General features: G+C 40.6%; 2 protein-coding genes across 6 annotated transcripts; one reads left to right on the top strand and one right to left on the bottom strand.

Annotated features, from left to right (window-relative positions):
- The first annotated feature begins 6 nt into the window (after positions 1-6).
- Positions 7-23961, top strand: NR1D2 (nuclear receptor subfamily 1 group D member 2). The gene is made up of 8 exons (XM_039710458.1): positions 7-311; positions 3394-3654; positions 5596-5684; positions 6606-6750; positions 8518-9134; positions 12314-12499; positions 16267-16477; positions 20922-23961. The coding sequence occupies exons 1-8, from the start codon at positions 296-298 to the stop codon at positions 21116-21118; spliced, it is 1722 nt and encodes a 573-aa protein (XP_039566392.1). The 5' UTR covers positions 7-295; the 3' UTR covers positions 21119-23961.
- A 30555-nt stretch (positions 23962-54516) lies between these two features.
- On the bottom strand, positions 54517-180562 carry THRB (thyroid hormone receptor beta). 5 transcript variants are annotated; one of them, XM_039711128.1, is made up of 9 exons: positions 180534-180562; positions 162477-162585; positions 103924-103988; positions 74154-74254; positions 70186-70333; positions 68595-68800; positions 65697-65843; positions 61409-61667; positions 54517-59992 (listed from the first exon to the last, which is right to left on the bottom strand). In XM_039711128.1, the coding sequence occupies exons 3-9, from the start codon at positions 103928-103930 to the stop codon at positions 59751-59753; spliced, it is 1110 nt and encodes a 369-aa protein (XP_039567062.1). In that variant the 5' UTR covers positions 103931-103988; positions 162477-162585; positions 180534-180562; the 3' UTR covers positions 54517-59750. The 5 variants fall into 5 exon arrangements, with proteins under 5 accessions (XP_039567062.1, XP_039567068.1, XP_039567053.1 ...); XM_039711134.1 differs by lacking the exons at positions 162477-162585; positions 180534-180562 and adding an exon at positions 175140-175160; XM_039711119.1 differs by lacking the exons at positions 162477-162585; positions 180534-180562 and adding an exon at positions 139272-139342.
- Between the last annotated feature and the right edge of the window lie 41931 nt (positions 180563-222493).

Below are 222493 nucleotides of genomic sequence, written 5' to 3'. Positions count from 1 at the left end.
GCGGGGCGGGCGGCGGTGCCGCACTCGCTCTGCGCGGCTCCCCGAGAGCGCTTTTGTTGTAAAGGGGAGGGCGCCGCGGCGGGGACGCGCACCCGCTGCTCTGACAGGAGACAGCGCGGTCGCCTCCCTCCCTCCCTGCCTGCCAGTCTCCCGCCGGCTGCATGTAGGGCTGCGGCGGGGACACGGAGCTGGGAAGACAAGGACCGAGCGGAGCCGCGCCGCGCCGACCGGAGCCGAGCCGGGCCCGGCGGAACCCAGCGCGGCGCCGCCCGTGCCCCTGCGGGAGGAGGTCGCCATGGAAGTCAGCGCGGGTAAGCGAGGCCGGCCGCCGCGGGGGGCAGGCCGCCTCACATGGACCCGCCGGGCGAGCCATGTGCGCGCTGTGTTTACGTTCCGCGCGGCGCGCCCGCTCATTGGCCGCGCGGGGCGGTGACGCGCGCATTGCATAATAGCGGCGGGGCGGCGGCGCGGGGCGGCGGGCGGCGCGGACACGTGAGGCGCGCGGGCGGCCGCTGTTTTGGTGACCTACATTCGGGGCGGCGGCGCGGGGGAGTGCGCGGGGTCGCGGGGGGACACGCGGTGCGGCCGTGTGCGGCGGCGGCGGCACGCGGCCCGTCCCGATGAGCGGGGGCGGCGTTGTGTAACGGGGAGGGGGCGGCCCGGGGGCAGCGCAGGGCGGGCCCGGCTCTCCCAGCCCCGGCGCCGCGTGACCGCGGCAGGGAAAAGCCGCAGCCCCGGTGCGGTGGAATGGGGTGAGGCGGGAGGGCGGCCGCGCTCCCCGCTCCCTTCTCGCTTTGTTAGCCGGGGAGATCGGGGGTGCCGGCCGCGGAGCCCCGGCAGCCGCAGCGTCCCGGGGGCCGGTTGGATCGCCCGGGCAGTTTGCCGCCTGCTTCGTGCCCCTGCGGCGGTACCGCTTCCCAGATGTGTGTTAATGGAGTACCAGCATGTGTGTTAATGGTGCCCCCCGCCCCATCCCTGAAGTGAATCCCGCCAGGTAGAGCCCAAAGGGTCCTTGTCACTGAGCCGGCGGTGCCGCCGCAGTATCAGCAGCCCCAGTGCTGCCCCGCGTAGCCCGAAGGACTCCTTTCACCACCCTCCGGCAGGCGGGTTCCCTAGGAAAATCCCCGGCAGTTGACAGAGCCGGGGCTGCCGGAGCACCGGGCACCCCGGTACCCCATTTCTGCGGAGTGCCAGCGTCCGTGTGCACGTGTACGTGCTCCGTGTCTGTGCTCTTTGTTCTGAGATGTCACCCTGTGCTCTGTGTGACAGTCAACTTTTGCCTGCTGACCAAACAAAAACAGGATTCACGGGGAAGTGTAATTTCTAAAATAACAAAAAGTACGAGGAATTGCGGCTGTGGCGCTGGCAAGACTGCCAAGCTCTCCAGGGTGCCAGAGCAGCCCAGCGGTCTGGAATTCCTCCAGCTCTGAGGAGAAGAGGGGTGAAACTCCCCCACAGGCACACACTTCCGTGCTCCTCTGTGACATTGGCCTTACCCTTGAGGGAAAAGAGCATCTCTTTTACGAGCAGGGTTTAAAGATAATGGGGCGCGGTGGCAGCGTGGAGAAACGTGGAGTTCCCTGCAGGGGCTGTGCTTGCGTGTCCCGATCTGCCCCTTGCCGATAAGGATGGCGCCTGCTGAGCCGCCCGGTGCCTCCCTCGGACCAGGTGAACAGTGAGCTTTGACCTGGCACCTGGCAGAGGCGCGTGCGGCGCTGGGGGATGGCACAGGCCTTGGCCAAACAGGTGGCGTCTTAGCCCAGCACGGGTGCCTGATGATGCCTTGCTCCTCATGCCGTGGCTGAACTCATGACCCCCTTGCCAATCCTCCTTTCTCTGAAAACCTGATCCGGAATGCGTGCTATGCGGTGTGGAGGATTTCTTAAAAAAAAAAAATAAAAAAAAAAATCTGTTCAGGACCAGCCCATGTAGGGCACAGGGACACGGCTGTCTGGGAACGTGAGCAGCAGTCTGTGTGTCCTGCACGTGTCACATGGCCCCTTGGTCTGACTCCTGCTCCCAGGCAGCTCTGCCAGGAGCTCCTGGGCTGTGTGCTGTTCAGGGAACCCTCCTGCCAAGGGTTTCGTTGGTAGAAAAAAATGAAATGTTGAAGAGGAAGTGGGCCAGTTTTGTTGCTGCAGAGGTGCTAAGAGGACCGTTATGTCTAATAAAAGTGCTGAAAATTTGTAAGTCAGAATTGCTCCCTGCGAGCAGCGATGTTTCCAGGGTTGTATAATACCACTGCTTTTATCTGTGAGGAGGGTATGGCTGATGTAAGATGCTACAGCCTCTGCCTGCCGTGCCAGTTCAGTTGATCGAGGATTCTACAGACACCAGTGCTTTTCTCCTCCAAAGGAAGGCAGTGCATGGCCCTTTTGAAGTTTTGAATTCTTACTGGTGTGTGGAGTTCCTTGCTGCAATGTCCTGAGTCATCAGTGAGGAGAGTCTACTGAGCAATAGAGGCATAAAATGTAGAACATACTGAGTGTAATTTATTTATACAGTTTCATGGCTATGGCTTTTGAAATTCTTGAGTGAAATATCAAATGTTTTTATATTGACTTCTGAAATGCTGAGTCTTGGAGACAAGCTCATATGAAGTGCAAACAATTTCTCTTGCTTGCGAGCAAGAAGAAGGAGCCTGTGAAAAGCCAGAACTGCTCCCAGGTCTGCCTGAGAACAAAAAGCTGTTTCATATGAGGGATTCTGAAGTGTGTCAGATTGCAGGACGCGGCAGGACAGAGGCTGTTTGCAAATAGCAGCCAGGCAGTTGGAGTTTCGCTGCTGCTAGAAAGGCTACAAAGGCTTGCAGTCGGACAAATGGCGTTCAGTAGGCTAACCAGACTGCAGTGCTATTTCCTTCCCTTGCCCCCTTTCCTTCTGCATCGTGAGCACCTCCCAGCCCTTCCTTTCTGTGCCTCTGGCGTGTAGCCTGCATGAAGTCTTTCTCTGCCCTATTTCTGTCCCTAACCTAGCTTGTTTGCATTCTGGCTCCACAGCGCAGCAAGATCCTGTCTTGGCTCTGGCTCCAGATGAGCTCTACTCAGAGGGTGGCCGGGGAAACCCTCTCTGGGTCACTCCATGCCCTGTCCCTGCTGCCTCATCCTTCCAGCACCATGGCTTGTTGCTCCATCTTTTGGTTATGCCGTTTCATCTCGGCCTGGACCAGAGGAGGCTGATAGGACTGGGAGAAGGGGATGAGGCAGACTGGGAGGTCAGCTGTAGAAAACGAATGGAGACAAACAAGCTTGAGGGAGAGAGGGAGGGAAAGGAGTGCTCCCAGGAGCACGTAATGGCTGATCTGGTGGTGCTGGGTCACGGCGTGGCTCACATGGCAGCGGTGCATGTCTGCTGGTTATGTCACTACGTGCTGCCTTTTTTTTCTTGCCTTAGGGGGTGTGATAGCTTACATCAGCTCTTCGAGCTCGGCATCTAGCCCAGCCTCATGTCACAGCGAGAGCTCAGACAGCGGTTTCCAGTCGTCCTCTTCGCCTGTTCCATCTCCTCCAAACAGCTCCTCCTCGGAAGGCGGATGCAATGGCCGGAGCAGTGAAGGCTCTGACGGGGCGCCGAAGAGCGATCGGCTGGAGGAGACTATTAAAACAAACCAGTCGAGTGTTGCTGGTTTGACAAAAGGCCATAATGGAGTCACAAGTATGTTTGGTGCCAGTTCCTGAAAACACCGTTTTGCCCTTATGTTTTACAACCCCGTGTGTTACAACCAGGTCTCCCTTTGGCTTGTGGTGTAGGTGCATAGCAAAGCCTCCCATGTTTATCCTGTGGCATTAAATGTGTGGTAATACCTACAGTATTGCCATAGAAATGCTGATACGATGGGGGTCCCATTGCTGCCAACCTCAAACAGTCCATAAATACAGTTCAGCTTTACTTCAAATTGTCATTAGTGAAAACTGATCTTAGCAAAATCAAACAGTTGGTTAAAAAGAAGTGATGAAGTAAAGGTGATATAATCAGAAATTGCTTTCAAGAGTATTTATGGAGCTGTCTTGGAAATCTAGTTTCTCTGTTCTTTCATACTCTGTCCCCTGCCCCTTCACCTTCCCTCCCCCCACCAGCTGTGAGGAACAAAATAAATTACCCAAGCGTAATACTTTTATAGCTATGGGTGGAACAGTTATCTTTTTGATTCCAAGTCATAATTCTGTGGATGTGAAAAATAAAGTACTTGTAAACTGGAACTAAAGAATGGCCTTTTAAAATACATACAACAGTCTATCTCTACATATTTACTTCACGCTTCTTTTGGTAATCAGAAAAGATCAGTGATAGAGAAGTATGTTTGAACAGTTTTGGAAGGGCAGGATTCAAAATAAGTATTGGAATGAGTGATTCAGCAAACAGCTGAAATTCGGTCTTTTGGAGGCTGAATTCTTTTACTGGCTGAACTGTTTTATTGTTTTGGATTGTTATGAAGCTAGAATAACTGCTTAATAGCTCTAACTTAATAGCTGTACCTCAAATAAGGTTTTTTTGTTGCTTTGTTGTTTGGGGTTTTTTTTAAGTATTCCTACCTTAAGTTCTTAGTAAGAACCTTTACTTAAATTTGTAAGTATCAGGGCAGAGGTTCCTGGAATGAAACCTGTTGTAAATTGTTCAGATAGATAAGTTTTTTAGCTCAGTACTAATTGTTAAAAAAAAAAAAAAGTTGTGGTTTGGTTTCTTTTCCTTTTTGAAAACCTTAAAAAAATGTTTTAGTTCCTCTTTACAAATGAAACCCAAATGTCAAGTAAGTTACTTTTCTGGTAGAATATGTTTCTGTAGGAGTATTTCCAGCTGTCTCTGTTGGATTAAGGTAACTTTGTGGTTACTGAAATCACTGGTAAGGTTCCCGTTGGCTTCAGTGAAACCAATGTTAGACCAGCACTTAGGACTTGCAAAAAAATCTTATTGACAAGCTGAAATAAAATAGGTGGGGAAAAACTTAAAAAACCTAAACTGTGAGCATTTTTACGGGATTGAGAAGGTATTTTCAGTTTCAAGTGTGTAAGCCATTCTGGGTATGCACTCAAATGAGTGGTCTCTACATGTGTAGATATAGCTGAGTTACCAGTCCTAAATTGTTATCAGATATCTACAGTGTATCACCAGTGTTGAATCTATTATAAAATGTGCTTTAGTATTTCTGGTTTTTAAGATAAAAAGTGCTTATTCTCTGTTGGGGAAACTGTAGCCTTTCATAGGCTTTCTTGTCCTGATGGAAAAAACAGATTGAGGCTGAACTTTGGTGGCCTAGTTAACTGAATGGTCCTTTTAAAAGTGCTTAAATGTAAGCAGACTTTCTTTTTCTGCTGCTGAGCGCAGTGCTACTCTGTTTGACAGCCCAGTGAATATGTGCTTTCTCCCTATTTGTTTGAGTGCTTCGTGTTTGTCCTCTTTTCCCCCCACCCTTGCACTGGTACCTTCTGAACTGTTCAGGGGGTTTGTACATTCATGTTGTCTGTTCTTCTGCTGTATTTTTTCACATGTTGAACTGACTTGACATATTTCAATTTAAGTCCAGGTTTTAAAAGCTGGAAACACGTTCCTGCAGTTGTCACTGGTTTCTATATCCTTGACTTTTTTGTTTGATTCTAGAATTTAATGGCATGGTTCTTCTTTGCAAAGTCTGTGGAGATGTCGCTTCAGGATTTCATTATGGTGTTCATGCCTGTGAGGGCTGCAAGGTGAGCTATATTTCTGCTCACCTTTCTGCTGGTGAAATGCTCAAGTTCTCCCCATAGGGGAAAAAGGGGTGATACTGCTAAAACAAATTTTGGTATAGTTCTCCGTTAAATATGAGAAATTTCAGAAGCTGTAGGGAACAGGCAAACCACTTAGGAATATACAGCATTTTCCAAACTTTGCAGTACTTTCTGTTCCCACCCCTTGTCCAATCCTGCCTGACTTGGAGCACACAGCAGAGAGCAAGAACTGGAAGCAGAGGTGGTAAGGACCATGTCACGCAAGACATGTGCATGTTAATTGCATTAAGAGATAGTGGGTGTGAGTTGTCACCTGGGCTGGGACACAGAACAAAACAGCTTTGGAAAAGCAATTCTTTACCCAGGGAAAGCCAGAACTAGATATGTAGTTTCTTAATCTGTAGCATTGCAGATGTTATGTTCTGTGAAGGAGCTTATTAGCATAAAGGGTTGTTTGAAAAAACCACCTTAGAAGGTCATATGGTGCAGCAGGATGGTTTTATTGCCAAACTGTGGAGATGGAAGTTAAAATATGTTATTTTGACTCCCATCTTTGCACTTGATGTCACAGGTGTTTGAGAGCATTTCTTAGGGAACTGTTGGTACAGTGACAGGGATAATATTTGAGATGCTCTGCTCTTAGGTGCTGACCGTGCAGGGTACAACTTAGCATCTTCTGTAATTAAAAATCATAACTAGTTCACATTACATACAGATCACACACAAAGGGGAAGTAAGTCATGAGGAGTACCAAGTTCTTTAAAATCTCTTGGGGCTGATGGCTCTGAAGCTGCTGATGCGATGCAGTGAGGTTTACCGTGCTGGCGGAGACATGAATCTTGGTGGAAGGATTTGACATGTGCTGTAATGATAGTTGTGGGGTTTTTTTGCTTGTTTTTACAGGGTTTTTTCAGAAGAAGCATTCAGCAAAACATCCAATATAAGAAGTGCTTGAAGAATAACAACTGTTCTATAATGAGAATGAATAGGAACAGATGCCAGCAGTGTCGTTTCAAAAAATGCCTGTCTGTTGGGATGTCAAGAGATGGTACGTTCCTGTACTGAGCATGGGTCCTCTGAGAGGGAATCTGCTGCCCGCCTCAAAAACAATTGCTGAGGGTCTTAATGGCAGATAATGCAGCCAAGCCCTGTTGTCCAGGAGAGGTTCCCTGTCTGAGAGCATTTAGTTCAGCTTGCCTTCTTGCTCCATGAGTGTCCTGGGCTGGTGAGGTGGTACTGCGGGCAGCCGCAGAGCTGTCCTCCCGCCTGTGGAGCTGATGCAGTGGGATGTGCTGCAGTGGCCTGCTAGGGGGATGGTTGTAACAAGTGTCTCGATTTTGGTTTAATGTTAAGACTTACAGCTGTATCCTACCTGAATTGAACAAGACTCATATTTTTCTTTTTTTTTGTCTTTGTTTTTTTTCTATTTTCTTTTGTTACTATTGCTTTTTCAATGAAAGGGAATTCTGCCCAACCTGATAGCTTTAGAGTTGTCACCATAGAGCTTAAAGAGTTAGCTTTGGGTGCATAGGATGAGCATGTTTCTGCTCCTTTTTTTTTCCTTCTTTCTGTCTTTTCTTAGAGGGAGAGGAAAGGCAAGGAGGAAGTGTTGGTCTGTGTCTCTGACCACCTTGTTTGCTGTCCACTCCTTGAGCCATTTTAATAAATAATGCTGAAACTGTAGTTCATTTGTCTGCTATAATTTACTGCTACAACCAGAACTCTTCCTTCTGTTTCACTTTTAAATTTTCTCTGGGTGTTTATTTCACAAGAACTAGGAATCTTGGGCTGTTAATAATTTAGTGGGTGGAGTGCTAGAACTTATTTTAAATAATTGTTCCGAGTTCTTGTCATGCATAGGAGTTATTTCATCCCCTAGGCGCTTGTTTGCGCACAAGGTTGCACCTGCTTTAATGAAAGAGACTTAGTTACATTAATGATGGACTGCTGCATAATTACATCAGTCGAAACTGGTTATAAGCCCTCGTGCGGCTGCGGTTGGACAGGGTGGTAGAGGCAGTTGTAGATTCCCTAGGACAGGGTCAAAAGTGCTGCAGCCACAATGATGCCCATCCCCTTGCCAGCAGAAAATGTCCTTGTCAAGGCAAAGTTACCAAGAAAATTTGCCAAGGTAAGCTTCATTCAGCATTGATTCTCTTGTTTTGGTAAGTTACGTAATTAGTTTGTAAGGACCTGTCTTGTAGGACTTTTATGCAAAGATGATATGAACTGTGTTTACATTTAGCTAATTGTCAGCCATGAAGTTGTGCTGATTTAATAGATCCAGTCTTAAAGCCTGACACTTCTTCAGTTAACACAACTGTGTGTATAATGCATAGCCAGGTTTGAGGCAAAAGGGGAAAAGGTATTACAGGCCGTGTGCCTTAGAGCTGCCTCCTCCCTAAACAATGAGATACATTTGTATTCATGCCAGTCAGTGCCCCAGAAGCTCTTTGACTTCACTGGTAATACCGTTAACACAACTGTGTGTATAATGCATAGCCAGGTTTGAGGCAAAAGGGGAAAAGGCATTACAGACCGTGTGCCTTAGAGCTGCCTTCTCCCTAAACAATGGCATACATTTGTATTCATGCCAGTCCTGTGCCCCAGAAGCTCTTTGACTTCTCTGGTAATACTCAGGCTGTAGTATTGGTGAGAGCAGTTAAAATCTTGCCTTAGAAGGCAGGATTTTTTGTTGGGGTGTGTTATTTTGTGTGTGCATGCTAACACTTTCAGGACTGACTTTTTTTTTTTTCTTTTTTTCTTTTTTTTTTCCCCCCACTTTCCACCACTATCCATTTCTCCACCTTGGTAGCGGTTCGATTTGGCCGTATTCCCAAACGTGAAAAACAGAGGATGTTGATTGAAATGCAGAGTGCCATGAAAACCATGATGAACAGTCAGTTCAGCGGTCACTTGCCCAACGAAGCATTGGCAGAACATCAAGACCAAGCACCTCAAGAAGATCTTTCCTCCAAGCCCAAACAAGAGCGAGAAACCATCAAAAGCCCTTCTCCCCCTCCTAGCACTGACATGGCTAAGGAGGAGGTCATCGGGATGGTCACCAGGGCCCACAAAGACACTTTCATGTACAACCAAGAACAGTCCCAAAACCCAGCAGAGATGATGCAGCCCCAGAGTGGGGAGAGGGTGTCCAAGAGCACCGAGCAGTACATCTTGAGCAGCGAGCACTGTGTTGGTGGCCTCGGTGGCCCTCAGTACCCTGACAGGGAGCAGCACCTTGGCGGACAGTACAAAGGGAGGAGCACAATGCATTATCCAAGCGGGCACCCCGTGTGCTTCACAAACAGCCACTGCGTGAACTTCGCCAGTGGTTATCCTCAGCGGATGTGCGAGAGGATCCCAGAAGATGGCTTTTCTCCAAACAAGAATGCCGCTTACTCGTGCAGCACTGGAGGAAGAATGCATCTGGTATATTGATATCAATTGTTTGATTTGACTTAGTTATTGATGGGTGTGATCCAGCTGTGCCTCAGTACTCGGTGAAGCTGCACGCAGTTGGCACAACTGCTAAAACTTAAAGGGTGACACAAGTTTGATAGTGCAAATTGTGATGACGTATAAAAATGGCTCAAGGTGTGATGGATTTGAAATCATGCAAGTAATGGGGTTTCTTGGCTTGGTTTTTAGCTAACTGAAAGTGAAATAACATCAAAGAGTATTGGCTGAAAAAAAGTCATGGGTTTTTTATGTGACTTGACTTTAAAATGAAAATAGGAGTTTATAAATTGCCCTTTTCACTCAGTCCTTTTGAAGACTTCACTTTTAAATAATCTATGCAGTCAGAGGTACTGTATTTTCTTTAAGGGTTTTTAAGAGCAAATTTCTGGTTTCAAGCCCCAGGACTAGGATTTTAAGCCAGTCTACAGGCCTTACTATGGGCTCTAGAATCTCTGTTGCAGGGTAGGCTGGTTTTTTGGTGATGGGGATTTTTTGATTTGTTTTGTTTTAATGAGGCCCACAGGCTGCGCATCCTTCTCACTGTAGAACACGGATCTGAACAGAGGCAGGAGGAAGATGCACAGCTAAACAATTAGAAGTTCAGGGTCTTCTCTGTAGTACTTAGGCAAGTGAGGCTCTGGACACACTTCTGGGTACCTTAGATGACTTTGCTAGAGCATTTTCTCACTGAATTCCTAACAAGGATGCTTCCTGGTTTTTTGCGTATGGTTGTTGGTTTGGTTTGGTTGGGGTTTTTTTTTGCCTTTGCTTAACAGGTCCCTCTCATTTGCCTTGCACCTGCTGTTTCTCTGCCATTCAGGCAACCAGTTCTGTAAGCCCCTTAAAATAGATTGTCCTTCTCTTTATCACTGGAGCCTGGGATGAGAGAACATAACATCCTCGTTCTCATCCTGCGCTCCTGGTGTGAAGCGCGAGCCCCTGACCTTTCTGAAGTACTTGAGCTGCTGCTGTTTTTCTGCCTCCTACTTTGTGAAGATCCTTCACACATTCTTTAAGACCCCCAAAGGTCTCCTCAGTAAAAGTGTTTATTTTGATGCTGCATTTCCATGGGTGGTTTTTTTTTTTGGTTTTTGGGGTTTTTTCTTTAAAAAAAAAGAAGTTCTTTTTGTCTACTGCATATATAGACCATGCCATCCCTAGCAGGGTCTGACCTTAATTGCAGACTCCAGGCACTGCAACATGGCAAATAATAATTCCTAGCCTTTCTTCCTTGCAGGGAAAGTATGTGGTGTCACTACAGCAGCATTCTTGGCACTCCTGAGAAGCAGAGGTTAAACCTGTCAGTATGGGCGGGCAGGGAGTGGTGCTGCCTTGCAGAGACTCAACCAGTCAGTTTGACCTGTGCATGGAGCTGCAGGCAGGAGTTAATCAGTGATGAGGAGACAAAACCAAATCCAGCAGAACACTGCAGCTCCCCAGCCCCGCCCCACGTTCCTGATATCAATGAGAGTTTTGCCCAAGAGCTCCGTGAGTTCAGGATCTGACCAAAATGAGTCATCAGCAATAAGGGCAAGTCATTAGGCTCTGAACCTGTATGGAGACAGATGTTCAGGGGTTTGGTTGTTTTTACTCAATATCCCTGTAACCAGAAAAGCAGAACTGGTCATTCCTGAAGAGGTTCCTCTGAAGAGAGCTGGTGACTGTACAAGCTGACAGCTGCTTCCATAGGAAGCCTGTCAGAGTTCAGGGAGTGCCTGGATGGCACTCTTAGGCATATGATTTAGTTTTAGGTGGTCCTGCAAGGAGCATGGAGTGGGTCTCTCCTAATTTGAGATACTCTGGTTCTTGGGCCATGGTCTGTCAGGGGACCACAGACACAATGCACTGGGTGTGGTAGTGGTAATTTCCCCTTGGGACTGAGTGCCTGTGGGTAAGGGTGTGCTGTTGTAGAATGGGAAGTTAAGGTGATTTTTGTGTCCATTGCAGAGCAGGGTACTGAACCAGAGATTCCTTATTTTCAGAAAGTGCTGTATTTATAACAATACTGATGTGAACCATTCCAATATCACAGGCAGAGCAGTGGTTGGCATCTTCTGTCCTTCTAGTTGTGTGCCTAGACCTTTTCTTCTGCCAAAATATTATAGTCTTGTAATCTTAGGACCTCCCACACAAAGAATTGCTAGGCAATTACCATATTCAAGATGCCCTGCAAAAACATCACAGCTCTGAGGAATTGCTAATCTATTTCACTGTTTTCTCTTTGTTTTGCTGATATTATGTAGGATTACATACACCATTTAGTATGCTTGTAAGGAATACTTAAAAGGAATTTTTGTCCTTGATGATGACAGGTGAAATGAATATTAAAAGGTTTAAGCTTCATTAAAAGATGTAAATTTTAGAAGCTAGAACTGAAAATATCACAGAGCTTCTGGTTGGCTCTTGCAAAGGGAATTTATTGGCAGTCAGCCCTGACTGATATGTCTGGTCTCAGTGTAATGGATTCAGACTTTCCTACGAAAAATCGCTGTATGTTTGAATAAAAGGAAGAACATTTTGTCATCTTGTGACTGAAAAATACTGGAATACCAGTTCTTGGTGTTCTCCTTCAGTGATACAAGTAAAAGCAAACTTGCAGAAGAGGGTTATCCTTGTAATGAGGGTGTAAACCTGTGACTCAGGAAACCAAGGCTTGCTTTCTTGCTCTGGTGTTGACATCTTTGTCGCCTTGACTGAAGCACTTCAGTAGCCTGCAGAACAAGAAAGGAGAATGAATGTCATAGTGACTGTGAGATTGCTACTGATTGATTGTGAAATTGCAATTTACTGTGAAATTACAGGGATAATACAAGTAAAGAGGAATTCAGATGTCAGAGCAGATCAGTTGAGATCAGGGAGGAATAGCATAACTTTGGTTGTGTCAGGTCTTTTGCAGTACACAGTGTTGTAGGTTCTGAAGTTAACAAATTTATGAACAGATTGCTGACAATCCCCTGGATTTTCTTCCTAGTTTGTTTTTGAGCAAGGGGAAGAAATCCAGTTTCTTTGGGAATTGATTGAGGAATACTGATCTCTTTTTTGTCTGTGTCATTACTGCAAAGTTTTGTTGAATAATAAACATGTTTCTCTCAAGTATTTGGAATTACACCTTTAAAGGTTGTTTTCTGTCTGTGTTTTGCAAACATCAGGTCTGCCCAATGAGTAAGACTCCCCATGTGGACCCAAACAAATCTGGCCATGAAATTTGGGAAGAGTTTTCCATGAGTTTTACTCCTGCAGTGAAGGAAGTGGTGGAGTTCGCCAAGCGCATCCCAGGTTTCCGAGACCTCTCCCAGCATGACCAGGTCAATCTTCTGAAGGCTGGGACCTTCGAGGTGAGACCAGTGTGTGTATATTGCAAACCTGACAAGCTGTGCATCAGTCTGACCCTGTACAAACAGAGCCAAATAGAACTGGGGCGTGTCAGGTGAAACCAGCTTGTTCACGGATGCTCTGAGTGTTCTCTGAGGTGGTGGTGTCCAAGGGATCTGTTTGGTCAGACCTTGGTGACCTGTCCCTCTTCCAATGAGCACAAAACTGCTCAGCCCTTCTACCCTTCCCTCTTCCCTGGGCATTAATAAATATATAATTAGGGGTTTCTAGCTACCTTTGCTTACTCTGGAAAACTGTACTGCATCTGGAAGGGTGGATAGGTTAGAAAGCTGTCTACTGACTTGGAGGGTTTGTCGAGGAATATGTTTACTGCTCTGCATGTCCTTCCTTGTGCCACTCTGCTTCCTGCAAAAGCCAGAGTATCCAATCGTGACCAGTCCCCATGTAGGTGGCAGCTTGGGAGTGTCTGAAGCTTCCATGTGCAATGCAGTAACAATGGTGAATACGTGTACTGCTGCAGCTCTTTAGATATTGTGTGCCAGCTGCAGCCTGACTTACTCTAGACTAATCCCACTAGGTCCTCGTGGTTAATTGCATCCACTTGTGGTCATGACGTATACGTGAATTAGTGGTATTAATTTGGAAATGATACCACAGAGCTTGGTGCTGTTGTATAATTAGTGACCTTCACTAGATGACCTTTACATCGTGTTTTAGTTGCCCTTCCAGACCCTTGTGTCTACTGGAGACCGTACACATTTCATAAATATTCAAGTACGAAATTTGAGTAGAGAGGACACACTTCATAAATATTCAAATGTGAAATTTGAATAGAGAGGGTCAGAGGAGCCGAAGTCCCAAGTATTTGATGTTGCTGTGCTTTTCTGGGGAATGTAGCATTCGTGATGCCTTTGCTCTTGTTTACATGATTTATTCTTTCAAAGAGAGATGCTGGATTTTATATTTACCTGAAATGAAGACATTTCTTGTGTGATGTGTTGGGTCGTCTGGCTGCATTTATACAGCCCAGTTCTAAAATGGATAATTGTTGGGTTGGAAGGTACAAGGTTTACAGGAAGACTTGTTGCCTGGAGTCTATTAGTTTTCTTGTTTCCTTCATTTTGCTGTCACGTATTTTTTTTCTGTTATGCTTATTCTTGACCTTTTAACATTCATCTACAACTCCTGTAGTGAAAGGGCTGTATTTTTACTTCTTCACTACTTTCACCTTTCACAAAAATCTTGGTTCCTTCCTCTGCAAAGGAGGTGGAGGGTGAAAAAATTGGCTTGAACTGTCCCTATAATGTAAAGCCAAACCTTCATGTTTTGCAAGTAAAACATTTTGTCTTGGCCTTGCTTCACCTGAAGGTTTTCTCAGGCCTCACTCCTGTGCTTTTTTGCTAGTTACAAGCACTGCTGATAAGGAGGTTTCTATATCCAGGAAATTAGTAATAATGTATGGCTGCATGCTTGTCACTATTCACTTATTTATAAGAAACATTAATGATTCCTGTTAGTGAGCTACAACTTGCAGTAAAAGGTCTATGTGACATCTTAGCAACAGGAAAAAAAAAAGGGCTGCAGAACACTGGAAAAAATCCACAGCAGGATTAACGAAACCATTGTGATAGAAGCAAAAGCATCTTGAAAGCCTGGTGCATCCAAGGTCATTCCTGTCTTCTGAGTAACTGAACCAGGATGTTCCAATGTCTGCATGTTAATAGAAGAACCTGAGTGAAAGTGCTGCCTCCAGGTGTGGTGTGGCTGGCTTGGCACTGTGCTTCTTAGCAGTTCATATTCGAGGAGTGCCTGTCCCTGGGAGGGTAAGAGCACACATGGAGACAATGTTGGTGCAGAAGCTGCACAGCTATATTTATATTCACACACAAGCTAAAAAGGTCTCTTAGAACTGGGAGTACCGGGGAGCTCAGTGTATCGTGGTGGCATTTGCATGGCTTCTTATGAGAGCCAGCTCAGAAACAGCAGTGAGCCTAAAATAAGGAACTTGGCTGGTTTTGAGTGGGCCCTCCTCCACCTCCCCTCCAAATGTGGTTGATGGTAGAACTAACAAGGCCCTTGGATCCCTTTGAGTAGTGACTCAGATTTGACTGCAGCTGGTAAGGACATGATGGAGCAACCTCCCAGAGTGGGGGTTTTTCTGTGCCTGTGTTGCTGTGGTCAGGTGATGGGATTGATCAGTTGTGTCCTCAGCATGTACAAGTATGAGCCTGGTTTGAAGTGAAATGGGATGAATCAGTCCTGTGCTATGCCATGGTCCAAACTGTTCTTCTTTGTTTAGAATGGTGGCATTGAAATAGGTGAGGTCTTTACCTCAGAATAAGTCAGGACAACTTTATGGGCTCCAGTTTTGAATATCAGTACTAATCCTGGTTGCTTGTTATTTAAAGATGTTTCTAAAGCCCAGTTCTATAGGGAGAATACTGTTTTGAACTGAAAGGTTGCTGGATACCTGGTGGGTCTGTGCTAATGCACAAGTTCAGCTTTGTCTGCCTGCCCTTTGCCTGTTTTTGTTGTATTCTGATGGCTTCTGCATCTGGGTTTCTGCACTCTGTAGTTAATGTCATCAAAGGACATCAAAGGTAGCTTAGCTGACAAAAGTGGATAGTATGTAGTGCTCCTGTGTCCATCAAGGTTGCTGCATGTTGTTTGGCTTGTTAAATTTAGGAGAAGGCCGTGTAATGTGCATGAAGTGTTTGAATTCTCAAACATTTTTGTTTGTTTTGAACACTCATTTCTTTAAGCTTGTGAAAACCTGGTTCTCCTCTCACTTGTAGTAAACATTTGAATTAATGCAGTTATTAGGGTAAATGAGAAGAGACAACTGTCACACCAAGAGATTACAGTGAGTCTGAAGTTTTAACCAATGCCAGTTAGTTCATTTTCTTCAAATAAGAAAGCTGTTCCGTGCAACTTAAACCTTGAAAATGTAAATAAGGTTGTTGAACATGAGCAAATGAAACTTCACAAGCCATTCCAGAGGGAAACATTTCACAGTACAACTGAGAAACCACGAGAGAAATTTCAGCCCAAAGGGGTAAGTTTAGCACACCTCAACTGCTCCAGCCCAGGTGCTTGTACCAAAGGGGTATTCCCAGTTGCTGCAGACCAGGTGCCATCTCAAGCTGTGCTTCCCCAGCCTCTTAAAAGCTCTACATGTGGCTCCTTTCTAGCAGAACTCATTAACATTCCTGTGGGTACAGTGATGTGGCATGGTACTTTTCCAAAGAATGCCTAGGGGGCCCGAGCATCAGGTGGTGTAAATCAGCATTGTTTCCATAGAGCTGCTCCACTTTATGCCAAGTGAGAATCTGGTTCAGTACCTTCATTTTGCTCCTCATGAGTGTGGCCAAGAAAACATTTCTTTTAATGTTCTGTGTGCCTTTGAGGCTGTTGTGTGGCTTAAGCAAGTTGTCCTACTGGCATATTTATGAATGACATGGTCTGTGTGGCTTAGGCTGTCTGAGGCTTAAATTTAATTTTCCTGCCTTTCATATGCTGTAGCCCCTCCCCTGCATCCACTCGTTAATTTTGTCACTTGTTTGCTTCTCCAGATTATGGGGCCAGAGCTTGCACTGTGTTTTGCCGCTCAGTAGCATGCTGTCAGTTTCTGTACAGAATGCTTTTAGAATGGTTAATGAGACACTTTGAATGATGTTAAAAAGTTCAATTTTTTCTTCGGCTTTTCTAGAAATGCACCTGCATTTATCTGGTTTTGTTGTTCCTTTTTTCTTCCTTTTCCTTTCTCCAGGTTTTAATGGTACGGTTTGCATCTTTGTTTGATGCAAAGGAACGTACTGTCACCTTCCTGAGTGGCAAGAAGTACAGTGTGGATGACTTGCATTCAATGGGAGCTGGTGATCTGCTCAACTCAATGTTTGAATTTAGTGAGAAACTGAATGCCCTGCAACTTAGCGATGAGGAAATGAGTTTGTTTACAGCCGTTGTCCTGGTATCTGCTGGTAAGGAGAGAAAGTTAACTTGCACCTTTGCCAAAAATTGAATGTTAAAAGTTTTCTGTAAAACGTATACCCTGTTATATTTCATGTATAAGTGCAGTTGAGTAGGTTTTAAAGGTACTAACATCCTGTAATGTACTTTTTAAGATACCTAGTCTTTCTAATATTGCCTTTTAAAAAAAAGGTGCCAATGAGCTTATGTTTTCCTACTGCTTTCTATGTCATGCAAATACAAATAGCTGCTCCGTGGCCATTTAGATGCTATTTGTTTGGCTCCTCTAAGTTTCACAGGACAGCATCACTGAAATTACTCCAGACTTGCACAGCATAAGTCTTAGGATAAGGTGGTATTTTTGCTTCCAATTGTTGTCATTTAAGTCTCTTGCGTATTTTACTTAAGTCTAAATCCAGCAGTTTGATCTCTGCCTATGTCAGCAAGAAAGCCCTATCATCTGCATCGTGACTTCTCACCACCAAAGGCCTGCCAATCCACTGACATCTTCACAGCCTCCTATCTTGTTTCAGTCCCTGGATAGACAGAACACCCTGGCCCAGATTCAAAGAAGGATTAAGCACCTACTTCTGTAGTATTATCTCAAGCCTCAAATTAGGCACATTAGCTCTGCATATAATGCCTGGAATGCAAGATGCAGAATCCCTGCTTGCTGGGTAAGAAGCTCTCCTAGGGGTAGGTAGCAGGAATGCTCGCAGCACCCACTGAGACAATGAGCCAGCAGCTGGGGAGCACTGAGCTCCTTGAACAAGGGCACCCCTTCCACGTGAGCAATTTAGACCCATGTGTTATCAAGGAGGGGCACCCGGGCATGGTGCTGTAGGCACGTGAGGCCTCTGTAACAAGGTAGGACAGTTCAGTCTAATAGCTTTGTGCATGGCTGAGCTGAAATGTCACAGCACAGGACAGGGCAGCTGTCACTTCTTCAGGTTGTAAGCCATGATAATGAGCAGAGGGTGGCACAGAATTAGCAAGCTTCAAGAGCCAGAACAAACGGCAGTGTGAAGGAAGCATGGCACTATGATCTGAAGGAAGCATGGAATCTGTTAATGACAATGTTCAGGTAGCAGAGAGAAACCTGAGGTCTTAGTTGCCTTTCCAGACTCCAGAAATTCTTGACAAGAACTGCAGGCAGCATTTAAAATAAGGACTGACAGCCAGGTCTCTTTTCTTCTTGTGCACTGTAACTAGGCTTACAGCCATTCTTCTTGCTTGCTCAGCTCAGGTCCTAGAATATCTCAATCTCTGTGCCACCTGTTTTCAGTCTAAGTGGCTGTATCTGTTGTGTTAAATGTGCTTCTAGCACAGTGCCATCTCCCCAGCCTTTAATGCACTGTGCTGATTGCCAGCTCCCAGCAGGGGTTAGCTTAGGGATGGCATGTAACATGTACAGCATGTAGGGACAGCCGTGCAGCAGGACAAAGAGAAGGTGTTTAGTATTCAGGCTTCTTGCAGTTGCTGAGGATTTTTCAGATCATATTTTGGATACTATTGCTGCCTATCTTAGCTGCCTCATGATCTGATCTTTAGTCTGATCACAGTCTTCCTGGATATCTTCGCAAAAATTTTTAGGGTTTTATAAAGTACAGTTTTATTCGTCAGTGTTGGGGCTGTATTCCAGACACACGGCTAACCCTGATGGTCAGGGTTAATAGGGCTAACCCTGTGAGTTCAAAAATTTTCAGAGCATCTTTACTCTGTTCCATGAGACTGGATTGAAATGCTGCAGTTGTTACCTTGCACAAGTGGGTAAACGAGCTGGCTTCATGCTCAGGCAGGTAGTGAAGAACAGAAGTGGCCTCAGCAGACTTCCTGGGGAAGATGCTTACAGTGAGAGGGATTGCCAGAAGGAGAAGGTGCCCATAGAACCGAAGGATTGTGGGCATGTGTTGATTAAACAGATCTTGAAAGACAGATCCCTGCATCCCACTCTTTGAGGAGTAGTGTAACCAAAAAAGTATTTTCCTATAAGGGGAGGTGGTGCTTCGTTAGAGATGAAGAGTTGAAGAACAGGATCAGAGAGAATGACATGGGGATGCAGGCGAAGGGAAAAATGACATAAATGTAAGAAGAACTGAAGGTGGAGGAAAAAGGCCATTATGACTTCTTCATCTCAGAATGAAGGTTATTCAAGAGAATACTGAAAGGGAGATAGTAGTCAGGATTTACATCAGTTCCAAAAGCAGAAAGGAGTGTGACTGTTGAATGCTGATTAAGCAATGCAAAATATAAAGTACCATGCTGCACTAATTAAAGATCTTTTTAAAGACTTTTAGTTGATCAAAACTAAGAAAAAACCAAAACCCACCAATGGAAAATGAAGTTAGGTCTCTAAATACTGCTAGTTGGGGGAATGCTTGTAAGAAACATCTCCACTTAATACTGGATGAATAACCACTCCTAGGAGTAGCATTTAGAACATACAGAAGAAGCAGGGGTAGTAGCAAGGACTGTGTAAGTCTGTACATCCTCTCTTTCCCATGTCATACGGCAAAGAAAGAAAAAAGCAGGATCACACTTGGTGGTGCTGTGGAATTATCTTGGTACTGTTCCAGAATTAAAAGAATGCTTCACCTCTGGCTTCAGTTAGCTGGATGTGTTGAAGATGGAGGAGAGGTAGCAAGGTGGATCATGGCCACTGGAGGAGGAAAAAGCAAGGCAGAAGCAAAGCTGAAAGAATGTGGTTTGTGCAGGTCTAGAGACCAGTTAATCCCTTAACTAAGGGTCTTGCTTTGTGGTAGAAGAATATGAAGTACACACCCTCTATTATTCTTCCTTACTGGCATAATACTAACAAAATCTGCTGGCCACTGGGAGCAACTGGAAGTAGACTCAGAGGGGGAAGAAAGACTTGGACTAATTGAAGTGAGGAGGTTACAGTAACTCACCCGAGGCAGCCGGGAAAGGCTGGGCTGCATTCTTCCACCTTCAGGGGCAAGGCAGTACTCTTGTCAGCTCTTGTACAGAGGTCTTGTGAAACTCTGTTGGGCATATTCTGTGCAAATGTCATTTTACCTGCTCGGAATAGAGCAAAGATTTTGCAGAGCAGGGGGCAAGCAGGAGAGATCATTTAATAAATAAAGGCAGAGAGGTGTCTCCTCATTTGTGTTCTCTTGGACAGCAGCTGTCAAACCTATTGGACAGTCTTCACAGAAAAGTGGAATATGTGCTACTAAAAATTGTTTAATGGACAGTCTTCACAGAAAAGTAGAATATGTACTAATAAAAATTGTGTAATAGTAATCAGAGCTCCTAATTGTGGAAGATTCTGGAACAATCTTCCTAAAGGAACAAAACACAAGTAACTGCTTCAAGATGCATCCTTAATTGGATTATGTAATAATTTTTCGTATAGCAGTAGGGAACTGCACTGAGTAGTCCAGGAGGACTTCCCAGAATGTTCACCTGAGCAATCTGATGGGATTGACACTGACAGCATAAGGAAGGGATTCCCACTCTGTAGGATCTGACTCAGTGTTACTCCAGAAAGCTGTTGTCATTCCACGTCCCAGTTCTGCAAAGTGCTTAAGTACATGTACACATCAAAGCACATTTCTGTTTGTGCCAGTCACTCGGCTATGTATGTGCCCTGCTGGATTTACATAGTGTTTAAGAAAAGAAGCTACAGCTTGGAAAAAAAACTGCTACTGTGCATGATTATGTGGTGAGATGTTTTACTTAAAAATTCATCCTTTCAAGCCGCTTACTTAGGTTCCGCCTAATGATACCAGGTGTGTTCAACTTAAAAACAGCTCTCTTGAAAGCAATGCTTCAGGTGTGGTGGGAGTGCAGTAAGTGAGAACATAATACTTGTCTTGATGTTGACATTCTTCTTTTCCTCAGTTGGGAATTTTTGGGTGCATCATGTTTCATTTTTTTAAGTGCTTCAGAACATGCTCAGAAATAGTGCCTGGTCGTATAATGGTTGTACGCCCTTTACCCCTGAGAATCCCATTGTGCAGATAAGAATTGTGGCTTGTCCAGAGTGGGATTTTCTCCTCAAACCTTCAGTTCAAGTTTAGGGGTTTATATCTAGCCTTAAAAAACATTTCAAATTTTTACTTTCATGCACCCTGTCTTTCTCCTTGGGTTGAAAGTTGTGATTCAGCAACATATTTAAACATTTGCTTCAATCTGTCATCCTCTGGAAACATGGGTTAGGGATCACAGAAATAGTGATTGAATGCTGCCAGTTTGGCATGAACTTAGTACTTTGAAAAGTTAATGCTAAATAACCTTTTAAAGACTTTTGGTGTGTGATTAAAACTTCTGGCATAAATATCTGATTTTTCTTGTGCTTGTTAATTTAGTAAGGGATTCTTGCCCTGGTTTTATGTTGCAGGCTACATCTGTTCAGTCAATTTTTTTGTTTTTCCTCCTACCCTCCTGTTTTTTAATTTTTCTCTCTCCCTCTCACCCTGCCCTTCTGTTTAGATCGCTCCGGAATAGAAAATGTCAATTCTGTGGAGGCACTTCAGGAAACACTAATCCGTGCATTAAGGACCTTAATTATGAAAAACCACCCAAACGAAGCCTCTATTTTCACAAAACTTCTTTTGAAATTACCCGATTTGCGTTCCTTAAACAACATGCACTCTGAAGAACTGCTGGCCTTTAAAGTTCACCCATAGGCCTTTAGGTCTCATTTGTACTTGGACTTGCCTCGTGTTAAACTGTTTTGTGCTAAAGTATGTATTTATACAGTTGTACCACTTGTTGGAGAGAGTTCACAGACTGTGAACAGTTGATAGCTGTCCCATAACCATGCAATAAAGCTTTGGCAGGTGCTTTCAGCTGACGGCGGCGCAGCCTTCGGAATCCTCCACGGCATCCAGGCCCAGCTGTGCCCACTCCTGCAGGAGAGGCTGCGATGAGCCCGAGTGAATATGGACTCTTCTTTCATTTAGGAAAAAGAACCACCACTGCCCTCTCACGTAAACTGAATGCAGAGTAGCTGTGTATGTGCTTATGGAGCATGGAATGGGGTGGGAACAATCCTGTGCTAATAGGAAAATGGAAGAGCTGATTTAATTGGTCTTTCACTTATCTAATAGATGTATGTCTGTGTCTCTTGATAACTCACTCATGGTTTCACTGTTGTTATTCCATTAAACCTGATGGAATGGTTTCAGCCTGCACCAACTCTTCACCGAGCGTGTGTTCATGCCATGTGTATATAATATAAATAGTTAAGTAGTGAGTGTTTATGGCTATATAAAGTACAGAGTTGTGTGTATATATGTGTATGTATATAAATAGTTCTATACATAAAGTATACATATAATTTCTTCACAATATTTTAAACTGTGAAGGAATTTAAACTTAAAACAGAAGGTGATCTATGGAAAGAACCAAATAGATGCACTTTGCATATTGCTGAACTAATTATCTGAGCATTTTTTAGAAAACATCGAATTTGCATTAATATGCTGTGTTTGTTAATTTAAAAAAAAAAGAAAGACAACCAAGAGTGGCACTAAAGAGGCAGAGTCAGATTCAACTTCCAAAAGGGTTTTGTAGAGAATCTCAAGCAGAGATGGTTGATTGTGGCACTAATGAGATGGATTGTCCATTGCCACTGAGGTTCTTGTATTCTGATAAAGGTTAAATAAGCACCAGATTGCTCTTCAAAAACTTCAGCACAGCCAGAAAGAAACTGTCAGATTAATAGCAACATCTGTCAAAAAAAGAAAAAATGGGAAAAATGTATCCATGGTTGCATTCGGGTGTATGTGTGTTCTGTGACTGTTTATTTCTTGCAATACATCATTTTGCTGCTTCATTGCTAAATGAGAATTGAAAACAGAAATGTGAGATTCCCCATGTCTTTTCTCCATTTGGGCTTTGTGGTTCCTATGCCTGTTCTTCTGGAGCTCTCCATTGGTGTGTGTGCATGTGAGCGTGTGTGATGTGCAGAGAAGGTGCATTAGATGGTCTGGATTTTTTTTTTCTTAAAAAAAACCACCACAAAAACCAACCAAACAAATGGGACTTTTTTTTTTGTTGTTTATGCCAGTAGCAAATTACAGAGCAGATCCGCAAGGCTTAAGATTCTGCTGCTTTTCCATCTAGAAAGGCAGCTCTCTGTGGGTTTTTTTTCCATTTGTAGCAGGACCTGGCACCAGAAAAGAGAGATGAAAAGAAGTCAAAGCAGTTGTGTTAATTAGTTACGTTTATGTTTTGCTAACGTGGGAAGAAGATGCTCCATCACCCTTGTTCAGTTAACTTGCCTTGGAGGTAGCCCTCAGGGTCTCTGGTGCTTGGCTGCTCTTGGGAGGGAGCCTGCTCCTGGTAGGCAGGGCCAGGACCCAGGAAGGCTCCAGCCTGCAGAGCTCCAGCCCGCACTGCATGGGTTGAGAGGAGCCCTCCTGCCTGCTGCAGCTGGGAATTCCCTGTGCCTGCTGCTCAGCACCAGGATCTGGGATGGGAAGAGGGAGGGCTCGCACCCTACCGTGCTCCCCTGGCCTTTGGGTTGGGTTTCCACCTCAGACAGGAGGAAGGGCTGAGAGCGGGCGAGGCAAGTGCTGGATAAGAGGTGGGGAAAATGCAGCTGTGGCCTTGGCTGAGGAGCAGAAGAGCTCACCCTTTCCCCACGCAGGGCTGTCCTGCTCCAAGCTGCTTTAACCACTGGGTAATGGCCCTTTCCTACATACAGTTTTGCTACCCAAATGTTCTATCGGGGCATATTGTCCTAATTTCTGTTAACAGTCTACATCCTACCAGTATTATTTGTTTGAGAGCTTCACTGAATTATGCATCGAACCATTCAGACTTTAGAGAGGACACAGTCACACGGTTTTTATTGTTTAGTTGCTGAAATGACTTCTCTGTAGACCCCATTTCAAACACGGAAAGTACAGTTAGCCCTTGGTTGTTTTGGGAGGGAAGAAGGCTTCTTACAGAGATTGCCACCCTACAGCTGTGTTTTGTTGTGTTTTGTTTTATTTTTTTTTCTTCTTAAAACTGTATTATTAAGCCTTTAGGAATGTATAACCAGGACTGAGTAATTACTGCTTATTAATTTTTTTTTTTAGTTAGATTGACCATGTATGCCTATAGATAGATATTCTAACTTGTGCAATTTCATTTGAAATAATCTTCCTGTACATAATGGAAAAACTCACATAACAGAAAAAAAAAAGCCCCAAACAGATTGACTGAACAAAAAGCTGATTAAAGTATGGTTCAAAAATGACCCATGTATTACAAACCCTAGCTGGACTCTTAGAAGAAAATCTAAATTCATTGTGTTAGCTGTGTATTGTGAGCTCTTCTTTTACTGTGTCACTGGTTATACACTTGTTAAATGCTGAGATAATAGACTTCATGCCAGGCATTTGAGTACTGTAGATTGGGTCATTGCTGAAAGATTAATGTACTGTATGACTTAAATGAAATTTTTATTCTTGATTTTATTCTTGATTTTGTTCTTGTTTTAAAAGATTAAATATGGGCATTATGTCAGCAAGCTAAACTTCTGTGTCTGTGTTCTTTGTACTTCTCTGTACGAAATCTGGCGGGGAGGACAGCACGCTGGGATGAACAAAGCAGAAGAGATTCTCTTCTGGATGAGAACATCAGCTGCTCTAAGGTCACGGGGCTGTGCTGGGGCACAGCAGCAGGGAGAGCCGGCATCTCCCTCTGTCTGTGCTACTGCTCCCTCTGCCCAGGTGTTTGGATGGGGTTTTCTGGTGCACTCCATTTGCTACAGTTATAGGGCTTTTTTGGGTGTGTCATTAAAATAGTTATTTTATACACTGCATTAATGTGGAGAATATAACTTTGTAACTGAGAAAAGGATAAGACACTAAAGAATAAAGCTGAAAAAAATACTGTTTGGTTAAGACAAGTCTTGGGGTTAGAAGAAAGGTGTACAGAAAACAATAGGAGGGGCAAAGACCTGTTATTTTTCCAGCTTCATTTTCTCAAAGAATAAAGCTGAAAAAAATACTGTTTGGTTAAGACAAGTCTTGGGGTTACAAGGAAGGTGTACAGAAAACAGAACAGGAGGGGCAAAGATCTGTTATTTTTCCAGCTTCATTTTCTACTTTAGAGTGTGCATTCTTCTAGGAGATAAAGGAAGCTTCTCCAGAAGATGTTGTATCTACTGGTAATTTTAAAAAAAGGTGCACACCAAAAAAAGTTGAACAAAATTATTACTGCCAGCATTGGAAAAAAATAACAGCACAAAAATATGTTTGTTTTGTTTTTGTTTTTTGGGGTTTTTTGTGACATGTTTCCTCTGGTGCCATGTTTGCATGTTTACACGTGGCTTTTCTTGTTGCCATGAAGTCTGAGCCCCTGTGAGTAGTGTGACAAACTTCGTGGCACAGAGGTTCCAGAGCCTGGGGGGTCCTTGGGAAGAACTATTCTCAACTCTTGCTGAGTTGCTGTGGATGGGTCACAAGTAATGCTTCCCTGTTTGCTGCAAGAGCCTTACCACAGCAAATGGCGGGGGCAGGAAAGACATTTCCCAGCAAAAACATGATTCAGTTCTCCTCGCTCTCCCAACCTCCCAGTCTGGCAAGATGCTCTGGGGATGGGAGCAGGAGGCATCTCTGCTGGTTCATGGGAAGTTTGCTCTGAGTCCGCAGTGCCGGCCCGAGTGTGACAGTGTGCCCACAGCAGCAGCCTGGCCTGTCCTCGCTCCACCAGGAAATGGGGACTGTCACAAGGAAAACAGAGGCTGAGTGTTCCTGTGTGAAAGTGTAAACTGATGAGGGTGTTGCAGCCAGCTGCCTCCTGTTCTGGCTCCTGACCCAGGGGCTGTGCTGGGCGGGAGGGGATCGGCATTTGCAGCTCAACCGCAGAGCGCTTTGATTACAGCACCAGTTCCTACAAGGAAGCAATTGGCACTTCCTCCTCTTTGATGAGTACAGCGAGCAGCTGCAAGAGCCTTCATCAGTGAATGCCGCCTTTTCCCCCCTTTTAATTTACTTATTTTTAATTTAAAGTTGAAGTTTGGAGTGGGGAGGAAGGAACATCCCGGTATGAGGCGAGCCTGGAGGCAGCCACCCCTGGCAGCTGACTGAGCTGCAGTGGGCAGCTTGTTGAAAGCACTGTAGAGGCTGTGCTTGCTGGCCAGGAAAGTTGGTCAAGGACACAGGCACATCACCAGCAAGAGAGGAGCTGAGCAGGTGTGTGTGGAAGCTGACAGGCTGCACAATCTTGGTTATTTGGAAAAAAAATGCCCATTCACACTAAAAAAGCTTTCCTCTGTGCACACACTGCTCTGCCACACCAGGTTCCTTCACAGAGCAGTTTATAGCTGCTGTAAATGCACACCCGAATTGTTTGTGAATGCACAGCTTGCACTGATATGGGGCTGAGCTGCTCTGTCTCCTGCCTGGCCTGAATTCCCACGGCAGGGTTTGTTCCCCTGCATTGTGCCCCAGGACTGCCTTTGCCTCTGGCTGGAGAGGGGATTACTTGTAAATTACATGCTTAAAACTTGATGGGGGAGTTATCTTCCCAAAGGGCCCTTCTGTCTGCCCGCCCCCCCCCTTCAGTTTAAGAAGTAACTCAAATTATCCCATGCAGCTGCATTGAGCACTGCTTGTAAGATGGTACAAGGCAGAGGAAAGCAGCCACATGTCAGAAGCCCATCTGGGTCAGGAACTGCAGCTCAAAATGAAGCACAGCTAGAGAGCCCTGCTGCTGGATTGCTGCTGTAAACAGCTCTTCTCCATCGTGGGTGAAGCTCCACGGGCCTCATGCAGGCAGCCTGGGTTGGCTGCAGTGGTGATGCTGTGTGAAAGGAGGCTGACACCAATGTCCTCTTGTGTGTCACCTTGGCAGGTTCAGTCGCCAGCACACAGCTGAAGATTGTCTCTGACCTAGGCTGGAGACTGACTTGGTTCTTGCATAGTCCCAGAATATGGGAGGATCTCGAGGAGAACCTCCAGTATCATTTGGTCCCCTTCCCTCTGCTCATGCAGAAGCCCAAGGGAGCAATACAGACCTGTGCACATCCTGATAGCTGACTTCTCTTCTGTACAACACTTTGGGATAGAGAAAACACATGGGTAAATGGTCAACCTAACATGCACCTGGTTTCCCAGAGGCAGATGGCAAGAATTATTTACCAATTTAACAATGTTGCATTTCTATAGTGTCTAAACTATCACCCCTCAGGCTGGCTTGTGGCGCAGAGCTCAGTCAACGCTCATGAAGGATTTTTTCCTTTCACCTTCTTGCCCTTGCCCAACAGGAGCCTCTCCAGCCTTGTCTCATGCTGCTTACCGTGTGTGTGGCTTGGCAGCCCTGCTTCCTAGTGTGCAGTGTGCCTTTGCCCTGTGTGTGCCCAGGCACAGGCTCCCCCTTGTTGGGAGCTTGACACGGGGCCAAACTGACCCCCTGCACACACACCTGCAGGGGAACATCTGTCCTGTTAGTGCCGTCATGAGAGCATGAGCACAACTGCCAGGTTAATGCATCACAAAATGCTGGTTCTTACACTTCACAAAGAAAATTCAGTCATGTTTTCTATAATTTGTGGAATTCATGGAAAGCCGCCAGGTGGAAAATGTCCAGGAGGGGGGATGGTTGACAGCCCTCTGAACATGAGCCAGCGTGTGCCCAGCTGGCCAAGAAGACCAGTGGCATCCTGGCCTGTATCAGCAATGGTGTGGCCAGCAGGAGCAGGGCAGTGATTGTCCCCCTGTGCTCAGCACTGGTGAGGGCACACCTCAAATCCTGAGTTCAGTTTTGGGCCCCTCACTGCAAAAAAGACACTGAGGGGATGGAGTGTGTCCAGAGAATGGCAATAAAGCTGGTGAAGGGTGTGGAGCACAAATCTGATGAGGAGCAGCTGAGGGAGCTGGGTTTGTTCAGCCCAGAGAAAAGGAGGCTCCAAAGGGGGATCTTATTGCTCTCTGTACCTACCTGACAGGAGGGTGTACAAGATGGGGGTCAGTCTCTTCTTCCAAGTAACAAACAACAGGACAAGAGGAAATGGCCTCAAGTTGTGCCAGGGGAGGTTTAGACTGGAGATTAGGAAAAATGTCTTCACAGAAAGGATGTTCAGGCTGCTCAGGGAAGTGGTGGAATCACCATTCCTGAAAGTGTTCAAAAACCATGTAGATGTGGCACCTGGGGACTTGGCTGGGTGGTGGGCTTGGCAGTGTTGGACTTGATGATCTTAGAAATCTTTTCCAACACAAATGATTCTTTGATTCTATGATTCTATAATTACTTACAGCCCTGTGCCCCACAGAGGCTCTGTGCTACAATGCCAACATATCAGGAAGCCCAGTACTATCACCCAATGGCTGCTTGCTTTTAATACATCTGCATGCAGCAAATGCTGTGATAATCCTGGGCACAAAAGTACCATTTTTCTTAGAGGTGCTTCACCAATGGAGAGGTCTTTCCATTGTTTTCTGGGGCAAGGTGGGGTGTCACTTTTTAAATTCACACATCACTTTTTAGTGTCACTTTTTAACTTCACACATCATTTTTTTTGCTTCGCCATAAAAAAGCCTTTCTTGGTATTGAAGTTTGTATAAGCTCTGCACAGGACCCTCTCTTGAGCATAGGTGGGCTGAATTAAAGCACTACTGTGAATAACCCAGGGGATCTCCTGCCAGCAATACCAGGAATTAACTTACACCTGCAGCCAAAATTCCTTGGCATGAACGAGCAGGCTGTGGGCTCAGCCTTTGCTGCTTTGTAGGTGTCAGCCTCCCCTAGCTGCCCCAGGCTCCACAGCTTCTGATCCACGCTTGGTCTGAAAATCTGGCTCTGAAAAACCTCCTAATGAACTGGAGCCAAGACAAGAGTGTGTCACGTTTGGGGGGTTGGAGGAGATGAGGAGATGACAAACATGGGATGGGCCAGGATAATGAGTCTTGGTGACTACATTCACAGGTAATAATTATTTTCAAATCATGGAGAAGGTCCCTTTGTTTGCTCCTTCGCACCCGCCAGGTGTCTGCAGGTCTGTAACCAGGTCAGGATCTTTAAAAATAGTTCTGGGCCTGAAGGGTGAAGTGCTTGCAGGCTCTGATGTCCACACTGTGCTTGTCTGTGGTGAGGATTTCCAGTTCCAACACACTCAGCACAAACCCTGGATGGCTGCTTTGCTTCTTCATCTGTCTTAGCCCCTAAAATGGCCAGAAACAGAGCTAAGTTTGCCTTAGTGATACAAGTTTCCTTGTTTATCCCTATCATTTCATTAGAACTAAGAGAAATAAAACTGTAAAACCCTGGGAACCAGGGCACAGCTTTGTGTGCCTATTCCCTATGTCTGCAGACATGCATGTGTACCCTTGCTGTTGTGTGGTTACTGCTCACAGCATCATGGAATGGTTTGGGTTGTTAGGGACCCTAAAGGTCAGCTCGATGCAGGGGCAGAGACACCTCCCACTAGGACAGGCTACTCAAAGCCCCATCCAACCTGCCCTTGAACACTTTTAGAGATGGAGCATTCACCACTTCCAGGGATGTAAACTGATGGTGGTGTAAACAGGGGTGGACCATCCTGTTCCAGTGCCTCACCACCCTCACAGTAAAGAATTAATTCCTAACATCCAATCCAAACCAGCCTTCTTTCAGTTCAAAGCCATTAACCCTTGTCCTATCACAACATACCCTTGTAAAAATCCCTCTCCAGCTCTTTTGTAGGCCCCCTCTAAGCAGTGGAAGGCTGCTATAAATTCTCCCCAGTCTTCTCCATCCCCAACCATCTCGGCCTGTATTCATAGGAGAGGTGGTCCAGCTGCTTTAGCATGTTTGTGGCCTTCCTCTGGACTCACCTCAAGAGGTCCATGTCCTTCTGATGTTGGGGGACCCAGACCTGGATGCAGTGCTCCAGATGGGGTCTCATGAGTGCAGAGTAGAGGGAGAGAACCTCCCCCCTTGACCTGCTGGCCATGCTGCTTCAGATGCAGCCCTGATGCAGTGATGCCTCTTGGCGTACAACTGGCCCACTTTAGGCTCAGTAGCTGGTTCAGCCCAGAGACCCAACACCAGTATTTTGCACTGAACAAATCCCCTGGTGTCTAGCAGCTGCTGAGGTTTCCACAGAGGAGAGATCAGCTTCAGCCTCACCCTGCAGGGGTGCAGCCATATTTCTGTGCTGGTGCTCTCCCAGCACAGCACGTGTGCGTTCCTGTGTGCTCAGCTGGGCACTCCTGAGGCTGCCAGGGATGGGAAGGTGCCCTCAGCCAGGAGTGTGCATCCTACAGGAGTGTGCATCCCTCAGGAGCATGCATCCCTCAGGAGTGTGCATCCCCACCTGAGGGGATGAGCCTCAGAGCCTGTGCTGCTGCTCTCTCTGGCCAGCCTGGCAGTGGAAAACCAGAATGAGTGTGGCTGCATGGCTGTGGGTCACCTTCCTGCTGCTGCAGCAGCTGTGGATTAGAAGGACAAAGTGGTGCAGTGAAGGCAAGGCCTAGAGGAGAGCAGCTGGGGTTTAGTCCCTGTTCTGTCCTTTCTCACTGTGTGCTCTCGGACACGTCGTGTTCTCGCTCTGCCCGAGCTTCCCCGGCTGCACAGCACAGTGCTTACCACGTGAGGATAGCACAGCCTCCCATTCCATGATGAGAGCTGGCTGCTGGGACAGCCCTGACAGGAGCCTCTGTCTTTCCCAAAGTGCTGAGGAGCTGCCACGGGACCTTCCTGCCCTGGAACTTAAACACACAGCTACCAGGGTAGGTTTTGTCTTCTTTGGAGTGCCTTAAAAGACACAAGAAAGAACAATACCCAAGTGGCTTGTTAATACAAGAGGACTTTATTGAAGTCTAAAATGAGTGCCTTGAAGCACTTATATTCTTATATTAACAAAGTTTAACAGCAATAAGAAGAGTATTTGAAGAGGATTGCATAATGTTATTACAGTTACCTTAAACCTGGTGTTACAGTTTCAAACAAACCATCTGAGCTCATACTTCCCTGGAATGAGGTGTGGACTCCATGTTTCCTTCGCATTTCCTCTCGATGCAGGCATGACTGTGGCCTCCTCTGTGCAGAGAATAGTTTTAACATGAAGGTCTGTCTCAGTGTCTGTGTTCTAGCTTCAAATGGACAAATGTTTTCAGCACAAGCACTTCAGAGAGACCTGTATACACAGAGCTGCTGGGGTGAACTCACCAACCAAACCACAGTTCAAGGTCTTAGTCATTTTGCTGCTGCAGAAAACAAACCATTTGGGGGGACATCTCTTTAGACAGTGGTGACAAGGCAAGCACTATTCAGCCCCCAAAAAGGCAGGTTAATAAAGTATCATATTCCTCTGTTCCACTCACCTCTCCACCCAGCAGTACCCACCCCAGCAGTATCCACCCTGTGTCTCCCACAGAAACACTGGGATGCAATGGCTGGCTGTGCCACCCCACTCCTGCCCAAAGGCCAGCAGCTCCCTCAAAACCCATCTTCATCAATCTCTTCAAACTGAGCTGCCAGATTTTGCTCTGCAGCAGCCAAAGGCCAGAGAGAAGGCTCCTGAACCCTTCCATTCATGCTACCCTGCTGATCAAAAAAGTGTAAGAATCACAGAATCATAGAATCATTAAGGTTGGAAAAGACCTTTAATGTTTTCAGGTTCAACCATTGACCTAACTCTGCCAGGTCCACCATCAAACCATGTCCCCAAGTGCCACATCTGCACTTTTATGAGCGCATCTGGGATGCTGATTCCACCACTTGTCTATGCTTCCTGTTCCAACACCAGATCACACTTTCAGTAAAGGAATTTTTCCTAACATCCAATCTAAACCTCCTCTGGTGTAACTTGAGGATACTCCCTCTTGTTCTTGGGAGAGGAGACTAATTCCCACCTGTCTACAGCTTCCTTTCAGGTGATAAGGTCCTGAGCCTCTTTTTCTTCAGGGATGCTGCAAGAGGGGCTGTTCCCTCCCTAAGTGACTGGACTGGCCAGCTGAGAGCAGTCTTTAACCACAGAGTGAAATTTGTCCCTGTCTGCCAAAGCTCAAATCCTTGATCAAACAGAAACTGCCTGCTTGGGCTGAAATTAGCCACTGCAAAGGGAAGAAGTGCTGTCCTGCAGGAGGGCACATCCTGAGCATGTAGGAGAAGAACCCTGTCCCCACCCCACCACCACTGTAGACCCTTCCTCTGAGCCCTTAGCTGGAAGGATCAAAATGCAGGTTTGAAAGAGACAAAGAAGAAGACAGGGAAGTGAGAAATCCAGTGGATAAAGGGCATTCCCTCAATCTAAGACTGTACTCCAAAAAATCTTCACTTCCTTGCACATTTGCAGCAGCATCCTTTTAGTTAGTCTCTTCTAAGTACCTGGATATTAACCTGTGGCTAGACCTTGAGGTGCAGAGTCCTGCCTGGCTGTGCTTCTTCCCCTAAAAGGAACTGTGCTATTCCTTAGAATTTCTGGAAGGGGGCACTCTGGCTCCAGCATTGCAGCCCAGCACGCTGCTCTCTGCTGCTGGTTGCTGCTCAGCCCAAAAGGGAAACTCAGGAAAAAATAAACAGTTCATATCCAGCTTTGAGACAGAGACATTAGAAAGAGAGGGATAAACTGCTGCTCTAGGGACAAAGATAATGTAGAAGTGAATTTATTGAAATGTCAGGGCAAATGGGAATGACATAACCAAATAATCAAAAGGGGGAAAGAAAAGAAAGTATCTGAGATGATAAAAAATTAAAATGGCAAACACAGCACGACAAGGAGCAATTACCCTGGGCTGGAAGGAAAGAAAATGTACAGCACAGAGCTATACAGAGAGTAGTGGTAGAGCACAGCTCGAAATGAAAACAATAAAGCAAAAATATAATTAAGAACAATTCAAGCCACCCAGATGCATTTGTAGCTCAGCTCGGATGCCAAATTCAGTTAATAACTGCTTCCAGCTGCTCAGCAATGCACAGTCATTTCTCACTGCAGCCTCTGCACCAGGCTGGGCAGAGCATCAGCCCCACAAACAGGCACAGGCTCTGGAACACAGCAAGGCAGCAGGAGGAATTAGAGAATTAGGGGATGGGCAGAACCACAAATCACTGCTGAGCATAACTGGGATGCAATGTGGTCTACTGAACTCCTCTTGGTAGTGGGCATTCGGTGAGGGGAAAGGGGAGGTGTTGCAGCTTTGGAGCTGGAGCATCAAAGTGACGTCTCTGTGGGGTCCCTGCCTTTGCCCATGGTTCCTGCCACTCATCTTCTCTCTCAGCTGCTCTTTCTTCTGGTGAAAGAAAGATGAGGGAATGAGCCTTAAGAGCAAGCAGCCCTTTACAGAATAGGGCTCAACACCAACCTCTGTGCTTCCTCTGAGGCCTGGAAATAATAAAACCAGACACCTTTAACTTTCCTCCTTTTTAGTTATTGGTTGCTTTGTTTTGTTTTGTGGTTGTTTTTTTTTTTTTTTTGTTGTTGTTGTTGTTTGGTTTTCCATTTTTTGTTTTTAATCTGTGTATGAGGATTCACCTTTTCCTGATTTTCTTTGTTTTTTTTTTCTTCCCAAACCCAGGAGGGCTCACAAGTTAGCTTTCTCCTGTTTGAACACAGATATTCCACCTGCCTAGCCACCGAGTGCTCATGCACACACACACAGACACACACAAATACAAACACACAAATACAAACACTCATGTGTGCACATGCACACACAAACATGGTTCCAGCACCTGGGGCTTGATGGGGACCATCAGCTGCAGGCATGCAGCCATGGACCTGCAGCACAAGCATCTCCTAAATTAAGTCCTGTAAGACAAAACAGTCCTCATATAATCAAATAATCTTTAAATCACTTCTGGGAGGCAGGACATGGAGACCGCCAGCAAAACTGAGAACAAAACAAAGACAGAGAAGAGCCACAAGGGGGAGCTGGAAAACATTTTCTTCCCCTCTCCATCCCCTTTAAAAAAAATTACCATCAAGCCTAGTCTGTGATGCTTGAAATGGCCTGTGTTTGTTAATCACAGCTCATTTGGTTGTGTAGGAAGGTATAAATAGAGTTTCATGTGTGACTGATGGGAGCTGTGAGCCAGCCCCCTGGGTTTGCACTGCTCCTATGAATAGCAGCTCTTAATGTGTTTATATGCCATGCCCCAACTCCAGAGGATTCTGCTGGAGTCTGCTGTGGTGGCACTTCAGTTGAGAGAAAGGAATTTAGCTCTGCTGTGCTTCTTCTCAAGTCCCATCTCCAGCAATACCTGCTGTGCTTGCCACATGAGGTAACATCAAGGTTTATATCATGTCTGGTACAGCTCCCTTTGTTCCTGCTCTTCCCACTTGCTGTCAGAGAGCAGAGCCCCTGCTCTGACCTTCCAGCACCTCCAGTCACACATATCCTCTCCTCTCCTGAGACCCTCCTCACCCTGGCAGCTGTGCAGCCAGCTTCAGACTCTCCCACATCCTGCTGTGCCCTGCCTGCCTTTTCTGGCCACCTTCTTCAGCTGAGGTTGCCTGACTGAGGGCTGTTGGAGCTTCCTTGTTCACACGGACACTTTTCTGCTTGTGGTCGATCCTCTCCCCCCCCCTCTCCTTAATGGAAATGTTCCCTTGCAGCCTCTCCCATCCCACCACCCCACGACACAGTCAAGGATTGCCCCAAAGACAACTTGAATTTGCACTGAGAGCCTGATCTGTGCCTGGGAAGCCCAGTAGCAATCAACAGCATTCTATTAAAGAGAAAGTGATCAAGGAGGGGAAAAGAGCCAAGGGGTGATCTGCTGCAAGATCAGGAGAATGGTTACAAGCACTGAGCAGCATACGACTGACACCTCAGTAATGCCATAGACACAGCTGTGTCAGCCACAGCTTTCAAGCTGTTTAAGCTGTCAACCATTTGAGGTGTTTTGGTTTCTCTGCCTATTGACTCAACACCAGGCTACTGTACCAGAGATCTCAAAGATTATCTGCTCAGGTGGGAGGGCAAGAACCCAGTTCTGCTCCATTTAACTCCTGCCAAGACAGCAGCTCTGAATGATGGCAGGCTTTTAGAGAAAGGTTGTAAGTGCATTTTCAGGACCAGTCTTGCATTTAAAATCTTCAGACTACATTGATCTTCAGCTGTGGGGAAACCCAGTTCATTTTCTTCCTTGTTTACATATAACCCTGATTCAGCTTTGAGATGAACAGTAAGTGCAGGGGAAAATCTGCCCTTCAGACACTCTGAGTGTCCCTGCTAAGAAACCTGCATCGCTTTGATGCTGCTGGTGAGTGAGCCATGATGATGACATTTTCATCACCTCTCATCTAAAGATGGTGAAGGAACTGAATAAACCCTCGTTGTAAATTTCTATTGCTCTTTCACTGTCTTATCTGAGCCCACAAGAAAAACATTTGGCTGCTGTGGGAGAGTTGGGGAGCAACCACTGAACGACAGACAGGTTATGAATGTAATGGCACACAAGGCAGCCTTGCTGAGAACTTTACTAGTTGCACCCTTCCCTTCTGGCAGGGGATCTACAGGCTGCACTGTTGTGTCCCTGTGACTGAAGAAGCCTCTGTGGCCTCTTGGAGCCTGGCTGCTGCTGTGTGGCCAGGGGGACAGCACCCCACAGTGAGCAGTGTGGGCTGCTACCCAAGGTAAAAAAGGGGCTACTCAAATTCAGCCTCACTGAATGACTGTGGATGAGTACAAGAAAGACACCAAGGGTTTGGAGCTTACAGGTTCTCCATCTGCACTGTGCTGATTCACAATATCATACCCCAGCCCCGTGCCTGACAGAGATTTTACATCAACAGGAAGGATTTCTTCTCCATCATGCCAAAACTATTGTGGACTACCTCAGACATTTCAACGCCCTCAGTGATAAATGTCCAAGTCAAGGAGATGCTCGGCTGTTTAGCAATATGTGCATGTGGCAATAAAGTTGTACAAGGCTAAGAATTCCTGCCATGTGCTTTTCATCAGTGTAATAGAAAGAATTATGTAGTCAATCAAGCCTAATAGTGATTTTGCATCTAATTTTTGTTCAGCCAAAACAACATCAAGGACAAGTTTTTCAAGAGCTCTTGACTATGGCAAAGAAGTGCCAGCTCTTTTTTTCTTTTTTTTTGGCTGCTACTCTCATTAATTAACATGATTTGTTCTTCCATTGTGATGAGAAGCACTTCAGAAAGATGACAAATATAAATATAAAAATTAACAGCAAAGTGAGATCAAACTAGAAGACACAGCTAAGTTTTCCCACACCATCACTTTCTTGTATTTCTTATTTAGTTGACCCTTCTCTAAGAAATCATAAATCTCTCAGAGAAGAGTAAGACTTAATGCTGAGGCTGCTATTGTGCATGAAGATTGCTGAATTATCCCTCAGCCTCCTTCCTTATCTGCAGAATATGTGGAACACTTTGAGGGCTGGGGTAAATTATGAAAAAAGAGAATACACCTGACAGTTTGGTTTTAAGCCTCTTCAAAGGTAATCTGTTTCTCTGAACTTTCTGAAACAACAAAATTGTGCAGGAATAATATTAAGACATGGTTCAAAAGCATCCAAATCCCTCTTCAGACTCCAAAGGCCTCTTCGGACTACCACTTGCATGCCACACATCCCTGAAAACCACCTCAGAGCTGCACAAGATCACATGCCCCTTGGCACACCCTGCAGCTCATAGTTTGAACCTTTGGAGCTGTAGTTCATCCACAAAGCCATCTTTTTTCTAAGCCTTCCTGGCAGCCCTTCTGTGTGGCACCCCATAGTAACGTAAACAACTCTCATTATCCTGATCAAGAAAGAACAAATATAAAAAATTTTAATATGTGGCTTAAAGTATTAAAATAGCTTGTTAATCTCCCTCTCCCATTCTCATTCTCTTCCCTCTCAGAAGCTCATATCTTAATCTTTTCAGTCCAGCAGCCTTAGAATAGTTGTGTACATTTTTCAGACTTTATTCATTGCTGCTGAAGAGCAAAATTCATGTTTGATAATAAGAATATAACACGGGGTGCAAAAAGTGTTGAGCATGTTGATAGAATTAGCTGTGACTCCACATAATCTTGAAATGATGCACTTCCACAAAGTGAGCACTCATCCACTTTCTCCCTTTTTTTTCTCTGTCCCACAGGGAACCTTTTCTGTTGAATATGCACTGAGCTTGTCTTTTGCCATAGCAAGGGGAACAGAACCTCACCTTTAACCTGAGGCCTCTCAACCAGCACTCCTGAGATTTTGGTTCCTCTAGAAAACACCAAGAGTAAAAATCTACTGATAAGAGGGAAGGGTAAGATCAGTGGGGGTACATAGAAACAGAGAGAGAGAATGAAAGCACAATTACAAGCATCTTAAGAAACTGGTATTTGAAAAAATAGTTCCTATGTGTTTCCTTGTCCTTCTTCATTTATTCATGATGTCTCACTCATATTCCTGGTGATTTCAGAGAATTAATTTTGCTGTCCTTTTCTGGACACTAGTAGAAGTCAAAGAATGGCTCTGGGCTGACACATACTCAATTCCCATCAACACTCAACCTGTCATATTTTTGCCTTCCCCCAATTCCATGTGTTATGTCTCACATCAGACATGAAGATGACAGTCTCTTAAGGAGGCTAATCTTTTCCTGAGGTAAAACCTGTGGCCAATTTATCCAGGCTCCTGAATGGTTGAATAATAAACTCATTCTTGGACTGAACTGTAGAGTTTAGCCAGCCAGCACTCTCAGACATCAATTACTGCAAAGAGAAGTACATCCTGAACCTACAACTCATAAGCATTTCTTCCTCAGTGTTAATTCATATCCATTAATGCAACAGCCAAAGAAATCACAGAGAAAATATCAGTGGAATTTATGTTACTTGACCTGTGGAAGAAACACCAAGTGTAGCAGAGCAGGAGCAAGCTTTCTGTTCCATGTGGCTCAATTCCACGTCCTGCATGCCAGGAGGATACTGAGAAGGTAGAATTGGAGGGGTTCAAGACACTTCTGTCTGCTGCAGACATAAAAAAGAGAATGGAGAATGAGGACTAGGGCTGTCTTTGTCTGGAAACCAGCAGGTTTTTTACTCCATTGTTTCTGTTCTTCTATCAGAACAGCACGCCCACTTGCAAAATACCTGCTCTTGCCAGAAGGAAAGATCTTGCCCTCCCTGGGATTCTTTTCACTCTGTTCAATTAATTTTATTAACACCCTGTAGACTCAGTCCTCAAGACTTCAGGTGAAAATGTTTCATCATTACAAGTGTTTCACAATAAGAGGCACGCAAAACCTACCATGCACTCAGCATTTTGAAGCAGGGCAATCACTCTGTTAAGATGAACGTAACCAACATTTGTGTCACGAATCCTGAGGTTGGGCTGACGGGGAGATGTTGATGCCAGCAGTCCTGGAACAGATAGCAACACGGTGATGATGGGATGCTCAGTTTGTCCATCCTGGGTGTCCTCTTGCTGGCAGCTGAATGCACACTGGGCCTCCTGGCTCTGGGAACAAGTTAGACATGCGTGGTAAGATCCCAGCACCAGGCTTGGCTCATTGTCCTGCTTCAGGCTGGAGTGATAAAGGGCAGGAACCCATGGACAGCTGTGCTTACGTCATTACCATCTATTAGGCCTTTCCCCATGTTTCAGTCCTCCTATCTCCACCCTAGTCTCCTCCCAAGTAAACAAGAAACCCTAATTACTTTTTCCTTTTCGATCACGATCTGTCTGGAGCCATATCCAAATTATGTACATCTGATAATGATATGTTCACCTTGCATGTCTCACCTTGAGTTGTGTGTGCAGTTTTGGGCACTACAACATAAAAAAGATATTAAGCTGTTAGAGAACGTACGAAGTAGGGACACAAAGATGGCGAAGGGCCTGGGGAGGAGGTCTTAAGAGTGGCTGAGGCCACTTGGTTTGTTCAGTCTGGAGAAGAGGAGACCAAGGGGAGACCTCATTGTGGTTTTCAGCATCTTCATGAGGGGAAATGGAGGGGCAGGTACAGATCCCTTCTCTCCCTGGTAGCCTGTCGTGTCTGGCCGTTGCTCACGACATGCCCAGTGGTTTCTGGTGACCTGCTCAGTCCTTCAAAGGCAGGTAAGGGCACTGTCATCTGCCTGCAGATTTCAAAAATACTACATGATTTTCAGGCAGCCCATGATGTCCATACCAGCTGTGTGCTGCAAGAAACATGGACCAGAGTACAAAAAAATCTTGGACTGATATCAGCCTGGACCTACAGAAGTTCTGACGGGAGACCAGATGTGTTAGGGTTCGTAGCCAGGCTGTATTTCAGAGCAGGGAGACTTTAGCTGATAAATGGTTCCCTGCATCAAAGTCTTGGTGTGTCTGTCACAAAGCGACTGTTTGTGCTGCATAGGTGCACAAAAACACTCACAGCACAAAGAACCCACCATTTCATGGAGAAAACATTCTGAATGATGGAGGCGCAACATTCAGCTGCCATGCTCTGATACAGCACCCAGCCTTCCAGTCACAAATCACAGCTTTGTGTCAAGGGCAAAGCCAGGCTTCCCAAACATCCACACTTCCCCTTCCTTTGCCTTCTTTGTAAAAGCAGCAGACAAACTTTACCTGAAAAAGAACATATTTTTTGCAAGTGAAGTGCTTTTGTAGTGAGGATGAATCCAGGAAAGTCATCAACCTGTTGGAACAAGTCCAGAGGAGGGCCACCAAGATGATTATGAGGGTGAAGCACCTCTGCTGTGAGCATCATCTAAGTCTTTTGAAGCTCACAAAAGGAAAGCAATAAGTATTTTTTACTTTATCAGTAAAATCAGGGGAATTACAAAGCTAGTCCTGTCATAGCCCTTTAGAAGTGCAACACTGAAGTTTCTGACTCATGAAAACAATTCTGAAACCTGTATTGGTAGTCCAGCCTCTACTCCTGGCCTAGACACATATCTTGTCTTAACATTTCCTGGTTAAAATTCTTATTACTGACTTCCCCACGAATAAAGAAAACACGGAGAATATTTTTAGTATGTTCTAAAGCTGAAAACACTGTCATCATGATCAGTTCAAGAAGAGGCGCACTCATGGGAATAATGCTGCATTCAACTGTCTGAAGCCAAGGCTAGAGGCAAATCTGATCAGATCGGCACAGCCAGAAATGTGACAAAATGTCACTAACATTAGGTGATTGCCCACTTTCACTGCTGATTTCTTTAACAGAACTTGAAATAAAAATGAAATTAAGAAGAATCCCACACCTCACAGCCCAAGTGGACTCTGTGTGTCCTTCCTGCCCTGGGTTCATACCAGCAGCCAAGCCCAGGTGCTAGAGCTGGAGCTGGAGTGCAGCTCCAACAGCTCCAGGCTCCCAGGGCTGTGTGCCTGTCAGCTGCTCAAGGCACGTGGTGATTTCACCATGGATATTCCCAGCCCAGTGTGTTCTCTTGCTTTCAGCACAGGGCAGCCCAGGACTTGAAGCCATCCTTGGCTCTCAAGATGATCTGCCCCAGAGGACCTTTGATTTACAGGGCAATGAGGAAAGCCTGGGGAATGCTAACCAGTGCTGGTCAAACCACCAGTAGTTCATTAGCTGCCCACTCTGTCCCTCTTCTGCCTGCCCTTCAAAATGCCCCAAGCCTCACAACACTTGCTGATGTCCCAGTTTGCCCTCAAGGTCAGTAGAGTTAAGTCTGGGATGGGACTAACTCTGCAGTAAAACCTGATCTACTCAATCCAAGTGCAGGCTGTAGCTCTTTCCCCACACTGTTGCCATCCATTTCAAGTGCCTTTTTCCCGCACAGTGGCCTGGCAGACTTCCTCTGACACAGTCTGGAAGCCCCTGCAGACATGATATTTTTTGAAAAACACAGACTTCACTGCTACAAATGAAAGAAGCTGAAAATGTCCCAGCCAGAGCTCTGGCATTTGTGGGAGCAGAACTATTTCTTCACATTGAGTAAACAAGTTTTTACACATCAGATTAATTCCTTGTCCTGCTCACTTGGTGGAAACCCAGCAGAGGCTTTGGCAAGGCTTCCCCACGTGGGTGCCTGAACTGCAGGGCTTGAAGGGATTCCATTTAAGGATTTAATGCTTTCCCTCTGGCTCCTCACACACAGCTCCTGCCTTTGAAGGCAGCCCCTCTTCCCACAGGCCATAGTGGCAACAAACCCTGGAGCTGCTGCCACTCCACTGCCCAGGAACACTGAGCCAGGTGTCAGGAATGTGCTCCCAGGGGAGCTCAGGGAGCTCAGCATCCCTTGGAAGGCTGCTGGCACCTCCTGTGGAAGGGGACCAGGAGCAGGAGCTGGCAGGCAGGCAGTGAATGCCTGTGGAAATCACCATGAAACAAGAGCCCAAAATAGGTTTGCCACCTGGGACAGGCCAAGACACTACTCTGGATCCAGGCAACAGGCCTGGCTTTTCTTCCTGACGGGAATGAAAGGACTGGAGAATGATTCAAAATTGCAAAGGAATATGGGAACAGAGATAACATCTGAATGAGGAAACCTTTTCCAATAGGTAGTACATCATGAGACACTTTTGGCAGTGTAGGAAGTATTTTTCTACTTGAACTCTTTTGTATTGCCCTTACCCAATCCTTCTGTAAAGGTTTTAATTAAGAATATATTTTTCATATATAGATACCTCTTCTTCCAAGACTGCATTTAAAGATAGCCTGATGCACTTAATTTTCAGCTTAATTTCACTAAGTATCTTTCCTTCAATACTTGCCTCTCGAGAGATGACAATGCACAACTCACATGCCTTTTGGAGCTGCTGGGACAATTTCTGGGGCAATTATGTGCATTCACCATGCTGCAATGATGAAGTAATTTTGACAGCACCAGAAAGTGGCTCAGAAGTTTCTCCTCTTTAAAAATGTAAGGTATGGATCATTATGCACTTAGGATGATTCAGGCCAACAAGAATCTTAAAAGATTCTATCTGTGAAGGTGCCAGACAGGAACTCCCAGCTGTATGTCACAGAGGAAACTTTCAATTAAGATTAAATAAACATTTACACTGGCACTCTTGAAATCAATCAATCTGTCCTTCCAGTTGCTTCATCCTGGATATATTTTGGGAAAATATTGGGATTATATTTCCTACAGTGCACTCCTCTAACCTTTCAAGTCCAATTGTCCCCCACTTACACAACTCTCCCCTTGAATCTGCTGGCTTTTAAAGTCCAAGCCACACACACCAAGTGCATCCTGAGCTCAGTGATCCTTTGAACAGTGATGCCCAGTGGACATGGTTTTTGGTAACATACTGTAAAATGGCCTCTCTTCACTCAAAAAAAGTATCTCCTGGCTCTGACACTATTTTGTCCAGACAAGAACCTGCTGCACACCTTTTGAAAACGAGCCAGAAAACAAGAAAATTGGAGTTTTGATCATATTTGGAACCTGTAAACAACTAGAGTGTTAGGAGCTTTCTAGAAAGACTTGCATGACCCAGCATATAGTTACCAAATAATCTCTGTTTAAGCCATCCTCCAGAAAGGAACTCATAAATGTACTACTGCTTGAGAATTCCTCTAAACTACTGCAGTTTGGGAATTTTAGCTGCAGGCCACATCTGTTTTTCTAAATAGGTTTTCTAAATCTTTTACTTTGTAACAGCTGTTGATTACATAAATACTAATTGCACCACTGAACAATAGTTGTCTCTATTGAACTGCTCAGTAGATAATGAAAATAGACTGCAGGCATAAGAAAGCCCATCTTCAAATTCTTCTGTTCTGCTAGGCATCTCCATCCAAAAGGTCTATCCTTTACTGACATTAATGTACCCTTTTTATGATAATAAGCTAAAATTGCTTCACAATTACTTCAAAAGCAGTAATTATGTTGTAGAAACAATGCCTAATTTCTACTTAGATTTGTTTACTTCTGTCTGGAGCCATTTTCGTTATGGAAACAGCATTGTCAGACTGCTGGCACTCTGAAATGAAACGAGAAGGCTCATTTCTGTTCCTATCAACCTTGGATTTCACATCCAAGAATTTCACCATCTTGAGCAGCACATTGTGGAAATTCTCCAAGGAAAAGAGGTAGAATTTAATGAATAACAACATTTTTAGGGCAGCAAACAAGTTCTATTGTAATCAGAAGGATAAGTGTATAGTGTAGAATTTTCAAATATAAATACAGGTTAATGAAAGGTACTTACACAGAACATAGGAACAAAGAATTATAGAGTGGTTTGGCTTTCAAGGGACCTTTAAATATCACCTAGTCCCAGTCTCTGCCGTGAGCAGGGACATATTTCAAACTAGAGAAGCCTCTCATGCACTGAGAAGGGAAACAGCAGTCATTTATGTGTACCCAGTCCTTGGAATGTCCTGTATTTTTATTTCCTTCAGTTCAAAATCACTGGCTTTATCTGCATAGCTTTTACAATGGTGTAAATTCATTTTCTGTTTAACTTATTCTTCATTTACACCAAAAAGTTGGAATTCACTTTCCTTCTGTCAAATGAGCTTCTGTGGGAGCATATTTCATTAATCCAGCATAAAGATCCCCTTTTGAAATACCTGATGATACCATAAAGAGTGACAATCTCTTAGCCTTCAATATGAAAAATGATAAGCAAATTAGTTAATTAAAACCTCTACTTTTTAGTTCCTGGTGTCACAGAAAGCCAAACCAGCATTTCAGTTTCTCTTCTTCTTTCTCCCACTCTCCTTTCTGTCCCCCTGCTCATTCTTCATAACTCCTCCAAACATCTACCAGCCTCCTCCTAAACACAAAAAGCCCCACAAGCTTGAGGAAAGGAGGGGTTCCACTCTTTGTTATGGATGTTATGGAGCAAGTGCCCAACACAGCAATGGTTTTATGATGGTGTACATAATCCTAACACCTCCCAAACCCTTCACTGTTTTTTACCCCAATAGTTGGGCATATCCCCCCCAGAGAATCAATACTTCCAGCTCAAGCGACTCTCTACTGAAAGCTGATGTTTTCCTCTATGAAGACCATGCTATATCGTATCTAACTAATCTATCTAACTAATAATGTTAGTTTAATATTGCAGCTAAGCCTATTCCTATGACAAAACAGTTGTTACAGTGACTAGAGTCGGTGGAGGATTCAAAGAGAAAACTTCAAGTCAGGTTTGAGCTCACTCTACTAAAGTCATGCAGATACTTACACCACATAGTTCCATTAAACCAAAGGGATCAGAGCTGTGCTTCTGGCAGCATTCCAGACACCTCTCACTGGAGTTTGGAACTCAAGCAACACGCTGTTGTGTGACACGTGGTGTAGAGGTCAACACAGAGCAGCTCCGTGGACTGTATGGAGCGCTTTTCCCAGCTGAGAAGCAAGCTGGATCTGAAATGTCCTGTCCAATGTTAATTAGTTGGTTTTGTTGCTCCCATGATTAAATTCTTCAGATTATAACTGGAATTATAAAATTTCTGTTGGGTCTCTGTAACAGAAATTGGTAATACAGTCCTTTATAGAAAAAGGTTTTTACTACTTTTGGTCATTAACCAGTTCACCAGTGTAAACAGGTAAGTAAAAGATGAATAAACCTTCTCATCTATTTGTGGAGGAAATTCGAAATTAGAAAATATATGGTTGTTACATAGATCAGAAACTGTTGATTTTTCTATGACAGGCAAAATTTATTATTAATACTATGGCATACACTGGTCTAAGTTCAGAAAGAAGCTAGAATGCCACAAATATATCCTCATCACATGGCACTGTAAATATATATAATATATATACACACAAACACCAATTAACAACATTTATTGTTAGTAATACAGTAGTAACGTGTAATGTTATTATACATATATATTTATATGTGTGTGTGTGTGTAGTGAAGAGAGAAACACAGACAACAAAATGCATATTTTCACTTCACTTTTTCTGAACTCCTCCATGAAATTATATCTTTAAATTATCTGTTATGGATGCACACAGAAACCTGGGTGCTGGTGGCACAGTGCAGTGCAACAAAGCCCAAAAATATCAGTGACAATGCTCTGTGGCCCACACTGGCATCATATGAGTTAAAGGAAATCCTACAGTCCAAAACTGCTGGAGTTGAAAGCTCTCCAATGACAATCTGATGCATGGGCTGGTTGTGGGACCTAGTGCCAGCTTTGTATTATTTCAGCTGCAGGTGCAGACTGGCATTTGCAACAATTGTCACTTGGTGGAGCCAGATTTCTCTGCAAATGGAAAACGCCTTATGAGTGGAAAAGCTCTCCAAGTCACAATTTTTAAACAACAGATTGGAGAAAGAAAGATGGGAATCAGAGGACTTAAATGTTTTGAGAAATCAAAATTTTTACAATTTTGCTCTTAGTTACTCTGTCATAGCCTTGCCAGCTGAAGAAACAGTCACTACCATGAATTGAAATAGGACAGAAATGAAGCTGAGATACATTTGGGAATTTATGTGCAAACATGTAAGATGCAACCAAAAGCTGTCACTTTTTGGGTTTGCACTATTTAAACAAGTTCAGAATGTTGATGTTAAACTGTTGCTAAACTGATGCTAAACTGATGGGATCCTGTACTGATGACAGGTTTTAAAATATAACTGCCATTTTTTCCCATTTCTCTTAATTTCTCTTAATACAAGTGAGAAAGGACAGAAGGTATTTGTAGTATAACAGAGAGAACATCCCAAGAGGACAAAATGAGAGGATGCTAAGCTACAAACACCTTCTCTACACTGTGCTCACATTAGCATGCTTTTTTACCTGACCACGTGTATGGGACATTTTAATTAAAGAAGTGTGATTAAGTAAAAGCTTCTCTGGCTTCTGGTTTTGTGTTACATTTATTATAATTTCTGTAACAGCCCAGGGAACTCGCATTACTCTCTGCCATTTTGCTTTTAAATGATTCAAAGGGGTTATTACCAAGATCATAAAATCACAGAATGGCCTGGGTTGAATTGGCCCACAAAGATCCAACCCCCTTGCTGTGGGCAGGGACATCTTTCACTAGACCAGGTTGCTCAGAGCCCCATCCAACCTGGCCTTGAGCACTTCCAAGGGTGGGGCAGCCACAGTTTCCTTAGGCAAACTGTTCCAGAGCATATGTCCTCTCTAGCATGTTTGTGTCTTCTCATTACCTATTTTTTCTCTGCACTGAATTGCTCTGAACCACAGAGATAAGGCTAGATGACAGGTCTACTTTTGTGGACTTGTCCTGACTGGCATATAAACAGTCTTACCTGTTTTTCCATACCTTTTCCAGACCTGTCAGATCCCACACATTGGGAACAGACTATCAATTGGCTCCAGCTTGCTGTTTTTATTCAATATACATTGAAAGAATAAGAGAGCTCTTGGTGAGTGACCTTACCTGCCAGAAAAGTCTGGCTCAGTCTGCACTCTGTCTGTGGGTGTATCTTACAAGCAGCACAGAGAAGAGAAATGGGAGTCCCCCATCAGAGCACTGGGGACTGTGGCTTAGGGCTGGCTTGGAAGGCCATCTGCTTCCACCACACACTGGAGGAGATGATGGTCATGATTTTCAGATTCTTGGTACATTGGCAAGCCTGGCACACGGTCTGGTTGTCACAGGTTCTGTTCTATTCCACAGAAACGTGAGAAGTCCTACCTTTGCTTTCCTAGGTAGTCAATTTGCACAATCATTTCTGCATAAGTTTCACTCTTTCAAGGTTAGTGAGCACATGATCATAAAAGTGAATGATATGCAATGAACAATTTAATTTATTACTGTGTGCAGCAACAGGACTTTTATGAAGAACGAAAAATTACTGTGTTGTCTTTGTCCAGGAAAGCAAATAGAACAAGTGAAAGCTAAACAACCACACTTTATAGAAAAACAGAATAAAGTTAGAGATGAAAATCACCAAAGATCAAACAGAAAAAATGGGATTATGTGAAATAAAGGAGTGACTTTTCCACATACAGAAGGACAGCATTGTGTCTCTTAATGCTGGAAGTCGGAGTACAGGCAAGATGAAAACAATCATTAGTTCTGCATACCTGGAATAGCTGGAAAGGTGCTCTGTGATGGCACAAGCTAGGTAGGAATTAGTATTTTCAACCAGCAAGTTGATGGTTTTACTCTCCCATCACTTGTGCCTGGAGCTGACAACAGAGTTGGGATCTGTGCCCTGGATAGGAGGAACAGTCCCACAGTTGGCCATGAGGCCAGGGACGCTCTCTTCGGGCTGGAGAGGTCTCCCATCTGTGCCAGGCATGTTTGGACTCCCCCACAAGTTGGGGAACATGTTTGTGCCTTGGTGGCAGTTTCAGAATTAAGTTTGTTGAAGGGGGAATTGATGAGCAATATTCCTGTGTGGCCCCATGGAGCTGAAGACACCAGGATCTGGTGTCTCTCACAGATCTCCAGCCTGTGTCTCTTAGGAGCAGGGATGAAATGGGGTCGCTGGGGTCAGGTCATGCAGCATATTGAGTTTGGGTTTCAGGTGGGCTCATCTGTTGGGCTTGATGGTCTTGGAGGCCTCTTCCAGCCTCAGCATCCTGTGATTCTGTGTCACTCTCTTCTCCCAGCCAACAAGCAACAGGACAACAGGAGATGGCTTTGAGTTGCACCAGGGGAGGTTTGGATTGGACATTAGGTAAAATTTCCTCGCTGAAGGGGTGGTCAGGCACTGGAACAAGCTGCCCAGGAAAGCAGTAGAATCATTATTCTTGTGATCAAAAGACACGTAGAAATTTTGGGAGGTGGTTTAATGACAGTCTTGGCACTGCAGGGTTAACAGCTGGACTTGATGGTCTCAGAGGTCTTTTGCAGCCTATAATGATTCTAAGATCACAGAGCTGGAAACCTAGAAAGGGTTGTGTGTCCCAGCCTTCAGCTTGACTTTGGAAGGTTTCTAAATCCCAGAAAACAATGAAGTGTGGCAGTCACTCCTTTCCCACATCTCCTGCTGCTCCTGCTCCTCCTCCCATTTCAGCTGTCCTGACAAAGCTGGCCAAGAGCAAATATTCTTGGCCACAGGAAAGGGACGAAGGTGTTGCTCCTATTCAGAGCAATGCCAGATCCTTGCCTTCAGGCTGTGCAAGAACTTAGTAGGAGCCTTTGTTGCTGGAAACCAGAGCCCACATCCAGAGCCCACATCCAGCCTGCTGCTGAGCAGGGAGCTGGGCACTCTGAGGGGCTGGGTGGAGAGCTCAGGGCTGCCCACCACAAACTCCAGCCCTCAGCTGAGGGATGGCCAGGGAGGAGCACCAAAGACAGAGGCTGTGACAGGAACTTGAAGTCTGCTCCCATGTCTGGAGGATCTGTTTAATGTTCAGAAGAAAGTAAATGTACATTTTCTGGCCTTTTGGGGACTACTTCACCATTCCTTTTCAAGCTTTAGAGGCCATATTAAACTCAGCATTCAGTGGAGTTCCCTAGCTTGTGAAGCCTTAAACACTTTTCCTAGGGTTTTTGCATAGTTATGTAATTCTAGATTTCCCCTCCCAAAGTGCAAAATAAGATTTTTAGCTGGACTACTTCCCCCCTTTTCTTTTTTTTTCTTTCTTTAAATGAATCTCACATACTCCTTTCTGAACAATCATCATTTGTATTGCCCCCAAGTCAATATTTAGCATTTTCCAATCAGTGAATCCTCTTTAAACTGAACATTCAGGATTCCTGTGGTGTAGAAGCTTCCTGTTTTTCACTTTTGGCTCTCCGGTACTTTTTGCTACTGGTTTGGGCAAAGCTCGTCTATTTAATCTACAATCTCCCTAGCAAAACTTGTGAAATCAAATGCTGAGGGGAGGAGGCAGAGGGTAAATGTGAGTAATTCCTGTAACCTGTCCATCAGCCTGGCAAGCTCCTTGACCAGAGGTTTGCTGTAGTTTAGATTAGCTGGATTTTTCTTCTTTCTCTGACTTTTGGAGTTTTGGCAAAGTACTTTGGGAAAGAAATAGTTGAAAGAGAAGCTTTAATTTGCTCTCCTGAAGTTAATCAGGGATGGCAGAGAGGCTTTCTAACAGCACATGGTGTGGATCCTATGTGTCCCCATTCTGCTGCAGGGGAGGGGTCTTCAGAGTTTGGAGCTCATGACAGAGTTTCTGGCACTGTGCATAGAGGCCAGGTGATAAGGAATGAGAGAGGCAGCCTGGCTAGGAAGATAACTTACAGAAGCTCCTATGGTTTTATTTCCAAAGCCAGTTTCACTTTGTTCCAGCTGAAATTGTTAGTTTCTGGGGTTTCACTCCCATGCTGCAGGATAAACTGAAATGCTATATCTGAAAAAGAAAACCTGAACTGCAGACTCAAGGAAGTTGATGGAAAGAAGAATGCTTTTACCAAATCTAATTTATTTGGAAAACCAGCTTTCTCTCTAAACCAGTTTGAAATGCAGTCCTCCAAAGAGCCCAGTGTGCATTCCCAAGTGATGATCCAAAGGAAACAACTACCTGTGCTTTCAATGCACTTCTCTGCCCAGACTCCTCAAAGGGACAAGCTCAGCCTGTCTTCATGGCCCAGCTACAAAGAGTGTAACTCATGCTTGTGTTGTGAACAGGATAGGATTTGCAGGCAGCAAAAAAATTCCTCCCTCCCTGACGCCTGTCCTCACCAGCTGCATGCTGTAAGAACTATGGAGAAGTTCAAATAAGACTGTGCAGAATCAGACCACAACCACCCTGGTGCTTACAAAGGCTCTGACAGCAGCCCTGGTCCCTCCAGACTGACAGCCAGGGGATATTTCTCAGCAGAGGCATTTTAGATGATAAACGGCTCCCAGAATCTATTCATCAGCATGTCTGTCACACAAGCTACCTCTTATTGTCTAGCTGCAAAATCCACACTGACAGCATAATGCACCACCTTTTCCATGTGGGAAGAGTCCTGACATTTTAAACAACAGAGGAGCCAACACTCTGCCCTGCTTTACAGCTGGCAGGGTTTGACCAGGCACTCAGCTGCTAGGCTGCTGTCACAAAAGCAGGGCTCAGTAAAAACCACTTTATTTTGTAACTTCATTTGTGTATGTGCACTGAACCTGTGGCTGGTGTTTCAAACCGTGTTAGCTAGAAAGTTGGCTTTCCAACCAAATGAGATGTTTTGCACAGCCCAGTTCCTCTGAGGCTTTTCCCCCTCACACAGGCTTTGTGCTGGTGAAAAAGACCAAAGTTCTCTTATTTTTTATTAGACAAGTATACCACTTCTCTATCCTGTTATTTCCACTTTAGGAAAAAAAATAGATGTTTTATTCAGAAAGATTCCTACTAAAATACATTTTGGGGATCACTGACTTACACGTAAATAAGATTTTTTTCCTATATCCACTTGATTTCTGAACAGCTTTAACAGCTTTTAAGCCTGAACTCAAACTGATCATCATCAGTTAGATCAGCTCTTTAAATAAAACAAACCTTAAGCTAACCTTTCTCTCTGCTTACTTGTAGTAGGTTATAGTTGTCATCTGTTTGTTACCCCATTTGCACTTAAAAATCATTAAAATACTGATGCTCCAATGCAGAAGCAGTAGGAAATATTTCTGTATTAGGTAAGGCATTTTACACAGAGATTTATACAGAGAAGAGAAATGGAGGATTTTTTTCAATTTCTGTTTTCAAGAAGTGGAATTTCAAAAGCAGCTTCAAGTCTCAGGTCTCATTATTAATCATCAGTTAGTTTGCACTGTGCAAAAATTATTCCATCCAGTGGGCCTGAAATGACACAGTTAAAAAATAAAGGGAAAACCTGGTGCAGATTAATCAGCACCTGTTTAAGGAGCAAGTTGGATGCTTAGAGGGAAGGCAACAGATTTCCTAATACAATGATACAACTTCTAAAATAAGTGCCAAGTGAATTAAAGCTCAGAATATGTTCTTATGGTCAATGCTAGATCACTCCAAATCTGGTCCAAGAATAATGCAGTCCTGAGCTATCCCACAGCTTGCAAAAGGAAAGAACAGCAAGGTCTTCATAACTGACCCTTAACTCACACAACAGGAAAAATCTGCACCCTCTCACAAAGAATTTAAGCTTTTGCAGTACTTTTAGAGTGATGGCAGTTTATGGAGAGCACTGGCAGCCACCCAGAACAATTCTCCTTCTTACAAACCCTTGGCACCTGACCTCTGATCCAAGGGCAGCAGCTACTTTGGCATGCTGGAAAGGAAAATGCCCAGGAGTCAGCGTGTGCATAGGGATGACATGTAGGAACAAAGGTCAAACGGCCAGGGCAGACAAGTATTCCCTCTTCTGGATCAACCTCTCTGCTTAAAATACACTTTGAATAGGAAGAGAACTTCATCTGCAGCAGAGACAAATGTCAGCTGCTGAGAAGGCTCACTTGACTTTGAAGAAATCAAGCGTCTTGGCTCTGAGGAAGGCAAACAGATCCTAAGTCTCTTATAAAGCCCAGAAGAAGGGAAAAAAGTCTTACTTCCTTGATGAAAATGAAAATATGACTGGGGCCAATCTCCTGGAGCTGTGGATGGATAAAAGTGGAGCATTACAGTTTATAAAATGCTTTTGAAATCTGGTTTATTAGTGCAACCTCTTCTCTTGGCCGAGACACATGTCTTGTCTTGATATCTCCTGCTTAAAATCCTTTTAAACATCTTATTTTCCACCATAAAAAGGAATGGATATCGTGAGTTTATTTTGAAATTGAAATACTGTCATCGTGCCCTGTTCAGGAAAAAAACATATGTGGTAATAATGGAATGTGGCTGTATTCAACTGTCTGAAGCCAGGGCTAGAGGCAAATCTGATCAGATCGGCACAGCCAGAAATGTGACAAAATGTCACTAACATTAGGTGATTGCCCACTTTCACTGCTGATTTCTTTAACAGAACTTGAAATAAAAATGAAATTAAGAAGAATCCCACACCTCACAGCCCAAGTGGACTCTGTGTGTCCTTCCTGCCCTGGGTTCAGCAGCCAAGCCCAGGTGCTAGAGCTGGAGCTGGAGTGCAGCTCCAACAGCTCCAGGCTCCCAGGGCTGTGTGCCTGTCAGCTGCTCAAGGCACGTGGTGATTTCACCATGGATATTCCCAGCCCAGTGTGTTCTCTTGCTTTCAGCTCAGGGCAGTCTGGGACTTGAAGCCATCCTTGGCTCTCAAGATGATCTGCCCCAGAGGACCTTTGATTTACGGGGCAATCAGCACCTCCTTTTCAACATAGGGCTTTAGGGATATAGCCTGGAAATAGCTTGGCCCAGTTTGGTTTTTAGCCCCATGTTGAGTGCAAAGCTGTGCATGTGCACAGTCTGCAGGGAGCTCAGCCCCTTCTCCTTCTGGATGGAACAGCTTCCCTCCCCCTTAATCTCCCAGTTCGCCCTTGGGCCTTGGCAGCAATACCAACTTACAAATTCCAGTGACAGGATACTTCTGAGGAGAACAAACAAGTGAATGTTGGGATTTTAGAACCAAAGATGCCTGTTTTATTACTACAGGATTCTTGCAAAGAACACTCAGCTCCTAAGCTTTGCAGCAGGCTTTGGAGTCCACAATCCTATCTCTGTTGTCACCACCCATTTCCTCCAGGCAGACCTTTGTGACCATCACTGTATTTCTGGAAGTTCCTGACCTGGTAAGAAGCCTTCATCCAATCTCTGGTGCCAGCAGGACTTCCAAGGGAAGCTCATGCCTCTGGGGTACATTCCTTCTCCACACACACTGCTCTGGAATGCTAGATGGATGTCAGGACCTGCCTTCACAGGCCATTAGTGGGAGCTCTGGAAGAGCTCTGTATTCTCTCTGGAAAAGAACAGTGTCTAGGACTGAGGTGACCAACACATGATAGACAAAGCAGGAATGGAAAAGTGCCTTGTTCACTGCCCAGGCAGCCACAAAGATGAGCTTCACCTCCAAGGGACCCAGCTGAGCCAGCACAGAGCATGCTCAGCTGTTCCATGCCATGGGGCAGTCTCAGGGCTAGAGCCAGGACTGTGGGCACAGAAAGCAAGGAGATCACTTTGGCAAGAGGGAGAGGTCAGCAGCTTTGGTGTGTGCTCTGGCATTCAGGAGAAAAACCTACCCTGATTGCCCCAGCATTTTTTTGGAAGCCTCTGAAAAATTTCCCACCATGGTGGGAAAGCAGCAGCCGGACCAAGTCACTGCCCTTGTTCCCAGGTTGGTGGGAGCATAGCAGTGGGAGGGCAAGAGGACATCCAGATTGCCCCACCTGGCCATGGAGGCTTAAAGGCACTGGCAGCTAATGTCTGTCAGATCCCTGTGAGTCTTTGAAGAGCCCTTCTTCTGGATTTCCTGCCCAGAAGTAAAAGGAACTCCTGGCAACACAATCACATTGAGTTAGATGTTTCCTTCCCTCTCTGACTCTGTCCTCTGGATCAATGGTTTTGCATCTTGCAGGCTCTCTGCTCCTCACTGTCCTGGATTCTGACCCACTGCACCAAGATGTGCTGGTTTCTGTGTCTCAGTTGCCAAACACTCTTGTGCCTCTTGTGAAAGCAACTGACAATACCTGTGACCTCTCCTATGCTTCATTGGAGCAAGGAACAACTTCACCAAACCACAGCCTGGATCTCACCTTTTGTCATTATCTACAGCTCCAGCAGGACATGTTTTCAGCCCTAGCAACTCCTCCTGCAACTTTATATGTGCACAAAGACATGCCCCAGCTTTCATTTCCATTTTAAACTTTACATTAGGCAGTGAAGCTCTCTGCTTATATGGTTATCCCAGAAAAGACAACTTCTTCTCCTTTTTGTTCCTATCTCTGAGCAAGGAGATACCAAAGACCTTGACATGTAACACTTTTTTCCTCTTTAAACAGAGCTTGTCTTTGAATTTTGAAAAACTGCTTTTATTTCTTGTAACTAGAACATTTCTGTTCAGAGAAACACTGCTTGAAGCTACCCCCATACCCTCTCAAACAGTCTCTTGCAAATTCAGATCCCAATGAAATTCAGAAAATGACTCATTCTGGGTTTTGCTATTTATTTGCTGATGTCCTTCTTTACTTTTTCACACTGTTTTCCAAATACAATCCACTAAGAATTGTCTTGTTTTCCCTGTAGGTTCCACTCCAGTTCTGCACAGCAGGGTACAGAGCTTGGACCACTTTTCCAAGTTTGCAATTTTTCAAGTCACCACAAGGTCAGGATGACCTGTGAGACATTTTATTTCTCCCTTTGGGGCCTCTGACTTAAAGATCCCACAGACCTTTCAATATTCCTTGACCTTAGAAGTCTCAAAGCTCTCCCAAATGATACAAAGGAGATTCCTCAGGGTTTTTTTTCTAATTTTTCATTGTGTGTACAAAGGCAGCTTGTGGCACTACCTGCAGGGTCAGTGCTTCCACCAGGCATACGCATGAGAGGAGAGAAAGATGCTCTGTGATTGTCTGGAAAGGAGTCTTCTCTCCCAGGTAAGGAGGGCTGCAATATGATAAACAGAACTGAGGGACTTTTATACTCACCCCTTACTTATTTCAAAAGTGATGTGTATGCAGTCAATTTTAATATGCAGGTTTTCATTTTGATGCTATGTTTTCATACTGATGCTATGGGGAACAGCACATGTGGCCATGAGTATGACACGTTTGTTTTTAGACTCCCAAGTTCACAGAGAAAATCCTTCAGACGTGGCTCAGTTTTCAAGGACAGAAAACCCTCACCCACCTCACCAAGTGGCAAACAAATGGCACCTGCGTTCAACAACAGGCTCAGGGTGCAAGAGGCTGCCTGCAGCAGGTCAACAACACGCTCCTAGGTTTGCCACCTGGGACAGGCCAAGACATTACTCTGGATCGAAGCAATAGGCCTGGCTTCTTCCAGGAGTGAAAGAACTGGAGGAGAAATAAGAACTGCAAAGGAAAATAAGACTAGAGAAAATATCTGAATGAGAAGATCTCCAATAGGTAGGGGACTAAGGTATGGAAAGTATGAAAAGATGGGAAGCTTATTGCTCCTGTCACACCATCCCTGTTTAGACTGGGAGTGGAGAAGGAAAGAAAGGGCGTTCCCTTAAAAAATGTAATTGAGTGAGACATAAATCAAGAGTTAGTTCACTGGAGTAAATTAAGGTTGGCTGCTGTGAAGAGTGAGGAAGTGAAAACCTTTGGTTGGCTGCCCAAGGGAAGGGAGGAGAGGAGATAAGATATGAGGTAGGTGATGAAAGGGATGCAGAAGCACAGAAATGTGAACAGGTTAGTGCTGATAAAACATTGTGCTCTAGGTCCTACTTTTCCCATTCCAGTGGTTTGGAAGTGTGAGACAGAGCTGACAAAAGAGCCTGTAACAAAGAGACAGAGACACCAGAACCACTTTTCAGTTATAAGCTTTTTCTTTTTTAGAATTCAAGCTTACACAGTTATCTATGCCCACTATATTCATAATTACATTTTAATATCTGCATACAAAAGCTATGTAAAAATTATTTTCTTCCCCAAATATACAAATTTTCTCTTTAGATAGTTTAAAACATTTGTGATCACAGATTTTTTTTAATATATTTTAGGCTGAAAAAATATTACCAATCTAGCATAACTCTTAACACTGTTTGCAAAAAAATACATCATCCAAGGTACTTTGTTTTTTACTGTATGGTGTAATGTTTTCCTTACCCTCAGGGCATGAAACTGATATAAAAAAATAAACCAAATAAGTAAAACCCACAAACCTCATAGACAAAGTAGTAAGTCCTCCCAACTGACTTCATAAAAACAAATAAACAACCCAAACCACCCTCCTCTTTAAAAAAATTATGAATGACTAATTTGATGTATTTATGAGCAAACTGAAACGGCAGAGTGCTAAGGAAGTAGGAAAAGAGAAAAAGAAATTACAGTATGTCAGCTAGTTCATGCCCTGATACTATCTTTACCAACATTAAATGTGTAATTAAATAAAGTGTCTTTTAATGTTTTACATTGTGCTCAGTAATTTACATAAATTTAATCCACACCTGGGTGCTGATGTAGATTTACATTTGATTGTCTTGTGCATAAACAAGGTTAGCTTTTAAAGAAGGTAAACTGTGCAATGGACAGTCACAAACAACTTATTACCTGCACAATATTGCTTTTTGAAGGCGACATCAGTCAATGTGGATACACACAAATAATGCATACTCTTTGCGTTTGCTAACATCTATACTAAAACTTTGTGATAAGGCCAAACCTTTTTTTTTGTTTTGTTTTTAATTTTAAAGCAAAAATATACCATAGTAAAAAAAAAAAAGAACCAAAAACGTGCTTACACCGTTTTGAGTCTTTAAGTGGAAAATAAATCTCTATCACACTAGAATAAAATTCTCTCTATAAAATTTAAATACAGATCACTTCATTACTATATCAAAACGAAACCTCTGGCAATCATTTCCAGATGATCACAATAACAAGACACATTAAGAGGTTCTGTTGCCTCTTCCTTTGTGAAAAGAAAAATGTTGAACACTTTCATTTGCTCTCACAGTGAGAGGAAAACGTTCCTTGGTTGTGAATTTTGATTCTGTCAATGAAAAAGGTTTAGCCTTAGGAATGCTGGCTACATCTCAAAACCATAAGACTGATTTTTAAAATTTATGATTCATGCAGCAAGAAGTCAATATGACACATACAGATTAGAGTTCCATAGCATAAAAATACATCACTAGCAATGACATGCTCTGCTTGTGATTAACAGCCCTCTCTTGGCAGATTTCTGATATAAATGGTCTTTCTGGACAGTTTTTTCCTCTTTCTGATACCTGCCTCTGAAGAAGTAAGCAGTCTGCTCAAAGATGATTTTGGACCTGGGAGGTCTAACTATAAGGTCTACATTTTGGCAGAATGTAAACAAAAATCATTAGCACACACTATATATGTTATAATAAATATCACAACTTAACTGAGATTACACATGAAATGAGTATCTAAATGCACATGTTACTCAGGGCAATACCATGAATGGTGACAATCAGGTTTGACAAGGAAAAACCTTCTGTGTAAGACCCACATGTAGACCACAAAGCAAACACGAGAGCCATGTGGCACCAGCAGAAACAAGACTCTGGACTGCACTGGAGAGCACAAGTTTGTTATTTCACTCAGAAGGCCAGTTACTACAAAGGGTGCTGACTGTGGCACTGGCGTCTGCCACTGAGGTGGTCAGTCCAGGGGCACAATCCCACAATGGCTTGAGATCACTGATATTTAGAAGTACATCTTCGCAGAGCTAAGGTCAGTTAGTTTTGCCCTCAGGATCACATAAATCAGCAGTCACACTGAGGAAGTAAAGGAAGTGACACAAAGTAAGACTGGTAGGAGATCAGAGGCTATTAGATGTCAGTTCATCAAATCTGTCCAATGACAAGCTTGGCTTTAGTTTTTAGTTAGGGAATACTACTAACTCAGTCTGTTAATTAGTGCCAGACTCAAACTTAACTGGAATTAAGCTAGAAAAACATGTTGATGTATGTCCTTTCTGCTTAGAGCACTGCCAGAACTGTCTAAGTCAGTTGCCTGATTTTAGGCACTTCAGTCCATCTGCAATCACCTAAAGGAAGGAGGCCTGACTTTCTGAACCCTGACTTAGCACAGCTCCAAACTGCATTGGTATTTTGGAACAAGAAGAGATGTGATGCTTCCTCTCCTGGGTCTCACCTGCAGCACAGTCAAAAGCTTGAATGCCTACTCAAGCTCACATTAAGCAAACAGGTGCACTGGCTTCAGGAGGAATTCCATGCTCAGATCCATGGTAGAACAGGGCTTCAAAAGACACGCACATTCCTTTTTTCTTTGCAAGCCACTGTGGGCATAGGCACTGATGCCCAAGCCTTTCATGTATTTGTCATATATTTAAAGCTTTGTAGATTTCTGATACATGGCTGTAGCTCCCAGTACTTTTCCTACCCCTTTTCCCCTACATTTAAATCAATAAGATAACCTTCTAAGACATATTATGCTACATTCCTGAAATATTATTTAGTCTTGCCTCTTTAGCCAAGGATGTCTTATTTCCTTTTACCATGTATTCTAGACATAGTAAATACGGGGCTAGAAACGCAGGAGGGACACCAAATGGGCAAAAACAAAAGGGAGGATTACTTAACTAAATGCTCTTTTAATTGGACACTATTGCTAAATATGCTAATTTATTAAACTTATAAAATTGTGGAAGTTCTGTATCACATGTGCATTTTGCCATAGTTGCACCTGGAGGCCTCCAATTCTGCTTTTATATTCCTTGCTATATTAATATTGATGTGAATGTTGATTATGAATATTGAATATTGATAATGAATATTAATATCATCTTGAAAGTGTGTTGTTTTGTTCCTAGATTGTGAAGGCATCAGCTCAAGTAAAGGATCAGCTGCTTTTCTGAGTTCCCTATCACATGCTGTAAGTCCTCCACCAAGTCACCCCAACCACCTATCCAAAAAGCCAGTTTCTGACTCTTTGCTCCCAAGACAGCGCTCCACAAGGAACTTGGATAGAGATATTGTTTAGACACACACTTTGAGACGGAGCCAACACAGCCAACAAAAGAGGTTCTACACCAAATATTTAAGAATTAATCTCCAATGGTGTGTCTTCACTGCTACCTGCAGAAAAACTCCTACACATCCCAATGTGTTTCATGTTCTGACAAAAAAAACCCTAAGTGATAACACTAGTGCCTACAGCTCATCACAGGTGCATATGGTATCAAACAACAGAGAGAACAAGATTCCAAATTCCTAAAAATGTGCCCAATAGCACTTCAAATGCTTTATCTATGATGTAGGGAAAGAACGGTAGGAAGAGTTTAACTCCTCACACACATATATCGTGTTCCATCTATTAATTTTCCTGAGTACCCCGTTTTTATGAGGGGATAAGCACATAACATCTGGGATCAGATATGGGCCATGAGCTTTGAAAGTCAACACATCCACCCTAACAATGCCCACAACTTGCTGGGCAAATAGGTCAATAAATAGCAGAGAAAGGTGCAAATCCATGCACAACATGAAAGAACGTAGGGTATGAGGCAGTGCAAAAAACATGAACTAAATCTCTGGTTCCCAGGAAGAAGAGAAACATGTTTTAGAAGTGTCATACAAATTCAGAGGATGGTTTAATATCAAGTTTATAAAATCCAGGGACAACATCCCTGAATGGAGATGGTGATAGAGAGGAACCTCTACCTACAATGTCCTCATCACTGGCCTCCAAACATTCCAGGACTGTGTGTACTGGCTTGCAGACTTTGGCAGCAGGACATTTTGTCATTGCTCAGTTTGGTTCCTGCTAGTGCAGTTAGTGGAAATAAATTAAAAGAATAAAGAGAGCATCTAGCCTAAGGAAGCACATACAGACATACCTGTAGGGAGGGAGAACTCAGTTGATCTACATGCACACACACAGGGCAGAGTCAGGAAAAGAGAGAGAGAGAAAATGAAAATATGGAAATATGTTTAAGACATTTTCTGAAGATTTGTAATTATATATATATAAAATTATATATATAGTGCATATAAACTTTATATATATATATATATATATAAAACAAAGGATTACTGCTGAGCAACACTATTTGTATTCCTGGGATAAAGCTCTACAGTCTTGAGTGTTGTTAATAACACAGTTGGTTTCTGTCCTATCTGAAGGTCACCCCATATGTTTCATTCTCCTTGTCATCATTCCATGAGCTCTCATATCCCTGAATAACTCTGAGACACTGCCTGCTATCCCGACAGAGAGCCTTCTCCCTCAGAGTGATGGATTTTCCACACACCTCAGAAAAAGCAGACCCCTCCACTATCAGGAGCACCTCAGAGAATCAATTTTCTGTCCTCACTCCAACAAACCTTCCACAGAAGTTACCTGGAGTCCAAATTTAGAAACTGAAGATCTTAATATCTCATACACATGGAAAAAGAAAAAAAGACTCAGTCCCTTCTAACACTCTGCATTATTTTAAGTACTTGATTTATGGGGCACAGTTAAACTGCATCTGCTGGAAAAAAACCTCAGAGAATGATGGGATCATAATGATGATGAAGATTCTAGACCATAGTGGTAATTGTTACAATAGAAACCATCACAAAGACCAGAAATTTTGTACTATGAATTGGTCAGTTGTACCCTGCAAAAGGAGAAATACAAGACAGAATTGTCAGGGTGAAATTAACAATAGCTGTTTTAATTTGAAGGCAAATTTATTTTTCTGCCACTTCAATCTCTCTTCCCTATTTTCCAGGCCATGATGGGTGTGAGCTGGTGACCACGCAAATGCTGGTGAATGAGATTGGTCTGTTTTGTATTTTCACTGTTAAGCTGTCAAAGCACTCACATCAAAGGACTGAAGAACAAATTGCAATAGTCACAAGTACCCGCATTAAAGGGATGTTTTCATCCATGTGTATACAACTGCCCCCCAGCAACCCCAAAAGAAAACTCAAACAAAACCCCAGCCCATCTCAAGAAACAGAAGACCACGAAAGAAGAAGAACAAACAGGTGAGAAGAGCTGGGCAACGGGATGAAATGACAGCCAGTAGTGCAACGGGGGTGTGGAGAACCACTTCAGTCTCTAATCCTCAAACACTTCCAGGAACAACGGAGGGAACAGTTCTGTGGGGCACTCCACCTTCATGTGCAGGAAGCGGCTGGCATGGCAGGCTCCGATCATTCGCAGGTCTGTCACTTTCATCAGCAGTTTTGGCCAAAAGTGTGCAACATGGTGTTTTCTGTAATTAATGTAGTGTTCGAATGCCAGGAGGAAACCCTCTTGACACTTTTCTATTCTCTCGACGCAAACAAGGCCTGGGCGATCTGTAGATACAAAGCAGCAAAGATACTCTTACTTATTTGCTTTAACAAATGCCTGATCATAAATCAGAAAAAAATAGGATGATTCTGATGTTAGGCAAGAAAAGAGAGAGACCAGGGACATTTGTGGCTCTACCACGAACTTCTTTCACTCCAGCCAACTCATTTGATAGTATTATGCCTGTTAAAAGGAGAAGATAATCCTTCCTTTCTTCATCCAATGTCTGCTTTGCTCACTTACACACTTACACAGAGTGTAGCTGTTTGGGAAGTGCTTCCTTACAGTGACTAGAACATCAGATCCCTGATTTCAGCTAAGGTTTCTATTTACATTTTACTGTAAAACAACTAATAAAGAAAAAAAAATCCTTGTCAGGTACCTAAATTACAGTTCCTTTCTATCTGTTTTTCTGCAATTTGACTAATGGTTTGATCATGCTTCGATCATGCTTTGATCCCAGGTGAGCATCAAGGAACAACAAAGACTAAAAGTCTGGCTGTCTCAACTGGCACCCAGACGAGGACTGGGAAAGCCCCTTTCACATCACTTCTCAGGAGACACCTCTGGGAAAGCAGGTAATTTTTGAAATGCCTTTTGGAAACCCTGCTCCAGTATCAGCGTGTAGGGATCTAAAAAGAAATAAAAATGTTTTGATGGGGAAAATGAAGTGCTGTGTTGTGATTAATGTGGAAACCTTTTAATCTCAGATGCAGTTAATGCTTGTAAATCACTGATTGTGTATTGTTATTCAGTGCCCAATCTTCAAAGCCATCTTAAAATAAAATCTTGCCAAATCTGCCACTGCCCAAGAATGGAATTTCCTCTTTGGGCTGGCACAATCACTGGAAGCATATACAAAAACATACTCAAATTGAGAAGGTTAGAAACTCTTTGGAGGAAGTTTTCTGTGCTGCTTTTGTATCATGACCAGTTGCAAATGGTCCCAGCATAGGGAAGCAGCACAGCTTGTAAATGCCCATTAGGAAGCAGGGGTGCTGTTAATTAGAAAAACAAGAGGGCAAGTCAAACTAAACATATGAGACTGGTGGAAATGTGTATGAATGCCCAAAACATGACATTACTTGGGGGAGGAGTTGCTAAATTATCACTTTTTCATTTAAGTCAAACTGGCTCAAAATCAGAACTGATTTCTTCTTGATGATCACCTGTGGCTCATTCCTAAGTACCAAACTGAGCAAAGTGTGTTACCAAAACCAGTTCCAACTCTCTGAACACCCTGAATTTTTTTCCTAGTGCTCACTAAAATAAGTCACTGGGGTTTTGAGAGAAAATTCCTCTCACATTACTCTAGTCAGCACTACAAGATCTAATCTATCTTATTTCTTTTACAAAGAGGCTTGTGACAAAGACCAAAGAGTTTCAAAATTGTTTGGATCCCAATATATTTTTGTTCTCACCTGATGACATGAGCAGAACAGCCTGAAGAAGGGCAACCTCGGTGTCATCCAGGTTAAATGAAGAAAGAGACATGCCCAGGTCAAAAATGGCATCAGACACTACGCCAAGACCCCCATTTTTCAGCTGGCCCCTTGTCACCGCCATCTCCCCATTTAGTGTTAAAGTCTCACTCTCGGGGTCATAGCGAACTGCTGCTCGGAGGGACATGATCTCCATACAGCAGCCTTTCAGAAGGATGATCTGGTCTTCACATGGCAGCTGCAGAAATTATAAATGGCAAAGAAAAATTCATGTTTGTCAGACTGAGTGGCTTTTACAGCTACAACAGATCCACAAGCACGAAGTTGTAGTTCATAGCCCAGGACACTGCCCTGCATAGTGCAGTTCTCCTCCAAACATGCTCCCTGCACAATCCCCTAGGACCTGTGTTCCTGCCTTCAGGAACTACCAGCAGGTTAACATTCCCTGGTTAGCATCCCCACACACCCTTAGGAAATCTAGCAATAACACAGCTGTTGGCTCCCTCAGCTTACAACTTATCACAGCAGAATAAACTATAATTGGGGCTGGTGCAGACCTCAGCCATCCCAGTGAAATTCACTACTAGCCATACTTATTTCTTACCTGACCAGAGGAAAGGAAAGACATTTGGGAGGGTGTGTAAGAGTGGACTGTGTTTTAAACAAATATTTATATCTAGAGGATATACCTCAATCAGTGGAGCAGGAATTCTCACTGCCCATTTTATCAACAGAGATCTAGAATTAATCTAGTAAGGCTGTTCGCCCTGAGCTCCCTACTCTATTGATAGACAGAAAATCTATGGTATGGCTACAGCTTTTATGCTGGTGCATAAACTGCGCTCTTCAGGGCATGTCTTTTCCATGCCATTTACAAAGGCAAGCTGTCCAAAGGTTCTGTATTTACAGAGTATAACCAGGATGCTGACACATGAGCATAACTTGTTCTATAAAGCATGTCTTTATGTTTTCATAGGTTATTCAATGATAACAAAACCCACCAAGACAGTTTTGAGACTGTAAGCGAACAACAAGGGTCTCACAAATGAAAGAGCAACACACTTCTACTTGGCTTGAAAGGAGGCAAAAAGCCATTTATTTTTGATTTATATAAAATTATTATATTTACCTGTTTTGCAATTCAAAAATGAAACCCTCCTGAACTATAGGTTTACATGGCAACGGTGCACGTGCAAAGCAAGTGCACTGATTTGGTGGAAAATGATGCAGAGCTACCTAATGCAAGTGGAAAGCAGTTCCCTGCTAGAGAAGAGTTTTAAGCACAGAGCTAGCCATGGTCAGGAAAATGAGTTGAGTCATGCAGCTACTTTTCCAGCAATGCCAGATTCAGGTGTGAAGTGTTTAATACACAAGAAAATTGACTCATCCTGTTCAGAGCAAATCAGTTTCCCTACAGATGACCCTCAGCTCAGCAGCAGTGTGGGGAAGACTGCAGAGGCACAGCAGCAGTCTCGCTACCCAATGACAATTCCACTGTTTGGAAGCAGAGACTGAAGTAGGGAAAGAAATAGAGTTTAAAAAAATTAAAATGAGAATAGATATGTGAGAGGAACCATGAAGAGATACTGGAAAAAGCAATGGAAGTGAAAAAAAGAACATGAAAGAAAGACAGAGAGAAGGGAGAAGAAAAGAGAAATTAAAAAAAACCCCAAGCCTCTAAACAGAAGAAAGAATAGTAGAAAAGAAACAGGTAACAGTAGAGAAGACATTTTGTGTTGCTTCAGCTGTTGATTAGTGAGCCATGAAACTAATGAGAATTCTTTCTACTTGATCCTTCTTAAAAAACTTCTTTATGGTAGCGGCAGTCTGACTATGCCTGTTTTTCAACTGCTTTTCCAATTCTGAAGGATACATGGGACACCTGTTTCACAGATGCCAGGCCTCAGGTTTTATCTGCCAGTAGCAGGAGTTACTAGAGACAGGAGGCTTGCACATCAGTTCTACTCCCAGCTGTGCAGATTTTAATGCTACCTACATTCATCCACTTGAGTGCTGCTACCAGAGCATCCTCCAGTAGCAGGATCAACAAATGTGAACGAAACGCTGCCATGTGTTATCCTTTCCTTCCTCTCTGTGGGGAGAAAAGGCACAAGGCAGGAACCTGAAGTGCTCACCTCTGCAGGACATGTGTAAAGCAGCACCATGAGCTGAGCTGAGTGACCTCAAAGAGTATTTACACAGCTTCACCCACAGTGAAACCACTGATGCCTGGACATTTAAAACTCACATTAAACTTGTTATAGTCTCTTCAATCTTCATCTTCTACGCAGAAAGAAAACCAGGAAGGAAAAACAGGAGAAATGCTGAGAAGCAAATCAAGTTTTCCTTATACTTTGATTAGTCTGAGATTGGATACTTAGTTTGAGGCAGGGGCCAATGGGTGCACACAAACTAAGCTGGGCATTCACAGTGCTTTGCTGTCTTCTACATGTGTCCAAAGATGTGAAAAAGAAGGAAAAGTAGCCAAGAAAATATAAGTTGCCATGGATGTTCCCTGTCACGTCCCTCTTTCATAGAGATTTACTGCATTCTCAGACAGCTTCTGGAATTATGAACTGAGTTAATGTTTAAATGCTGTGCAGGCCCTATGGAAAAAAGAAGTGTTTTTTTCTTGTAAAAAATCTACAACCCACACAGTGTTGCTTCTAAGAAAAAGACATGGGTCAAAAATCATACGGAAACAAAGTTAACAGGAGGGTGCCCCTTCAAAAAGGAGCAAACATTTGTCATTTTCTTCATGCTACAGGAAGTGTTATATGACAACTCAGAGGACAGCTGTCCTACTCCTTAGTGTTCATGAGGAGTTGTCCCTCACCCTGCCATCACATCTTGCTGTATATGGGCATGTGTCAGGTTTACACAGAGGCTCAGCTGTAAACAAAGCCTGTCCAGCTGAGCCCCATAACATACAGAGGTCATGCTCAACGATGCCTTGACTTCTTCATCCATGCTTCCTGCCTAGTTCTGACACAAGTGGGACCATGGTGGCCAGGAGGGGTAGGAGATGTCAGATGGGCACTGAAGTCTGTGTGTGACTGGAGAGCTTTCTAAATTAAAAAGACTACCTTGGTATGTCACTGCAATTTCTGACCAACAAATGCCAGATCAGAGGAGACAGATTCCCTCAGACACTAAATGCTCATGATTTATGGACATATTCCTAGTATTTTACAATCTTCGTGCTTAGCTACTATTTCATGCTTCCTTGACTGATGGCGCCAATGCAGAGGCTGGCCAGGGTGAGATATTTACACTATGACTACTACTGATATTGACCTCTTCTTGTTCTGTACTTGCCAGGGAACATACATAGCTCTCCCTGACTGACTTTGAAAAAAAAGCTGCCAGCCACAATAGAGTAAAATTTGATGGCTGCCCTACCCTTCCTTTCTGGTAGGGTGTTGACCTCAAAGGGTGAAACGGAAGGTGTTCCTGCTGATGGCAGGGGGGTTGGAACCAGATGATTTTTAGGGTCCCTTCCAACCCAAACTTTTCTATGATTCTATGAAAATTATTTAGATCATTAAGACTAAAATATTATTTTAGGCTGCAGTTTTGATACCATTTATTAAATCGGAGGAAAAAAATATAATCAGCCATTGCATATGGTCCTTCAATAAAAATGATACCTTGGTACAAATGAGATCAGTGTAAGACCACTGTATTCCCAATGTGCAGCCAAGCCTTTGAGTCTATTTACTGCATATTTACATGTGAGTATTTACTTGGAATGACAATCCATTGCTTTCACAGACTCTTTTATGCACAACCTCCCCATTCAGGAAAACCAAGTCTAGGGAACCCAACGAGGCAAGTGTCACTCCCAGACAGGGGTGCTTTCATGAATTTCAAGAATTTTTTACTGTGTAGACCCAACTCTACAATACTGTACCTCCAAGAAGCCAGAAGATACATAGGGAACCATGTGCTGCAAGATTTTATTAAACATATCAGTAATGCTTCTAGACAGTATCTTTTTGTTCATTTGCTTTGTTCAAGGCCACCTCTAAAGACATATCTAAGTCCCTAATAAACCACAACGACTTCCAGATTAACACACAGGGTTTCAGTAATCACAGGAAAAAGAAAGTTCATTAAAACACAGATTATTCTAGTCCCATTGATTTTGAGTGTCTTTAATTTTTTTAGTTTTAGACACATTGAATTTTTAAGTTCCATGCCAGAGTATTTTGAGTAGTTTTTAACAACAGGCATACAAATGAGGAGTGCAAGAAAGTCTTCTTACCTCACAAAACATAGGCAACTTTTTGGCAAAATCCACCACTCTTGTAATCGCTGGTGTGATAATTTTTGTAAACTGGCTGAAGGCTTCTAAATCCACTTTCCCACCTTCTGGGGCATTAACTATTGGTGCCTGCCCAATATCTTCTGGCTAAGGATATAAACAAAGATATTTAAAGGAGCAGTCTGTCTTAGAGCAACTATTTTATACTCCAAAAAGTTCTAGTTGGTATAAAAGAGATGCTAAAATAAAAAGCAACACTATTTGCTTTATAAGTAAAGTCCATTTACGTCACAAAATGTGAATTAATTTGTAAGGCACTTGTGAAAGAGGTGACTGCACAGAGAAATGGGTGACTGGTTCTAACCATTCTTTGTGGAGAGCTGGACTGTTGTGTGCACAGTTTCTTCCTTGCGTCTGTATCCATGTATTTTATGGGTGCAGCACATGCATCTTTTGCTTAAAAACATAGGCATGTTTTTCCTTACAGGAGCTGAAACCTCTCAAGTTTCTCTAAAAGCAAAGAGAGTTGAGGAGATGTACTACCCCTGAAAAGATGCTGCTGCTTTGCAGAATTAGTCTCTTTACCCACTCAAAGCTCAGAAAGTCTCCCCAGAAGAGATTGCCAGGTATCACAGGGCCCCCTCAGGCAATTGCCAAGGCCAGTTTCCAAAAGGCTAGAACAACTCATGTGCAAAGCTAAAACAACTTATGAACAAGAAAGAACAGGCTAACCTAAAGGTGCCCTGGATAATGTAAATGGAATTTGAACTCATCTGTGTAAACTTTTGGTTGAAAATTGCCTGTTGCACGATTTCAGCTCAAGGCTTCTCCAAATGAAAAACAAATCATATTTTGAGGATTTCAATAGGAAAATACAATGAAATAGTTTCAAGCAGAATCTGTAATGAGTGTTTTTTTATTCCAAATGCACTTGAACTTGTTCACCTGGTTTTTATGCAGCTGGCCAATGTTACCATATATTTTAAAAACAAGCACATCAAAGCTGTTTGGTTTATTTTTTAAGTGTGGCTTTGCAATTACAAACACCTACCAAAGACCATGCAGAGGTTTCATTCTGCTCACACTAAGGTCAAAAAGTAGATAAAATCCAGAGAAACAGACCTTTAAGACTGATGGGCCCTATGACATTTATAGAAGACACTTAAACAGGGGAGGTGCTGAAAGTGCTGTCTGTAATAAAAACTTGTGTTCAACCACTTTTTAAAAGAAACACATCATAAAAGGTCCTTCTGTAACCAATCTGAATCCAAATCTTACTTCTTACAAGAAAAAACTCAGCAATGTGTTAATAAAGCAAGCACCAATTGGAAAGGAACAATGAAGAAGACTGGGCTCAATTATCTGATGGTTTCTACTAAAAAACTCAAACAAACTCATTTCTAGGCTCTCTCCCTTCCTGAATCTTGGGTAACTAAACCACATTGTTTGTGTGCTCATGATAAACAACCTTCATCGCTTCCAAGCAAAAAAGACCAAATGCTTAAACCCACATTAACCATTGTTATGGAGAAAAAGGAAGAGCACAGCATTTTCTTGGGAAAGGCAAAGCAAGTCAGGAGAGCCAGCTAAAGATAACACACTGGAGGGGAGCTCCTTCCACCTGACTCAAGAGGAGAGGAGGTGCGGATCCCAATGAAGTCCCTGTTGTCAAAGAACCTGCGTCAGCCACGTGAGGACAGATCCATAACTCCTGGGGCAGACTGTCAGCTTCTCCTGCTCTTCAACAGCTCATTCCCAGCCCCAGCCTCGAGCTCCCTAGGTTTTATCCCAAACCAGCTGATACCTGAAGAACAGCACTTCTGTCTAAGAAACCAAAAATACTACTGCAGCTGCTTCTTGGTCTGCTCACACCTTGCTCTGCAACGCCCCTGGAAAGTGCTTTCTTGGTTCTTGCCAGTGATGACTGCCTGTGGTTTCTTGACTGTAGAGTACTATGAACACGAGCCATTCATATAGAAATTTAGATAGTGTCACTAGCATTAAAAAAACCCCAACATTATAAAAGAGATCAGCTGCTCTGAGTACATAATTTCTCTTAGCAATTCAACAGTGAGTTGAAATTCCCATGGTGAATTACGCAGTAGGAGCCTAGGCTTGCAAAAAGATGAGTGTGTTCTATCTGATTTAGTATACCCTGACTGTTCAAGACTTCTGTGTATTTCTGAAATGCAGTCTCTAATCCCTCTTTTGTGTGGTACAAGCATTTTGCATTCTGCACTTATTTCCCTTAAAAATCGATTTAGAAAAATAAAATAAATCCGTTTTTAAGGTTGAGCGCTGAAAATCACCATTCATTTTCTGACCCTTAGTTATAGGATGAAAATCTAAGCTGTTTTGTAGGCTGCAATCCCAATGGTATGGTGTATGTATCATCCTGCTCTCACTGAAATTAATTTTCCTTGCCTTATTTTCATTACTGTATCCACCACTAACCAAAAGAGGTAAAACCCCTGAGTTATTAACCAAAAGTAGCAGCTTTTATCTAGAAATTTATATTGCTTTAACACTTTCAATAATAAAGACAACTATCCCTAAATAGAATATATTAAAAAATACAGTATGCATTATAGACTGCTTCTGTTCTTAATCAGGAGAGAAACAGTTTTTCTACTTTTTCTTATCATAGCACAATAAAAGTATCCAGCTGAGTAAGCCTTAACATAGCAACAGGCTGTTTATATTTTGAAAGACTGGTCGGATCTAACCCTGAAGTTCAGGCACGAAAAATGAAGTAATAACTACGCAAAATCATCCTTTTTTCACAAACATCAGTACAGTGGTGATACAATCTCTTTGGGGTTGCAATGCTGGGAAGGCACTGCAGAAGAAAGAACAGAACCTGGCTCTAAGAGCAGTGTACAAGGCTACAGCCCTTACCAGAAATTTCCTTTTCTGCTTCCAGTGGCTTCCTTGTGCATTGGTGGCCACATGTGCTTCAGTAACAATTTTGATGAGCTCCCATTCCTCATCTGTTGGCTCTGGTTTGTGCCCAATGGTTTTCTGCAGCTCTTCCCGACGTCTCTTCTCTCGATTTTCTTCTATCAGCTTCCTCTTTGCCAACCTCTTGCTGTCATCCAACACCACTAGCAGGGAAAAAACATACAAAAATGGCAGGAAGCTCATAAGACTGTCAAAACTCTGGTCTTTTGTGTGCCTGAGGTACCAGCTGCTTACAAACACTTTAACTAATCAGTAAGGAAGTACCTTGGCAAGACCCACAGTTGAGACAGTTCTCTTACTTCTCTCTTCAAACTTTGTTTTCTCAGAAGCTTGGATAGCAAAGAGGGACTTACTGTCCTGGTAATGCTCTGTATAATGCCATTGCCCTCAAGGGGCTGTTCCACCAATAAAACTAATATGCAAAAGCTTTGTGAGGTGTCCAAGTGCTCCTATAATGGACTTGGAGTAATCCATATTGGGAAAGATGCACTTCTGTTTTCTTTGAAGTCATATCAGCATGCCCACACTCACTGCTGTGAAGTGCAGAACATGTACTTGGATGCCAAGAGAAGGTAACATGGATCGAAGAAAGTGGGAGCACTTATTCACAGAAGGCTCTTCTGCCTGAAGCATGACACAATCAGGTCAAGATGCCTTTGGCTCTTTCCCTAATCCCCACAAGTGGTGTTCCTGTACAGCCCCATTATTTTCAGTGACTCCAGGTACACAGGCCCCAGGGCTGCTCTGCTTACACTGGTATCCAGCCCCTCTCTTGAAGGTATACCTGGCCACAATGAAATTGTCTCCTTTATTCTATTTCCCTCTAGACAGAGGGCACTGATATACATTACATTAACAATGAAAATACTAAGTTAGACTATTCTTCTGTTTACTGGGCCTGTTTTCCTGTCAGTTCTTCTGCAAAGGATTATACTGGCAACAACCATGAAGGCACAAGGGGATTTATATGACTTCTGGGGGCTTTACGTGACTTCCTCCCATTTGTAGTAATTGAAGTTATTGGTGTAAATCCTTGTGCAACGGCAGGAAAAGAAGACCCCTAAGGATTAATCTTACAGCCATATTTTCTAGTTCTTTAGAAGAGACTCAAAATCTTTGCAGCAGATAACTTCTTCAGGGCTAAAAATAAAACAAACAACTGCAGGATGACTCATACAATGACATTCAATTTCACATCCTCCAGAATTTTCTAAACAAGATGTTTTTATCTCAAGCAAAGTGTCCGTCCAGATGCATTTCTCCCTTCTCTCCTCCAAAGAGTGAACATTCCTATTGTTACTCAGCTTGGTAAGGCCAGGAGAAGGTGCAGCCTGATGAAGGATAAACAAAAAATTACAGCCCTGTGAAAGTGGCTTAATGCAACGAGTAGGATTCCTTGGTATTATTAAAACCAGAAAAGGGCTGGCAGTTCTACTTTACTTTAACAAGCTTCATCAATCAACATACTTTAAGTAAACACAGACACTGAAAAAAATAAAATAAAGAAAAACCAGGAAAATATACTTACAATCTGTTGCCATGCCAACAAAGATACATTTTTTGAAGCGACATTCCTGGCACTGATTTCTTGTTACTTTGTCTATCACACATTTTCCTTCATATTTACAGGAATAGGTTGGATGGAGGTTCTTCTGAATGGTTCTTCTAAAAAAACCCTAGGTGCAAGAAATAAATACATTGGAAAGCATTAGCACTGAGCATTTTTTAAAAATTGAGAGCTGCTTGATTTGTTAGGCATGTACCTAAGTATGCAGGATAACACACTTCATTTCCAGAAGTTCTCAAAGCTCTCAAACCAGTTTTATAGTGTATGGCATTTCTCTTGATTTTCCCAAACAAAAACATATAGACATCTTAGATAAGTAAAGGTGCAAGTACTGCTGTCTTGAGACACAAATACTGTGTACGTCTTCTTGTAGTCTTATTTTTTATTGTTACTTTTTTTTTTTGTATATGAAGTATTTTTGAGCCTCTTTTCAAATTCTGTAATGATTTTGAAGGATATTGAAAGTCATACACATAGTTTTAATTAAAAAGCAGCTTCTGCAAATAGTAAGCATGGTGGTGTGTTTGTGCTATTAAAGGATTGAGGACAAACAGTTCCACTGCTTTATTTCCATAAAAGCCAAATAACCAACCAAATCTGGGCAAGAAAAAGACTTTGCAAATACAGTCGACACAATCTTTGAGTTTGGTTCGAAACTGAAAGGATCCCTAATTTATAAATTATTTGTGTTTCTGAGAAGCAGATTTAATTTGTATTTACCACAGAATTTCAAAAGCCCCATCACCACCAAAGACTCATCTGTCCATCTATCTATCTATCTATCTATCTATCTATCTATCTATCTATCTATCTATCTATCTATGTTATCATAACACAAATCTATCCTGCAAATTTAAACAGATCCTAAGACCATATGAACTAATAAAATCCCACTGAATTCACTCATTCAAGTGCCCCATAAAACCCTGCTGTAGGTAATGAAATCAGATAAAAGTTATCTCTGAACATTATGGATAAAATCCTGGCAATTAATTTCAACATGACTTTTCTCACTGACTTTTGCAAGGGCTGGATAAACTCCCCAAGACCGTAAGATATGAACAAGATAGGCTGTAAAGCAGAAAATTTAGACTTCACTTTAATTTCAAGTTTCACCATTATTTGAGACTGTGTAAATTCAGCAATGCAGCTTGGGATTACCTTGACACAAAGAACACACTGACACTCCAGTCCTGTTTGACTGAGGCTGCTCAGAATGGCTTTGGTTTTAGTCAAAACAATGGCAAAATTCAAGTGAGATTTTACCTTGTGAATAGTCTCTTCAGCTGGGATTTTGTCTAATGAATAGTCTCTTCACTTCAGTAGGCGAAAGGTCTGTTTTTAAATCATGTTAAATAATACCCAGTAAAATCTTACAGCAGTGCGCAATTTCTTTTAACACAGAATGTTGAATTAACATGTACAGATAAGTCTGTATTTCAGCTTGTACTCCTAACTCCAGTGAAAATAATGAACAGCCTTGTCCTCATTAGAGTTTTATCTTACAAGGTTCAGTTTGAGCAAAGTACAACTCTTTCTTCCTTAATTATGGTAAGACCTGAAATGTTAATTAAACTGAGTGGCATAAAGCTTGTGTGGGAGCCTTTGCAAGACTGGGACCAGTTGTGTTAAGATAAAATCCAGGAAATTACAGGCAAGATATCCTTATGTGGGGTTTGGAATAAGTCTCAAACTCTCATCTACTGAACACCCAGTTTTGGTTCTGTTCTCAACCCTGTGATGAACTCCTAGAGGCAGGATCTGCTCCACCCCTTTCTGAACACCTAAGATGGCTGCGGGCAACCAGGGTCACAGGGTTATCAATAGTTATGAAGCAAGAGATAGAAAATTCTCTAATGAATCTCAGCAGTGAGCTTCTGCTTTCTAAACCTTGCATGGGATTTCATGTAGCTGTAGCTTTATGATGGCAAGTGTCTCTATCACCTCTGCTGGGACAGCCCATTTCACCTTCTCACTTCTTTGCATTCCTCCGAAAAATTTTGCAAAAATCCTTCTTTGTTCATCTCTAGATCCACGTTAAGGAAGTTGCTCTCTGTATCTTTCTAAACACTTCACCACAGAAACGTTATTCTCATCAGTAAAAGAAAGCACATTGTATAGTAGGCAGTAACTCTTTCTAAACTCCTTTACTACACACATATATAGCAGTAGATGCAATGGGTAAAGTCAGGAAAAACATTTCAGTGATGTCAGAACTCACTGCTCATTTATTTGTGTTTAAATTCCTCACAATTTACTCTTCAGAAATCATGTGTGAGGATGCTTTGCTCATGAAAGCACTTGCCAAAGCAAATCTTTGGTTGTCAGCCTTGATTATGCTTGTTACAAAACTAAAGTGACTTTGAGTGGAAGCAACTAGTAAACATCAAATTAATTGAAAATTTATTATATATATTGTGTATTGATAAAACATATAACTTTGTTGATATATCATACAGCTTGAAATGTATATGCAGCTCCTCCAAGAAAATAATTACTTTTGAAATTGTTATTTCAGGTCCTTATGCGCATAAGCATTATTTAAAATTATACATCAGAGAGAAGAACTGTATGTGAAGATAAAAGCAAATTTGTATGCTATGTCTATAAAATAGCTGGTAGGCATAAAAAGAACTACTTGACTTGAAGTAATGAAAACCTTAGCAGGAAAGCTCGCAATAGATACAGCTGTTCAGCTGGGAGCTAAGTATTACTTCATACTGCCCCAGTACTGCTTATTTCCCATTATATCTAAATTAAGTCACATCCATACATGTATTGTTATCATCTGTATATTGTATTCAGGATGCAAATGTGTAAGAACCACTTGTGCAGCTCCACAATTCTTTTTAAAGATATAAGTACTTTTTTATACTTTGTATGTAAGTGTATGTATAAAACCATTATGAATATTGCCATGAATCTGCTATACATAGGATATCTAGGTCTCTGTGTATTTCACACATGTAACTTAGCGAAATTATGTACAACCAAAAGAACTACTTCAACAAGAGTAATAAGAGTTACTGTGATGAGGAGCTCTAAAGCCAATCCAAACTCAAAATATCACATCCAAATGTTCCAGACTTTGTGGGTGAAAAAATGAGACTTTCATGGCTTAGTCTCATGACACTAGCCCAAGACATGTGTGGTCCCATTTGTTTAGAGAAACATTTTTTGTTTCTTACTTTCTGCAGGAAAGAATAGCTTTCTTACAGAATCTCAAGCTATTTAGACAAATTCATGGCAGTGAAATCATGTAAGATGTGTCTGATTGTGTTACTCTATTTTTTTATTTACTTGCCCAAAGCAATCTCTTTTTAAACTTAATTTTGCATGTAGTCATGTAGATGCATTTTAGGTCTGAAAGCACATTTCAATATGCTTAAGTTAAAGAAGTCAAAATCTTTTTGAAACTATTTAAATTGGGTGTCAATGCTTCCCAAATTGATGGATGTTGCTGTAACATGAGCATGTGGAAAGGATTTTGATTTCTGCTTCTTCACAGGGATGGTGAGAGGCACTGGTACACTGCTAATCGCTACATTACAGACTTCCATAAGCAGAACCTTAGCTATTGCATAAACAGCTTCAGTGGAGTAGCTGGGAACATGCTGATGTACCCTGGCTGAGAACATGGATAAAGAAACATTAAAAAATGGAAATTCAAAAGCTAACTGTTAAACAGCAGCAACAACAATCTAAATTTCTTGTTTTCTTTTCAGAAGCAAACACGGCAAAAACTAACTATAGTCCTTATGCATATGAAGAACAGCAGCATGGTCAGATAGAGCTTATCACCAGTACTGGATGTTCTTACTAGCTTCTAATCTGTCTTTATTTGATTTGACAGCACAGTTCAGGAAGTCTGTATAATGGAGTAGCTGGAGAGCTGTTTATGATTCCCACTTTCCCACCGTGCCATTTACCTTGCAACCTTCGCAAGTGATGCAGCGATAATGATATCCGGTGGCTTTGTCCCCGCATACTACACATAGCTCATCCTTGTCTAAGTAACTGGGTATGTACCCTGCAAAGAAAAAGAGGATGTGGCATGTAAACTCCATACAAATTTTAGGATACATTGGATATAAAAAGACTGCATTAAAATCCACTGCATATCCTGTCTACCAGCGCCATACTTCTGAACTCACTGAATTTCCTGAATAAAAGTTTGTACTATGTTACAGACTTAATTAATCACAGTCTATAAGATTTTCTATTTTTCAGACTCATTCAATGTCTACTGGTCAAGAGGGAAAAGCTGGAACATGATTTCTCTCTCCCGAGTGAAATACTACATCAGCAAATACGTATTACTTCAAAATATTTGATGTGAAATAATAAAATAGCAGTAAAGGCATACATTATGTTTCTGTTCTGTATATCAGAAAAAACCTCAATATACTTGTACACTGCAGATGAGACTCCAGGTTTCAGTGTGACTGGGGGACTTGGTAGTACGAAACATTTACTGACAGATGGTTTGTTTCAAAGCGGAAAGTTACAAGCAACATATAGCCCAAGTTTTATTGATCATGCCTGACCTTGACATATTCCACAGGAATAGTTAATGTAGCCTGAATTTAAAGCAAAATACATGGACATTCAATAATGTGTATGCGTGTGTGTGTGTGTGTGCGTGTGTGTGTACATGTAGTGTTAGAATGAAATTTTCTCTTCAGAAGTGGTTTACCAGATCCAGCTAGTGAAAATATTCCTGCTGTGAAAAAAATTGGCAATGCTTGGTTCTTTTCCCACAATGACATTTGTTTTGAAAACACAAACATATTTTCAATTCGAGCAAAAAACCAAAACAATACTGAGGGCAAGCAAAAAGTAATTGTAACCACAGACAACTTTTACACAGGGTAAAATACAAATGTTTCAAAATCAATGTTTCCATGACTCATAACTAATGGAGTTACAGTTCATAACTTTGCCTTCTGAAAAATCACACTGTGAAGATATAACATAGAGATCTCAGATTCCCTTTGAGGGGAGAGATGAAAGTGCACCTATATGTATAACTGTGTAAGATTAGTGTAGTGTAATAAACATTTCACAGAATCCCACAATGGCTGAGGTTGGAAGTAATTTCTGGAAGTCAACTGCTGCAACACCCCTGCTCAACACAGGGCCACCTAGACCCAGCTGTCCAGGCCCAGGCCCAGACAGCTTTTGACTATCTCTAGGGATGGAGACTCTCTGTGCAAATGTTCTGCTCTGTCACCTCCACAGAGAAAAGAAAATACTCTTTTATTATTATTTTATTCCTTCTCAGAAGGAATTTCCTGTACTTCTATTTGTGCTCACTGCCTCTAGTACTGTCACTGGGAACTGAGAGGAGTCTGGCCCTGTCTTCTGCAGTGTGGGGGATGAGGTATTCACACAAACTGATATGCCCCCTTGAGCCTTCTCTGCTTCAAAGCTGAAGAGTCCCAGTTTTCTCAGTTACTCCTCACAGAAGAGATGCTCCAGTTCATCATCTCTCTGGCCCTTTGCCAGGTTTACTCCAGGATGTCTGTGTCTTTCTTCTGTTGGGGAGCCCAGAACTGGACCAAACACTGCAGATGTTTCACTAGAGCTGAACAGAAAGAAAGGATCATATCGCTCAAGCTGCTGGTGACGACTTTCCTAAAGCAGACCAGATGCCATTTACCTCCCTTGCTTCAAAAACACATTGCTGGTCTATATGCAACTTACTGCCCACCAGGAATCCCCAAATACTCCAGTGCAAAGCAGTTTCCTCCCACTTGGGCCTGCACTGCTGTGTTTATTACTCCTCCCCTCATGCAGAATTTGGCCTTTCCCTTTGATGAACTTCAAGAGGTTCCTCTCATCCCATTTTCCTAGCCTGCCTAGGTGGCTCTGAATGGGTAGCACACCCATCTGGTGTTCCAGTCACTCCTCCCAGTTTTGCATCAACTGCCAGCTGTCTGAGTGGAATTTTTGAGTGCAATGAAGAAGAGCCTTTTGGAAGAGCTGCCTGTAACACTATCCCTTACCACTGGCTTGCTGAATCCATCTGTATCACCACACATAAGGTTAGACATGGAGGATGATGTCTTTATGCAGCCCTCACAGCAGTATGGGTTGGAACAGCTTGGGGACTCTCACTTGGAGGGCAACCAGCAAGACTCAGGGCAATAGAAGGCTGTTGCAGGATGCTTCAAGAAGAGTGGCCATCATCTTCCTGCAACTAACATGCTAGAGGGTCAGCTCAGTAACAGTTTAAATTCAAATGCTTTCCTAAGGCTATACTTCCAGAGGCTCTCCAGAAAGAAAAGTCCAAATTAGACAAAACACTTAAAGTTAACTGAGCTTAAACTTTATGGAGTCTGGTGAGTAAATCAGGAGAAAGTAAAAAAGGCAAGTAGTATTTGTATGGCCTAATTTGAGTATAATTATGACAACCTCAAATTATAGAGGAACACATATCCCTCTTCTCTAAAACAAGGAAGCAGTAGTAATTGGGAAGTTATTCCTGGATACAGGCATCTCAGGTCTGCCAATATTCTGAAAGGGGAGTGGGGAAATGAGCTACGACCTTAATGTTGTATCAAACCAGTCTACAAGACAGCAAAAGAGCAGATTTATATTCAGGCTACATTTCTCCATGATGAACAAGTTATGCTTGGATAGACTGGTGGCCATGTGACATTGCGAGATGAGAGACAGCAGGGTTTCAACTCTAATTACATCACTGACTCCTAATAGACACCATGTCAGTGGGGGATTAGCAGAGGCTATTATCTCCATCCTGCCCCCACTCTGCTCACACCTGCCTCTGCACATGCAACACATACACAACACAGAGCTGACAGAGTGGGCAGAAGACGCAGCAAAGGGATGCAGAATTTTCCCCTAAATTTATTGTAAAGATCCACAGCTTCTTGTTTTTGCTGGTTACTGCTATTCATGAAATAGTCTTTGTAAGCATAAACTACATCCTCAAAAATTCAGTATCCCTGGTTAGCTTCCTCAAGAATTGTTTTTGAGTTAAATGCCTTGATATTTCATTAATTATACAAGCTGGTTAGTGCTGCTTATGCAATGGCAACTTGTTCTACTGGAGGAACAGGAGACACTTGTCTAAGCTGCTTCCTTAAATATATACAGTAGGTCATGCTTATGATCACTGCTGTCCATCTCCCTCCTGGAGTTTCGTGACTTTATCCAATATAAAGTTTCCAATCTGGCAGAACACAAAATCTCCTAGGGGCACTCCTAATCAGAAATCAAAAATGGCATCCTTACATGCGACCACATTGCCAGTTTCTTGCATCAGAAGCATTAAGTGCCACCTACTTAACATAGCTAAATATTCTGTTCAGTACTTCCACAGATTGACTCCATGTCACAAGGGAAGTACACACCTGGAACTCTTCTAGTGCTTCAACATGAATAGAAAAATCTTATTCAAAGAAATCACTGGCAACACAAGTCTGCAATACACATATATCTTTTCTTTCCATTACAGTTTTCTGTATTTTTAACACTTCTTCCAACAGCTAATGGGGTCAGAAACAGTTAGACTGGGAAGACTGGACCTTCAGTAGTATTTTTAAAAGATACAATTCAGACAGAAATAACTGAAAAAGGACTAAGTGGATTTACATTCAATTCTTACAAACACTAATGTCTATTCTAAGTAATTTCTAGTGGTGGCAAACATCCTGTATGACCTCTGTATAAATTCAATACAATTTCATTTGAAAAATGTGCAGATAAACAGACTCAGTACATTTTTTTTCTCCTTCTCAGAGTTAGAAACAGCATTAGCAAGAAGAAATTCAACACTGTTTTTCTAAACATGGTACCAGCATGGAAGAAATGAATAGTGCAGTGGAGATTCTTGGAGAAGCCATGGATGGCAGCAGAGTTGTCTGTTAGATGTTTTGAGGAAGGAGAAGAGCAACAGACTTGTCTCACTATTTGCACCACTATTAGTAACTTGTCCCTCATATCAACAAGTACTTTTGCTTCATGTGTGTGTAATAACACTGAAGCAAAGATAAAAATGCCTATGTGGAAAAGAAGATGCTGTCTGGACAGAGTAACACTGGTGCTCTTTTACTAAAGAAGAATGTCTGATAAATCTCATGAAAACATCAGGTATATTCCTATTTCAGGTGATCATAATTTATCTTTTATTTCTTGGTCAAAACCTTTTAAGTAATTAGCTAAGAGAAACTGTTCAAGAGCAACACGAACCTCACTGAATTGTACAAAAACAAGCAATATTGTTCCTTGTTTCAAGTCTCTATCTGCTGTACTCAGTATCCTCAAGGACTGTTGTTTGTTGCATCCCATGTGAACCTCCAAGTTAATTATCTGTCAAGTATGAGCTGACATTGTTCAACCCAATGCCCACCTGGGATCTTTATTTTGAGTGGAGAATAGCAGTGAATGACCTTGATCTGCCATGTCTTGTGTTTCCCCTGTAGCCTAAAGTAACACCTTTGGTTCCCAGACTCCCACCTGCCCGTCTGCCTAATCTTACTGTCTTGGCAAGGCTAAGCACACAGCAGGACCACTTGCCCCTCTCTAGAAGAATATGTCATATAATCTATTATAGCCAGTCTTGAGAGCAATCTAAATCACTAGTGTAGCTTTGTAGAGGCATGGCAGCAAACAATTCCCTTCAACAGGAAAATGCACAATGGGTCTGCCCCAAGCAGCCATAAGGACAGAAGGAGATCTGCTACCCCATGCAGTCATCTGAGGTTCTCCTCCATTAATACTGTATGCATGCACTCTTGAATTACCATTTGCAGGAATGATGACTTAAAGCACCATATATGACCCTGCACAGTGTAACAGGCTGGGGAGACACTCAGTGCCTATTCCTCCATTCAACAAAGCCAAGAAAAACTATTTAAATTATAAAAAAACTCTGAAAATTATTGTGTTTCTTCTTCCTCTGTACCTGGTATATATTAAAAACATTAACAACAAAACACATCTTTTAAGAAAAGTAAAGAACCAATTTCAGTTTTGCTAAAGTATCATTGCACATACTGTATGTCTCCAGATCTGTACAGATAATGTGATATTTGCCCAGGGAATTAATCCCCACCTTTAAAAAATTGTATAACCAAATGGTATTTGACTACCAAACTGGGATATGAGTAACACCGATGCAAACAAATTATGCCTGTCTGCCAGATGTTCATTATTAGCTTCTTCTTAATCCACCATAGATTTATAGCTTGAAGGCAGAAAATGCCATTTTTTGCTATTGCAGAAGGACAGTTACACTTCAATATCATTATTCAGTACTTTAATTTTCAGTGTACACTGGCAGAGTCATGTATTAAATATATTCCCTGAAATCTTTCTTTCTCCCCTCTGGTATGGTTTACATGACTAGAGACCACTCACTAAAATAAGGAGTTAGGATTTACCAGTAAGCTGGTATTCACTTACTAGACACTACAGTATGAAAATGAAAAAGATGAAATTAATTACTACCTTGAGAATTCTCAACTGTATTAAAACTGAAATGTAATTTTATACTGCTGTTCTACTGCTTTCACAGTCACCTTGAACTCTTTACAAATTACAAAAAATTACAAGGACCAGCCACGCATCATCCTGGACATACTTGTGCAGAAAAAGCTTAAATGGAGTGTTGGTGAAAGCATAGACCCAACAGAGAAAAAGCATACTCCATTCTTATTTGTGCTATTATCAACATGGATCTGAAAGGCTGGGCAGATACACTGATCCTTGTCTCCCACTTTCTTTAAATTACTCCCACTGAGAAAAATGGCTTATTTCTCCTTCAAGCTTGGAAGCACCGAGAATGTTGCTGAGCAGATTCACACTTTTCTTGTTAGCTAACTGGCTTGCATGTCCTCAATTTTGATCTTTGTTGACATTCTTTGATTTATGAAATTACTAAAATTTGGCAAAAGGTTTTGCAAAGATCATATCTGAAGCATTTTATAGTCCTTTTTCTCCCCATGACTTTTCAGTGCATTAGCTCTGCTCTTTAGGCTGAGTCAGAAACCTTATCAACAAAATTTTGTAGAGAATGTGCTGAAAACATCTTAGCCCAAACTGTGTTGTCACTTAAACCTCTGCAATCAGTACTGTACCTGCAGCCATTACCAACTACTGGTACAAAATACATCACTTTAAGGGTCAAATCATGCAGTTTCCCCACCCCTCAAATTATTTAAATGTTTTTGGAGACAGTACTGGAGACAGTACTGCGAGAAAGTTATTTGTTTGGAAATCTAAGCCTCACTGAACAAAGCAAAGTATAACTTCACTTTTTCATCCTTCATCTGGTTGCAGAAAGGTTACAGTAAAGGAGATGAAAACACATTATTTCCATTGACTTTTGTTATGAAAGAAACATAACTCCAAATGCATAATGATTTATGCAATGGATTATGCAATTTTTCTTAGTGCTATTTCCTTAGATGGGTGGTCAAGAGCAAAATTAATATTTTTAAGCTTGAATAATTGTTAACATACTGGGAGCTTCTCTGCTGCAAAGGCCAGGATGACAAATTCTCAGTGTTTCTGTAAATTGATTATATGCACACACACTCCCTGCATTGATGAGATGACATTTTGGCATAAGCTTCATGTTACTTTTTCTTAGCTATTTAGAAAGTACTTTAATGTTCTCACACTGCTGAGAACTCAGTTTGGGCTAATTCTGTTGCATACTGTAGCACTCACACACTACATATTCTCAGCTGCACCTTAACTGTCTGAGAAAAAATAGAGAGAAATAATTATGGCAAATTCAATTATAAAAATAACAACAATAACAAGAACTTTCAAAGCCCCGTTCTCACACCATACCAAGAGCCTTTCCAAACATGGCATTAACCTCACTGGTATCTCATTGGTATCTGGGAAGCAAGGTGAGCTGCAGGGATGAGAAGCTGGCTCTGCTACAGCCTAAACTCAAGAATTCCCCCCTGCAAAGCCTTGGCTTGGGGGGCAGCCTCTGCTTACTGCTCTCTGCCCCACAGAATCTGAAGTTAAAGCCTAACCTCACAGACACCTGTGGACATTTTTCATTAACAGTGTCCGAGAAATCACCATGCAAAGGAAAGTGAACAGCCAAGTCTCATCCCAGTTTTAACTTTGCAGACATTTCTCCCACATTGTTCAAATGTCCAAAATACTGTGCAGACACCTAGTGTGGGGAGACTGATGTTTCTGGACTCCTGTACGTATTTCTTTTGTACCTTTCTAACTGCTTTATCTCCTCCCTGTCACTGGGTACTCCTCCTCACAGCATAGGTGGTGTGAGGAGATCCAGGGACATTTTTACCTGTCTGCTCAGCCTCTGCACAGGGGCAGGGGGGCACAGGCTGCCCCTGAGCATCACCCATCCAGCAGGCAATGCTGCAAGCTCACTGCGTGAGGGGGAAAATATTCCAGTTTAAGCTCTTTGGGACAAAACTGAGAATAGCACCTCGTTCTCACAACTGTTCTGCTTATCAGATTTCACAGCATTACGCAGAAAACAAAGTGTCTGTTTCCTAGGGCAGGATCAGGTCCGAAAGGGCTTCCTTAATAAAACAGTAAGCTCTTGCACAAATGTTGCGCTGTCACCTTTTAACGGTGTACACCAGAGCACAAAAGGTAATGGAGCAACAAGTAGATGCAAAGCTAAACCCACATCTCCGCCTCCCGATTTTCTGGACTACAATTCTTTTCTTTAAAAGTTAATTCTTTCATCAGAATTTCTGACATATAGTCAGGAAATAATAGTTTTTAATGTACTGGAATAACTGAAGCAGCTTTCTGATATTTAGAATAACTGGCTATGCTTTATAAATGCTCCCCTCCCCCCTTAATGACACATTGCTGGGGTCTTTGGTTGTTGTTTTTCAAGTTATTTTCTGAATTTGTTCAAAGTGACATAAAATAGAGAAGTAATTAAATACCCTTTCACAAATTACAAGCCTTTCAACATATAAAATGTTGATTTTTTTTTCTTCCCAGAGGGAAAACAACTTTAACCATTTAGTAACTAGCAAAAGCTCTGACAGGCAGCAAGTAACAGTTGCTGCCTATGTGCTACTGTAAAGTACAATCTGATCTGAACAGCATATTATTAAGATCATGACAAATTTCAGGGGACTAACAAAAATACCAACTGCAACAATCAAGACTCCTCTTGAACACCTGTTTAGGGAATTAATTTTGCTTTAATGGGCTATTATCAAGGCTTCTCTAACAAACTCACTCGCTCCCCCAATCAATCCTGGATCAATACAGACACACATGCCCTGTGAAAAGCCTTCTGTTCTTAGGACAGGATTAAAAGATTTGTTAGTTTTACGATAGCTTGCTTAAAAGATGGAAATTAAAAAAAAAAAAAGAAGAAAAGAGAAGATGCACATGTTCCATGCAGTTTAGATCTCTTCTGCTTAACAAAGTCAACATTTGCAAAGGTTTGACAGAAGGGAGGCCACTTTTTATTGATTATCACAGTAATAAGGCTCTAAAGAATCCCAAAACACGTTGCTCAGTCTCTGTGAATGATCAATTAGAAGCCTGCTAGAGAGCTGGCTTCCACGGAAATTTACCACCATTTCTTAGTGAAACTGAGGTGGTAAAAAATAAGGGCATGCAAAATGTTTTTGGAAACAACTCTATTCTTTCAAACAAACAAGTTCAAAAACTTTATACAGGGGAGATGTTGGGTGTCTGAGCACTGAAATTACTTAAAGCCCTGATCTAGGTGTACTAAGTATTATTTATAGGCTCTACTATTATGAAAAATGCATTCCTTCAGAGACTTTGCAACAGCAAGTCTTTATTTTTTCGAAGTTAATCCCAAAATATACTTTTCCCTTAACCAAAAACGAGGCATGGGAAAGTCTACAAAGGCTATGAATTCATTAATTAAAACCCAACAACAGATAAATAGCCTTAAAAAACATTTAAAATGTTGCACAACACAAAAACATGCATTATGTAAACTACATTTAGCCTACAATTTGATCATACTATTACAACTTCCAAGAAGGATTTAAAAAATAATTTTCTTTATTGTGAAATATGATGCTGCTCAATGTATAAAATTAAGACATTTTTCTATCAATCACAGAGATTTATTGCATCAAGGGTTAATGAGTATTTTCTGCCCAAAGGAAAATACTTCAGTTTTCCATGTAGTTAATAAAAATAAACAGTCTGCTTTTCACTACAAAGATACTTCAAAAGTAGTAAATGGTGTTTTCTTTATCTCTCTAGTTACATCAGATTCATCTGGACTTTGGAAAACTGCATACAGAAAATCTGGTCTGACCAGCAAATGATATTATTTTGGTATAACATACAGGTTTTTTTTCTTCTTTAATAATGTGATTTTAAACAAACACAGAGAATGTATACTTCGTATGCGTAAGTTGGGTTACCGAGTTCAAAACAAGCAGCACTGAAAACATTTCCAAGTGTTTGTTAGTATTTTGGGCTCTTTTAAAATCTCATTTGCTTTCTTAAAATCAAAATAATGAATTCTAAAAACTGGCAATAATTTAACCCCTAGGGAGCAGACATTGCATTTGTCTCACAAATGTATTGGTTAGATCAACCTTTTGGATTCAAAGTCATCTTTCTTGCATAGATATATTCTTGAATTTTCAGTCTTTTTTGCTCTGCATAATCAAAAACTCATGGTGTTCACTTAGAAGACAGTAACTCAAACACATTTTCCCATACATATTTACAGTCCTATTTTCAAAATCTTTTTCCTGAGTTGCTGAGCAAACAGAGTTCACATTTACTGAAAACACGGACTTACACAGTTTGTATGTAAACAGAAACATAGCTTTAAGATGCAGAATATATAATGATGACATTTCAGGAGAGAAACTTTCTTATCAAGCTCACTGGTGAATAGCAAAGGAACTTAATAGCCCAGGAAAGCAGAAAAAAAAAGCAATATACTTGCAAATGTCTCTTATATATTAAGAAAAAGTGCTTGGAAATCCTCATCGCTCTCCGAAAACCTTACAATCACCTAGCAACCTATGTTACTGCTGCTTTCAATTTTGAACAGGCAGCCTTCACATTCAAAGATGCATTTGAGCCAACTGATGCAACTGTAAGTTTAAAGCAAAACAAAAACAAAAAGAGAGATTATATTTTTTTTGTTATTTAAATAAAATGCCCCTACCTTTCTTCTGAGAGTACGATGGCGACTGCACTTGAGAAAAAGTAGGTTTTTCTTCTGTGAAAAATTCAGGTTGGTTGTACTGATTCAGGGCCATGTCCATGTCAGAGTACTCGCTTTTAAACACGTTTCCAGGGTAACTACAGGTATAAGGCTGATTCACCGCCCAGGCCTGTTCCATATATATGTTGTTACTGTGCAGGACCTGAGCATCACAACTGCTGTAACCCTGATTATCTTCGATATATGTGCAATAATCAGTGGACTGCATGTAGCAATTGCTACCAGCAGCTGGGTGCACTTCATATATTTCTTGCATACAGTAGTTCATTTTGTTAGCCTATCTCAGCTTCTACTTTACGTACACACACACATGCATACACACGCAGGCATGCATACACATGGGTCGGGAAAGGAGCAATGAATATACACCAACAAAGTCGACTGCAAAACAGCCCGTTTTACTTTGAGCAGCACCTGATGTGCTAAAATCCTATTTATATTGGGACGGCTTGTGAACTCCCCTGCCAGTCAAACATATTGGGAAGCAGATTTATGACAGTCAAAGGTCTTAATCTGTGACTGTAAGTTAATTCCAAGGGAAGATGGCAGTCAGGTAGCAATGACCACCAGACAAAGAAGTGACATCCTGACAACCCTCCTGTTCCCCTGTTTGTCTGGAATAATCATTTTATAAACCATTTCCAGCCTTTTCCAATATGATTAGAAAACGATTACTAAGGCAAGGACACAGTTATGTCACTGTAGTTGTCAACTTAAGTGTGAAGAATTATAAAGACTGCTTAAGAACTCCCAGAGGGGATACGCTGAAAATCCTAAAATCAATAATCCTGTTTTTCAGCATTAAACCATAGAAAATCCAATAGTGCTGTGCTGATGACCCAAACAGTAGTCTAGTGTTACAAAATTTAGCAACTTAATCTGTCATCAGCTTTATTGATTTTGTTTTACAGAATTACATGCATGAATCTCCCCAGCCATCCACACATACACAATCCTCCCCACTGCCTGATAATGAATTTACGGGAAGCGGCTTTTCTAAACTTCAGTGATTTCAAGAAGTAATTTCTTTTGAGTTCAACAGGTGGGAAACTTCAAAATAATATAATCAGCAAAAAGAACACTGCTTAAATATTATCAATAAGCTAATTGCCTTGCTATTCTGCTTTGTTATCTTTCCTGTTTCATTAATGAAGTACTTTTAGAAGAGCTTTTTTCTGATAACAGAGTGAAAAAAGGAACGAACATTTTTTGCTCATTTTGACTCACCTATGAACTATGAACATGACAATGCCACCACAACAAAAACTGTATGATATTTTAATGGCTTAATGCACCCCAAGCTTCACTATGGTTATTACACCTTCTTTGATCAGCCATTCTTTTTTGATCTAAAAAAAATTATTTTATTTTTAACTTATTTTAACTGCTATTTGGTTTTTTTATGAGGAAAAATGTGTTTTTTCTTTACAGCACAGCTAAGATACAGTAAAAATTGTGAAGTCAGTAATAAACTGGTATCCCTTTCTAATATCTGCTCTTATTATTAGGGAGTTTAGTTATTACTGATTTGATAATAAGAGCTTTCTTATTTCACTCATTTTAAACTACAGAATTGCTAAAACTACTGTGTAACTTGGCCCTTTTTCTTCTAGGATCTTAAGCACACATTTAACAATCTTGATGAACATACTCTAAAATAGTCTTCAAAAGTTCAGTGCAATAGGTAAGAACTGGGCATGACATATCCATATTTTTCCCTATCTGATATTGCTAAATATTTCAGACTACTAAAAACAGCCAAGAGAGAGACATTTTCCCTTCCAACATATAACTGTAACTAACCTATCAAAAAAAGCAGCATTTCTAGTTAATGTCTGATTAAATACCAAATTCAGGACAAGTCCTTCCAATGATCAGAGAAGTTAAAATTAATACTTGGAGTTCTTTTTTCCTCTCTAACTATAAAAGAAGCAACTTTAACATGAATGTCTTATTAACTTGCTCATAAAATAATAATACATTTGGAAAGTCAAACTGAACTCTACTGAGATCAGTGCTACTGAAGTCAATGAAGTTGCTTCCAAAATGAACTTGTTCTCCTAAAACTCTAATAATTTAAACATTTTATTTCATGAAGACCACAAACAGTTACTGAAATCCAACAAGTAAAACCCTCATGAACTCTCATTCTTTTACCATTGTCTAACTCAACAAATACCACCGTAAAATACAGTGTGAAAAAGCACACAATAAAAGTTAATTTTCATTTTAGTTCAGGCCCATCATCTAGCTTTTAAAAACAGTGAGTTTGTCTGTGATAAAAAGCATGTCTCATGAAAATCTGATTTTTCAATAATGGATGTTCAGCACTTCATAAAAAATGCTTGTGTTTCATTCAAGAAATTCTGCAATATTGTTTCTACTGAAACACCCAAACCATTCCCACTGAGGGGATGGGTTGGTAATGCTGTAGTGTATGTAACATATACAGCTTGCTGAGTTTACTTCTCCATGCTCCCAATAAAGCATTCCCAAGTCCCGTACCCGGGTTGTTCATTTACCACGAAAAGATCCCCTGTACTGCCAACAGGAACTTATGTAGAGCTCCCACAGAGGTGAGGCTGTGTTTTACAGGTTAGCAAAACACAATACCTAGGTACTTCTACACCTCCCAGAAAAGCTTTGGAGAGCTGGGCTTTAAATTCTCAGTGAGAATTTTTCCTATGTGGATTTGCTTTGCCAGTAAAGTCAAAATTTCCACAAATCTTTTATTTTCTTGTTTTTTTCCCCCTCTGACTGGATTTGGTTTAGGACTGGAAAGCTAAACAGAACTGAAGCATTGTGTAGACAGAGCTGTTCCAGCCTGGATGGTACCTGACAAAATGGTATTTCAACACGGCACAGCCTGTGACTTACTTTCTGCTCCAAAATAAATCCCTCAACTATTTCTTATTTTCTATTGTTATATCAATAATGCTCAGAAAAGTGTCACATGTACTATTTTTGTCAAGAGTTCCTCTAACACCACAAGGAAATTAAATTACATGAAACTGTGAAGGATGAGGAAAAAATGAAAAATTACTTGTCCAACAAACAAAAAATTATGAACACTGCCAGGGAATATGGGTTTCTTACCTGTGATATGCTGCTATTAAAGAGATTTATAGCTCTGCAGATTGTTGTTCCCTTGGAAACAAATCAGTTCAAAGAACACTGCAAAGATTTTAAAAACTGAAATAGTCCTGAAATATTTTCATTTTAATCTTTTAGAGTCCAATCCTGTAGGTTCATTTCATTTGTTAGCCTACCTTTGAATTAAATTGTCTGATACAAGACAGTCAGACAGTATCTTTATCAAAAGTCTAAAAGTAGAGTAGAATGATATTAACAGTTTTTCTTTGTTTTGTATTCCTATTTGAATATTTGTGTCTTTACATCATGCCTGTTGAGCTTTTGTTGCCTCCAACAATGTAATATCACGCTTGGAATTTTATGAGTTCACATGTATCTGATTATGTGAACACATGGAAGTTTATCACCATCAGGATAAACCCTTCAATTCAAGCAAACAGGCCAGGAAAAAACCCCAGAAATTTTGATACTGTAACAGCAGAGGATCCAAAGCTCAAACCTCTCACAGTCTAAGGTGTTAGCCCATTGTTCTAAAAAGAGGCTGGAATTACTTGTTGAACTTGTGCCTGGAATGCCCCAAAGGTTTTTATATACTCACCCTGGTGTAAATCAGAAGTAAGTCTAACACAGTCAGTGATATTAATCAGTAGGCAGAAATCAGGCTGTGAATGCCTGAAAGAGGGAATCTGCAGAAGAGACCGCCTTACACTACACCATTCAACTCTTCATTAACTTCTGTTTTACAAATTATGACTAAGATTTTTAATTACAAACAATGAAATACCCCCATTAAGATGCACTTACTTCTCTTGTGACTTAGCTTGGTTGGAAAACCCACCAAAATGAACCCACAGAAATGTTAAGGAAAGACAAAAATCCTGTAGCGTCCCTCTGGATGCTACAGCCCAACCAACAGAGTTCCCTGATGCAGAAAAAAGAAGTATCATGCAGTGCAATTTAATCTGCTGTGGAATATTACCTGCAAGAGTCCTATTCTCCTGACTTTTTCCAAACTGTGCACCCCTGGTCTAGAGTCCTGGGTATCGCAATGCTGCAGATAGGGCCCCTGCATGCCATTCTAAAAGATTCGGCACTGTCAGTACGTGGGAGGTATTGCACAGAATTCAAATCAGAAATCAGTCAGGGCAGAGTGCCACTTCTGAAGGACCAAATGGAAGGATCTTATATTGGTTGCTGTTCAGACTTCATGCATAAAGATGAATAAAAATCCAGGATTTACTAAAAAATTTTGCACATTTAAACATGTAGTTGTAAAGATAAAACATACTGTTCTGAACTCCTCACAGTTTTGTATGCCTGTGTTATCAGTTCCTAGTTTTGTAAAATGAATTTTAACGCATTACAAAATAACTGCTATATTTCCTATTTATGGATTTTATTGTTGTCTCAGCCACCTCTGATGGTTTTGGGAGAAAAAAAAAGAAATTAGATTATGGCTTTTCTGAGCAAACACAAATCAGCACTTTCATAACATGGGCTGCATTCCAGACAGAATGGAATCTTCTCATATCATAAGGAACATATACTGAAAACTGCAACAGCTTTTGAGCAAAACTACTAACGTGGCTTTTGCAACACCCATAAGTTGTCAAATACAACTATCTCAGTGCCCACACAATGAGTTACCATCTCTCTTTAATGTATTTGCACTACCTTATTCATTCACTTTATGCACTATGATCAAAGACTCAAAATGGTCCCTCAGATGTATGAGGGACTACACAAACTTAGAGATTAAGCTAAAACCTCAAACATCAGAATCCAAAATAAGAACAAGCATTTACAAGAACAGAAAATTAACTCTTCATGGTATTTATTTTATTTTGAAAACTCTGCTTGTGACTAAATCATAGGGTAGGTAGGGTTATGGAATTCTGGTGCTGAAAAGTCACAACAGCATTCAACAGTTCCTGGAGTATGTCTCAGTGGAAGATAAGACATTAAAAAAATAATCGTTTTATCTATGCTACATTTATAATAGTTGAAGGAAAAAAAGCTAAATCTTTCTGACATAAAATTATTCCTTGGGTTTGCAACAGATGAAGGAAGATTCAAAGTAGCTGTCCTGTGGTACAAACTAGACAAAAATCTTAGACAACAGCACACCTCTTTTCTCCACGTGTACCAACTTAGTTATTTCTCACTGTTCCTCTCACAAAACCCACTGTACCTCGGTTATGACATGACACTAAATTTGTCTGTGACTCATAAAATGCCAGTATGATGTGTCTTTTATTGAAATACTTCAGATTCATTAGTCTGCTTGAGTAACAAAGAATGTCATCATTTATATTTAAACGTTCAGATTCACTACAATTCCAGTTATCCCTCAAAATATTTTTGACACCTTGAATAAATTTGGTAAAAAGAGAATGAAGCTTGCTCTTTTCTGATCGGGACACCTCCAGGGTTTGTGCTTGCTTTTTCTTGCACTATTCATAATATGGATAGGTAGCACACAGTCTGTCAGAAAGCGTTTGCTCCTTGAGACATCAACCAACAAATGAGCAAACAAAATTCTTGGATAGTTTGGACAATTTTAACATGGTCCCTGAACAAATATTACTAAGAGTAATTACAGAACTGTGACCCAGACAACCCAGTTGGTTAAGCCTTCCCATATATCATAATTGGAAGACCCTGTCAGCAGACATCAGTTAATTACAGAGCTTATTTCTTGAGAAAGTAATGGCCAATACTTAAAACATATACCTTTTTTGAGTCATTCCCTGCCTCAACTTCACATGAAAACATCAAGGTAAGAAGTTTCATTTGTTCAAAAATAAAACCAAGCAGAAAACAGGCTAATTTAGCTTGACATAACATAATTAACAGGCTCCTGGATGGAACTGTCTGGGTTTGGTAACCTCCTGACAGCCCTTAGTAAGACGTTAAAGCGATCAACACCTGACATCTGTTAGCAAAGAGGCATTCTGAGGTAAAGCACAACTAAATCTAAAGAAATCAGGTACTTAGACCAGTTTAACTTTTTCATGAGGTGATATCCTGCCTGACACTGTAATCTTTCTTCCTGGAGTGACGCAAGACTTAAGTAAAAGAAAACAACTTGTAATCCCCCCTCCCAATATACAGTAATTATTTTTTAGGCGAAGAGCAATGAAGAACTATTTATTCAAGTTTAAAGAGGAGTAAGAATAACTTAAGCACTACTTTTGTGCTAATACCTTAGCAACTGTGATTCTTAAAAGGAATTCCTTCAATGCTGTGCTGATGTGAACAAAATAACCAACCTCAGAGAAAATGGTTTATTCTCCTGACTAGTGAGGCAGAGAATATTCCTAACAAGAAGTCCCACTTGAGCTCTGTACATGCACTTACTGAGGCTTTGGGTATGGTTAATATTAAGAAAGAAGGCAAACAACACAGTCACAGGTGAGAGCTGAACACCCTGAAAGTAGAAAAGAATACTTTCTTTTGTTTTTGCATTTTGAATGTATCAAATATATGCTTTATAAAAAAAGCCAAGTTCAGAAAAGATTTTTGATCAGCTCACAAAGATCATAAAGAGAGAGTCAAATACTTTTTAAAAGCTCTAAAATAAGAGATATTATTTTGTATTAGGTATCACACAGAAAACCCCAGTAAGTACTCACCACATTGCTATAAGGGCTCTTCACAAAGCTATTAAATTAAATAGAAGATATAACTAAAAACCACAATTACCACTGATTAAAAAAAAAATTTAAAAGGTTGGTAGCTAGAAAACATCCCCACATAATAATGCTTTTACCAATGGCCAAACCCCTGACAGTAAACAAAGACATAAGCTGGTTTTGCTTTTTGTTTTTTCTAAATACAACATTTGCTGTGCTGTGATAATGTCAGTTACCTTTACACTTTTTTTCTTCTTTTTGGTATTCCTGGGCACTTGACATGATTTCAAAGTTTGCTTTTGTACAGCCTGGATGTAAAATTGTACTAGTCCAAGTTGAAGCATGTCGGCATTGCAAAAGCTGCTGTCCATTCCTCTGGATATCATAATTTTTGAAGTGTCTTTTCCTACAGAAATGATTTTCTGTTATGCCCAATACATTCCATTTCTGATTTCTGTCAGGAAGGTGAATCAGTCTGTCCCACAGCGGGAGGCCACGTCCTGGATGTTTGGCAAATACTGCAGGGCTACAAACCGTTGGCTTTGCCAAAATCTTGCTCAGGTGTGGAGTTTTGGAAAGCAAGTGGTTCCCCAGCTCTCCTGATGCTGTGGTATTCCCGTGCATCTCCACTGGATTGCACTGATACGATGCAGAACCCTTCAGCCATGCCCATTCAGCCACCATAGTTCCCCTTCAGTAAAAGTGAGTATAAAATTTTCCCGTCTGAGAACCCTGAAATAGCAGGCAGATCTATGTGGACAGGCTAACACTAGATGCAACTTTCACAACATCACAACTACAACATGGGCCCCAGGGCAAGTTACCACCGATTTATTGCCTTGCTCATATGATCATTTGAGGTCTTGTAGGTCGAGGCTGGTCGTGAACAATTTTCAGATACTTAAAACACAAAACATCAAGGATTCAGCCTTGTTTGACTTTGCTCTTATCGTAGGCTGACCTGAGGGACACTCAGTTACCTAAGTGTGACATTCTTATGTGGGCATGCTTAGCAGTTCCGCTTTTGCTACCTACTGCCTTTCTCCGCCTGTGGTCACAGTGGAGTATCAGAGATGCTAATTTTATCACAGGAGCACAGACACTTGGCTCCCGTGTGGATAATGAACAATACCAAAGCTGCATGATTTTATTTAACTGGTCATTGCTGATTTTTTAGTATAAAAGAAACTGAGATAGCACTAGGTGACAAATTTGTAGAACTAAATATAGCCCAATTTCTATTTCTGGGCAGCAAAATTCAAAACAGTAGAAATGACCCATCAAAGATCATATTCTGTATTTAAGAAATTATTTTATTTTATATTATATGTAACAAAATTAAAATACAAAATAGCTGTTTAACTTGCATAAAGAAAATAGCAAATTCCAGACATCTGATGACTGATACCCACAGTGGTTTTAATCATAGTCAGATTCTGCTGTTCTAATCAACCTAAGAGTCAATTTTACATACATTTCACTCAGTAAAGCAACATATTAGTAAAGGCATTCCAAGTCATTAATTTCCAGAAAAAAAATGATTCAAAGTAAATTGGGATTTCAGTTACCAGATCCATCATAATATTGCTGTTTCTGAATCCTTTTCTTAGGACTTCTCTTAAGTGGAATATTGTTAGTACAGGACAAATTCAGAAAACTTAATCATGGTTAGTTTTAAATACTATTATTCTATTTTAATTCCTGTATGTACATACAGCTTTCCTCAGTATATTATTAATTTTAGATGTAAATACCTTTTTGCTGCTAGGAATACAAGCTCACCTGACATTTGCAGCTACAAGTCTGTTGCTTCTACTGACTGTATCTCAGCTGGACATCAATAACACAAATTTGAGAAAGTACCTGGCATCACAGACTTCAATGCAAAGGGCAGGTAAGTTGCCTACATAATTAGCCCTTACCTACTTCTAGCTTTATATATCTGCTCTTAATTCAGACTTCATTTTCTAAGTAAAATTAAAAACTAATTCTAAATGCAGGTAATATGGCAAGAGAATATCACTTGTAGGAGGATAATCAGTTTAAAATAGAATAGTGAAAGTAGCCCAGAAATATTAGGCAATTTTAAAAAATATAAAAAGAACAGAATATAAAAGTTTTTTCATAATTTGAACACTTTTATATTCTCTTGACTTTATAAATTTAAGCACAGAGGAAGAGACAGGATTTCTCTGATAGGGCCCTCTGGGAACTGAGAACTTCCATCTAAGATCTGAACTTACACACTTCATTTTCTGTGGCACAAAGAGGAACTGTGCACTACAACCTACCCTTCCTCTTGGCTTTGCATAACCTCGAACAGTGCCCTTCTTCCAGTAGAAGGCTACTCTCCCTTGCGTTCCTTCACACCTTCATTATCTCCCTGTGTGGATGACATTGTATCTTCTCAAAATGTGAGAGTCAGGCATGTGCAATATATATCAAAAATATAGGCATTTCTATAATACACTCATAAATGGTTCCACGCTTTGTCAGCTCCTTGAGCAGACCAGTGATGCAACACAACTCTTGGTCTTGTTTAGGAAACAGTTACTCAGGTCTTGCTATTAGTCCTCAAGATCAGCGATTCATAATCCAGGCTGTTCAATCTCATTAGGCAAAAATTTCTATATATTTTCCCCAAATTTATCTTTGATATTAAAGGCCATTTTACTGTCTTTTTGTGTTATGTGCTATGAGGATTTGTGTTACTTTTGATCAAAACCCATATATTCATGACTATGGCAAAAATTCTGTTCCCCAAGGATTCAGAGAGGGTGTCACACAAGGTGTATAGATTTTTACTTTTAACAAGGAACTCCGAAACCCTTCATAACTTAAAATCAAAACATATCTTCCAATTTCTTTGTTAGCAAAGCATCTGTGAGACTTTCAAATATGATTATAGACACATTTAAACTATGAAGAGAAATTGATTCTATTACAGTTTCCATCATTTGGAATTTACCCAGGCAGAGTTTCCCAAGGCTGGCCAAACATCAGGAAGCTATATGCTCTCTTTTCCTTTTAGTTCCCCCTGAAATTTGTCTCACTATTTTGCCTGCCATGTTACAGATCATTCAATTTTACAAGTTTCCACTTTATTTCACAAATTCTCCTTAATCACCAGGGACATTACACATTCAAGTTTTGCTAGTCAAAGATTAAGTTGCAAGGAACTACCACTGAGGGCTTTTATATTTTGTCTTCTCTTCTTGTACTTCATATACTGAGGCATAGTGGATGTTTATGTCTTAAGTTACTATTCCTCTTATTATAATGTTAAATTATTTTCATGAGAGGACTACATTGTTTCTTCTACTCCATTGGCTCTAACATATACTGCCTGAATTTCTCAAAGGCTTTTTTTTATTCCTTTTTTTCTAACAATAACAAAAAAACCCCAAAACAAAACAAAACAAAACCAAACCAACACAAAACCCCCCACAAAAAAACCCAAGAAACAAACAAACAAACAAGAAAAAAAAATACACCAAAAAAACAACCAGTTGAAATCTCCTGCATCTGGTCTTGGTCTTGTCAATCCAAAATCCTTGATAAAGGATGATAATATAATTTTGTCTCCACTTCTTACCTGTAAGAGAAGCATCTCTCTCTCCCTCTAGCTACAGTTAAAATGGCTATAACCAAGGCAGGAAGCAGTACAGCCTACTGGGATGAACCATGGCTAAAACCACAGGCTCTGTTTCAGAGTTAAAAGGGACTAGCAAACAGGGCCAGAGCTCTTCTTGTCAAGCAATCATCAAGCAATTTCAAAATGCACATTGTAGCAATAACTGGCATCTCAGCAGTCAACAGGTCAAAAGTCTTCTTCAAATTCCCATCAGAAGGTTTTTTTAAAGGCAAGTTTGTTTTTACAGAAGGAGAAAAGTTTTAGCAGATGAACTGCCCATTAAGCTTAACTAAAAGAATAGGCAAGGGGAATCCCTCAGAATTCTTTTATTACAGGCCAAAGCAAATACTGCTTAATGGGTAATTGTAAAGGTTGGCCTATTCTCAGACATGCAGCGTTATCTGAATGTCAATATATAATGCACTACAGGAAAAATATGGAACAATTTATTTGTTTTCATCTCAGTTATGTGGCCCTTTACCCCAGTTTTCTACTAGTATCTGCCAACAGTGATAAAAGAAGCAATACACAAAAAGCTCTCCCATTTTCAGTACAACTCAAGTAAAGAGAGGTATTAAGTTGTATCTTCAGAAAGATGGAAGGTGGTATCCAGCCAGCCAGGAAGACACTGTTTCCTGCTGGAATGAGCTGTATACCAGCCCTGAACTTTTATCCTGACAAAAACTTAGAGTCCACAAAATAGGACCAAAAACCACACTGAAAAGAGTGCCTGTTCCCTATGCTCACAACAACCCTAGAGGCACTGCATTAAATTCCCCCTGCTGTGCCCTGAGAGTTACACTAATTTTCCTTGCTTGGGATCTGCCCCGTTGCAATCAAGGCTGGATTTGCATTACCATTATTACTATTATCGTTTTATACCACAGTAGCTCCAGTTAACAGCTAGATCCATTGGTGATGAAAGCTGCTGTGACCACATAGGCAATGAGTGCCTGCTCCTCAGAGATTGACTACATTGCTCACACTTTTTGGGGGAGTGCAAACATTTATTTTTCACCCTCAGCAACAGGCTGTCACTTAGATAAAAGGTAAATTAACAGTTCTGGGATGTCAGAGGATTGCTGTTTTCCCAGTTACAAAGACACTTCCTTTAACAACAAAAAAAGTTATTTTACATTCCAAAACTGCTCACAGCAAAATTTCCACTAAAAATTCTCTCTATAAGTATTTTAATTTGCAGCTGACCAAAAGAGTAGCAAGTAGGAAAGCAACTTAGACATCTCTGAATTGTCATTAACTCACTTGATTGCAAAACACACATAATAAAGTTTTGCCTCTTTGGATATTTGAGGTTTACTAAAAAAAGAGCAGCAAAGACAACAGCACTTCACAGGTTTGGTTTTTTTGTTTTGCCATTGAAGTATGCAAGCATATAAGGACACTGAAGTGGGTTGGCTTCAGAGAGATCAACTAAGGCAAATGTAATCAGGATTAGGACTGAGGGGTGCACAGTGGGTTGATGAAGCAGCCTAGCTTTGTATGGACCCAGTCCAATAAAACTAGAGGATTTTTACTTGATGACTTGAGAGAAAAAAAAAGAAAAAAGCAACCAAGCCACAATTAAATGACATGTTCCCAGTAAAGTTAACATCTGATTCATACTTTGTTCCACCATTTTAAACCCCACAAACTATAAGTAAAAGCATGTAAAGTTTTCATGTGTGTTTATGCTGGGAAAGACAAAACCATCTGTGCCAGCCAAGGCTAAGGTTTCATTTCTTTTCATTAATCTTGCTGTCAGTTCACAGCATTTTCTTTTCTCTCATTTATTTTGCTTCTTCTCTCCTCTTCCTCTCTTCTCTCCTATCCTTCCATTTTCTACCCCCTCCAAAAAGCACAGCATTTTCTCCTTACGCTTCCTTATAAAAGAGGGAAACACTTCACAAATGAGTTTCACCACTTTTAAACTAGGCTCATATGCCATTCAATAAGCAGAAGGATGGTGCCCAGCTCACACAGACTAGCCAGACTCTTCTTAAATATGCAAATTTTGCCTCTGTAAATGTGCTAAATAAAACCTTTGAGAGCATGTGATTTCTTTCCTGAATTTTTAAAATATAAAAATTACAATGCCTTCAAGAAAAAAATGTAGAGTGAAAGGAACTGTAGCAGGTAGAATCAGGAATGTCTACTGAAACCATTAGGTGGTTTTCAATATTTCAGAAACATGTGCATATGTGTATGCTTGTAGAAGTAAACAGCCAGGGTTATTTAATCCAGGGTTGTTGTCCTGCTACTTGCTTTAGCAGTGGCAATATTATAAAATATTTAAATATTATATTTTAGAATATGGATTTAAAGATTAAATTTCAATATTTCCAATCTTTTGGACAAGTATTAAATCACCAGGAAAGAAGAGTGCACAGGTAATTACAATAAACTTTGTAAACAGTTTCTAATGTGTAAGAAAAGGCAATATTAGGAAACTTGTAATAAAGAGTGTAATAGCTTTATCCTTGTTCTTGATATATCTTAATGAGCTTCTCTGTGAATCAGTGCAATCACTTTTTGAAAACATGCTAAATTTCCATTAACTTTTAAAGCAATATTGCACATTCACTTATCTCATGAATATCTGGGGTTGACATTATGCTCAAATTTCTAAACATAAGAAAAAATTAATCAGAGAAAAAGAATACCCAGAAGAACCTGGCAGCTCATTTGTAAGTTAACCAGAGGCAGGTACTGAGCATAGAGAAGCAAATGGTTCAGGGTTCAGGGTTTTGGTATGTAAAGAGCTCTCTGAAAATCTATCCTTTGAGAAATGAACAGGAAGTGTATAGACCAATATGGAATCTTGTAGCAGCTACAGATAAAACAGACTTACCAAAAGAAATGAATGCCCAAAGCTATATGGGGAAAAGCAGTAAAATACCAGGACACAACATGGAACTAGAATGGTGGTGGAAACCAACACAGATGCTAAATGCATTCTTCCCTCTCACAGCTCTGCCCAACACATGGGAGGGAGATTTTCTGAGAAGAAGCTATACCTGAACCACAGGGCTCACCTGACTGCAGTTCTCCAACAGGAGTCATAAGTGGATACCCAGGGAAGAGTAAGAACAAAGCAAGCACATATGAGAGCTCCCACCAAGAGTCTCTCAATGCCCAGCTACTCCTCATCCCAAGGGACTGCCCGAGCCCTTGTGGCCTTTCCAAAATGCAGCAATACCCAATGCATCTCTCTTTGAACTACAGCCCAGTCTACTCTTGTGTACATTTTTTCTATTCCACAGCTCCCTCTAGCAAGGAATCCCAGTGCTGGTCTCTTCATGTGCAGAACCACCTCCCTCTATTTGTTTTAAAACAACTGATTTAATTCCCCACAGACAGCAATCCACCTCTCCAGGGCTCATTTTGCAGACTACTGTTTGTGTGAATATGGGAATGTTAATGGATGTTTACTCTCTTCATGTTGTGTTAGATAATTCTTGTAATGCCTGGGAACCTACTAAAATAAAAGTGAGAAGACAAAACACCATTTTCAGAATATGTCTCAAAATACATAAAACCACATCTTTTAAAACAAGGTAGTTACAGTGAAACCATTTAGGAAATCACTCAGATCACTTATACAAATCACTTTTGATCACTGCCACCTTATTCTAAAATCCAGATTCTGAATATTACTTTCCTCATGAGTGTTCAAATAAATTCACATGGTCTTTCTGTAATCTGTCATTAGACCTTACATTTCTCCCCACTGGGGAGTGGACAGTGTGTTTGGCTGCTGCTTACAAACAAAATCCTGGGGATACAAGCACATAATTGAAGCTTTTTCTTTTTTCAAGGGGGTGAAACAGTTCAAGTTATTTTGGTTCTAAAACTTCTTACAGAGATAGTCAGTATCTTGAAATAACACCTCCCATTGAAGGACTGAGGTTTGAGTAATGGCCAGGAAAAACAAACAAAGGTACTAAAACTAGCAGTCTTGACAAATATGCAATTGGTTATAGACAAAAAAGGTAAATAAACAAATAAGGTTTGCCCAAACAATGCAGTCAAGGCTTCTTCAGTAAGAGAGACCAACTTGGATGTGAGGAGAGAATTCTTTTAACTTTAAATAAACTCAAGCTTGGTACAGGTCTAAACCATTTTCAGAAACACAAAAAAGCAACAGTGAAAGGCCTGTGTGTATGGCAATATTTACACATTTCCTTAAACAGTTATCTTCTTTTATGACAGCACTACAGCAAATCTGATGCTTTTAAAGAACATAATGAGAAGTGCATTTAGTCAATGCAGAAGGTATTTTTATATGGAAATAACTGAAAAATGCCCAAGTAGACTGATCCTACAGCTTACCAACAGCTTTACAATTGGCTCAAAAAAATTAAAGTCCTCTCTATGTATAGGGATCAATACCAAGGACAAGTGCTGTAAGTTCATTGCTCTGACATACAGTTATCAGAAGAACTAAACAGCAGCTGTGGTCAGGCTTTTAAAGACCATAAAATGGCAGGCTGCAACTCCTGTGGCAAGCACAGCAAGTGCTTTATTTTATAGGCTATGGGAGATGACTTAGAAAAAACAGAAGGACATTTTGCTACTTTTAAATGACTATTCTAAAAGCTTCTTGCTGCAAAATGAACAAGTACATTTTATACTGACAACACTTTGCAGTCCTTCTTACCTGATGTCAGTAGTGAAATACAACTACACAGTCTAAGAATTACACTCAAAATTTAAAACACAACAGTCTGCTCCCAACAGAAATAAATTTCAGAAAAATGAGTTATCAAAAGACACAGCTCTGGCTTAAATAAAACTACTATAGAAAGGGACTAAATATACTGATAGATCATTAAGAACAAAACAGAAAAAACATATCAGCATTAACATAATGAAATGTACCTAAAATTACTACCAAATGCTACAAAACTAAAAAAATTACTGCTATTACAAAAAAAAAAGTTTATTCTCTCTGTTCTTTGTGAAATCTAATCAGATCCCCCACCCTTTTTTTTTGTAATGTGTGATCTTTTGAGGAAAAAAAACAGCAGGTATTCGTAAGTTGGAAAGAAAATACAACATATTAAAGAACTGCATAAAATTTGAAACATTACAAAATGCTTCCCAGACTACTTGGCTTTTGTATTTATACAGCATTTTTACAAAGCACTTTTAAAAGTATTAAATTTTGAACCAAAAAATTAACCCAGAGTGTCTGTAACCTGGAACTTAGCAAGTGTGATATTTTTAACTGCATATTCAGAAATACGCTTCTAAGTAATAAGAGCCATCATGGAGTGATTCATAGCTTCATGCAAAAACATCCCACAATATAAATCTTGTTAACCTTTTGAAAATCCCCAAAAGCTCATTACAAAGCTGCTGAATCCTGGCATAACAAAACCTTATATTAAAGTATTTACTGTCCTCCTAAAAAGTCCATTACTTAAAAGAAATAATACACTTGAGTTAGTCGGATTTTATCATGGTCTGGCAGGCAAAGAAGTGTCAGACAGTGATGTATGTCAAATTAAATTATCCTAGGATAATCATTATAGAAATTCAGGAGAAATAATTTCTCAGTTGATGTTAAACAATAAACTGTTCTCAGCCTGAATTAATGCCAAGTTTACAGGGTAATGAGCATTACAGTGAAAAGACTCATGTAGAAAATGTGGTACCTTTCCTATTCTATTACTTTTCCCAGTTCTTGGAAACTACGTGCAACACCCTTGGAGACACTGGTTTTCAAATGGATTTGTTGCACGAAAGCTGATTAATTTTCTTCTCCAAATGAGGGACCTGTTTCAAGAAACGTTGCATATTAAATTCTACTTACTGAAAATATGCATTTATGACATTTAAATTATATTCCCCAGTGTAAGCACTTAATTTTATTATAATTCCTATCTTGATCTAACTTTACAGTCATTACCAAATAGAACAGTGTGGATATTTGAGTAGAAGCACAATGACTGGGTTGATTTTGAAGCTCACAAGTAAAAGCAGAGTAAAACCCCAGCCCTACTGAAATCAGTGAAAGAACTGCTGCAGCTTTTACTGGAACCACTATAACACTCTTTACATTCTCTCTTCATCTGCCATGAAAGTAAAAATTATGTGATTTACTGTATTCTACAAATACTATTTTCTAGGTTTTAGAACCCTTTCTTGAATTTCTTCTTCAGTTTTCACTGCAGTAAATAAAGTAAGATGAAAATATGTCTCAAGGTTTGTTCTGCATTTGGGGAGAAAATGTACAGAAGGGAGTCTTCAGTGAACCATGGCTATGGCCAGTGAATAGTGATGCTAAACCAGAAGCTTCATAACAGTGCTAAAATACAAAGAACTTTAAAAATTATTTTACATACTTGTTTATTTATTTTCTCAATGAGAAAAGAATATTTTCGAACTTTTTTACTATTATATTGTGCAAACGTATGCACACAAAAGAATTTGCTCTTATTGCTAAGATAGTACTAATTTTATTATGCTGCTAATTTTTTTTTTCTCAGACATTAATCTGTGGGCAACAATTGTTGGTGTCAACTGTAAAACTGCTGAACACTGTTGTTGCAGCCCAGAAAAGCAATCACACCATGGGCTGCATTCAAAGCGATGTGGCCACCAGAGCAAGGAAGGAGATCTGCCCCTCTGTTCCCCTCTCATGAGACCCCACTGGAGCACTGCATCCAGCTCTGGGCTCCTCAGAACAGGAATGACCTAGACCTGTGAGTCCAGAGCAGGGTCACCAAGATGATCACAAGAATCAAACACCTCTCCTATAATGAAGTTTGAAAAAGTTGAAACTGTTCAGCCTTGAAGAGGGAAAGCTCTGGGGAGACTTTACTGTGGCTTTTTAGTACCTGAAGAGGGCCTATAAGAAAGGTGGGGACACATTTTTTAGTCTGCAAATGTACTAAAGGCTGGTTTTACTGTCAAGGTCAAATTCTACAGTCTCCTGTCAGAAAAACTTCTCTAGATTGCACTAGAACCTGAAGGCTTTAAGGCAGTGCCTACAAGTGGAAAATACATGCTGCAGTAGAAACATAACATATGGGGAGGAAAATTTATCTATCAAAATCACAGAATAATACAGCCTGTTATTTTAACCAGCTGGTTTGGTTTCGTATTAGGTTCTGCTCCCATATTCCAGTGACTCAGTAACAGAATCTAAACTTCCATTATCATTCATTAGAAAAGGACTCTTGTCTGGCTCTGGATCATGGCATTTATGAAGTTTTTATACAGTTTCAAAGACTTTCATTTCATCCATGTTTCTTTTTACATTTACACTCATGTAGGGAATGTCATTCCTCTAATCAGAAACAGAAAATATGAACTGCTCATAATGAAAAGTGCTGGACATCTACAGCTGTACAAACAGTCATCTCCATCTCAACCTTTTTTTTTTTCTTGATGATAATCTTCTTTGCACACATTTGCACTGCTGACTTCTGTCAAAAGAAATGCAGAAAATATAGGTCCTTCCAATTAGGCTTTGTTTTTCTCTGAGCTTAGCAGAGCTGCCCTGCCAGGGGCAAGTCCAGGGAGACAGGACTGATTAGAGTGCTGGTGGAAAATCTCCACAAACCCACCCTCCACAGGAAGCCACAGACCCAACAGATAAGGTGAGGATAAAGTGGGTACACTGTGTTTCCTTCCTCATCTCTTGCCATCACACAGCAGAAGCTAATAACTGCTCCCTCCAAAACCACAGCAACAGCAACGTCAAGCCCTGTAGTAAAATACCAGAAAACACAGTTTAGCGTGAGACAGGGGAGAGAACAACACAGCTGGAAGAGACCAAGTTACATGCCAATGCTTTAAATTCTTCCAAAACAGGTATTTGCCAAATGAAATCACCATGCCCAGAATGCCTGCAAGACAAGGCAAACCCACTCTAGCAGGGCCTGCCAATGCAGCCTAAGGACACTAACTTGTTCCCGATGGTCATGTGGCATTGATGCCAAGTCAGAGCCTGACACACCAGCCAAGGGTCAGTGTTTGTCTTCATTCCACAAAATGCCTCAATGCTCTCTACTCCCTTCCTATATTTGTCTCTGCTTCAACGAGCACCAAAGTAACCATAAAAAGACACACCTTTTCATACTATCAAATAATAGGGTTTACTATGAAAGCATGTATTTACATAATATTCTGTTTCTTCCCATGAATTCCCTCTACCTCTTATCTAGAAACCTAAAGTCAGAAGACCATCTTTGTTGGTGAATGCAGCTGTTACCCCTGGCTGGCCAGTACAAATGGATGGGAGCCTTCTATGGAAAAGGAAAAGAAAGTTGATTTTCACAGTCAAGTAAAAATAAACTGTCCTTTCGGCAGAACACCAGGAATACAGTCTTGTTAGTAGTGACTTTTCCTATGTATGCTGTATTTTGCAGGTTTTTAATAGGTCCCATTTATGCATTTGGCTCTTGAAATACACATTGACAAACACTATCAGTAGAACACTTTCTTAGGCAAATTGATGAATACTAAAACAAATTCTGAAAGTCTGAAATTCTCTGGCCTTCTAAACGATCTCCACATAATAAGCACATCTTTCTAGACACCCCTGTTCTGGGATTAGATACATGGGGGTTCTGACACAACTAATTTATGTGTAACCTTCAGATGCTTTGCAACTGGCAGGGATAAGATGGTTAAGCAGGCTTACAGTGGTTAATGGTCATGTCAACTCTGGATCTTCAGCCCACCTGCAGACCTAGTCAACAATTCTCTGAAATGTACTTGGCAACTTATGTAAAGCAAATTTGACTGCCTCACGTTGAAACTCTGGGGATACATCCATGTTACAAAATAACTCAGGCCAGGATACTCAGCAGAAACTGTTCCTGTGCTGGCAGCTTCTGCAGGATGGATGAAGTTGGAATTTGCATTTTAGAAAACACAACTATGTTCCAGAATCAAACCAAGGACGATGAAAGTTTCAAAAACGATGGGGAAGATTACTCTTTGTCCCACATCTCTATGCTCTGGATGGAGGAAAGAGTTCCATTCCCAGCACCAATTAATTCAGAAATTGTTAAAGAAGCATTTTTTCAATAAATATTTAGCAATAATCACTCCATAAAGGCAAGAAATACTGCACAGATGTTCTTATTAAATATGATTACCTGACATACTGCTGGGAGTTATGGATATGTAATCATTCTTGTCCTTCTTCTGTCACCAATGTCACCTGCCAAAAAAAGGAAAAAAACCCATATAATACGTTCATAAATGCTCATCTGCAGAATACCATTACCATTTAACCAAGATGGAACCTTCTGAATCTTGAATAGTATGGTCAATGTCTGATGGTAACACATTAAATTCAAAGCATTTTGCTTAGCTGCAAGAGGTAACAAATGTAAATCAGGTCCAAAACATGGTGGACTGTGGTTAACAGGGATTTGGAAGCAATGTCCAAAAGCCTGTGCCTACTGATGCTAAAAAATAAATAATGCTTTTGTGCATTTCATGCAATACTTTCCATTACTGTTTCTGCCTAAGTTCCTCTAAGTCTCATGTGTGACCGTAGGAGCTAACTGGTTTCCACTTCACAGTTTCTAATGATACTCATATACCATTACTCTCAGGTTCAGTAAAAACAGAGGATTCAAAGGAATCAGAAATTCTCTGTTACAGTTACACCGATTCTTACCCAGTCATTCAAAACCCAAAAGTCTACTGGCTTTTACAAAGTTCTGAGATGTAAATTATAATTTTGTTCATATGGTAGAAACCTAATTTACATGTACTTAACACTTTTGAACAATGATATCTTCTATTTTATTAACAAGACATCTGCATCTGTGAAGAACTGGATCTGGCATTTTAAAGTCTTGGTGTTGATATTTAAATTGTGTCCCCCTTTCATATGTCCATACACACACAAACACACATACACTAACTATACTCTTTTTCTGCTTGGTAGCAAAGGTCGAAGCCCTGCAAGCTGATTTAGTGCCAGGAGAGAAAGTCATGGACACCAGTTACAACAACATCCTTCAGCCATGTCAGTATTTACACCAGCCCTCATGTTTTTCACACAGAGGCATCACAGGCAGCATGCCCTTGTTTAGCCATCCCTGCCCAAAACACAGTGCCCAGCTAGATGATCCCAGCTCACTCCCTAGTCTAAGCGCCAACAATCCAACCCAAGCAGAGACAATCCTAAAGGCATTACTCCAGAATAGCGACAAGATCTCATTAGAATTTTTAAGTAAGAAATCCCGGGCCTACAAGTGACCCCAATACTGCCTGTGGAAAACTAGCCTGAGAACAGTCACACTCTCTGGAACATCCTCCTCTACTCAGCACTGGTGAGGCCACACCTCAAATACTGTGCTCAGTTTTGGGTGAGTTTTACTTCACTTTAAAAAGATCATCGAGGTGCTGCAGCATGTCCAGAGAAGGGCAACAAGGCTCATGAAGAAAACATGTCCAGTGGGGAAGAGCTGAGGGAGCTGGGGTTGTTTACCCTGGAGGAGGCTTGGGGGGAACCTCATCCCTACCTACAGCCACCCAAAAGGAGAATGTATTGAGGTGTGACTGCACTGAGAGGACCAGAGGAAACGGCCTTCAGATGAGACAGGGGAGACTCAGATGAGATTTTACATAAAATCTTTCACTGTTAGAGCAGTCAGGCATCGGAATAGGTTGTCTGGAGAGGTTGTGGAGTCACCATCCCTGGAGGGGTTTAAGAGGCTTCTGGATGTGGTGCTGGATGATGTGGTTTAGTGGTTACGGTGGTAGTTTTGGGTTGGAGTGTTTAGACTGGATGATCTTAAAGGCCTCTTCCAACCTTGCTGACTCTGTGACTCTATGAACAGAAAATACCTCTCTTTTAATGTTAGCGTGGAAGTGACATTTTAGAGAGGAAGTAGAAACTTTCTTAAATTGTCCTGATCACCATTTCATGGTAAGACACCGGTCTTTATTAACAAAGCTGTGGATTTTATTTCTCTCCATCCATTCAGTGCCACAGCCCTGTCCCTGTTTCCTCACACAGGGACCCTTTCCCTTGAAATAAATATCCTCCCCTAGCAGCGGGCTGAACACCGAGCTGTGTTTAGGCAGGGGTCAGAACGAGAGAGGAGGTGAGCGGCAGCACCGGGTAATTAAAGCACCCAGGACGCGGCCCCGCCGCTTCCCCTCAGCCCATCGGCCTGCGGGGCGCTCCCACTCGCGGGGCTCCGCTCAGGTACACGCGGTGTGCGGGGGACGCCGCTTCGCGCCCCGCTGCTCGACACGGAGTGTGAGGCAAGGCCATGCCCCGCGCCCACCGAGGGCAAGCAGCGCGGCAGGGAAGGGGCACCGGGAAGCGTGGCAGGCAAGGGCTCCGGCAGGGAAGGGGCTCCGGGAAGCGTGGCAGGCAAGGGCTCCGGCAGGGAAGGGGCTCCGGGAAGCGTGGCAGGGAAGGGCTCCGGCAGGGAAGGGGCTCCGGCCGCAGCCGCGGCCTCCCCGCCCTCCCTCAGGCCGATCCCGCCCGCGGCGCGGCGCGGCAGCGCCCCCTGGCGGCCGCACGGGAGCGGCCTGCGGCGCTGCCCGGAGCGCCATTCCCGGACTTTTCCATCACGCCGCTCCTCCTTGACTAAACCGGGCATGTCTGCCTATAGCTTTAAATTAAATTAATTGCTACTCCAAAGGTCGGAATTATTCATGATTAGAAAAAAAAAAAAAAAAAAACCCAGAAACAATACAGAACCAAGAAAAACCCAGGGAACAGCACCACACAAAACACCCCCACAAGACACAAACACACATACACACCCTCTCCCACATAAAAAAGTAGGGGAAAAAACCCCAAACAAACCCATAATCATAGAATATCCGGAGCTGGAAAGCACCCACAAGGATCGTCGAAGTCCAGCTCCTGGCTCTGCACAGGACAACTCCAGGAATGTGATCCTGATGGGTCCCTTCCAACTCAGCAGATTCTGGGATTCTGCGATTCTGCAGATGGCACCACGTGCGTGAGATTGTAGCCTCCGACTCCCGGAGCTCTGACAGGCTTGCGACTGTGACCGCTTCCCAGGGGAGAAAATTTATTTTGTCCTTTCTAATTCCCTAGTAATCTGAAATTATTTCTCCCTGTAATGTATTATATTGAATGGAAATTACTCATTTCAGGACATAATGTTCATTCTATTTGCAAAGCAAACACAATGCAAAAGTTTTACAGAAGAAAATTCTTTACACCAGGGATGCCGAGCACTGGAACATGCTACCCTTGGATGTCATGGAGTCTCCCTCTCTGGAGACATTTAAAACACGTCTGGACACGTTCTTGTGTCACCTGCAACCTGCTCTAGATGACCCTGCCTTGGTGGGGGGGGCTGGACTGGATGATCCCCAGAAGTTCCTTCCAACCCTAGCAAGTCTGTGAACTGGTAAAATATCCTCCAGTCTGACAATGCGGTTTTACCTCATCTTTTCTCCCAAGCAAGCCACCCGAGGCTTCATCTGGGCTCCTGGACAAGACAGAATCTCTTTAATCTTATAAGGGAAGAGCAATGCTCTGCTTGATATTTCCATGTACAAACCACACAACCAGAGGCCATTCTTTTTGCTGCTGACATCTTGTGGAACTTCAAAATCCTTCAGAGTTTGTCAATCCAGATTTGAGAGGATACAAATTTAGATCAGGCCTCCAATTAAAATCAGACTCTGACCCATCCCACCACATCATGGGATGTTGTGAACTTCAACAATAAGCCATTTCCCAGAATTTAATTGTGGTTTAGTGACTCAATGACACACAAGCACACTTGAAGCAAACAATTGAGTGTTTTAAACAAAAATTCTGCCCCTCCTGTAAATAATTACTTACTAAACCTAAAATTGTTGGTTTTGCACCAATCTATTAAAAAGGATGATAAAAAGGATAAATACAATGTTCTTCAATGAATTCTGTACAAAGAGAAAAATTCTAGTTATCCTGGGAGTTTTGCCATTTTCCCTGATGAGACGAGGACTTGGCATAAAAGCAGCTGTCACTTGAGTAAAAAAACCTAATTACAAAATAACTGCAAGAAAAGCTAGTCTTTTGTTTTGAAGCACTACACTAGCATATCTGGCTTTGGCAGTCTTTTTGAGTGCCACGGTTTAAAACTGAGAGTGTGCATCCTCTTTTTCTCCTCACACCGGCCTAAAGTTTCTTGGAGCAGGTCCTGATGTTGTTGTAAATGTACAGCATCCTGCCCACCCGGCATCTCTACTAGGTCAATTTAGCAACTGCCAAAAGACACACAGTAATGGAGCCCATTTGTAATGCCTGCTTTGTGATGATGATTTTAATCATCATTATGATGATTATTTAAACCATTAATTTAAATAGTAATAAATAATAATTAAAATCATAGTGATAATTAAAATCTTTTATGATTTTAATAATCTTCCCAAATGTCTTGGGAACTTTTCTAAGGGATGCTCTTAAACTGCATTTTATATGCCAGAAGTAATTTCCTATTTTTCTTTCCAAGGAATGTGGCCCATAGATGGAAACATTGTGGAAATACAGAACTATTTATCTACTCTAGCACCTACATAGCACAGCCTTCTGAAGGCACAACACAGCTTCCATTTCACACGAGCAAGAACATTAAGCGGTGTCTACATTAACTGTAGCCAGTTCCTCTTGAAGGCGTAGTTGTGTAAGATGTTGGAGGAAATCATGTTCTTTTTAAGAGTCTACAGTTAAAAAGTACGTGAGGAGGCACAAATGGGAAGGATGAGGATGAGTCACAGACGAGTCTCCACTACATCAGGCCAGAAATGTCTGGGGGTCTTTATGGACACTGCAGAGTAAGTCCCTTTGTTGCCACAAATGACACAATTTTTATGGCCAAGATCTGCAAACGTCACAGGGAGCAGGCTTTGTTAGATTATCTTTTGTGTGTTGAGCACTTACTTGCCCACAAAAGAGCTACCCAAGGTCTCATGGCTCTGAGTCACAGTCCCTGAGTGCTGCAGCATCAATTCAGAGGCTGCTATCTCACATCCCGCATGACCTCCCTGCCAGAGAGTTCCAGCAGCAGACTGAGCACTGTGCTCCTTCTCCATCACTGGCATCACACCCTACATTTTCTTATTTTTTTAAACAAGGTAGTCCTCTTGATCACATTGAATACCTCAAATAAAAGCAGCAAAATGCATACTGCATCCTGGTAAGGAGTTGTGTTTCAGATCTACAGCCCTGCTCCAGGAAAATAATATTCTTATACTGGCCCTAAATAAATTTTTAAAAAGAGACATCTTTGGAATCTTGAGCTCCTCTGGTCTGAATAGATGATATTTCGAATTAATTCTCAGGCTCTGGTCTCCAATAAAGAAGCACTGTCTAGCCATATTGCCAAATACTGCACATCCTTATTTTTTCCATAATGAAAGGCGATTAACCAATTAGAATTAATTGGTGTAGTTAGGTGTTTTCCCACTTTCACCAAGTGCCTTCTCCCTCACAGGAATGCGTCATATTAACCAATGGTTATCTAACAGGAGTGTGCTCCCAGGGGATGAGGGTGTTTTTGACCGTATTCTGAGGCTTCAGCTTTAAATGGTGGCTGCCTCTAGGCCAGGGCCAGGGCAATTTTGCGGTTTGAATCCTGGTTCCTGTCCATACCATGAACCACACACCTTTTGGAAGGCCCCAGGCTTCCCTTCCACTCATCAAGCAGCTGCACAGGGTGGACAAGTACTGCTGCCTCCTGTCTCTTCTCAACGCAGGAACAGGTGGGAAAAGCATTTTTGCACCTTTCAGAAGCACTGACAAGCTGCTCAGCTCCTTGCTGGACTGCTCTTTGACATCCCCTTGTAAAAGCCCGATGAGGGGCCATGGGGCAACCTGGCTCATTTGCACAAGTCCCTCCTGTAACCCTAGCTGCAGCTCCCGATGTCTCTGCCTTATCCTGGCACTCTTACACAATGCTCTTACACAACCCTTGCCAGGCGCTGGGCCATCTCCAGGGAGGCTGAGAAGAGGGGCGAGCTGCTGGCAGACCCAGAACAGGGAGGGGGAAGCCTGCCCAGATCCTGGGAGCTGATGACAGCACTGAGGGGATAGCAAAGCATGTAGGTTTTGGAACCAGGCACAGGGGGAAAGCTCCATCATAGCCAGAGCGAGAGCCAAAGGACACCAGCCCTCTTGCCCTGCCATTCCACAAGTTATGGCACTTTGTTTTTTTTCTCGGGGGCTATTTTGGCTTGGGAGTGATGAATGATGGGATCTGTCATCTGAATATTTTGTTCTGTAAACTACCTTTGTGAAAGTTGCTCTCACTTTTAAATTCATCTTTAGTGAAAAATCCAGAGCATCAGGAAAAATTACAAGGTAGCCCATAGGCTGTATTGATGCCTAACTGAATTTAAAAATTAGTTTCAATATTTAATATTGCAATATCTAACAACAAAGCAAAATTATTATTTTGGAGCAAGTTGTACAAAGGGTTTTCAAGTTATACGTACTCAGTATAAAATGTACTAGACTGTGGCTTATGGTACATGATACATTTATCATGAGCCAGCAGTATTTCCTCCCTTGCAAAACATAATGAACAACTGTGCATTGCATGAGAAATAAAAATCTATCTAGTTTTCCAAATATGTTTAATGAAAAGCACCCATAAAAACTAGCTTGTAGGCACAAGCTCAGAAGTGGGCTTTGACTCATGCTTTTTATTGCTAGTATAGCTCAGCTCATGAGGACACAAAAACATGCAATAAAGCATAAAATCAAAACCACAGTGCACTATCTGTATAAATATTTGCAATCTATCCCAAAACATAAGAACAAAAAAGCAAAGAGCTATTGAGCTTTTTAATAGGAATGTCCAGTAATTCTGTGTAATATCCCCTTCACACAGACTCAACTCATGCTCAGCTCTGTGCAGGCGTCAGCAGATTTTTTTTACAGCATGAGAGCCAGAAAATTATTACATGCTAACAATAAGTCTCATAAAAGATAACGGTAACTTCACTGTTTAACAGGTTTTTGAAAGCTCTTGTGTTTCAATAAGCAGATCTGCAGGATAAACTCTACTGCATTAGACAGAAAAACTAATTCTTCCTGTAGTAAGGAAGAATTGTAGTAATTGTAGTAAGGCTTTGGATCTGGCATATGGTTTGCAGGACAGCCTGAATGATAAAGCTGTTTGATTTGATATAGCTACAAAAAAAACCAACACAGCACCACAAAATAAAGTAATGCAAGACAGAAGCAAGATAAAAGTTGTTTTTATGATTTCATCAAAACTTAACTGCACTGGGGTAAATAGATCTTTTTATAAGAGGAAAATATAATAATGAATTATTATGCATGGAAAATATAATAATGTATTTCTTCATATGCAAAAAGAAACAGAATTTTAGTGTGTCTGTTGGTCTCCCAGTAGCCTGAAGAGATTAGAAAGGCAGTTTCGTAAGTATCATTGAAAAAAACACAGATGGAGACTGTCATATTACCTTTAAACCACCTGGGCATCAAGCAGAAAATGGAATACGTAATTCTCCTCTTGCCCTGTACTTACAGAAATGAGTAATGTTATCTCATTTCCAGAGTATCTCAAATCACTTATTATCGTGATCTGAAGCTGCTGACTGCCCCTAAGATGTAAAAGGCTCTAAGAAATCTACTTACATTCAGCTTAACACTAGGTCAGCATAATGGGCTGCAGCCTTCACTTTACTTCATCCCCTAGCAGAAATGTCAGCTCTCCAGCACTTTGCTTTGACCTACTGCATGTGTACACAGGAGGGCATGAGAGGAGCACAGAACTGCAGACAGCCCGTTTAGCCACTATTCTGATAACCAGGCTTCTATTGCCCCTGAGCGATTTTCTGACCATGAAGTGTTACTGTGTGAGCTAGCCAGCTTTGCCAAAGAGTAGCTGATCTGTAACTGTGAATTAAGTGATGTTTCTGTCATTAAAGATTTAAGCCTTAATTCACAAAGACCTCTACCAACCTGAATAAATATCCAGTTGAGCAAGGATCCTGGAGGGCCAAGAATGATAGAATAGCAAAGGTGGGGGGGGAGGGTTTATACGAAAGATCTCTAATTTGAGTGATAATTTTGTGGTTTTTTGAGATTCTTCATGGTTTTTGTGTTCTTTCTCCAGCACACCGGTGTTCCATTCAGACAACAGCTTTGACATAAAACTTAATCCTTGTTTGTCTGTTTTGTTCTGTTGACTCAGGAAACATTAGCTCTCCCTGAAATTTCAACAGGGGACAGTTTATCTTTGAAGCCAATTTCTCTTATTACTCACTTAGAAATGTATATTAGATGAAGGCTGTCTTGAATTACCTACCTACTCTGCAACTGACTGATGTTAGTTAATCCCAAAGATAATAAAATTCAAATACTTTCCTTGAAACTGGTGATTTTCCCCCCTTATGATGGAATAGATAAAGAAAAAGAATATTTTCTAAATGTCAGGAGGGGAGGTACCTGGATGACTGTTGTTAACAAGAATGCATTTTGTCAATGCATCTTATATATGCTGTGCCTAAAAAATCAGTGAAGCAGAAATGAGTATGTTCTAATCTACAAATGTCACTCTGAATAGGGATAAGTATTACCCTAAAGATTGGTACTGGCATTTGTTTGAGCTATTTTCAGGGATTCAGATATGAACAGAATTAATTCAGCTTTAGGCTTTCTGCTTTTCTTAACCAGAGCTTCAGAAAGTCACCACTTAGTTGAAAATAATAAATTGTAAAATGAAAAGAAAAATCTAAATGAAAAATTGTTAACTGTATTGCAGGTTTTGAATTACAGTGTGCAAATATATAAAACTTTGCAGAAAACCTTGGAAAACAAAATGAGAGATGCTTTTATAGCTATGGATTTAGCGTCATGAGTTTTGTCTATTGTGTAACTTGATGAGTTTCCAAATTTGATTCTGTTTTCCGTAAAAACTGATAGCTGAATTGCCAAACCACCGAATTCTGAAATGTTTGACACAGATTCCAGACATGAAATATATGGCTTAAACTCAATTATAATTGGGAAAGAATTTTGAAGGAGTTGATTTTCAACAAAATCAAAGTAACAGACCAGAACCAGAAGTTAGTTGTTTTCTAAAATCTGTATCCCTAGCCACAAGAACTATGGTGGGTGAATAAAGTCTAGCTAGAATCTGTTCAAGATCCTTTCCACAAGTCAAACTGGCAGACATGGAGCCTTTGCCTGCCACTCCAGAAGTGGCTCAAGGGAAAAGGGCATGACAGTGTTGATGACAGTGTGACACACCAAAAGAGGACAAGGCATCTCTGGATGTGTAGGTTCAGGCTTTATATCAAGCAGTAAAGCAGAAAACATCCCTGAAGGCACATTGAAAGCACACCAGAGACACAAAAAAGTATGACTAATAGAAAGGGAGGGACAGACATGTAAAGTTAAATTATTATGGGGCTGGAGTGACAAATATCTGTTGAGAGTTAACTGTGGCTTGGTGAAGTGATGAGGACATGATCACAGGGATAGCCATATTCAAAAGAGAGCAAGGAATGATGGAAGAATGTTACTGCTATGGGAAATTTGGTCAAATTATGCTAATGGTTACTGGTGGACATGTAATTAGCTTAGCAGGCAGCTATATTTAAAAAGAAAAAAATCATGCCTGGTTTTAATTGATATTTTGAAATGGAAAACTTTATATTGCTATTTCTGAGGTTCACCCAAAAGCTTATTTTTCAAAAGAAAAAATTCAATGACTTCAGTAAAAATTAGGCTCAGACTGGAGAAGGCTTTCTGCAAACATTCTCTCTGAAATTTCAAAATACAAACCACATGTTTCATAGATACATCAATACATTTATAATTATTATAAATAAATAAAGAGTTTCAAGTTACCTGGCAATAAGCTAGCGGTCATAAAATATGACTGTATTAAAATGATCTAAATGTCCATTTGCTTCTGGTTTTGGACAGACAAAAGTCATGGAGAGAAGGAATAATACTTGTGAAAATGAAGTAGAAGCTCTTATTTCGTTATTTTCTTTAAACAGAAAATTGCTCATACCCTCTGTAATGGCTTTGTCTGTATAACCAGCACTGCATGTAATTAACTGGATTTCAGCTGAGGATTTTCACAGCTCAGAAGTTACGGTATTCAAAGTCCTATTCCTTTTTAATTTTTTTTTTTTGAGAGCAAACACATTACGGCATATTCCCAACTAAGTAATTCACTGATTTTAGTCTTTAAGGCAGGCAGAGTTTCCTAAGAGGTGTGTTCTAATCTCTAACATGTCTTATACCCTTTTTCCTGACCTCACTGGGGGCCCAGTGTAGAGAGGAGAGGACAACTACTTCTTCTCAGAAGATCTATACATACTGATATTAAGAGCAAACATCATAGATGTGTGCCTACTTTTGTGTGCAGACTGGAAATAAATCACATAGCCTAAGTGTTAACAATGGCTTTTCAGTATGTCTGATAAAACAGTGATTTCTTCTTGTGTTTTTACCCCTCTCTTCTTGTTTGCTGCCTCATTTACAGCTAACAATAATAGAATTAAGCCCAGAAATTAAAAGAAAAAGTTTAATCGCTGATGATTTCGCTATCTCTCCCAAGCAAACAACAAAAGTCCACAACCTTTTAACCTTTTCCATCCTATTTGCTAATTACTTATTTTCTAATTAACCCATTATGCATCTGTCAGTGTGTTTTAAATTAAATCACTTTAATTGCTAGTAAGTAGGGTTTATTTAGTTCCTGGTATGGCTGTACGGGGTCATGAGTGGGGAGCTGTTGAACCACTCTGAGTTACAGGTGGCTCTACAAAACTGCTGAAGTTGCTGAAGATAAAGAGGAGTTAAGCTGCTTTCCTTAGGTGATTTGATTTTAATGTCTAGTGGCATATTCTAATGGATAAAAGTTTACTGCAAATACAGGAGGGTATTTTTTATTCCTAGTATGTAGATCACATCAGGCATTAATTTATTGCTTGAAATAATTTTTAATAAAGGAATAATTATGCTAATAGCTCTAGAAAATGCCAATACCACAATGCTTATTTTGCTGTATAGCCACAACTCTTTGAAATGCAACACAACTATATATTAATAGTAACTAATTAGTAGCAACAGCCAAGTTTCAAAATAAAGATAATAAAGAAGGCCTAACACATGGGACACAGGGAGTTTTAAGTATGAGGCTAACAGTCAACCCATTAAAAATCTTCACGCAAAACACTAGAAAAACTAGTGAAAACTTTAAGGATAGGCATAATGTTTAATGAGGACAGACATAAAAGATTTTGTTCTCTGTAGCACAGCCCCCTTCTACCCCTTGCATGACCTGACTCGCTTCACTGACTCTGCAGAAAATACCCACTTTTTGCTGGGTAAGTTTTGTGCTCGGTTAGTGAGTTGAATTATCCCTGTGAGGTGGCTGGTGAACACCTCAGCTGGCACCAAGTGGCAGGAGACCACAGCTGCTCAAAGGCAAGGGTATGGAGATGAGGCTCACCCTGTCTCACAAAATGGCACACCAGAAGAATGCAGGATGGGTTGATTTCTTTTGTAATAAACTAGGGCATTTATTACTCTATGCATTGAAATTACTTTTAAATTGTTAATTATTTCTGAAGCTTTCTGAAACACCTTTGAAGATTGTAAGTCTTGCACTGGGGAAAAAAAAAGGAAAGAAAACACAATTCATTATAACTTTTTGTGTTTAGATCCTTATACACTGAAGAAAGGCACCAAAAAGTGCTAGTTGTATGTTCTGGAGTATGAATTGGTAAAGTCAGTCTTCCCTTTAGCAGTAAGTAAATCTAGTACTTATGACAATACATTTCCAGCAAGAACCCAAGTCCACATCATTGCTAAATTACCTAAACTTAACAGTGGGCCAATTAAATAATAAAGACCACACACAGGAAGGACTTAGCTGGCAGAGTTAGCTAGCTGAACTTGCCACATAAATTTTGTTCTGAAAATTTGTTAACAACACTAAAATCCAAGACCAGCCTAGACATTAAATGTTTTCTTCCCTGTTTCTATCAGAGAAAAGCAAGTATATGAAAACAGGAGTAAAATGAATAAAATAACAGAATAAATAAAGTAGCTTATGGAGCACACCTGAATAAGACCTATAGTAACCCATCCAAAAGACAATCTTTCTGAGCAGTGAGGAATCTGCAACTGACCTCTTCAGCTTGCCATGTCCTCTATGTATTTTACCTTCACCTACAAGTTATCAAAACATGGCTGGAAGATTCTGGTGCAGCATTTTCTTGCTGTCAGATTTCTACTATTGCATTCTCCCTGATGCCCTCCTCGCTGATCTCAGTAGCTCCACACCTCCACAGGCAGCATGCCTGGGAAGCTCACCTCGCCACCCCCCAGTCTTTGTGCCACTCTTGGCAGAACACCCCATCCCTGCATTTGCTGTGATGGCACTTCCACTGTGAGACAGCTCACAGGTGCAGAGGAGGAACATGAGGGGCTGCATCATGATGTAAATGAGAACGGGAGAATTAATTTTTTAACAAGGAGCTTTTGGATGGCCTTCAGGGACAGCAAAGCCTGTCAGAGAGAAGCCATGAAAAGCTCCACAAATAGATCTATCTTCTGTACAGAGAGTGAGAATACATTCAGAATGCTTGCATTTGCTTATAAAAGGTAAAGAATCAAAGAAGCAGCAGTGGAAGTGCAGTAAGACTCAGAATAACAGCTGATTCTGAACATGCTTTAATATGACCCATCATAAATAGATCCATATTGACCTGTCCTGAGACAATGAGGTTTGGAAACCTGTTCTAGAAGCTCAGAATGATAAAGAAAGCCAAATTACTGAAAGAAATGACAGCTTTAAGGATGGCCTGCTTGTAGGTGCACAGAGGCATAGGTCCATGCTGGAGACAACACACAAAGAAGCCAAGCCTCTGGAAGGAAAGCATGGAAAAACAGAGCAGGAGAAATTCAATTGTAAGGCCTGTACAGCAGCACCTGCTTCCCCTGAGTTGTGAGTTGCACATCTGAAGCTGTTTTGCTTCCCCTGGCTTGTCAGTAGTTGGCTCAGATCTTTCCAGTTTCACTATTGCCTGCATTCAACCCTTATTTATGACTTAGAGCATGTATTTATCAAAGCAGTGAAATTAAGGGTCTTGAAAGGGCAGAGGGAGGTCAGTATGGAAGCAGCATCCTCCCAGTGTCTGAAGCAAAACCCTTGTATGAGCAGATACATTTTCCCTGGAAAGAACACCAAAAATTACATGCAGAAATCTTATCCACCCCTTTTACTAAGTTCATTAAACTCTCATTACTACAGTATTTCATGATGGCTATGTGACCGAGGTAACACCAAGGTATCAATCTGAGTTTCTTTGCTCTCCTGAGTCAGTGGGATGAGCCAGGATTTTCTTTAATACATAATTCTCTCCTTTCTCCTCCTTTTCAATTTTCCAATTAATCTCTCCTTCTGTTCTAATTTTACATCTTCTTTGTGTAGCTGTGCAACAGGAAAACTGGATGTTGCATTTCATTCCTGAGGGGCTCCACTTCCAAATGCCAAAGCCATGGCCCTGATGACTCCATCTCTGCGTGCTGCTCCTGTGCATCTGCTGCCTGACAAACAAACAGATCCTTGAAGAGCATAGCTGCAAGCAGGGGCAATCACCATTCAAGGAAAGCTTTGTTTTAAGGCACCTAGCAGAGAGACAGCTTCAAAGGTTAGCAGGAAGATGCTGAATCCCACCTGGTATGGAGCGCCAGGGGCAAGACAGTGATAAAGCAGGGAGTGCTCCCAGAGGCGCAGCACACAGAACAGTTCCAAGGAACTGAAGAGTTTTCTGGTTAAAACTCTACATAAACACACTGCAATGGTAAGGGATGGAAGATACAAATGCGAGGATTACCCAAGTCAAATTACCAGATGAATTTTCGCTGCTTTTCTCAGGAAAGATTGCTCTGAAAAGAGAGACAGTAAGAAAGCCAAAGAGAGAAGGGAGAACCCACAAGCAAAATGAGTCCCAAATGCAAGTCAAGATGGAAATTGCTACTTTTTCAGTAGATTTCAGTCCTCCATTTAGCACCATTTCTAGTTAACTAATATGCAGTTTGATTTTAGCCAGACACTCAGAGACAGTTTTTATGCCATTCACATCAATGAGAAGTAGAATGGGAAATCACCCTTGTATTGCTGATACTGAGGCTTCCCATGATTTATCTCAGCAGCATCGCATGGATATTAAAAAGGACAGTGGAAATACATGATCTTAGAAGTGATATTCCACATACTTCCCACCAGGCTTATCTGGAAACATGCTAAAATAAGCATCAGAGACATTCTTTTCCTGTTGCTTTCCACAGTGTCTCAAGAAGAAAAATATTAAGTGTGAAAAGCAACACACCAGTCTAAATTAAGGATGTGGGCATTTTCCCATCCAGTGATGGGAAGGAGCTAATCTATCACAGCAATTTTAGAATTAATAAGTTTCATAAGTATTAATAGATGGATCTAATCTACATTCAGTGTTATCGAAATTACCTTGTGCTGAAAGAACAAGTTCTGTATAATGAAGAGAAACAATTGAAGCTCTCAGAAAAATAATTAAAGTTAGGGAGTTGCAACGGGAATTGGAATCAGCACTGCCTCATGTTCTGTGTTGAAAATTTATTCTTACGGTTACCCAGCTTCCTCATCCATAAGGTGGAGATGATAATACTCACTTCAGTTCCAACAGTATGCCAGTAAGATCTACAGATAAGCCATCAGAACTGCTGTTATTAATATCATATATGCTTGGCATGCATCCTTTACTTCAAAACAGTTTTACAGAAGCCACTTCTAGTCTACTCTCACTGTTTACTGTTTTAGACTTCAGGAAAGTTATTCTCAATTTATTAACAACACTTGGGCATATTCTTTGCCTTTGACTTTAATTCTATTTTACAGCTTATTAGTTTTATGGGATTTTGTTCTCTGTACGATGTGAGAACACAGGAGCAGAATGATTCAACATCAGTTGTACCAACCAGCCAGATTTAACAGGCTATTTCTTGTTGTATCCTATAAACACAGTGAGCAGCCAATCTGATAGTTAATGATGCAAACCAGAAGCAGAGGTAGTGTTTTGTGCCAAGATATAATATGTGGAGATTGCAATAGCTCATAGTGAAATTTCTGTGGAAAAAAAAATACAGCATGGAGCATTCTGTTATTTTGTGCAATTCAAAACAGAGTATCTCTACTATGAAAAACAGATAGATTAATTAGAAAAAACCCAAAGATATTGACAGAATGAGAGAACACCTTGTATTGATTGTGGAAGGTATCTGCAACCAGCTGCAGGAAAACTTTATCAGAACAGGATCCCCAGATTTATTTCAGGATCCCCAGATTTATTTTCATGCTCTGCCATCCACTAAGAGACTTTGGTCTAAATGACAAAGCAGTTTGCGTATATGGGAAGCACAAAATGTACTGGCTTCTAGAGAGGGCTTATTTTTTAGTATCTGTGAAGTTGTTGGAGAATCTTACATAAGAAGTTATTTATAATGACTTAAAAATAGAATTTTCTTTGAGGTATCCTATCCAAATTATAGAAAAAGAAGACTTGAGAAACAGGATGAGATGTGTTTTTAAACCAGGCTTTTTTTTTTTTTTTAAACCATCTTTGTAGGTCTCTCAAAAAGGAGACTGGTATACTATCAGCATTTTGTGAAGCTACAGGGGACAGTAGACTATAAAATGCTGTCCTTGAGTACATACAGACAATAAAATGAAAAAAAAACAACACAAAAACCTCTTAAAAATTCAGAATGAAATAGCAGAGTTGGCAGTAATGACCTGATTCACAGTTCCTGAGTGCTGGAATTTGACAGCACTGGATCATTAGGAATGCCTTAGTAACACAGACATCTCTCCTGAACAAACTGACATGGTTACAATCCATCAATTTGCTGGAATTTCATAACCCCACTAGGTTTTATTTCTCAGGTACTGTGGTCAACAGCTATAGCCAAAATATGTATATCTCTTCCAGTTATCTTTTTTTCAATCATATATCCTTTTGCAACATTTTACAAATATTTCTTAATTTTGATTTGATTCATCTTTGCACTTTTTTATAGAATAATGGGCTATAATTCATAAAAAATCTGCTCGCTGTAGAAATAAGTATTCTCTCAGATCCTTTATGACAGATTTAAGATGTCCTTGTCAGCTTTAGGATATCTGTCTGTATTAGTCATCCTGCCAGCATTAAGATAGTAAGAGAAAATATAAGGGTCTGCTGGAAGGCCTGTGAAGCCAAGGGAGTCTCTACTGACGTCAGCTATTTTGTACCATGTTCATCTAGCAAGGGATTAAGACACAAAGAAGAGCTTCTCATGCCAAATTCTGTACTTCTTCATTTGCACTCATTTCCATTGAGCAGGCTCAATAAAGTCTACTGGGACTGTCACTCCTGCACCCTTTATACAGGTTTCAATGATTTCACTGATGGGTGAAAGGGAGCTTGGCAAGTGATGGCTGAGTGCCACAGACAGGAAAAGGGGGAGGGCAGAGGACCTGCAGGGCGTACAGCCACACAGGGCCATCAGGGCCAATCCTGTCACCTGAGGCCAGGTTTACAAGGTTGAGATGGATGTGGAAAAAATGGGATCAAGGTGGGGAAAAAGCAATTAAGGGTGGGTTGTTTATTGGCCAGGAGACTGGAGTGGAGAAAAGAGGCACAAGAGCAGCAAAAAGGATGGTCAAGAAATGGCAGAAGTAGTAACAGCAGATGCAGATGATGTTAACCAGGGCCGTCTGGGGGTTACCACGAGGTGGGGGTGCACTTGAGTATTGCAGCCTGCTGTCCCAAATTGCAACAACCAATCCAGCCTGTTGTTCTGAGCACATTGTGTGTGCTGACCTGCTGCTGCACTCGGGAGGACTGAGTGGGATGGGCACGGCAGAACATCCAAGGATCGAGCGTTCCGTGTTGTCGTGGTGGTGCATGTACCAAGCCTGACAGCATCAGCCTCTTCCTGACCTTCTCCTCACATGCACACCAGCAGAAGGAAACCCTCTCCCACCAACACTGCGTCATCTCCCCAAAATGGCATCAGCTAAATTGATAAAGGCAGCAGCACTTTTCCATTGGCATAGCTTTGTATGTATTAGGGGCTTTGCCAGGATAATTTCACCAGCTAGGAGGGGATGATTATTTTTAGATGTCTCTACACAACATATGCATGCTGGAAAAATCATCTGAAGTCATTTTACTGCTTGCCTAGTCCCAAAGAAGGAGTTAATGTCTTCAAATTCAGTAAGTGGAAGAGCAGGTAATGAAACTGAATTGCCCATTTCTTAGCAAAAATGCTACATTAAATTATTGCATTCTTACATTGAAAGCATTATTTTGGGGACAATAGGGACTTAGCTAGAAAACTAGGCAAAAGTATCTTCCTTCCAAATTGTTTTTTTCCCTCGTGCTTTTCTAAAATAACCCCTAGATCTCTTTTCAGTTTGTTTCCTACAGACAAAAATTTTCTGTAAGTATTACTGCCTTTAGATACTGCACAAATTATCCTTAAAAGGAGTATATAATGTATTATCCTCACAGATATCAAATCCAAGTGCCCCCACTCAGAGTGTAAACTACTGATGTTGAAATAAGTTGAAATAACTAAGGCTTAGTTTTACAGCAGACAGATGTTCTATCTTTGGGTGCTATCTGTGCTTCTGAAGTTTAGTTCAAATGCTGAAGTGAGATGCCACAGAACAAAAAGAAATCATATATCAGAGTCATTATCCTCAAAAACAAAAGGGAGTTCTACAAGTCTCAAAGAGAGTTAGACAAGAAGAAGAAATAGAGGCTTGTTCATTACGGAGAAGACTTAATAAAATCCAGAGGCCAGCCTGCAGAAAGAAATCTGACTGCTTTCACACCAAGACAACTACAGTAGATATAAACCCAGAAACATCACTAAATGTATTAACTCTTCTTAATTACAATTTTTGTTTAAATCTGTTCAATTTTTCAGACACAGTGACTGAATGTCTCTGAATAACCGCTGAAAAAATGTCCACTTGCATTCACAGCACATTTACAACTGAGCAAAAGCACTATTCAATGCTACAAAATGCAAACAATTGCACAAAGAGCAGCATAATACCAGAGAATCCAGGCACTCCTAGGAAGAATCTGAGATTTGGGATGTTAGTCATTGCCAGCATATTTCTTGCTTGGTTTAGCTACTAGAATATTTAACAGTACCATACATTCTTTATTAATGCTCTCCCAGGACTACTGGTAGTTTATACATAGTGCGTTTGTCTTATTACATAGGAAGAAGATTTTAAGCTGCTAAACAAAATGTTATATTTCTTAGGATTTGTTCAGCACTGAAATAGCCAAGAGTTTGGAAGTAGATCAACCTCCCTGCAGTGCCAAACATCACATTTACAAGGTAAGTAACAAAATAACCTGTATGCCTTTTTTGTTGTTACTGTTCAGTGGGGAAAACTTCTGACATGCAGGTAAAACTATTTTTTTCTTAATTGCAAGCTACTGAAATTCCCAAAAACATTTAAAATAATTAAATCAGATGGAAAGAACTTGCACTAATTTTATTTTAAAAAAATCATGATGAATATATGGGTGGATGACTTTCCTAATTCTTAGGCAGTGGTAATCACAGTTCTCCTGGTCTTCGATATAACACTCAGATTTTATTTGAGGCCCATATATAACATTCAGCAGCTGTACACAAGAATGATCTCAAGTGAAACCCTCTTTACAATGATCATCAATTCCCTGTTTCGGGTGATTGAATAAAGATGACATTCACCTGAAATACTTCGACTTTGCAAAACCAAAAAAAAAACCAACAAGCAGTCTGATCCTGATTCTGTTCCCATTTCACTGGAAAGCATTTTTCTCTACCCACGGCTTATATGCTTTCATGGAAAAGCAGAGATAGCTCAAGGCAGCAGGCAAGGTAGGCAGCAGCCTGGAGCAGAAAGCTGCCTACACCACCCAGGAGAAGAGGAGCACAGTGCTCATTTGCAATTCCACAGCCCTCACTGGTGCACTGTCTCACAACTCAGATGCACTGCCTGAGATCAAGGCTTTCAGATGAAATTTCACCAGTGTTTATAACCCATTGTTTATAAGTATCAGCTGCTCTGGAGCTGGACAGCCGATTTCTGAAATGTTTTTCTGTCTTACAAAATTAGTACTACCATGTAAATCATCGGAACAAATCTACGTTTTTACATACTCACCAAATGAACTCTCACTTGATGCTGGGCAATGCTTCATTCTCTCAGTACTTTTTCACAGCTGGTGGATATTTTGTTTTGTCTTGTTTTGTTTTCTAAATCTATGTAAAACAACTCCAAACTGATTTCAGTTCCATGCTGCACAGACTTCTCCCAGAAAAGACCGATAATTTTCTTTCTGTGTTTTCAGGGAATATTTAAATATTTTATGTAAAAAGAGAAACAGCTTTATCAGGGCTGCTAGGAGACCCACACTGGCTAATTCTACCTACTCACCGAGGAAGCTCATAGTCAGAGATCAAATCAGACAAGATGAGAGACACAAATAGGAAAGCCTCAGTGCTGCCAACCTGCTCTGTTGTGTATCGGGCATTTCCTCCTGGTTTCAGGAGACATGGAGGGATACAGCTTGCCTGGCTCCAGAACTGAGCACTATCAGCCCCAGCTCAGCAGCTTAGGGGTAACACTTTGCTTTCATTCCTCTCCAAGGCATCTCTCATTATGGGCAGCTGGAAGGGGCTCGTGTGTAAGTGCAATAAAGAACACCAAGAATTAAGCCTGAAATAACCTTCAGACTGAGAAATAGGTGTCACAAGGTGTCACAAAGCAATCCCTTCATGTATTTAACTACACAGGAGTCCTGTACAGCACTTAGCTTTTTGATCTCAAATGAAGTCTCTGGTCTTTCCAGTGCGGGTGCTATCTCCTTGAAGGAAGGTAGGGTAAAGCACATACTCGGTTTGTTTGTCTTCTTTCATCCCACTTCACACAGCCTCCTAACATTTCATCTTTCTGGTCTTCCTTAAGAGTCAGGAAATACAAGAAATCAGTGGGTGTTTTTAAGCACTTTAGATGCCAAATTATGAGTTCAATGGTTATAATATGTGATTCAATTCAAGTGAGTCTTTCTGCATCCTCACAATCTCAAGATTACCCAAAAGATTACACTTCCTTAGAGCTGTGCGTATCACAAAATTAGAAACTTCAGATGAAAATCAGGTATTTGCAAAGTCTTAGTCCGAAAGCATTGCAAGTGTCATTAGCTTTCCAAACTAAGGCAATTAAAAAACAATTTCAGTACAGAGGAAATTTTCAGCACAGAGGAAAATTTAGCAGGAATCTATTGATTAGAAAACATCAGAATTAGTATTATTTAATTCAGGGGGCTTATGTGATAATGTTTGCTTGTTAAAATGAAGCACATTGTTAAAGATGTCAGAAAATTACTGACAGGGATTTCAACAAAGGAAAAAACACCCTTTGATGCTGCCAAGAGAACTGGGAACAGTTTCGGAGGGCAGCATATTCCGACCTGTTTTCCTGTACGGGAATATTTTCCCAAAACAAGGCCAATGGCAGATTCCCCCTTTAGGGCTTCAGTCTGATAACAATCATCAGTCCCCAACCACTTGCACAAATCCTGATTTGCAAACAGAAACCTGAAGTTTTTTTCACATCTATTCCTGCGGCTGGTTGCACAGGATTTTCCCATCAGTACAAAGGCACATTGCAGACTATGTGCTAATGCTCTCTCACTCCTTCTCTGTGCTGCTATGACAAGGCAGTGTGGTGGTAAGGAAATCTGGGCTCGTTAATCTTGCCAATACTCTGCACCGTGTCATGTGCTGCTCATTAGGAGCTACGGGCACCCAGACTGTCTCAGCCCATCAGTTACAGAAGTTACAGGAGCCTTTCCCATCTTGCTGGTAATAAAGACATGAAGTCTGCCACTATCACAATTGTCTTCAGAAGAAGAAAAGCAGCAAGTGCTAATTAAAGGAGGTGCCACAGTAGGCTGTACATTAAACATCATTCAGAATGAACACTGGAGTGTGAAGGATGGAAAGTTTCCTTCCTTCTTTCAAGACACATAGCTGAAAGTTCAACACTGAATGACATCTCTGAAACAGTACAATCTGCATTTATTTTCCCAAATTCTGTATAGTAATGATACATCCTTAAGCCATGCATTAAGAAATTAACTGCAGCGTTCAACAGACTTTTAGCATTTCACAAGATTAAAATTTGTTCTTTCCATGGAGGATCAGCTCCCATCCAGCAGTGGATTTACTTCTGTCCATACAGACTTGCTGCTGTAATCTGTGAGCAGGATTTGCATAAGTGCAGGGTGAAGTAGTGAAGGACAGCAATGATCAAAAGAGGTTTCATCTCATAGGGGTTTATATAAATTCTGCAGGCTACCTGTTAGGTATCTATTAGGACTACTATAGCTTGTCTCACCTGAGACAAAGTGAGCACCTCACCAGCTGTGACTAAGGGAGATCTGTCAGTTGGTGCATCTCTCCTGCACACCCAGTCCCGTTTATGCCAGTTTCAAACACCACACCTACCCTAGGCAACATCTTGTATTGGTCATCTCTTCCTTTCTTTCAAGTGTTTTTCCCAGCACAGGGTTCTCTTACTGTAGACACAATCGTCAGTGTCCTGCTAGATCCACAACCAATGCTGGCTCTTCTTCACAGCTAACTTATATCCATTTCATGAGAACTGTCATCTTGGTCTTCCCAATCACCTTTTCACAAAACTAAGCAGCTGTGCTTTGCTAAAACCTTACTTAGAACTTAAGCTTCCCATGCCTTTGGTATTTTGTGATACTCCTGTCTAGACAGTCTCCTGTTGCTCACTTTCTCTCTAAACTGGAGCAGGTACTGCACCTGGGACCTCAGCAGGTTGAAGTAATTATGCACCTATTTTGCAGTCATTACTTAGGTCAATCTACACATTAGCTGCTTCAGATTATTCTCCCTGAAGTCTACCTTCAGTTTGTATTAAATTGTGCAGTGAGCACACTGAAAGAGAAATAGAAGCATCCATTTACATAGCTCACCTGGAGTAGCAGCTCTGTCTAAAGTTTTGAGGTGGTATTTTTCCAAACTATTATCATCAGCATATGCACACATGCAAATGTACACATTCCCCCATTTCAGACCTGATGTCTACATCCATCCTGCATAAGATTGTTAAATTTTCAACAGTTCTGCACTTTACTGAGAGCTACCAAAGACAGAAAATGTCAGTGAGCATTTCTGAAAACTAAGCTTAGCTTTGTAAGATCATCTTTTTCAGCTCTCTGGAAGCAATCTAGATTTATTTTATTATTGTAGTGGACATTTTTATTATTGTAATAGAGGAGATGTCATTATTGTTCACCAAACAATATATTTAAATGAAATCTTAAACATTATTTTAAGAGACTAATCAACACATCACAGCATCAATTTTCATTCACAGTGCAGAAAAGGTCAGTATGCAAATTGCAATATGCTAAAAATGGATCTGCTCTGAGTAATGCCCAATCAAGTTAGTGAAACTACATCCTGAAGACAAAGTTTGGCTTTTTGTTTTACCTCTGATATTTTGAATCTGTTCTACAGACTAATGCAGGATTCAAAATGTCAGGGAGAAAAATGAGAAATTAAGCAATGCAGAAATAACATTTTCTGTCATTATGCAGAGTCTATTTATATAGTAGAAATCTTCATATTACGTTTTCTGTGAAGAAACACATTTTATTATCCATTGGGTTTTCTGCTTTTAATTTTAATCTTTTTCTATTTAAATTTGTGTAAATTGTAAAATTACTTATTACTTCTATGTACATATTAGATGAACATTAGAACAATATTAACATTTTTTTTTCTTAGTGGTTTTTTTTTTTTTTAATTGGGGAAGCAATGATAATAATCTTCTAAACTGTTTGAATACACCTATATAATTCTGAAGAACAGTCTGGTCAGTGTAATCTCAAGCCTTTTTTAGGTGACAAAGAACTTTGTAATTTTTTTTGCCAGAAATTGTGAAATTTTAACATTATATAAAAACATAAGTAAAATGATCTGATGACCAATGACTTTCATGAATGCATAATTAGAATATTTTTCTTCTCTTTAATATCTGAGACTTTCAGATGTATGGGGAGGGAAAAGCAGAAATCATTCCAAGCAGTATGTATCTCATACTTCATGTGCAAGTTTGTAACCAAGAGAACAATTGAAATATATACAAAATATGTAGCAGTTACTGTACCTGGAAAGTACCTGGCAAAGTGGTTAATTTTGCATATTTATGGCCACAATACTGGTACCTAACAGGCATAAGTTTTTCTGGGTAAAATTGCTCTGAAATAAATAAAGGATTTGATAGGTACAGCGGTTATATGTACATATATCTGAATCCACACAGTCAAGAAGTGCTTTGGAACTAACCCATTCCAGAATAAAACATTATGGAAGACAGGCTTGTTACAGCAAAGTCCCCAGATGAACTGTCTTTATTTATTAAGAAGGGCTTCTGTTCAGCATAAAGCTGTTTACATTTGTAGTTTTTCCTAGCCTTCACTCACTAAAATCTCATACAGCCTTCACTCCTTTTATTTTTCAGATATGCTCTCAGTGTCTGCCTTTCGTAATTACCAGTAAGAAACTGCTAGATGCTTCTATCAAAGTGTTACAACATTGGTAGGCATTAGTCTATCTTCACTTGTTCTTCATATTATAGGGCTTTTAGATCTAAAAAATGTCAGAAAAAGATGCATCTGAGGACTGAAAATACTGTGCTGTTATATGTGTTTTAACACTACAGACATGAAAATCTAACAGGTCAGAACAAAGACCACGTTACTTGCAGTCCTATGTAGAGTGAAACACTGAGAATATTACATTTTTCTCTCTTTCCTAAAAATTCACAATGTTTGCTGTTCACACATGATGGACATTCAGCTGTTACCTTTATTAAAAATCTATTAGACACCACCACTTTTTCCCTAAGTGGCCGTAAGACCACTGTGGTTGCATTCTTCTCCTTTTAAAATATTAACATTTATTGTGACTGAATTCCCTCTGCCATCATATTGCTCAGTCACACTCAATACTGTCAAATCCTTGTACAATTCTTCCCAGTTGACTCGAGCACCACCATCAAGCTTTATTACTTCAATATTAACCCCTTTTTCCATATGTTGGATTGATGCCCTACAGGATTCCCCCACTCGATGATTTACTCCCTATTGCTTCCTAACTTTTAACCTGCTATTAATTCACTACAAGAGTTTCCCTTTCAGTGCACAGGAGCTTTAATTCTTTATAAGCCTTCAGGAAAGAACCCTATTAATAACTTCTGGAAATTCAAGTAGATTATAAATGGATCATAATTTTTACCCAAATCATTGCCTCGTTTGAAGAATTGGGTAGACCTGTGAATTTTAAGCCCGACTGTTTAGCCTGCATGATGAACAACACAATCCTACATTATAATTTACTCCCTGTTCCCATTCATTTCATGCTGAAGCACTGAACTGTAGCTGTGGTTTGAGAGCACTCATCCTGATCAGCTCTCTACGCACATGTGACAGTCCGGCTGCCAGAAAATGAAACGTTCTGAATTATGAAAATTGTTTTTACAAGACTGTTATTAACCATATCCAATTTTTATTTTCTTTTATTTCTCCAATGCAACAAAAATGAATGGAGCTGTGGGAGAGAGGGGAAAGCTCTTGAAAAGGAGGAGGCAGCTTTCCTACAGTTCACTGCTAAGGAAACCAACAAGCCCAATACCAATGGAGTAACCCAAACTGAGGGCTTCCTAGCTCAGAAGGGACCTTAAAGTTTCAGGGGACAGAGGAGAAAGACATCTCCTCTAAGGAAACAGTTTCCCTAAGGAAACAGGTGATTTCACTTGGTGCTCCAGCATAATAATAAAGTAATATTGTCACAGTGCACCTGACACTGGAGCAGTAGGTATGGGCTGATGATTTAATTTTGAACTTTTACTGCCATGTCTAATGAATTTTGGCTGTCTGGTAAAGTATCCACTTTATCCAGCAGACACAGGCCAAAGTACAGTTATTCACACCCAGTTTTATGGTTTGTTTTTTCTCGTGTTATGACATGAGACACAAAAAACACAGCACAAAGGTTTCTGTCTGCTTGAAGTGACAAATGTAGGATTCCTAATATAGAAGAAAAATCCATGATGATATTACCATAAGTATTACTATGCTTATCTTTTGATATAACTATTCAAATATATTCATAGACACAGGTATATGTACACACAGAAAGAAAAACCAGAAAAAATATTATGGTTCACTCTAGATAACAATCACAACAAAGTGAAAATGGCTCACTTGCAACATCCTCTATGAAAATATGATATTCTTTTAAGTGATTACTCTGTTACAGATTTGTATTCATACAAATGAATTATAAACAAAATATGCTAGTGCTGCTAGAAGGGGTATTTTTTCCTGGTTTTCTAACTACCATTTTACAATACAATTCTTATGGCTCAGTCTTGGTAAAAACACTTGAAGGCAGGACTACAAAAGCCACAGCCACCTTTCCTAAAGATGTTTTCCAAGCAAAATCCAGGTTCCTGCTCCCTGGATTCTAATGTTGGCAGGGAGTTACTTTTCCTGTAACAGGCTGAGCAAGATCCCAAATCTGAAAAAATAACAAGCTCTAAGAACATCCAGGTCTAGAAATGCATGTTCCACAAGAACTTCGAACTAACCTTCAATTGTATATACATTTTTAAAGAAAGTCAAAGCAAGGTTTGCATAAATCAAGTACAAAATTGGAAGGAGAGGGGAAAGGGAAAAGCTTCCACAAATCAAACTGTTATTCACTACAGAATTTTGCACAGATGCCGCAAATAGGTAGGTTAAAAAACAAAAGAACATGAAAGAGTTGAAAAGTGAAACAATATAGATTTAAAGAGCCAAGACTAATCATCTCTCTTTCCTTTGAAAAAGAGCATTCCAAAAAGGCATCACCAAAATGCAAGGAAGATGCCACAACAAAAAGAATTATATAACAACAAATACTCAGTGTTTGAAGAGACATCACAAAAACTGCATCAGAGCCTTGAAATAGACATTTAATTCCACAGACAATCTTTAGTTTAAATGGATACAAAGAAAAGTGGTTTAGATGTCATTTTCTCTGTTTAACTCACAAAAATAGGCATTTGCTTTAAATTTCTTTTTCTGTGGTATCCCAAAATCTTTGTGTAACCCAAATCCAGAAGAAATAGGGTTATGCTTTTTTGTACATCAATGCATACCTTTGTTACATTAACCTGAAAGAATTTTTTATCCTAGATCTTTGAGCTGCATACACAAATATCAGAGAGGCAAATATCATAGATAAAAACGAACCTGGTTTAGAAACAGAATTTCTGCCATGACATATCACAAGGAGAGTTAACTTTTTACTTTCCAAATAAAAAAAAATTAAATACTGAAACATTCTTTGAAATGTTAATATTTAATTCTTTAATAGCATCCTCAGAGACTTTCCAACTCTCACCTAATTTGAGGGTAATAGGTTACAGCAATTTTTATTGCTGCACTGGACATAATTCTTTTTTTGTGTGCTTTTATGTTATGCCAAAATTGCCTGAGTGCGTATGAGTAAGTTTAGGTAGAGGGAGGGGGGTTGGTTTGTTGGTTTGGTTTTTTTTTTTAAGAACGTGTACGCATTTGATGAAATGCTTTTGCTTTTTGCTTTGGTTTTTAACAAGTAACATTTCTGACCATGCACCATCTCACTATTGTTTCTCTCTGTACCCGCTGCATCTGCTCTGCAGAACTTCCTAATTTTATTTTTTTTCCCTGTAAATCACATTGTATTTTGTACGCAAACCTTACACAGAACTAAAAAGAATTTAATGAAATGTCCTCCACAGCCCATCACAGAGCTCAGATCTGCATGTGAGAAGGCAGCAGTGATCTGGCCCTGGCTGGGCTCTGCGTTTGCCTCTCCCTGCCCTGTTCTGGCAGAGGAGAGTCCAGCAGAAAACTGCTGGCTTCTTTCAAAAAACTCTCTAAGTGCCACATCTTGAAAGGCATAAAAAGGACACTTATGCATTTAGAAACCCATTTACCAGCTGTAGCAGAGCCTGAAAAACAGCAACAGAGAAAAAGCAAAGACAGGACTCACCAAAATACATCCTGATGTAGGGGAAGAGTTTTGGTAGCAACCGTCAATAGTTTCTGCTTCTCTCCTCTTTTCCTTTCTCAGTCCCCCCACTCCTAATTTCCCCATTTAAGGGAGAAAATAACAAGGCAGAAGAAGCCAAGAGACTTTCATGACATAAACAATAAGGCCTTCCTGTGCCAATATTTCCTTTAAAAACACTTGCCAATAAAGCTCCTGGAGGCCAGCAAGAGAAAGAAACGCCGAAACAGCCATGACATGAACTTGGCATATTTTTTGACTCACTCACTTCCCTTGAGACAATTCTTCCAAGAGAATGTTGAAGGATAATGGGAAAAGAAAATTTCTTCCAGCAAAAAGGACTTCAGCTGCCCGTGCATACAAGAAAAGTGCCAATTAACTTTATTTCTGTTTACCTACAGCCTTGCTCACACAGCCACCTCCACTGACATGTTTCCTGACTCACACTGGCTCATGTTTGTACATTCATCTTATAAGCCTGCTATCTGAGACAGACAATGAGATTTTTAAAAAAAATCTGAGAATCCTTGACTCCAAATGATTTCTGAACAGCAGAGAGAATGATCAATAAATGATAAAGGGTAGCCAAATACTTGGCTGCTTCACATATTAAATCCATATTTCCCTTTTCTTTATCCCTGCTATTTATATTTCTCTTATAATTTCTCAGAGCCAGACACGCTAGTCTATAAAACATTAAGAAAGCTCATATTCCTTCAGATATTTGTAATGAAAGATTGTCAAGATTATTGTGTCTCATCAACCTATCTCATTTTGAGTAATATTGTGTTTTCAAAAATAAATGGCATGTTAAGAACCAGAAATTAAAATCTCCTTGGAAATCAGCATCTTACACGCACACACATGCATTCACTCCCTCACTCACTCCTTCCTGGGGTGCAGCTGGCCCCCACCTGTGTCTCATGGACAGGCACACAGGGCTTTGGCTGCCTCCTCTCACATTTTCATCTTCACCTCCAGGCAGGGGACCTTCCCCAGGAGGCTGGAGCCCAGCTCCTGAGGGGAAGCACCAGCAGGAGACAGACCAGCACTGCTCTGATGGCAGAGGGAAACGTGGATTCTCCTCCACCATGGGGTCACAGTGATTCCCACTCTTCCACGGGCAGGAGCAGGCTGGCCAAACGTGTCTCTGGCCAGGCTCTGCTCCAGGGCTGCCACCCCACTGCATTCCCCTCTAATGCCAGACTGGGCAGAAAACCCCCACCTCAAGCCAGACCAAGCAGAAATTGGGGGGCTGTCTGATTACCCGTCCCAGTACTGTGATGTGGGGACACCACCTCTTCCTTCCACATGTACCTGACTCAGGGGACCATGCAGGGACCCACGGTCCACGCCTCTCCAGGGACCTTGCACCCTGTCACTGTCTGAGCTCATGCTCACTCTCTGTTTCTAGGAAGGCAGAGGGAACTGCCCAGTGCTCCTCGCTCGGCTAAGGGCTCTCATTGTTGCTGGGATTTCTTTGGTTTCACATTCAGCTCCTTAGATTAGCATCAGAGTATCACATATCAAAATAACCACTAGTGAGGATTTGCTGGCCTGCTCAGAAGAAGGGTTCACCATACCTGCAGCTGCATAATTTTACTGTAATGTAGTCTGATATCATACACCCCTGGTTTCTACTCTCTAATAGCCTGCTTGCTGCTTTAGCACTTGAGCTTATGCCACACTCACCAAGTCCCCAGACTCTCCTCTAAAAGTTCTCCTACCCCTGAAGACACTCAGCAATCACAGCTAAACCAGTGCCACCATAATGGTCCTATCTGTTTGTTTTTCTAAATTTAGTAAATTTTGGGGCATTCCTAGCTAGTATGGCTTGGCTGGTAAAATGTATAAGTGGCATAGGATGCTATAGTGGATACAATCTACTTTAGGAATTACCTACTAGCTCACCTTTACTCCACCATGACTGCTGGGCACCCTGTCAAGTCCCACACACACACACCACGTATGATTCTTTTTTATTAAGCATCTTTTTCTGCCTCCTTACAAAGCTAACACTGGTTTGCTTTTAGGTTTGTTTTCAGCAAAACCAGAGAATGTATGTATTTTTTTGTAACACCACCGGGACAAGCCATCTGTGGTTGGCTGGCAAAGTCTGAAATTCAGGGCTGGGGCAGAAATATTTAGGAGTCAAAAAAAGCTGACTTGCTCAAGAAATTAAAGCCCTTCTGACAATCTTCCAGAGAGCCCCTGAGGAAAAGGGAGGGAACCAGAGAGAGACTCAAGGAAAATGGATGGGAGCCCAGCGTTGAGATTCACGCCAGAATGGTTCCTGGCCAAGAAGGAAGGTTGGCAAGTAGACAAATACAGGCTTTCATAGGCAGCATTGTAAACAAGACATTAAAAATATTAATCCATTTAGATTTCAAGCACTGAGACGAGATTTACTTAAGAAGCAGAATTATGCTGGTAATGGCTCCTCAAACATTTCAGTTGAATGTCAAAATTTTTGCTCAACTGTATCAAGTGAAAATACAAGGAGCTGTTGACACTACAATATTCAAACATTCAATCGTATGTCCAGGCTGGAAAAACACAGAGAAAAGCAAAGGAATGCAGAAACTCAAGCCCTCTCCAGGAAACTGCATTCACAAATTATTTTTACCCTCATTTCTATACCAAAATAATAAATTAAATAATAAGTTGAATAATTTTCTAAAACCAAACTTCCCTTCAGCAATCTTTTCAAATCAAACATAAATTTCTTCTACCAAAATACTTTGTTTCCAGGTAGACACAGTCATGTAGAACAGAATGTCTTTCATGTGAAAGAAAGTTTCAGTAAACTTTGAACACCTAGACTTTAAAAAAACTTTCTTCTCTCCTAAAGGAATCAGCATGTCTCCCCTTTTCCGTTTAGAAAGCATACACTTATTCTAAATGATTGACTATTTTAATTTTCTTTTTAAATGCACTGGAAAAGTAATTTCTCACCAAAGCCAACAGGTGCTCGTGAAAAGTGAAGTATAGAAATACACATTTTTTTGGTGCACGTGGGAAGTGTCATGTCACCTTGAGCCTGTAACCACCAGAAGATTCACAAATCTTCTTCTACAGACTGGTGAGCAGGGCCAAGCATGTCAGGGGAGGCCCACAGGGAAGACTGAGGGCCTTGAACAACGAGAAAAATATAAGCTGCAATCACTGTAGGGGATTCAGTAACTCAGTCAGGAATCAGGAGATTCCTGTATTGGGTTAAAAAAAAGACGGATGTGTGTTGAGTTAATGAGGCTGATCCTGCACACAAGTCCATGTGCACAGTCTGCTCAAGAGAGGTCTTTTTCCCCCCTCTCAGTAGCACCAACAATCCTTGTAAAATGCCAGGCACGGAGGAACTGAAGTATCTCCATTCAAAGCATTATGAGCATTCCAAGGAAAAGGCTCATATTCTCCATTATCTTTGGTCACTTAAAAACACACATATTAACTTAGTGAAAAGGATAGGACAGAAAGTATTCCATATCTTGCAACCTAGGATATACCATACATCCCTCAGAATTATATTTCTTATAAGGGTCTTTAAAATAGGGAAAAAAACCAAACAAACAAACCAAAAAAGGAGGTTTAAAAAAACAAAAAAAAACCAAAACAAAACAAAAACCCAAAAACAACAACAAAACCAAAAAACAAAACAAACAAAAAACCCCCAAAAAACTCCCCCCAAAAAACTCCCACCAAAAAACACCAAAAAAACCCCAACCCAAACCAAACAACAAAAAATAATAAAAAAAAAACCAAAAAACCCCAAAATAAAGACAAAACAAAACAACAACAACAACAAAAAAACAACAAAAAAACACCACCAAAACAAAAAAAAAAACCTACCCAACAACCAAAAAAAAAACCCCACTAGGCTCTTTCTTGCTTATATGTGTAGCTACTCATAAAATTATCTTAAGAACTCCACAGTACCAGAAATGGAAGATCAGAGCAAAGGAAAACCTCAAAACAGAGTTAAGCAAGGAATAATTTCATTCTGCTTAAGAGTGAAAAAAATAAAGTTTAAAGAATCTTCAATTTTATAACAGTTTAAACATTTAAATGCAAATTAAAGTAGCAACACATGAATTACAGAAATTCTGTAGCACTCCTATATTATGAATCATACTATGAGATTTGCTTTCTGCACTCTCAATGGAAACAGAATGAAATACTGGCATCTCAGGGATTTTGAAATGATATACAAGCAGCACATTTAATAGCCTCAATTTTAATAAGTTAGCATTCTATCTCAGATGCATATTCTAAAATGTTCTAGCTGAAGGTATTCTTATGCAAGCTATTTGCCTATTACATACCACAACTGGTGTAACTTCACCATCCAGGGAGGCATTTCCATCCCATGGAAGGAGAAGCCAATAGGGAAACACTGCTTGGCAAACAGTAGCTCACACACTGGAGCTGCAACATTATCCCAGCTTTCCTACATATTAGGCATAGGACCATGTTCAAAGTAAACATGCGGTCATAATTAAATAATAATTATGACTAACATTTGTGTAACACCATTCATCCAAATAGTTCAAAGCATTAGGTAAATCTGTAAACAAAAGGTCTAATCCTGCACCCTTTACTCACATAATGCTGTGCATCAAATGGGCTATGTAGATCTTGTCTATGCACAGACATAATTGCTCTCAATTAACTCCATGTGTCAACACTTTTTTTTATTCCAGTGCGTCGTGTTCCTGTTTAGCTTAATTCTCTCACTGCTTACTACAGGTGAATGTACTGTTTCTACACTCTCACTGACTTAATAGCACTTCTACGGACACTTTCCTACGGGGATCCCACAGGGCTTTTAAAATATTAATGCAGCCTCACTTCTCCTACGCACTTCTAAACAGGACAAATATTCTTTTATTAGATGAAGAAGTTCACTTTTTGCTACTGCACTTCGGGGACTGACCGTCACATCTGACTTGCAACTGTAAACCCAAGACCTACAGCTGCTATTCTCATACCTTAATCACACAAATAGCCTTCTTCATCCATCATACTCCAGAGTAAAACCACAGGAAATGGTAAGAACAGGGAAAAATTCTGCAGTTTCTAAAAATAAAATATATCCACAAGCAGACATGCTCAAACCACTTTCATGCATCTGTAGTACAAACATTGTCTGACGCAGAGAACCAATGTTTCTAATGGCTAAAAAAAAAAAAAAAATCAGGAACAACCTTCTGACAATTTTGTGTCAGTCTGCCTTGACAGTCAAGCAACTGGAGAACAAGGAGGGAGATCAGGAGTCAGATTTCATTTTGGCTCTGCTATGGACATTACTTAAGTTCTTTGCTTTGGCAGCAGTACCTGCAAATCAAGGCAAATAATCTCTTTCACTTATAGATCTTTTGAAATTCATTAAAATCCCTATGGCTCTTTTGAATACAAATACTGTGTACCAGCACCAGCTGTTACTTAGCTTTTAGCATTTTTCATCTTTTATCTTAAATTTTGCATAGAAGAGAGTCACCGCCACAACCCACTCACACCACAATTTAGTGTATTTTCCTTCCAATTTTAATTCTCCTTTGCAAGACATATACTCAATTTTTAGCCTTTATATGTATTTCATGTAACTTAGGTATAAAACAGATTTTTTTTTTTTAGCACCAAACAAAAGTGCTGTAAAACATCATTGGCTACTGAACTGTCAGTAAAGCTCACACGAGCATGGCAGTAAACTAGGGTGTTTTTTTTCTCTTCTAATTTTCAGATGAGTTTAGGCACTTCTCTGATGTGTTAATTAAAAAAAAATCCAACAAAACAATTAATTATCTCATCTAAGCACAATGCGGTTGAACCTGAAAAGAATCTAGTGTCACAACAGCAATCCCTACCAGAAAAAAACAATCCTGAATTGTACAAGTAATTCTCATTAATTCAGAAAATGCTGCACAGGAGTTAGCTAGTAAAGACACAGTTCTCCTATAGTTATGCACTCTTAATTCCATATACAGATAGCGTTTGTGGACCCCATAGGAGTGAAAATATGAATATTAATGGTTTAATCCACAAAATGTTAACATATAGCTCTGTTTTAATAAGCAGTGAAAAGGACACGTTTATATTAAACTGCATTGTCTTCATGTGCGAGGCTGGGGATGGAAAGGTTGGCTTCCCCCACCAGTTGTACAAGCAGCATCTGTCAGCAGCACAGATGAGCAGCAGGCAGGTGAGTTCTCTCAGCTTGTCCAGCCAAGTGAAAAAGCAGTAGAGGTGCTGTGCTGTCTCCTGCCAGGACACCCAGAGCAGTGCTTCTGCTCAGCAGCACTCCCTCATTTATTTCTGCAGTGCCTAGGACAGGACTGCAGCAGTGTGAGCCAAGCAGTCTCTCTCCCTTCCCGTGGATCAGATCTTGACAGCTCTGCAGAGACCATGGCTAAACGTTGAGCCAAGGCAAAGAAACCAAGAGCAACTCCATTCAAAACTGGGCTCTGTTCCTTATCTGTTGCCCTTCTTCTGGGGCAAATGAGCCAAAATGAGCCCATAACCCTGCTGGCAAGAGCACCTCTGGCACTGCTCCACATCTTCACTTCCAACAGGGGCAGACAGCACAGAGTCCAGACAGGGAAAGGATCCTGAAGGAAAATGAGTGTCATGCTGCTGGGCACCACAGGGCTGCCTATAAATACAGAGACTCCCAACACTACCTCTTAGCAAATCCTGGAGAATTTGTTCACAGCTGAAAATCATGCCACACAGGATACAATTCACTGATGCACCGCTAAGCACAGCACTGGAACAATTTGTGCAAGGCTTTCACAGGGGCTTCATGTGGCACTGAATTTTGGCCAAGAGGGCTAAGAAACTATCTGAAGTGAAAATTAGTAGTACATTAAAGGAAAGCACACAGGACAAACAGGCTTGGTAGTTTGGATTTCCAGAGCTGCTTATGTGTGAAAACCAATTATCAGATTTGACACAATGGCAGGCTAGCCCATGCTTTCAATTCCCTTGCAGTAGTGACTGCCATTTGCTTGGAAAGCTCATCTGTTTAATGCTAGAAATGCAAAATCAACTCTGCATGAGATACAAGGTATGATAGTCAAAACAGACAGAGAAAGCTGTAGTTAGCATTATGGTAGGTTATAAACTGCAGTATCTCAGACTGTTCCTGTTAGGAAAAGCAGCAGCTCCAGAGGATAATAACCATCTCAGGCATCTTAGCTGAATCCCCATGAGTCACTATTGGCTATAAGTGCATCTAGAGAAGATAAAAAAAGTTCAGGAGCAAAAAGCAAGTCACAACCTTTTCTGAATCTAATTAGGATATATGAAAGTACAAACTTTTCTCCTTAGTTTTTAAAATAGTCACTTCTTGTTGCTGTAACTGATTTTCACTATCATTTCCATCCTTTATCACAGGACTCACAAACACACACTGGTACTATCCAGGTTTATCATAGCACCGATTTTAAAATTTCATACACTGCTATTTTAGGGCTCTTGCATCCCAGAAGACGTAATACTCCAAATCTCTGCAAGCACAACATGACCATCCCCATGGCAGATCTTTCTCAGAAGACGTAATACTCCAAATCTCTGCAAGCACATGACCATCCCCATGGCAGATCTTTCGGAGATGGAAGTAAATACAACACACAGTAAATATGCAACTAACACCAAAACAGTTCTTCAGACCGAACCAAAGCACTGCTTGCATTTAACACCAGACAGGTATAAGCCATTCTTTTAAGAGAGATGACATTTCTGAGTGTAAAACACAGAACAGCTACCGTGGGGATCATTTTGTTAGTTTAATTTCACTGTCTCTGATAGATTCTCTCTGGGGTGAATGGAAAATGACTACAGTGATTTCTTCAGGTCTTACATCTGAGCATAGCAAGTTCTCTCTCTCTCTCTCTCTCTCTCTCTCTGCTCTTCTCAAAGTAAACTTGAAAGAAGAATTTTATTCTGGGGTGCAGCAAGAAAAAAAATCCACCAGCATCCTCAGGAAATTCCTACATCATTAGGGTGCAGCAGAGGCTGTTGTCCATAAAGGAGTGGCAATTCTTGGCTATTTGACTTTGAAATACTGCATACCATGACACCTCAAACCCTCACACCGAAAACTTTCATGAAGGACAATCTGATCAGTCTTTTTCATTGGATGAGCATACTTCAATTTGAATCTAATAAAAAGCTTACCTTCCATTGAGATATCCCTTTCTTTACAAAAATGTATGTAATCTAAAAAGGAAGCCTGAAAATTAGCCTCAATTTTAAAATAAAATACAAAATATTATTTCCTACCTTATACCTTCATCACCTTCTAATAAATGCCATGCAGCTCTGGGAGGGCATTTTCAGAAGGGAGGAAAGTCCTAGGAAACAAAATGCTTTTAGTAGAATTCTGAATGGTTTCATTGAGTATTTTTAGCCTGGCCTCTTCAGAAGCTCTGCAAACATTTGCAAAACTCTAGAACAGAGCCAGGGTTATGTCACTATCTTTGGTACAAATAATTTGTTAGGAACTATTTTGTTCTGGCACACGGATATATCAAGAGAGGATGCGTGAACTGACTTGTTTTCTTTTGGATTAATGTTTGTCAACTGAAGGCTGTCTTTATGTGGAAAGAGCAAGGTGCCAAGAAGCACATTTCACCATGCCAAAATTAAAGGGAGGAGCTCAGAAACAATCTTTTATTACCTAATTAGTTTTATCAAATGACACAGATCAACTAACAGGAGATAACTAATAGGAAAAAGGGGTCTAATGAAAAAGAAAGTTATCAGCTGGATGCTCTCCAGAAAACAATTATCTCCCTAGGTAAACAAGAACTACTGTTGGGAGGTCAGGCACAAAGCACAAGGAATGGAGGTCTCCTCAGGATACCAGCCCTTGGTGGAGCTGAAAGGGTGAAAAAAGTATAAACTACACTGAGAAGAAGAGATGACTTGCTATTAAAGAAGCGAGTATCTCCAGATAAAATTATTCCTATCTGGCCTACACATATCCCACCAGTTGTTTTTTTATGAAACACAAATCAAGTACAGCCTGCTAGATTAATATCCTTACTCAAAATGAAAATGAGGAATACAATAGGAACAGCCATGTTCACCTACTCATGAACAAATTACCAGAAAATGTTTTTTATAGCTTACAGGGAAAATGGCAGATTCACAGATCTTATTTTATCTTGATTGCCCCCTAAGACTAGAAAGGATTATCACAAAAAGAAATACACAATTTTAGATATTCTGCTTTATCCACAGCAACCAAATGTACCACACATACTTACATTTCCTTTCCATTATTTTCCCAATTGCATGAACTAAACTCGCCAAACAATTCAAACTCATGTGGCTCCCATTCAGATTACATCAACTTTTAATTCCTAATGTAAACCATACTTTCATGTTTCCCATTATTTGCTTATCTAGTATATACCTAAAATATGCAAAACTTATCCAATATTTTAGCTAGAAAAGTAACACCAGACACACATAACAGCACAAAGACATTTAAGAAGTCTTTCTAAAAAAAAAAATCTAAAACTGAGAATTTAATTGATTAAGGACTTGTGCCCCCCAGCAGCTTGAAGAGAAGCAACATTGATTTTTACAAACATTCCTTGAGAATGTTAAGTGATGCAACAGGGGAGTTTTATTATGCTATTCTTTCTCTTCCTCTTCCCCCTCATCCATCACCAGTTAATTTGAAAACAGACAGGGCAAAGAATTTATGGGAAAATGCTCTGTCTCTTGGGATCTCCAGTTCTACCTTTACTGCAGAGCTGTGGAGACCACAGGAGAGTTTCATGTACACTTACTGTATGCTTCAGCAAGGACTTCTAGACACAGAACTATGAAAGGAACCTAAAAATCAGTCCCTCTAAATGGAAATACCAACCACTGCCATCCCAGAACTCTATGTCAAGAGTGGGTAAAAGATGCTAATGAGGACTTGGCACATCCTGGACAGAGCTGAGCATCACTGCTGGGAAAGAGCAGTCCTGTCAGCATGCCTTTCCCTGCCTGGAAATGCTGAGTTACAGAACAAGTCCCAGCTCACACAGCTTGGTGACCCTGCATGCAACTGAGAGCACCTGCAGGGACAGAGGCTTCAGCCTAGACTTGTATCATTGATCCAGGCTGATCATGACCCTTTCCAAGATCATTCCCATCATTCCTGCACATGGAATGTGTATCACCATTCCTCTGTGTCTCAATAGACTTAGTAGGGTATTGGATTTTGGGGACTCTACAGTAAGATAGCCCAAAAAAATAAAAGAGAAAGAGCACATCAGAGGAATGGAAATCAGTGAGCTCATGCAGGTACAAATAGAAAGCAGATTTAGCTGAGGAATAAAATAACCAGTAAATGAACTTATTTCATCTGCCATGCACCTTTAAAGCCCTGCTAAGAAAAGACTCTAAGATTCATAGCCTTCACAAGATTCCAAGTGACTCCGCAAAGAGTGGGGATTCTCTGCCAAAACCATCCAGGCTTCACTTTCCTCCAGAGTCAGTCCTTGGCTGACAAACCCTAACCACTGTGATATCCAGGCCTGCACATGGATGAGGTCACTGACCATGATCAGCACATGAGCATGTGTGTGGCAGATCTCCATACACATGAGAGCCAGCTTTTCCCCCAACGTGTGATCCTTCATTCCCACACAACAGAGCAGTACCACTGTACTCTCTTTTTTTCTCTCCCTGCCCCACTACTGCCACCTTCTTATTACTTTTTCCATTATTTCCATTTACTATGGAAATGCCTGCAAAGCATGGTGCCATTTTAAAATCCTCCTTGGCTCTGCCCACCTTGAAAAGACTGACAGAGGAGGAAAATCTGAAAATCAAGCCATGACAGTGAGCATGATGCCTCAGGTTTTAGCTTTTCTATTTTTCACATTCTGTACTGCTTTAGTGTGTAGTTCTGAGCTTCATATTAAGGGATGATAAGCTCTCTTCACAGAGCAGCTAGACAAAACAATTCCTTTTCTAGCTTGGGACCAAGGAAAACTGATCCAAATTTCAGGCCCAAGAGCCTAAACAATGTGAACTGAAGAGAGAAAAACAAGAAGGATGGGACTTCATAACCTAAGGTTATATTGGACATTTAACTCCAACATGCAAATGGACCAGAACTTATAAAAGTGAGAGACCTCATGACCAGTCATCCATTTTGTGACCATTTTGGGTTCATCTTGGGTATAGCCCTGGCTGGGCTCTTGTACTACCCAAGGTGCATCCATTGGGGCCTTTTAATAAATCCCTACTTTATTCCTTAGCTCCATCTAGCCTCTGTTCTAGGTCAGCCTTGACAAGACATCAGTTCTGGCAGAACCAGAAAAGTAACCACTGCCACTCTCACCATTAGCACCTGGAGATTCTGCCAGCCACCTTCTTCCAAAAGAACTTGCCTGAGCAACAAATTGTTATTTTAACTTCACATTCTTTCTCTCACAAAAGGTTTCTAGCAGGCTTTGATCATATGTCCTGTCCACTATCCAAAGATACTGGATTTACAAAATCTTTGCTTACTTTTTTTCTTCTAACCCTTTCCCTCCTGTGTACCTTAAGCAACAAGTACCTACTCTATCTACCAGAGAACTAAGTAGCAGAGATTCCTGGACTCAAATTCCTGACTCCAACTTTTTAATACTCAGCAATGATTTTCTGGGTTCAGTTAGGCCACTTAAATTTATACAGTTCTACCTAAAAGACAGAGATTGTGAGAAGACTCCTCCCACAAATGGGTGTAAATCCCAGGGTACAGCCAGTGTAACTCCTGAGAAATTCATTCCTCCACGCCTACAGCATTCCTACAGACAGCTTCTCTGAAAATTATAAGCTTTACGGCAATGTTCTCTGCACACCAACTTCCTTCTCCATGTCTCCCTGGTAAGTTTCAGCCCACCTGCCCCAGCATCCCTTACATCAGACTTGTTCTGGTGGCAAAATGTGAGCCCATCAAAGAAAAAAGCTGAAGGAAAGGTGTTCATGCTTCTGCTGTTTTTCCACAGCACACTGGCATTTTCCACCTGGTCCTAGGAGTACTCAGCCTAGATGCACTGCATTGCCAGCCTGCAGTCACAGTAAACACTGAGACTTCTCCACACACACAGAGTTAGTTTGGGAAGCATACGTGAATGTAGGGGGAAAAGAATTACTATAAGGAATGTGGGCAGGACAGGCCATCCAAACAAAAAAGCCTCACTTGACCAGATCACTGACCTTGCCCAGGAATGCAGGTACTGCACACAGGAAGAAAGTTTTCTGTGCTACTCAAGCTGCAGTTAACACCCAGATTTGTAAGCTGTTTTCCACAAGGAGAAGCTGTGTGTAAGGTCAGAAGGCAATAAATCACGCTGCATTATGGATCAGCTTGTTGTTTAGGACACACACATGCAGAAATATCAAAGGCTTTTTGAAATTAACAGTGAGTGATTATGTGAGGCAAATGTAATGAAAACACAACAGAGTCTCTTAGCTAGGGGTAGAGAATATTCAGCCAAAGGCTTCCTCTGACTCCCACTGTGAACAACAGTATGAAATATGTATGGAAATAAACAAAATTATGTATTAGGAGAATGAAGACTCAAGGCTTTGCACTAACTTATTGTTTTCTTGAACCATTAATTGCTAGACAGCTTTCTGTGTCACAATAGCATTTCAATTACTGAGCTTTTATATTATAAATTTACTGTATGTTTTTGAGGATGGACAAACATTTTATAATTATTAAAACATGTCTAACAGGAACAATTATAAAGGATAACTGAGCATTTGGTCCTCCATTTGCTGTTATAAAACACAATCTATGCAAACAGATGATAAGCAATTAACAGGTTTAACGACACATGCCATTAGCTGCAGTCATATTTAGAGTGATTCTTATGCATGCTAAGTGGATTATTTATTTAAGAGATATGCATTTCAGCAGAATACACTGGATAAGACTGTGTGCAAGTTGCATGCATGTTGACAAGAAAGTGGTCCTGTGAGTTCAATACACACAGGTGGGAGCTGTGACACAGACCTTTACTAAGGATTATCCAATACTTCCTATAAATCTGATTTTCACTTGCTTATAATTTTGCAAGATTAATTGTTTGGGCTGAAACTTTCCACATTGAATGTGTGGTTCAGGCTATTTTTTTCTTACATTAACCAAAATGGTTCCATTATTTCCAAGATAGAAGCCAGGGGGAGAAAAAAAAAGACACTGTTTTGCCAAGAGAAAATGTTATCTTCAAGAATTCAAATACCCCTCTTGTTTTAAATAGCAGAGCATACATTTTAGTCAGGGAAGTGGCTCTTGCCAGGCCAGTTAAAATCAGTTCGAATGTGATGACACTCCAAATGCCTGCAAACCTGTGAGAGGTGCTAGGTACTGAGTGTAACGTTGGGTTCCACTGAGGAGCATTATCCTCATGCCAAGAGAGGAAGCTGAGGTGCCTTTGTTGCCATTGCTGCTGCCTATGCCACAGCCCAGGAGGGAGGTCAGGCAGCACAGAGAGTGGGACCAGGCTGACCCACACTCCAGCAGAGAAAAACTGCTGGAAAGAGGAGGAGAACTGAGGTAGATCTGGCCCATACAGACCAGTTATGCAGAAGAAGAGAGTGGGATCCCTTGAAGAAGAGATTAAAAAGAAGAGGATTTAGCTGGTTGATAATGAGTTTATGATGAAAGGAAACAGATAGGGTCATGGGTGGGGTACAGCACTTTGCAAACTCTGTTTGTTGTGTGCGTGCAGCACTTAAGCAAGAATAAAATGAATAATAACTTTTTAAGTCGGAAATGTACAACTCAAAGCTAATGTTCTCTCTGACTAAAACGTGCTGCTCCTAAATATTTAGGCCACTCCACACAGGTTTCCTGTTGTTGAGACTCGAAACATCCCCAAAACTGCAGTCAGAAATAAACCTCTGTTTACTGGGAAAACAATAACACGTATATAAAAATACACCCCCTGTTTCCATGATTAGAAATGTACATATAAAAAATGAGAAACATGGTCTGAGGTACCTCTTACAGCAATCAGGTAGAGAGTTTTACAGTGTTTTTTAAGGAAATAAGCCTTTGAAAGTCTCCCCTTACAAATGCATCTATGTACAACTTCATTTTGTCAGTCTTGTGAAGAGGATGCAGGAGCTACTCATCACGGCTAAGAACAAAACATTAAACAAAAGCCCTTCTGAAGGTCAAACTGTATGTTTATTTTGTAGCTATCATGTAGCCTGGCACACACCACCTTTTACTCAGACCTAGTAGCAGCAGAAAATCTGTGTGGGCAAAAAACCCCTGCCTCTGCCTTCAGAGCAGCCACAGCTCGGACCCTGCCCTGGAGAGTTTGCTCCACCACAGCTGCACCATGCCAGCACACCCTGGGTCAGAGGGCAGTGGCAAGGACAGGGCAGCCCTGAACTGCTGTCCTCTGTGGGCAAAGAGTGGGATGGGTAATCTGCCTCAGCACGGGGGAATTTGTGATGGTTTTCACTGATTTCTGCTGTGATTTTTGATCACTAGCCAAGTGTTGGTTAATTATTGGCCTTTATGGTGTTGATTGCTCAACAGAGAGAGGGCATTGCATGTGCAACTACACCACAGTCCAGAGCTGAAATGGAACAAAGTAAGGCAGAAAACTTCCTGTGACTGGGGGTTCAAGGTTGTACCCAGTGATCAGTCTTTGAAAGATACACAGATTTTTTTCTTTCAATTTTCGGCTCACTTGCTATCTCATTCACCTGTTCTTCTTTCAACAGTGAATTCCACTTCACACAACCAGCTGGTTACATGGTGAGTTAGTCCTAAAGGCAGAAGATGGAGAGGAACATTGGCTGTGCAGATGCACCCTGCTCTTCTTCCTACCCCCTACAGTATTATTTATTCCCACAGATAGAAACTTCAATATCCATTTATGACAACACTGTTTTCATGGATTATATGCTTATCAATGCCAAATTCCCTTCAGCAAGGAAAATCACCTTCTCCCAGGAGAGACTATTTGCAATTTTATACCAAGTGTGCATCTCTTAAGTAGTTCTAATTTTAACAGGAGAAAGTACATCTTGTTTTACAAGGATGGTGGAACCATTACACAGTACACCACTACAACCTTTTCAGAATGCAAGCATTTCCTTAGAAGAAAAACAGATCTTACTCCCTGTGAATTATTATTTTCTTATTATTTAAGAACCGAGACATATTGGGACTTGGCATACCATGCATCTAAGAAGACAAATTCATAAAAGCAAGAGATTCTGAAAAGTTAGAACTTTGAATTGCTTCCTTCCATCATTTTAATATAAACTGTTGGATAACATTTGAAGAATTTTAATGGTAGAAAGGAGCACAACTGAAAATTCACAAGAGAGGTATTTGTCAAAGACAGATCATCTACTCTCCAGTCCTGTTTCTCCATTGCATAAGACTATTTCCTTTAGTGCTGGCTGATGTGGCATATACTCCCAATAAAACAGCACCAAAATGGCCTTGCTGGACACATAGTTTCTCCTCCCCTCCAGCTCTGGACGTGTTCAGTCTTAATACTTGTGTCTGTGATTATTCCTTCCTTACAAAATTAACTCTAGACATGGTAGAGGAATTATAAGATATACAGCAACTTCTTGATTCATATTTGATCTAATTCCTAATCAGCCTACTAGAGACTTGCTAGATCTGGTCCCAAAATTACAATCAACAAGCTATGACAAAACGTGTGTTGGTGCACATAAAGAGAAAAGAATTGCCTTGGAAAAGCAACACAAAGCACCAAGTGAATTGGAAAGAGTCTGTGAAAGGCGGAGGGCATGCACTGTAGCTCTTTCATGCTCTGGTTGGTTTTTGTGAGCTTGATTTATGTATAATTAACCATTTTTTCCCCTGCAAACAATTTCATTTGAAGCTGTGCTATCATTTTTACCCCCCATTCTCCTGCCACAGCCACATAAAACAGTCCAGTTTAACATGATGACAACTGAAACACGCTGCCACAGCAAGAGCCCAAACTTCTATGTTTGCAAAAAGCCCCCCTTTCGTCTCCCTCTTGCTCATCCTATCATCACAAGAATGAAAGAAATTCATAAACTGTAACTCTTGTCTCTAATAGAGCCTTGGCCAAAATTCAAGCTTGATAATTAATTACATTCTGTCTCTCCAAATTCCCACACTAGGCTGACTAAGAGAAATAACTCTTCTCTTCCCCGCCTAGACAACAATGTTTTATATGGCTAATGGACAGAGCATTTCACCTCTGAAAGAGCTGGGAAGCTAACAAGAGATGTCTAACACTTGGGTAAGACAACAGCAGTAGATGAAAGAGTACTGTAGTATGTTTTTAGTGTGTGGCAAACCAAAACGTAAATCACTGTTCTCTAATTACACTTTCTGTCAGAGAATAAAAGCACAGATGATCATACAGGACAAGCAGCTGTGAGGAAGGTGTCTGAGTGACTACAACACGAGCTGAATGATTTGGGATAGGAGGGCATTTGAGACAATTCAGATATGGTTATGAAAAGCTGATAAATCAGTAAGGTAAAATACATTTATGTATAGCACTAGACTCAATAAAATAGAGAAGGCATCCAAACCATTTCAGCCTGAAGAATATGAAGCATTAACTCTATACCATGATTTTAGACAGCCATAAAGAAAATCACTACCTCATGCCACTATTCAGTAAATTACCAATATACCAAGAGAAGAAAATTATTATGACACCTGTACTGCCCACATAACATAAACCACTCATTGCATGGGGATTGTAATTGGTCTTTTCTTCTGAGCTTGACATATGAACACTATAACCTTAAGTAGCACTCTTAGAAGATTTTATTTATTGCGTACTTCACGTGTATTTGTGAATACATGAATACCTGGCTTAATGAACTTCTTTCCCTGCAGACTTCTTTCCCTTCTGGTATAAAAGGGTGTGCATCATCACTGAAAAAATCACAAGGCAAGGCTGGCATGAAAGGTCTTGCTAGTACTTCACACTGACACAAAACCATTCTGGAGGTATCATAAATAAAACCTGCGTTGTCCTTCCTTAGTCTGGTGTGTCTCATATTTCCTGTCCATCTCCATTCACTGTTTTAAAGATAATATGCAACTTTGAGGCTGTATCCATGCAAGAACAAGACACTAATATATAGTATAAACTACTTTTGCATTGATCATATTACTGTGGAGAATGTGTGCAGTGGCTGAGCCAAAAGCATAGGACTGCTTTACATTTACCAGATGATAAAATGAGACCCCATTTCTGTTTAGTTAAGGTTTTAAAAAATATTTCTAGTTCTAAACCAGAAGCAGTGTAATTTCAATCCAGTTACACTTGAAAGCTGGTGTTGGAATCCCATCCAGTTCTTCATACATTCATTCCACTCATATTCTATCTGTAGAGCATAAACCCTCCATTATTCTAATGTAGATAAGGTCCAAGACACTACAAGCATAACAACCATAACATATACTCATGTTCTGATGCACCCTGTGCATGCCTTTGAGATGAAGAGGCTCATGAAGGGAAGAGAAGGAGCAGGCAGTGCTCTCTCCTCTCTGGTGACCAGTGACAGGACGCAAACGAATGGCCTGAAGTTGTGACAGGCGAGGTTTAGGTTGGAAATTAGGCAAAGGCTCCTTATCCAGAGGGTGGTTAGGCACTGAACAGGCTCCCCAGGGAAGTGGTCACAGCACCAGCCTGACAGAGTTCAAGAAACATTTGGACAGTGCTCTCAGGCACATGGATGACTCTTGGCGATGGTCCTGCACAGGACCACGCGTTGGACCTTGTGGATCTCTTCCAACTCAGCATATTTTGTGATTTTGTGAGATTTACTGCAAGCAGTTAAGGACTTCAGCATTGGAACCTTACTCCCACATCACCACCAATGTACTGGGCAAAGACATAAGAAAACAGCTCAGGTAGCTGTTGATAATTAGTATCATCAGTTTTGCACAACAAATCAATCTTGTTCAGTGGCAGAAATGCTGGGTCATTACATACTGGCTGAGAGAGGCAATAAAAACTGAGCACAGAAATGGTAAACAAAATGTTTGTGTGAGAGCAGAAATGCTGTATCATTACATACTGGCTGAGAGAGGCAATAAAAACTCAAATCTTTCTGAGCACAGAAATGGTAAGCAAAATGTTTGTGTGACTGTTTCATTTATTTTTATGTGTTGACTTGGCAGTAAGTATAGAGTTTAACATTAATTCTTAAAAAAAATTCAATAGTTGTATATCTTGGAACAGTAGATTTCAGACACACACACACACACACACAGAGAAAAAAAAAAGAACCAAAACCAAGAATATATACACAAACTTGTACATCACTATTTGATTTAGAATGGATTATCACACAACACTCTTATAAGCATGGTCATCAATATTATGGTTTTCTGTCTCTCTCCATATTACTTTCATCTAGGGGAGATTTGCAGCACACAATGCAGGAGCTCCAAAACTGCTTTTGTGTCAAAACTAATGGAAAGCATCACAAATCTCAAATCACACTTCCTTCCTCCTCTTGGTCACAAAACATAATTACAGCTGAATCTAAGCACAACATACAAACTGTTCTCACAGTGTTTTCCATGGATATCAAACCTTTCATTTACAGATCCTAACTCTCCTTAGATATTTGAAATTTAGGTCTGAAGATCCCCCATAATACTCAGCTAAGAGAACTAGATTAACTGACTATCATTGCATCAGGGGGCATAAAAGAAGTTCTTTGTGTTTCTAAACTCATGATGACGAAAATAGCCTCAAAATAAAGTGCAAAAGCTGTTAATTCACCAAGCTGCCCTTGGCTCTAGCTGGATATCCTGAGCAGGAGGAAGGGGGGCAACAGGGGCAATATATCCACTTCCCTGAACAAAGACACCTAGGATCAGTCTCCTCAGGATCACACCTACTCTCAGAGCTTGTGCAAAGAAAAAAAAACCACCTTAAAGAGAAGAAAAGAATCTGTTACAATCCCATTTATCAGCTCTCATCCAGGTCAAGTCACTAATCTGAAATAAGGACTGAGACTTCAAAACTTTGTAAGGAAATGTATGAAAAGAGCCCAAAACATCACAATGCTAATGATGAAATTCATTACAGTAAAATAACTAGTCTGCTTTTTTAAGATTTCCAGGCCATGTGAGACATTGCTGAATCTTAGCAACTTAACTAGCAACAGTCTGATGTAAGTGATATGAGCAGGATTAAAAAGCTTTTTTGGTTTCAAACAACAGACTGGAACATCACCTGGAAAAGTGACTCTTTGGTAATACAAGCCTGATGATTTTCATTTACTACATATATTTTTAATGTGTATGATTCAGTTCTCCACTTCCTCATTAATTTTATATCCTTTGTCATGGACTGGCTGGTACCACTGTAAAGCAAGAAGATAATCAGTTTTTCAGATTTTAACTGAAAGGCAGCTAGTAATAAAATAAAATATATGAACATCTGGATCAAGAACAACTTGAACAGGAATTTAAAAATGGCTCACACAATGGAGCCATTAAATTACAGAATTACTGAACATTACACACATTACAGAAATGTTGCTAGTATTTTGCTTTACTGACATGGTAAATTACCAGTTTTGTTCACTGTAACACACACTTTTCAATTATCTGTTCAGATTTATCAGCATAACTGGATTTATTACACACATGTAGACACCTGTTTTATAAAACCAACCAACTGTGCCAAAACGACCATGCTGGAATCCTCTGGATCTCATCCAAGAGGAAACGCTTTGAAAGCGTCGCTGAACTGCCCTAAGAACCCTTCAGTTTTATAATGGGGATATCAGCAGCCAAAGTAGAAAATAATTTATGAATTACTAATCTCTGCATCAAAAAGACTAAAGAAAAAAATGCTAAATTTTTATCTTTTGGCCATTATTACACATCATGAAGACCAAGACCAAGAGCAACAATTCTTTCCTTGAAGTGGCTGGTATCTTTGCTGTCAATCTAGTCCTCTTCTACAGAAACAATTAAGTTTTATTTATAATGGAGGAAGAAGTGAAAGGCAAAAGGATGAAAATGGAAAACATCCCAAATTCTCATACGAATTTAAATAACACAAAGCTGTCCTGACAGTACGGCTTTTTTTTTAACTGCCTATTTCCAAGTACCACCCCAACTTTATGGGGCATCTCTCACAGAGATACCCTTCCTTCTAGGGCCACTGCTGGAGGCCAAGGGGGACACCCTCTGTGGCATCTCAAGTATCACTGCACATCAGCGTGCTGGCAGCTGAACCGAGGCATTAATTACATTCCCAAACAAGAGGCTGCAATCAATCAAAGGCATGCTTCATGATTCACATTTGGTGTTGAAAAACCTTCTCTGTCAGGAGTCTCATGGGAGTAGTTAATGACAGTAACCCCTGAGGGATTCCACACATGCCACACCACCAGATTAAAGGATGCTTCCAAAAGGTTTCTGTGACTCTGACTACTAAGACATTTGTCTTGATCATTGCCCACTTTGGTGCTGTTGTAAATGGGCTGGCCAGGATCCTTCCAAGTGCAACAATCCAATAAAATTAATCAAAGTTCAAAAACTGCATTCAGTTTGTTTTTACTTGTTCTGAAACCCTTCTGACAGGTAAAGTTTTGATCTAAGTCATGTCTGTAGTCTACAGGTGACAATCCATCAGATAAATTTCAGGTCTTCTCCAGCTCTGAAGTTCAGTGACACCAGCTCTACAGCCAAGCTCTCCAACTAACCCAGAAATTCCTTAAGAAGTTTTCAGCAATTAAGGGTGTGTACCTACAGAAGAGTTAAAAGAGACCCTCCTCACATTTGTAAATTTAAATATTTCACTCATATTGGACCATCACCTGTTGCAAGTCAGAACGGTTCAGACAGAGGAAAACAGAGAAATACAGCCTTATTGTGGTGTGGTGCACTGGCCTTTACCACATATTCCAAATTCTTCTGGTTATACCAAAAAAGGATGCTAAGCATCCAGAAATTGTGTCAACAGTGTTGTTACACTAAAGACTGAGCAACTGGATTTCTCTGTAGAAGTTCATGAGCATAGAAATACATTTCCATTCCTAATAAATATGAAGATTCTTTGTTTACTTAGTGCTGAGCTGAACAATGGGCCAATTCAGTCTCAGGGAAAGACTGATTTCCAGAGGTCTTGAGAAAAAAACACTTCTGTGAACAAGTGTTTTGAGATCTCTGTGTATGGGTGGAATAACCCCAAGCCCAGGAGAAGTTTGGAAGGAAGCGAAGACACCCTTGGGGTATAGTTATTGCAGACTGAGAAAAAAAATGAGAGATGTGGAGAAAATGTTTTTGGATAAAGTATTGTTGAAAGCATGTGTAAAAAAATCTCCTCTAAATAGTCCTAAAATAGTTTTAGTGGTAGTGTGTTTTTTTTAATTTCACCACTCTATGAAAATAAATCTCTCCTCCCACTCTTTCCCCAACATTTGTGAAGATCTTAAAGAGTAAAATTTGATACAAATAAACTGACCACTATAAAGAATGATTGTTACATATTAACCACTGAATAACCCACAGATAGCAGAGACATGTATCTAATAATGACATGGTTCAACCTTAGGCAAATAATTCAAGATTTCCTTTTTTTTTTTTTTTTTTTTTTTTTTTACAGTGCTTACAGAGGAAATCATTACTGATCTAGATAAATATTTCAAAGTTCAGTTCAGTTAAGAGCTTTACTTCAATTTTAGACTTCAATTTGCTTTTAGGCCAATTTATCTTGTTTCCCTCCATTCTCTTCTCTAGCAAGGCTGTATATTAAACTTTCATACAATACAAAATTTTATACAATAATTAACAAGAAAAAGAAAAAAGAAAAAGAAAAAGAAAAAGAAAAAGAAAAAGAAAAAGAAAAAGAAAAAGAAAAAGAAAAAGAAAAAGAAAAAGAAAAAGAGAAAAATAAAAAAGGAGACAGCTATGGTGGTAAAAGAGAAAATATGAGCAGGCTGTCTTGCACTACAGAGATTGCTTTGGAAAGCAATTGCACAAGAGTGAAAGAGTACCATTATTAATAAATTTAGAAATGAATAATCACAAGTCTAAGAATTATCATTATCTGGTTGTGCTTGAGCTAAAAAGTAGGAGTACAGAACATCTCATTTTTGAACGGCACTGTCAAACAATTTAAAGAAAATATTTTCATGTGACTCTTCCTTTTGAGAGTTTTAAGGAAACTGGAAATGGGAGGATTTCTTGTCAAGATTTTTCCTCTGTTGTGTACACGCAGTAACTACAATTCAGTATTTCTGCTGAGGGGTTTCAAACCTGGTATTTGCTTCAACTGCAAATCTGTGAACTTCTCAAAACATAAAAAGAAATAAGAAAACTGAAATCAGGTACTTAGCATCTGCATCTCCAAGGAGACCTTCTCCTCTCCCAACAACTGCTCTTTACATGTCATCCTAGTCACAATATAATTACTGCTCATTTTGCACTTTTACGCATGGGGGACTATCTCAGAAGCCAATACCCCTCACTCCCAACCTGTTTTCTGACATTCATGATCCTTATAAACAATGTAAGATCCTAGGGCTTCGTCAAGCATAGCATAGCTAAAATTACATTAATACCTATTAAACTAGGTAACTAAGTTCTGGTCACAACGAAGGTTTTATACATTTTCATAGCAATTTATATATTTTCATAGAAAACCATATTTTTTAATAAAACTGTCAAAAGTTCACTGACAACAGAATTCTACAGTTTGTTTTTTTCCTTTCATGAAGAAAAATAATCTTTTGCAGTAAATAACAAGATAACACTGTATTAATCTGCATTACTCATTTAATTTACTAAGGGCTATTCAGCTATTTGTTGTGAAATCAATCTGCATCTTCATGGCTATCCAACAGTCATGCACAGTCTTGACACCTAGGAATGGTGAATCCACTGTCCAAGAAACTGGAAAAAACAGCAAGATGTGCCACATTTCCAAGACCATCAGGGAAAGTTAATGTAATCATAGCAAGGTCAAACACACTCATGGTTCAAGCCTAAATTAAACCTGAAATTTAAACAGCCCTGATCTAGATGTGTGGAAAAGGTAATGAGGAAACACTGCTCCCTTTGACTGCTTAGGGCAAAAAGTATTATTCCATTCCCATTTAATCTCATTTGTAAATAAATCAAGTCTCAAAAAATTATCTCTGTTTCAGCAAACTCAATTTGATTATTTTCCCAATAACAGTGAAAGCATTTTTGTCAGCTGCAACTGAAATGGCTAAAATCCAAATACTAAAAGCTTCATTAAAAATTCAGATTTTAAATTCAATTACCTGGCAAGTATCTCAAGAGGAATAGTAGTCTATTTCTTGCTATAGAATGCAGAAAATGTAGATCTACATAACACTATACAAAATCACATATGTATACTTATTACTATATCTATCACAAAATTCTTCTCAGATCACTGTAAATTTTTAATGAAGTCATGAAATTGCTTGTAGAAATACCAACAGATGATATAATGCAACATTACCCTACTGATATATAATTTGAATGCTGTGCAACCAAAAGAACTCTGTCATAACAACCCCACACAATACAGAACACTCAAATGCTTTATTCTTCCTGTCAAACAATTAAGTCCTTCTTCTTTATTTCTGAAAGTGAGCATATAAATATTATGTGAACTTGCAACAAAATGACCTGGAATTCAAATTTATACTGGAGTTCAAAATTCATCGCTAGCAATCCAAACAACATCCTGCTGGAGAATATAATAATTAATCGGGGGCAAAAAATAAAAATCACATGCTCAAATAGAGAACAGAGTCTCTGTAATGCTTGCATTGGATTTATTTTAGTCTTGTTTGCCTTGCATTAAACAGCACAGTTTCAAAAGAAAACACCGGGAAACCTCTGAGCTTCAAGGACAAAAGCTGGAATCAGAAGTAAAAACAAAAGCAGTATTTTAGTTTCAGATGTGCTTTTCAAGAACCGAGTTTGCTCTGTTTTCCTTACAAGCTGCTGACCATGGGAAACACAGTTATCATCAACTCCAGCACCGTAGCAAACAGCTCTGGTGATTCCCTCTGAGGTGCTGCTGCCACACTGGGATGGTCTCTCCCAGTGAGACCATCAAAAGTCATCCCTGACTCACCATCATCATCATCATCTTCCTAGTTGTGGCAGAGGTTCCCTCCTCTCAGCACAGCCACCAGAGCTGCCTTGAGCTTTGTGGGACTCCACAAGATGGAAGAGCAGGAGGATTCCAGAACCCCGTGCTTCCCAGCCTGCCTCATCAAGGATGAACTGCCCAGCTGCTCCGTGCACCAGGCACAGGAAGATCACACAAGGATGCTCCCCTTGGTGGAAAGATCTGGAGCACAACGTGCCTTGGTTTCAGTCTGGACACCCAGGGGTACAGGAGACAAATCCAAGCCATATTATAGCACCTAAGTCTAAAACAGCCTGGTCATGGTTCCACCACAAAGTGTAATCACCTTGCAATGCAGGGACCTCATGAAAGTTATATAATGGAGAAAAGAATCCTTTCATAAAAAATTAAGAATATGGGTGAAGTAAAAATTAACTTGACTCTGAACATGAAAGAAATGCTGTGGTTTTGTTCTTCCTTTCCTTAAACAAAATGGCTGTGTACATAAAGGACTGTCACTATCAAGACAAAATACCTCTAATATGATTGTGAGCAGCAAAACTCTCTTGGCAGTATTTAACCAGTTTTAATCAGAAGACAGAGTTTAAAAAAACCCACAAAACCAAGAGACAACTTACTAAAAATCAAATAAAAACCTACCTTAGAGCCCACAGGAAGGAGTATCATCCCACTGAAGTTCACGGTTGCAGCTTTTAACTCAACTATGAACTTCCCCAATTATTTCCAGCATGGAGGAACATCCTGAACTTAGCAGCACTGATCTTCACTTCTGGTTCCCTGCTGCAGTGCTGTTTTCCAGCAGAGAAGGAATCTTCAAATCGGAAGTATAGCACATAGACAATGCAGTCTTCAAACAAAGGACCATTGTCACAATGAGGAGCCTGCCATGAATAATCTCCTTATTGCAGTCATGAATGATCTGACTCACGAAGCGTCTGCAGCGATGTTTCAGGCTACAATCACTTGCTTTTACACAAAGCACACCTGGCTATTTCACACTCCTCCAGCAAACAGATGCTCAGCAATGCTATTTGGTTTTATAAAAAGCCTCGAGACAGTACAGGCAGAGTTAAGAGGAAATTAATTCTTCTATCATGTGTTTCCCTTCTTTGGGAAAGGGGAAGACATACCTACTCCTCCCTCGCATATTTTGCTTTATTAGGATAAAACACTTCAAATACTTCAGGATACAACCAGTGCAACCTCACACAGCCCTGAGTACCTGCTGCTCAACTGATACTGAGGTGGGCAGCACACCCAGGTCACCTCCAGCACCCTGGCACACAGGTACCCAGCAGAGCCCTGCCATCACCATCCCTGTGACAGCACAGGCACTGAAACTCCCACCTGTCTGAGCAAGGCACCGGGACACAGCCACTCACACAGGAGGAGGCTGCACCATGCCAAGGGAACTCACAGACTCCCAGAACATCCTGCCCCAAAAAAATAATGCTGGTGATGCAGCGGTGCACAGGTACGAAGCTGGATGAACCCTGCTGGGGCGACATCACTTTTCAGGGTTCTACCAACTTTAGAGGGAAAGCCATCATTCTCAAGCCACTAAGGATTAATACTAGAAAATAAACATCCAGTTACATAAATATTCACTGAAGGGGGGAAAAAAAAGTGAAAAAAGCCAAGCTACATCCTTGATAAACAAGAAACCAACTCAATTTAACTGCAGAGCTCAACTTACCAAACCTTTGCCAGCCCCAGGCAGCCTGGGCAGGCAGGAGTCCAAAATGTGATAAAATTATTATTTAAAAAAAAATTTGAAACTTATAGGAATACCCAAGTGTTTCTTAATAAGGCAAATTAAGTTTCTTTATGAGGATATTCCCAAGCTGAACACACATTTTAACTTGAAATAGAGGGAATGTTTTGTTAAAGCATTATGTAGATGTACAGCTGCTTTTATGCAACTCAATTTATCAGAGAAACATGTTGTATCATGTTGTTAAAATATTATAGAGATAAAAGGATAATAATTGAAATATTTGCATATGATGTAGTACAAAGAAATAATGTATGTGAACAGACTATTTGTTGTCACATTAGCCTCAAGCAAATAAGGAAATAAGGGTTGATTTATTACTGTGTGTCTGGGGCTGTAGGATAGTAAAATTTTACTGACTGTAGTGTAAATAAAGGTATAGAAAAGTAATGGAAAAAATCCTATCAATAATTCAAGACAAATTAATGGTACAACATAAGGTCTTTAAGTTTATTGAAATAATTAATGAATTTATATTGTTTATTCATAGTATTTAAAGGACTGACTTCTAACTGGATTTTCTTGCATCTGCACTTTAAAGAACTGCTGCCATGTTGAGGGTTGCATACCGTACCCTTCATAAATAACAAACCAATTGAATCTGTTGCTCTGCAAAACTTGGCAGCACCTCTGCCTCAGGAGCCTGGGCGCCCAGCCCGGGGTCCTGCTGCTCCTCCCAGCCACATCTCCTTCCAGTCTGACTTTTGATCCCACTGTTATCACTGTGACCCCTTCCAGAATCTGACAACTCTGACTGTTACCTCCCAACCTCCACACTCCAGTGAACTGAAGATGAGTTTGTAGACTGTCACATTGCAATGCTGGCCTTCGTCAGCTAAAACAATTTTCTTCCCTGTCTTGTGCCTTGCTGCAGCAGGCAAGGTGAGCAAACAGGAGAGGAGGAGAAAGAGGAAAATAAACTTCAGCATGCACATGCACACATATGTTTACACGCACATGCATACTTAGGTAAATAAGCACATATTTAGGTATATTCAGTATACCTAAAAGAAGGTTTACAAATATGGGATGCATATATAACAAGAAAATAAAGGGGGAGCCCTGAATCCACAGTCTCATCACTGCTTTGGCTAATGACTCCAAGTTTTGCTCCCTTTTTATTGAAGCTCACTGGTAAATCAAATCCAACAGCAGTGGTTTGATTCAGGAGGTTGGTTGCACCCAAAAGAAAGTCTTGGGACAATTCTCTCTGTAAGACCTGATGCCCACCAAGGGCAGCAGGAAGGGGTGTACCCACACCACTGCTGGGGTCAGTGCCAGGCAGCAAATGAAACAATATAGAAAAAATCATCATAGACCCTTAGGCACAGGCATAGTAGGATCACATTTGAGAGCACTTAAGAGATTTAAGAAATCACTTTTTAAATAGCTTCAGTTTTTTGGTTTTTTTTTTTTTTTTCAGAGATGGCAAGTAGATTAAAAGAGTGTTTATTTCAAGTGGTATAGCTAAGGCTCTACAATTCCATGTATAGATATCCCCTAGGGAAAGAATTCCCTTCCATAGTTGAAACCAATCTACTGTAAACAGACCAGATTAAACCAAAATGACACATTCTCGATGCAGTATTAGACTGTCAGCATATTCCTTCATAATTCCACAGGTATTTTGGAATGGAACAGACCAGCCACAGATAAATAAAAGAAAAAGCAATTCTCAACTATGCATTTGTTAACTATTTTCTCATTCCCTCCCAATAATAAAGTATTCTTCTATAAATGCCATGGAATTACAGCATTTTAGACTTCCTAAATGTAACATGGGTGCTTGTGAAATAAAAATACTTGTGGTACTATTAGCAGGCTATTGTTCCATTCATGTGTAACTTGAAAATGAAAAATTTCAAATTTTAGAACTTGTAAAAGCTTTGGTATAAAGTTTCTAATGTCATGCTACCAAGAAAATACCTGTACCCCCAAATAAAATTCCCAACATAGCCTTAAATCCCAAAAAGCAGTGAAAAATCCTGAACCTTAATTAAATAATAAACTTTCTAAAATAAAATTATGCTATTTCCTAACCGAAGTTATTATTTATGCTCAAATTTGCAGTGTATTATGGTTATTAAGCAGAACACAATTTTATTTGAGTGTAAAAGTTTGGGACTTTCCTCATATGACCTTTCTGGCATACTGCCGAGGCTCAGCTCTTGATGACATTTAATCTGAACATAATCCCTGAAATCTCTGCGCCATTACTGGGTTGCATGGGAATGATTCCCTGACAGCATACATGGAATTGTGCTGTAAATTTTATTTTCAGCTCATGGCTGCTCCCCTTCCTTACCAGCTGTTGCAAATTATTTGTTTGAATAAAACTCAATAATCTATACCTTTTATTTGCTATAAAACCACATAATACCTAAAACAGAAAACAAGTCCAACACTTCTCGTTTCATTTGGTTTTCTACTGATGGCTACCATATTTTTAAGGGAGTAAACTCCAGAAAACAAATGAAGTTCAGCAGCTGATGAAAAGCCCGGCTAATGAGCTGCAGTGGTGCAAACAACCCTGTTGACTCCAAACAGGAGCAAGACCACACTGCAGCAGAGGGCTCCAGCTAAGGGTGCTCACACTTGACTGTGGTCTGAATGGGCAACTGCCTTTACAATGGAAGAATACACTTAAAAGTGTTTTTTTCATATTCAAAGATGCCTCTGATCTCTGGGGCCAACTGTCTTTTTGTCATGAATGCTGTGAAAAATGACAGTGCCCAAGATTTCCACATCTGTGATTTTTGGCACTTGTGCAAGGGGTAGGAACTGAATAACTGATGTCTGAACAACACCAACGAAAATGAAGCAACACAGCAATTTCTCCCACAGGAAAGTACAGAAAAGCCTCAAAATCACTGCAACAAGGTGGATCTCTTTCTTTTCTGAGTGCTCAGGATTTCACAAGTATTTTTTCCCTGCATTCCCTGCAGGAAGGAGCTAGGTAGGCAAAGCAGCACTGACTTTAATCTTACTAATGCAGGTCCCAAAAGCAGTGAATCATACAGCAGTAAGAGCTCCAGTATGGGACGCAGAGACCTACCCAGTGACCTGCATACTTAGTTCAGCAACAATCTAAGTGTCATTACAGTTCATGGGAGCTAACACCAGCCTGCCCATATTTGCTGTGGTCCAATTGCTGCCTGAAGCAAACATTGGCTCTTATTGAGACTTCTTGTTTACTGAGTGATCCCAATATTTTTTCTTTCCTACGAAAAGTAAGTAAATAAGATAAACAAGAAAGATTAATTATTCCCTGAAAAAAACCATAAATTTATAACAGATATAATTGTGGTTTTTTAAACTCTTCATTTTCAGCAGAGAGTTTGCTTTGTTCAGTGGGTTTTTTCCTCCCTGTACATTAAACCCTTCCCAGAAAGACTTTTCCTACACAGAGTTGACCAAGTTACCAAGGACCATAATTCTGTGGGAAAAGAGAAAGTCCTCTAAAGCATGCATAAAGTAACTTCTAAATTACTTCTAATGCTAATCTCTTTATACATGTAAACAAATATCCTATTTCAAAGGTATTCCTTCAGGTTGGAGTGCAGAGGACCTCTCACTTCTCCTCTTTAAGAAAGCCAAACTCCAAGAAAAAATAGGAACTACTCCTCCAGTCCTTTGTTTCCTACAACAGAGTAGGCTTGATCCAATCAAGAGTCACTTTAATCAATGGGGAGCTGTTAATGTTTGGTTTAGGACATGTAAGAGTGAGAAATTGAGAAACATGTTTTCACCTGGCCTTCAGCCAGGCACAATGCCACCACTAATGAATGGCTGCTATAATGAGACCTTTTGAAAGGGTCATATGTGAGATGAATTAATGAGCACAATGCAAATCTCACATCCATCTCAAAGAGGGGCAAAAAAAAAAAATCACTGCAGTTTATCGTAAATATGTTTAGGTGTTCTGATGCCAGCCTACTGCCAAAGGAATCCACCAGCGGGGAAGGGCAAGGTCTGTTTGCAATGCAGTCCTCCCCAGAGAGATGCATTTCAGGGCTTCCAGCCAAAGCCTCCAAAACGCCTCCAGGGTAGCAGTTGGGCTGGAGCTGCCCCATCACGCCCTTCCACTGGAGCCGGATTTGCCTATTTTTGCAGCTGGCACCACCAAAGGCTACAGAAACTTGTAGTCAGCACAATCTCTTCCAGACTGACTTTTCAGTCTCTTCAGCTAATGAATACTGAGGAGTGCATGGACTGGCAACAACTGTAAACAGAATTTACACAGGAGACCCTGCACCCCTCCCAGCCTTTCTTTTTCCTAACAATTTCTGTGTGACTGTTACTGTCATGGCTCTCACTAGCCTCAAACCTGCCCAGCACACCAGTTTGTAAAAGCACCATTTCATCTAGCACTAACACAACAAAATCCCTTTTGCTCAGAGTCTCTAATCCCCTTGATAACAGTGCTGTACACGGATTGTCATGATGAAGAATCCTATACTGGTTAGTCCAATGACTCAGCAGTGGTTTCTTCCTTTGCTGCTCCAGTCACACCAAGAACAGGCTCAAGAGCTTAAATCTTCACAATCGATACAGGCTCACTGTGCAGCTAATCCTATCATTTTCAAGACAAAAACCCAAGTCTCTGCAGCCCGTAGCTACCGTTGATGTGCATCCTACAAACATCACACCATGTACTACCTAAATAAAAAAATATTTGCAACAGTGAGTGAGGAAGACTGTGGTTTTAATAGTATTTCCATATGCAACTACAAACTCAGACACTAAAAAATGAAGTTAGAAAGAGAACAATCAAGGTTTATAAAGAATATTTCACATAGAGAATATTTCATCTTATACAAACAATATTTGGAAAAAAACATTCAGCCAAAGCATCACCAATGCTCTGGAATTCAGTGATCCCTTACACAACAGAGAAATGCAGAGGCTTCACAAACTAGAAATCCCATAGGGAAAAGTAAACATTCCTAATTTTCATGTAAAGTGCAACAAACAAAGCCTGAAGAGTGAATTATAGTGTGAAATAACATTAAAAAAAAATCTGCAAGCAAATGAACAATCTGTATGTGCAATCATCATGACCCTACGTGATAAGCAAATACATACATACCAGAACAGCAATTACTTATCTAACTTGCTGTTGTGGGCCTGTGACAACAGTGGCTTTGTGAGCTACTGCTGTACCTCTGCCTGCAAATATGCTGCATGATGGAAGACCACTCTCTGGGAAGCCCACTCGGGTTCAGAGGGACTGGTTTTGTTGTGAACTAGCTTGACATAAAATATGTTGTTGTGCCCCTAACCTGACTCTTACTGAAAGATAAAAGATCTTATCACTATGCAAGCGTTGCTGTAAGCCTGAGCAGATGTCCCACAGAGAGAAGGAGGAGGTGGCTCAATGTTTTTGTGGATAACAGCACCTAGAGATGCAATGAGGAAACAAAAGTTTGTACTTCAGTATCTTTTGCAAATGCTAAGAGAGAGACTGGTCCTAGCGTATAAAATACAACAGAATCCAGAGGCTCAGGGAGAAAGGCAAAGCCAGTTCCAATCCACATCTTTACACTGTTTTCCCCTGCAAAACATGGTTACCTCTTCAATAATGCCTGTTGAGAACAGTCTCTCTCCCACGCCATCCTGCCACAGCTGTCATCTGGGAGTGTGCTAGTTGGCACGGACCAAAATCATGTCATGGAATGTGCTAGAAATTAAACAATATGGACAATCATAAGATACAAGTCCTGGCCCTGCTTAATGTATCCATGCAGACAAAGCAGCAGTGAAGCAAAGTGGAAGTGGAGTCTTTTAAGCCCATTAGCCATCACTGCAGTTGAAATACAAACATCAGAAACAGGGTGGCACAGCAGGACAACAGATTAAGACTCCAAAGTTTAGCACCATAGCCACAACATGACCATGTTAGTGTCATAAGAAAGTGGGAAACACAAATAACTTCTAAACACAAAGTCAAACTTTTCTTTGAAAATAAAGAGGCCTGAAGATGAGTGCTACAATAGATATCAGGGTGCTGGCAAAGGCAAAGTGTGAAATGGATCCTTTCCAGTATTCAGTTTAGGAAGACAAACATTGTTTCACAAATTCACTGTAGCCCTGTTTATTTTCCAAGCTCCTTAACTCATGCCAAAGGGCCTGGACTTTCTGAACATCCTGTTCTGTTTCCTCCACTCCTAGTCTTAGTCCTCAATAATAAATGTCTTCATTTCAGAGTCCCCTTTTATATAATTTTATTCCAAACTCCTCCCTCTGTAGATTTTGTATATCACCTCTGGGTAAGAGTAAAGACAAGCAGATTAATGAGAAGTCTGAACAGCACATTAAGTTACACCTATTTTAAGAGCCCTTCTCAGTAGGCATCCCAAGACGCTGCATAAAAATAAAACTACATCAATCACATTTAAAACTAAGAAGCTTGCAGATGCTGGCATGCCTCAAAGCATGAAGATTGATGGATAAATGAGTCCATGATTCTTCAGAGTCTCAGAGCCCCATGAACACAGACCATTTCATCTGTCATTGGCTGGGTGCAACAGCAATCTGCTTGGATGTGCAGTTAAGGAATCTTCATGATGGCTTACTGGCAGGAGAAAAAATTCCTGCCTGATAAGGACAGGAAAACAGTTTTAGTCCATGAGTAGTAGCTGGCTGACTAGTAGGAGCTGGGAACTTCCTATCTGACAAGCAGCAATGCCTACTCCACCTCTCAAAGATGACAGAACACATTTCTGCTTCTGTCTTTGCTCCTCCAGATCTGCAAGAAGTCCCAGGTCTCATGGCAATGACTACAGTAGCACAGACTTGGGCAGAGACAGGAACATCACCTCTCACACTCCATCTCATCACATCAGCTCTCACATCTGCTGGTCTTGGGACCCCACTAACACCACAAGAAATGGTACCAAGCACCTTCACATGATCTGAGGTGCACCCTGGGCCCAGCTCATCTGCCTGTACAGACAAATCTCCTTGTTGCTGGCAAGTGACACAGGAGAAGGCATTTCTCTTGGCACAAGAGGGAACCACCACTGCCTCAGAAGTGCCAGGATGCATTTTGCTGCTGGCGATTTGGGCACAAAACTTGTCCACTTGTCCTACTTGTTTCCTACTTCTTTGCCATAAGAACTCATCTCTTGCTTCCCTCCTCTTCCTTCCGGCAGCAGTGTTTCAGGATGAGGGCAAAGCACGCTGTCAGAGTTACAAGGAACCAACCATGATCTTATTTGCCTTAAATAACTGCATTTCTACACTCTGTCTGCCATTTTGAGTAGTGTACAGATAATCAGCCAATCCTTACAAACACTTACTTCCCTCTTTTGAGACAGTTCAGGAGAAAAGAACCATGTGGTGCATGGTTCTTTGCATCCTCTTGCATGGTTCTTGCATCCTCTTCAAACACGTAGTGTTGGAAGACATCAGTGGTCTGCAAAACCTAATAGTAATGTGGCTTACACTACATTCAACCCTACTTTAAATTATGTATCTATGAACACAGACACAAAGAAGGAAAACGATGTAATAGGAAGCTGCAGTTTCAACAGTGAAGTCAAAACGTAAAGCTATTCCTATTACTTTGTGTGCAGCTCAGGTGATCTGCACCAACACATCAGTATTGTAATTAAATTAGAATTTGTATTGTAATTAAATTAGAATTGTATTGTAATTAAATTAGAATACAAAAAATTGTTCTGGCTGCCAACACAGTGACTTTCATGAAGAGTATGAACTTTAGTATGTTAGCAAAACCAGAGCTACCATATTATGAGGGGGACATAGAATAACATCAATGTAGGAAGAACATGAGGTCCTGAACAGTGCTGGAATCACTTTTTGAAACTAGCTAAGGAATATGTATGTGAAATTAACTGAACAGAAAAAGCTGATGCTATCAATGAAGAAGGTCTGAACAGACAAGGCTCACACTGCTCAAGTAAGGAACACTTTCCCTACCATCTGGCTTAGAAATCACTTGGATTCCACAGTGGCTATAAAATGGCCAACAGGGAAGCAGGGAAACTATTTTAAGTAAGCATCACTAAAAATAAAATGGGTGATGCAATGAAAAAGGGGGAAAAAGTGGTTAGTGATAAATACAGTATAAATATTTTTCTATTTATAGTTTTAAAGCTATTTATATTTGAAAGTTTTCATTTAGAGACATGGAGGGCTTCCACATTCATCAATCTGGTATTCATTCAACTACACAGTATTTATAGAAATACGTAAATGCCAACAAAAATAATAAGAAAGACAAAAAATTATCTTCTCTCACAATTTGGCATTATCAATTTACATTCACATTCAGTCACACATAAAAAAAAAAAAATTCCCAATATTACACTGACATGCATTTTGAATGCTCTCCATGAAATCCTGCTCCAGCAACAGGGCAAACTGAGAGAAAATACTGTGCAACAGTTTGACACAGTCTGACACAACACTCCCTGGTGACAAGCTCCTTCAGGTGAACTTGCTGTGTGGGCTTGATTTCCCATGCAGCTGAACCAGGAAAGCAGCACAGCACCTGTGATGGCAGGACCATGGAGAACATACAACATCAACCCTTAACAGAGAAAATCTAAAGGGCAGAACAAGAGAAGGCTCTGGGAACACCTCCAGCACTTAGAGGGGGCCTACAAGAGATCTGGAGAGGGACTTTTTACAATGATATGCAGTGTAAGGACAAGTGATGGTTTTAAACTGAAAGTAGGTAGGTTTAGTTTAGGAAGAAATTCTTTACTGTGAGGTTGCTGAGACACAGGAACAGGTTGCCCAGAGAAGCTATGGATGCCCCATCCCTGGAACTGTTCAAGGACAGGTTGGATGAGGTTTTGAGCAACCCAGTCTAGTGAAACACCCAACCCAACCATTCTATGATTCTATAATTCTGTAACTGAAGAGGAAAGGATCCATGAGTGTAGGATGACTGCTGAAAGACTGATGATAAGCTGGAGGAGAACTGCCAAATACCCTGCACAGTCCTTTCCAAAAATGTTGCATTTGGCTCTTCAGAAGCTAAACCATTTGAAAGGAAAGTGCAAATCCTCCTGCTCATCTCTGAAGCTCCTCACAAAACCGATGCTGTGCCTGGTTAAGAACAGGTCATGCTCATGAACCCATTTAGAAAATGCGAGCTGAGGTGCATGCTGCTTCTAGTAAAATGGACGATCTAACTTCAGTTTCAGAGTCAACTAACTGCTTTCTGCTAAAATTAACATCTGCTACTAACTTTGTTCACGTGTCAACACTGTTTAGCTTTATTAACCAGCTTTCCTCTGTACCAGCCCCTTCCTTGTATTCATCAAGGAACTATCTTATGCTCTGGGTTTCACTTTTCTAGCCTGTTCTGCTAAGATAAAGGCTCTCAGTGATACTTTTCTTGCTGTTCCTGTTTTAGTTTTAACCATTCCTGAATTCAAAATCCAGAACAACACATGAAATTTTGTTTTACACATTTTTCTACATTTACTGCAAAGTTTCCATGTCTCCATCACCTTCCCATTACACCTATTCCATTCTTGATCCATATTTATCTTATCTGTTTAGGTTTGGAGATTTGCCTTGTTTTTACACAAGTTTTCAAGAACTTTTAAATATGTTTTCTCTACTTTTAAATGTTTGCGCTTTTTAGTCCAGCCAACTGAATTACCTACCAGCCTCATGACCATGTTTCCTTAATTTCACAGCCTGTCCTTCTGTGAGACGGAGTGTTACTTATGACCTATGTTTGCTCATGCTTGTATAACATTTAAATGGAAATAAGTAAATGCATGCTTCATACAAACTTACTCTGTATAACCAACTCTTCTACAATGTCACCGTGCTCCATAAAAACAAAATCTGAGTGCATAGCAACATCTCAGTTCAGCAACATTTTAAGAAAGAAATCATATTCACTACCTGTCACAGCTTGCATCAAAGACTGTCGATGTCCTAAGTTTCTAAGGGATTGCATGTACTGAGCCATTTGCAGCTCTATTTCTACAAGCAAAATAAACATATCCAAGAATGTTGAGGCCAACTGGCACAGAAAGGTGCCATGCTAATAAAGTCTGTCACCCTCCAAAACAGGGTGGTTGCTGTTAAATTGCCTACCGGGAAGAATCCCAAGATAACTTTCGAACCTTACCTGAGAACAGTTCAGGTGAGTTCCCGTAAGTACACACCAAAACTAGGCCAGGGACAGTCAACAGTAGGTACATTTTACTTCCAGGGCCAAGGACTGCTTCTAGACTCCATTTAATTAACTAGTACAGACATGGCCATTGCATGAAGACCTCTTCATGCCTGCATGACCCTGAGTTCTTCATGCCTCTTGGTACATCTTCATTAGCTTGTCATTTGCCCACCCTCCTTCTCAGAGACCAAGGTAATTCTACTAAAACCACACCAGGCACAGATTTTAGGAGAGTTTTCTCTGGCTGGACATATTAATCTTTGGTTTGTTGCAAAAGGGATTCTGAAATCTTTGTCTCAAGTTTCTTCTCCAGGACTGTTTTTATCTTTCCATAGTGTTTCTTTAGTCTTGGAAAAATAAACACTGCTCTTTCCTCAGAAAACTCTGACAGATGTGCCTTTCCACCTAAAGAAAATGAGTCTTCAGACTGACACACTTGTGTCTTTCTCATATCACAAGGAAACCCAGATTTTCATGGGGTTTGGGGGTTTTTTTCCTTTTTTCCCTGGGGCTGCCCAACCACCTTATATTTGTTGTCCTCAGTTCTTTAATCACATTTTTCTTCTTTCTCAGCTTCAAATCTCTACTTATCCCCATCTTATTCTCTTTTTTTTTTTTCCTTTTTTCACTGGGGCTGCTCTACCCCCATATATTTGTTGTTCTCAGTTCTTTAATCACATTTTTCTTCTTTCTCAGCTTCAAATCTCTACTTATCCCTATCTTATTCTCTTTTTTTTTTTTCCTTTTTTTTCTTCTGGTGTTCCTTTTTTCCCTGGGGCTGCCCAACCACCTTATATTTGTTGTCCTCAGTTCTTTAATCACATTTTTCTTCTTTCTCAGCTTCAAATCTCTACTTATCCCCATCTTATTCTCTTTTTTTTTCCCTTTTTTTTCTTCTGGTGCCACTCTTCTTTCAGTCATCTGTTTCTGCCTTTTTCCTCCTGAGTTCTCCATCATAACACATCAGTCTTTCACTTGATTTCTCCACTACCAATTAGTGCCAGCTTCTCTGCTGTGATTATAGCCACATGCAGTACGTGGTCATCTTCCTCAAAGACCTCTTCCTTCCAACTACTATTTTTATATACAGCTGTGCATTCAGATCACCTCAACTGCCTCTTCTGTTCCCTTGTGGCTTTAGCTCCCTGCCTCTAGCTGCATCTAAACTACTTGGATATTCTCTCTCCTGACTTCTGTCAGGTGACATCTCTAGACAAAAATAGATCCTATCAGGTAACACTGAAGAAGTAAATCTCCTTCTGCTCCTGCATCAAGTCTTGGTATCTCCTCTGCTATCCTTCATTCAGTGCTGCACCATTGCACATTCTTCCTCATCTCTGCCTTCAAGGAAAAATAAATTTCCCAGATGAAATGCATCCAGACTCTAAATTTTCATTAAATGCTGGCTTCCTCTGGCCACTGACTGAAAGGCAGTTATCTGCCTGAACTAAGCTCTCTTAGGTGGACAGTTCTAGTTGTGATCAAAGGCAGAAAAACTCCCCATCTTCTTCAGCTACAAGTTTAATCCACTGAAAACTACAAATTGGTCTTGCAAACACCAGGAAAAAAAAAAAGAGAGCGAGAAAGAGAAAGAATAATTACAATGCAGGGCAGGGATTCTTGTACACAAAGATTTACTAGTACTTGAAGAAAAATTGATGCCTACCTAAGTGGAAGAAAATGAAAGAAGTAGTGGGAAGAATTTCATGCCATAATCACAAATCCAGATTGAGTAATCTTAATTTTCTGAGACAAGGCTAGGTACTAACAAATGATTCCTCACGCTTGTGAAATAGGAAAAATAAGTTTACATGAACCTCATTCAGAACATAATATTCTGCAAAACTGGAAATGACAGCAGAAACATGTGGCTAAAAAGAAAATACAGTTCAAGGATTTAACAAGGATATCTTTCTGCTAATCAAAGTACAGACTCCAACCCTTGATTATTCCCATCAAAGTATGAAATAACATTAAGGGATCACACATTCTAAAATGCACTTTATTGTTTTTTCCCCTTTAAACAACACAGATTTTATAGGACAAATATTAAGGACAGAGTTCAAAGAACATGTGGATGTGTAGGAACAGAGTACCAAGCAAAGTGTGATCTCAAGTCTTTTACTATATCATAAAAATAGCACTTTGTTTTGAGAATTGGAAGCTTATCAGTCTCACTTTCAGTGCAAGTCCTTCCTGCATATCCAGGCATGCAAGAAAGGACAAGCAATGAACAGCAGGTAATCCTTGTGCCCTTAATGCGTTGGTTTATCTCCAGAACTTAAAATCCAGCAATGCTACTAAATAAACAAGGCACACTGAGACACAAACAGAAAGAGTATGCCAATTGCTTTCATGTACACAAGTAACAAGGCATCAAACTTAATTGTCAATAAGTGGGAGGATTTTCAAAGATGCAAATGGACAGTAAACGCAGAGTTCAAAAGGTATTCAGGGTTGGCCTAAGTGATCTAATTGCTACTGTAAATCTACAGTTCCTGGAAACTATGAAGTCTCCTGCACTGTTGTTGAAGATTTTGGAACATGTATCCACTATAAACACTATACTAATTACAATTAATTACATTAATTTTCACTTATAATTTACACAGAGATTCTCCTAAAATGAAACAGGCCAAGAACACATCCAAAGAAGTATTTCCTCTGCTGGGGCACAAAAGCCCTGTGATATCTGGCCTTCTGATCCTGGATCTTGCATAAAACCTATTGAAACCTTTCTGGCAGATCAGAGTTATCTGTGGCCTCTGTTACAAAGTACAATGCAGAGTCTGATCCATAGACCCTGGGAAAATAAAAAAACAAACAAACAAAAAAACACCTCAAACCAAATAAACAAACAAACAAACATACCACCACCCCTGAAACATTTTAGCTGGCTTTAAATTAGGGTAATTTTTACATTAATGATGCAGGCAAAGGTGCAAAGGTGCAGTCTCTGACCAGTGCAGCCATAAATATTTTTCAGAAAAATATATTAGAGTTAAACAAACAAGATGTATCAGAGTAAAAGTCTACAACATTAATTCCATACATGATATAAAATATATGAAGCTAAAACAAAGCAAAGCAAAGTTCCTTCTAAAACTTCAAAAATCTTCCTCCAAATTCCCAGTGTTACTTTGACTTGCTTTGAAGACTAATTCTTTGCCAGAGGTGCCGTATAATTGTTTATGTCTCATCTAACCTGAAGTGGAAGCTGAAATTCAACAAATAAATATGCAAAAATCTCCTAGAGATTTCTACTTGCTAAATATAATCCAAATGTTTATTGAGATCCTATTTAACAATTTCCCAATGAATGCCTTTCTTGCAACAGATTAAATGACAATAGGATCAGAAAGCAAACTGTACAGGGCTAGGAAACAAAGATAAGTAATTCTGTTATGAAAAATATTGGAAATGGTATGCTTAGCAGGGAAATGTGACTGACTGGCTCAGTATTCAACTACTTGCCACACATTTACATCAAGGAAAAGCATTTTTCCCACCAGTGGAAGAATTTAATTACATGGAGTAGAGGGAAAAGAAAAGAAAAGAAGATTCATCGTGAAAGTCCTCTTTCACTGCTTTAGTCAAAGTGGTTATCTTAGAATATGTCAGCTGGACAAACCAAAAATACAAAAATAAGTTTAAAGATAGTGTATCTTCACCTAGCAATCGGTAACTATGTGTTCCAGCCAGAAAAAACACTGGGAAAGCTACTGGAGGAGTTTTCCTTTGGCTCAGGGAACAGATGAGCAAGAGTTCTCCTAAGGCATTACTTACAAAGCCAAAAGCTGTTAAATTCAGCGGCGGCTAAAGCAAGTTACAACACAGTCTGCTCCAGACTGTGTGGACAGAGCCAAGCTGCAGTGTAATAACATTGAGGGGAAAAAGGGAGCAAGCAGAGAAAACATACCTTATGGTTTTATCCCAAGCCTGGATCAAGATTCATGGAGTTCTCTCAAGCCAGTCAGAATATGGATGCAGAAAAGGTTTTCTGCTTCAAAAGTGCTCACCTACAGAAGCACAGGTTCTACACTGGTATTTTCTAGTCTTTATTCAACCAATTTCTCAGTTCCCAAATAAGACAGACACTTTCTTTGGAAAACTATGCCACTTGCTGTTGTCGAGGAAGACTTTTTCAGTCCAATAAAGCACATCTTTCCTGTCATACATTCTTTCTCAATTAATAAATTTTTTTCTCTATGTCCCTTTACCATCCCAAACACTTTGATCAAACCATTCTTACAGAACTGCTTTCTCTATGCCCCATTCCGATGTGAAATCTCTCACTTCATCTGTCCTTCCACATTTCTCCATGTCCATGGTTCATTTTCCTTTATTTTCTTAGAATTTCAGTTAAACCACATAAAATGATGCATAAAGACTAGAGGGAACTTTACAAAGCCACTGAAGTGAAAAACAGGCTGGAATTCTGAATTAAGGACTGTTTTTTGGTCAGCTGTGCAATTCTAGCTCATTACATAAGAATGAGTGTAAAATCATGCTGCAGCTTCAAATAACTCCTATTTGTGTAATTTCCACTCCATTTAAGAATTAGTTGGAGCAACTGTACTGACAATTTAAGGAGGGCAGAAGAAGTTAAGGGGATCTAAAAGGTTTTGTTACAACAGCTGCAATATTATCAGAACCAGCATTGGAACCTGGTTAGTATTCTTTTCTGTGAGGGTGGTGGGGCACTGGAAGAGTTTGCTTAGAGAAGCTGTGGGTGTCCAAACCCTGGAGGTGTTCAAGGCCAGGTTGGATGGGGCCTTGAGCCACCCACTCAAGTGGAAGGTGTCCATATCTTAGGCAGGGGGGTTGGAACTAGATAACCTCTAAGGTCCCTTCCAACCCATGCCATTCTAGGATTTTATGGTCCTATAAGAACAAGAAATTACTTTTTTCTCTTCTGTTATTATTTCACCTTTCTTTAATTATTTTATTTTGCAGATGAAAGGAATAATAACATTTAAACATAATTAGGAACGCTAGTACATTTTTACAGCAGTCTCGTGTTTAACCTCTGTCTCTTTCCGTATGTGAAAGCTGCAACTACAACCAACTTTTGGAAACAAAGTACATCCAGTCCTCCCACACAGAGCTGGAACACACCAGGGTCAGCCTGCCATTTTCCTACTGAAGACAGAACTTGCAGAAAGAAGTGAGCGCTCCCTGTCATTTTCACTTAGCTTTTGCTGTTGCCAGAGCAGGAGCTCCTCCTATAAATCTAAGTATTTTTCAATCAATTTGTTTTTAGAAATGGAATTTCAGGCCAGAAAAAGCACAACATCCTGTACGTCAAGAAAATCAGAGCTGGTGAACACCTGCACTGCAACTACTTACCTGGAAATCTTGATGGGTTAATACTGTCACTGTATTTTAAAGAAGCTCTACACTGAATATTTTACTATCCTGTAAGTCTTATCATTTTACAAACCCACTCTGTATCTGAAAACTTAAGGCTCTCTGAATCAGTCCCAATCAGGGGGTGACACTAACAGTGTCTGTGGTTAGCATCTTAATATAAAGGAAATCAGAAATGTCAAAACTTGTCATAACTGCTCAATAGTATTTTCTCTCTGTACTATATATCTACTACAGCTAAAGGACTGTGACAAATTTTAACCTGACATCCTCAGAGTCAGAAAAAAATTCAGTACTACTTTTCCTTGGTGACAGTCAGACGTGGCAGGGAATACTTTCTCTAATTTCTGGGTGAACATTAGAGAAACTTTCTGCCTTCCTGTGAGGTGCACATGCATTAAAGTTTCAGTTCAAAACACACCATTTCCCTCCTGAAATTTTATTATTTTACCTTTACTTCTGTTTGTTCTTTTTGGTGATTATTAAATCAAAGAAGGGATGATTGGTTTTTAAATTAATTTGTGAAAGGACAATGAAAGATGCTGATGGCTAGAAGGATGGGAATGAGTTTCTAACAGATCAAAAGAGAGAGAGCACTAATGGGCAGATGTGTCCTGAAAGATTTTCTTAAATGCAAGCATGATGACTGTCTCAAGACTGATCCATTACAAATAGAGATCTGCCCATCATGGTACCAGGGAAGAGCTCTTACTGACTCTTGAGCAGAAAAACTCCCTCTTGAGCAGACGGAAAACAGCAGAAGCAGCCTCACTCAGTGGCCCACATTTGAGGAAAAAATAAAGTGAGCTCCATTTAGTCCTTGCCCCCTCTGCAGAGCCCCCTGTGCTCCTCTGTGCTCCCACATGAGGAGCACAAAATTCAAGTACTTGTCTCCCATCCTCCTGTCTGATGGGGATCATGGGAGTCAGAGCTTTCTCAGGAAGCCCACAGAGAGCTCATGTCCTCCAAGGGCCAAACTCTGCTACTGTGCTTGACAGAGAAGCTGTCAAGGTAAGAAATATTCACTGCACACATATTCTACATATTCTACAAACATTCTTTTGTACTACAAAGTGAAGCCCCTGAATAAAGAGCCCAGTAGAAGACATAAGATCAAGGAATTGGAAACTAACCAGTAAGTGCAACTCTATGGAATCACTAGACTGTTCTCTTCAGTCACTGAGTTGGGCTGGCATGGTTGACACAGCTTTGTGACTGTAAACAAAGCATTTCAGGCTGCCTTTCTTATTTATTTTCTTTTTTCAATGTAATTGTAACTGATCTAGTTCACCATACAACTCAAACCAATCAAACACAGATTCTTCTTGGGTTCTTTTTCATTTCTGGGGATAGGGGCTTTTTAACTTTGAGATAAAATGTTCTCTGTCAGGAGCAAAATCAGCCATCAATCCTGGCAGGCTGGACTTAAAATCCATTTTAAAAATCTCTAGGATATACATGCATTTTACTTTGAACTTCCTGCTAGATTCCATTTGCACTTACTTGAGTAAATTAGAACTTCTCTGCCTGCCTGAGGGAACCAAAAATATTAGTGCCGATTAAATATTTATTTTGTAGCAACATGAAATCTATCATGCTATAAAAAATTGTTTTGAATGATACCTCTTGAGCAAGACTGCGACTTACAGCTTTTCTTTTTACTAAGCTAAACATTCCAAAAAATAAAAATACAGCTGGTCCAAGAAAACTCTGTTTTGCTTTGGCAAAGCATCAGACAGCACCTTCTGGTTTGCCAACACAGGCAGAATCTTATCTGTGGGATGTGCTTGGATTTACTACCTATTAGCAAAACTCTTAAGAAGCACTGAAAGGTTCCAGCGTCTTTTACGTATTCTCAGTCAAATCTCATTAACTTCATGTTCTCAGTTTGCACACAAAACTATGGCAGTCTTTTCCCACCTCTTAGGGAAAAATTAATAGGAGAGTGTTAAATCTCATGTTACAAGGACTTCATTACTTTTACAAGATACGCTAAATAATTAAATGCGCTTGTCAAATAACTGATTAGAGAAGATTTTGTGCCTTGGCGTATGTTTTTACTGTCTGTTTACCTCAGCTGACAAAATAAAATCATTCACAGGGTCTCTTGCACAGCAACTGAAACCTTAAAATTGGAGAAGAGCTGTGGGACAATTCGACATAGGATGCGATTAAAGACAGAGAACTGGATTAAAGCCACAGATGGGGAAACTGAAACAATAGAACCAAAGCTTGCTCTGGGGATGGTGCTGAATAAGAATGACCTAGAAGCAAATCTAGCTAACACCATCTAGATCTCTAGCAGCTTCTAGACAGACTTTTGACCCTTAAAGTGAGCAAAAAGGCAGAGAATACATACTGCTTAGAGAGATTAGGACTAATATTATTCAGCCAACATTGACTATTCCAGTATTTTTTTTCTTATCCATGTTTTCACAGTAATATATTGGGGGGGTGAGGAGGCTTTGACTAGTGCTATCAGCAGGGTGCAGCCATCTGAAATATTCTGTAGTTAACCCATCAGTTCTGTAGATGTAAGATCCCCCAGGTTTGAAATAGATGGGCTATGTGCAAATGGGCAAAGGTCAAACAATTAAATAAGCAACCTACCCCTCCACCACATCCATAAGGCAAGGCCATTTCTGTAATGTCAAAGATGAAGACAATTTCTGACACAGTGCACATTGTCCTACCTGCCTCTCTTCTCCACAGGCAGGTCTCTGGAGCCCATTCCATCCAGTAGGACGATCCACACAGTCAAATGAAGCAGGTGTAGTCAAATGAACAGCTGTCTCTCCTGCTGATGGGAATTAATCTGTTTGGCCACCCTGGCAATTTTTCAGATGCACTCTCCTAAAGGTTACTCAAAACCAAAAAGGGTGCAGCTGCAAATCCCTTCTGGCAGCATCCAGACATATGCTGTACCAGCCTGCTGCTACCAGAGCCTCGTCCAGTCTCCCGGGGCTGCAGCACACAGCAGGATCTGCTGCCCTGGACATCACTGTGATGTTCAAGTTGGACTCTGCCGATGAGCACATACACGCAGTCTGCTATGTTTTAAATGTACTGGTCACCAAAAGCCACATTCCCATTAAGCGTGAGAGAACATTCCTGATGCTCCCGTTCTCTCACGGCAGCAGAATTTCCCTGACTCGACACTTTTGGAGAGTTCTGTAACAGTGAGCACAGCGTGCCTGACTCTCATCTGAGCAGACACTGCGAGCACAGGGTTAAGCACCAGCTACTTTTTTACACTCACTTGTGCTCCAACCTAGCATGTGGATTTAAAAAATTTAAAAACCAGTATATTTCTCTCTTGAAAGACACCAGCAAGTTACCCAGGCAAAATCATGGATTCTTGTATAGGGATTATTAAGTAAACAAAGTGCAGGAAACAAGACTGAATAGCTTTCAAACACAGTAAAACTGAGCTTTTAAAGCAAGTGCAGTTCTGAGATACAAACAATGAATTTGGGACTAGCAGTGCACTGGAGATGCGCCAAAGGAACTCCCCAGACCTCAACACAACTGCTCTTTTCTGTCATCTGGAATGCTTTTACAGCATTAATTGCCTGAACAGAAAGAAATGCCAAGGAAATCCTCAGTGATAACCAAAGTCAATTTTGCAGGCTTGTATGCCACTGTCTAGTAGAGGCACTTCTTCTGTGGTAGAAAAGACTGTTTTCCTTTACATTAAATTACTTAGCCATGAGCTTTCACATGGAAGGAAATAGCAGCAATATGATGTCTCAAATACCTTATTAATGGACAGGGCAATTTTCTTCCATGGCACTGCCTTCTCCATTCCTTTTCAGAACTGAAGTATCCATTAAGAGTGACTCACTGGTTGCAAAAACATGTGAAAAAGAGACATCCTGAAGTTTGTTTTTAAATACTCTCCACAGTCAGTATTATGGCTATCAGGAATTTGTGAAAACCATAGGCATGTAATATACTTTCAAGAGACACAGTGCAGAAGAAACTTCATGCTAAAAAATCACAACTATTATTGCATGGCAACCAAGCAAACATGTTTGATTCCTGACTAACCAAAGTCTTCTCTCCTTTCACCACAGCCATGAATCCCTAACGTACTAGCAAGGGTATTAACCATTTTTTATCTTTTTCCAGCATCTTGTCCTATTTCCTGGATGTCCATGAAAGCAAGTGGAGCCTCCACATGGAGGGACACAAACTTATTTACCTCAACCACCTTACTTTGGTTTATCAAACACAATGGTATCTCTCTTCTCTACTTTAGTTCTACTATTGTTTTAGTCCAATATTTTTTTCCAATTCATGTCTAGGCTGCCATGTGTAAACCACAAGTACGTGGTCCAGGGAGGGAGAGCAGTAGGGATGGTCAGGTACCAAGTACAAACTACCTGCTGCCAGGCTGGATATCAGGTATTCTGGGGAAAAAAAAAATTCTAATATTCCTGGGCTCACTCTTGAATTTACCCTAGATAATTTTACAGAAAAGCTTTTTCCTAGAGCCAGAATTACATGAAAACTTTCCTGAATAAGTTTTTATCCCCACATATGGCCAGAACAACTCTTAGCTGTCCTTCCTGTCATGCTGATGTGGAATTACACTAGATATTCCTGTAACAAAAGCTATGCAACCTAAGTACAGTAGGGTGACATAATTCTAAGCTCAAGTTGAAGGATTTTTCCATTTGCAAGATTTTGCACAGTAATTCCTGATTAATTCTGAATGTTGAAATTAATGAGCTTATCAAAGTAATGAGAAGGAGCCAGGGCTATTCTTGTTCACCACAGTGTTTTGTATTTCTTCTAGTACAAAATTAATTTTTTATATATTTTAATCTCTTTTCTATTAAAAGGATCCACTGCCTCTTATCCAGTAAGACAAGAATATACTTCCCTGTAGCTGAAGAGAACTAAAAGATGAGTGTCTTCCACTCTCACTATTCCATGCACATCCAAGACCAAACATACAAGTTACTGCTTTTTCAGTTTTGGAGAAAGCAGATAATTTTATCCTAAGAATTCTACATAATCTGCTAATAATGTCCCCTGCCCTTTCTACTCATAGGGATATTAAGAGTGGATATAGAAGATCCTGTGTTAATGACAATGGCATTATGGTCACTGAGTAACTGAAGAAAATTCTGAAGGGATTCAATCTTGTATCACAGAAGGTATTCAATAAGCTTTATACGATAATTATTATTTTTCACTGAACTCCATAAAAAAATGCAAACGACTAAATAAATCAGGTAAAATATCAGAAAATCATACAGAAGGATGCATTTATGGGCTGATCAGACAGAGCAGGAACTGGCTCAGTATTGGTCCGCAGGGCTGAAGCACACAATGTACAAGCTCAGCAGTGCTGAGTACCCACCACAGCCTCTCTGCAAGGATCTGCTCAAAGACTTTTCAACCTTTCACCACTGAAACAAGAGTGACCTGCTCCACCTCAGATTTTGGAAATTCTGTGGCAGCCTGTACCACATAAGAGCCTTTGTTGGTGGGGATGTGGATTTAAAAGGCCTGGAGGAACTCTTATGGTAATCTGGTCTGACTTCCTGCCTGGCACAGCCTGTAATACCTCATGCAGCAATTTCTTTACAAAGCACAAGAACTTGCAACTCTACTAGAAGATATTTCAGAAGCAGATCTAATCTTGATTTAATTACTCCAAGTGATCTACCACATTCCTTTCTAAGCATTTCCAGTGGTTAATTACACCCACGGTATCGTAATTCCAATGCGAACTCCTCTTCCTTATCTTGTCATGTTTTTGTCTGCTGGAGCCCTATCCCATCTCCCTATACTGATATTTTTAGATACTAACCACATCACACCTCAAAATTCTCTTACCTGAGATAAATAGTTTGCCTGCTTGGCAAACCAAAACAGGGATTCCTGAGTCAACTGGGCAGCATCTGCAGTGGTGTATTAGAGATAGCTTTTGACTAAAGAGACTGAAAGAGAAAACTCAATTCAAATGCGAGGGGAAGGCACCAAACATCTTTAACAAGCTTTTCCAGCTTCTGCAGCACCCATTTGTGTGACCTGGAAATTTGGGATGAACAGCACTGCGACTTGCATAGCTTCTCTTTCAACTTAACTGATAAATTCTCACTCAAACTGGATCAGTAGTTACTAAACACTACAGTTAACTTAGAAAGAAAAAAATGGCTGATGGCAGGTGGTTTTCTACTGCCCATACGTCAAATCACATAAAAATGACCTGGTAGTTCTGCAGGCACTGCCAAGGCAGAAATCCAGGAGTGAGCAATGTATACCTTAAAATACTTCCAGCTGTGACTCGGGTAAACAAAATAAGTAATTTTCCACTACTGCTGTCATGCTATATTACTCAGGCATATTACTTAGGGATTTGTATTACTGTAGCATTCAGAGGCTGCACATAAGGCTCCCTTGTGTTAGGTGATCACCTACAGACACAGCAAGTTTAATTTGTTTCTGCAACGTTTGCCCAGTGCTTGTATGGCTGAATCCTGGTAAAGAGACAGAAGGAGGACTTGTGTTCTTCCTGGATCACGGATGCTGATGAGATCAGGGTACAAAGAGTGCACAGAACTAGAATTTCTTCTGGCATTTACTAAATCCCTGCACTACCCATGTGGTTCTCAACACTTTATAAAGTTCCTTAGCTTCATTAGCCCTGTTTCAGAAGGGTTTTCAGTCCTTCTCACTGATTGGGTGAAAAACAGCAGCGTCTTGCTGTCTCAGAGATGTATTACATAAGCACACACCTTTGTAGCTGCAAATAGATGCACATACTCTCCATGTACCAATACAAAGTAAGAATTGCAAAGACAGTCTGCTATTAACGCCATCACTTGTTATGACACCTCATTACTTTTTCACAACATTACTGTTTTTTCCATTAATACTTCACATTTCTACTCACCTGTGGTTCCTAGCAGTTTATATTTTGCATAGCTTAAATGCCTTTTTTTTTTTAAGCCTTCCTCTTCCCTATTCCAAGAATGCCCCTCTGCAAACCAGGAACACAGTTTATGCAGACATATCAACTTTTACTGATGTTAACAGCTTTTAAAAAAAATTTCTTATGAACACTCTTCCATTTGGAAGTCATTTGACTTAAATAGGTGTATGAAATCCAGCTAACAACTCTGCAAAATTTTACTTGAACTACTGATGCAAAAAACCAAACCAGGCAAATACAGGAGGAAAAGAAAACAATAACCAACAACACTTCCCTTCCTTGGAATCCTAAGAATGACTATTATAATTGAAATATTAATTATGACAGCAGAATTATCTATTTTTGTAATGCTCTGAACAGGTTCATACTTCAGCTGCCTGTCAGAACAACTTGCTACTGTACACCAGGCTTTGTTATTCGTCATAGATGCTTCATTTTCTAGGTGACACACCACATGAATGTCAGCATCCTCACTAGCAATGGAAGAAATGGAAAGATAAAACCACTTTTTAACATCCATTGCAGCTGGTAGTGTACTGAAAGACCTTCTTCTGTCTTTTGCCCAACTAGCAGATGACACAGAGTCCATTTTCAGAAGACAGCTGAATTATGGTATATAAGGGGAAATATTCACTCCTAGAAGAGTTCACCCCTCCTATATTTATTTAACTATGTAACTCATAAAGTCCCACCATCACATCTCAAAAACTAAAAATCTGTGACCAAGCTACTTTTTTTTCAGCACATTCTCTAATGTTTCATTTTCTAACGGAAAGAAAATGAAGATTTTCATTGACTGTGTAGTGAAAACTACAACATTCTGCTGACAAATAATTACCTGTAAATTCCTTACAAGCAAAAAAAATGCTTCCAAATCTATGAAGGCATCTTATTCTGATTAAAGACCAAACAGTGGTTCCGCAACAACAACAAAGTTAAATGTTGTTAGACTCATTCCACAATACTGTACTCTTTCTTTTTTGTGCTTTGACATACTGACCCAAACTGGGATCTACTAGTAAAATTCTGAAATCTACTGGTCCAGGATCTAGCCTAAAATGCTGAGTATATTTGTTAAAGTTATCTCAAATTAACTTGAATATCTTATTGAGTAGAATAAAAAAAACCAAACTCTTACCTTATTAGAGCTTCATTTTCTGTTCTTTCACTGAAAAGAGTAAAGAAATCTGTATTAAAGATCCATTTGGTAAAAAGAACCTTCTGAAGTAATTATTTTAGTTTCACTTCAATTAACACCAAAACTAAAAGGTTCTTTTTACATAACTGTAGTAAGTCTCTGTTATTTTGCAGGGTTAATCATTCTCAACACTCTGGAGTGGAGGCCTTTATTTATTTGACATCTTAATTAGCTGTTCTGAACAAACATTTCAAATGCTCTGGGAATATCAATGCAACAACTGATCTCATCAATTCACCACCTAAACTACAGGCTGATTAGACACATTCAGTAGGTTTATTTTCACTTCAAGCTGTATCTCATGAAGAGCATTTGTGTTTGTGTTGCCATTACATTCATTGGACATTTGGTATTTTCTATTATAAGATGGGTTTTCATTGCAGTATGCCCATTTAAAGAGTTTCTCAGCCTCGAAGTTTTTTTTTAAAGTAGCTATTTTCTGCTCAAACCCCAAACAGGTAGGATCAGTGGCAGTTTAGAAGAATGAAAGCATCGAGCCATTTCAATAAACACCCACTTCAACTCAGCTGCTCTGTATGACACCTTTGTCAACAATTTACCAACACACATCACAAAATCAAAAAATGAAAGAGCTTTAAGAGTAGTCTAGGAAAGTTCAGGCATAACTCAGAACAATCAATTAATAGTGAGGCATGCAAAAATATCAATTAACCTTTTATTTCTTTGTGAGTTTTTTTTCAGTCCTTTACAACCAGGGAGAACTATCTGCAAGCATCAACATTATAACTGGGAATTGGATTCTGGTAACTCTGAAGTAAATGGGTATTTTTTGTCACCAATGCAGGCAAGAATAAAATCACACTTTTTCTTATTTCATTTTCTAAATTAGCATAACATACAGTATGAAATAGAAAACAAAAAGCCAAGTCTAATAAAATCTGACAATTATTAGCAGTATTTGTTGAAAGGCAGAGAAAATCATGCTGAGTCACAGGCAAAGCATCTCAACCTCTAGCACTTTCTGTACACTTCATTAGCCATCAGTCAGTATGGTTAGAGATTTACAGATGAAGAGAAAACAAGGAGAGACCTTGTTCATCTTTGCCAAGGACAAATTCGAAGCTTGGCCTCAAAGCTCGCAATCAATGCAATGGTTGAAGAGATGAGTTCTTTGCTCTACAGTGAAAATACTGCGATTTGGGGGGCAGCAGGGTTCAAACAGGGTCTTCTAGGAATGAATCTGTCAATCTGAGGGAAACAAAGCTTAAGAGATTAGTAGGAGTGCCTCTTGCCTTCACTTAAGGTATGGTCACCTGATATTTTTGAGAGACCTATAAAATGAGACTATTTCACACATGGAACAGGTAAACTTAAAGAGAGACATTCCTGGAGCGCAGTAAATCACTGGATTAACCACCCATTTTGAGAAAAGCCATGAGATCCAATTTTTATGAGTCAGCTCATGAGAGCTGACATTTACAAAGTCTGATTTCCCACAACAGAGTACCTTCACCTTTAAAGGAAAAAGAATAAGGTCACTTAATTACTTAGTCAAACATAAAATCCTCATAGGTTTAATTTTTCTACGGCTCCCCCTGATAATCAACTATTAAAAACATCCATCAGTACCAGATCAGTTCACATTTACCTGTCTAGCTTCAGGTGTGGGTCACCCAAAAAAGGTAATTTGCATGCAGAAATCAAGGGACAAAACCAGTAAGTATTTTATCACTGGATGCTATGCAGGGTTTCAATAGGATTGAGTGGGATTTATTACAGCACGAGCCAAATCCTTCTTACTTTTCTCATGCAAAACAGCCATTGAAGCTAGCCAGAGTGCAACTGAGGACATCCTGCATCCCTGATTCTCTATTACTCACCTGTCACAAACTACTGCACTCCACAGCACCAAGTTTCTGGGAACAGAATGGTTCTTTCTGGGAAGGGATAAGACTACCTTACAGGATAGCCTGTTTTAAATATAAAGCAGGTACAGAAGCAAGTCTGAAGAAGACTAAAAGTCATCTTGGACTTGTGACAAGATCCACAGTTTTAAAGCAAAGTATTTCTATGCTAGAAACACTCACAGTGCAAGCTGCTTTGAAGCATATTTAACGCATCCTACATACTTTTAAAAGAAGAATGAAAGCTTAATTTGGCAGAGTTTATGACTCCCAGAAAAAAAAAAAAAAAACCCACAAAAAAACCCCTAGCATACTTAAAAAAACAATTTGCATAAGTTTTCCTTATCTGATCTAGCTGTTGATAACAGGACAAGCTGTAATGAGGGCCATGAGCATCTCCTACCACAGGTTCTCATGGGCCCTGCTGCCTGTCTAGCCCAATGGTCTCAGCAGACATTTCTTCAAGAGGACCAATTACTATCTCCATCAGGTAGCAGGAAGCTTCTAGCCTCAGAAGATCTGGCTTTTATCCAAGTGGAGATAACCTGCCCTCCAGCGTGTCCAAAACAACACTAGATAAGTGAGGTTAAAGCATTCAATGGTCCCTGCAGAAGACTTACCAGGTTTCCTGACTTATCTGCCTTGGACACCTTGGCAAAGAATTTAAAATTAAAATATATCTCCTGTTAACTGCTTGCACTGCCTTCAAGCTTAATGCCTACTGCTTAGATGGAGGGGGAGAGCGCTACAGGGGAAAAAAAAAAGTAAAAAAGTGAGGACATTTACATTGCAATATTCAGATGTGTCATCTTGCTAAGCATATGCCTCTTTACAGTAAAAACTATACTTGCTGCCAGTCACCAAATGTGTTACCTTTGGACAGACTCTAGGAGGATTCTACCAGACTGCCTCAAAGGCACATCAGTACCATTAAGTTAAACTAAGTAGACAAGTGTCCACACTCAGTGACAAGAGGCTCTGTAAATTCATCAGGGTATTTACAATTATCCTTTCAATCCCAGTATTAAAAAAAAAAAGAAGAAGAAAAAATTTACAAATATTTTTTCAAGTTCCATGTTTTTCAGAACAATGTAAGAACACTCTCAGTTTTACAAATACTATAATTAACACTAAAAAGACCTACTGAGGTTATTAAAACAATGCACCTAGAGATTGTTAAAACAATGTACATTGCTACTGAAGCTGTTCATTATTTTTCTTAAGGAAGATTCACCACTGACTTGTTGAACTACAGGAAACCAATACTACTAAAATGATCAGACAGCAGAATAGACATAGATGAAAATTTCCTACTTTAACACACAGAAAATCCCTGACTGTATGGAGTTGTACAAGTAAAAATGTTCCTTTTTGTTTCAGTCATATTATTTCACCTTTTTAGTTGTATGCTGCTTAGCAGAAACTGAAAAACTGAACATAACTTGTCGTTAACTAAAATATGGGTTTGATCCCAAAAAGGAATGCACACAATTAGCTATAACAACCTACTTCCATATAATCCAACACTTATCCAGTACACAGTAGGAGAAGAGACATCCAGGTGCTCTTCAGAAAATTTAGATATAAAGCACATATTCTGCCTAAGTCTTCAAACAGATATCAGATTAGGGATGATAGCAGTACTTCTTATACTTTTCTTCTTATCCATCAAATCCTATTCATCCTATTAAAACTTACTTTCAGGCTCCTCACACCCATCACACACATCTTCATTTAGGAAAAAAAAAAACAAAGTTACCAAAAGATGGACATCTATTCAGTCCTCCAGACAGATTCACCCCAGAATTTATTTCAGTTTACTGTTTTAGTCCCTCCAGGATGCTCTGGTGTTCAGAAATCCACAAAGAGACAGACTAAACAAACTAACTACAACTTCCTTTTTCACAAAAGATCCCAGAAAGCCACCCAGGCCTGGAAAAGCCAGAGAGTTCTCATTCCATCAGAGCCAAGGAAGGAAAAAGAAAGGAGTGGGGGATGAGAAATCCTGACCAGGAGATAAATTCATTCTTAAAGCTGCTCCAGTGAGTTTGGCTCTCAGTTCTTCTGTTTAGCAGCTCCCAGTCAGAATTAAAAGCATGTCAGTGGAGGTGGAGTAAAAAAGAACAAAAACATAGGGGAAAGAAAAGGACAGCAGGGAAAAATCTCACTGACCTCCCTCAGCAAAGCTCTTCCTCAAGATGCAAGGAACTCTGCTGGCACAGAAAGTTAATTTAATTCTTCCTGCCCCACCAGTCTTGACTCAAGGCCATTTGATTTCACAGTTCCAGTATCTGCAGTAGTTAACAAGTCGTGCCATGCACTCTGCAGAGTGAAAAGCCATGACTGCAGCATGCCAAAGTCTAATCTGTGACAGGCATTCCTAGTTCTGGAACTCTACACAGTGCGCCTTGGATTGCTTGGTGCTGCGAGGCACTGAGCGAGCACAGTCTGAACCCTGGGACCCAGGGATGCATCCTGAGAATGTTTACCACCACTGCAATGCTAATCACAATCAGCATGCAGGTATAGGCTCTCTGCAGGATAAAAGGGCAGAAGAAAGCCTGTGTTTAGGTTGGACAGCAAGAACAAGATCATAGCTGGGAGGCAAAAAACTCATAAAATAGTTCCACTTAAAGCATACATTCAGATTAAAAATTAACCACTGTTGCCAAAAAACTGCACGTAACTCCACCTACAGCTATACCTGCCTGTATAGGGACTGCCAAACGCAAATGGAATATGTGCTCTGCTGCCCCACCAGCACGACCAGCCAAGAGGCACCATCTCACATCTGTCCTGCTCCCCAAAAAAGTGCTCAAGAAAGAGTCACTATTTATTACTGCTCTTGATGACTGGCTGTCATAGAAATCAAGGACTTCAGTGATTTTTTTGGAAGCTGGTCGTCCTCCTGGGTATAAGTCATAAATATCAGCCAGGTAGCTTGTCCCAACTGCTTAGAGATGGCATAATGTGGAAAGAAAAATAACCATTGCTACTGCTGTATGTTTGTTCAGACCATACCAAAGAGCTCAAAGCTGCTTTACAGAAAATGCTACAAAAATGCTGTCCAGAAGCTATTATCCTCTCCAGTAAATTATTAGTCCACAGACAGTAATGTCTGCAGTCCTGTTTTGCCAACATTTCCATTGCAATTCTCTGCTTTAATGAAGAATTAACATGATTAAATACACTTTGGCTAGTAGACCTTCAAGTTCTATTACAGTATATTGTATTTACATTAGAAATGTTAATGTCGCAATTCTTCTTGACTTTGAAAAGCACAACGATAAATTAATTTACCTTTAAAATAAAAACTGTACCAAAAATAGTTGTTTAAAATCTTCAGACTTATTCTACTACTCTTTATAGAAAAAGTACATTGCTTCTGTCATTAAAAAGAAAAGCTAATGCATTTTTGTAAGGTAAGAATTAATTGAATTCAAGAGAACTAAGCAGATCCCAGAAAAGGGCAGCTATTTTCTCTGTACATAACATAATCAGATGCCCTAAATCCAGTTATTTTCTTCCTCTAAAAGATATTTAAGGATGTCATCTCCATAGGGCCTGGCCCTGTGCCACAGAAAGCAGAATACACTGTAGCTGATAGGAAACCCTGCATTCCACTTAGGCCTGAAAACCTTGAGTAGGACCAATGACTCAAGCATGAAAACCATCAGGATGTTGAAAACAAGCCTTCAAACATATATTTTAATTATTAAACTTAAAAACTTTAAAAAGCCAACCAGCTGATAGTCAAATCTAAGGGGAACCTTCAAGCTTTATATGTAATGTATGACGATGGTGTTATGGGAAGTTTTGGGAATTCAGGGGTATTCATCCCATGTGTGTTTAACCATATACTGCAACTATTGGTGGTGATCACCGCTTCTGAGATTGATGGTACAAACAGCACCCTGGAATCTTCTCCCCTCCCCTGCCAACTTACTGAAGAGGAACCAAGGGAGCAGATAAGCTGAGACAGCCAAAACAAGGTTTCTTCAGCCATTCAATCATCCTTAGACTCGGACTGCTTTACAGCAGATGCCTGATTTTAATCATTGTCCATATGTCTGAGTAAGCATAAAGAATGCACTGCAGAGACAAGACTTGGACCTTCATGCTTTTTCTTAGAAAGCCTATACTTTACTGCTTGTAATCACCCCACTGACAAGTGAATGATTATGATTTTCTTAATTGTCCTGGGTTTATCTTCCGTGAGATGGTCAAATTAAATAAGCTAGTATCTTGAAGGACAAATGTTCAGTAAGTATTGCTGCAGAATATCCCCAGCCAGTAAAGTTCATTATTGAGTCCTAGAAAAAACATGACAGACTTTGTTATGTTATCTTTTCCAAGGTGTCACTACCAACCCAACACATCCTAGAACTTAATAAAGCCTGGCAGCCTCCAACTCATGATACATCCAGAACACGTAATTTTTTCCCTGAACTGCTTTTTCTAATAACTGGTGCTGTTCTGCTCTTCTTGGGATGGTGGATGACAACCATCACACCTGCACGCTGGAATGCAGCTGTCAGGGTAATTCCATCCAAAATTAAGGCAAGTTCCATGAAAGCAAATGTTTAATACACGCATTTAATGGCAGAAAAATATGGTGAACTGGTCTGCAGCACACTAACTGCTTTGAGTTTAGGATCTTTTTTTTGGTTACATTTATTTCTTCTACTTTTTCCTACCTGTATGGCATGTGTCCTGCCTTAAGTCCTATGTATAGTATGTCTCCCAGTAAATTGTCCCAATGCAGTTCAGAACTGTGGCACAGGCTGCATGATTTGAGCAAGAAATGGCCTTAAGCTCTGCATACTGCATATTGAGAGCTATGAACAGTACCCAAAGAATAAATAAAATGGAAATCTGACATTTGAAAGTCAGTGAACGCAAGCTTAAAGAGAAGAGTTATTTCTTCTTATTTATGTGACTCCATAAAGATTTGAAGGTGTATTGTACAACAATGTTGTACAACGATCAGGCCCACAGTTCTGCTGGGAACTATTTTTCAAATGTCAGTTTTGGTTGCCAATATAAGAAATATGCAATGAAACAGAAACAGGTATTTCTAAAAAAGGGCTTTAGCAAATGTCTCCCTGTGCCCAGTATATAGAGCAAACATAAATCTTCACTTAAACTGAGTTATGTTTCATTAGTGTCTGCAGCTGCCTGACTTCATCTTCTGTGGAGAGGTGGTGGAAAACATTGGTAGTGACAACGACATCATTTGCCAGTGATAACCAACTATGAATAAATTCAAAATCTTGTTGAATCAAGGTTTTCTGGCTAAGCTAACAGGATAAAAAGCCTTAAGAAACTATATTTGCTTTTGCTTTATTTTCTGGAGCTAAGGTCAAGTATGCTGAAGCTTCAGAAGGGTTTTTTTTGAAAGGTGGAATAGGGCTAAACTCCAATTAAGAGACAAACTGACTAAGATATTTGTTTAGGAGCTATGTGGTAATGTACCAAACCCAATCCATTGGAACTGCCTTTTGTGTTTATTTCTACCAAAGAAACACAGAACAAAAAAAAAACAAACCAAACCAAAAAAAAAATCTATCAAGGTATTCAGATTCAAAACTGGATTCATGCACACTGAAAACTTTGGAATGCACAAGGAGCAGACAAGGGCAAAGTAGTATTTCCCTCACTTTGGATGCTCCATAAAAAAGGCTTCATTTACACTTCTGTATTTTTAGAAAGATTGTGGTATTTTCTTGTTTCTTCCAGTATATCACAGATAATACTCAGCTGCTGGGTTTATGAGGTACTTGCAATTGTAACTCAACAGACAAATCCTTTGTTATAAAGAGAGAACAAATAATGGGGATTTACAAAGCTGTAATTATACCGAGACGGTTTATGCGTAAGGATGTATTAAAAGAAATACTATACACAAAATAACTTTTTTTAAAAGAAATCCTCTGAGCATTACCACTGCTTACAAGGGGTTTTTTACCATAAAAGGGATTTTAAATGCATGTCATGCTAAAGGATGCCCGCAGACTCTGCCAAGCTCCCCGATGCAGGCTGAAGCTGGTAGCCTATACCTGTTTTATGGTTAGCAAATGATGATGAACAAGCAGAGCAAACCCTTGAGCCTGAAACAAGCCACACTAAAGGCAGATGATGCACTCCAGCAAGCAGCCAAAGCACGTCAGCTGCTGCAAGCCTTGGCAGCGAGCGGGGAGCAGAGCCAGAGGTGGAGCGTGCCGTGCCCAGCACTGGTGGGTGCGCGACCGGCAGGAGCAGAGCCGCGGAGCGAGGAGCCCACCCCGGCTACAGGTCAGGATCCTGCAAGGACACCAGCACCAGTGACAACACACCCACTAAATAACACACACCAAGGACAGAAACCATAGTCCTGCCTTTGCTCTGGTCCATCTGGTCATAAAGGCTCTTGGACACACAGGAGCAGGATGCTGTAAAGCATTGGGGATGCAGCCAGTATTTTGGATCTCCTGTTTCACCAGCAGCTTCCCGAGGACAGGTGCTCCCAATACACCAGAGACCTGTGGCTGGTTGCACAGCATTCCCCAGGGGACCCACTCCAGCTACAGCTGTGCCCTGAGGATGCTTTGAAGCTGGCTGCCAGCCAGCTTGTCCCAACAGTAAGAAAACACAAAAGCAAAGATGACTTCAAACATGCCACTGTCTGCATTAAAGATGATAGGTTTCACTTCAGTATATTCCATGAGCAGAATGTAGCTGAGAAGTTATTTTACTATATGATGCAATTTTTTTTATTTAGTAATGGTCACCACAGTTCCTACTCTTGTTAAGTCACAATGATTTCTGTATCTCCTCACATGGAGCTAGGAATAACAAAGTCAAAATATTTTGTATAAATTTATTCTGAGATTGTTTTGACCTTACTAGCTTATTGGTAAACTAAAATGGGAGAATCTGACAGTTATTCAAGAAAATACAGTAAATAAAATTGTAATTACTTTCCCAAACTTCTTCCCTAAAATCAGTGATTCATTTTCCTAGTTTAGATTTTCTTAATAGCTGATTATTGGTATCAGTAACACGCAATTCTGGTTTTTTAAGGTTACACCTGAACACATTGGAACAGTTGCTAGTGCAATGTATGACCAAAAAAAAATCCACTACTTTATTATTAATTGCTTTTCTGGAGACAGGCATTAATTAGATGGTCAAGGGAATTCCAGATCCATGCAAAAGACGCCAGTTGCACTAGTAATATGTTTCCCAATTATAACCTTTTTTTTCAATATACTAATTACAATCTTTTGACTTCTGGCATGGATCCCTGAACCACTCAGGGCTGCAGGAAGGCAGTGGGACAGGAATGCACAGGGAGAAATAAAGTCATAGGAGGCAGCTGGAGCAAACCCAAGGCACAAGGGAGCTGAGTGGTCCCAATCTGACTGGAGGGAGGAGCAGGCAGCATCACCTCTACTATCCTCCCACAGCAGCATCAAGCTGGTGGTCACAGGAGGTGCCCAAAGCCTGCTGCAGAGGAAAGGGAAAGGAAAACAGGGGACAGAGGCAGAGGTTCATTGTCTTCCAGCCTGATCCCACTGATGCATGATTCCATGTCTATAGGCAATATTAAGACACTAAACATTCTACTTTCTCTCTTTTCCATTTCATTCAGAAAATGTTTTCGTAATTGTTTACTTTCTTGTTTAAAAGGAAGGAGTTTGAGAAGTGTTTGAACAATGCTTTCAGGCACATGGTGTGATTCTTGGACCTGTCCTGTACAGGGCAAGGAGCTGGACTCCATGATCCTTGTCCAGCTCCATGGTCCCTTCCAGTCAGGATATTCTGTGATTCTATGACAAAGCAAGTAAATTTAACAGCTAAGCTACAATGGATTAGAAAGCCATATTTTCAATTTTGCAAACCAGAAGAGCTTTTGCTACATACAATATTTCAACTTTGGTGTTTGACCCTAAAATTAAACCAAAAAACAATCTGTGTTTTTTGTATTGGGATCAGTCATATGGACTACGTAATGGAAAAGCTCTATAATTTATCTGAATCATTATTTTATTTTGTTCTCTCATTGTTGCAATTGTTCATTGTTAATTAGATCCAGCCACAACAACTCATTGTGCAAAAGACATACTCTGTTTTAATCAAAATCTTGGACAGCATTTTGGATGGCATCTTTAAAAACTTGGACAGAACACTCTGTGGTTTCCTCACCGATAAAGAATCAAAATTATTAACTATAAACACATCTTCCACTGGATGCTGACACTTACTATCAGATTATTTGATGAGCAGCTCCTTGTTTCATGGAACTATTCTATATTTCCTTCTATTTTGTACCTGCTTTCTTCATTCAGAACAGTAATGAATGGAAAACCTGACCCATAGGACATATCCATGGTGAACTCTTAAATAATTTTTCCATTTCCATTTTTTGCTGTGATGAAAATGATGCCGTAAACACAAAATATGACTGTGACAGTCTCATCCATCTGAAATCAGATCTTCTTATCTATAACATTCAAATTATTTTCCTGACTGTTTTAGCAGTTAAGAGAATTGGCCAGCATTTGGGAATGCAACACACCAACAAGCTCATTCTTATGGACTGTCTTCATATACAGGTATTTTGGAGACAATGTGCTGGTTCAGATTATCCTCAGAGGTAGCTACTGGTGACAAAAATCTGAGCAATGTTTCCTTGGCAGAAATAAACACAGGACACCACTTTTATCTATCAATAAATAAATTGTCATTCGATGAAACTTGATTTTGATGCTGCTGTTTTAAGAATCTTTGTTAGGTCTTACATTTTGTTCCGTAAGATTTAGCTTTTTCTTTTCTGTCAGGCTGCTTAGCAACTTCCTGTTAGAGAGAGTCCAGAGGAGGCCATGAAGACGATAAGAGGGCTGGAAAACCTCTCTGATGAAGACAGGCTGAGAGAGTTGAGGTTGTTCAGGCTGAAGAAGAGAAGGCTCTGGGAGCACCTTCCAGCACCTAACGGGAGCCTACAAGAGAGCTGGAGAGGGACTTTTTACAAGGACAGGATAAGGCAGAATGGCTTTAAACTGAAACAGAGTGGGCTTAGGTAAGATATTAGGAGGAAATTCTTTACTGTGAGGAGGGGGAGGCACTGGAAGTGGTTTTTCAGAGAAGTTCTGGATGCCCTAACCCTGGACATATTCAACGCAAGGCTGGATAAGGCTTTGAGCAACCTGATCAAGTGGAAGGCATCTCTGCCCATGGCAGGCCCCTTCCAACCCAAACCATTCTAGGATTCTGTGATTCCAGAAATAACCACAAAATCAGTGTTGTAAGTGCTGTAAACAGAAAATGACAGGGGATTCTGTAGTGCAGCATACAAAACAGTGGAACGTAACACACTGTCTAGCCATTAGTTGTGCCTGCTTTCCTTCCTCTTGCATTAATACAGGCAATAATAACACAATTGTTTTATAATAAATGGCATTATATAATAAATTACACTATCATCATATTGTATCATGTAAATACAGATAGATGTAAAAATCTGATTGATTTTAATCTTCTAACTTTTTCAAACCATTTAAAGATTTCAAATCTAATTTCTTGTTAAATCTAGTAGGTTCAGTTTGCACATACGAGTGGTGATTTTGGATGCCTGGGCACTTTTCTGAAATGTCTTTAATGGAATCTTGTTTCCAGTAAGAACTGAATACCATCTTTCAGATGTTTTGGGTTACGCACTCTAAAATGGCCTTACGCCAAATTATGAGTCACTTTTGAAAATTTAAGATCCTGTGTCTAGTATCAAAACCCAGCAAAAAATAAATTCCTTAACTATTATCAGAGTAGCACCATAACTTGGAGAAAATTAAAGATCATTTTGGCTAGTATTCTTTCCTAAAGCAAAGCAGAACAAAACACAATAGTCAAGGTTTTCAACTGGCCAGTTAAAAGCAAACAAATAAACACAAAAATTACCTCTTTCTTAAATGGAGGAAAAAATATTGTAGCTTGCTCACAAATTAAACAACTTCTGCCTGTGTTTCAGAAGAAAAATCATAATAACAATAGCAAAAGTTGGTCTCCTTTTCTGATATAGTACATAATGCTACATCAGCCCATTTCATGTACTGTGCCTCTAAAAATTTAAACTAAACATATCATATTTTTACCACTAAATATAAATGCTAAGGATCAAAATTCCCCAAAATTTACCTGGTAAAATTAGCATAAGTAGCAGTTTGCCTGTACAACACTTGAAGAATTGACATTCTGTAACTCTTAAAATTCTGCTTTGCCCTAAGAAGAGACACTAAAAAGCGGAGACTGGTGAAACAGTAGCCTGCTTCCTTGTCAGACAACTTTTATATCCGTAATTCCAAGCAAGTTCTGCAAAGTGACTGACAGACAGAGAGTTTCAGGGGAAAAAAAAAATCAACATAGCTGAAATTGTGTTGGTTGAATGCTACAGCACAGCAGACAGCAGTTCTATATGCCAGCACAGCAGGAAAAAAACTCAATTGCTTTTAATAGACATGCATTTAGTGCAACTACTATAATCTGGAGTGACATTTCCCCCTGTCTATTATGTAAGCTGAAAGCTAAACTTGTGCTTTTATATAGTGTATTGCCTATCTTCAACACATTGCCTTATCAGCTTTCTCTCAGTTTTTAAGGTGTTTTAGTAGCAAAGAAGGGGGGACTTATCACATCTTTGAGACTCCTTCTTAATATCCTATTTTCTTCCATTCTGTGCTCATGTTGTCACACAGACAGGCTTCAATAGGAACTGTTCTTTGTTCAGTTAGGACAGTTCATATTCTATGTCTAGAAACCTCTCTGAGAAATTTAACTCTTCTTTAAAAGGTAAAGAAAAATCCAGAAAATTAAAAAAAAAGAAGAAATCAAAAGACAAAAAAAATAAGATGGAATTTAAATTCTCAAGGGCAGTCCATCAATTTTACCAGCATCATTCTCTAACACCTCTCTTTCAAACTTTCAGGGAAAGATGAGAAAAAGCAAGGAAATGGGTAGTTAGAGACATCACCATTTTTATATCCCAGGCATCTTCCAGAATGTGTGAACGTCTACCTTTGCAACAGCACTTATCCCTGACAAGATTTTCAAAATGGCACTCGGCAGCAGCCTTAGAGGGACCAGAACTTCCCACAGAAAGAGCAAAACAGATAATGACAGACTTGCTCTGCTAAAACAGGAGTTTATGACTCCAAGATACTTAAATTAATAATTCATTTCCAATCTTTCTGTCCATCTATCTACTGCTGCTCACCTCTGTGCTGCCCCTGGAAAAAGCTGATAACTTAATCAGTAACCCTTTCAAGATAAGCAGCTCGGATAGACTGACTTGTCTTTAATGTATTTTGATAGACAAATAAAGCTGTCTAAGTGCCAAGGAGTCTGCATATTTAAGATTCAGTTCTCAAAGAAGCAAGTGATTAAAATCTAGTGATTTTGCAAGACAAGTTCATAAGGGCTATAAATACAACACATAGCATCAAAAGGCCTCACCAGCCAGACATCTGAATACCAGAAGGAGACACAAGGCATAAAAGAAATCAAACCTTCAAAAACAGCGTACCAAATTGATTAGGCAACACTGGAAGAATGAGTCTTACAGGAGCCACTTTATTGTGTGTATGTGCCAAACATGTTTATGATTTCTCTTGAAAGACCTATCTTGCATTATCCTGGTAGTACTTCAGGAGTTCGTGTCCCACATGCCTTCCCTGTGTATCCCACAATAAACAACACTGCCTTCATTAGAAGAATGTCCCTTCCAGGTACATATCACCTCCAGAAATGGTACAAAGGTACTAAAAACATCCTACCCCGATGCTTTCAGAGCTGCATAACGAGCAGGAATCTCTGACTTTCCCAACCTGAAGCAGGAGCATTCAGCCTATATGCACAGACATCACTGCAGAGTTTGTTGGACTACCTGTGGGAGCAAGAGAGGTGCTGAGCACTCACCCAGCACTAGAGACCATGATGCAGTCTGTAAATCTCCCCCTCTCACTCAGAACTGCAGGTCTGCTGAGCCATGCCACTGATGCTACCTCATGCATCTGACAGAAAGCCTCTTCCATTGAAGCCTTCTTTCGGGAGCACGAGGGGGATGCAAGGCAGCAGCAGGCACAGCACCAGCTCATGGAGCACATGTGGTGCCATGGCCAGGAGGTACCACTACCCAGCTCTCCCCTGACACAAAACCCTCCCATAGACAGAGCAGAGCTCATGAGGACCCCTATGAGCCATCCTTACACAGGATCAGGAAAAAAAAATTGAAAAAGCTTTACAAGAGGACAGAAGTCTATGAAACTGTTAAGAGATTCACTAAGAAACATCAAGATGCTCATGCAGGGAGCAGTGACTGGAATTTCAAATATGAAATATACCATCTCCCTACACCAGAAAATGCTCTTTGTTTTCTATCGAAATTTAGTACAAGGGCTGAGACTTCCATGCCCACTAGCTGGAGAGGGCTGTGAAACCAGCAATGGCCCATGATCCACCCTTTTTCAGAAAACAGATGCTGAGTGAGACAAGCAATGGGAAAAAACAACCTTAAGTTCAGCACAAAGGGATTTTTTTCATTACAGCACAAAAACCACATGGCAAGGGCATATTTCTGTTTAGCTTTCTTTGTGTTTGTTTTTCTTTTATATCAGGTGTTGAGCTGGTGAGGCTGACAGTCATCTTCATTTTCCTGGCAGACCCCAGCTGCAGGTAAGATCTTTACATCACAACAGTGCTGCTAACATTTTCCCTCTAATTATTTTTGCTCAGTATTCTATTCTGCAGATCCAAAAGGACGGAAGAGCTTCAAACACCTGGAAGAGGTGCCTCCTCCTAAAGAGAAGTATCCAGAAAAACTGCAATTCAGAATTAATAAAGCCTCATGTCTTTTCTACAGAGGTTTTTAGAATCCTATATGCAAAGGAGTTTTTCATTTATCTGGCAGCAGAAAGGGAAGGGTTTTCTACCAGATGATTTTGAAATTCTTGGTCAAAGGTTAACTTGGTTTTTAACTTCAAAGTACAGAAAACCAGGGAGGTTGAAAGAATACAGTAAAACTTCAGAGGGATATTTCCAACCTGAAACCAGGCTATGAAGGCAAGTAAAGCTGCCTTCTGTGCTACACCTTTCCTTGCTCTTGGTTTCACAGGCAGTTCCTAAGAAGGGAAAAGGCAAAGTCCGTTTGGGAAAGTTTAAAATATAATCAGAATTTTCTGGCTCAGAGCACCAAAGGTGGAAAGGCAGTTTCACTAATTAAGATCTGAACTTCTGCTTCGACTTCAGTTTTTCATAATGTTACTAGATATTTTAAAATATGGTACTCATTCATTGCAGGGCGCAGCACCCGCAGGGCAGTGAGTAATGGTTTTACTCTTGCTTCAGTACTGGCAGCAGCATGTTGGACTGGAAAATGAACCTCTATTTCCTATCTATTTTTATAATCAGTTTATCTACCATCTCCTTAATTCCCACCCCCATATGCACACGAGAAACAAAACATTTAAATCTCAGTACTACGCTGAAACGTAGCGTTCACAGCGCTGCCATTGACAGCTCACCGGCGACACTGACTTGTGACTGAGGACAGCATTTGGCCACAACCAGTACATCTGTAGTCTGTATGAAAAATTCATGAGCTAAATCTTTTCACTTCTTTTATAAACAGGAGACAAAATGAGCAAGTCATCACTTAGTCAGCCAGGGAATGATTCAAAATCTAAACCTAGGATATCATGTTAAGGAAAATAACTGGTAATAGATACAAAGTATATTTGCTTCCCACAGCAGGAAAAATGACAAGATGAAATTATTCTATTTTTTGCCATTTTTTTGCTGCTTCCAGTAATTGAAAATGTATACAATACTCACTAAACATAGCAGTAAGATACCAGACACAAAATAGAAATCTGGAGTATTATATGCCCCGATATATTTTGCTGCAGCCCTGAAGTCATACATGTTACTGAGCTCTGGTTTATTTGCAGGCTTTCCTGTCTCTTGAAGCACAAACATTACTTCTGTATTTTGTGACTAGCTCGATACTATGAGGTGATATTAGCTGAGGAGGTGGCAGCTGGCAGGAACTTTTGATTCGAAGGGTCTCTTTCTAACTGATACACACAGAGCTCTGTATTAGCTCTCACAAGATGCACTGTTTACTAAAGATGATTACCCACAAGTAAATAATGAGTCATGATATCCTCAAAAAAGCAAACACACAGAGTTAAAGAATAATTTCTAACATGGGTAACCAGACAGCACTGAAAATTGAATCACTTAGGTGCATTTGTCCTAATTAAGTGTTAAAAACCAGAAAAGCTATAGAAAATAGACATAATTACATAAAAATATGTTGGAAGATCTTGAAAAGACTGTATCTCTTTCATATGACTGTAAAGCACCATTTACTAATGGGTAGCATAGAAATAGGTACATTCAGTCTTAAATATATGCAGGTACAAACAGAAAAGAGATTTTTATTTGGACAACACAACATAAACAAACCATGGTAATTTTGTCATTCTTGATGGATTATTACTCTATCCTTACAAAAAATTCAGACCAAACATATTGGAATTCGGGCAAGAAAGCAACACAAATTTAACACCATATTTAGAATAGGGATGCAAACTGCTCATTTTTATTATATGTTATCAGATGACTTCCTAGCACTTTGTGAATTTAATGTCAGGAAATTCACCTCCAGACAATCACCAGCAGTGGTGAAATAGTCTCTCCATTATTGTTACTTCCATATGCATCTTATTTCTAATGCTACCTTATACATTTCTAAAACCACCACTGGGCTCCAAAAGTTCCTCAGGGGAGTATGATGACAGAATGAAGATTATGAAAAATAAGCTTACATCCACTATTCACCTGTAAGGATTTTGCCTGAAGCAGTTTGCTCCCAGCCATTCTGCAGAGCCACCCAGACACCTGTGAAGCTCATCAGCAGTTTTAGAAGACAAATTAAATTGAATCTAGTGATCCTTATGACTTTGCAGCAGCTGAGAGCGGTGGGTCTGGAGCAACAACGGGACTTAAAGACCATAAACATACTCTGCTGGAACTGTGACTTTTCATTTACTCTTCTGAACTGCTTCCTTGTAAGGACTATACTAGAACAAGCTGGATTCTTAAAAAAAAAATTAAAATTAAGAACAATAACGAATTATGTGAATGTAGGAAGAACCGAGCACCTAAATTGCTTTCTTTGTGAACACTGCTGTGTTAGAAAAAGATCCAGTTGAAATGGGTGCTGTCCAAATGTTAGGACTAATGCTCTTTATCTGATGTGCTACATTCTGAAATGTAGGATATATTTGAAAATTCCATGAGGATGAAAGAGTCCCATTAGATTTCTTTGCACTGAAAAGCATTGAAGTTCTACCATGACACCTGGGTTCAAACCCAGGTATGACCACCCCATTTTGGGGAGTGCTGCCCAGCTGGGGTACCAAGCAACTAGAGGAAAAAAAGCTGTAATTCTGACATGGACACAGGGGAGCTTTCCACCCCTTTCTTCCCTGTCTACTTCTCCTAGCATTGGTCTTGAAATGTAATCTCTTGTGCTTTGACCAACCTACAGTCTTCATATACTTAGTCACAGTTTGGATTTTTTTATTTAAATTAAATTTAACTTGTGTTAAATTAAATTTAACTTGTGATTTTAAATCACAAGTTTCACGAAAGCTGTTGTAACGTTTTAAACAGGGTTTCTTTTGAGAAGATCCAAACAGCCAGTGAGATGGCCAACCACAGCATGGATCCCACAACCTGCCCTGCAAGTTTTCTAAATTACAGACACACTTCTGAATTAGGGTCGCCTATAACCTGCAATTCTGCAAGTTCGTCCTCCTTTTCTGGCTGAGTGATGATTGTTAAGATCACTGAAAAGCACTGAGTAGCTTTAGCTGCCAATGTTCCTAATAAGAGAGATAGTACTTCTTCCCTGACAATCCACAAACCTTAAAATACTACCAAAAAGAAAAGGAAAAGGAAGAAAAGATCAGTGCAATCAGAGCACTTCAACTAGAATAAAGACTCCTTTAGGGCACTTTAACTTCCAGTCTGAAGCTTAAAGGGAAAATTAAATAAAATCTAAAATGTCACACAGTGCTTATAAGATTGCATATGCTTATTTTAGGCAAATATCACTGAATCCTATTTTTGACATATCTTGCTTTATATTATTGCATATATTTAACTAAGGAAAAATGTTACACTTAAATAAGGAAATACTTCAATGTATTTTCCTTCCTCCTTTCCATGATGGAAATGCCCCATATTCTCAATGTTGTTACACTAGAGTTAAATTAGGTCAAAGGCATTTAGGAAAAAATACCAGGACATATCACTAATACCAAAAATGATCATGGAAGAGGGGACTTCAGTAGCTGCCTACCCCTCATTCTACCAAAGTTTTATCATTCTATAATGCACAGCTGCTGGTGCTTTACACAACTTCATTCCTATTGACCGCTCCCAGGATGGCAATAGCATCACACACGGACCAAAGTCTAGTAAGTAAATACCCCTGTTAACACTTTAAAAACCCTCACTTTTTGCAGTAATCTTTTATCAATACTTTCAGTCAATAGAGACAAGGTCACTAATAGATGTATACAGACAGTGTGTACATATATATATATACACATGCAGCCTTTTCTAGTTTAATTCTTTTTTCACACTCTATTATTTTTCAAAATCCTGCCTGACTTCTTTCCTGCTTAATCTCTTCTGGTTAGGAAAAAAAGACTAAATAAGGAGTAGTACACAAAAGGGAATGCAGTGCTCTGGGACTGGGCTTGTGTGAGCTACAGGAAAATGGTACAAAAACTGAGAAGAGCTGGGATAGCTGTAGCATAACACCATGACCTCTGTTTACAGCCACAAATTACATCAGCAAAGTGACAGTGTTCTGAGTGACCCTGCATTGCTTAATTTTCATTACTGTGCCTGTCTTCACTTTACTGATTCTAGTAATTTCCTCCAATTTGATAACAGTCTAACCAAACACATACTTCTACACGTCCAAGCAGAAGACCCAATTTTACTGTCAACACAGCCAGATCAAAGCAGCTAACCTGTTGTGGAAACAGCATGGCCAACACCCTAATAATGCCCCAATTTCTTCTGTTAACCAAAGAGATAAAATTGTTCTTAATTAACAATGTGTAATTCAGCAGAAACATGACTTGAACATAAGCGCTGAAAGAAAGTGAAATTCATTAACTCAAAAACACAATGCATTTACTCCCAGAAATTCAGCTACTGGTCTACAAAATGTTCAGAAGATACAAAAATACGTGCTATGCTGCACATCCAGAGATAACAGGACAGTACAGTATCTTAATTCAGTAGGTTTTGCTCTATTTGTTGAATTACATAATGTTGATTAGAGGACATTAGCTTGGATTACAAAGAGAAGAGCATTAATTGCATTCAGTATCAATACCACTGGATAACTGACGTATAGGAGTATAAGGAGCCTTGAGTTTTCACAAACTTTCACCAAGTTTTTCATAAAGATATCAGTAAATATGAAATGCAACAATATTCAACAATGAGATTCTACATTATAACAGAAAAATAAAAAATAAAACAAAACCAAAACCCAAGGTAAGTGCCTGAAGTAAAATACAAGCACGGTATAAATTTAATCCCCAAATCAAGATATTAGACTTGCCATATACACAGATGCAGATGGCTGGGTATACTGATTCCAAAATTAGCACTGTAGATAAAACTACTTCCATCTTAAAAACACCCTGCAAGCAGATAATTTTGCTCACAAAATTGTTGAGCTTTGAAAAACAGCAAGCTTGTATCACCTACCTTTATTTTTGCCTTTCTTGATTCTCCAGGTGTAATAGCCACTGAAGACAATCTCATTAAATTTCATTCTGGAGTCCTGACCCTGATTTCAAACATTGCAGGAAGACATGCATTTATTTAACATATGTAATGCTGACCCAATTTCAAAAATCATTGTTGGGATCATTGCTTTTTCTTTCTGACCTTTCACTTCTGGGCATTACTTAAGGTCATAATCTGCCTGTAATACTCACTGAGACTTTTTCACACAAAATGAGGCAGTAATTCCACCTCTTTCATAGTATTAAAATGGTAGCTTGTTCACCACTGGGAACATCATTGCAGAAAACACTTCCAAGTAAACTAACAGTATAGTACCACAAAGACTGCTGGCATCTGCTGGCTATAACTTAGTAGCTCAGACTTGCTATGCTGAGACAGAATATAAAAGATGTGACACCCGACATAACTTTTTCTGACTCAAAATGCATCCACCAAAAAAATGCAAAAAGCATGCAACAAACACGAATCCCCGAAGATTATCCTCAATACAGATAAGCTCAGCAAAAGTTAAGCGATTAAACTCTAACTTCTGATCTGTCCATCTGCTTTCCCCACTTTGTCCTGCTCTCCATATGGGAAAACAGGTGAGGTCTTGAATTACTCATATGTAGCTCTGTAGTTTTGCCCACACCCTTCTTCCTGTTACACCATCACCCAAGTGTTGTGAAATCTGGAGCTCCCAACAGAGATTGCAGATCTTAACTTCACACAGCAATAGGTAAAGCTCAGTCCTATCCTATCACATGCCTTGCAACATCTGCCAGGTTCAATCTCCCAAATTCTTCCTGCCTAATGCTCTTTTTGGTTTTAAATATTTCTTCTCTTAGAAAAGAGAAAAACCCAACATTGAGGTTTCCACAATCCTAATTTGCAAATTGTTTCAAGCTCTTAAATTAGATTACCTTCCAAAGCAGCAAACAGAGTAATGCCACACTACTGTCATGTCCCAAACACAGACTGTCTTAAGACTGTGCAGGGCTCACAATGCCTTTGCTTCTTTCAGCTGCCCATGTTCACACAAATAGCTTTCACTGACTCCAGGAGATCTTTGAAAAAGTATGGGATGTTCCACCCATCCAGAGCTATTTAAAGGAGCAAGACCTAAAGAAATATTGACAAGATTAGGCATGATGTATAAGGAAACACTTAGCAAGAAAACATTAGAAAACAAAATCAGTCTGTAGATTTGATCTTGCAGATCTGGGTTCAGTGGTAAAGGTCTCCCTTTACATATCTTTCTTGCACCATCAAGTAATTAATTCAGCTGCAGACTTGTGATCATCAAAACGGACTACAGCTGTATTTATACAGACACGTTTTGAAGAGGCTGAGGTCAAGTTAATTTGGCTTGGAGTTGAACTTCACAAAGAGGAGTCCAAACTTTTTGTCTTATTGCACACCATGTTCATGCAGCCAGCAAGCAATACCCTGTCAGCAATCCAATTCCCCTTTTCCTTCTAAATCCACCATAAATTGCTGATAAACCTTCCTGCTAGTCCTAAGCTGAGGAAATAAACTACATTAAAATTCCCCTTTTCCTTCTAAATCCACCATAAATTGCTGATAAACCTTCCTCCTAGTCCTAAGCTGAGGAAATAAACTACGTTAAAAATATTGAGAATTTTTTTTTTTCATAAAAAAGGCAGCCTGCACTGTTATTGTAAAACAGGTCAAACTAATGTGAACTTATATTATAGGCATGAATTTCTAGCTGCCATTTGTGGATGAGCCCTATCTATGAGCAAAGGTAAAGAGATGTCTGGTACACATCTGGCTGCCAGCCAGTGTCCACACTGGTCCCCACAGGGCTGCCTCGTGAGCAGGTGTAGCAGTAATGGGAGAGGGAAGATGCTCGAGTTCAGGTTTTGTGGCTGCAGTTCTGCCACTTTCTCGCTTTCAGAACTTGGGTTTCTCGCTAGAGAGACAAGTAACCCTAGAAAGAGACTTCTGAAAATGCACTGGGAGTTAAAATGGACAGCAGAGTTTGAGGGAGAGGGGAGGGCAAAGGTTCACAGAATAGTCTGCTTATGTAAATTTGGCTCTTTACATTTACATTAGTATGAGCAAAGTATAATCAGAAAATTACTACTAAAGAGCAGGCAAGTTCTGGCTCCTTTTTAATCCTATGATTCTTTCTATGGGATCAAAGGCAATGATCCTGAGAATTGGCCTCTTATGTGAAAGGTGAGAGCATGAATTCTCTTTCTAAGTTTTAAGTAAGCTCATAACTCTGATCTGTGCATGGAAAATGCATTTAGAGCACCTTTTAAAGTTACAGAGGTGCTTCAGTTGTTTGTAGACAGAAGCAATATGATTTGCCCTGTTAATTTGGTATAAATTCATAATTTTTTTTACTCGCCTGGATTTATTATGGGCAAGCCTGTCAGACCAGCTTAATTTGAAAGTGTGCTCTACATTTTCCATTTAATGAATCTACCTTAAATTATTTTGTATTTCACTCAGCTCTATCAAAGAGAACTGCAATTCTCTTTCAAAACATTTTCAAAAAGTTTCAGTCAAGTTTCTCTCAATGCCTGAGGCTGGAGAGGACCCCTGCAGACTGTCCATTTCACCATCCTGCTCAATCAAGCAGGGTCACCGGCAGCAGGTTGCCCTGGACCATGTCCACCTGCTTTTTTAGTATCCCCAAGGATGGAGATGTCACAATGCCTCTGGGCAACCTGTACAAAGAGTCATGCTGTTTCTGCAGAAGTGCAAAGGAAATGTTTGGGATTGGGCTTTTTTCTATATGCAAAATTTTATATTCTTTTTCTTTCAGCTACTTGAATTCTATTTCTTGGAAGAGAACCTGTAACTTGGTAAGAAAGGACCCTATGACAAGGATGAACCCTGCTGTCCCAGTGAAAATAAAGGTCTAGTCAAAAAGGGAAAGTGGGGGACAAGTTTATTTGTGCTTCACAAACATTTCTCATAGTATTTGGGGAAAAAATGTTTCATCCAGATTCTAGAATTTACAAGCTATCAGGTATTTCAGAAGATGTTAAGATATCTGAAAAAAGTAGGGAGCACACTCCATACACGTGTGGTTTTCCGTGTACACGGTTCCATGCAAGCAAAGCGGCACTGAAGAGAAGCCACTGCAGAGCCAAAGCAAGGAGACTCACCCATGTCACTGCAAGTAGGATGGAGAGATGAGGATGGCTAGCTCAGGGAACTGCTCTGTAGAAAGAGTACAACCAGAGCCCTTCCTCCCTTGGGAATTATAGAATCCAGCACTTTCCTTTCCCCAGGTCATGCTATTCCCATTCATGCCTAACCTCCAAGCACAGAAAGCACTTCCTAAATCTAAAAGAGAGCTTTGATATGAGGTCTGTTGAAGAGATAACAGTAGAAGATCCTTCTGCCTTGCAAAACACACTCCCACCATCCACCCACTGGAAGTCATGGCCAGAATGGCTGCAAGCACATTCCCCGCATCCTCCCGTGAGAGTGGCAGCGGGTGAGATTCATCTTCCCTGGGCAGAGGATGAAAGCACACAGGCTTCCTAGGAGGCCTGACTATCAGAGCAGTCTCTGGGTTCTCCCAGAGTTCAATGCAAATGAAGACAGCTGCCATCAAGATGGTATCTTGTGCAACAACCTACTCGGCAAGAAAGAAGGCTTCATGCATTTTGGAGGCTACAGAGGCTATCACCACTTTTGTCCAAGTCTCACAGCATGGGTCATCTCACTGACACAGCCAGCAGAACTACCAGGCAGGGGTGCCAAGGAGGGAGATGCCAAATGGCAGGGGACTGGGGCCAAAAAAAAAACCCAAATAACTGAATACTCAGTAAGGCAAAAAGTCAAGAAGGCAAAAGGACAGGTTCTGGCCAACAAAACGGCAAGTGGGACTCCTGTCACTGGTTTATCCCTCCTGGTGGCAAGAAGACCTTGTAAGAAAGAACCAGGTGCATGACAGCTGCCCTCAACATCAGCTAGATTCAGAAGTGGAGCAACTGACAAGACGTTCCAAGAGGAAAGAAGGTCAAGGATGCTGTCTTCATGTATAAGACTCTTCAAAAAAATGAAATGTCTCTAGCATCCCTCTCCCATTTCTGGCAAAGGAGAAAAGTGTGAAGTGTCTGAGGCATGGGACATGGGGCAGGGGAAACAGGACAAGCAAAAGAAATAAAGAGAGCTAAACAGTTTGCAACAATTAAATACAAGGTTGGGTAATCAGGTTAGATACCTTCACAGTGCTGAGGTGATTTTCAACTAAAATTCACAACCAGTGAAAAATTACTGTTACACATGTGTAACGCACAGGCAAGGACCACATGCTCACAATATTCTACATAACCGACTGCATTCCCTGTGATCTGATCCCAAGTTTCCTGGTTTCAAATAAAGTTAAGAGGAGGTGTAGTTTTCAAGGATGACAATTATTACACAGGGCTAAACACCCTGAAAAGTGAAACAATACCATCCATGGACTCCAAAGCTTTGTTTACCTGTATATATTCAAAGACACCTGAATTAAAGCTGCATATCAAACCCTAATTCTGGCATTTCTTCTCCTTTCTTTAACCTTAATAATCAGCAACTTCTGCATAAAAATGAATAGTTGATCCAAGTCCTCTGGACCAAGCTGTTTTATTCTGGTCACATCGAGAATTTCAATAAAATAAATCACTTCAGTAAGTCACATCAGTGAATTGGGCACAACATAAAGTACATGCAGTTCAGCACTGCATAGGAAGTACTCTCTGTTCCAGACACAATTTTCTCTGTATTTTTAGAAATAAAATTATACTTTAATATTTAAGTAATTATTTTGATTTAAAAATTAAATTTGTCACAAATACTCTGCAGGGTAATATTCTTTCAGTGCATATGTGTGCGCTGATGTATGTTCTGGAATTACATGGATACAACCTTGAACAGACCCTTTTCCTGTTTATCTAACTGGATAATGCATGTCCAATTATCTTCTTTTAATGAGAAAAAATGCAGTATGGAAAGTAAGACACCTAACTTATAAAAGAAGGCTCAAGATAAACCCTTCAATTTCCTGAAGGGAGGAACACAGTTATTTTAAGCCTTATACATAAATGCTACAGCTCATAATTATACTTTGAAGCACCTTGCACACAAACATGCCACATCTTTTTTAAAGATATATGAAATATTAAAAATAAAACAGAGCCAGGGACAAGTTAATAAATCATTGGAATAAAACTGTTTTAATGTAAAGCTAGAAAACAGAATAAAGTCACATGAAGGCAATCCCACGTGTCAAAAGTTGCAAGAAGGTAGGCAAGTGAACCAGAAATTATTTTGTGCTAAAGGTCAGAGGAAAAAAACAATTCTAAAGAAGAAATAGCTTCAATTTATTAGTGGTCATTCTTTCCTCTGGTAGGAAACCAAGCAGCAGCAGCACTCCACACCTTCCAAAGCACAGCTGGGCTGGAGCACATGCAAGGAGCTGGAATAGTGGAATCAAGAGAAACAATGCGAAGTCATGAGTGGGAGGTGTGGAGATAGCAGGATACTAAAAGGGGCCAAGGTGCAAGACCAAGCCAGGGGAAGAAAGATGTGAAGGTCTACAAATGAAAATGTAAGAAAGGAAACGGCCCACACTTCAAGAACCTTGTAGAGATGCAGATAATGACAGCAAACGTGACACATAACTCAAGGAAGCCAACTTGCAATCATGATGAAAACAGCTCTTCTTACACACAGAAGTATATTTTTCTTGTGAGTGTTTTGAAAATGGTTCATCCATATGCATGTCACTAAGACATCAGTTAGTGAGCAATTGTTCAAGGATCCAACTACTTACATAGTTGACAGATACTTCTAATTTTCTTCAAAGAGCTTCTTTATTTTCCTACACCACAGCTGTTGCAAAGCACATCTTACTGTCAAGCAGCATTGGTGCTGTACCTGTGGCATGCAGTTCATGCCAATCAATTCCCATGAAGTATCCAAGAAGACACTCAAACATCAAAAATAATTTAAAAAAATTAGCAGGTGAGCAGAATGAACTTCTGCCTGAGATAAAACAGTAATCATTGTGTATGCAAACATACAAGTGATTTGGTTCTACATGTACCAAGTTCACTCCACCCAGAGACTTACACTTGGTTTGACTCTAAATACACTTGATGAGACATTGATCTCCTTGCTCTGTTTTCTACCTTACTGTTAGGCAGCTTGACAATCAGTCCTTTTATCTCTTCAAATGGAAAAACAGAACCCTAACTTATTGGGTTAGGTTCAACAGAGTGCACAGAACAGTTCCGTAGTCTAGAATGATCACACTGCTTTCATGCGTATAATCTAATTATAAGAGTATTTTAGTTCATCAGTAAAAATTATTACAGCTTCTCTATATTTAAGACACTTGAGCATATAAAGTGTTTTTAAAACTGTGGTTTAATCCTTTATTCTTTCATTAGTTCACCGGTTTCACAGGATATTTAATTTCTCATAAGCTGAAATGGGTTACAGTAAAACGAGAATTTTTACAACCAGAGGCATTAAAAATGGAATACTCAGGTTAACTTTTGTATGTCAAAAAAAAACCCATTTTCTTTGCTTTCAATTTACTCCTCTCTAGTTGCAGGCTTACATGCACTTTGGCAGTGTGACCATACACTGAAAAGGTTAACAACAGAAACAACTTTTCCAACCAGTCTTTTTACTTGCATTGTCCCCCTACCATGACTATATTTAAATTAAGTAGTTGTGATGAACAGTGGAAACAATCTCATTCACGTGTTGTGAATTAAATGAGAGAAACAAATTATGCAAGACTCAATTACTTTATTCAGAATGTCCTCTTGGACCACATACAACTGATGGAATAACACAGAATTAAAGGAATACAATTGTTTAATCTTTACACAGAAATTTATAGTCTGCCCTTGATTTTAATGACGAAGGTTCTCATAACACATGCATTGTTTATTTACATAAAATCCTAGCTCATCCCTAAGAAGGGAGATTATTTCTCCACTGCACCATTAATGAAAAGTTAGCAAAATGCTAGCAGCAGTACTGCCACACTAGTGACCACGTGAATTATTCTGCTAACTTTTTTTGATGGGATAAATTAAGCCAATGAGTTCCCTACAGTAAGACTTCCTCACCCACCCAGACAGAGGCATTCCTTCAGTTAAGCAGATAGAAGGAGAGCACCTTGGTGACTTGGCAGAATTCTGCTGTCATACACCTGAAAAGTTACTGAACAGCTTTCATTTATTTACTTAAATGGGGCCAGGCAGGAGAGAATCTAGGACTACACACGTAGTCATTTATGACATTTGGAAAGAAGGGAACGAAGACAAACTGTGGAAACATTAGGAAAATCCTCCATGATTGATCCTCTGACCCTTTCTGACAGAGAATTCACACATTTAGATCCTGGCCATAATCTCTGCAAACCCATGGCATGGATGTGCTGCCTCAGTCCCTGCGGGTAGGTGGAGAGTGCCCCAGCACCATATCCACCTTTCCACCAGAGGCCAGATTCTGATGTGTTTTGGAAATCCCACAAGAAAAAGGACAAGATGGAGAAAAGATGAAAGATGCAGCTCTGCACTGCTGCCCTGCACCTTGCACTACCAGAGGCCAGATTCTGATGTGTTTTGGAAATCCCACAAGAAAAAGGACAAGATGGAGAAAAGATGCAGCTCTGCACTGCTACCCTGCACCTTGCACTGCAGCTCTGCTTTCTGCCACAACAGCCATCTCTCATTTAAGAGCAAATTAGTTTGGCTGGGAAAACTAGCACTTTCCAAGTCCTAGAAGCAAATCCAAGGCATAAGGGCTCACAGTAATTGTGTTTTGCCTGCCTTCCTTCATCTCAGCCTATTTACCTGAGCTTCTTTCACATGCGTGTCTCTTTTGCCTTCTTCAACTTTAAGTAACAAGCAAACCCCAAATCAGTAAACCAGAATATGATGGTGGAGAGATAATGAGCTCCAGAATTTCCTTTTCCAAGGAGCCAAAATTCTTGGTCTCACCCTTCCGGTGGCAAATGAGATTCTTGCTGGAGGACGTCCTGCCTCAAATCAGGTGGGTTTTTTTGAGGTTTCATCCCTTGATTCCCTTCCAAACGGAATCAAATTTCAAGACAGGCTACACTCAACAATAAACTCTGACAAACTTCCATAATTTAAGTTTAGCAGTCCTCCTCCTCCCTACTTTCTCTTGGCTGGGGTTTTACATATAGCCAAGAGGAAAAATCCTGCTCATCATCAACAGGGAATCCAGGAGAGGATATATGCCTACCACAGGTATGTGTTATTCTGCAAGCTTCTTCACAGAACCCCAGTATCTGTTATCACTAACAACTTTCTCCCCTTCACATTTGTAAGGAAAAAACTCCAAACCACAAAAGACAGCGAACAACCACATATAGTGGACAAGGGAAGTACAACATGGACATCAGAGAAAGCATGTCTTATAACATAAGATGTCCCACTCCTGCAAGGTCTTTGAAAAATACCTGAAGAAACCTGTCTTCAGTGTAAGCAGCCTTCAGTAAAAGCACTTTCAATTTTTCCAAAATCACCCACATCATCCTCACATAACAGAAAATGATCAAATAATAAAATTAATGCTGTAGCATGTAAGAGAGCAAATAAAAACACCACCACTTTCTACTCAGCAAAAGAACATTCTCCCAAAGAGACAGCACACAAAAAAATGACTTTACATAATGACTTGGATATGCAAAGAATTTCAAAAGGACTGAACAATTTGGAGTGGCCATGATGTGCTCAACACCAGCTCATACAAGATTTTTCCAAAACCAGTAAAAATCAATGGCAGATTTTCCATCAACTCTAACAGACTTTGGTTTGAGCCTTTTCAGTTCTGGAAATCAGAGTCCACAGAGTTAAAAGCAGATGAAAACCACAGCTAAATCCTGTCTTTTCCACCATGGAGCCATAAGACATTTGAATTTCCATCCAGCAGCAGCGCCCTCGGTTTCACAACTGGTACGTCAGGACTAGATTATTCCATCATTAGCAAGTAACAATGGAACACACCAGCTCATCCAAAGGTCACCAATTCAAATAAACTGGAAGAAGGCTGAGACTAATTTAAGGGTCCTGGGACTAATATGAAGGGTGATTTCATGCCAGTTGGCAGAAAAGAAAAAAAGCCTTGTCAGGAAGGAAGTAGGCAAATACAGTTTGACAAAACTTTTGTTGTTATTGCACCTTAAACAGCTGTTCTATGAGAAAGCAAAGGGCTATACTTTCCAGTGATTTCCTCCCGTTTTTTCACTTTAAAAATGGCTATACATTCAGATAGCTGTAATATTTAGAGTTCAAAGTAAGGGACAGAAGCCAAGCCTCTCTGCAAGGCAATGCAACTAACCAATGCAAGTGCATTGATTATGGTCAAATCACCTGAAAATTACCTTGTTATTACAGAAATTTCTTGTAAAAGAGCAAACCTTCTGCTCTGTTGTTTTGGTTTTTCTTCTCAAATGTTTATTCAGAAGGGAAAACAGGAACCAGAAAATCTAGAAAATTGTCTCAACACACAAGTAGTACTGAACTGTAAAAGGAAAACAAACCATTTTTTTATAAAAATATCCAGTCTATCAATTATGCAAGCATATATTTACAACAGACTAAGTTTTGTAAATAAACGCTAAATATGTTACTATAACTAGCAGATGGCTCAGTTCGAATGCACGAATTTTGTGTTAAGATACTAAAGGGAACACGGCTTGTACTGTAGAAAAAAATGTCCCGTTTGCCTTCCTGGTCAGACCTGGTATTTCTTACAGCATTTTTAACCTGCGTTTCGCCTTCCTCCATGCGGACCACAGGAGAGTAAACAAGGTTTTGGGGGACCACGGGGTTATGGGGCTCCTGCCACTCACCAGAACAGGTGCGATCCTTCCTTCCTACCGGCACCTCGCTGGCAGTTTTGCCTTTTCCTTTTTACTCGTACGCTGCCTGATCAATCCACCCACTACAAGCCTTCCTCGTCTATATTCAGCTAACAATTAACACATTTGGCTTTTTAACTTCGCGGATTTCTGTCGCTCTTGTCGCCGCCGCTTTAGAAAGTCAAACACAAAACTTCAATGGACATAAACTCTTAACGGGGAAATGCCACCTATGCTGCAAACATAAATAAATCAGGAAGCGCCGGCAGCCGCCGCTCCCCCCGCCCGGCCGGGCCCCGGGGCGCCGCCGGTGACCGCTTCGCCCCGGGGGCTCGGGCGGAGAGGTGCGGGCGCGGCGAGCGGGGGAGCCGCTGCGCGGGGACCGCAACGCTTTTCTGCTTCGAGTATTAAAATCCCGTGACCGCGGGTCGTCCTGTCAGGGGGACACCGGCACGGGAAAGGAGAAGGATTCCCCGTGGTCTGAGGCCGAAGGCAGCGGCCCCCGCTAACAACTGTGCCGCGCCTCAGCCTCCGGAGTGAGCAGCCAGGGCAGCCGCGGCACTGCGCAAACACGAAGTTAAAGGGCTTGTTGATGGCACGTCCAGCATCCGGCTGGATTGTCCCGCTGTTGACTCGCATGCTTTTCCCATGGGCTTTGACCAGGCACACCCTGCTGCGAGGCCTCTATCCCAAGGGTGCGGGCAGCCTCGGTGGCTGCCGGCTGCTGGCAGTCCCCTCTCTGCAGGGATGCCCAGTGAGGGCTCTCCCCTTGCCCCTGCATCTCTGAGCTTGGGGAACCAAAGGGTCAGGGTGTGAGGGCAGCTGACAGCTGATCCATGCAGGAGTCAGGAATGAGGTGGCTGTAACCAGCGCACCGGCTCTGACAGGAAAATGAAGACTGATGGGCCTCTGGGCTACAAAACCAGGGTAAATTGGGTCTCAGAAACATGATCGCCCCACCTCAGGCCAGCACAAATGCTGCTCCTTGCCCTTAGCAAGGCAAGCAGGTCTGGGAGGCTGTAGGTTTCCTGGCCTTCAGTCACGCTCGGAAGAATGTTCTCAGAAAAAGATGACAGTACATCCCCACCACCCATCTCTAATTCATGAGGCAGGGAAAGCAAGGAAGAAGTACCCAGAGTCTCATTAGCAGCTATCAGCTTGAGCGAGTAAGATGGCGTCTGAAGTAACAGGCGTGAAAGCAATAGCTACTTGAAAGAATAAGATCAGTTTGTTTTTCCTTAAGGAATTACAGGAATATTAAAGCCTTCTTGCAGTTATAAATCATTTAATGCAAATCATTTAATCCAAACAGAATTTTTACAGGCTCATGAGGCTCACTCATTTTGCCAAGAGTGAGTCATGTACAAATAAAATGAAACCAACAAAGAAAAGAGCTCTCATACCATGTGTATGTGGGTGATCCTTTGAAAAACTTGTAATTATTTTTTTAACTCTACCACAGCCAGGAAGACAGGTTTGTAAAGCAAGAGCAAACCTTGATAGCTGTAGCCCATCCACATGTATTTCTTCCTTCACTCAGAAAGTAACACAACAGGTCCCTTGTCAGGCTAACGACAGCCGTGTATCAGCAGTCCCTCAAACGCTGTGATTTCAAACCCAGTTGTGTGTCGACATACTAAGGCAGCAAAAGACTTTTCAAAAAAATGAAAATAATGTGAAGTGATTAATACTTAGTAAAAGATTGCAGTAGGCAGTTAATCCCTCGCTTACGGGTTAGTTAAGGACTTGAGTTAGACTTCATTCTTCACTCCCCATGTCATAAATATGTGCTGCTAAACACAGAGCACAGCATGAGCCAGTGGGGCGGTGATGCACTGCTCTGAAATGACTAAAATGCAGGGACACAAAGCCATGTGACGGTGAGAATGGGAGCCTTAAAATGTGTCATCATCCCCATCAAATGCAGCTGACACAGAATGCCGTTCACTGATGGCAAGAGCAAATATTTGTGGATACTGGAGAGGTATGGCTTCCTCCTACATTCTGATTCCAATTCCCTGCATCTTTTGGAATAGATATGTCAAAGTATTTGAAAGTGTTCCTCTAGGCACCTACTTTGCATGAGGACAGGCGATCCTGAGTCCTCACATGATCCCTTCTATCTGCTTAGGCAGAAGATGATACTTGTATATGAACTGTAAGTCCCCAGATTTGGGAAATCCAGGACCCTAAGCCCTCTGCAACTTTCACTATCAATGCCCTGCCAAGTGCCTGAAACACCACTCCTGTCTGGCAAAAGGAAAGATCCTCTTTGTTGTTCTCTTTGAGTTCCAGGGATGTGCTGTGGCTCCCATGCATTCACATAAATGCTTTTCTTATGCATGGAATAAGGGTTCAGTGCAACTGCAAGACGTGTCAAAGAGCCTCTGAAGCCCTGCAGTATCTGTGCTGCCTGACCTGGAGCAGGCACTAAAAAGGGAGGGAGGAGCACAGGGAGGCAGTGCATAGTTTGTATCAGGACAGTAATGACAGCATTTTCCTCCTCTCTGAGAAGCAAAGTTCAGGTCATGGACAGGCACAATTTCCCACTGCATCAGTTGTGCACAGGCCGTGACTTTGTTCACAAATGCAGGAGCCAGAAACTTCCCCTCAATCAAAAAGTGACCTAACACTGACCTCATTAAATGCCTGATAGCTGGTCCAGGAGTGCCTAGGATGTGTCCAGCTCTGAGATGAGCTGGAAGGGAATCTGTACACCTTTCAGGGCATAAGGCTCTTGTCAATGAAACCATATTCTTTCTTTTGCATTTTAACAAAACAACTTAGCTTGGTACCTTGGTGGAGTTCAGCTTTTTATCCTTTGTTGCTCTCAATTTACTTTTCCTCCTAAGTAATTTTTGTTTGGCTTTCACACCTCAGGGCTGGGCAGGCAGCAGGGAGCTTTAGTTTCTTTGGGTTTCTTTTCTTTCTGAGGGTAATGGACATTGTGCATCTGACATGAGCTACCAGATTTCCTTGTTACTGGTTGGTTCGTTTTGCTCTACAGATCTTTGATTTTAGAGTGGTTGTTTGGCACATCAGTTCTGATACAAATGACTTTGTGTTTTTCTCAGAAGTACTACACACCTCACCTGTTCCTTCTTTAATTTGTTTGTACACAAGCAGGCAGAGCGTATGGGCAATGAAACATGAGCTAAGCTGGATCACTTGACCACCCAGCACACTTTATCTGGTGGACAGGGGACTCTCTAATCACTTTCTGAAGGAGGGTCTTACAACATACGGATTTTATTTGCAATTTCCCAGGCCTCTTACTTCCTGAGTACTACAGTGCATGAGGACACAGTGATTAAAGATGAAAACAATCACAGTAAAGCAGTTTCAAAATTACTCCAGTCTGCTGATTAAATGAAAACTTCACCTTTTGGCAGACAAAGGGAATCCAAAACATTTTGTTTTAAAAGTGTTAAAAGGAATGTGAAAATCAGGAAGCATACATGCCCCTTTTCATTTTTAGACTACCAGGAGTGAGTCAGCACAGCAGGAAAGCATCCTGTGTGAGTCCCTCTTTAAATGATGGATAAGCAGTGCTTAAACACACAACAAAACTGATGGACAGTACGTGACTACAATGACTTTAGATTATTTTCCATTTATTATTAGTTCTAACAGAGGCCAATCTTCTCTAAATGCCATGAAACACTTCAAAACATTTTGGTGTTAACTGAAGGTATTTAGCCAACATCCTCTAGTCTTTGTCTGGGGCAAATATCATTTTCTGAAAAAAAAAAGGAAAATAAACCAGTAATACTATATACTCCTTCTTTTCCTCTTAATTTTCCATTTTCCAATACAGTGTAATATATGTCTGTTTCAAGATTTCTGGGGAATATAAAAATAACCTAATGTAATAATGCTTTGCTTTTGCACATAGATCCAATTCCATCCTACCACCAGAATTCAAGGGGAACCAGAGCGGATGTGTGAGAACAGAAGAGAAATGAATGAAAATTGAGACAAATAGGAAAGAAAAATAAATAACAAGAAGGAAAGCAAAAGAGAGAGAAACAAATCTGGAGGCACACTCTAACCTCCAATGCACAGTTCATATCCATTTTCGATCTGTCATGCAAAAACACAGCAGGGAGTTTTTTCCAAGTTATGCAGGGTTGCACATGACACAGGAAATTAGTGCTCAGTCCACAAAACCGAATGAACACAGGCAAAAAAACCTGAACTGAAAGAAAACAGTAAGATTAAATTATTTTCAAAAAATTATTTTTAAGATCTGTGTTTCTAAATTGCAGCAAGAAAGTATTGGAAAAAATAGGTCTCAGCTCTCCTAGACACAAGCCAGCTTCCAGACTAAACAGGAATTTCTGTATGTTCTCCTTTTTATTGCAAAAGCTATTTTACTAAAAAAGGCTATTTGGACTGTTATCAAAGGATGATGTGGAGGTTCAAGCAAGTTCAAAACAGATCAGACAATTCATGGTCGACAAGTCCATCAATGGCCAATAAACATGATGATGCAATCCAGTGAAATTTCTGGTTTAGGAAATTCCCATATCCTCTGACTGCCAGAAGTTAAGAAATCCTACACTTTTCGTATTTCTTCCAGTCTTTTTGCAAGCATCCTCTACTCATCAGCCAAGGGCAACTGGGCTGCTGGATTAAACAAAACCAGTAGTTCATTCTTCTTATTCTCTAAACAGATCCTCAAGACCATTCTTGCCCTAGTGCCATCTGTGATGATTTTTTTTTTAATGAGTCATGGCTCCAAATTTCATGATAGTGGACCTAGTTTGGATTTTCAAAAAATACCTATCAGAAGAAACTTCACATTAATTAATTAATTAATATTAATGTGAAAAGTAGATGACAAATGATAGGTTTGAGTAGCTCAGATCTGTAGCTTGTCCCTCATACCTAAGGAGCACACTAGTAAGGACAGCCCATCAGGCAAGAAGAAATAGCATTTAACTGGCCTGCAGAAAAGCCTCTAGTTTCAAGTGGTTGTGGCAGCACCAAAGGCTTGCCACACAGTTTCCTTTCAGCAGTGGGCAAGGGACATCTCTTTTGAGAAGAATCAAATGAAGAGTGAGCACAGCTGGGAGAAAAGGTGGAGTGGGAAGATGTGTAGAGGTCCTATTAAAACCAGATCCTTTGTCCCAAACTGCAGTGATTTCAGTTAAAAGATTAGGACTTGGAAAGGCTCCTTCAGTTGGAATAATTATAACTGGGTTACTCTGAGGCAAAGCTAAAACACACTGGGCTGAGTCTTGATTTTGGAGGCCTGACAGAAGCAAGAGCTTTGCAAGTTCTCTCATTCCTAATCCAAGACCATATGGAGCTCAACTACCAGGTGGGTGGATGTATTAACTGAAGGATCGTGCAGCTCATCCTATTCTAAACCAACTTGTTCTTCATATGCAGTCATTACTATGGAAAAGAGAGCAAGAAACATAGACATGCTGGGAAACAACCTCCACCTTAAGAGTAAAAATAACAAAATCTAGGAATTGAGATTCTACCTTTCTACTGAGTTCAGAACAGAGAGTAGAAGCCTGCTATCTCTACTCTGGAGAAGATGAGGTCATCTACTCATTTCAGTAAGTAAAAACATGTAAAATAATGCTCTATAATCTTCCCATTCATCCTCCACTCTTGCTTTAGTGGTATTTTGTTAAGCTTTATTTTATCAGGCCCAACACATGCAACAAATGATATCACTTTACCATCTTCATCCTGAATCCATTCATAGCTGAGTTTCTGGAAGATTTTGGAGATACACAAAGAGTTTTCATGGTAGTATTTTTGTTCCTAAATTCTCTTGGGAGAACTGGAACAGAAATATTACCCTGGTGCTAGCAGAAATGCTATAATGGATAGTGCTATAATTCTATTAGTTTAGAATAGAATGCCATGTTTTTGCCATGTTTTTGCCCCAAGTGTAGCACAGAGTGTAGTATATATACCTGCTCAGTGTAATATGCAGTGCTGGTAGATTTTCAACAGTCATATTTCAGTAAATGCCAAATTAAACTCAATTTGCCTGACATACAAGAGGAAAGAGTCCTCTGAGTGTGATTATGGGCTTCATGTTGTGATATTTATGCTGATAATGTCTGCAAAAGAAGCAGTTCCTTCCTCTAGAAAACCTGATCCATCAGGAATCCCAGAAGGTACTTTGGAGGCCAGCTTGAAAAATCTCTCTGTAAGAAGGAAGAACAAGGAAGGAAGAGTCCCACTTTATTCAAAACTCTGGCTTTTCAAGTGACCTTCAAGCACTGCAGCAGTGTCAGTGTTACCTGGTGTGCATAAAGCTTTGCAGAGGGAAGTGCCTCAGTAAAAGCTCTTGCTTGACTTCTAAAGAGTAAATATAGCAACTCATGGCATAGCTATGCATAGCATAGCATAGCAGTGCTACACTTTTTTTTAGATACCCGGTCAGCTGAAACCCAATAACATGAAGATTAAAAACTTACTTATGACCCAAATACAATAAGAAGTAGTATGGAGACACCTACACACCTACAGGTCCTTCCTGATGCGCTCAGACCCACGGCTATGAACTCCTGGAACAAATTAGAAACTGGCACTACTGTAATAGCTGGGTATCTCCTTTCTTTAGGATACATCTGAATGAGCAAAACATGAACAAACAAGCAATGGATGAGACAGATAAGTTGCTAATTCCAACATGCAGGAACCTCCTGCTTGTTAACTTATCCACCCTAGTCAGTCCTCTGACTGTAGAAAAAAACAATCCACCAAATCTATATTTGTGCACCAGGGAAACAAACAAATTATAAATGCACAGAGACAGGCTGAACCACTTGCATGTTGCTTTTAAATTATCTTTATGAAAACGAGAACTTGGGGAGGAGCTGGGATGATTAGAAACTGATGATGGCATACACTACTGGCTTCTCCTTCCTCCAAACATATCACTTCATGTCTTTAAATTCACTAGGTTCACACACACCAAGAGCAGGTACTTATTCTTTCTAAAGACTTTTAGAAACCTACTTAAACTTCAAGCACTGTGAAAAGGAAATAAACATTTCAGGAAATCTTACCTGTTTAAACCACTCTTTAATAGGCTAATGATTTTTTTAAAACAACAATTTAAATTTTGCCAAAAGTATCACTACAAACCAGAATTAAAGTGCTTCCCCCCGATTATAGAATTACTGAAATAACATAATAATAACCTGAAGGAAGGAAATTATCTCAAAAAAAGTGCCTTTACTGTTCACTATAGCACCATTTTTCATCATTCAGCATTGAAAATGTCCACTAATAAAATAAAATTCATTGGTTTTATAACAATTCTGGTGCAAAAATCTTCTTTTTGAACCTCTAATTGATCCTCCAAATGAGCTTTATTAATCATTGATGGAAAACTGGCAAAATCCTACCCTGTACTTTGGCAACCTTTCAAAATGTCCAATTAGGTCAAATCAAGAAAGTCCCAGAAACCAATTACAGCACCACTTCTAAGCCAAAAAATCTCATTGTACTCTAAAACAACTGCAACATTATAGAAAAAAATAAACCAAAACAAAATCCAAAACCCCTCAGTGTTGCTCTGGTTATGCACCTGCATTACCACCTCCATAAAAACGTGCCAAACAGCCACTCCTTGAACAACATCAATTAATGATATTTGCTCACAAATTTTATTTATCAGTGCCATAAATGTCACCAAGCAGCTCACCACAAGGAACAGTGCCAGCCAGCTCCTTAATCTGTCAAGTGAACACTTGCTCCCCTTCAGCGTTTTTATGTACATCTCATCTCCAGCGCTCTAATTGCACGTGCATACAACGTCTCCGCCTTTTTTATGAGTTTCGTGTGTTCTGTATCTCACCTGCATGTTTGCACATTAACAACTATGTTGACAATGTGATAAAAATAATCTTGGCGGCAAGAACAATAGCGACCTTTATCTAACTTCTCAAGAATGTGATCTTTGCTTCGGCAGAGCTTCTGCACGTACAGCCCTATGGTGCTGGTGGGCTGTTTGAGGTGTGTTTTGCTGCCAATCCTAATCCCACCACCCACAGTTAAGAATTAATTAGGACTTGAAGAGGCCAGAGGGAGGCAAAACAAACAAAAATAGCATTTTAATTAACTGCAAACAATAATTAAGATTTTGCATTATGTTTAGCATCTGTATATTTCTGGACTTATTGCACGACTCTGAACCTAATGAGATCATCCATCTAAATCCCAGAGGACTGGACAGATCTCAGATCCTAAGAATATCTATAATATCTCAAAACAGTAAATAACTCATTCATCCTTACTGTGAAGACCAGTAATTAAAATTTTTAAAAAACATCACTATAAATGAACTTAAATCCATATAACCTGGCCAGAGTAAAGGAGAACAAAATATGCACACATATAGTAAGTAGAGTCTGAGTTTCCAGTTCCGTTTCATAACATGGTGATCTCTACTTTACCTTATTTATTTATTTATTTATTTACTTACTTACTTACAGTCCCCTTTTACTTTTTTATTGACCTGTCCTTATCCCAACAAAATTAGGAAGGCAGTGTTACATATCTTCTTGCCAAAGTCATAGAAGTTATTTACAACATTTTCCACTCCAATGCTCTTTAATTGCAATGTTGAGACTCAGAACCCTCTAAAAGTCCTCCTATGTATTTTAATTACTCCATTTTCTTTGTCATTTGATCTTCCACTGGCTAGTTTACAAACAGGATCTCAGCAGTTTATCTCAACGCCAAGTATTACATTCCCTCAACTTGTGCCTGACACAGTTACCTGTCATTCAGAAATCAAACCTCTTAACAAAAATCTCCTTACCTTCACCAGGAGGATGGATAAAGTCCTGCAGTTTTACTTTACCTTGTTTTTGATCAAGGTTAATCACCAGGACCTAGTCATACAGAAGAGAGTCAAGGGCTTCTCTTGCGCCTCTCTCTAGAAACCTAAATGAAAACACTTGTCTGAAGTAACCATGTGGTTTTTGTGTCCTGTTGTTTTCCAAAAACAACTAGACCAAACCTTGTAACATATATTAACTATGGTAAAATCCTTAATTCACCAAGGAAGAGGACAGAACTCATAGTACCATTTTTATAATGCAGCCCAATATCTCATTTGAATGATAACCACTATATGTTGGACAAGTTCAATATTTTAGCTAATATGTTGAAAGCTTTGTGTGGATCCTTTTCTTCCTCCCATTATTGGTTTATTAATCCCTTAATATAAAAAACAGGAAATGTTTGGAAGGTCTTGCATATCTCTATCTGTCTTTCAGCTTAACTTCCATAGGTTTCTTGGGTTTCCTAGGTTCCATTTGCTCTCCCTTACATTTTGCTAAACTTGTAGGGACAGAACTGATTAGGAATTATAAAGTTTTCCCCTCCATAGCACATTTTTGAAATGCAAATGGAATAATTGTAATGGAAGTGTTAAGAACTTCATAAAAACACACTGGTCCATATTCAGGAAGCCAAGGTCAGACTTAAGTGTAAAGTTTGTTTGAGAATATATCCTAATGTAAGATATCTTTTGTTAGAATGACTACCATTATCTATGTCTGGTTGCAAATGAGGTTAAATTGCTTTTTTGACCTGGAAAGGGCAGGAATTTTACTCTGTTTTTTTCTCTAATTTTATTTATGTAATGCCTTTTCTTTAGCTGTTCATAGTCTCACAACTGCACCACATTATTACATTTATCCTACAAAAGCTACAAAAGCTTTCCTTCCTTTTTATTCATGGTTTGATTTGGGTGTTTTTTCTGTAACAGTGTCAAACACCCCATTAAAAATGCCACATTTCCTTTGGATAGATGAAGAAATTAGTTGCCCCCTTTCTTTACATAAAATGCTGGTCTGTTATGGCCTAGAAAGCCCAGCTTGGTACAGGATGGCTATTAGGCTGTTCCTGGTCTACAGGACATCCTGTAACACAGCTTGCCTCATAGTTGTGTACGTGCTGCTGTACAAGAGTGGCTGAACCTCAGCCCTTATCACAGTTGCCCCCTCTCATTGATAATACTTTCCAGGATATCACCTCACAATCTTTTCTCTTTCTTTCAGGTGTATATAAAATCTGTATTTTCTGTAAGTAGCTTTGGTTTTCAATGCCCCATAAGGGAGTTTTGGGTCTTCCTCCTTAACTTTCTTGGCCTCGCTTCCAACATCCCCTTGCCATGGCAGATACATCATCCTATATCAGCTGTTTTCCTGCTTAGTCCTGTTTCTGGAAGTGCAGCCCGTGGTACATTTAAGAATGTCTCAGGTTTCTCTGGAGCATTTTCATGTGCCAAGAAGATAAAATGGTAAAGTCTCAGAGTCTGGGGTTCTAGCTTTATCTGCCATCCACGTAGCAAAATGAGCTCACAATTCCCTAGGACAGCAGGGTGCTATCCTTCCCTCCCATATAAAATTGTCCAGAAATGCCTGTAGCAGTTCAGCTACCTACTTATGCTCTGTTTCCCATTCTCTATTCCTAATCCTTTTGCACAATTTTTCTGCAAGCTAACTCTCTTTTTGTGTCTTACTCGGGTTGATCTCCAGATTGTGACAATTTGTGTGATGAAAATTAATGTAATTTATCTCCTGCATTTCAGTTTCCTTCTGAATAATACTTACCCATATCCTTTTTGTTTGGTTCTCTTAAGCTAGTCAACTTAGTCCAATATTACTTTCTAAAATGTTTGTGTTTTCTGGAGAACTTCAATTTCTTTTTCATAGGATGTTTCCATCATTATCAAAGACATTTCTTTTAACTTTTTTTCCTTGCCTTTTTTTTCCTCCAAATGTTTTCATTGCTGCTTTTTCCATGAAAACAAAGTATTGTTGTATTAGCAGGTTCCCTTTCTTTCTTTCTTTCTGCTAGGCCTCATTTTTTAAGAGATTTCCTTTTTAAATCTGAGACAATATGTCTTTCTTCATTTCCCTAATAAGTCCTGATACCATTTCCCAAGCCTTTCTTCCTAACAATGCCTTCTCATTTATTCTGTTCAAGTTTTATCTCAACTGCTTAGTATAAATTTATATTAGAATCCATCTATTTTCAGTTTATGTTTATTGCTTTAAGCAGAAAGGCCAAGACCTCAAACTTTTGTAGCCTAGCATGCTTGCTTAATCTTAAGCAAGTCTTACCCCTTTTGGCAGCTTTGCCTGCACAGATTGGATCTGTAACTCTTTTTTAACGATACACAGTATCTCTCTGTTTTTCTTGCCACTGGTTCAGTGCCTCAGTATCCTGAAGTATTTTCTTTCAGGTGTACTTTCTGGGGGGAAAGAAAAATCTTTAACGTGGGAAAGAACTGTGATTTGATTATCGTGTGTGTTCTGCAAGTGCTTGCTTTTGGTTGAGGCTCTTTCCGCTTTTCACCGCCTCCTGACTGCCCCAGGGCACAGCTGCTCCGTGCTGCGTGACCCAGCAGAGCGTCCTCCTGCGGCGGCAGCGCTCACCTCGCGCGCGTTTTGCCACTGTTTTGGTGAGACAAAGCCCTACCCCTAATGGACGAAGATTGTGCTATGACAGACGTGCAAGACAGAGAGCCAGCACATGCACTCTCCTCTCCTCGGCTCTGCCACCTGTTACTGCAGGACTTAAGTTACTCCATATTCCGTTTTCCACATAATATTCTCTGTTAGTTTGTTTACATCACTCCTGCAGAAGCATCCCACAGAGCACCCTATGCAACTCTTTTTTTGCATGAGGGGTATTGACTTCACTCGACTAGGAGGCCAGGAGCACCCATTAAAAAATGATCCTTTGCAGTCACAAGTACGATTAGCAAACAGCCTTACTACATTCGCAGAGAGGTTCTTACAGCTTGTTTCAATTTGTCAGCTGGTCACAGAGTGCAGTCTGGAATGATAACACATGGCCGCTGCCATCTGTGACCCGAGCTCCCCAGGGTTTCCCAGCCATCTCCCATGCTGCCATCCCAGCTGAGCTCAGCGCTCCCACACGCGCCGCGCAGGGAAAGCGCCTGAATTCCTTACGGAGCAGCCCAGCCCCTCCTGCGAGGTCTGAGCAGTTCCCAGGGGTGGAATGAACTCTGCAGAAGCAGCAAACACGACGTAGCCCTTCCTGGAGCCTATTTTCTTCCCGTGCAGACACTAAATACGTCTGGCAAAAGGCAGGGCCGGGGACGCTCAGTAGCTGACGCTGCCCTTGCGGCTCCAGCCCGGTCCTCCCGGGGCGGGGAGCCCGGGGCCGGGAGGGGAGCCGCGGCAGGTCTGGGAAGGGGAGGGAGCGGCATCGCCCGGGCGGCGGCACACCGGGGCCTCCCCGCCCCGGCGGCAGGCCGGGCCCGGCTGCGGGGG

The sequence above is a fragment of the Passer montanus genome, unplaced genomic scaffold, assembly GCF_014805655.1.
Source record: "Passer montanus isolate IOZ18808 unplaced genomic scaffold, ASM1480565v1 scaffold10, whole genome shotgun sequence".
NCBI lineage: Eukaryota > Metazoa > Chordata > Aves > Passeriformes > Passeridae > Passer > Passer montanus.
This window is presented reverse-complemented; position numbering and strand designations above follow the sequence as displayed.

Bases quoted from the DNA above. Each gene is read 5' to 3' on its own strand.
- NR1D2 (XM_039710458.1), top strand. The intron at 5,685-6,605 runs GTGAGCTATATT...TTGTTTTTACAG, and splicing joins ATGCCTGTGAGGGCTGCAAG to GGTTTTTTCAGAAGAAGCAT. The intron at 9,135-12,313 runs GTATATTGATAT...TGCAAACATCAG, and splicing joins CTGGAGGAAGAATGCATCTG to GTCTGCCCAATGAGTAAGAC.
- THRB (XM_039711109.1), bottom strand. From the start codon at position 91,860: ATGGTGGCTGAATGGGCATGGCTGAAGGGTTCTGCATCGTATCAGTGC. The intron at 68,801-70,185 runs GTAAGTATATTT...TTTCCCTGCTAG, and splicing joins TGTTGGCATGGCAACAGATT to TGGTGTTGGATGACAGCAAG. The intron at 59,993-61,408 runs GTGAGAACAAAA...TTGTATCTACAG, and splicing joins TGTTCTGCTCATGTCATCAG to ATCGCCCAGGCCTTGTTTGC.